At 34.3% G+C, this 264,560-nt stretch overlaps 6 protein-coding genes and 1 long non-coding RNA gene across 17 annotated transcripts; 5 read left to right on the top strand and 2 right to left on the bottom strand.

Moving 5' to 3' along the window:
* Positions 1-21,108: 21,108 nt before the first annotated feature.
* LOC127864358 (uncharacterized) lies at positions 21,109-23,307 on the top strand. Its single transcript, XM_052404012.1, has 2 exons — positions 21,109-21,336; positions 22,236-23,307. The coding sequence occupies exons 1-2, from the start codon at positions 21,215-21,217 to the stop codon at positions 22,588-22,590; spliced, it is 477 nt and encodes a 158-aa protein (XP_052259972.1). The 5' UTR covers positions 21,109-21,214; the 3' UTR covers positions 22,591-23,307.
* A 1,238-nt stretch (positions 23,308-24,545) lies between these two features.
* LOC127865236 (uncharacterized) lies at positions 24,546-261,388 on the top strand. The gene is made up of 3 exons (XM_052405270.1): positions 24,546-24,719; positions 25,325-26,185; positions 261,190-261,388. The coding sequence occupies exons 1-3, from the start codon at positions 24,598-24,600 to the stop codon at positions 261,386-261,388; spliced, it is 1,182 nt and encodes a 393-aa protein (XP_052261230.1). The 5' UTR covers positions 24,546-24,597.
* On the top strand, positions 81,791-87,640 carry LOC127864352 (uncharacterized). Of its 2 annotated transcripts, none has more exons than XM_052403997.1 (6): positions 81,791-81,935; positions 83,380-83,543; positions 84,466-84,849; positions 85,215-85,379; positions 85,594-85,684; positions 85,899-87,640. In XM_052403997.1, the coding sequence occupies exons 2-6, from the start codon at positions 83,529-83,531 to the stop codon at positions 86,492-86,494; spliced, it is 1,251 nt and encodes a 416-aa protein (XP_052259957.1). In that variant the 5' UTR covers positions 81,791-81,935; positions 83,380-83,528; the 3' UTR covers positions 86,495-87,640. The 2 variants fall into 2 exon arrangements, with proteins under 2 accessions (XP_052259957.1, XP_052259956.1); XM_052403996.1 differs by lacking the exon at positions 81,791-81,935 and adding an exon at positions 82,933-83,196.
* Positions 140,308-258,127, top strand: LOC127864357 (uncharacterized). 2 transcript variants are annotated; one of them, XM_052404010.1, is made up of 3 exons: positions 140,308-140,561; positions 142,083-142,355; positions 257,818-258,127. In XM_052404010.1, exons 1-3 carry the CDS (start codon positions 140,440-140,442, stop codon positions 257,897-257,899), a joined length of 477 nt encoding a protein of 158 aa, XP_052259970.1. In that variant the 5' UTR covers positions 140,308-140,439; the 3' UTR covers positions 257,900-258,127. The 2 variants fall into 2 exon arrangements, with proteins under 2 accessions (XP_052259970.1, XP_052259971.1); XM_052404011.1 differs by lacking the exons at positions 140,308-140,561; positions 142,083-142,355 and adding an exon at positions 255,773-256,026 and having other exon boundaries at positions 257,548-258,127.
* On the top strand, positions 144,090-146,147 carry LOC127864354 (uncharacterized). Its single transcript, XM_052404007.1, has 2 exons — positions 144,090-144,273; positions 144,848-146,147. The coding sequence occupies exons 1-2, from the start codon at positions 144,152-144,154 to the stop codon at positions 145,878-145,880; spliced, it is 1,155 nt and encodes a 384-aa protein (XP_052259967.1). The 5' UTR covers positions 144,090-144,151; the 3' UTR covers positions 145,881-146,147.
* Positions 161,710-163,358, bottom strand: LOC127864359 (uncharacterized). Its single transcript, XR_008041799.1, has 2 exons — positions 163,160-163,358; positions 161,710-162,821 (listed from the first exon to the last, which is right to left on the bottom strand). It is a non-coding gene; the product is annotated as an uncharacterized LOC127864359 (long non-coding RNA).
* LOC127864353 (uncharacterized) lies at positions 187,398-213,955 on the bottom strand. Of its 9 annotated transcripts, none has more exons than XM_052403999.1 (13): positions 213,922-213,955; positions 211,992-212,080; positions 200,870-200,974; positions 200,202-200,327; positions 199,673-199,779; positions 196,008-196,113; positions 195,357-195,482; positions 193,452-193,577; positions 192,132-192,257; positions 191,051-191,176; positions 189,967-190,092; positions 188,190-188,285; positions 187,398-187,587 (listed from the first exon to the last, which is right to left on the bottom strand). In XM_052403999.1, exons 4-13 carry the CDS (start codon positions 200,260-200,262, stop codon positions 187,418-187,420), a joined length of 1,170 nt encoding a protein of 389 aa, XP_052259959.1. In that variant the 5' UTR covers positions 200,263-200,327; positions 200,870-200,974; positions 211,992-212,080; positions 213,922-213,955; the 3' UTR covers positions 187,398-187,417. The 9 variants fall into 9 exon arrangements, with proteins under 9 accessions (XP_052259959.1, XP_052259958.1, XP_052259960.1 ...); XM_052403998.1 differs by lacking the exon at positions 213,922-213,955 and adding an exon at positions 201,560-201,668 and having other exon boundaries at positions 211,992-212,209; XM_052404000.1 differs by lacking the exon at positions 213,922-213,955 and adding an exon at positions 201,560-201,627 and having other exon boundaries at positions 211,992-212,209.
* Positions 261,389-264,560: the final 3,172 nt, after the last annotated feature.

Below are 264,560 nucleotides of genomic sequence, written 5' to 3'. Positions count from 1 at the left end.
CAGGATGGAAATTTCCCCACAAAGCGACAATGGAAAAGAATAGTTGAGCGAAAAGTCGTAATGAACATTAAGAACGAAATACAGAGTCGCATCAAATGCAACGATCAATGGGAAGTAACTGTGCATGTAATAGACTCCAATAATAACTCCCCTTTATGGAGAGTAGCAAAAGACAACCCAAGAATAATTAACGTGTGTAAAACTATATTGAATAGCATAGGTATGTTTGTGTCGAGACAGTATGTATGATAATGCAGACATTGTTGCCTGAAAACCATTAATCTCGTAATTCATAGGTTGCGTTATTGCAACCTGTTAGAGGATAAGCGAAAGCAGTAATGGACAACTCTAATTGAATGCATCGGTATAACGGAATTTTCGCGCTTCATCCACTTAAGTGGCTTAGAACAAAGTGCATCGTTGCTGAAAATGATATCTGAAACTGGCTCATATTTTGTGCATTTTAAATTGTGCAAAGCTGCTGTTAGCATCCTGAACTAGTGTTAGACGCTCTGAGCCAGGTTTTGTGCGTTTTGTTTTTTTACACATATGTTGACATGTCTATCCAATCTATATTAGTGTATCTTAACACTATATAGCAGCCTCCCGTGGAAGGCAAAACCTATGACACATGTTAAGTATATTCGTCTATTATGTCTTTATTTTCGCTTTCGCGTTAAGACATATCCTCGGCGAATAAATTACACTGAAAAAAAAATGATTTTAATTATTATTTCACTGTGATTATTTTTCTTAGGAATTAACAATTATTTATCATCTACATAGCTATGTTGTACTTATGTTTGTAAATAATCTAATTGAATGTATTGAGTTGTTTCATTTATGATCTCATGTGTGTGTATATACTCGATTGTACTTCCTTGCTTGTATTATATGCTATGCTCTTCATGAATGGAGGAAAATAAAAGTCTGTCTAAAAGGACCACCATAAGATTCTCTTTGCACACTTATTGCATAGCCGGACTAGGATGGACTGGTGCTAATGGAATAAACTTTTTCAATTTTTATAGTAATGGTAGGACAACAGTCATCTTGTAGCAACCATGTATGTATAAACACTACAAATTGTGTGTATGTTTGTACTACCTCTGAGCCTTGTGGTTATTTAAAATATCGGGCTTCTCCAAATAGGGTCTAAGTCCGGATACATTTAGACATTCCGAAATACATTTTACCTCTTGGAAGTCATTATCTACGCATGAGCAGAAAGCGCGATTTTTCTTTACCGGTTTTGCAATGTTTCAAGGCGCGGACATTTTGAAAAACTAGAAAAAAAATTGTTCTGAAGGTAAGAATTTTTTTGGACGTTCTTACTGGGTATGCTAAGCAACCTTAATGACATTATTTTCGAATAATACTGTTTATATTTAAGCTTGACAGCGTACAAGTGAACTATGTTATGTAAATGGTTACAGTCATAAGTGACAAGTATAAATGTGACTTCATGCGATTTGTATGGGTATTACGTAGGTATACGAAAGAGCCCGACATAAAATTCAATAGTGCCTTTCCGGATACTTGTTTTTTTTAGAATGAAACTTGATACAAATGTATGTAAAAACTTGTACTTACATTAGCAAATGATATTCTATTGCCCATGTGTCAATATAAATGGTTTTGAAATAATGAAATTGGGTCAATTTATACCTTTCTAAGAAAACAACAACACGAAAGTCAAATGTTTAGATAATTTTATCAGTCTGGGGTGTTTGCTGACCCTATTGCTATGTATTTTGTAAGTTGTTTAGACTCTGAATTTTATTTCTAGGATGAGTCGTCCACTAAAGTATGACAAGACTGCCCTGCAAAACGCAGTTAGAGCAGTAAAAAGTAAATCTATGGGTTACTTAAAAGGCATCCAGGCTCTACAATGTACAAAGGTAAACGATGCTTGAGGTTAAGGTTTATTCCAACATCGAATGCACATACATTTCTCACAGCTGCTGATGAGAAGATGATAGTCGAGTGGCTGAAAAAGGTCACGTATCGGTTATGGACGGACTAAATATGACCTGATAAGGACTGTTGGCAAAATTGTAAAGGAAGATGGACGCAAAACGCCGTTTAAAGATGGGGTGCCTGGAAAGGACTGGTACTATGCGTTAATGGAGAGGCACCCTGACATTTAACTGAGATCTCCCAGACAACTTGGGAAAGAACGTGCGGTGATAACCGCAGAGCGTGCTGAAGGATGGTTTCATGACTTTAGAGAGGACATTTATGAGGTTGTCGAGGACAAAAATATACTCTTAGATCCTACCAGAATGTACAACGTGGATGTGTAAGGATTTTCCCTGGCAGTAAAAACGGGCCATGTACTTGGTGTGCGTAGGACGAAATCCGTCTACAGCGTATCCGCATCTGACAAATCCCAGATCACGGTTCTGGTTGGCATGAGTGCAGCAGCACAATTCCTCAGACCGATGAGTGTGTTTCCAGGCCGGAGAATCACCAGGAATATGCTTGAGGGGTCTGATGAAGCAGTTTGAGGCAAAAGTAGAAACGGATGGATGGAATCGGAATTGTTCACCAGTTGGCTTGAAACTGTATTCATACCCGATATAGAGGAGCGTCAGGTCAGAAAACCGCTGATACTACTAGTGGATGGTCATTCGACGCACCTTACTCTGGACGCTTTTGATAGTTGCCGGGATAATGGCATTATTCTTTATTGTCTAGAGCATGCAAGTCATAAAGATGTGGCCCCTGGGTCATGGTCAGTTTTGATCCCATTAACACGTTTTAAAAAATCAGAAAATGCCATTAGATGAACGTACTTACAAATGACCATTGATTTAAAGTTTCGTTAACATCTCCTCCGCGATTAAGCAGATGTCGTTAAAATGAAAATGGTATTCTTGACAAACAAGGCACGACTGATAACATGCGGTCTCAGACGCTCAGGTGATACGAATGGCATTGACATTTATATATTTTTTCAATATATTCTTATAAAGGTCGACGAGTATGAACGGTTATGCGTCTTTTTCGGACCCGAGACGTGTCGGTCCCTACTAAGTGTTTCATGCAGTATCGTTTCAAGTAGTATCTTGTTCAACAATATACGATGACGTAGTACACAGAACCCAACGTTATAGGTTACAATAAACTAATATTCTCTCAGCAAGTCAATTTCCTATATATCGTAACATCTTCCCTTCTTTACAAACAATGAAATAATAAAACGTAGAAAATGCACCAGTAATCTATACCATTTAAAGAAATATTAACATAAACACGCATGGCCCATGTTCGAACTTGGCCTTGAGATCATCTAGATTAAACTTCTGACCAAGTTTGGTGAAGATCGGATGCAAACTACTTGAATTAGAGAGCGACCACCATGATGAATGTTTAAAACGCACTACGTGACCCCATGGCCTCGTTTTTGACCCGGCATGACCCATCTTCGAACTTGGCCTAGACATCATCTAGATACAACTTCTGACAAAGTTTGGTGAAGATCGGATGAAAACTACTGGAATTAGAGAGCGGACACGAAAAGTGTGACGGACGGACAGACAGACTAAACGACCGACCCACGGACAGTGCGAAAACTATATGCCTTTTGCTGGGAGCATAAAAAGTACACGCCAATAGGGTATGATATTTTAACTTTTACCACTAATCGATAGTGAAATTTCGCATGGAGTGGAAAAACACCTTGACTTTACAAACACAGTCTATCCATAACACATAATGCATAAACGAATTTTAATCATCTATAACTATTTTTTGATTTAACAAACTTAACTACTCTACTTTTTTAAGTACACATGTACTTAAACGAAATCTTCATATTTCTTTGGAGGTTGATTTCTTTGTAATTAACCTAAGGATGTCTGGTCACCACTTCTGTTTTGGGCGAAGTTTCCACATTAATGGGATTTTCTTTACACTGTTGCTCAGTCACTAGTCGCTTTATAGTGGCAAAGGCTTCTTCTTGTGATTGCCAATACCACTTTATTGTCAAACTTCGCAAAGGTTCACATGCTTCTGACAAATGTGATAAGAAATTGGAATAATATCTCACTAATCCAAACGCTGAACTCCTTTAACCTCAATTGACTTTGGAATATCTAATATTGCTTGTATCTTCTTTGGATCTGGACGATTACCGCTGGAGGTGATACATGTAACTTACTTTAGTTTGTCGAAGCTTTATATTTTACTTGTTTAGCTTCAATCCTACGGCTCTTGCTCGCAACACTAATAAGATTCTAATCATGATATTTTATGGCTTCTTCCATGGTTTCGCCTTAACCATAAATTAACCTACATCTAAAGCATCATGTTGTCTGAGCTGAAATTTCTCTGGTGCAGACGGAATTACAAACGGGAGGCGTTATCACCTATATCGACGGAATTGAGTCCGGAATGATGTAAGGTAGCTACTTTTTTTCTTCCAATTTTACTTGCCAAAATCCGTCTTTAGCATCAAGAACTCTAAATACTTTGGCGTTTTACTGTTTATGAAGAATGTCATCAATTGTTGACATCATGTACTTTTAATGCTTAATAGCTTTGTTTAGATCTTCAGGATCCAAACAACCCTTGAGCTTTTTTGTTTCCTTACAACCACCAAACTACTAATCCAGTCCGTAGGTTCAACAAACTTTGTGATTCCTCCTTTTTTCATAAGTCGTTTGATTTCTGCTTTTACTTCTGCTTTTTTGACAACTGGTACCCGTCCAGGCTGATGCTGAACTGGTTTTATAGTTGTATAAATTTTAATATTGTTTGTCCCTGGTAGATATACCAGGTCATCAAACATATCACTGTATTTTTGAATAATGAATTCCTTGGTAAGACTTGTCTCTGGTGTTTGTACTACACTGTTTACCACATTTACAGTGATGATTACAACCTTTGCGCTAGCTGCCGCTGACAATAATGTTGAGGTATCTTTGCTGTTGATCTCCACAACATGAAATTGAATCATTTTTTTAACTGGACCCACAGTGCAGTTGATTGCGCATTTTCCGACTGGTAGTAATATACCAATGTCATGCAATATCAGCTTTGTTATTTGATGGCAAAATTATTGGCTTGTTCTCTTTTGCTATTCGTGATAGCAAACTGGTTGGAAAGCCGTTGCATGACGCACCAGTTTATATTTGGAATTTGATTTTCCTGTTATTTTTCCGGGTATTCAGCAATGACATGGTTACATCACGAACCACTGTTTATCTGTATAGATTTGCGCATCACTACAGTCAGTTAATTCCACAATGTTAACCTTTGGTCTCGAGCTTTTAAGATAAACTTTTGCAAAATGGTCCTTTTTCATGCACTTTGAGCATACCTTTTCATATGCTTGACATTCGCGTTTGGCATGTGTTCCATCACAGTATCGGCAGTTACTTTTTTCTTCAATATCTTAAGCACGCTTCTTTTTGTCATGTTTTGTAGCATAGTTCACTTCTTCTGGAGAAGATATTTTCTTCATTAGGCTATCTTCTATTTTGCTCGTTCTACACATGCCAAATGCTTTCGCAAGTTTTAACTTTGGTTCACGAAGCATCCGTGACCTTGCTCCACTGTCTTTGGTGCCTAACACTACTATATCACGAATCAGTTGATTTGCAAAGTGCCGAAATGCAGGAGTTAGAGAAACCCCTCAGACTGGTAGCGTATTCGTCTACCTCTTCGTGTTGTAACTGATCGGAAGTTTTGAAAACATATCGTTCATACATGACGTTTGTTTTTGGCATAAAATGTTATTTCAGTGCTTTGAGTTTTGCACTCACCTTTGTCCTATCGCCGTCAGGAAAATCTAAGTGTTGACAAATTTGATAGCAGTCTCTGCCCATAACTCTGAAAAGAGTAGCTGCGCAAATATTGTCCTGTTTTGTATCCAGGCCTTTTGCTATCTCATATCCCTTAGATCACCTTCACCTCCGTTGCATAAATGGCACAGGAAGTTTGCCTGTCGCCCTCGTAGCCAAGTTACGCGGGAAAAACACGTGGTCGAAAACAGTAAACATAAGGACATTGCTTACTTTGGAAATTCTTTACAACTGTAATTGAAGATAAGACAGTGATCGATCATTAAGTATATTGGAAAGATGTCAGTATTATTGTTTGCATAAATTGACTGTATGAACTGATATATCACCCACTCGAGTCGGTGATACATCAGACCCGTTCTATAAAAAAAGTTTATCACAATATGAGTCGGGCGCATGTGAACAAATGAGTGGAAATATATTCTTGATCAATATATATTCGAAGAGCAAGTTCCTATTTGGGTGATGTGCATGCTTATTATGCTATTACGGTGTTTATTGTTTCATGTTTTTAAACAAAATGCTGCATTAAAAATAGAAAGGAGCAACAAGCTTACCCACAGGAAATGTGATTATTGCTAAGCTTGTCGTCTTTTCAGAACTGTATTTTTTTTAAATCCCTAAAATTTACTATATATGTTGTTTGAAACTCACAGTTATACCACTCGAATCCCAAGTTTTCAACGTGAATGTAGTTTCATTTAAAATAACGTTAATACGTCGAACGTTATCTGGTTTCATCTTTCTTGTTTTTATCCCATTTTCCCAAGGAAAAATGAATATACATTTAGTTAAAGTCATACCAGCTTTTTGGCACGTCATATAGAGGTAATCGAATATACGACTTCATCTTGAATGGTTGTTCGAGAACATTGTTATCGTGACTTTGAGTGTTATATACTTTACTGTTTTGCATTTTATCGTGTTAAGGTTAAGCGAATATCTAAGCTCTTTTGATATTGTTTTGTGCATGTTTTCCAGGTATGTGAATGTAAGGCAATTTTGTTTCTAAACACGAATCTATGATACACGTTTTTATAGTGTAACTCTAGCCGGATCGAAAGCCGGTATCCTATCCGAGTTTTTCGGCATGATTTATATATTTGTTTATTTCCCGTTTTGTATGAAGGGTTACTTTTTTTTTCTCACACAACAAGCAGGGAACCTTTTTCTGCATCCAACTTATGAATACAAATATATCTTAGTGATAACTTAATTAAAGCTTTCGCACGCAAAGTCATATTGTTTGTGCTCAAGAGGTCATAGAAAAGTGTTCATGTTTGTCAACTTTATTTTCTTTTGTTATGTTTTAAATTGAATACACGCAAAACAACGTGATGTAATAACTATAATACTGGTTAAGTTTGAAAACATACCAATTTGAAGAGACTCAGTAAGATTGAAACCAGATCATCGTGGTCATAGGAATTCGTCTTTAAGTTAGTAAGTATTTGTAGGACATTGCTGCCTTTAGTACGTATAACGTTTACTTCTGTTTTGTTGTGCTCTTCTCGTGGTTATTGCTGTATTGAGTTCGTATCGCGTTACCTTGTGCTTTGTTGTGCATAATGGTCGATTATTCCTGTATTGAATTGTAATGCATAATTATCGGTAATTCCTGCAGTGGGCCAGTTTCGCGTGTTCTACTGTATTATTGGCATTTTATCAAGTATTTAGACTGATTTGCATTTGTTGGTTTCTAATATGAACACGCTGTACTTGATCAAGAGAATTTTTATGGAAATAGTAAAAACATCGTAGATGTCGATCAGAATAAATTAAAGTGAATTGACAGAAGCATATCATTTTACTCGACATATAGGGAACACTCCTGCAGAACTTTTTCATAAGTAATGGGTTCCGCTGAAATCGCTTAATATTATTATAACGTACATTTTATTAAATCCGTGATGTGACTATGACGAGTAATTGTCTTGAAATGGGGGAACCAGGCTCCGACATTGCTTAAGTTGATTTTTTCTCTTGCCTTTTCAAATTTTTGCATGCTTTCACAATACTTTCTTTATCCAAAATAACATGTATTTGAAAGCAGCGCCGTTTGCGAGCATTAGCAGCTGTTTAAATGTCTTCGTACTTTAATTTCTATTAGCGCTAACAAAAAAGAAATTGACAGCTCTGTTAAATTGTGCGACTCTGAAAACATTTTTGTGGTCAAACGGGACCTTATCATTAAGATGTCGAAACAATGCTGATAATGTTTCCGGAAAAATACATTTAATTTGCACTGCCTATCGTTTACATAATACCATCACATCTTGTTGTAGAGCAACAAACAATTTCATAATTTTTCCAGATCTGATGGATGTCTAGTTTGGCACTTTTGATTTTGTCATAATTATATTATCTTTATACATGAATGAACAGTCCATATTGATTTTACATAAAATATGTGACATACGATACAAAGTAAAATCTGATATCAAAAATAAGAACAATAAAATTGAATAGACCATAGTTCATTACATCGTATACAATGGCATTAAGGTTATTATAGAGCTATGCTCGAAACCAGTAATATCTCTGAGCAGTTGTTGTGTTATACTTGTTTCATTTACCAAAAATAAAGACCAATAAACCAAATATTATTATCGAGTTAAGTATACGTATTTTGTTGATTTTACAATACCTTAATTAACATATAAACATGACTACGATCGTTAGATGATTAATCTTCGCTATTTTTAAATCGTTATAAACAATGAAACAGAACGTTTAAATACAAATTAATTGAAATAATAGTGAATCATGATTATATTTGACAAACGAAACAAAAGATCTTGTTTTAATATGCAATTTTTTGGTCATGGTTTTTAAGCTGATTTAAGTGTAGACTTATTGACACCTTCAACCAGGAATGGTTAGGCTATATGAATAGATTTTCTATACAAGGTATTATAGAATGTTAAAAAACTATTATTGGATATGAATACTACTTAAATTGATTGCAAACGAGTTTACGTTTGTATTTTTTTTTTAAATTAAGGGCTTTTGCCCACCACTTGAGAATTCAGACCGGAAGATACACGCAGCCATATCTGGTGGGAATAACGTTATTGCCTTTGTTGTGACCATAGGAGCATATAATATGTATTCCATTTTATTTTTGTGTGTTAATGTTAGAGTTTGTTACGACAAAAATACATTTAACTATTATAATACATGAATCCATATGCTTTTAAGTTGTAAAGATTATTAACATCAAAATGTTCATTGAAATATTTAATGTAAATAGTAAAGGAAGCCTTAACAATACGAAAAACTTGTATAAAGACGACTTATTTAAATTAACATTTCTCTGTACTTCCATTGAAAGAAGTTTATGTACTACTTTACAGTGATTGATAGTATGTGAATTATTTCTTTAATTGTTCTTTTTTTCAAACTTATATATTTAGTTAAAGAAACGTAATTGCGTCCTTACTAAATTCAATTTTTTTAATGTTTCATCTGTTTAAACTCTTTGTTGTCCTCGTCTGTTATTTTGTTACAAAATATCATTTAGTTTATATAGATATATGATATATTATCGATTTAGTTTTCTACTATAGTGTACTGGCACGTGACATATTTTTTATTAAAATATCCATTCGTGACGATATACTTACGTATTAAAATTAATAAACTGTCTGTTCTTATTGTTACTTCAATACGTCAAACTCAATAATATAATACCTTTAGTAGCACAGCCAACAACTGTCGATCAGACATCCAGTTGCCACTGAATTCGCAATAATGCAATATTCCACAAGAATCAAGGTATACGTAAGTGCCTGGTGATACTTTGTTATTGGGCTAATGACGCATTCGATTTTAACTACAGAATAGGAAGAGTATCAATTAAGGATGTAGTAAAACGCAATAAATTGTCTGAGAAAGTAATTGTTGACACTTTTCTATCATGTCCCATTCCTGAAATAGAACTGTCTGGAAATCAGACAAATTAAAAGTTGTTTAACGTGTTGCTGTTATCCAATCATTTAATATGTAATAAATTGTTTTGCAGTCATAACTTGTAATAAAAAAATAAAAATCAATGCTTATGTCGGGTAAACAATGCTAGTTTTTGATTGGTTTATATATGCACTGTCGACATTACGTCTTTCCAGAGTTATGTTCATGGACCTAAGTATTCAGAAGAAAATGATACGAAAACGGTTTCTTACATGCGCTCTCTTTCTCTCTTTCTTTTTCTCTGGTTACAAAATGACTACAATTCAATAAATATAAAAGGATTTTCGTCAGCACAGTGGTTGGTTTACGTGCTTCTCACCACGGCTATCCGGAATTTTGGACGGGATTCCGGAATTGTAAAGTGAATGTCAGATTTTAATATTAATGCATTGCGGCATGATCTTTTGATGAAAAATCTATGAGATGGTGTGTTTGACACAAATATTAGAGACAAAGTATGGACTTTTATTGAATTATGAATAGAAGCTGAAAAATTTGAAAAAAAGGGAAAGACAACTATTTTTTTCCGTAGAAGAGCTTCCTTTTAACTTAAACTTTCCAAATTGAAACTGAGTTACCTTCATAAAAGGTCTGCCAGCTGCATCGTACTGTCAAGACATCATTGAACCGTCGTCTTAGTTATTTCTTACATTAACATAATCACAGTCAAATCATAAGCATTATTTTACTGTCAAATAATGTTTCCTGTTTTTTTACAAACAGTTATAGGGTTCTGTCTGTTGTTTTGAAATAAATTCAGCATAGCTGATGTTATAATAATAGTCATAAACCATGGTTTGTAATGGTGTCTCATTAGCATATATATATATATATGTGTGTGTAGTATTTACGGAATTTAGATTGTGATTAAATCACAATATGTTGCTTTTTAATTTAAAAAAACGTGCATGAGTTTTAAGAAAGTATATGAGTGCTTCTTCAAAGCCTTCTTGACTCTTGAAGTTAACGTTATATACTTTATCAGCTTTTATAAGATATTTTAGTTGTGTTTCAATAAAAACACAAATGCAATACTCTAATGAACTTGGCCAGTGCGCTATTTAAAAAAACCCTGAAAATGTGTGATAACCATTTTCGACTAGTCACTAATATTATTGATCCATCCCCACACAGCGCAGTGTATTGACCTGTATCATAATATTTTCAATATAACCTTTAAAGTCCCATATATGTTTTTCACCAGATTGTTTTTACTCCAATCCAATTAACATATTACTTTAGATATACCCGTTTTAGTGCAGGCTTTTTTAATACACGTTATTACTTGTTGATGATTTGATTTCCAAAAAGTTTTTTTTAATGTTTTGTTGATACCTTATTCGAATCGCATATAATCGTTGAATAATGTCAACAACTAAATGTAAAAACAAACTCTAACTGTCAGATTGATAGCATGTACAATTCTGCCGCTCATAACAATAAAAGCTAGTAAGACATTACCTCTAGATCTGACGAGATCTAAAAGATTTTCAATTTCATAGACTGTACGCCAATTTTCGTACTGTGTCCGACAATAAACTTTCATAATATTTTTATTATGGCAAGTATTTTACTTTATGCTAAAGAATTGATCATGTGTGTTTGCTAAATCTTCTTTTATTCTAGAAAGTTTATGTTATCCTTATGTTGCGCTTTGACTGTTTGTTTATAGCGATTTACACTAATAGATGCAACGCAATGTATTCTATTCGTAATAGATATTCCATGTTGCTAAAAACCTAAAAATCGATCTCTTTTTTCTAATTTGAGCAGCGTATCAAATATGTCAGTCAGCTTTCCTCTTCTGCGTTCTATCGGCGGGACGATTATAATCATCGTAATAGGAAAATCAGTTTGCGGGGCACTTTTGGATAATACCATTATATATATAAAGAAGCGATAATTAAAGACTAGTTGTATTAAATGTACTAAGAATGTATACTATTGTTTCTAAACAATTGAACAAAACTATTTTTTGGAAATAGACACATTTATTTAAAACATCACTAGTGATTGAAAGGAAATACAACATCTAAACCACATTTAATACTTTGAATATTATATTCCACTATACATGTTTAACATATCAAATTAGCTATGGTGCAAACTAGTTTATGGACAACGAGCTTTTAAAGAAAACAACGATAGTAACACATGATATGGAATATACAAAACACACCACGTAAAATTAGCGACTTATACTGAAATTAAAGCCTTTCAAGTCACGTTACCAACTGCTGCTTTTTAATTAAGGTCAATACGATTTTTTTGTATTCCATACAGGACATTTTAGAAAACACAACAATAAATTGTAAATGAGAAAACCTTGGGTCACCGCTTTTAAATCGTTATTGCTCAGTATTGTGGGTTGAAACCAGTTGAATGACATGAGAAAGGTCACACTTATTATCATACTGGAAGTTCTTGCTTACACGGAAGTTTAAATTTAAATTGCTCTCATAGCCTTGCAATTGACATTAAAAAGCTATGAAAGTGAATATAGAGACAATTAACAGCTAAACATTCACTTGATAACAATTTTTCCCACCCATGCATTGATGGTATATATTTTAACTTAAGATAATGGTTATTCATTTTAGGAAGATAGCGTTATGCAAGGTGCAACTTCTCGATAACAAGCAATTATCGAGATCAGTCGTCTTTTATAATGTAAAGTAACGATTATATGCATAAACGTTTTCCCTTTACTGTTTATGAGCATCATGTTCACTCTACTCTTACTTGCCGATTGTCATTTCAGTAATCAAATACCAGAAAATCTCATGAATATAACATTTCAATACGTAGAAAAGGAACCACCATCACCGATTAACAAATCGTTTTGTTTAAGACACTATTTTCTAAACAAACACATATGAAAACGCGGTAAAATCGAAACATATTAATGTACATTGATACCAAGTGTTTGAGATGCAATTCAACAATCATGAATTAAATTTAACGAAGGCAATAAATACTCACAAATTGTTTTCAATCTGCAGTATAAAAAATGTTCTCAACACGATTGTAATCTTTTTATGAAAAAGTAACAATGTAGTAATTAAGACATCTATGCATGCCTATACGAGCTGCTCAACCAAGGTTCACTTAATACTATCTAAATACTTGTAATCTCATATTCCTTGTATTCGTAAATAATTTAATGTAAAACCATATGCACTGTATTTTTCAAACGCCGAAAGCTACATTCTATACGCGTACGTTGTTGTCATTTCCGATTACGCTCAATTGTGTAGATTCAGCTCTTATAATTCGCGATCGATGTACATACAAATTACGTCGCAATTTTAAGATCTTAAATAGTTCATTTTTAAACTGCTTTGAGCTCAAGACATACATGAAAACGTTTGTAGTAAAATTCAAATCTTGAAGAATATGCGCTGCTTGAAACAGAACAAAATACTGCAGGCTATTTTTATCCATCATACTAATATTTCTTATAAAAGCCATATTATGTACAACAGTAATGGGTAACATAAAAACTATGTATACAATTACTACGGAAATCAGCATAATTGATATCCGGACGGACTCATTTGATGCGTCATTTTCTACGTCGCTGATGTTTGGCTGGTTTCTGACTTGATTTACATGTAATCGTTGGGCCGCAGCCGTAGTCATAGACTTTCTCTTACCGTGTTGAACCATCAAGGCGTTTATCGTCAACGGCGTTAGCAATAACATTATAGCCATCGGTATCCATGAATGTAAAGCAGTCCCGACCAACATAAGAACGTGACTTAAATCATGCCTGTCAATGGTAGCGATATCCGGTTTACAAATTCCACCCACGATTTCTGACGAAACGGACCATAAACAATTGTAGGATGACATAATGGAAAATATCCCAATCACTGTGTAGAGTGTTGTCTTCGGTGTGAACCATGTTTTCGCCTTGAATGGAAACACAATAGCGACGAATCTTTCAAAACAGATTAATGCTACTAGCCACGATGACATCATTTTAAATGTCTTAACGACGACAAAATATAGTTTACAACACGCCGATGATAGTGCTTTTATGTCATAACCGACGAATTCGATGACGAAGTCTCTGTTAAATGTAAACGATGTGAGAAAAATAGAGTCCGAAATTGCCAACACCAACAATACATATCTAATATACATATTCGAAAAAGATTTTGAAAGCATTACGGCAATTGTTAAGGAATTACCGACAACACAGACGATAATGCAACATGGTGTAAAAATTGCAGTTGCCCACATAAATGCATCGCGAACGTCCTGCCATGGTAACGGCATCGTTTTGGGGTATGGCAGTGTTGTGTTGAAAGAAGTGTTAGCGTTCACAACAGTGGAATCCATAGTTACTATTCTGAAATTGATTTATTGAAATTATTAAGTAAACAATTTTAAGCGATACCCTACGCTTACCTTTATTTAACTCTATTTGCAGACTCGAACCAAATAGAGACAGCGATTTTATGTTGTGTATAATTAGTTTTAACGTCGGTTAAAATGTATTGTTCCCCTGGCATAATTGGGCATTATTAATATTATTATAGTATTATAGTGTTCAACTTAAATCTGCACCTTTTTATACGTAATAATACAATAAATAAATTCATTCATGAGATATAGTGCTTCATATTTATTTAATAAATTCATCCAGTTAAACTCTGCTAAAATAGACATAAAAATGCTCGATTTAATGACAGTAATTCTACTGAACGAGCTATTGGACTACAAAGTAGATGCTATGTTGATCTAATGTTTCAAAAATGAGCATGACAAACCCACACTTATAACACTTATTTTTGTTTTTAATATTGCGATATGAAAAATACATGAATAATTGTTATATTCAAAGCAGGCTTTTTAACTATTGTTTTCGACAGTGATTTTAATACATAAATTTCTACTCGATACATCATACGTTAAATCAATTAGGTTAAACAAAATATAATTATTATTTAGTCACAAAATCTGTAGAATACCTTCTATTACCTTGTACCTTTCACCCTATCCTGATATCTGAATAAATGTTGTTCATTTGCCGTTATGCGTCTTGAATCATGTTCATATATTGCGTTAATGACCTTTCCTTTCTATTCGATACTTCATTAAACAGTAAACAACCAGTCGGTATCTAATTTTGTTGACGCACAGCCATTATGAACGTATCTCATGCAGACCATGCGTCATTTCATTTAATGTCATCGATGATCACCACTGTGCCCGACATATCTATCCACACATACTATGTTACGTACTATGGCTTTTTTTTCGTGAAACTATGTGTATTCAATAACATGACTTTTACGGCTGATACCTAATTTCATTTGTAAATGAAAATATATCTTTTAACTGCATTAAGAAAGGCTATTTTTTACACGATAAGCAAACAATACTTGACATTTATTCCTATATCTCTTTTTGCGCGCGGGGATATAACCTATTGTTATAAAATCGGACTTGAGTTGACCTTTTGTCAAAGAGCACTTTTGAAAACACTAACGCCAACAGTGTATTACGAGATACGGTTCGCATATGAAGAAGTGAAGTATGCTGTCGGATTTCGGTAAGCTTAGTCTAAGTAGGATTATTTCTCGGAGAAACCAAGAGATTTTCGTCTAAGATGGTTTAACAAGGTTCTTTGAATTATACGTTTTATTCTGAGTTTCGTTAACATTGGACACGAAAACATATGTGTTTTATAATGTCCTATAAACTCAAGAACCAGTATTATACGGACGTCAGAATTTCGGATATAAATAGTGAACGATATGTTTGTCTTTAAATAGTCTAATATTTTCAGCCCATGAATCGTTTTGTTTTGGCTATGATTGTCCGTCAACATTTAATTAAATGTTCTTCAGTTCTGTCTTAATTTCGAGAATATGTTCTTACCTTTCTAGCCAAAATTAACATACTAAACAGGATATTATATAATAGTTTATGATTATATTTTTTGTTGAACTTATTTTTAAACTACTTTTAATAAAGACAAAATCGAAGACTTTACTATTATGTTAAGATGTAAGCGATCACCGTCATTTGTGGACTTCATCGTATCCATAAAGTTAATTCCAAATGAATTCAGTATTTCTGAGCAGACCACTTAACTTATACAAAGTAGTAGCAATGCCCTTAGAGGAAACAACCCTTTCAATAACGTTCCCATTAACATGGACAACGAAACATCATACAAATTCAAGGAAATTAAAGGAAACTTAATGGAAAGGTAATTATGAAAGCCATTTACGTTTTTTACTTCTGAGTAGACATTGACACTAATTTAAACTCTCTTGGCAAATTATCAGCTTTTTGTATCGAGTTCAAGTCCGATTATTAAAATGACATTACAAATTTTCGTTTAAGTACTTACCTGATCTACATCGTAATAATTTAATAATGGACGTAACTGAAACACGTTAATGCAACGCGTATAAACGCTCTGTATGTGAACACGAATGTTTTAATTGAGTACATTGTCGATAATACAACTTCACTTAACACACCTGCCAGCGCATGTTTTAAACGTACACAAACATGACTAAATAGGCAGGATAAAGGTGATCAAGATTTCATTTTGTTTTGCAAAGAAAATCATATTTCGTTTCATCAATTATTAAGACCGTTGTATTTGATCTATTGCTATAATCTTTGTCAATCACAATACTTGGCTGAATTGCTTACACGAATAAACTGGATTAAATGTTTTTTTGGTAATATTTAATATTTTATAAACATAATTTTAATATGGTTTATTGTTCGAATAGAATTGATACACTTCATTTTTCTAATTGTGCTGTGTTATCTTTTCGATAATCATACATTTGATTTGTTTCGTTTTCACAAAAGAAGCTAAATACGACTTTATTTCATTTTTTACTTAAAAAATTGAATTATGCTGTGCCCGTTTAAAAACATTTTGAGCTACAATACTAATAAAACATGTTTTATTCATATATACAGGTTTTACTCATGCGAACATCGTCAAAATCAAGTGACCGTTTATTACATTTTCACACATCAAAGACCAGCAGTATAAATAGCCCTATCTTTAATAGTTTTTTGACGTCTTTATACTGTGTGACAGTTTTAATGTGGACAGGGTAACCATAGTTAATTGGTTGTTTGTACGCACTTCATTTTCTTCGAACTGCTTCTTCAGATTGTTTGTCGATCGAATCTTAATATTAAAACGAAGTAGAAGTAACGATTGGATATGTATCCCGATAACATTAAAATAGCCCATTTACGGACCTGTTTAATAAAGTATGTCTTTTGAACTGCGTATGCCTTCAGATAGATTTACCGCAGACGTAACATATGTGAAAGTTGTATTATAGCATTACTCGATCTGTTCTTTTATCAGATTTAAATTGACTTACGAAACTAAAGCAAGCACTATTCTCCCAATCCAGCTATACAGCATATACTGTATATACAGTACATAAACATTCAACGTGAACGAAACTTTAAAGAGCTTTAGTAAATCTTTAGTTTTAATTATATCCTATATATCATTAAATGCAAATAATATATTGTTAATGATTGAAATCGTATTTTCAGTTCATGTTGTTGTGTAAAATGTAGTTTCTATTCTGTTCACTACTATCGTCCAAATAGGTTTCATATGAACATTCCTGGAATGACAATAAAAACTGTTTCTGAAAACGATAAATATTATGTATATACTAGAAATTATAGTACACCGAATCAAAATATGAAAGTCTAATATTTACAACAAAAAACAATACCATTTAGTTTAGCAATAAAGCGTAACGTACATTTTCTATCCTACAATAGTTTATTTAAAAAACTTCTTGCTCAGATGATTTTATTTATTATTTAATAAAGGAGATGCTAACTATTTATCTTTTTAATGTGGAATGGTTTATTTGCCAGAGCATGCACACTGCTCAGTAGTAGTATTGTGTTATTCACTCGCATAAGCGCTCTGCTTTATAACATTTTTTTTTGTTTCTTGTATACGCTTACACAAATACTCGTTATTGCTTATGGTTACTGCTTATGCTAAATCCCTTAATATTACTAATATATAAACAATATATTAACGTTATTTTTGTTTCTTGCATACGCTGTAGAAATTAGAAATTGTTAATGCTTATTTTAAATCTCTTAATAGCACTTCTTCAAAAGCCTGAAACGTGTGCTTGCTTACAACGCCATACAAATATTTATTCATAGTCGTTTTATTTTTATTTTATTTCTTATTGTATTTTATGTGCAGTTGACATTATTTCCAGTCAATGTGGAAAGCAAATTCTACTGTTAGGCCCATGAGTATTCACTACATTGTTTATTATTTGTAATGTAATAATGTAAACAAACTGTTATTGTTTAAAGTATCACTCAACCATTACACTCTCCCATACCTTAGATGTGTTGTGTGTGGTCGTAATATTAACCAAGAGTAATCATGTGAATAAGTTTCGTCTGATAATGCTTAACAAAACTTGAATTCTAAACTTACTGGCAATGTGCGAAATGCAAGTATGCTAGCCAAACCTTCATCTTGCAATTATTATATCGGTGATATTTATATCTAAGTGATTTAACAGTGTATTATTATAATAAAACGACTTCAAGTTATTCTAAGGCACTATTCATTGTCTTTAAATCTTGATTCCTTGCTATTTGTGTAAACTTCGCCATTCCTAAAAATCACTTTTAGCTGTGGAATTCTGTTCGATATATTGTTCCCGTTATATTTCTTTTATGTCATAACTGCAAGTCTATTTAGGTCAGGGAGAAGTATAATTGTAAATTGTTTAATGCATAATCTGTTGCTAATCTAGATATCCTCTTAAAAGGTTATTGTTAGTTAAAAAGAATGTTAATGTTAAATGATTGCCGCAAGAGAACTATATTTAGGATGTACGATTCCTAAATACATTTGATTGCTAAGCGACAGGTATAGATAGCGCTTGGTATATATCAGTTATGATCAGTTCAGATCGCTTTATACAGGTCTCGTATGATCTCTAAATTTATGTAAGTTAATTTACAAAATTCGTATTTATCTAAGAACACGACTATGGCGTCATTCATCATTCCTAAAATGGTAAGCATCAATAGTTTTATAAGTGAACAACAATGCAGAAATTCGTGCGTTTATATTGTTCGTTTGACAAAATTAGCGTTTTGTTCAGAACTCTAGAGAGCTTTATTATGACATTTTATCGGCGTTATAAGAAGTATACTACTGCGAAGGATGTTTTATTTATACAAGAACTGGTCTATATTTAGTTTTCATGATCCAATGTCCATTTTGAAACCTCGCAACTGTGTTATTTAAATTATTGGAAGGGCCATCCTGACACGGGCTACGACGACGATGAAAACCAATACGATTTACCGAACCTTAGGGAGCGATCCAGTAAATGCTGAACCTTTCTTTATGGTTTGGCTTTTATAAACACAGAAACTAATATTGTTATAACAGCGCATGTTACTATTGAGGGAGACAATTCTAGAAGAGGTTAGATAGTTTCCTTTATTTTAATCGAACTGTGAAGAACATTAAACAACTATATGTAAATGGATAGACGCGGCATAGGAAAAATGGACGGTCATTTGGGTTGTGCACGATAATCGCGTGCATGTGTACGCCTGTACGATGAGTTTGAATACGTGTTCTTGTGTTTCGAAACAAGACTCAATTGTTTCGGACCATCCTTAACTAGTTGTTATCGCAGGGAGACGCATAAGGACACATTGTACTGCGATGGATGATCATCTATTCTCACAAAACATCGTCGGATCTTTACTATACATCGAGGGTATAGTTGAAACAGCATTGATTACTTTTTGAGGTCATTAATAACATACGCATGCGTCAGGCGAGGCATTCTTGTCCACCAGTTATACATGTACAACACCCATTCGATCGGAACCTTATTTTATGGCGATGAAACTTTATACTTTCAAACAAATACGACCAAAGTAAATGATCTCCATTCAATAAAAAAGTATAGGTTTCAGTTTATAGATTTTCTTCAGATTGTGTGTCATTGTTTTCGTCATAGCCTTTCTTTTTTCCATTGTCCTTCTAAACTTTGTTGTGTTGTACAATGTTGTGAAATCCCCATGAGTCTGTACTGATCTGTGCATATTCGTTGATGAATTTAATCAGCATTTTTACATGGAATAAAATTGGTATCACCTCTTACAAGTAATATGGAGTTAAACAATTAGCGCTTTACATTTTGAAACAAAATATAGAACTATGAAACACGTCGCTCGAATGATCCCCCATTCATTTCTTAGAACTCAATAACAAAATTAAATGAAACGGTAAGGTAGTTTAGAGCAGCCTTACACGGGACCACAGTGTAAGTTATTCGCGCGAATAAAATATTCACAATTTATTTTATGCTTTCCGGTTGTTTATAGAGAAATATCAGTGAATTAAAACTGATAATTTCACTGTTAAAACAGTGAAAATTATCAGTGAAAATTATCGATAATTTTCACTGTTTTCCCGGCACTATTTTTTTTACCCCATTGTGACCCCCACGCATTCTTCCACCAAGAGCGAGAGCTCTTCGATGAATATTTATATCAACATACGGAGTAACTTCCCTTGAACATACATGTACACAATGTTAGCGTTATTTACGCTATAAATAGACTCCGCATATTTATACGACAACATGACATAAACAAATTGTGTCATCATATGATTATTTATTTTTTAAATGATGTTATCGGTGTTTTTTTCTTTTCACTTGATATGTGTTGCATTGTAAATACAAAAAAGTTATTGTTTAACGTTTGTTTTCTTGTGAACTATTTGCAACGCTTAGTGTAAAAGCGGTAATGATATTTTGGGGCGCCCACAGGGAAATTGGTTTGAACGAATCGGCAAACGTATAAAAATATTAATTTGTGAGCATAAAATAAAAAGAAAATTTGTTGAATTGGTTGGAATATCGATTTTAATTCACTCGTGATCATAGAAAAATATATTTTCAATCGTGGCTGCGCATCTCGTGAAAATATAATTTTCTATGATCACTCGTGAATTAAAATCGATATTCCACCCAATCCAACAAATATCCTCTATATAATCGATTTAATTATTTAAGCCATGTAGACACTGTATTCACCAAACGCTATTGTAGGAAGATAGATCCCACTTACATTCAAGCCTACTAAAGCATGAGATAGCGAACCTATTAAGTACATGCATAGTTTCAAATTACAACTTCGGGTTTTCCCTGCAATATTTATACGTAATCTGAGTTTACGTTTTCTGAAAACGAAGAAGTTTATGCATTATACATGCACTCAACATGCAAACATTTTTTTTTTTAAATGAAGTCCCCACCAACGTCTAACGAACCAGTGTTAGATACGATTTAAATCACTGCTAAGGTTAACAGTGTTATTTTTCTGTCTCTATTTTGTTGTTTTAAATGCAACTCAAACCGTCGGAAATATTGTATTCACAGGATTCGATCAATATTTACTTCGATTCGAAATCTAGCCATGATGGGCACAAACTTGGAGAAACCCTGGACGATATATGCGAGGGAAAGTATGCGTTCTAACTTATTTAACTTTCCATTTGAGCGTCTTACTTCTATGTATGCGTCCAAAGTTATAAAGTATTACAATAAACCTTATATTTATCGTTTTGTTCACTTCATTTTCAGATTAAACTTGGGTATTATCACACGCATATTAATTTAAATAGTCTTATTAAAATTGAAGCTGACATGTGAACATAATGCGGTTGTATAAAGGTATATTGCACGTTGGGGGATAGGCATTGTTTTTCTAAAAAAGACTAATAAAACAATAACATGTCAGCAATTTCGTTTGATGATTCGTTTGCAAACACAATTTAAAAAACGTATTATGTTTCAAAGCGAGAATAAACGATTTCAATGAACGCATTTTCAACAAACAAACATAATTACATGAACGAGGAATGTTATATAAGATATATATAATGACTCAACTATCCTTATTTGGCGCCATCAAACATACAGTTTTTTTTAAATGAAATTAATAACGCTTTCGTTAACGTCAATATCAACATGATAATTAGTATTGTTGGTAACAAAAATGTGTCTATGTATCGATATTACTAATCTGCACAGTTAAATTGGTCTTGTGTACAACAGTAAAGTATTTTCAACAACTCTGGTTTCGTTTATTTTCTGGTATTACTTCCTCTTAACTTGTATTCAAGATTTATTATTTATCAGCGTTATATATGTTTTAAAGAAAAGTAATAAGATCGCATATTATCGCTCCCATGTAGTTATAAACTGTGAAAACACACATTTTTATTTGGTAATTTAGTACATTTAAACCATTATAAGGATGTATTATATGACTGCGATTCAACATCATATGATTTCACTATCACTTGTAATTCACATTTTTTTTTGTTAAAGCCATAACATTAGATATGAAATATATTCGCAGCTGCAGCTTTGAATCAGTACCTGCAATTACCGTAGTTAACCAAGACGGAAAGTGGATGACAACGAACAACCGACGTCTTTGGGTCTTTAAGGAGCTCGAATTGCTCGGGAGGTGTCTTACTGTACCGGTCAATGTCGGAGAAAGTATTCCGGAAGCGAGGCGTACTACGAGAAACGGTGGGCTGTCGATTATTATCCGCGGATACCTAGAGGGTAGAAGGTACCAGGAACATGAAAACAAGGACCATTACCAGATTGTTCCGAACTCAACAAGGTATGATGACAGCGATTCGGATGACAACTTCACACACAGTGATAACTCCGACAACCATGACAACGACAGTGATGAATGGTGATATGAAATGTCTAACAGTTGAATAATACGTGCCATATCAACTTAAATTGCACTGTTTTTATTAAATTACTTTTTATTTAAATAATGAAATTTAGCCTTAAAGAATGTTGTCGATCGTCTGTGATACATCGTCATCTGTGATATTGTTTTTATAGTAAAAGGGGATTGATTGTACTGTTTTCATGTCACTTTAATACACATATTTATTTGATACAAATTCATAAAGCGTGTTCTTTAGTTTTATATTTGTTTTATCATACATATACATATGGAGTAAGACCAACCTTCAGACAAAGCCAGATGCGCAGGAAGGTGGGGAACAAAAACGGGTTGGCTGTGTTTTGTTTTCGATCTTTCCATGATTTCAAGCAAAGTCATATTGTTAATTACATCATGTTGATTACTCGTCGCATATCTAATTGTTGCTGTTGTCTGATTCATTGTGACCCCATCCACATTATATAAAATACGTTTATCTTAATTTTTGTTCGCAGTCGAGTTACTTCAATAGAGCTTTTACTTAATTTACTATGTCGCTTTTAAACAGCCATATCATATCTATATAATGACAAGATACTTCTAAAACAAGCAGTGTACAATAGACCTGTTTCATCTGGAATGTTAAAATAATGCAAGATGAATACCTTGAAGACGATTTTACTGAAAATGTTATAATGGGTTATGTAAATATACGTTATTATTGATTGTTTTTGGCAAACTTTACCTTCTACTACGACTTTGTTATAATGTAAATATTATCTATATTGAACATGTTTTTCAAAAAGTAAACCCAATAAATACCCATACGAATCGGGTACGTTTATTATTGATTACATTTAAACAGTCGTGCTGCGAAAATTAAGAATCGATCCTTTTAGTGATATTTTATTTAAAAGCAAAGCTGTCGTAATTTATGAAAAAATCCATAGTGAAGATTAACAATTTGATTAAAGGGTTAAATCATATTTAGTCGACGCTATTAAGTGTCATTCCTCACTTCTTTTTTGCTGATTATGATGCGCGCATATTCTATTATTTGAGACCGTCAACCACAAACGTTCTAAAAACCTTTTTTTTCAATAATTAATATATTGTTTTCAGTATATTCGGTAATACAATTTCGCGATGTGAAATCGAAAGTACATCGCGAAAATAGGTGACATTACGATATACACTGTATAAATAACGCAAGTAGATTGATCAATATATGTATATAATATATATATATATATATATATATATATATATATATATATATATATATATATATATATATATATATATATATATATATATATATATATATATATATATATATATATATATATTTATATATATATAATTAACTACGCATGCCCAGTAAAATGTTATTACCGAATATATGTCAATTTGAAAACTGAACAACTTTTTTCAAGGAATGTAATATACCAGGCGTGATATTTTAATCAATATAAACTAATAATTATAAAAAATACGGTATTTTAGAACTTTTATTTTTTCGTCGTTTGTGGTTGACGGTCACTTTAACCTGTCTCGTGGTAATTTCGCCCGATACCGTAATGTAATGCGCTATGACGTCATTACTGTCATATTAGTGGACATATTGATCAAAGTTAAAATACGGTTACGAAACTTTGAGAAAATGAATTATGTTATTCCTTCAATTCTGCTAAATATTATCGGACATCCTTTAAAATTTAATATCATATTTCTTCATAAAGCAATGTGTGATTAAAATGATAATCTGTACGCGTGTACCTACTATTAATTTAATAGTTTATATAATGCCATTTTTTCCAATGGCTGTACTCTTGGCAAAATTGAAAAAAAGTACCTAAACGTTAGCAATCGACTACGTATATATATCAATTTTCGTTTTCAGAAAATCTATTATTACTACTAAACTACAATATTGATTAGATTTTATAGATTGTATAGATTGTGATTAAAGTTTGGTGCACATTAGGACGCGTTAACTTGTTGTGGGAGATTGTTGTTTAATTTATGAATGGATCTTAAACCATCACAAATATTTTATTCGCAAGATTCTATCAATAATGTCTTTGATAAGCGGTCATCACACAATGGAACTAGAATTGGTGATACATTGGATGACGTCTGTGAAGGAAGGTAAGATAAAACATAAATCACGAGTGTTATTGATTACAATTACTGATTTTTACATGATGCTGGAAGTTTAATTTAAAAGAAAGTAATATTCGTTGTACTGCTATATTTAATGTATTTGTTTCGATAATATATTCATTAATTACAGTTAGTTCAATTTATTGTATTTGAAAACTCGGTCCGAAAAATTGACACGACAAGAATGAGTTTCGAAAACATTTCTTGAATCACAGATTTTATTTGAAGTAGATAAGTTTAAGCAAAAGGAAAACAAATCATGTCAAACGCGCTCACCAATACAGGTATAACGTTCATATTTAACGACCAGTTACCCGCAGGATGCTTAAAAAATGATCGGGGCGTTATATATACATTAAACAACTGTATAATGCAAGAATATGGCACGGTGCGATTAACATAGCTTTTAGAACATGAAATCTTTCTATAGCCGTTTTTACGTCTGTTGACCTAATACTAAGAAATACAGATGTCCTATCTAATATTCTGTACGTTTTACTGTTTGAGTTATCATTTTTGATAACTTTTATTTAAATAATTATAAAGATGGATTATCAAAAATCTGTCCAATAATCATGTCCAATTCGTAGATGTCAAGTGTCTTCAATTCCGAAGATAACGGTGGTGAACCGCGATGGAAAATGGGTTACCGCAGACAATCGACGCTTATGGGTTTTTCGTGAGCTGGAACGGCTCGGAAAATGCGACACAATTCCGGTACGAATATCCTCATATATACACGAGGCAAAGCTGACATCATATAACGGTGGTACGTCCGTTCACGTTCGTGGACCTGCAGGAGGGTATTGGCATAACAAACCAACACCATATAAGCCAAAGGTTCAATCGAAATTGCGAATATCCAATAAAGCAGCTGTGTATCAGTCGAAATACAAAGTAAAAGATTCTAGCGAAAGTCCAACTCTGTTCTCGTACCAGGCACCAAAATCGAAACCACAATCGTCTATACCAGCACACATGACCACTGCAATAAAAACCAACGTTGCGATGACTGTTCAAACCAGCCCTGAACATTCACCTCAACTTACGATACGTTCGACTTCAGATAGTTTACCATCCAACCCTTTAAGTAGTGGTTTGCAAGCGACCTACAAAGACCCGGTCATTATAAGTCCGATAAGCTCTTCGTCATCCAAATATCCGTGCTTTTCTGACATCGGTACGGCAAATGATGATTATAGTCAGCGACATACCCACTCTTCACAATCACAATACCGTGATCAGAGAAGCTGTTCGACGCAAGGAGGTAATTCAGGGTCGCAGTACGGGGATCAGAGCAATTATTCAAAGAAAAGTGAACTTTTCGTCTCGCAAGACCGTGTTCCGCAAAGCAATTATTCAACGCAATGCGAAAGTCCAGGATCTCAAAACCGCGATCAGCTGAGTAATTATTCAAAGCAAGGAAGTCCATCAAGACCCACGGTCTCCAGGTCTGACTCTTCAGTTGATCACAGCTCCGTTCGTGCTACAGAACATGCATCGAACCGCGATCAGCTGAGTAATTATTCAAAGCAAGGAGGTCCATCAAGACCCACGGTCTCCAGGTCTGACTCTTCAGTTGATCACAGCTCCGTTCGTGCTACAGAACATGCATCGAACCGCGATCAGCTGAGTAATTATTCAAAGCAAGGAAGTCCATCAAGACCCACGGTCTCTAAGTCAGACACTTCAGTTGATCACAGCTCCGTTCGTGCTACAGAACATGCATCGAACCGCGATCAGCTGAGTAATTATTCAAAGCAAGGAAGTCCATCAAGACCCACGGTCTCTAAGTCAGACACTTCAGTTGACCACAGCTCCGTTCGTGCTACAGAACATGCATCGAATGCATCAGAACCACGCTATGTCATGCCATCATACAGAGAAGACAGCAGGCCAAACAGTGGCGATTCGAACCAGTCTTGCTGTGGATGTACAATTCTATAAACGGTAGATCTTTGAACATTTTTGCCAAGTGCTAAATGTTGTTGTTGTTTTTTTTGCAAGATGATTTTAAGATTTGCACTAACACAACTGAATACTTGGTACAGTCAACTTGAAACAATTAATATAATTAAGCACAGAAGAGTGTTTTATGTTTATGTACGTGCTGGTTTTCCCAATCTGATCAACTTATGTCGAATATCGAGATTGTTGAAAGCGTTCACTGTAAATATTGCATAATAAATTTGATATCTTTGATTTGCGTTTCATAAGAAATATGCTTATGCTTTTTGGCAATCACATAGATTTAAATTGACCAACGCTTAACAACAATCATAACAAAGTAAAACTTATACTATGTACACAGCAATGTTTGTTAGTTTTATATTATTACAACTATTCGAAATACACATTAAAGGGGCCGTCCAACGGATAAAGCGTCGTATTGACGCGAAACGATATTTTGGGAAATTACGAGGATTGCTTATATAGCTATAAAATACATCCGTTCCAAACATGAGCGTGGAGGGAGGCTTTTTAGTCTAGGATTCCAGGAATCCAGGGATTAGTGGTTCGAGCCCTGTTGAGGTCTATTTTTATTTCCATTTTTAAATTGTATTCTTGTTTGTTTTTTTACAGGAGATTTTTATTTCAAATGTTTAAATTTATCAAAATAAAGCATTTAAAGCATTTAATGACAAGTTTCAATACATGCAAAAATCTGTTGGATGGCCCCTTTATGTATGCATACAATTGTTTTCGTTTAATGCGAAGTTTAACCATAACAAGATAATTTAAATATAATCAATATGAAATAATATTACCTTCACAACTTAAATATCCTTTGAAATGCGTGCTTTTCTCACGGTGATAAGGCGATTACTACAACTATTCCGCTCACCGTCGAAATTTTATACTTCTGACAAAAGCTCCGTATCCTTCTGACGAAAAGAATCAAAGTACTGAAAGTACAGGTGGGGCGATTTTGCTCAAATGGTGTGGTCGTAAAAACACTATACACCATGATGCCAACCAATCACCTTAGTTGAATAAAACAGGCCGACAGGCTGTCAACATAATATATGATTTAGCTATCCGGGTTAAAAGTAAATGCTTCTTTTTAAAACAAGTCATTGTCGTATGCGCCATTCATAACTGCAAAACGTCTGTGTATACAATGTTGAATATAGTCATTTTAACTTGTGACCTAGGTTTTTACTCTAAGTGTTATGTGTATCACATGTATTAGATTTCGTGAAGGCAAACGTTGTCATAAGGTTTCTATAAATCATGTAAATTTAATTATTATTCATAAATATATATATATTTATACATATATATACATTTACGTATGTATATAGCTGCTGTGAAGGTGACAACCATAACATGTATTTCGTGTGTAAGGAAAAATTTCAAAACTGGCATGAAAAGCACGGGCGAATTGTCATATAAAACTTTGTAGCGCACAGAACATTGAGATGTTTACTTTGACAGTAAAAAATTTAGCGCGGGGTAATTAAATTGTGTCGCCCATACAGCGAACGCAGTTGATTTCTTAAAACAAAATAACATAAATGCGCTCTATCGGTTAAGTGTAGATAGTTCAGTATTGAACCGATATTTCGTCGCTGTATACACCTTCAATGAGGAATGCGTATTACTCGGGTGCTAATGCCACAGTGAAAAGACATTGCCATGGATGGAACGCGCTCATCGGAACTATTTTGTTTGCGAATGCAGAATCTGGATGCAAAGTGGTTAAATGCAGTAGCGGACTACTTTCGTCGGTATACGTATATTTTGATACCTATGGGGCGAATTGCAGAAAGCAATCGCCCCAAAAAATGCCGAACGAAGCAATACAAGGTAACCGGATGACAAAATATTTTATTTTAAGACACTGCAAAATGATTGCCACTTGCGAAGCACTCCATCAAATTTCTGAACCAATATGTCGTCTATTTAAACGTTTACCAGTCGTGAAATATTTAAGATGACTTACAAAAAGTCGTGTTGCGCTCGACACCATTCGTACTTATGAAAAAAATGCAATAATCAGATTATTATCCATGTGTCAGACCTGATGTGACAGACTTAAATCATGGTATATATAAAAAGAACATTCCATACGAACCTGTTTGTTTCGATATCTATTAACGACCTAATTTGTTGGTGTTTTGGTGAAAACATACATCACTTACATAAATATCGATGTGGTAAAATACAATCATGACCACCTGCAGCCAATTGTATACACATTTTAACCGCAAGGTAACCACGTTATCGCGGTAATCAGACCGCTTACCATGGTTAAACCATTTGTATAAACAATTAACAAAAAAAATACCACGCACTTACCGCGGTAACTTTTTACCCACCTATGCTAGCTGGGTAACTGCATTTTAACCACAACAAACATGGCGGTCGTTCATATGGTCAGACATCGTAGACCTCGACTTTTTCGACGAGTCGACAGACAGGAGACGGACTTAATGGACGACGAAGTGCGCCGAAGGTATAGGTTTTCGACGGACAACATTGACCAACTTGTGGGACTGTTGGAGCCAACATTACGAAGACGGACGCGACGAAACCAGGCACTGACAATTCGACAACGGATCATGTTGACTTTGAGGTTTCTCGCTTCCGGGGCTTTTCTCCAGATAATAGGAGACACCTTCGGCGTGGACATTGCAACTGTGTCCCGAGTTGTGACCGACGTGACGAACAGCTTGTTTGCACTTAAGGATATGGTGATAAGGTTTCCCGTGACTGACGCTGACAGACGACGAGTGATGACGGGTTTCTTTGAAATGAGAGGGTTTCTGGGCGTTATAGGCTGTGTCGATGGCACACACGTCCGTATCATTTCTCCCGGTGGTCCAGATGAGCCTTCCTTTGTGAATCGGAAAGGGTTTCATTCCCTCAACGTCCAGGCAACATGTGACCACAAAGGTAAGTCCCCTCTACAGGTTTGGCCTCTTAAATGCCCACGTAATCCGGTACTGTAACATTACAATAATGTACGTATTTTCATCACTTTAGTCCGGTATATATCTTAAACATTTACTCTTAAGGAAAAACAGTTTGTTCAACTATTTTAATTCGCAGTGATCAACGTGTAATTTCACTACTTTATCACTATTTCAAGCACACGCAATTATATTTCATTTGATTTGCAGATGAGAGCTGATATAAATACAGCAATATAAATGCATACCATATTATTAATGCGCGCATCTATTTTGCCATATTCAAAATTCTTTTCTATAATCTGCAACTTCCATTCAGTGACCCACCCATGACAGAGAATACACGCTAACTGAGTTCAGTTTACTCAGTACTGACGTAGTAGTCTGTAATGACATCACAGCAATCTTGATACATGTGTACTTTGGTACATGTCAGGCCATACATGTATTTGAGCTGCTGAATAAGAATCGCGTTTTCCTAATAGAGGCTCCTGTGGGGTATTTCAACACTGGTTTCTCATGTAACACTTTTTGGCAATTTGTTTTTTTGAATCCCAATATCAGAATTCTGTCAAGTACCTAGGTGTCATTTGAGAAAGTGAATTATCTGAAATGTATTTGGTTAAACCACTTAAAAAGACACAATGTAATTCATTATATTGCAATGTCACCTTGATTATGCTAGTTCATCCCGGTATTGTGGACTAATCATAGGGTTAAAAACAACGTTCAAAATAAGAATATTAGACTCATTAATAATTATGACTGTAGGCACCCTGTAACTTTGTGCTCCAGACTTTGAACAGTTAGGATTATTAAATATTAACCAGGGGTGGTATTCCAGAAGCATCTTAAGTAAATTTACTTTTATCCATAAATTGGGAAATTTTCTTAAGTGTTTCATTTCATATTTCAATAGCTTGGTATCAAGATATATATATTTAAATAGCATCATTTGGACAATATTATTTTAGGAATACCAAAAAACATGTTTTTCCTTATTAAGTAAAAAAAACACAAAACATTGTAATTTTGAACTTTAAGTGAAATTATTTAAGAAATGACTTAAGATGTTTCTGGAATACCACCCCAGAGTTGTAAGCAAGTAGGACTGAATCATGTTCACAAGATTTATAATGAGAAATCTCCTTTATGTATGAATGAGCATTTAAAAAGAACTAAATATCTACATAAGTATAGACAGGAGTCAAATTTCTGTGTGCCTCAAGTTAATGGTATTACTGCATGCACATTCTACTGCAAAGGCATTTTGGACTGGAATGCTCTGCCATAAGATGGATCATGTTTCATAGCGTTCATGCTTGATTGTGAATGTCTCTTTATTGTTTATCAATGTACTGAATTTTTATTCACAGGGATGTTTACAAGTGTGAATGCATGTTGGCCTGGATGCTGCCATGACTCCCACATCTTCCGAATGTCCAAGCTTGGACAGCATATGGCCAATCACCATCAAGGTTGCACTTTTAAATCTTTTGGTTCAATATATGTAATCCTCAATGCTGATTATGTTCACTACTATAAAAACAATCAGTGTTTATCCCCATGGTCAAGTTTACATTATTTAAGAAAAACTTCAATTTTGAGACATGTTCATGGTTACAAGTTATCAAAATAATGTTAATGGTAAATACTATGACAGCATCCAAAAACAATAGCAGAGCAATATTTGTCAGCGGTAAGTACAGCCGAGTGTAATTTTTGAGGAAAATCTTGTTAAAGCTGTGTCACTTTTTCAGTCGTGTTTTCTGAATCGCTAGTTTGAAATAATTTCTTTCTTGATGACCTTGCTTCTTTGGTTTTTCGTTTATGTGGTGCATTTACAAGATTGTGTGCTGGACGGCACTGATCATTAGGTGTCTCTATGACAGACGTCGAACTGGTACATGCCGGTTGAGGGTCGCCTGGAGATGCGCTGGTACCACCTTCAGCACCAGGAGGAAAAAGTCTCCTTTTCTGGTTCTTTGGCTTATTTAAACATCAATTTGAACGTCTCTTCCTTCTGAAAGAAAAAAAAAATCAGAATAAAGCGGTGCCAAAAAATCATAAAGATGCGGTGCTTTTACGTACATTGTTGAGCGGTGTTCATATTTCTATAGTGTCAGTGTTGAGCGGTGCATACTTGCTCACACGTGTAAATGTAAAAATCACAGTTATATTTAATAAAGCATGCCCTAATGTGTTGTTAATTGATTCTTCTACCATAAAATACCGTTTAACAAATCAAATCTTTCATTTAAAAGGGTTTTAAATCTGCAAAAATAAGCTTTTTTGCGTCATGAAAGTCACTTCTTATACGACATCCTCAAACTGTTTTCACTATTTTTAAGTTATTACCAACTTAAATTTGATGCGGTAAACGGCAATTAGATGTTGAATATATACTTCGTTCGATGGAATATTTTAGTACAAACTTACCTTCTTTTCTCGTTTTTTTTCATTGATTTCTGAACTCGCCAAAAAGTGTTCTGTCATTTTTTGACAGAAGGATACGGAACTTTTGTTAGAAGTATAAAATGTCGACGATCAGCGGAATAGTTGTGGTAATAGTCGCCCTATCACCGTGTTTCAGATGCGTACAGAAAGGAAGTTAGGCAAGAGCCGTAAAATATATGAAACTCCTAAATATTTACCGACTTGGTTTTTTCCTCGTATTGTTGATAATATACATGTACATCGGTTATGCGAACGTAACATACATTAAGCATGAAATGCATCATGCTTTCTTAGAATATATTGAAATTCAAATAACATCCATGATTCACGATCAACTGTCGGGTATACATTACTCTGACGTTCGTTTCAGTTTGATTTGTCCCATGTTATTATAAATAGATAGCGTTTAAATTGTATTTGTAGTCGAATAACGTAAAGAGAGCATTTACTTAATTTGCCATTTAAACCGCATATCTTATCGCTATTTATTAAAACTTTTAATACAGTGCAAACGGTTTCAAATGGAACTTTTAACGATTTTAACGTTAATACTAAAAAGAATTTTGTGTTACACATACGTTCGAAATCTCGGTGCTTGGTTTGATTCAAGAATGAACATGAAACACCATATTAATGCTATAAGTAGATCATGTTTCGGTCAGATTAGGCAAATAGGTCACATCAGGCAATATCTTACACCAAAAGCCACAAAAGCATTGGATAATTCACTTGTCACGTCTCGGCTAGACTATTGCAATGCACTGCTGTATGGAACACCAACATCAGCTATCAAGAATCTACAAAATGTTCAAAACACTACGGCGGGTGTTATCACAAGAACATCCCGCTATAGTCACATAACACCGATCCTAAAAAAATTACACTGGCTCCCAGTATTAAAAGAAATCCACTTCAAAATACTTACCAATGCGTTCAAAGCCTTAAATGGACCATCGCCTGTATATCTGAAAAACCTACTTGAAGTCTATTAACAAAGGCGAAACTTAAGATCAAAGAACGAAGCGACTTCATAAGTGATTCCAACGAAGATTAAATCCGTATCATTCGGGGAGCGAAGTTTCATGTACGCTGCTCCCAAACTCTGAAACTCACTTCCATCAAACATTCGAGGTTCTTTAACACTGAATTCATTTAAAAAAGGCACTGAAAACTCACCTCTTCCTCAAATCTTATGCAATATAAGCAGTGGTTTATTCAATTCATTATATAAAATCTCAATCATCATGAACTTGAATTAACCCTTTTAAAGGAAGCATAATTATTCCTTTGAGGGTTTGTGGACTCGTGGTAATGGTATCCTGACGTTACCCTTGCCTCTGTCTCTGTTTTGTCTCTGGTTTGTCTTGCCGATCTTTCAAATCTATGGTTACTGTGCATGTTTTTTTTGTTGTTTTACGAAGAACTTATTGTTTAAGTTTTAGATTTTATTGTTTCATTAATTGTCTTATAGCTATACACATAGGGTAGTTTTATAGTGTCTTGTTGATCTTTCTAATCTAGGGTTACTGTGCATGTTTTTACGTAGTACTTGTAGTATAAGAGAGTAGTTTTATAGTATAAGTAGTTTTGATCGATTTCTTTTGAAACAGTGTTGCAAAATGTATTCGTATCTGCGATACGTCAAATTTTCTTATGTAAAGCCCCTTTAAAGTGCACTCTTGCATGAAAAAGGCGCTATATAAATCCGGTAAAATAATAATAATGCTGGTTGTTTTGAAAAATACACGATCATATATTGCTTGCGGTAAACCGAACCTTATACAGAGATTTCGCTAGCATTTCAATAGCTTTTATAAAAAGCGTGTTTTCTGAAAATACATTCCCGAAGAATACCCACACGAATCAGGTACGTGTATTTATTTATGAAACATAATCCGTCGTGTGCAGTAAGTGAAGATTCGGTACATTTAGTAACATTCAACTTGAAAGTTGTCGTACTATAAACATATTTTTTTATTCGACACTATTATATTTCATACTTTACTTCCTCATAAAGGGTTTTGATGCATATCAACTTAGGACTTTCTAATGACAATGTCGGCCTATACTGAAATGTCAGTCGATCTGACGTCTTTACTGTCACACTGATCGACACATTGATCGGAGTTAAAGGTTGCTTACGTAACTGTGAGGAACTGCAAAATGCACAAATTCCTTTGGTTCTGCAAACAAATAGATCTACATTTGTTCACTGTTTTGAGGACCATAGTGCTAAGGTGCTACAGAAGAGATAATAAACATACATTGGCGAGTTTCAGCACGTACGGGGATTAGACATACATTCTGTATTTCGTCTGAAAACGCTTAACAGTGTGAATGATATTTTTCGGTATCATGACATATAGAAAAAAACATTTTGAAAATGTGCAATACGTTTGAAGGAAATAAATGGAACATCGAACAGCTAGGCAGGTGCATCTACCAACATGTTCAGGAAGAGGAGAGAATGTTCCTTGGTTACAACAGATAATATAGGTTCCAACTGTACGATTAAACACGATAACAAGGGATACCGTGATTCGAATGATTCAATGAATAACGACAACTTGTATCTGGTTATTCAATTGGTCTGGCCATTGAATACAAATTGAATACTTTCAAACAAAAATGCCATCGACGAATGATATTAATAGTGTTGTTCATATTAATTTGACATTAGAATGTTAAAAGTATAACATTACATTGTTGGGTGATACAGTAGATGATAGTTGTAGGATAATATAAAACTAGGATACTAGTTTTATTAATTATAAAATGTTTGTGCATTGATAGTTATGAAATAAATCAAATTATATTCATATGGTGTGTAAATCTCATAGTTACATGTACTTACACAATTCAAGTGAGTTCAATCTTCGATTAGCTTTTTACAGGTAATTTGTGCATTCGTTTTAATAAAGCTTTGTGGCCAAATATATTTCTAGCAATCAAATTCCACATGTCCACCAAACCAGCCCTTATTAATGTAAATTAAAAAGCGATTGTGCAGTTTTTGAACTTGTTTCTACTTAGTGTTTTTCCATACAAATTACACAATCAGGTATTGTTGACACATTCACATATATAGATTGGTATGTCGAAATTTTTTCTCTCTAAGTTATTATTAATACTAATATTACAATTCTGTAAGAGCTACTTTTGATCAAGTTTATTTACTTTGTTAAACCTCACTACAATACGCAATCGTTCATTATTGTTTTTGAAAATCGAACAGCATTGGTAGACGCCTCTAAGCATGTATACATGACGGCGTGTATATAACACTTGTTATGCTTTAAATACATACGTATTCTTTGTCCAGCCATGCGGGAAAACCACACTTGCACTTGCATAAATATGAAATATAGTGTGAACAAGAAGAGATAGTATTGAGTATATCGTTTAACTTATGAATCTTGTCATCGATTTCTTAGATGCAATTTCGCTTGTATAGCCTATAATGTCTTATCATACGGTAATGGCGATTTTCATGTCCCCGCCACTATAGCGGGGGACATATTGTTTTTGCCCTGTCTGTGCAAACACAATTTAAAAAACGTATTATGTTTCAAAGTGAGAATAAACGATTTCAATGTAAGCATTTTCAAGAAACAAATATAATTACATGAACGAGGAATGTTATATAAGATATATATAATGACTCAACTATCCTCATTTGGCGCCATCAAACATACAGTTTTCTTAAATGAAATTAATAACGCTTACGTTAACGTCAATATCAACATGATAACTAGTATTGTTGGTAGAATAAAAATGTGTCTCTGTGTCGATATTACTAATCTGCACAGTTAAATTGGTCTTGTGTACACCAGTAAAGTATTTTCAATTAATTACAACTCTGGTTTCGTTTATTTTCTGGTTTTACCTCCCCATAACTTGTATTCAAGATTTATTATTTATCAGCGTTAAATATGATTTAAGGAAAAGCAATAAGATCACATATTATCGCTTTCATGTAGTTATAAACTGTGAAAAAACACATTTTTATTTGGTAATCAAGTTTATTTAAACCAGTATAAGGATGTATAATATGATTGCGAATCAAAATCATATTATTTCTCTATGAATTGTTATTCACATAATTCTGAAAGACATAACATTAAATATGAAATATATTCGCAGATGCAGAATTTACTCAATACCTGTAATGACCGTAGTAAACCAAGACGGAAAGTGGATGACAACAAACAACCGACGTCTTTGTGTCTTTAAGGAGCTCGATTTGCTCGGAATGTGTCTCACTGTACCCGTCAATGCCGGGAAAAGTATGCCGGAAGCGAGGCGTACTACGAGAAACGGTGGGCTGTCAATTATTGTCCGCGGAAACCCAGGGAGGAATGGAACCAGGAACATGAAAACAGGGACCATTACCAGATTGTTCCGATTTCAACAAGGTATGATGACAGCAATTCGGATGACAACTACACACATAGTGATAACTCCGACAACTATGACAACGACAATGATGAATGCTGATATGAAATGTCTAACAGTTGAATAATACGTGCCATATCAACTTAAATTGCACTGTTTTCATTAAATTACTTTTTTTTAAATAATCAAATTTTAGCCTTAAAGATTGTCGTCGATCGTCTGTGATACATCGTCAACTGTGATGTAGTTTTTAAAGTTAAAGGGTATTAATTGTACTGTTTTCATGTCACTTTCATACACAAAATACACATATTTATTTAATACAAATTCAAAAAGCGTATTCTTTAGTTTTATATTTGTTTTATCATACATATGGGTTCAGACAACGCGTCTTCGTTCTTATGAAAAAAAAAACAGCAGTTCAAATACAATTCTAGTTACTCATAGACAACCGAACATAGATAAGCAAAACAATGGCTAATGAAAAAAAAGATTACAGAAGAAGATTACACCACACAGCATTTTGTTTTGCATTTAATGTTGTTGTTTTTTCTACGACCACAAACGTACATAGTGTTTTAAAAACACAAGGTAGACAACTGGGTTAGGTTGATTACTTTATGTTTGACAAGCCTAGAGGCGCAGGAAGGCGAGGGACCAAAACGGGTTGGCTGTATTTTGTTTTAGATCTTTCCTTAAGTTCACAGTATCATATTTATGTAGATCATTTTGATTGATCGTCGCATATCAAATTGCTGCTGTTTTCTGATTCATTGTGACCCCACCCCTGTTATATAAAATAGGGTTATCTTAATTTTTGTTCTCAGTCGATCGAGTTACTTAAAGAGATCTTCTACTTCATTTGCACTGCCGCTCTCAAATATTAATATCATATCTATATAATGAAGCAGTGTACAATACAACTGTTTCAACTGGAATGTTTAAATAATGCAAGGTTAATATCTAGAAGACGATTTTGCTGCCAATTTAATAAACGGTTATTTTAATATACATTATCATTTATTGGAATGGCAAACTTTACCATATACTAAGACTTTGTTGCAATTTAAATAGTATCTATATAGAACGTGTTTTCTGAAAATTAAACCCAACTAATACGCATACGAATCGGATACGTGTATCACTCATTGCATTTAAACAGTCGTGCTTTAAAAATTAGGAATAGATCCTTTCAGTGATATTTAATTTCAAAGCAAAGCTGACGTAATTTAAAAAAAAATCCATAGTGAAGATTAACAATTGGATTGGAGAGTTAAATTTATATTTAGCCGACACTTGTAAGTTTCATTCCTCACTTCTTCTTTGCTGTATATGATACACCTGTATTAGATTTAATCAGTCTCGTGACAATTTCACCCGCTACCGTAATGTAATCCGCTATGACGCCAAAAACGAAATATTAGTCGACATATTGATCGAAATTAAAATACGGTTACGAAACATTGAGAAAATGGATCAAGTTACAAATTCCTTCCATTCTGCTAAATAAAATACTGTTAATTATTTGCACGAACTACTTTATTTATCGGCAATCTTTGATAAGCGTCATCACACAATGGAACTAGAATTGGAAATACCTTAGATGACGTCTGTGAAGGGTCGCAGTACCGGGATCAGAGCAGTTATTCGAAGAAAGTGGTCTTTCCGTTTTGCAAGACCGTTTTCCGCATAATAATTATTCAACAGGCGCTAGTTCAGGATCGCAATACCATAATCAGTTGAGTAATTATGCAAAGCAAGGAAGTCCATCAAGACCCACGGTCTCCAGGTCTGTCTCTTCAGTTGACCACAGCTCCGTTCGTGCTACAGAACATAGGTCGTACGCATCAAAATAACGCTATGATGTACCAACATACAGAGAACGCAGCAGACTAAATTATGGCGATTAGAACAATGCTTGCTGTGGGTGCACACTTCTATAAATGGTAGATCTGTGAACATTTTTGCCATTTGAAAAATGTTTTTGGGTTGTGTTGGCTAGATGTCATAAAGATTTTCACTAACACAAATTATACCTTGGTACAGTCAACTTAAAACAACTAATATTATTATCTACAGAAGAGTGTTTTATGGTTATGTACGTGCTGGTTGTTCCAATCTGATCGAGAGATTGTTGAATGCATTCACTGTAAATACTGCATAATAAATTAGATATGCTAGATTTGCGTTTCACACGAAATATGCTTAGGCGTTTTGGCAACCACATTGATTCAAATGGACCACTGACCTACGCTTAACATCAATCATCACAAAGTAAAACTTAGACTATGTACGCAGTAATGTTTCTATTATTAAAATTATTCGAAATACACATTGTAACACAACCGTGGTATGAGTAAGCATGCATACAATTGTTTTCGTTCAATGCGAGGTTTAACCATATAACAATACAATTTAAATATAATCAATATCTAATAAAATTCCTTTACAACTTAAAAACCATTTGAAATGCATGCTTTTCAGATGCGTACAGAAAGGAAGTTAGGCAAGCGACGTAAAAGATATGAATCTCCTTTATATTTACCAACTTGTTTGTTGTCATCGTGTTGTTGATATTATTCATCGGTTATGCAAACGTAACATTTTTTAAACATGAAATACATCATGGTTTATAAGAATATATTGACATTAAAATAGCATCCTCAATTCATAATCAACCGTCGGGTATACATTATTCTGACGATGTCTGATTAATTGGTCCTCCGTTAGATTACAAAGATAGCGTTTTAAATTGTGTTCGCAGATAGCCTTTACTTAATTGGCCCTTTAACACGCATATCTTATCTATACAATCACACGTTATTTATTAAAATGTTTAAGGGGTGTTGCTGCAGTTTTGCTGATTTTTTTGGCTCCATTAAAAAGATTTTGTAAACAATTTATATTTAAGATATACATACAAATACTATATGAAAAATGAAATATAAACATAGGATCACCGGCCTTATTTTGATTTTATTTACCATTATATAACATGTACTTTTTCAATAAAACTGAAACATTTCTAATTGCGTAAAAAGTAATTAATAACCAATGAAATTGGCAACATGTAGTTATTATTTAAGCTAAGATACATCATATACCATTTAATTAAACCACACACTACCAATTAAATGGAGTACACAAGTTAAATTTTAAGAAATGTATTTGTTAAATTGTTTATGTCACCCAAAAAAACATCATTTTTTTACAATTTTAACCACATAAATGGAATTTAAAAATTTTCTGCAAAATAGAATTCTGCAAAACTACTCAAATATGTTCATTTACGTATTTTCATCATAAAACACAAATAAAAAAAGAGAGTCACCGACCTTTTAACAGAGATTTTTTGTTTTAATTATCCCTACCGTCTAGACGTCAAATTCCATTAAAAAACAGCAATAAGACAAAACCCAAGTGCCGGTACATAGATTGTCAGAAATATGCATTAACATCAGACATTGTTTACAATCTTAACTTGGATCACAACAGCTTACCAAAAGACATAAATAAAAAAACAATATGTAATCACAAACATAATACCATACAGTATCAAACTCGACCTTAATCATTAATAACATACATGTTCACATATTTCGGCATGTTTTGAAGTTTGTGTTTAAATGCTTTAAATTGATGAACGTAAAACAACAGTACTAAAGAGCTCCAGTATAAAACAAGTATGAAATTAAAGAAAGAAAAAAAAAAGAAAAAAAAGTTAACCCCGCCTGGGATCGAACCACTGACAATTGAATTATGAACCAACTCGATCATTTCTGATGATACTGATAACAAAAATATTGAGTTGTGATAATAGCATCATCGGTGTTGCTATAACTATATCCTCGGTTAAATAAACTGCCGCAACACCCCTTAAGACAGTACAAACAGTTTCAAATGAAACGTTTAACGATTTGTATGTTAATAATAAGAAGTTTGTGTTACACATGTGTTGTTTTTTTTTAAACAAATACACGATTATATATTGCTTGCGATAAACCGAACATTACACTCGTCAGCATAGCCATAGATTTATAAAAAGCGTGTTTTCTGAAAATAAATTCCCGAAGAATACCCACACGAATCAGGTACGTGTATTTGCTCATGAAACATAATCCGTCGTGTGCAGGAAGTTAAAATTATGTACATTTAGTTATATTCAACTTAAAGATGTCGTAATAAAAACATCTTTATTTAGTCGACATTATTAAATTTCATTCTTTACTTGCTCATAATGTTTTTATGCATATCAACTGATAACTGGCTCAAGGAAATGTCCGCATATTCTGCAATGTCAGCCGATATGACGTCTTTATTGTCACATTGATCGACACATTGATCGGGTGCTTTCGAAACTGTGAGGAACTGCAAAATGCACAAATTCCTTTGGTTCTGCAAACAAATAGTTCTACATTTTTCACTGTTATGAGGGCCATAGTGCTGGGTGCTACAGAAGAAATAATAAACATAAATCGGCGATTAGACATACGGTTTTTCGCATGAAAATGCTTAAAATGAAAGGTGTGAATGATCTATGTCGGTATCATAAAAAATAGAACAAAATATTTTAAAAATTTGCTAAATATTTGAAGGAAATAAAGGGAAATATCATATTGGTGAATAGGATAGAATGTTGCTGGGTTATAATAGATAATATAGGTTCTAACTTGGCGCGTGTACAATTAAACACGGTAACACGGGCGACCGTGATTCGGATGATTCTATAAATATCTTGGCATTAGATTGGTCAGGTCATTCAATAAAATTGAATACTTTGACACAAAAATCCATTTAAGACCGATATTAATAGTGTTGTTTATATTAATTTGACATTAGAAGGTTAAATGCAGATCATAGCATTTTTGGGTGATACATTTGAGTTAAATTCTAGTTTTATAAATTATAAAATGTTTTTGCATTGATAGTTTTAAAATAATTCAAATTATATTCATACCGTGTGTACAATGTGATTTAAGCATAGTTACTAACGAAATTTAAGAGAGTTAAATCTTAGACACTATTTTTACAGGTAATTATGCATTCGTTTTAATAAAGCGTTGTGATCATATTTATTTCTAGCAATCAAATTCCACATGCCTACCAAACCAGCCCTTAATATTGTAACTTGTAAGGCGATTGTACAGTTTTTGACCTTGTCTCTGTTTAGTGTTTTCCATACAAATTGCACTATCGAGTAGTGTTGACACATTCACATCTATAGATTGGTATATTTTGGTATGTCGAAATATTTTCTCTCTCATTTAAGTTATAATTGATACGCATAATTCGATTCTGTAAGATCTATGTTTGAGAAATGTTTAATAACTTGGTTAAATCTCTTTACAATACACGATCGTTCATTATTTTTTGCAAATCGAACAGTATGGATAGACGTCTCTAAGCAGGTGTACCTGATAGCGTATATTTTACACTTTTAATGCTTAAAATACAAATGCATTCTTCGTCCAACTATGCGGGAAAACAACAGTTAAATAAATATGAAATATTGTGTTAACAAAAAGAGATAGTATTGAGTATATTGATAAACCTTTGAAACTTGCCATTTATTTCTAACATGCAATTTCGCTTGTATAGCCTTTAATGTCTTATCAAACTGTCATGTCGATTTTTTAACATAATTGTCATTTGAACGTATTTTTTTTTAAGTACGACATAGAAACATACCTCGATCAACGTAAGATTTATATATTCATTACTCTATCAGGCAATCAGAATGCATCAATAAAAATACACGAACCCAACACAAAAAATGAATAACATAAATTATAATATGACCATACATCCACAATGACTTTTAAAAAATCACATCGTTCCAAATGTTAATGTTTTGACAAAACCACGGGGGTTACTAAGCGCTCGATAGTTATCACACACCTTTAATGTGAAGCGGTAATGATATATTTTCATTGATATACATTTATGGCCGGTTTTGTCAACAATTCGGAAAATATATTCAACGGCTGCGTGAAAGTAGTTTGTTTTAGTCCAATCTAGTTTGTGTCGCCTTCAAATGCCATATTCCTCCGGGAAATCCACGAACCTCGATTGACTCACCGCCGTTTTTTGTGGTAAGCTTGTTTTGGCAAACACTAGACACTATCCAAACTTCTACAGTTTCACATTTACCCAATCGCTCCAGCTGCTTAAACACCCACAGGCGTCGGTTGTCATTTGTTACCCATTTGTCATCATGCTTTGCAACCTCTATCTTCCGAAGGTCTTTTATAGTAATCCTTAAATAACATAATCTGATGCATTATCTAAACATAATATTGACAAATGTATAAAACGTACAAGCCGGTAAAAGATACAAACAATAATATATAATGAATTAGTCAACTATTTCCTTTTTATTAAATGGAATATAATTGTACAGTTATGCCTTTATATAAATATCTTTATGCACTAATATATTTACATATGCTCAATTTGACAAATTTTAGACACTGACATTCCTTCGCATATGTCATCTAACGTCTCTCCGATCATTTTGATTTCATGATGCCTAAAATAATTGTCAATCGAATCTTGAGAAAAATATATTTCCGATGGTCTTAAATTCATTAAATTTAACGCCATCTTGTACAATATTATAAATCATTTAATCCTTACATCAGCAAATTAATCTTTGTTAATAATTTTATCAGCATAATTTAATACAAATATGTATGTAAATCACTGTTTTATTTACCGTTATCTAATGATGGACGCTTCATATCATATGCAATCAGTGTGTGACCCTGTATCAAAAATGCAGATGACAAGTCAGCGAAACAATGACTGTTGATAAAAATGTACATATTAAATACCATCTGTATGATGATGTATTTGTGTTGACCGGTTTAATAAACATTACTACATTAAGACTTTCTCGAAACTTTATGAGTCAACTGATGACGTCTAAAACAAGCAATGTGTCTTTAAAATGTAAATCATCCCTGTTAAGACAAGAATTTTTACAAAGTTACTTAAAGCGACTTGATAGATAATTGTGTTTGTCTCCATTGCTGTAAATAAGCGTTCTCTTTTATCTTGTTATAGGTTTTATCGAAGACTCCTGTGTGTAAAAAAGAGTTCGTCTGAGACACGCGATTCGTGTCTAAAGGGTATCATTTTAATTGTTTCATGGTTGTTCGTATTACAGGGGAGCATTGTCGCATTGAAACTGCAGCAGGTTGTTCGCAAAATGTTAATCTTAAAATAGATATCAATTAAGCGGTTATATCGGTTTCATTAAAACCAGATCATCAGGGGTACAATCTTCATACGGGGTTAAATTCTCATCATGGTTTAACTCATCAACAGGGGTTATATTGTCATGAGGCACATATGAGGGGTACATTTATTATCAGGGATACATCCATCATCAGGTCAAATCATCATTAAGGGTACAGTAATCCTCATGGGCTAAATCATCCTCAGGTGTAAATCATCAGTAGCAAAAGTCAGCATATGATGTTTACACCCCTTCCCCTTATAACACTACTTAATAAAGAAATAACATACACTTTGCGTTGTACATAGGTATTGCGTTTGACCTATACAAAATTCAATAAGATTACGAAGAAAACTATTATGACCAGTTATATATTTCTAAATATAAAATAGGGCTTCACAATAAATAAATATTGCGATTTTGGAATGTCCGTTAAATACAGCTGGTAGGCTTTTTAAAATTTATGATATACATGTACACCATAAATGACCCACGTGCAAAGTATATCAAACATGGACGCCTTAGAGCTGGTAATTGTGATTGGATAGTCGAAAGTGGAGCTATGATTAACAGCATACTATGGCCTTTTTTGCAGTTAACGTGTTAAATTATTTTACTACGTGTTGTATAATACTTTAATATGATTTAAAAATGGATTCATTTAAATGTGTTTTTTCATTTCGCATTTAAATAACTTTATAATATTTTAATCTATCGGTAAAACTGATATTGCATACGTATAAGCAGACTGTATTGAAATGACATTAAAATTAAACATGAGAAACATACAAGACATTAACTACTGTTCTTAACTAAGCATCACATTGCTAAGCTGCTTAAATCATTCAGCTACGATGTAATACCCAATATCGCTGTAACAAACGTAATTAACTCATACTATCTGTTAAAATAAACATATAAAAAGACATACGCAGTATCAATAACTGTTATTTCTAATCAACGGAATGAATAAAAGTCATAAATACGAAATAACATACATCAATAATGGGTATAACAGTCAACATTGTTCCAAAATATATTTTTGGACAGAATGACAATAAAATACACTTAATAAATATATATGATATTGTTCAGAGCTTCAATATTTTACTAGATATTGAGCACATACCTGTAAATAAACAGCAATTTACAAAATGTAAGACTGTTTTAATTTACGTTTTTTTCCTTACTATTCCGGCTTTTATAAACGGGTATTTCCAGTTTTTTTAGTATATGTACCATATTATCATATTTCTTTCAAATACCACGATCCTCCTGGCAAGCCACGAATCTCAATAGATTCTCCACCGTTTTTTGTGGTAAGTTTTGATGGACAAACAATTGAAACTATCCGGACACATACAGTTGCACATTTTCTCAATCGTTCTAGATGCTTAAAAACCCAAAGGCGGCGGTTGTCAGATGTTACCCATTTTTCTTCATGCTTCACAACTTCTATTTTCGGAATATCGTCAATTGTAATCCTTTAACATTTTAACAAGGTAGATTGAATACATGATTCGTATATAACGTTCAACATGCACAAGCGCATTAACAATGAATAAATCGACCATGTTTTATTAATATATATGTACAGTAATGCCTATAATTCTTTGCATAAGCATGGTATTCAAATACGCGTTTATTAAAACCATACATGAACTACCTTCGCCATTTACACATGTAAAAGCGGTACAATTGAAAGACCTGCAAAATAATATTTAAAACGTGCTATTATTTATGTTTTCTGACCTTTCTTCGCATATTTCATCTAACGTCTCCCCGATCAGCTTAATCTCGTGGTGCCTAAAGTAACGGTGAATTGAATCTTGAGAAAATGTATTTCCGAAGGTCGTAAATTAATTTCAGACATATTATACAGTACTAGGCACCCATGCAATCAAATAATTATGTTAATGATTTATTTTAAGTAGACTTCGATGACATCTTATTTATGAACACGTTATCATTTTCCGCAAATGAAACACAGTTTACGTACTCAAACGCGATAACAAATGCATACAATCAGTGCATAATATGATCACATATTAATCGAAAACCTTAGTTGTTACAACAATAGATTCATTGTGCATGTATCTTTGAACATGAATGTAAACTATGCTATTGTAAACTTTTATTCCATTGTTTACAACTTGACAGGTACCAATCTACCATTTAAATACCATTTACTGTTTCATCAAATAGTCACAACGATTTGTAGTTATATATATATATATATATATATATATATATATATATATATAAATAAATAAATAAATAAATATATATATATATATATATATATGAAACTAATTATTGAGTAAGGCATGAGTTTGCGCTATTTATAATTCGTGATCTCAAACCTCACCAAAAGGTAGAGGTCCATGCAAGGTACCTACATGCCAAATATGTAAGAAATCGGTAAAATATTGAAGGCGCTATGAGAAACTGTAACAAAAGTGTGACGGAAGGAAAAAAGGAAGGAAGTAAGGAAGGAAATACAAACTGGCAACTATATGCATCCCGAAAATTTTCGGGGAGCATAAAAATCACGCAATTTTTCGTGATATCTCCGGAGCATCCCATCTAGTATGCATATCCTGACAAGACTGCGCGCATAATTGCGTCTTGTAAATGGAACTTCAAACCACTATACTTTCTGATTAAAAATTTAAGTAACCCTGTGTTATATTTAGTAACCTATTATTAATTGCAGTGCCAATGTACCTATCTAGCTTAATACTCGGCAAAAATGTTTAATTACATTTTAATATCATATATCGTTTTCAGAAAATCTATTTTGACTACTTCAAGCACACGGTAGAGTAAATAAGGAAGATTATTAATGTAGATTTGAGTATTTAAGAACGGGGTTAACTTTTATGGGAAGTAAATATTTAATTTGAAAATTAATCTTAAACCATCACACATTTTTTATTCGCAAGATTCTATCAATAATGTCTTTGATAAGCGGTCATCGCACAACAAAACAAAAATTGGTGAAACCTTGGATAACGTCTGTGAAGGAAGGTAAGTCAAATAATCAATTACGAGTGTTCATTAATATAATTGTTGCTTTGTTACATGAAGCTAAAAGTGCGCATTTCATCATATATACCAGCAGGAAAGCTGACATCGAATAACGGGGGGACGTCCGTTCGCGTTCGTGGACCTGAAGGAGGGTGTTGGCATAACAAACCAACACCATATAAATATCCAGCTCAATCGACAATGAAAATATCAAACCAAGCCTCCGTGCATCTCTCGGGATACAAAGTAAATGATTCGAGCGAAAGTTAAACTCTTTTCGCGTCCAACGCACCATCCGAATACAAGGCTACAACACTTAAACCGCAATATGATATTCACGTAAATTATTCGCCTCCGACTGCTTTTGGATATTCGTCTGTACCAACACGGATGACATCTGCACCGAAATCCAACGTTGAACATTCATCTCAACTTACGATACGTTCGACTTCAGATAGTTTGCAAACCTACCCTATAAAAAGTGGTTTGCACTCGACCTACAAAACCGAAGCCCCAGCAATTCCAATAAGGTATTCGTTATCCAAATATCCGTTCTTTTCCGATATCAGTAAGGCACATGGTGATCAGTTATCGATATACACGCACTTCAGTATCGCAGAACAGTGATCAGAGGAGTAATTCGAAGCAAGTTGGGCTTTCCGTATCGCAGGACCTTGATCAGCAAGGCAATTATTCCAAGCAAGGCGCTTGCTGAGTGTCATATTACATATATACACAAAACAATCAGTTGAGTGCTTGTACAAAGCAAGGTAATTCTTCAATATCAACGGTCAAAGACTCTTCTGTTTACCACAGATTCGTTCGTGCTACAGAACCTAAACCGTACGAATCAGCAGCACATTATGTCTTGCCAACTAGCCGGCATTATCTATTCACGACTGAGGATGATTGTCATCGATTCATTTACGATGCTACAGAACCTAAACCGTGCGAATCAGCAGCACATTATGTCTTGCCAACAAGCCGGCATTATCTATTCACGACTGAGGATGATTGTGATTGATTCATTTACGATGAAGATTATGATGATTTCAATGAAGAGGAACATTATGATGGATTTCCAATGGAGGAAGAGTGTGATCAATTTACGACTGAGGAAGATTTTGATAGATTTACGACTGAGGACGATTATGATCAAATTACGACTGAGGGCGACTATGATCATGTAACGGCTGAGGACGACTATGATAATTTTACGACCGATTATGATCAATTTACCACTGACGACGATTGTGATCAATTTACGACTGAAGACGACTATGATCAATTTACGCCTGAGTACGATTATGATCACTATACCACTGACTATGACCTTTGAATTAAATTCTTAACAAAAAATAACTGTAAATGTATTTCGTTATCGCTGTACGAGCGTTCAAAATATGTATGCATAATTGTATGGAACTTGATACAACACTTAATTAAATTCAATGAATATAACATTTTTTTAAATAAAATGTATATATAAATATTGATATAAGGTATTTTAATAGTACAATATAAGGTATTTAATTGTTAAATTCCTTAATGCTGTATGAATATATTACAAAATCTGTTAAAAAAGACCAATACCAAGTTAGACATTTTGTTTTAAGAGTATTGCTTTTAATTGAAGTTTTTGTATAAAGCCTGTTATAGACATTTACATGTAATTTCATAACCGATGCATCTTACATACATTGATATACGCATGACTGAATAATAATTTAATTGCTACATTCATCAATTCTTTATATCAAATAGTTGCACAAGTAATACTTTGGTAAGATAATCTTAAATTGCTTTTTAAAATTTAAAAATTTTCGTTTTTAATTGCCGTACTTATTTTTCTTGTGCGTGTATTTTTAATGCCACTTCGTTACCAAACACCGAATAAAAACGCTTTCACATTGTTTTCATTTTCGATTGTTTTTGTTTGTCGATTATACATGATACTATTGTACACCAAACGTGGTATCAAGATGTGTTTTGTTTATTTATTTACGATGACCATTTAAACATTGATGGCATCAAGTTTATGTTTGATATCGTTCTCAATGTATCGCCCAGTATTGTGTACGCAATCTTATACTTGTCTTTAATAATAGACCCACGAGTGTTTCATTATTCTTATATATTAATGTGTTGACGGCTGACATTTCCATTTTAATGCCAATTATATATCTTATAATTACAAAAAGATTGATAACTGAACAGCTATCACAAAAATTAGATGAGACCTTTTTAAAAATTAAAAATTCGATATAGTATATTCAATATGTTTCACGCAAGTATATCAACAAGCTTAATACGTTTTAGGAAAATATCAGTATTAATGATATTGCAATAAAGTTATTTTTAATTTTATGGAAATGAAATGTATTACGTGATAATGAATATTTATAAATAAATTAGATTAAAGGTTAGTTTCAAAACACATTGTTTTGAACGTTTGCTATAAAATGTACTAAAGATTAGACATCGTTTCTCGACTTTAATGTCAACAGACATATTTAACCCATATACATTAAAGGATATTTTATATGCGTGAACGATGAACGTTAAATTTTGATTGGTCGGAATGAGTATAATTTCCCTGGGATTCGAAAGTATTTTACCTTAAACTGTCGGATCATGTGTTTTGCACGTAATGTAACTAAACACGCTATGCATAAATAATAAATAGCACTGGTATTATCGTACATGTACCGTTAAAGCAACGTAAATACTCAAAATCAACGAATATTTTGTCAAATATTTCGTAAAATATATTGTCACACAAAAAATAAAAACGAGCATTCTGTATCTTGTTAAATCTATGTTAATAGACCACATCTATCGTTGAATTGTTGGCTATTGCTATAAGGAACACTTATGTTTTATGGGTTAACTTTATTTTACAAAATATGTTGCGAAATAGTCGTTGACTTTGGGTATTTATGTGATTTAAAATAAAGGAATACTGAAACATTATGATACTTTCTTGTTAAAATTCAGTATTAGTTTATTTTATGCAATTGCCCGATTGTCTTTCGAATACATGGAAATACATACAACACAACGTTGTACGCATAGATTATTTAAATGGGGTCAACGCCTTGGAGTGGCGAATAAAAATTAATGAGGATTCAACCAGTTACCAGAAAAAAACCTAACACTTAGCACTGAAGTTATCACTTAAAATGAAATCTACAAGCTTGACAACATACACATTACTCACCAGACACACACATATCAATATGATTAACTCAGGGGTCAACAAATTGAAACAGCCAGTAAAATACATAAGATGATTGAAACTGTTCAATGAGAGACATGTGTAACTAAACATTGACTACATTGTATATAACATTTTACTTCTAATTTAAAATCGAGCAACGAAAATATTAATTCAATTGAATTGCAATTGAATTGCTCAATAGCTATGTTCACTGACAACAGAAATACAGTTTTCTACGGTCAGATAAATTCTTGTTGCCACCATTTCAGCACAAAACATCATATAATAGAAATTCAAATTCATCGTAATACAGCTCAGAAAGAATTGTAATATTCCGTGTTAAATACCTAATAAGACAACTTTTATGTACTTGAAGACCACTTTGAATGACTTCTCGGGTTATTCCTCGTCGGCATATTGAGCGTCAAACAAACATATTATTAGTAAAAGGTTGCGTTTTGCTACTTTCATCAGAGTAGACAGTTTTGAACCCCTTTTGTAAAGGGCTCCATACACGTTACTGGTGTTTCAATTTCTAAGAGTAATATGTTCATGAAGTAATTTTTATGCTATTTTTTTTCTATCTTTAAGGAAAGGAAACACCTGAACAATCACAACATTGTTATACTTTTTTCACAATATTTTGTGTAACATTAACGCTATTGGACGATGTTGCATCCGTTGAAGCACATGATACGTAACACTTAACCAATGCTTCAACAAACGGGTTTAAGATGAATGCTTGATTGTATCACACTGTACTACCTTATCTTTATGTGGGCACATTAGATGATTACAAAAAGTGTTATATTGGCAATCAGATTGTCGTTAAATTATGTATTGGAGGAAACTGTGTTTATTTAATATTTTAGGTAAGCAAATTAAATGTGTATACGATCAAGCGTATAATATAGAATTGTAGATTGTATAAACTAATTGCACATTTCTCTCTACGTCTCGAAAACGATGTACACATTTTCATTTTTGATAACGTTTTATAGACAGAAATATATGAAATCACAGCTTTAACTACACAGTCGTCTAGTTTAATATATCAGGTTACAAAACTTTATTTTCCGCTATTGTAAGAACAACAATTCAGTTAAAATTGAACATTGATTATTCACATTAGATATTTATTGTTATGCATGCTTTAAAGACTGTTAAAAATAACTAAAATGAAGGTTAGGCCTTCGGAAATTCATTATTCGCAAAATTCGATAAGCAATATGTTTGATTCTAAATCGAGTCATAGTGGGAGACTCATAGGGGAAACTTTGGACAGAATTTGTGAGGGAAGGTAAGTGTTTGCTTAGGACGTGTTCATGAAATGTGTATTACAATAGTTATTCCATAAAATTTAAAGCTTTTGACTTATATTATGCGAGTTCTATTCACCGCCCGAGCCTCTGACTAAAATTTATACTAATCTGACTGCGTATATTTGTATCATATTTTACTAAGCATAAAATATGTTAATGTTTTCTTTTTTTAGTTGCAGCATCGATTCTATACCTACTATAACCGTTGCCATGCACGACGGTAAATGGATGACGGTGGACAATCGTCGCCTCTGGGTTTTCAAGGAGTTAGAACGACTCGGAAAATGCGATCGTGTAGACGTTGAGGTCGGGTACAGCATCCCATCTGCAAAACTGACAACGAAAAATGGTGGTGTCAAAATTGACGTCCGTGGCTCACCTGGCGGAACATGGTACGCTAAACCAGAATCCGGGATCAGAAGTCATTACCAGGTAGTTTCGAAAATCTCGCGGTATGCAGGCTTTGATGACTGGGACTTTGATTTTGATTTTGATCGATTCACGCTAAATGACGATTTTGATTTGTTTTAATAGTTTGCTTTTGTCTTCAACTATGACAAACGCATGTGTATTTGTGAATATGAAGTTTGTTTTAAGAGTACCAAGTTTGATTTCGCGAATATTTATTCTTGTTGTTGTTTTTATTATGTAATTTATTGCACTATTGTTTTTAAATAAGAATATAAAACAATGTGTGTTAATAAATCGTAAAAAGCATGGATGTTATATAAACATCTAACAGGCTTGTAGATACAATTACGCAAAGTTAAGACACCTTTAGTTTGATTTATTTGTATAATGAAGTATAAAGTATTCATCAAATCGTCAACATAAAAAGTGTCCCAGTTGGCAGATAAATGTTTATTTGGTAGGATTAAGTGGTTGAAACGAACTGTTGGTTATCATTATTCAAACAATTCAGATATTTATTTGATTAAAATCAATAACTGTTTGTCTAATGTAATGATCAGAGAATACAAAAAATTAGAAAACACTTCTGAATTTGAAAACATGTAGTTGCCAAACTGTTTCAGAAAATGGACATTGGAATCCCAAGAAAATGGAAATCCCGTGGTGGTACTATAAAAAGAGCCTCATATTTTATTTAAGCAAAAAGCTATTTTTATATATTATGAGGAAGTTACAGCCAGTGTCGTTATATTGAAACTTTGTTTAAGGTCATAGTGACTTTATCAAGAAAATGTATAATTTTACCGCTGGTTTATTTTCTGGGCTTCCAAAAAGTGATGAATGTACACAACCACCAAACAGTCGCGTTTTGCTTTCAAGATGTTGATTTAAAATGAATTTTAAGTTCTTAAGTGTACCCGAAATATGCTTGTATATATAATTATAGGGAAATAGTTCCTATCAAGATCCTTTTTGAGAAAGGTGACCAAATGACATACATTTACATACACTACAAGAACAGATGACAAACACACACACACACACGCACACGCGCACGCACGCAAGCACACACACACACACTTATGAAAAAAATGGGATGACCGCCTTTGAACGGTCAATTCAAAGAACAGCTTTGGAGTTATCGCGAGGTTTAAAGGCGCCCCAACTTCAAAAGATGTTTTCAAACGGCTGTGTGAACATTCTTGTTAGATAATGGTTGTACTTAAACTCGTACGTCTACCACGAGACACATCCTCAAAACTGTACACACTGATTACGGTGATTTTCACCGCGTATGTCTAATCGCCTATGATAATTTGACCCTTAATTATGATTTTACCTCTAATATCATGAACCCCTTATAATTATTTTTACCTTAACGCTGAATAAACCCCTGATGAAGATTTTCTCTCTTATTATTATTTAACCTCTTTTAATTATTTAACTCCGAACGATGATTCATCACCTGATGATTATTTCCCGCAAAGTATTTATTTTGCCCCTAAAGAAGATTCAATGCCCGATGATGATTGAACACCTTATGACCACTTTACCCCTAATGATAACTATCTCTAACTTGTGATAATGTGTTAAAGCATCATAAGGGGATAAATCTCTACAGGGGTTAATAATCGGGGTTAAATCATCATCAGGGCTTAAAACCTCTTTATTGGTTAAATGATTATCAGGGGTTAAATCATCATACGGGGTACAATCCTCAACAAGGGTAAATACTCATCAGGGGTTATTCGTCATCAGGGAATTTATCCACAAAAGTTGTTAAATCATCATCTGTTGTTAAATCATCATACGTTTTTAATCTTGATAAGATGTTAACTCATCATCTGGGATTAAACAATCATCAGGAGTTGAATGATCATCAGGGGTAAACGCATCATAAGAGATACAATCGTAAACAAGTGTGAATTATAGCCAGCGGTTTAATCATCATCAGAGGTTAACCAATCACCCAAGGTGAAATCCACATTTGATGTTATATTATCATCATGAGTTAAATAATCATCAGTGGTCAAAACATAATATGGGGTAATATCAGCATCAGGGTATAATTATGTCATAATCAGTGGTTAAATGATAATCAATAATTAAATCATAATCAGGGGTAATATCATCAGCGTTCAATCAACATCAGGGTAAATATCATCATACGATGTCACATCAACAGGGATAATATCACCATCAGGGGTTTGATAATAAGAGGTAACATCATAATTATTTCAACAATCAGGAACAAAAGGAGTAATGGTCATGTGTTGAACAATACCGATTCAAAATAGTAATTTGAATACAAATGTCAAAGTAAAATCTGGATAACGTTTCATATACATCATGTTAAACCTCACAACTTAATAAAACGAAAACAAATTGTAATGTCCATATTGCAATCAAACCACTTTTAATTAATTAAAAAGATAACAATACAAAATAATTTTGAATATACAGAAGGATTTTACACACTCAGTGTACACCAAACACACTTTTTTTTTTCTTTTGAAGTGCGTTACACTTACGTCTTGAACCATTTTTAATGGGAAATATAATAACAATATCAACTTGTCCAAATAAAAACACATTTTAAACCATTAAAATAACACATCTTAATATCAGGAAATGTTCAATCCCATCATTTTAATATTTACAGTACACGTGTTAGAAGTGCATATTTCCATCTAATTCATCATTATTTTTAAGCACTGTTTTTACGGCATTGTTATATTGAACGTGCAGAGGTCCGCTAATACGCATGTTTTTATGCACCTTAGATATCTTAGTTTCTTGTTTTATCGATGATGTCATCTGTTCTTCTACCTCCGATCTTGTAGTGTTTATATAGCCCCTGCTTTGTTTACGTACACTTCATCCGGATCACTGTCAAATTCTTCATCTAAGTGGTTGTTAACAGTTTCAGACATACCCGTTATTGATTCCTTTGCATTTTGGTCAATTCTTGCTCGTGGCTTTGCAACTGTTCCCACTTGTAGTCTCCCCTCTGATTCTACACGATCCTGTTTTGTTTTAATAAGGTACTGTTTGTTCGTTAGGGAATTTCCTTCACAGATGTTTGCCATTCTTGAAGATGCATCTGCTTGTTCCATTAGTATCAAATCAGTTTCTTTATTTATACATTTTGTTGCGGGTTCGTTGTTTTTTCTCATACTTTTTAAAATGCTTCGTAATTGATGGCCATTAACTGCTTTTACATCCGGAATATTCCGGCATGATTTTCAATCGTTGTAAGAGACAGTTTCGCGACATGTTGAAAGGTTTTCTGAATTTCTAACTGTTTTAAAGTTTGCGCATACAGCCGCATTATTTGATTTCACACCCTTTTGTGTATCTCTTCTATGCGATGTGGTGGCCGTGTCTGTATAGCATAATCCTGATATAGGTACCGATTCATCAGGGTTTTTTTCGCTATGAGTTTATGCTCTCGATAATTTCGTTGGTTCTGGTTTCGATTTACGTACACTGAAATCCGGTGGTAAATGCTTATCTTTGCAGCATTTGGGTTCCATTTCTTTGCTTTGGTGGTATTTGGTGTGTTCAATCTATGATTCTTTAATCATGTTTTTCACTGGTAAAGTTCTATAGCTTGCATGTCCAGCAGCTTCAGTATCGTTTACTGATTCGATTGCTTTAAATCCTTTCTGTACACTCCTTACGTAGTGTAATACCTGCGTTTTCACTCGTATCTGTTATAATACGCTGATTTGTAATTGTAGTTGTTTTATGAGCCTTTTCTTGATATATGTTCATCGTCCTAAAACTGCCAGAAGTGTCTGCTTTATCGGGTATTGAATGTTTATGTTTTGATGAATTTATTGCATTTGTCTCCTCCCGCGTTGCCGATGAGGTGATGTGACTCGTTCCCGAGATGGCCACCTGTCCAACTCCTCTTAATTCGCGATAATTTGCTGATTTATTTCTTGTATTTGGACCGGAGGCTATTGGCTTTGGGATGTTTTTTGTTGTAGATGTTGAACGTCGAAACACTGCTTCATCTCTAACTGGATATTTTAGTATGTCGGTAGAATGTTTGTTGTCTATCTGTAAGCTGCATATCGATTTTGTTGAAAAACCAACAGCGTCTGAATCGTTCAAAACGGTCGGATATGGGGCCTTTAAATGTGTCCCCGATATATTTATCACTTTCTCTGTTGATTCCTTTAGGGGGATCTCATCAATTTGTCTGTTGGTGTTTGCTACAGTAGTTACTTCAACATTTGCGGGAAACGGTCTTGCCGCTTTGATGGTTCCTTTCAGAGTTGTCGTCATACGGGGCTTGCTTTCATATACATGTTCCGCTTGTTCCATTTTGTTCGTTTATGACTTCTTTACATGTTCCAAACTAATTTTTGTCGAATGATTTGAATTTACCTTGAGTAGATACATCTTTTAAATCGCTTGTTTTAAGTAGCCGCGTGCTTGATAATTTTTCTGAATCAACAACAATGCCTGTAGCGTTACATGCGCGCGTATATACTGCAAAATCGTTGGGTTTCGTTGCACTATATTTTGCTTTCACGTTTGGCTTGTTGAGTGTGTCTCTTGACCTCCTTTCTTGACTGCTAGCCGTATGTGTTGCTCTCAAATACTCAGATGTAGCATGCGAATTATTTTCAGACTTTGACGGATTGTTAATAATCGGTTAATCTGGCGGAACAAAATAATTATCTGCCAGTATATCTTGACACTGACCTTGTGATTTCTTTGCAAGGTATTTTCTGTCAGGCTCATCGATTTTGTTATCAGTTTTGGCATTATGGAATGTCGCGGCTTTTGTTGATTTTGATTCCTGCGAGGACCTCGATGATATTTCTTTCTTAAAGGCAAAGTCGGTTTGCTTTCTGCCATATTCAAAGGTTATGCTACCTTAATGTCAAAAATCTGCATAATTTTCGCATAAGTTTGAATGTGCCTTCGATGTCTGTATGTAACCCATCGCATTAGAGTTTGATTCTTTCATATCTGTATGTAAATTACAGTTATGACGTCTTTCTAAAAACGTTTCTGTTCGCGTTTCAGCATTCGGTGTTGAGAAGGATCTGGCGGTAGTTTGAAATGCGTGGCGAGGGGAGAAAGGCATTCGTTGTAAAGACTCGTTTACTATGCCAGTTTGCAATATACAGCTGCTCTGTGCTTTTGTCTCATTTATTTCAAGATTGGTATTCTGCATAGCTAAAACGCAAGCTGAACGAGTAGCATGCGCTCGATCTGAAACCCCGATTGCCTGTTGGCTTTCTGGGTTTAAAAAATCCGCATATTTAAATTTCACGTCTGACCTTTGACTTTCGGTTACGTTTGATTTTAAGTTTTCTTTTTCATTATATTATCAGTTTTAAATGTGTTGCCAATCTGATATGGTCTAGCAAGTTCAATGCCTGTTTGATTTTCGCTTGGCGTGCTAAAATTACAATTTGGAGCACGTAACTGCTGATCACTTGACTTTGTTGTACATAAAATATCCTCAAGCGTTCTCGTTTGAGGATCGGTGGAGGGATTTGGGCAATAATGCCATTTTCCACCAGGCCCCTGACCGCGTACTTATATATACACTCCTTCATTTTTTGTTATAAACTTTTTGGGATGTAAACTTGGACAGCGTATTTCTTCGCATTTCCAAAGCCGTTGAAGATGTTTTAACACCCAGAGCCGACGGTTGTTTGAAGTGTACCATTGCCACGGGTGTTTGTTACTTCAATAAGTGGTATTAGGGTGACTTGGTATCTAAAATATCAATACAGTCTATTTAATTTAAGTATAAGTAGAATGATAAAACCTCAAATTAATATATATAAACAGTATTACACAATTTATTGTGAATACTTGAAAAACCCTCATATGTTATAGGTTAGCCCCGTAAACGTTAAATGAGCATTGACTGTACGTCAAATACATTCAATGTAATACTGATGTTAAAAATAGTTACATACTTTCCATTAATTATGTCGTCCAATGTTTCACCAATTCTCTTCCATCTGTGAGTTGTAATGTCACCAAATGTGCTGCGAATACTATCCTGTGAATAATATATATCGGATGGTTTGAGGAACATTTCAGTATAATAACTACACACTGATCAAGATAATTGTTGTTCAGCTTTTAAAATAAAGCCGAGTGATTTTTTTGAAAATAGCAGTTTATGTAAGTTTTGTTAACTGTAAAGAAATGCCAATTTTAAGAAATGTAAATTAAACTGAACACATTTTTATTGTACAGGTCAATTGATAAGAAAGGTTTAAAGATTGATCTAATTCAGGGTGCAGGGTCACGTGACTTTGTTGGGTTCCCAATTAAACGTTAAGGTAACACACCGGTATGGTTTTTCCAGATAACTTCTTAAAACAATTTTTCTTAAGAATTTCAACTAGTGCATAAAAGATAGATTTTAAAGCTACGTATGTCAATGTGAAAAACATCTAATTACTTGATTCAATAAGCCTGTGTTCTTGTTCAAATTCCATGTACACTGCACGACTATCCTTCACTCAACGCGAACTTGTGTCACCAATGTCAGACGTTTTCAAGGATGTATTCTTATACCTTAAGATATCGGCACAAGCTGCAAGAAAAACTGTAATTTATGCACTAAAGATTTTTGTAAATGTATTTTAATAACTTGACATATTGCAATAATAAAGTTATTTACGGCGTGTTTACATTCTGTCCAGACCGTGTGTAAGAAATTCAACATAAGCTTAACAAATATTTATTGTACAGGCCAATTGATAAGGATGGTTTAAAGATTGATCTTATTTACTGTGTATGTGTGGGGCGAATATTGTGAAAATAATGAAATTGTTAACATATCTCAAAGACTGTTGTATTTTCGAATTGTATAACAGTATTGTCCAATATTCGAGCTCGAAACGTACGTATTCTTGCATACGCATCAAACTATTGATTGTCGACTACTCAAAACATGTAGGCAATTCTGCTAATTAAGGAACTTCAAAATCATTAAATGCAGTTTTGCGTTTCTGACCAAACAATAGTATTGTAATACTCGAAAAGTAAATACATACATACAAGTAAACATTGAGTCAATTACAGAAGACTACGACCATGTTCCTTGGGGTTAGCGAGTAAAATGCATACGTTATTTCGCTGACTGCCATATCACTGGTAATGAACAAAAACTGTCACGTGACCACAAAAGTCAACGTCAGTAATCATTTAATGACAACAAACAGCTGCGCAAGGTAGGTTTTTTCCAATATCTTTGCTGATCATCCTCTGACTTGCATACGACCTACTGCAGGCAATATGGCATGCATATAGCTTTCGTTCGGTATATCACGCGTTTTGTGTGTTGCTCTGGTTTTCGAGAACACTTCGACACAAATTCCCATTTAAGAAGCAAACGTCAGTACTAAAATTACAAAGAGTCAGTGTTCTCGAAATTTAACGATCACAGAACTGTCTATGCTTTACCGGACGAACATATATTACATATGTCTATGCATAAACAAACACAAATATCTACCGGATAATAAATAGACGTTTAAAGAGTGAAAACAAATATGGCAAACGTCAGTAGTACGTTTAGAAATGGCAAACGTCAGTAGCAAAAATATATAAATGGCAGTAGACGAATAAATGCAGGCGTTTAATTTAATGAAAAACATGTGAAAGATTTTTTTCAAGATTTATAAAGTTTCATGTAAATAAAGGCCTCCGGCCCAAAATACAGCATTCATTTACAATTTCATAATGATAAATGCCTCCTTGTAAAAATGTTGTTGTTTTTTTTGTACACTGGTGTTTTAACAAATACACATTTTCACAATGATACAAAAATTCGTGTTACCAGTGCATACACATATATATCTCCATTATTCATATATGAGAGACTCAAACATATTATTTACTTGCATTTTGTGACAAAAGTAGAGTCGTTCAATGAAACTATTAAATAACAAAAATTATTACATAACAAAGTACAACGAAAATTATTGCATAACAAAGTTTGTAATCAATGTAAATTTATATTCCCAATGACATTCATTAATTTCGTAACATAGAATGTTAATTGTTTAATAACAGAAATATCATTGCTGCTCATTAGGATATTAAATGATGTTTCGTTTCTTTGGCCATTATACCAATTATATAAATAACTTGTTCGTTTATCAGTTTACTGGGGACACTCAAAGAACGCATGAAATTCGTTCTCCAATACATGTACGTCAAATCTTGTTAAACAAAATAAGCATGTCCGGTTTTCGTGCTGTACGTTAAAATGCCTGCCAAGTTCAATGTTCAATTTATGATTAGAACACCTAAAACGTGCAAATGCGCGACGTGACTTAAAGGGTACATCTATTTTTAAATATTACTCCGGAGTTAAAATTGACTTAAACTGTTTGTAAGTGTTGCAGCGCGGAGTTGCATTAATCTCATTGTGCCAGTTTTGGGTTTTACATTCTTGTTTGCGCTGTTTAAAACATTGTAAAAATTTATATATATATCGCCAACGTCCTGGGAAACCCAAACAAAACCAAAACCATATTTAAATAAGAGTTCCTTCACAAATGTTGCCCATTTTTTTCTTCCAATATCGTCTAATGACTTCAGCATTCTGTAACAATTTACTGGATATCTATGGTTAGGCATTTATAGTAACTGACACCAGTTTTTTATGCCTTTCAGATAATACACACAACAACGTGATAATCGACCACATTCCCCTAAGACCATGCTGTTATTAACCGTCGAGCCAACGCCTAAGAAATATTTGCAAAATTCGATTTGTGATCTTTCAATTATATCAGTTTTCATAACCCCATATTTCAGCCCCAAATGAGAGTATGGGCACAACCATAGTGTCAAAAAGTTTTAAAATGTCACTATGGGTAAAATAACCAAAGGGAACTTGAAACTGTTTGATAGAGAAGAATGCTTTGCGTGCTTGTGCCACCAACTTGGATTTAGCAGATGTTCGCGATAGCTTTGGGGTAAATAACAGACCCATATATTTATAGACTGAAACAACTTTAACCTTTTGACCATTTAGAAACCACGTTTCATAATTGCGTAAAGGATCACCATTACGGAAGACTATGATTTCGGTTTTATTCAGGTTAATCTGCATACCAGTATTTTCGCAAAATTTTGTAACAGCGTTTAAATGTAATTGAAGGTTATATGCTGTGTCCGCGCAATTAGCTACGTCATCAGCGTACATCAAACAAAAAATATCTGGTATATCATTTGTTATGAATATTCCATTTCTACAATGTTCCCGTAGGTAGCTTACTAAATTATTAATATATAATGAAAATATTATCGGTGAGCTTAAATCACCCTGCCTGGTACCGATGTTACAGCAGAATGGTTGTGTGATGTTATTTCCGGACACTTTGATATGTGCGCGTAAATTTGCGTACATCGATTGCAAGACAATTAGGATCTTGCCGTTCATGCCTGTGGCATGTAAGTTGGTAAAAAGCTTGAAATGAACCAATGAATCAAAGGCCTTTCTGAAGTCCACGTATAGTACGTAGAAACGACCACCAGGTTTCGACGTATACTTTTGAATCATGCGCTGGAGACAAATAAGGCTGTCTACAACCGAGTACCTAGATCTAAACCCGGTTTGTGACTCTTCTATGATGGTGTTTTTCTCTGCCCACTCATTTATACGGTCAGTAATTATACTTGAGAAAATTTTATACATGACATTAATCAGTGAAATTCCTCTGTAACTAGCCGGCTCTTCCATACTTCCCGATTTAAATATTGGAACTATAATACTTTCGCACCACGATTCCGGAAATATACCTGTATCCAAAATTTGATTAAAAAGACTATTCAAGATCGGGATTATAATATGTTGTGTGTTTTTATAAAATTCCGCTCCTATCCCATCCTTACCTTGTGATTTACCAGTTTTCAGCTGAGATATACTGATCCTTATTTCTTCATCTCTAATTGGTCTATTAAAAGGGCTATTTACATCATAATCGTCACTGTTATCAAAGCGGACATTATGGATTGGAATCTGGTCATCACTGTAAAGTAAAGATTGAAAATAATCTCACCATTTTCCAGGTAAGACAGAGTTGCTTTTCGTTTCCGGCTTTGTGTGTCCTTTTACTTGTTTCCAGAACGTTTTTGGATTATTGCTTGATTTTAGAAGTGAAAATCGTTTCTTTACGTTGATACGTGCAAAGTTTCGCCTTGCACATGTTTTTAAAAGATGATCTAGCTACCTTATAGTTTAAAAGATCGACGTTATTATTAGTCGAACGAAAGCGTCTAAGAAGAGAGTATTTCTTTCGTTTTGCTAACAAGCATTGCCTGTTCCACCAAGGCTCTTGTTTTTTACGTAATGGGTTATTGTGCCTAAAAATCATATGTTCGGCAGACATCTTATAAACATGTATTATTTTTAAAGCTGCATCGTTGACCTTTGTTTTGATAGTACTTAAAATATTATCTTTCAAAGACGCAAAATTACGCGTAAATTTTTCTATGAACGTTTCATGACCATATTTGCGCCATATATAAACAATATACTTTATGCTAATTTAGATTTAAATTAGATATAACAAGTTAAGATTGATGTCATAATGCAAGACATATATAAGTTCTGCAACAACAACAATTAACAAATGTTAATAAAATAATAAGCAATCTTATTGAATTGTGACTTATACTATTTTACTTGTTTGAACATTTTCTGTAAAATTTGAGTGGTGTCTCTGATGATTTATGTGTATCGTCAAAAGTGCTAAGGTGTTTGTTGTTTCTTTCAGCTTAGCCTCAAGTACATGCTTTTGTCGACGTAAGCAACATCTGCCTCACCAGCCGCTCGAAAGGGGAGCACACTCAAGTTTTTGTTTCAATACAATTTAAGGTACTAGTATACTATTTGTTTACTCACATGTAGCCATACATTTCATACACGCTCATTTGTTGATTATCATCTACTTAGAAGACAACTGCAACGATAACTCTGCCTATTGTCGTATTATCAAAAGCAAAAAATAAATAATGCAAAATAGTACATAATCAATAGATAATACTTCATTTTATTTATTGTGGAAACCTTACTGAATCAAAAAACAACAACATGGAAATGGTAAATAATACCAGATATCTCTATGTATTATTTGTATATTTTAATGAAATTCACTGAAAGATGTTGCTATTGAATGAATTTATTATAAAGATTTAATTTCATCTAAAATAGGATTTTAAAGGATGTGACCTGATGCAATTCATCAACACCATAATAGATTACACATATAGTTATGTTCATACTACCTAATTGTATACCCCATTACAATTGGTAATGGGAGCTATATAGGAGTCACTTTGTCGGTCGGTCGGTCGGTCAGAGTCTGTCGGTAGGTCTGTCCCGAAAATTTCATTCGATCTTCACCAAACTAGGTGAGAAGTTGTATCTAGATGATGTCTAGCTCAAGTTCGAATATGGGTCATGCCGGATCAAAAGCTATATCAAGGGGTTACTTAGTGGGTTTTAAACCGAAAGTTTGTCCGGATCATAACTATGTCATATATCGTTAGATTTTTAAATGACTTGGTACATTTGTTCACCATCAATTGACGGTGTGTCATGCGAAAGAATTACGTCGATATATCCTTGGTTAAGGTCACACTTTGAGTTCAAAGGTTAAAAATGGCTATAAGTATGACATGTTTGAACATTATTGCTGCTACATGGTATCACTTTGTTTTATGATTGTATACACGTATACATTTTATGTCTTATATTGAATAAAAAAATGGCCATAAATGAGCTTGTCATGGGCCATAACTATGTCGTTCATTGTGAGATTTTAAAACAACTCTGTACATTTATTTTGTTCACAGTCATTGGACTGCGTGTCATACGAAAGTATTCGAGATTTCAAATGTCAAAATGACCATAAATAATAATGGTATAATAATTCTTAAAACAGTCGCCATCAATTAGCTTCTCTTATTTTGTGAAGACAGCATGCAAAATATTCTGTGTAAATGCAGCATGTAGGGGTATACGTCACGTCTGTGAAAAAGTTATACTATTATATTTGTTGGAAACACATATATACCCCGATATATATTTTACATTTCAGAAAGAACACGAAAGAAAAGTTCGTTGTCGTTTCGGAATCACAGGAAATGTCGATCTGCAAAGCCGATGCAATGCGTTCTTGTTCAACAGTCCCCAGTACCATCACCAGGAAGATTATCAGTTTTCAAATGCAAACGAAAGCTAACCCCTTGTAAATCGCCTGCTTCTCAAGCTATTCGCTCACCCTTGTATAAAGCAATACGGCTGTCCAATAGAAATATATTTCCTTGTGAAGAATCAAACGATGAAGATATTAACTGGTACAAACACATTGAAGATCATATTGTGCATGCAAAGGACGTTAAAACGAGTGATCCGTACAAAAATGATATTTCCCTAATTCAAACTTGTTTCTCTTCAAACGACATTGACAAAATACCCAAATGTGACAAAAATGTACAATCAATTGGCCTTTATGCTATGGATTATTGCGAAATACTTGCCGACACAAATAACCTTCGAAGCATTTGAAGTGAATACAACAAGGTGCTTCCGGCGGTTATCAAAAAGTTATCAGATCATTCACAGTTACATTTAACATTTCTGTCATTTTTTAGACAAGTGGTCGAGGACAAATTAAAGTCAAGCTTATTGATGTTGCTGAAAAGCTTACATGCTATAAGTGATATGTAAATGAAGTTTTCATGAAGATAAAAAATGTTTAGATGCAGTTATTCCCGTTATTAAAAAAATACTATGTTTTGTTTTATATTACACTTATAAACAAGTCAAGTTTTATTTGATTTCTTTAAGAGCGCGTTTTAGCATATGCATTTTACTTCAATATTTCCGTGAACTGTTAGGAACTATTTTCAAAACATAAAGCTCTGAGCAATAGTTATTACAGAATATCCCACACTTGATTTTCTTCTTTGTCTAGATAGAAAACAAGTGTCGTGGTAGAATTGAAAAAACAGAGATATGTTTCGGTGTAAATGTGCAGGAACATGCAATATGATTTAATTAACCTTTTATGAATACTCTATATGATTTACGAAATATTCCTACTGTGTTGACTGTGTTGACTGTGTAGCTTCTTTCTTTCGGAAAGTAAATAACACAACTAAACTTTATCCCGTTTAGTTATTTCCTTTTTGGAACAACATTTTCATTCACACACACGCAAACACACTACTTCAGTGCAGCTCTCCGAATAAACCGTATTGAAAAATAAACACAAGGGAACAAAAAATTTGAAAGCAAAAGACTTTATTAATAATGAACTTTGCTTCACAATTTGCATATAATTAAGTGTACATAAAAAGGTTATACAAATTAACAGTCAAGAACTATATTTAAGCATGGAAACACACATATTATTAGTTGAATACCACATCATAATTTTGAAATAAAATGTAGAAACAAATCACAGATAATCAGAATGAAAAAATCACAAATAAGACATACACATTGCAACAAGTTTAATCAAAGTACTGACAGTACTGGTGTGACGATGCTTTTGAAGAGGATGGATATAAAAATATCAATTTAGGTTTATCTAAATCACTACAATTGTGTATGTGGGTACGAACATTCTGGGTACGAAAAAAATTGGTACGCAAATTTTGGGTACAAAAATTATGCCAAAAAAATTGGGTATGAAAAAAAATGTGGGTACGATAAACAAAATGGGCACGAAAAAAAAATTGGGTACGAAAAAAATTGGGAACGAAAAAATGTGGGTACGAAAAAAAAATTGGGGGTACGGGGAAGTAGTACCCGTGGGGAACTTGACTCATTCAGCGAAACTGGGAGGCGGGTTACATTCTCGATCAATTATGACAAGAAATATCTTTAAAAAGTTATTCGACGTGTATTTTTTGTACCACTTATCTTAAAAAACATTCTGTTACAGTAAAACGTTAATTTGTGGGTTATAGAGTTACGATTCAGCAGATATATTCAAAACTTGACATGCTCTTTAATTAGACCATGCTCTTTAATTGCACATGTATATCATACCAAACTTTATATTTCGTTGTTTCCTTTCCTAAGTTAATGATGTTATGTGTACGAACGTGATTTCACATAATTGTTCTCTTTTGATTAATGTTTTTTTCTTTAATTCAATAAGCTTCAGCATGTTTGTTCGTTAAGTACGGTCATTATTCCATGATGATTCCCGAAAGTAGGTATGAGCACATAGTCGTTAGAGCACTTGGATACGTGAGTTCGCCCATGAACACATGGTAAGGTAAACAAAATCTCAGCGATATGACCTAATATGTGTTTAAAACAGCAAACAATATCCAACAAACGAATGAATTATCAAACGAAGTATGTGCACTGATGTGGCTCTGTAATTTCTGCTTGAAAAGTTTATTAAATATGCAAAATGAGAAAGCACGCATAAGAGCGAGTTTCATAGATATCATACGGTTATTATGCTTTTATATACCATACTCGCTATAACGTTTACAAATGGAAGGTTCGAAATAATTCGTTTTCTTACACTCATGATCGCGTTAAACGTTAATTATACACGTTTTCATTCGCAATTTATTTACAGAATCACGAAAAATGTCAGATACAATACAGAAAATGCATAGTTGTTTCATTGATCTTTAGACATATAATGGATTGAATATAACTGATTTAAAATTAACGTTTTCAAACTATTACTAAATCTTTTCCCCAGAATATGCTGTTCTATTTATAGCTGAGCTTCCTTTCCCTTTATCAATGATAATCAGCGTGGTATGCCGATTAGAAAAATCGAGCTATCTCAATCGGACTGGCTCGGTCTTTTACATAGGGTGCCATTGCGAAGAATTTTTTCATGGTATGATACCTAAGACAAAAAAACACAAAACAACTAAACTCCGCTCTCGCGTTAAAACTTTCTTGTTCAACCCGCAAAAAAAACATTGCACTATTACCAAGCACCATTCACGGATTTGACTATGTATCTCACATACATCTATCGCCTTTGAAGTTTAGAGTTATAGGATTAAAGGAATAATTGCGTTGAATAAGAATACAGAAGTAAAATGCGTCCGAACATCTATGTAAATTGAAACAAATGAATGATCTGCAAAGGCGTTTCAAAAAGTGACACAGAAAAATTTGCATGAATGCATTGAGATATTGGGGTTAATACATATGTTTGTACTATTGTAAAGTTATATTATCACAAAACAATTACTGGTAATACCATCAACATGTTATATCAAAAATCAAATTGAGATAAAGAAAAAAAATCAAACAAACAAATTCAAAGAATTGACAACCCTATCGGATATTATTGATAATTTAGGAGGGGGGACAAACCTGGAATTATCAAGTTTAACTCGACAGAAACTAACATTTATCACCGCAGTATGATGATTCACTCGAGCGTAAGGATCATTGGGTCATTGTCGACCTGAAATGGCCCAAAAATCACCCGGGGTGACTAGAAGCCGATTCATGTCACCCTGGTGTGACTTGAAGCCGACGCTAGTTTATGCAATGTAATACACAAGTTCTAAAACATCTCTAGGCAGAAAAGTGTGAAGGAAGCACGGCCGGACAACGCTAAAATAGTGTCGTTCCTCATTGGGAGGGAAAAACAATATACCTCCGCTTTTGGACGGAAAACAAAACAAGGTGAGATTATATTCACTATAAACTGTACTACTGGTAACAATAAAAAATAAACATTGAAAAGAAAACAGAACTAGATAACAAAAATAGCGTACAGCATTATTATTATCTAATAATATGCACATTTAATTGGTATGTTTTTTGCCTTGTGTTTTGACAGACTGCGTCTGTGTCTGTAAGACTTCCCACTTTTTTTCACATGTTTGCATTTTTAAATCACTATGAATGTGCATGTGCGCCTGTAAATCCACCCTTTCTTTCAATTCAGCCCCACACACATCACACCTGAATCTTACGGATGAGTCTTCTCTTCTTCGGTGTTTCGTCAGATATGTCTTTGTGGCAAAAGCTGCACAACAGGTTTGTCAAACATGCTGCCTCGTGTCCCCATGCACACTGCACCTTAAAATAAGTTCACAAAGGCACTATAACACTCGTTCTAATTTGAAAGGAGCATGTACATTTTTATTCGCCAAAAGATATGCATTTCCGACTGATTTTGAATCTTTTGAACTCCAAGCCACAACTAGCTTGACATTTGTTTGTTTTTTGAAATGCGTTAACCCATTTGACAAATTAAATATAAAACAAATCGATATCATTTCTAAAGAATTAAAACATAAAGCAGGTATCAAGCTCACGACGTCGGGTTCAAATGAAGAAATATTAAATTACCAATTTCTACGAAACTGTTAATGTTATACAGAATAGTAAACAGTATAGGGTAACAACCAGAATAATAGAGTTTACAATTTCCTCATAAAATGCCTCGACACTTTTCAGACAAAAAAATTCATAATAAACATTACTTATTAACTTATCGTATATTCTTCATTTCAGAGTTGTTGGGGCCCTAGAGTGACACAGTCCATTTAATTAAAGGAATTTGAAATGATTTAGTGTGAATATGAACATGTTCGGAAACATTTTAAAAATTCCGGTTAATGCTTCTTGCTATTTACTTAACAACTACTTTACATGTGTCTGGTGAGGTCCTCTTTTGTACTAAATTGCCTCTCACAGCAAGAATACTTTGACAAGCCGCGGTGCTTGTCCTCATGCCGTTTTAGCCCCCACGTGGTTTTGTGGGCGTCTCCGCAAAAACGACACACATATGACATATCTGTAAACAGGTTTAATATACCGAATAAACACTATGCATTGTGTTCAGAAACTTAACACAGCTCATATTTAATGTAAACAAATAATTCGAAGATATAGACTGTGGAAAGTTTGTAAACATGAAATACTTGCGGGATAATAATTTATTATTACTATTAGCAATTCAAAATGAATACGATTTTAAAGGTTAAAAAATAGTCATAGTAAAATGTAATGTAACCATTTTATGGCATATCTTTATAACTTATAACAGCGGGCGACCACTATTGGGGAAATTTACATGTACAACACGCACACGCGTGTCACGCTCGCACCATATATTTTGCCATTTTCGGTCAGGAACGTCAAATGTCTAAGGAACTTTTTCACTTGTTGTACGTATTGGTTTATACAGCACAGTTGAAGTGCTTACGTGTGCGTGGTTATAAATACTATCAAGCTTCTAAATCCATTTTTAGCATTAATATAATACTGGCTTAAGTAAATGTCATTATATGTCATAAACATAGTAGTCGGTGTACCTAAAAGGTAGAATGAAAACCCTGCATATATTCGTCTACCGCCGTTTACATATTTTTGCTACTAACGTTTGCCATGCCTAAACGTATTACTGACGTTTTCCATATTTGTTTTCACTCTTTAAACGTATATTTATTATCCGGTAGATATTTGTGTTTGTTTATGCATAGACATATGTAATATATGTTTGTCCGGTAAAGCATAGACTAATACACAATTATCTGACAACATTTTCTTGGGCTAATTCATAATTCATAAACTAATTCAATTTGCGTTTGTTGGGGTAAACCAATTCAAATGCAAATTCGAGCCTACACGTCGCTAAGACTATGCTATGATAAAATAATTTTAATATTTTTGTATATAATGACATATAGTTCAAATAAAATCGCTAGTTTTTGTTGTTCCTGGTTAAAAGTGTTGTTCCTGGTTAAAAGTGTATACACAATATTAGAGCATTGCGGATTGGAAAAAGCAAGGTTTTAATCAATGAAGCCCCGTTTGACTTTTTAGGCCGAAACAAACATGCCATTTTTTGCAATAATATCGACAAAAAAAAACTACAGCAGGTAAGACGTTTTAACGTATGCTTATGTAATTTCACAATTGAATCAGAAAATGCAATAACATTATGACATACAATTTCACAAACACTTTTCAATTGCTTAATATTTTCGTTGTATTAATTCAAAGTAAATTTTGCAATATTTAATCGAATTTTTTATCGCAAACGGAATAGTTTATTGAACATGATTGCATTTAGCAGAACTGTTCGAACACTCAACCACGAAGACCAAATATGGCTGTATAACTTTTGATGAAGCTCCGCGGCAGCTTTCGATCAAAATCTTTGGGAGATTATACGGTTTTGTCTAATATTTATGAATTTATATAAAATGTCTAGAAACATAAACAGATATTTCATTCTGAAATCGAAAATGTCTGTACAGTAGAGTTCGCCAGCATGTATATCATGCATGTATGATGTCAATCTAAATTTAGTTTAACGGATCATTTAATTTTTTTGCAACGATATCTATTCATACGACACACGAACACTTACTCTGATCCTGATAAAAAAGACGAATGCTTCGGTTATTGTAGGGAAATATGTACGACATATCTTCGTCACAAATGGCTTGGGGCGCTTATTTGTCTTTAGTTTAAACCTATTTATTTTAGCTCGATTGCATCGAAAGCCTAAGGCTTATATAAACGCTCTCGAGTCCGTTTTCTGGGCCTAAAACCAGTACTTGGTGTCTTTTGGGGAGATATAAAGAACGCTCCCAAGATGGGGATCGAACCCTTGACCACCCGGTCGCTAGGCGGACATCATATCGATTACACAACGGCGACCTTATTTGTCTTTGCTGCATTTGATGAAATTCTTCTTCAATGTATACTTGTTCTTGCCTATTTCGTGTTATTGTAGCATATTTTTATCAATATATTACAATTTAAGACATGTACAGATCGTATAATCTCCCTTTAAGATTCAGCATTTAATTAAAAGGGAGAATTATGACGTGTGAATTTTCAACATGTATTTAGCATAAGCTGCAAATACAACATGCCCCCCCCCCGATGAGTTTTCGACCACGTTTGGACCAACGTTCCAACTTCAGCTCTCAGTTTTACGATCGGCGGCTTCATTGCAGTTGGTTATTTTAAGATCCTTGTCAGATTTCATAATGAAATGTTTTACACAAACTATAAAGCACTGACAGACTTGTCCAACATATAACTTCTACAGTTTCCTCATGTTTATTGATTTTAAAATAATTTGAAAATCCAGACATATATATTTAAGTTTAACTTATGATTCAACGGCTTAAGTCGAATACAAACATTGTAATGCTAAGAGAGGGCTTTTATAGCTTTATAATCTAAATTTATGATAGGATTTCCAAAATAAATCTATACAAATGTTACCATATTTTGTAAAGTGTATTACACAAGCAACTGGTGTCTATCTTTAATCGGAAGATCGTATTTCATAGGAAAAAGGTCGTATAATAACATTTTAGTGTCAAAATAGGGCTTTCTTATCATGTCACAGATAATATCAGACGATGTGTTTCTCTACAACGGCAAGATACATGTCTTCACAGTCAAAACTAATTTTAGGTTAAGATGACTCATTTTGAAGGTCATACTGTAAGATCAAAGGCCAACCTTGAGCATCTTATTACTTGCATATTATTTATATCACCCTTGGGTTCTAATCTTCTCACGCATTGAACTATTTTGAAATAAATTGCCTCACAATTTTACTTGTAGGGAGCTGGGTTTCACAATGGCTTACTTGAATGCCATACTTATATTTTAACGTCAAATGCTGCAATGGAGAGTATACTTATACAAAGAGTGAGCGTTGTCTCTAAATTCTCCATGCACTCATGGATACTGACACAACGTTGTACCAGTGAAAACCTATAGTATCCTATGTGGATTAATAGAAAACTAAGATGATATTGTAATGAGCAAGTCTGTGACAATGAAATAAGACCTTTTTCGCCTCAAAATGTAGTGGAACTATTGCGGGGAAACATCTAATTTGATAAAAGCATAAGGGAGAGTAAACTTGATAATCACTTTGTACACACGCAAATTTAACATACCAAACTACCAAGGGTAGTATAGAACGTACTTACTTTGTATGTCAAAAAGGTGGTCACATTTTTAGGGAATGCCTTAAGCAGCGAAACAAAAAGAGTAAAAAAAATAAGTTAGAAACAGATACATGCAGTGGGAAACTTAAACTTGTAGTTTTCTTATAATAATTACTAGTATCAATTGAATATCACAATTATTTACATCTGGTAAACAAACATTTAAGATAATGGTTTGACTTCAGAATTGAAGTACATATATACATAATTCAAAGGCGTTTACATGATGATCTTTAAAGAAAAACTTTTGAAACGAAAGTCTTGGAATATATATAACTATATCTCTTCGGATTGATATATTTGCAAAAAAAATAATTTCGAGATGGTGCGCGTATTACCCCAAACTACTGAGTAGGCCTGTTTATCCCATAAATGTTTATTGTTGTTTAGTGTCCTTTGAAAACAAAACTGTGTCTCTCAATAAAAATGATAATATAACTTCCTAGAATGCAAGCGATTTCGAACCTAAAGCAGGCTCCACTTGCTTAATATAACATTACATAGGCCCATAAACATCTGAGCCAGTGTCTTCTCCTCTGTAACATAAATTGCAAATTACGCTATCTTTCAAAACAGTATTTCCTCTAAAGCACCTGAGTTGATAATTGCGCGTACATCACAATAAGCCCTACTTGCAGGCAGTCAATCTCGGTCTTCAGCCGTCAGAAATCTGCATTGATATTAGCCACCCATCAATTTTGCATACTCATCATTCGCTATTTAGTTAAAGCAAATAAACCTTCTTCCATATTCGAGTCTTACCATCCTTATTCATATTATTGACATGGTAACCATGAACAGTCTTCTTCGGCTTTTAAAAACTTAACATCGAAAAATCTTTGTAAATATAAGTAGACGCTTTTATTGCGATTCCAAATGATCTGCCGCCACCAAGATTTACGTTGTATACCTACAATACTAGTCTGGGAGCCAGTGTTCCCCCAATGTATTCTTAGTATTTCAATTGCTTTGTAATACATGAAACCATTAGTTTAAATGCCAAATGCTAACACCACTTTTAAAATATTTTTGCTCAAAAGCTCTAGATACTTCATATGCTTTGTAAGTGTATTGATATCCTGTTATGATAATGCGCCCCGCTATATCCAATGCCCCCGAATGATAGCGCAAAAGCATTTGCATTCGAACAGATCTAAATTTATATATCAGTAGTCTTGTCCAAACATTACCTTTACTACCATTCCATGTGCAAATGTTAATCGTTTGCCTATATTCCGACATTATATACTTTCTGAGCAAATGTTCAATTCAATTCTTATTAGATAAAAATAGTTATTGCCCATGATTTGTGTTCACGGACGAACAGTTACGGTATCCTACATTTACGACACATAATTATATATTATTAATTCGAACCAGCCTCCTTCCAGAGAGAGTAACCGTTTTTTATCCAGTCTGCTTGAGTTTCTACCTTATTACTATATGTTATTTTAGAACAAACTAATACCAACTAACTGCGCTACTGTATAGAAAACATTTTTGTTGCATTTACGGTTCCACCGTAAGCGACCATAATCTTGCAATCGGACAGTTAGTGCCCAAAACGCCCAACCCGGTTACAGTGCCTCGGATGTCTCGTCACAATAGTGTGAATGCCATGGGATGTAATCGTGGAACCGATTCCACAGTAACGATCAAGTTGTAAGCGATTTGAAAGAAACGACGACCGTGAAATCATAATTGAAATGACGGTCAGTATTCAGTGTACAATGAAAGATTAAACACATTATGAAAATGTGATTCCTCGGCTGTTGGAGAAGGAGCAGGTCGCCTATCTTTGGGAGCTTGATGAGGTATCACTCTTGCCACTCTTCCCATATATTGCTGTAGAGTAGCTCCACTCTGGTCTCGACGTCAGCCTTAAGCGTTTCTGCGGCTATGCTGTCAGGTCCTGCACATTTGCCGTTCATCAATAGTTTGAAGGCGTAATTGATCTCTTCCTTAGTGGGAGCGCTACACTTGATTGTCATATCGCAGGAGCTGGCCTGTAAAGTAGCTCCTGGAAGTGCTCTTTTTCTCTGTTCTTCTTCTCTTGGTCATCTATTATTACCCCCTCATTTTTGTCCTTTACTGGCTTCTCTGACTATGCACACTTTCCTGCTAATCTCTTGGTGATGGAGTACAGATCCTAGGTTCTGTTCTGGTAGGCTGCCGCTTCCGCCTCTGTTGCAAGCGGCTCTAGATAGTTCTGCTTGTCTGCTCTAATACTTCGATTGACGCTCCTATTTGCTTCGGTGTACTGTGTTTGTGCTTTCACTTTTGCGACTCGTGTTTTGTTGTTGTTTTCACTTGCCTTCTTTTCTTGTCTTACTTCAACTGTCTGAATCGTCAGCTGTTATCCACTCCTTGCTTGTGGCTGTACGACATGGGGCCCAGTACTTCTTGACATGTTGAGGTCACTGATATGTAAACTTTCGGCAACTTCTGATCTATCGTCTCTTCTTTCAGCAGCTCCTCCAAGACCTGTAACTTGTTGGAGAGAGTTACCTTAAACTCTTCTTGCTTCAATGTATATTTAAGCGTAGCACTGTTGTAACGTTTCTGTTGTCTAGGCCCGCCCTGTCCAACTCTTTTTCAGCTTCCGTTTCAGTTGGGAAACAATGAGATGATTGTCCGAAGCCACGTCTGCTACTCGCTTGACACGAACATCCTGAGGAGAGCGACGTAATTTTGTTGCGATTCAAAGGTGGTTGATCTGGTTCTCAGGTCTGGTGACACCCGAGTATACATTTAACTTTATAAAATTTCATATTGCTCGTGCATGCACTCTCTATAGAAAAGAAAGTTATTAAAGATCGCCTGCGTTTTTTAACTAACCGGTCATATCATATTCTTAATACAAATCTATTATATCATCTTAATAATTATGTAAATGTATGCCTGATTTTTGTAACCAGTCAAAAGTTAAGAAATGTGAAATATCACATCAATACATACAAGCGGCGACCCTAATCAAGTACCACATTAGCGAAGACAACTGTCAACATATTCATAGCAAAGATTTATGAACGTGTGTTGTTAATCATATCAACTTAATTGTGTAAAAAATATCGCATTTTGGGAGTGGTTATTAAAAAAAATAAAAGTACATGCGCTTACATAATTATACACAACAGGTTGGTACCTAAAGTACTAAACGCAGGACACAAACTATCAATTCCTATGATGTCAGTGCACTACGGGCAATGTGCGTCGATTTGAGCTGATGTTAATAATAAATCTTTAACACCAGACAATATAACACCGAACCTAGTATTACAAGAAATGGAAACCATTATTTTGATGTTGGTAAACGATGTCTTAGAACACATTCACTCTAGTATTGATGGTATTATAACATTAGTATTGAATACGTTCAAAATGTGTTGACAATGTATTATGTTCAACGTTGCAACCAAACAAACGCGATTATAAAATATATGTGCATACAAACATACAATTACGGTTCGCATTTTACTTATTTATAATGCAATGTTAAGCTGAAACATGCGTATGTGAAAACTTGCTTGTATATTTAATTATTCACACATTCTTGTGATACATAATTACGTGTACACTGACACGTGTGTGGTTTCAAGTTACATATAACGCACTAAAGGATATATTCGGCTGTCGATCACATTATTTACACAATTGAAAAAATCAATCCTGATAAATTATGCAAGTTAGCCACTCCATATTTCTCCGCAATGGTGCAAATGGGTGTTAGTAGCATTAACGCAAATATAGATTTGCGTATAAGTCGCTGATTGTATTGGTAATTGCTAATAAATCAACACCATGAATACAATGCAATCATATTGTTGCATATTTCTGCTCATTAAATGTGTCCTCTTCTGCAACAGACTACTTGTATATATATATATTTTCTCTACAAGATTCACGCCCACCACTACACTAATAAATAAGTTTTAAAATGGCATCATTTTCTTAAATATTTATTTGGAACATGTTTATACAAAACGAACAACACATTTTTTCGACGACAGGTTAGTTGTTATGATAGTAGCTGACATTTTATTAAGAGCTGAAATTTAAATTCCAGAAAAAGAAAAAAACTAATCTTGTTATACTTGTATAACTAATGTTTAAAGAGATGACGGAAATTTGAAATAAAACATAACTAACAACATCTCTACTACACTTAATGGTAATTATAAATTGTCATCAACTTGTACATTTCCTGTTACACTTTTTATAAACATTGCGATAAACCTTCTAAACATACCTTCAGGAAAAAATTATTATGCTATATCGCAATATAATGAACACTTATATTTTAGGGTATAATGTGCACCACTTATAACTTTCGTGTTAAATTGTGTTATCACTTGTCGTTGTTAACACGTAAATTTTTTTCATAAAATCTTCAACAATATCGTAATCCTCATCTGTATCGTCCCAGCCAGGCCATTTTGATCTCGATGGTATTATATTGTAATGGCTGCTGCCAGAGTTCGGTTTCTTGTACCATTCACCTCCAGGTGAGCCTCGGACGTTTACAGATACACCCCCGTTCGTCGAGGTAAGTTTTGCCGAGGGGATACTTATGTTTACAATGACCGCAATGCTGTCGCACTTTCCGAGTCGCTCTAACTCCTTCAACATCCACAGACGCCTGTTATCAGCCGTTACCCACTTCTTCTCTCCGAGTTTCGCCACGGTTATTGTTGGAAGTTCTTCGATACTGCACCTGAATATTGCAATCAAAAGTAATAAGCCGAACCATACACACGTTTTAAGTTCTGAATGTTTAATTAAAACCCATGCATCAGTTATATCATTATTTAAATATGATTATATATCTACACTTTTTAAGGATTCCTTTCCTTATAATATTTGTCCTTATTAAACATACTGTTGATTTTCCCTACGTGAACAATGCTTTTAATATATTGTGAATTCAAGTCGAACAACTGCCTTTGTATACCTTTCTTCACATATACTGTCTTATGTTACTCATAGTTTTCGTCCGCCGCTTCGCAAATCAAAACGGCTGCTAATTGAACTTTGTGAATAATAAACATCGGTTGGCCGAAGACTCATCTTTGGATAAAGTCTAGAAATTTAATAAAAATAAAACAAGCGTACGCTTTTGCTTCCAAGCAATTACCTGTTAGTGTTTCATAAATAAAGCATTATATATTGACCATTTGCCAGCCATATATAATTAATCATTTGATAATGCGGTCATTATTTATAGAAAACTACCTTCACTCGTCCTTGCAAGAATAAATTGGGTAATTCATTATGCATGTGCAAGGATTAAAACAAATTCTGAAACTCATGCTGATAGCGTTAAAAAGCTACTTGCCAAAGAAAATGCCGTCAATGGTTTTTAATTGCGTACAAATACATGTAATCTTATCTTGAAGTATTCACGAACACCCACGATTGATATCACAAGTTTGTTTACAAGATTATATATTCGTAAAGCTACTACTATACATATTGCAGGTTCAATTAAATATAATCCGGATAGATAGATTGTAATTATTGTCATGTAGCATAAGTCCATGATTTGCTTGCTGTTTACTTAGTTATTATATTCATCAAATCTCCGATCTAGAAGTAAATATGCTAACATTCAAATTTTAATGCATGTTTTATACTATTCCAATAACTATTGACATACAATGTCGACATTTGTTTGTGAAAAACGAAACTTTTTAGATTTGTCTTATATCGCTTACAACATACCAATAGGCCCATCATCTCTTACAAACATATCGACCAAAACGTAGACTATTGTATCGATATGTGTAGATAAATCGCAACTTATCAGTCGACTGACCTTCTAACCAACCAATAACATGACTGACTGACCGGTCGGACCGATCATCCAGGCAACAGAGCAACAGCGTTAGCGGGACTATAATAATTAATACTTAAAGCAACTGGATCTAAATTAATCAAATATATGTAATTGAAATGAATTTCTAACTCGATACCTTTGGAGTTAATTATACACGGTGTTTAGCGGCTCAGTGCCCTATTCGTTATTTATGACCCAGAACGCATACTCTCCGTTACGGTACTGTTCACTCATCAAATTTAAAATAAAGCTGTGTAACCCTTTGGCTCGTTTTTGTACACATGCAAAAAAGGACCGCAAATGAAAGGAAACTATTTCAGACAGTATTCGATCGCTCATAAGTACATATGAAAAATGTATCAATATAGGTAATATAGTATTTGGTAATAATTGTTTAGATCTTTTTCTGATCGATACTCTGTAATTAAAAGTAACAAATGTTGAAAATGCTGTCTTAAGTTTTACACACTTTCGTAACTGAACATCGCACTGCTATCCGAACATTAATTTGATTTATGTCGTACTTGTCTCCTTTCCTTTGCATTTGTAAAATCTGTGGTATAGTAATATAACAAGAGTTCACATTAATACGACTGGTAATATGAAAGTGTTATTTTTATTAATATTAAGCCAGTCATGTTTATTTGACTCGGTTAAATAAATTTAGTTTTGACACTAAACACTGGGTTATAGTTAAATACGTTTTCTAATGTTATTAATGTTAAAATTCTATCTAAAAGATTTATGTTGGCAGTGCAGTGGAATAACGGTGGAAGAACTAGCTTCTGTAGCAACTAACCATTTCCTCAAACATGTCAAGCTTTTTATAAAAAACAACATCTGAAACACGTCCTTGAAGTATAAGGGCAATATTTAAAGGCAAATACGGGTTGGTGCGATCCTTTTTAATTGTCAATATACAGTTAAGAATAACTTTATTTCCATGATAGTATGATTATATAAGTCATAGTATAGGTGGTGAATTCTGCTTATTTACAGTTGTTATTCACCCACGATAACATGACTAAATGCCGTCAGTATTTTAACAGCGTGCCATGTCAACACAATATGTCATTTTTAATAAACACTAAATGATCCAAATCGAATCTATAGACAAGTCAATCGAAAACATGTTGTATTTAGGATGCCAAATTGCGATCGATTTTGGCCTTCACACGACAAAGTGTTGAAGTGGTACAGTTTATATTTAACACGTTATTTTTTACGCAAATGACTCTTGCACGTTGCATTGCTTTAAACTTAAATCATTGACTCGCTTATCGTTAAGTTTGTTCCGTCCGAGCGGTATTCGTTTCCTCTCTTTTAATGTTACTTCCCTATAGGGGTTTAAATATAAGTTCGGAGCTTGATTAAAGCGAGTCATCTCAGTCTGAACCAGAGGTACAGAATCCGACATCCGGTCCGGAAACGTGTTCACGAGATATCAAAACGACTTCCGGAACTTCACAGTATCATACTCGTTCTTGTAGACAAGTGAAGATGCTTGCGAAGTTCGATGATGCTAAGTGTAATTCGGTCACATAAGTGTTTGTGTAAATAAAATCAAAATTCAATAAAAATCATTTTAATAAAAGTCAGTAAACTTAGTGTAATTAAAGTCAATTTATCAAAGTAAGTTAAGATCAGTGTAATGCCAGAAAATTGTTTCTAGTGCATTATAGTGCTCACTGAAGAGTAAGTACGAAGAGTGTGATTCAGAAATAAGAAGGTACAATTCAAGAGGAATGCAGAAAGACAGTGCCATGAACAGAGAATAAAGTCGAAAGATAATTCAAAAATTATTTTCATCTTAAGTTAAGAAAATTGTCACACACTTAGTGTAAGAAGTTATCAATGTACATGTCCAATTTATAAGTTTCAATGAGCAATTGTATTCGTATAATGTGAGATAAACGTTTAACTTTTTAGTACAAAATTAAACTGATCAATCTAATAGAAGGTTGACAACCTGAAAATTCTTATAGAAACTTAAAACTATGTCAAATTGATCGAGTACTGGATCAGTATTCAATATATGTTTGTATGTAAGAACAGTCTTTAAATGTGACTGGTGGCCAGTATATATTTGCAGAACATTAATTCCCCTAGGATACTTTCCTTATTAATGTATAATTAGCTCAATATGTCCTCATTCAATACGTAACAATAAGCGATGTAAATGTGTAAAATGCCACTGTGTTCTCGTAAATGAACGAAATCATGATCAATGAATTGATGATCGCTGCTATCTTTCGTGAGTGTAACTCAATTTTTTTTTTCCAAGACATCTGTCAAATGACTGATTCTTTTTTAGTTGTTTTAAATATATTACGCGTTAATCAAATCCTTCATAATAACGATGCATGAATGTACAATATAACGGTTAACCACGTCTGTCTTATGTGCAATTACAGAGTGACGTCGCCGTCTATTAATGTAATATATCGTGGTAAGCGAAGAATTGTCCGAAACAATAATATTGTTTGATTTGTTTCTCTTTTACTATTTCGCCAATATATCTTTTTTTTTTTAAAGTTGCTTTAGTATTTTCTTCATATAATGTTCTTACTTTTTACGAATATTTAGACAAATTGAAATTCTCTGACAAAAGTGATTAAACAGTTTAGTGTTTGGCGGTTAATCGACATTCGATTTAATTCATTATTTGCAAGAAAACAACTAATATTACTAGTAGTAATATAACAGTTCTGCAAACGTTTAATATCAATCATCATCTGATAAGACAACTTATTTTCATTCGGTAGTGAGTTATAATGATGCGTTGACGATGAGATGTCCAACTTGATTCCATGAATGCTCTGCGTGTACATACATCAATTTCCGGAATATAAGCGGGTGAACGTTTTGATGAATCTTCTTCCTTTATCAAGGTAAAAATAATGACATCCGCTTTGTGAATCTTTAAGGTGAACGTTGTTAGTTGAACATCGTCCGTGTAATGTTGTTCTTTGTTCCATGATGTTGCCGTCCTGCTGCCCTTGTTAATACAATATGACACTCAAACGGAGTAATAGTCGATTTAGTTATTCGAATATCTAATGCGCGGGATTTGTTTTTGTATTTGGCCTGAAGACATAAAAGCTTATTTAATCGGTTCAAAGCATATTACTACATCGATGTTTCCATTTTCAAAGTACTAGGGCATTCTGCTTCGCATTTTACAATACATAATATATTGCATGAGAAATAGTGCAGAGTAACAAAAACACAATACCGCGTGTGTGACAAAATTATAAAAAGTTAAAATATAGGAGCAATTACTACTCGTAAACATAAATAGTTGAGTACACAACACTTTACACATGCAACAGCAAACACAAATACAATACCAGATGTTTTATATATATATAGGTTTATCTTCACTACACGCATGTATTATTTATGATACATTGCCCGGGTGGGTAACTTCCTACGGGTATATAGGGGTGTGCCGAAAATATGGGGTGTGTTATTCGACTAAAATTATAGATATGGGTATGGTTTTGAGCATCTAAGTATAGATATGGGTATTGAAATCAGAAATTTGCTTGTAAATAAATGAATATAGATTTGAAAGTATCAGTAACAAAATGGGTATGATAAATTTCATTCTTGTATATAAATGGGTATCGAAAAGGAAATTTCATATATGAAATTTACAAATTAACATATACTAGCAAATTCAAGAAGTATACTGTATTGATATGATAGAGACGTTAAGGCGTGTCATTTGCCTGAAAAATATAAATATTTGTAAAAGTTAATTATTGCACCCATTTAAGATCACATTTTGAAGAATACGACGTGCGCTTTACGTTTTCATAGTTATTGCATCGTACCTCGCATAGATGACGTCACATTGAACGTTTCAAACACGCGCGTTTCTTCGAATAACGCGAATTTCGAGCATTTTTTAATGTTTATCACTATTTTATGACAACAGCGCACACGTTAACCAACTTGATTCTTTAAAAAAATGCAATACATTTTCGTTATTTGTTCATCGATATCTTTTTATTTTTGGTTAACGAGTGCGCTGTATGTGAAAAATACATGTATTTTCTTCTTAATCGACATTTGATTGAACAGTTAATAATTTATCACCATGAACGGTTGTTTCCTTGCAATATTGCGGAAGCAATCAAGTTGCTTTTTTAACATCTTAACTTAAAAAAGGTAGTGTTTCGTATAATTCACGGGAGACCACTCCATTAACTTATTTAGGCCTATGGGAAGTAATCTTATCAAGCGAGCGGGATAAATCTACATGGAAGATACAGCGTCTGCTTCGCATCATTTTAACTGAACAGTAAAAGTAATTTAAACAAAATATGTGAGGTTAAGTTTCATCATCATATATCAACAGACAGGTATGTTGTATAAAACATGTTTTCAGTCAGTTATATAATATAAGTCACGAAAATCATTCTTGTATTTAGCTTCAAAGATGAATTCACACGAACACCAGAAAGTATTAAGAAACATACCTTTCTATGGTTATCCGTAATCCATAGTTGTCCAACTTAAAAGTCCATCACATAAATTGCTACTTGTTTAAATGTTGAAGTAAATTAACTGGTCACAATAATTCCATCTTATTTACACAGATACAAAATTGAGACCAGCGTATTAGGAATGTATAGACTACAGTAGCTTCAACATTCAGTTTATTTATCATCCAGTTGCATTATTAAATAGCCAAATAAAAATGCTTTTAATTTAAATTTCATCAAATCGGTTATAAAACACAAATGAAGCTTATATATCGTTGTAAAATTAAAAGTTATGACGAAAACCGACAAGTTAAATTACGTCACTTCAACTCGATATTTGTTCTCAGTATTGATGACGATGTTTTTATTACGTCATCGAGTTAATTATGCGTGAACAGTTCAGGGGCTCGAATTCTGCTACGATCGTAACTGTAATACTTTTTATGTGGTATTTTAATTTCAGAATTTTATGTCGACTTATAAACAAATACTTTCATTTATTTTTAATTGAGGATGTCTAAATCTTATGCGTGTGCTATATGCACCAAACGTGTGGGCCCAAAAGAAAGGAGGAAATTAAAAACAGATGGCAATAAACAACTTATAAAGTACTTGAGAAAGCATATGCTATTGACAGACGAAGTTACAGAGAAAGACGTTGTTCATAATTCTTGCCGTCTTAAGTATACAGCAGAATCGGCGGCGGCAAGATTAAGTGCATCCCCAAAGAAAAATCCACAACATGAACCGTCTGACAAGAAATCGCCGTTTCAATTAAACATTAAATCAGCTGGGTTCAGCCATACTATATGTCCTATATGTAACAGGAAGGGCGCTCGGTCCGAAGGGTTTGTAACCATACCGGACGAGGCGATAATGCAACTGTTCATCAACAAAAACATTTTGTTGAAAAAAAAATCGCGATGTTGTAACACTCACATGAGTGGGGGCAAGTTTACACCAGAGACCCTTTCTGCTGATATTCAAGGAAAAATTAGATCCACAACATACATGGAACCTGAACAGATAAGCAGTTTAATTAACTCGCTACGGCAAAGTGCGACACAACGTCAAAAATCTTGCATCGATTTTGACGACCCATCCACAATGACGGATGCTGATCATTGGAATCTTACTGGTACGCATCCTAATTTGAATTGCATAATCACGCTGATGAGGAATGAAAGATCTACTGTCCTTATCTTATATACATGTATACACACAGGTCATGAATATTTTTAATAATTTTAATAATTGTTTTATGAGTTTATGTAATCAATGATATTATAGTGTAAATAACATATATGAATATATATATCAGGGTTGACGAAAGACCAATTCTCAACTCTTATCGGTGATGTAGACGACATACGGACAACAAAGACCAGGTCCATTCGAACATGCATCGCATTGCTCCTAGTCAAACTAAGAACTAGTTTAGTGAATGCGCTGCTCAGCACTTTGTTCAACATGACGATTGCGCAGGTATTATGTGGTTCGGATAATACAACCTATTTAAATACCAAGGCGACTGTGATATGATTTACCAAATGTATCCATAGATTGAATGTTGATACTGGTAAACTTAATTTCAATTTTTAAATTTCTCTTTCACAATATATCGTGGAAGAAAAGTAACTTTTCAGTCTTTTTAGACGATGAATATGATGGTAAACATTCATCAGTTTTCAACATTTTCTTAATGCAATTATGTATGTAATAGCATTCATAATTGAAATATTGCTTACTATAACCGAAAATGAAAATCGTTCTATTTATTTTAACAGGATATATTTCAAGAGGTAAAAAATCTTTAAAGGGGCCTTTTCACGCTTTGGTAAATTGACAAAATTGAAAAAAGTTGTTTCAGATTCGCATATTTTCGTTTTAGTTATGATATTTGTGAGGAAACAGCAATACTGAACATTTACCATGGTCTAATATAGCCATTATATGCATCTTTTGACGATTTTAAAACCTAAAAATTATAAAGCGTTGCAACGCGAAACGATTGAATAATTTGGAGAGTTCTGTTTTTGTCGTTAAATTTTGTGAAACTACGAAGATTGCTTATATAATGTATAAAATACGTTATCTCTGTGTACTCGGCGGAATAGCTCAGTAGGCTAAAGCGTTTTTACTTCAGGACTCTGGCAGGACTCCAGGGGTCACTGGTTCGAAACCTGGGCCGGGAGATGTTCTTTTCCTTTTTTAAATTTTATTCTTGATTTTTTACTGGAGCTGTTACGATCCAATGTTTACATTTATCGATATAAAGCATTTAATGAATAAGTTAAACAATGCCAAAATCTGTGAAAAGGCCCCTTTAAAGCAGTTTACAAAAAAGCAACACTCTTATGGAAATTAAAAGAAAGTGGGCTTTATAAATAATGTGTTTATATTACAGATTCGGCGTGCGTTGAAATCGTCAAGAAAATCTTTGATGAAATCGTTCGTGCCAAAGAATATGGGATTTAAACATGTTTCCAGAGAGGAGATAAAAACGACCCATACACGACCTCTAGCGCAAGAATTGTTCGCTGCATCTGACCAAAATAAATCAATAATTGTTTTAGATGGAACATATATATATATACAAAAAAGTTCAAACTTTTCTTTCGCACGTCGGTCGTACTCCATGCACAAGCATAGGCCACTTGTCAAGCCAATGATTGTTGTGTCCACCACTGGCTACATTATATCTATTTTGGGACCGTACTTGGCGGATAGCAAAAACTCAGATGCAAATATACTGAAACACATCATCAATCAAAATACTGAGGATTTTAAGGTTTGGTTACATTCAAACATGTCATATAACTTTTTTTTTTAAACAAAACAAAATGTAGGAAACCAACTTGATGATGATGATGATGATGATGATATCATGATCATGGTGATGATTATGATCATGAGCATGATTTTGTTGATGATGTCGATAAGGTCGATAATGATTCGCATGATGATGATAATGATGACGATGATAATATTGATTACGATGATGGTGGTGGTATTCATTATTATGATGTAGATGATGATAATGGTGATAATCGGGATAATGATGATGATAATGGATGAGTACGATAATCATACTAATACAAATTATAGTCAATACGAAAATATGAGTACATTCATGCCGTAAACAAAACGTTTCAGAGCTGGATTCAGGAAGGTGATGTGGTCGTAGTTGACAGAGGTTTCCGAGATGCGTCGACTGTTCTCGAAGAACTTGGTGTAACTATGCAGATGCCATCTTTTATGCGAAAGGGGTCTACACAGCACACAAGCGAAGAGTCTAACAAGTCGAGGCTTGTGACGAAGGTAAATCTCCGCGCACATGTACTTGATTTATGATTAGATCACAATATAAATGTAATATATTGAGATGTATTTATACCTTTTTGTGAATAATTATATACTGTGTTCAAACTTACTCGCTTAACCGATAATTCGCCAATCATTTGATTATTTAATAGCACGGTTAAAATAACTATCGTTTCAACGGTCTAAGTGTATAAGTGTATTGTTTAAACAGATACGATGGGTTGTCGAGTCAACCAATGGCAGACTCAAGACATGGACATATTTAGCTAGGACAATGCCAAACACCCAAGTGCCATTTATTGGTAAAATATTTTATGTAACATTCATAATCATTTCACAAAATAGATAACACATACATGCGTTAAAACGTACATGGAGTAAACAGAGTGAAACCGTCACGTTATATACACTTAATACAATCCTACACATATGTATTAACATTATTTAAAATGTCCTAATAATAATGTGTATATTTATGTAATGAGATTCCTGTTATATATATGATATTTATTTAAGGTGACTATGTGCGAATTGTTGGAGCAATCTGCAACCGCTTCAGACCGGCTCTAAGTAGCGGGGACTCCGATCAAGACAAAATAGTTGCAGAGAGAATGTTGTATTTGTCAGGGCAGAACAACGATTTACAACAATTCATCTCTGACAACGACATAGAAAAAATAACCAAGGCATCGTGGAAACCGATGGACGAACTAGACATAAACTGTCCAATAATGACCGAGGATGAACTTAGATGTCTAATCTTTGGTGTATACACAGTTAAGCTGGCGGCTTCTTATACACAAGAGCACATGTCAAGTGACGGAATATACTCAATTCACGGTTATGTGCACAATAGGAGTTTGCTGTGCTTGAAGTTCCAAAGTCGGCATGTGTCCCGAAAGCAATACCGGTCTTACATACGTTTTAAGGAGGGGTCAGTCGACGCATGGTTTTGCAGCTGCCCAGTGGGAGCACGTGTAGTTGGAACATGTGCGCACGTTACAAGTGCGCTGTGGTACCTTTGTTTCAGGCGACACCAAACTGATCAACCGTCAGATGGTCCGAGAAATTGGGCTGCAGACATTTCAGATGCTGCTAACGTGTCATATTAAATATTAAGACGCGCTCTGAGACATAGACAAAACAAGTCTTAAAAATGTGTGTTCATTTACATCTAATAAAGACAAAACAAGTCTTAAAAATGTGTGTTCATTTACATCTGATAAAGACAAAACAAGTCTATAAAATGTGTGTTCATTTACATCTGATTAAGACAAAACAAGTCTATAAAATGTGTGTTCATTTACATCTGATTAAGACAAAACAAGTCTATAAAATGTGTGCTGAATGATTTCTCTGAGAAAAAGGGGTTAAATGCATTAATAGGCGTCAAGTGCGCAGTAGAGGGCGTTGTGTTTCTGACAAACACATCTCTTGTTTAAAGATGTGAATGTAAGCAATATTACAATTTGCAACATTGAAAATATTTTATACTGATTGTTGAAAGTCGTGTAACTGACATGTTTATAAAATTGACTGGTTTTATTTTTTTGTTTTTTTGGTGACAAATATCAATGGGCAGAATAATGTGTGGATGGCATGATAGAAAAAAATGTCATTATTGGAAGAATGTGAACATTTACCAGATGAAAATCGTTAGTATAACAACGATTGTATAAACATAAGCTTCATACTATCGCTATATTTAAATCAGATTTTGGTTTTTCAAAAAATTGGAGAATGTGATTTGTCAACTACGGAAAAACTAAAACGTCAAAAAAGCCATATTTGACAATTATTAATGGAAAATTGTGAGGAAATAATAGGATAAATAGAATATTATGTTATTTTTGGATAAATATCAAGTTTATCATGCTCGGCACGAACTATGTTAGCGCTCGGCATGCCTCGCGCTACATCGGTTCTAAGCCTCGCATGATAAACTTGATATTTATCCAAAACTCACATAATATTCTCTATATGTACAAGGTTACGCGATCAGGATGTGCATACGGAATATGTTATTACAATAGGTCATGATATTACACCGTATTTGTTGTTGTTTTATTAATATTTTCGTTGTTACTTATAAGAATGTTCTAGTTTTATTATGATGATGCGATTTAAAAAAATGTTATAAACAATGTGTGATTATTTTGCGTAAAACATTTAGCGATATGAAGAAATAATAATATCATATGACATGTAATATGTTACTTTGATTTATGAACATGAATTAAATCATTTCTCACATTGTGGATCACCAAATTTTTAATGCTGATTGAATAATAAGCGCGGCAATCTGCGTCGATACAATTCGTAGTTGTGACGTTGCCGTAAAAAGCAACGTTAAACGACGTCAAAATTGGAAAATAGTGGGCATCTTTGTCTCGGGCTGGAGATAACGTCTTTTGAACAAATACATGCATTGAGGATATTTTGAAAAGATGACTCTCTGCACTTTATGTTCATAGTAGATTGAAAATAATTTGGATAAAGGCAAATAACGACCCTTAACGTCCCTTGTCCATTCTAGTATGAAATGTGTCCACTTTATCAAATTATAGTATTGAAATGGGTCCAGTTTATCAAAATTTTTGTATTGAAATGGGTCCACTTTCTCAATGGTATCGTATACAAATGGGTCTTCTTTTTCAAAAATCTTGTATCAAAATGGGTCTACTTTATCAGAGTTCCGGTATAAAAATGGGTCACATTTTGGAAGTCTCAGCGGAACACCCCTACCCTAAACTCTGGGAAGTTACCCCCCCTCCCGGGGATACATTGGTACAGCTAGGGAACCAGTTACGAACCAGGACCAGTTCCGGCACACTGCGGATTTATATTGCTGGTACGAAGACAGTGTGATTAGATTTTGTTATGTTGTGTCATGTAAAGTAATGTCTTCGTTAACACATGCATCTTCACAATAATTGGTTGACTCTTGGACATCAAGAGCTTGCAGGTTCATAACGCGGCTTAAAAACTATAAAATTTCGTGCACGCTTTTTTTGAAAGACTAACAGGTTGGAGGTTTTTATTTTGTTGTTCTGTGGTACAAAATAATAAAATGTCGGTATTGTTATGTGAACTTATGCGTAAACGTACCTAAAATCGCCGTACACCTTGATTTGCCGCATTCGAAATTTGTGTTTTGATCACGCGAGATTTCCGCGCATGCGCGAGATTTGACGTCACAGTGTTGTGCGAAAAAATTTCCCACGGTAGGAAACTGTCAAACTCGACAAAATGCGATTTAAACAGGTATTTTACAATAAATAACGAATATAAGCGATCAAAAGCTAATTTTTACTATTTCCAAAATTAATGTTACTGAAAAAACAAGTAAACACATAAAAAATCAAGTGTTAAACCTTGTAGTTTTTACCGTCTGCTCTGTTTACATTTTTGCAATTAATGTCACGTGACCGTAGTATTTCGTACTAAGGCCAAACCACTTTCATGAATTTGTTTTTACCTATGTTCCTTTTGTTAAATTTGAAGATGCATTTTTTTCATCAGGCACATCCTACACCTGTGAAGAAAAAGTAAAGGGTTTATTCACCAAGTGCCCTTACAAGTGCTTATAGGATGGTGAAAGAGGAAGGCATAACAGTGTGCAGGGCTAGTAGAATGTTCCAGAAAGAACACTTAGGGACAGGTTTATAGGCAGAGTTGATCATGACTTGTGTGTAATGGGCAAACTTCCTTTAATTGACCAGCTTGAAGAGGCTTAACTTGTTAACCATTTCGAGAGGATGGCTGACCTAGGTTATGGATATACTCAGCAAGAATGCATAGATGTTGCTAGTGAGTTTGCTGTTCAGCTGGGGAAGCGCAATAAAGATAAACCTCTGTCCATGAAATGGATGAAGGGCTTATTAAATAGGTTGCCAGAGATGCGGGTGACAATGCCAAGAGCACTTGAGTTTGTAATGGCCAAGATGGCTAGTGAGGTTGTTGTCGTGACATACTTCGATCATCTTGAGACCTGTCTGAAAAGGAATGATCTGTTGGATATGCCACATTTGATCTATAATGTGGATGAAAAAGGTATGTCCATAATACACAACCCCCCTCATATAGTTGCAGGAACCAACCATCCAGCTCAGGAGGTTACATCTGGAAAAGGTCACACAGTAACAATAATTGGTGCAGGTAGCGCTAGTGGTTCAGCCATTCCACCATACTTTGTGTTCCCTGGCAAGAAAATAAACTATGACCTTCTAAAGGGTTCTTCACCAGGAGAAAATGGAATTGTATCTGAATCAGGGTGGTCAAACATGGATGTTTTTCGCAAATACCTTACAGAGCACTTCATCCACTTTGTACCAGGAAGGGGGAATCACAAGATTCTTGTGCTCCTAGATGGACATAGGTCGCATGTTGCCCTAACACTTGATGAGTGGGCTAAAGTCAACAATGGTATACTATACATTCTTCCTGCACATACCAGCCACATTCTGCAGCCCCTTGATGTTGGATGCTATGGACCCTTTCAGAAAATGTATCATGTCCATCGCATACATACATACGACAAACACATGCTGCCATCACAAAGTATAACATAGCCGAAATATCTTGTAAGGTATATAACAGGGCCTTATGTTCGGATAATTTGCAGTATTCTTTTAGAACAACCGAAATTTATCCTCTGGATAGAAATGTCAATTCAAAGGGCTGCATGGTTCCGGCAAAGGTATTTGATGACAGTGGTCAATCCAGTGGGGCTACTGTTGAAGGGGGAATCCAGTCAGATGTATTTCAAGAAAAGGAACATCAGCTTGTAAAAAGGAAGAATGTATCAGTCAGGAAACCTTATAGAACAGCAAGCAGGCTTGTTTCTGGCAAAGAACTGACCAGTGACAATGTCATAAATGCCGTCCAACAGCATGACCAGGCCATGAAAAGACCAAATAAGACAACACACTCAGTAACAAAATCAGTCCAAACCAGGTCATACAAAAAAAACAAGCAAGCCATGTATGAGGAGAAAGGCCCCTGAACGCAACCATATTGTGGACAGTTCAAAGCCGGGTCCATCGCGCATAAATGTGATCCCAGACACAAGCAGTGATGATGATGATGATGAAATTTGCTGCGTTTGTGATCGATTTCAAACCGAAGAGCAGGCAGCATGTGTATCACTTACCTTTGTTAAGTGGGCAAGATGTGATGGGATTCTCAATGGAATGCCATGTTTGCACTTGGCACATCTGGGTTATTGCACACCAGTGAAAGTCACAGGAGTTTGAAATTCTATCCATAAAGCTAATCTAATGGCTAAATAAAAAAAACAATACTCCTATATAGTATAAAGACTACAGGAATGAAATGCAGAAGAGCCCGGACCCGCCCATTTTCCAGTAAACAAGGGAAATTACTGGAAAAACAGGGTACCTTACATCCACTCATGGTATAATAATCAAAAGGCCGGTGAAATAAAACTAGGAACACTGCTTACCGTGAACTACCTTTCTCATAATTCACAATTATTCAACATGTTTCGCTCATCGTCGGATCCATTGCGTGTTGTTGTTGTTTTTATTCACTGCGAATATGTTTTTCCTAATTCACTTACAGACCCGCGCCGTACCCGTACAAAACCGTACTGCAGAGATCAGCGGATGTAAACAATGTCACAAACTGATGCTATATCACTGGCCTTAAAAGGTCATAGCTTTGTAATGACAGGCTCTTGTGGTACAGGAAAAAACTCACGTTGAAGTAAGTAAAGTGTAATTGTACTTAATATTTAGTTTATTTTGTATATTATATATATATGCAAATATTGTTATGCAAATAAATCCCGCAAAAAGAGAATACGTAAAATTATCAACTGTAAGAATATGACAGAATATGTTGGATTGGCAGTATAAAGTCAGATGTGTAACAATATGATAGTTACCTCGTGAAAATACACATGTTCGTACTGTACAGTCATCTGTACACGCAGTCATCTGTACACGCGTTCTGTTCATATGCGTATGTTGCGCCATTTAAGTTTGTTAGTTTTATTTCGTTGAGGATTTAGTGGGAATGGTCTATGCGCGTTATATAACACTGCAGCAGAACCAGAATTTGATTTGTTACTGACACTATGTTGTCCTAGGATGATTGCCGTCTGAGACGGACCATACTGTGCCAACGTCGGATTGGTGTTGAGACCATTTCTGATCCCCCTTTGCTGGCAGAAGAAGTTTTCCACCAAATCTGAATTTAAGTAACCAGGGTTGATAGAATTTCCGTTTTTCACATGAAGATCGCAGAGAGATACGAAACCTGTTATGGAAGAATTTATATCATCTCTGGTTTGTTGGGTCATCAAATTTTTCTTGTCTGTATAAGTAGTCGATGAAGAAATTTCAGATTCCCAGGAGTTGAAGAAATCAAGAACATCTTTTAAAACAGTTAATCTGTCGTCTGTAAGGGTCGAAATTGGCCTGTTTTGTCTGAGAAAATTGATGCGACTTGCGATGTTTTCTCTAGTAACAATATAGAAGAAGATAACCTCTCTGGATCTGCGAGTGTCGACTGATACATTTTCATAAGATAAAGCATGTCATTATCCAGCACCTGTATCGCTAAGTGGTTTCTCATTTTCGATGCGGGTGTTAGATTGATGTGCTCATCTGTAAGTTTTCTATGAATGGCAAATCCATTCTGAAAATTAAAATTAAAACACTCCCTCCAATGGTCCCAGACAACAGGAACATCCTTGATAATGAGATACCGTCCTTTGTCTTTGCTATGCTCTAAAGTACTTGACTCAATATTGTTTCTAACTTTTTTTAAACAATGCATAATGTCCTGTATTGCACAGATGGATTGTGTATGATCAAAGACATCATGAAATATATATTTGGCCTTTCTCGGGTCTTTCATGAGCATACTAGTGAATGATCTGATTGTGGATGCTCCGTCTAGCATACGGTTATCCACACAAAAACCATGTTCATCTAATGTATCAACGCAGTCCCAAAATGTAGTATAGAGTTCATGGGCTGTTGCTGTGTTCGACCCAAAATACACCACAGGCCATCTGTGTGATAAAAAATATATTGTATAGTAATGTGATAAGAAATACATGATTTAACATTCACTTGTTGTCTGTAAATACATGCGTACCGATCCGCTCACCCGTGATAACAATTGCTATTGCGGTGTAAAGTAACTAGAGCTTAAAAATTAGTAGCCAACGAAGTTTGAAACAATTTTTTTTTGAATTTATGAAAAAAGGTATAGAATGTCATGAAGGACAAGTTTGGGCGTAGAAGCAAAAAAAGTCGGATAAATTTAAGAAAATTAAGGAAAAAACACTAGAAATTCGTACAAATATATATTTGTTGTTCTAAATATAACTTTTGTATCAACTAGAAACAAGTTATTTTCGATAACCTTTATAAGCAGGGAAATAGATATAACGCTTAGTTTCGCTCGATTGGTCATTGTCGCCTCGGGTACTACTTACATGTACCTCGGGGACACTTAAGTATACTTACATGTACCCCGGGTACAGTAAATATACTAAGACGTACCCGGGAATTTTAACGCTAAATCGGTCGTTGTCGATCTTTTAAAAAAAAATTATGTTCATATTAATGTCAATTTTATGTTAAATTGCCTATATTTTATCCAAACTCATTCTCAAAATAGATGTTTGTTTCGTAATTACGGTAATCGGTAGCGCGTTTTCCGACAGTGGATTTTGGGCGGGAATAAAACTCGGGTACAGTCTATTATCGGCCGGGTACGTTTTCGTATATTTACAGTACCCGGGGTTCTTGTAAATATATTTACGTGTACCTGGGGTACATGTAAGAAGTACCCGAGCCGACAATGACCAATCGAGTTAGTTTCGCCTATATTTTCAAAGTACGGCGAGACTTATGTTATGCTTATTTGTTTATTGCATATCATTTTCCCAGAAATCTACAATATATTTACCTTAAACCAGTATAACCATGGAACACGAACTGCAACGCATGCGTAGCCATCTCGACCTTTTTCTTTCCATCAGTAAGCACTTTTATTGCATTGTAAGTGTCTCCCATATCAACCATACCGACAATATTCCAGGTATCACCGGTTCTACTTATTATCAAGTCATCCTGAACAGTCATTTCAACTATCAAAATTCTACCATGGAGTCCAAATTCAGAGATGTTTTTCCTTTCGGCTTCCTTCTTCATCCAATCCAAATTTTGAGCGTTAAATCCAGGATGTTGTTTAACTAAATTTTTATAGTACTGTAATAACCGGCGGGATGGTAATACAAGAAGTCCAGAATCTTTCAAATTTGATAAGCCTGAGGAGATCTTAAAAGTATACCCAAGCATATGATAATAACCTTTGGATCTAATTTCCTTTGATGAATGTTTAGTTCATTACTACAGTTCCGTAACTGAGATTCTAGCAATAATTTGAAATGGCCAGCATTACCGTCTTTCAATATGTCTCCTAAAATGGATTTCATATCTGCACGTGATTCTATATTTAGGACCATAGATGGATTAATGACACTGTTCGATTGGATAGGAGTTGAAATCGGAATATTCTTGGTGGTTGAAGCAATATTTGTGCTGTCACATAGTGGCACACGTAGTTGCTTTTCAGGTGGCTCCTCTCTTACACTTGTTTCGTCACATATCTCAGCAATGACCAGTTTATCTGCGCGTCTTTTATATTGATTATATGAGTCTAAGCATGTTTTACAAGTGTCTGTCTTCCCATAGAGTGGTATAAGCTTTTTACAGGATTTTTGAACGTCCAATTGAACAGATTGTGTTCTCATTATGAATACAGGAAATAGTTTCCTTTTGGAATGTTTTCGGTAACTTTTCTGCATAAGGTACACCTTTGCAGATTCTTATGGAATGTAGAGCTTGTATGGTCCCACTCCCATCTAAGGTTTTTTGAACAAGTGGTAGGGAATAGCCACATTTTACATGTTGCCCAGCCACGAAGATAATTGTATCCGTGTCTGTAAATGTAACGGTGCAAGTTTCTACTTACCCATTGATAACAGTTATCAGGGGACATTAAATTTGCAACTTGCCAGATGTTTGTTCTGCAACTTTACAAAAGGCGAAAATCACATATTTGTATTACTGTCGACTCTTGACCTTAAATTGTTGTAAACAACAAAACGTTCGCAATTTTGGAACTGCATCCTCGATTCTACTTTGAACATCTGTGCAACAATTTTAGCTAAAACATCATTTGTTGGAGGAGGTGCCAGGTTCATGCATCGTTCATATAGCTCGTTTATATTAGTGGTTAACCTCTTGCACTCTTCAAAGTTTACGCCCAACCTGCCGTAAATATAAATGATACATTAAAACAATTTCATTATAAACATGTGCGTGCACATAACTTTAAAGAATCTGGTTTCAAAAAATGTTTGCTCATTGCAAACTACACATGGTAAAAGTTGTTGTTAGAAGGATTTTCATTAAGTCATTTTAGTTTTTACTTTTATTCGAACTTCGAGCAGTGCTTTACTCTAAAATTGTCTTTCATATTTTAGAGAAACTATCAAAAGGTTGTCCACATCAAAACAAGTAGCAGTCACAGCTACGACCGGTATGGCCAGTTTACAACTGGGAATGCTTGCTACCACGCTTCATCATTGGGCCGGGATTGGAGATGGTCGTTACAGCTGAGAAAAACGATCAGAGCTTTTCGATAACGACGATAAGTGAACATCTGCAAAGCAGAGAATTTTATCAGCAGAATGCCTTGTTATTGACGAAATCAGTATGCTGTCTAGGAAAATATTTGAGATGGTCGAGTACTTTTGTCGTCATGTCAAGCGGAATGGTCTCTGTTTTGGTGGCATGCAGGTATGTACAAACTTGTATCTTTTTATTCCGTTTTAACCTATCCTAGTGAACATATGATTTGAGCCTGTAAGGTGGTTATACATTTTAGTTTTATGCTGTTAATGCATCTTAAATTGACTATACCCCATATATATGGCAAAAATGTTTTATTCAGATTATAATATAAGCCCCAAAATGAATATAAAAATACAAAAAAACAAGTGTTCCGCGGTCGGAGACATATGCCCCCCAAACGTGATCTTGACCTTTGATCTAGTGACCTGAAAATCAATAGGGGTCTTCTGCCAGTCATGATCAATGTACCTATGAAGTTTCATGATCCTAGGCCTAAGCGTTCTTGAGTTATCATCCGGAAACCATTAGGTGGACGGACCGACCGACGGACGGACGGACCGACTTGTGCAAAGCAATATACCCCCTCTTCTTCGAAGGGAAGGGGGGCATAAAAATGCATCTGTTATGTGCGAAAAAACTGAAATACGTTTCCTATACACAAAAATTAACACGACGCTAATATTTAAACTGTAACTTAAAAGAAAAGAGTCTGCGCGTAAAATAGTTTTGTATCTTATAAATCAATACAAACTGAAAGGATCGGGCATTTCCTATAAAATTCTGACTGATATGCACAATTTATATTCTGTTAGGTCATTGGCTGCGGCGATTACAAACGGCTTCCCCCGGTCCCAAACAGATTTTTGAACGATGACGGAGACTACTGTTTTAGCAGTCCACATTTTGAAGTCACGTTTCCTCATCATGTACATCTGACATAAGTAAGTTATTATTGAATTAGTATTGGTAAAAGTGCAAACAGCTTACATACAAGAAACGATTAATATTGCCAGCTAGTTTAACATATTTTCTTTTATAAGTCACCTTTCAATTGCAGATAAAGTAATCTCTACTTTGTAAATTGAACTTAGATCTGTAATGAGCAAAGTGTCTGATTCGATAGCGTTTAACATTTTAATTAAATTAATAAATAGAATAAACTGCGTTCAATCATTTTTTACAGGTTATAAGACGGAAAGAAAAAGAGCTAGCGACGGCGGTGCAAGACGTGTGTGACGGGTCACCGTCAGAAGCCACCCTTCAACTATTGAGGGGATTAAACGAAAATAGCACAGATTTGGCAGAAGATAGGGTGAGGTTGTTTGGGACTAATTTCGATGAGTGGTTTGTCAATGAAGAAATGTTGGATCAAAAGGAAGGAGAGGTTCACGTCTTTAGAGCAAAAGATAAAGGTATTATTTATAATAATATTAATAGAACATATGAGTCGCGTTCTGAGAAAACTGGGCTTAACGCATGTGCGTAAAGCGTCGTCCAAGATTAGCCTGTACAGTCCGCACAGGCTAATCAGGGACGACAATTTCCGCTTTTATGTTATTTTTAGTTTCAAGGAAGTCCCTCGTGACCTAAAATTAAATTTAGGCGGAAAGTTTCATCTCTGATAAGCCTGTGCGGACTGCACAGGCTTATCTGGGATGACACTTTACGCACATGCATTTTCTCAGAACACGGCTCATATTTTAAGCAACGAAGCACATTCATGGCAGACACATATTGCGTGTGCTTGCGTATGAAAGATATAAAGGAATCAACATATTTCATCAGATATCATGTCAATACATGCTTTTTTCAATATCAAACACTTTATCACACTAGATTAGGCATCAACAAGCGTTATGTATCTAAAGATGTTAAGCGAATTGATCCTGATCAGCCTGCGTTTTCAAGGGCAGGCCGATCTGGATCCAACCTGGTCGCAATCGCCTTAAGGTCCCTTTTCCCGTAACGCGGCGCATTTACTAATCTTTACCATGTGTACCTAGTGTTATATTGCACAAGTTTGCAGACCAGTGTTACTTTTTTACATTTCAGGAAACAGAAATATACTGCTGCGGTCTCCGGTTCCGAAAACGCTACTTCTTAAAGAGGGTGCTCCGGTCATATTGATAAAGAATTTAGCTGGTAAACTGTAAAATGGACAAAGGGGTACTGTTCATAAACTTTCAAATGGACATCCGCCAATCATAAATTTTAATGGTGAATTACATAAAATGATGCCTGAAAAGTTTGAACTATTTGATGCGAGTCAAAATAAGGTATTGGCATCAAGTTCACAAATACCAGTAATTTTAGCTTTTGCTATGACAGTGCATCATGCCCAAGGGCAGATAATTCAAAACTTGGAAATTGACAGCGCCTCGTTTTTCGCCCCTGGACAGTTGGGCGTAGCTGTTGGAAGAGCTGTTTGCAAGCAGGGACTTTGTATAAGAAATTTAAATATGACTTCTGCCTTTTTGAAACATCCAAATTCAGTTTATGAATTATATGAGAATTCATTTAAAGCAGTGGAAGCCGACATGTCTTGTTGTTCTAAGGTTTTAGATAAATGTATTGAAGATCGACCTAGTGGATCACCTATGGAGACGGACATCTGTTTGTCGGACACGGAAGAAGACGCAGAGGAGGGGGTCGGAATTGAACTACCCCGTGCAACCTGTCCATTTAACATTCAGGAATTCATAGCTGCAAATAAAAGTACTTAATTCATAACTCTTCTTTCACCAGAATTCATTTCATCAGGGCCATTTATTAATCACCTGGAGTATATTCAATTTAAAGTTAATGCATGTTTAGAAAAAGATTCAAGCACACGACCTATGTGGATGCTTTCTTACCAGAACTTGAACGAATTTTTGGTCGGGCAAGAACACTTATATAGTATCAAAAACGTGTTCAAGGTAACAAAATGACAAAACTTCAAAATAAAATGTCTTCAAAACTTGCGTTTTGAGTGATGGACAAAATAATTCAAGTAAAAGTTCAGGAAGTAGTATCCCAACCAGTAGACCAATCAGAACCATCGACCTCCAATGCTCATTCATTTTGCTGAAGCTGGAAATGCTAAATTAAGGTATATCGCTGGTGTGTGTGTCCACAAAATCAGAAACCGTTTAAGGGACACTGTAGAAAGAAATCTTGGAAAAATTAATAAAAATAGCAAGCTTACAAGGCAAATGAATTATAAGAAAGAAAAAATGCTTAAAGCTCTCACAACGTCAGAGGACAGTGTGGATCCAAGAGACTCTTCAATGTCAGAAATAGAATTTAAACAAAATAAATCTCGCGGTTTAACTGTTGTTAGTGATGAACTTTTTATATTAAAAAAAAATCTCCACTCCGCATTACAGACACAATTAACTGCTGAAAATTTTCACAAACATATTGACAGAATTCACACCATTTGCAGAAATCATATTGATTATGAAAGTAATTTATTAGGTAGCTGGATTGATTTATTTAGTTCATTACAGGATAACAGTATTGAGTACGAAATTTTACTTGTACTGTTAGCAGAGTTGTTCCAGGCCATCAGCGAACACTTCATAAAACTTTCAACAGCTTGAAGAACTTCAAACGCTCTATCCAAAGAAAGACAAAGCAAGCGTTAAGAACAAAGATTAAAGCGTTAGGAGAGAGAGCTGCAGGTGGAAAGAAATCGGATAACATCGAAAGTCGGGATAAAGATTGTAAAACTAGAAAGAGAGAGGTAACTGAAGAGGAGAAAAGTAAGAAAGTAAAAAACACGGATGCCGTAGAAGACTTATTTATATGTCCAAGCTGTGACAATGTTTGCGAGGAGGAGCCAATAGATCGTGAAGGTGAAAGTATAGGCTGTGATAAATGTAATGAATGGTATCACTATGGATGTGTTCAGCTAACGGGTGATGAGTCATTTTTACAAAGAAGTAACAGTACCTGGTTCTGTTCGTCTTGCAGCAAGAAAGGGAAATGGAGGGGTAAAAGTACAAAGAAATGAATGTTTCATTGATATTATTAATTACATTAGAAATAATTACATTATTTAACATTTCTTTCGTGCTGAATTGTAGCAGATACTGCCCATGATAATACAAACAACTAGAAAAATGTAGCAGAAAAACACTTAATCTGTATTTATTTATTTATTATTTGTCAACATACTTGTCTTGTCAAAAGAAAAATACTGTTGTCTAATTGTCTATGATGATAATAATATGATCGCCGTAATATCTATACATACGTCACAGTGTGTCGTCAAACATGTATAAACCAACTCCATGTAGTCTGCTGAAATGTCTTAAGCTTTATGTTTTAAGTTTTTTTCCAAGTTCTCCAAATTCATAAGAATTATTGTTAAATTGTCGAACTGCTTGGAACCTGACCAGATCCCAGTAAAGGCTATAATGATCGACCTCAGCAGTAAGTTATCATTTTGTCTACTGGGTTTTGCGCTTCTGTTAAAAGGGTACTACATTCTCAAATCGAACATCACCATTTAATATCAATAATTCTTTTACGTGTCAAGATATCGGAAAATTAGCAACGGATTCGTATTCAGCGAGAAATTTTCGTATATATTTCAATATCTTATTGTTTTATTTCGATTGAGCGAACGAGCGAGCTACCGAGCGTATTTTGGAGTTAACTGCAAAAAGGGTGCTTAATGCAAAACATATTTTGACTTAAACTTTTTAATTTTTTTTATTTTTTCATTTTGTTTTTCAAACTTTTAAACAACACTATAAAGTGTTTATGTTTTAATATAAAAAATGAAAAAAAATGCAATATGATACAGGTGTATCCTTTAGATGAGGGTCCACGCCCCCCTGAGGTCGATACGGCCCTGACAGTGTGTCAAGAATATACTTTAGGGATTCAGCTGACAGTTAGCACGAGTCTATTAATTCATTAATGAAAATAAACATCAGAATTATTTGTGTAAACAAATTGTTTTACAATGTAAATAACACGTTTGGGCCCTTGTACGGAATCAATTAGTAATAGAGTGTGATCCAATTATTGCATATCTTTGTGTTTCACATAGAAGTGGTCAGTTTACCACCTAATTTGACATTAAACACGGAGAAAACATACCATATCGCTGTGCTTAGATGACTGGCCATGATAAAATACCACTCGCTAGGAAATTTTCCAATATTCAAATTTCCCGCTACATGATCATAGGGTTACTTGCCCTTTGTTTACGTCGTTACAACAACAACAACAACTTCTTCGAATACAATAATACAATAAACATTTTAATTAACTGACAAATAAAAACAAACACATAATATTTATTTATAGGAATATTTATTATAACATATAAAATGAAGAATATATTTCTTGCTATTTTTGTTATCGAAGTGACAGTACATGGCTGATTCGTAGTGAATTAAGACAACACCTATACGCAATGGATCCGACGATGAGCGGAACATGTTGAATTATTGTGAATTATGAGAAATGAGAAAGGTAGTTCACGGTAAGCAGTGTTCCTAGTTTCTTTCACCGGCCTTTTGATTATTATACCATGAGTGGATGTAGGATACCCTGTTTTTCAAGTAATTTCCCTTGTTTACTGGAAAATGGGCGGGTCCGGGGTCTGCTGCGTTTCATTCCTGTAGTCTTTATACTATATAGGGGTATTTTTTTATTTAGCCATTAGATTAGCTTTATGGATAGAATTTAAAACTCCTGTGGTGAAAGTAGTGAGAAGGGGAGATGAGTTCTACTGTACCCATTGCCAAAAACCAGAAGAATAAATCAAAGTCCCATTAAAAACTGTAAATATGTTACAATTTTTAAGTTTCCAGTTATAAAAAATTAATATACATAAAAAACTTATTAAACACACAAACAATTTATGAACAATTGTCAGACTATTGCACATATATTTTATTAACAAAACCTCACAGATAAACTAATTTGGCCTATATTAAAAACATGGTTAAGACGTCATTTCCGGCGAATCAAGGTATATTCAAAACAAAGACGCAGTGAAGCATGTGTGTGTTTGTTTTTGATTATAAACTACGATTTATCTATCATTGACATTCCTATTTGTGTGAAAATAAAAGTTTAATGGATAAACTTCATGATACAAGTAAGTTGGTTGCTTTTTATTTTAGTTTTTTGTTTGCAATTTATGATTAATTGTGACTACGGCGATCCGTGGTTAGTCGAGGATATAATATTTGAAACAGTCATCATTAGGACTTTCCACTCTCATTTATGGAAGAAAAATGGGATTATATAAAAGGCACTAGCTAACCATTTCCGATTGATTTATAACTCTGGGGCCAGATAAACATTACCGTATGTTACAATCAGAGATATTGATCCTTCTATATCTATATGCCCGGTTTCAGACTGTAAAATGCGATAGAGAAACCTAAGAGATATATGGACCGGTCACGATTTTATGTATATGGACCGTTCAGGGTTACACACCACTAAATTTTCAGTGTGGAAGCATTTTATTGTACAGCATTGACACTATTTCAGCTTTAACAAGAGTAAAAAAAATTTTTTTTATAATAAACGACACGCTTACCTCAATGCCAACGTTAATCCAATGTTTATAACAATAAAGTCGAAACGATAAACACTTCCATTTCCTATTCTTCTATCCCTTTATCGAAACTTATTTTGAATCACACTATTTTATTCTGTATTCCTATAGACGTTTACATTATGTATGATAAACACACAATCCGAAATACGTTTTGCATTCGCTCGATAACTAACTGTTAAAAAACACTATCTCCGACATTTCCTTAACATCAAAAGAATTTAGCTCCAACTGGAATGTTTCGTCAGAGAAACTACGTCACACGATATACGTCATCGTTTGCGCAATCAGTTGCATGACAAATAAAAGTACGGAAAGCCGGTACAACACTGTACAGTGGTACACTGGTGTAATATAAAAAATAGTAAACTCCACCTCGGTCCCAATGGCATAATAGTGACCAGCCAGGAAGCCAAAAACTGTAAATGGACCTCAGCCTACGGCTTCGGTCCATATACGGTTTGTGGCTGCCTGGCTGTTCACTATAATGCCATAGGGACCTCAGTGAGGTTTACTATTTCTTAAATATTCGACGCACGTATTGCATGCATGTTTTGTAGATTTGCGCTGTTATACACTGCCTCTATTTAAACATTAAACTACTGTTACATGCACAGAATAAATTGTAATTAAATATATCCTCAATATTGCCCCCCGTTATGAATGTAAATAAATGAACTGACCGAGGAAAGACAAACTGGGCTCATTTTACTTATCTGTTCTGTGAACTCCTTTGTTTGCTTTGCATCCAAACCTGATGAATGTTATTCAAATAAGTCATGGCTCTCAACAATATAATTCTTTTGATTACCCATGTACTGTACTATATGCTGTCTCAGAACATATTATAACAATTAAGTTACAACGATATGCACTTACATTTTCTGTTCTTCTATCCCTTTATCGAAATCCATTTCTGTTCTTCCATCCCTTATCGAAATGTATTTAAAACCACACTATTTTTGATAGCGTTTGTATCGAATAATAACCACTCTCAGACTCTGACCCAAAACATGATTTTACGAAATCCTAATCCTATAGGAGCGAGTTACTTTATTCCTAAAAAAGGCTATCGAAGTTAACAATTATCCAGAACAAACAAACAATCCGAAATACGTATTGGATTCGTTCGATGCTTTGAAAAAATGTTACTGTTAAAAAGCACCACGTCGAAATTGTCCCTTAAATCCAGAAAGTCTTGCTGAAACTAGTATGTTTCGTCAGAAAAATGACGTCACACAAAGAACGTCATAAATTGCGGTATCAATGAAAATAAAAAATAAAACAAACGGAAAGCTGGTTCGGTAATATATTTTAAAGAAGAAACAAAATGGGATCATATAATAAAACGATAACATTCACGATGAGTATCAATAAATTTTAAAGGTAAAAAATTCGAACATGTTGACCGGCGCGTAGGAATACGTGCTTACGGAAGATCGCGGTCTCGCGAGGAACTGCCGGATATCAACTTGTTTATTCGTCCCTGCTTTAATAAGTCAATGTTTGCAACAGAGGCAGGATAAATATATTTTCAGATAAAATAGCCATCCATGAGAAAAGCAAAGCGAAAGACAAACAGATAATGCCACATTGTATTCCGGCAGTCAATCAGGCAAAATCTGTAAAGCGGGTAATTAAATGCTAAACAAGTAAATAATCATACATTGCACATGTGTTCACTTATAATTTGTAACTTATAAGGATACACATAATCATTATTGTTTGAAGTAATTACAATTGCTGTATGTATCCTGGTGAAGAAATTAATGGAACCCGTTTCAAATTATGTGAATGCAGGGTATTGTTTTATACATAACAAAAGATTTAAATGTATGTTATACTCATGCAATACTGTAAAAACGTACACGATATCATGGGTCATAATTTGCCTTTAACAAAATGTAAAAATATACAATGTTATTTAAAACATTAACTGTTGTAAAACTTAATATAGTACACGTGGCTTTAGCTCACATGATTAAATTGTGCTTCAAGATGAGCACAGTATGGTTTGCGTTTTATCATTTTAGCCCGGATATGTATAGGGTTCTATTTGATTCACATGGGTCGGATAGTCTGTCGGTCGGTCTAGCGTCTGTAGACACAATTTCAATTTGATTTACCTCTGTGGCCTTTCAACATAGTGGAATGGAATTTAATACTGATATGCAATACCATATGTCTGTCAGTTTGCATTAGGATTCACTTTAAAATGTACTGGTGGCCATTGTTGCTTTTGTTTGAAATTAAAAATGGCCAACATATCTGACTAGTTACAATGTTGATGTATGGTGGTATTATTCATATCCAGTGATAAATCTAGTTTAGAATTTGACAAAAGCATCATCTCTACATTTCAGAACAACAGAAACATGATTCTGCTATTTTGGTTTCTGGGAAAAATAGGTCAACTATTGAAAAAGAATTGGCAGAAGATCTTGAAACTGTTAGCCATTGGTTAGTTGATAATAAATTGTCTCTGCATCTTGGTAAAACTGAATCTATCATATTTGGGTCTAAGCAGAAACTTAAGCAAAATAAGGATCTTCATATTACATGTAATGGTCAGGTTATTAATTCAACTTCATCAGTAAATCAACATTTAACAGGTGAATCCATGGTTACTTCAATCATCAAAAAGGCAAATGCCAGGTTAAAATTTATGTATAGGAAACAAGCATTTCTTACAGTCCACACTAAAAGACTTTTGGTTTCTTCACTTATCCAGTGCCACTTTGACTATGCGTGTTCCTTCTGGTTTCATGGATTAAATAAATATTGGAAGGATAAGCTCCAGATCACCCAAAACAAATTGGTCAGATTTGTTCTCAATCTAGAACCCAGGTCTCATATCAGCAACCAACATTTTGTTTCTTTAAACTGGTTGCCGGTTTCCAAAAGAGTGGAACAAATAACACTATGTCATGTATTCAAAATTAAGCATGGTCTTTCTCCAAGCTACATGAGTCAAAACTTTGTAACTCAGGATTCTGTTCATTCTTATAGAACTAGGTCTAGTGAACATGGGTCATTTGTGCCTCCAAAGGTTAAAAGTTTTGGGATTAAGTCGTTTGCTTACCTAGGATGTAAGTTATGGAACATGTTACCTCCACATATAAGGAGTATTCCCACTTTCGATACTTTTAAAGGAGCGGTTAAGAACCACTTTTTAGAATGATGATTATTGTCCTATTTATTCATGTTTTGTTTTCAACTCCTAACTAGTCCCAAGAGTAATGTGATATTATTTTATTTGTAACGTTGTGCTTTTAGTCTAAGATAGCTACATAGATCAGTTACTATAAGGTATTTCTTTTTTATCTTGTTACATTTTCATAATCAATTGAGCATCAGCATAGTTGAGTCATTTTTATAAATACCTTTGTTCTTTTATATTGTAATGATTCTTTTTATTTTGTTTTCATGGTCCATGCCTCTCTATGTCAGACCACCATCAGTAGAAAGGACCACAATGGAAACAAGAGATTATCATCTCTTTTTTGTGTCATCCTTGATATTGATGCTTACTGACATGGTTCATCACACAGCATTTCATTAATAACATATTTTAAATGTTGTTAAATTTTAATGTATGTATGTGTTGTTGTATTATGTTATGTTGCTCATTATCGAAATAAATCTATCTATAAATCTATCTATCTATCTATTCCCAGGGAGAGTGTTTCGAGACAGACGAGTTTTGACAAACGTAAAGGGATAAAACCTCCATCAGACAAGCTGCTCAGAACAGTTCTGTTTCTGTTAGCTTTTTGAGACGTTGGCCGTCTGGTTAAGCAGCTCTGGTCAGCAGAAATGGTCCACAACCTGCAAAAAGAGGAGGATGGTATCGCAACCTGGCTTCGAGAACTGTCTCTTGCATGTTTCTTATTATCTATTGTGTGCGAGTTAGCTCTTTTAAGATGTGCAGTTAGCTCTTTTGTGATATTCGACGAGGTATCTAGCAATTAATGTCTCGTTTTATCACAAGGATTTTGAAAAGTCATCTGCTACAAAATGCAAGCTGGCGTCTGGTTGTAAGGAGTTAAGTGCATCTGCACCATTTTATTCTATGAATAGGTATTGATGTTTTGTGAAGAATTATGATTACATTATATTTCATATTAATGTATGATCCATTTTGCGCCATATAATTTATATGCAGAGGTACTGCTGTTTTGAGGATTATATTTACACTTTATTTCATAGTATAATATCTTTTGCACCATTTTATTCTTATACAGAGGTAGTGCGTTTGTTTGCATATAATTGACAACATATTTTATTATTTTTTACAAACTATGTGATCATATGATATATTACATATTGTTGCTATAAAAAGTAACACAATGACTTCGCGAGCGGGTCGTTATTCGTAGCCTAGGGATACCGCGTATCGGTGTAGCAAGCCTTTGTCTTCAAATATTTTATTTGAATCTTAATAAATAAAAGAAAACATATCGGTTCGTTGTTATTTTATCCGTTTTGTTAAGAAATTAAGTTCCATTGTGATATGACGGGACATTTAACTTGATATTGGCTGGGTTCTGCTTACGGTCGGACGCCATTTTATTTTATTATGAAGAGTATTGCGTATCGGTGTATTAACGTTTAGCCGCTTTGTAGCTTTCAAGGGTAGGCATCAAGTTTGAACCTGTCATTGATTTACAAGATAAGAGAAATTGTAAGTTAAGAGAAATTGTAAGTTAAACAAAAACATTAAAAGTTTATCTTTTTTTCATTAGTTTGCATATTTTATGTATGATATATATAATATATGTGCATTAAATATAAAAAATAACAAAATAATAAAATATGAGCATTCATAAAGATTTCAACAACTTAGCAATAACTTTAAACTTTCTAGTCTTCTAATGTCAATAAAGTTTTAACAATTTATACATCGTCTTCTATTCAGCTAAAATTGGATGATTGCGGGCAACTGAAAATTAAAAAAAAAATAACTGGAAACGCCCAGGTAAAATATTCGAGAAAAAAGCAACATTTCATTTCATTTGACTGGTATATCTATTAAGTTTGAGCGAGTTTTCGTAATCGTAGTCGCATGCCCATATATGTAAGAATACAGCACCGTCTGCCACGCGCATCACTATTTGACGTCAATTTACTATGGCATGTTTTATTCGGTGAAATAGCAACCGAAAATCGTGAAATACTTTCTCAATCCTAAACAAAACTTATGAATCTGTGCACGACTTTGTTAGGGACATCGTATTTTGTTATATAGGAAAACATACTTACCCGTAGATAGGCCATTTAAAATTTATTGTTGTTTATAATAAAGTGTGAAAAAACTTGTAAACATTTGGCACCGGAACTAAAAAGTGTTGAGGCAGATATTCGGCATGTTTTGGATTACATCGACACGTCGTACCCGATACGCAGTACTCGCTGTATATCTATCGGACCAATATAATTGATATTGGCCCACTTAGCCGGGCCGATTTTTCATATCTGGAAAGAATCGGATCACGCGGTTTCAACTGAACAAAATGGCGTCCGCCTTACTTCTTATCAAACGGTGATCAATAAAATTAAGCCACAACTCACGAAATAATCGAATATTACTATACTGAAACGTAGCACACAATTTGGATATAGAGAATAATAGTTTAGTGTTGATTATGGATCAGGTTTATTATGCGAGGCTTAAAAAACAAAAAGCACGAGCCTTGGCGAGTGCTTTTTCCTTTTCGTGTCGAGCATGATAAACCTGATCTATAATCAACACTAATCTATTATTCTATTTATCCAACTTTTATTCAGTAAACCTTTTTATTTAAACAAAATTAGTTAAACTGGATAATTTCGCTAGATTTATGACGTCATTTTGTCGAACGAATACAAAACGTATTTCGGATTGTGTGTTTGTCATGCATAACTGGAAGCTCGATAGGAATAAAAAAGGTTTAAATAAAAAGGTTTACCGAATAAAAAGTGGGATAAATAGAATAGTAGATTAGTGTTGATTATACATCAGTTTTATTATGCTCGGCATGAAAACGAAAAAGCACTCGCCAATGCTCGTGCTTTTTGTTTTGTAAGCCTCGCATGATAAACCTGATATATACTCAACGCTAACCTATTATTCTCTATATTAAATAGGAAATGAGTTTCGATCACTGGTGCTACCCTTAATTGAATTACTAGTAAAATCCTGAAACCTATCAACTGATTTTCGTCTATTAACATTTCAGATGGATCACCAAGGGATGTGTTTTGAACATTTACATATGCAGTAAATACGAATGGGTAGTAGGACAAAAACTTGAATTTTAAATGGTAAGATTTGTCAATTAATCTATATCGTAACTGTCTGCTTGATAGAAGATTACAAGATGTTAATGTGCCGAGTCAACAATCATTAAGTGTTATATTTCATTAAAAATCATTAGTATATTTCGTTTCATATTTAGTTATATTTATACGAAATGCAAAGTCCATATAGTCGGATCTGTAAGCGGCAGTTTGACAACAATGGAGCGACAGTGAAACTAAGTGGGAAAGGCTGCCATGGAATCAATGATGCAAGTGAAAAATGAAATGACAGTTTGAGAGTTGAATCCGAACAGTTTGTCCATGTGGAGTGCAGAAAAACATATTGTAACCCAAACTATATTAGAAGAGACAATATGGATGAACAAGAAAAACTCAATACTTGTCTCCCTTTGACTCCTTTGAGATCAAAGACTGATCCGTTTTCATACAAAGAACATTGTTTATATTGTGGCCATTATGTTATTAATAATGGGAGAAAAAGACAGTGTGATGTTTGGTCAGTAAGGACACTAGAACCTACTATTTTAAATACATGTCTACAGAGGAATGATGTTTGGTCAGACACGGTTCGGGCAAGGATAGAACAAGTCAATGACTTGCCTGCAGCGGATGCACTTTACCATCAAACATGCTCGTCTAATTTCAGAACAGGGAAAGATATTCCAGAAGAATTTCAGGTGCAGCCATCCAGTGATAAAAAACGAAGGAATGGTCGACCAGAAGATACCGAAGCAAGTGACGCATTCTTAAAGGTGATGACATTTTTCAAAGATAATGATGATGAGCAAGTGACAATTAACAACTGCAAGATAAAATGGTAAGCATTTGTGGCGAAAAAGCATACAGTATTACCTATCTAAAATCCAAAATATTCAGCCACTTTGGTGAAGATGTGATATTCACTGAAATAAATGGGGAAAAAATATTGTGACCCTGAGAAGGACTGCAACATCAATTCTGCATGATTTCTACCGCCAAGGCAAATCTGAAAATACAGAGAATGAAAAGGTTAAATTGATCAGAACAGCAGCAAAATTAATAAAAAGTGATATCAAATCCAAAAAAGTCGATAAAACTTTTTATCCCAATTCATTGGATATAGCTTCAAGTGAAGCCAACAAGAACTTCTTACTAGACAGTCTTTACCTGTTGTTGCGTGAAGTGTTCAGCGAACGAGACGCAGATACTAAAATAAGCGCTATAGGCCAAGCAATAATGCAAGCTTCTCGTCCTAGAATTTTGATTCTGCAAATTGCACTGGGAGTGCAATTACATCACTTGACATCTTCAAAATATATTGTGGAACTCTCGAACAGTTTGGGGTTCTGTGTCTCATACACAGAAGTACAGACTTTCGAGTCGAGCGCTGCTGTATCGAAAAGTGGCAATTTAAACAATAACACCATTACGACAAATGAAAACTTCATACAGTATGTTGCCGACAATGTGGACCATAATTTGTTTACACTAGATGGATACGGAACATTCCTTGGGATGGGCATGATTGCCTGCGTCACTCCAGGAAACTTTGATACCAAGCCTGTAAAACGTCAGAGTGTGTCTTCAAATGAACTTTTGGTCTCAGGAAAATAGAAATTGCTTACTACCGACCAGACGCAAATCAACACACATCTTGAGAGTTAGAAAAATTTGGTTGACTGGAAAGCCATTGAGTGTACTGCTAAGTTAACACTCCTTGCACAAATCACTTAGCCATTGCGAAGTCCAGATCCCGAATGGTCCGGTTTCATGCAACTGATAAGACAAGGTGAATATCCTGGTAAATCATCCGTTGTGTTTCTTCCCATTATAGACATGGCTCCGGGGGATATGTCATGCATATATACCACTCTGCAGTACATCGAGCAACATGCCAACAGATACAACCAGTCGGCAATTGTAACGTTCGACCAGCCTCTATATTGGAAAGCTATGACTGTGGTTACAAACGAAAGCAACAATAGTCCTCTATAAAGAATCTTGGTTCGACTTGGTGGTTTTCATTGTACCATGAGTTTTCTAGGTTGCATTGGCCAGTTAATGTCAGGCTCCGGTTTGAATGAATTGTTAGAAACAATATATGCCCAAAATACTATCCCACACATGATCAGTGGAAAGGCAGTGTCGAGAGCAGTAAGAGGTCCCCTTTTAGCCAGCAACGCACTGAATGTTCTGCTCATGCGCATATTCTTCAGGACTTGCTATAATGAAGTTGAACCACCAGCATACAATCAACACGATGAACTGACCACAACTGTGGATACAGGGAACTATCACGGTGCAGTGAACGAATTGACACATGCTTCAAAACTACAACAAAGTGACTTATCAGTGACAACACAAGACGACACATAGGGGCAACATGATACAGATGTAGACAGAGATGTTGAACAAGGCGATATGGAAATGCAAGTTCTTGATATGAGTGCAGTTGACAGAGATGTTGAACAAGGTGATATGGAAGTTCATGGTGATGATGTGAGTGATGGTGTAGACATAGATGTTGAACAAGGCGATATGGAAGTACAAGGTGATGATGTGAGTGCAGGTGTAGACATAGATGTTGAACAAGGTGATATGGAAGTGCAAGGTGATGATTTTAGTGCAGATGTAGACAAAGAAGTACAACGCGATGGCATGGTAACACACAAAGGAATCAAACATAGGGACACATGGTTGAAGTTTAATATAAGTGATTTAGTACAGTACTATAAGGGGCTTCTATCTGGAACATTTGTGCGGACAAGGTGTACCAGAATGACATTTTAGATCAGGTGGAATGGGAATATTTTAAGTTAAAACAGAAGCTTAAACGATACCCAACTGCATCTTTATGGATACGTTACTTAGAAATGGTGTTATACTGCGAATCTTTATTGCTTCGGAACGCACTGGATAGTGGGAGCTTGGATTGCATGCTATGCAGAAAATGTAACCATACTTTGCTGCGGCTGGTCATAACCTTTATTTGAAATCTGTGTATCTCTACCTACAAACAATACAGAACCTGTCTAGAACCCATCCAAATGTACATAAAGCATTTATTGAAGGATATCATGTAGTGAGACGCAGTGACAGATATTGGGCAGGGTTGTCAACGGACTTGGTCATAGAGCAGGTTTTGATGAGGTCAGTGAAGAGTACTAGAGGAATGACCCGTGGAAGAGGGATGACAGAGAACCAACGTGCACAATGGCTTCTATCAATGCCATCATGCATTGATATTAACAACGCTATGCAAGCATTTTGTGGAAAGGAATTTCACACAAGCCCACAACATAAAGAGGTTGGGACATCTAGATGAATAAGAGATCGGAAGGACACGCAGACTTTGATTTCCCACTTAGAGGAACGTAATCCTTTAAGAGAAGACGAACTTCTCTTCAATATTGAACCAGGAGTAATATAACATTCAAGTGGGAATGCACACAAAGCTGAAATGATAGGTAAAGAAGTCGTATCATCAATGGCTGGAAAGAACGCTTTCGAAATTAGCTTCAAGAAGAGTCAAAAAGCAGTGACACTAGATGCAGCACAGCAGATAAGCATTAATAATGAACCACTAAAGGTTGACCCCCAGCTTCTTTTTCAACGGTTGACAATAGCCGCACAGAGATTTAGTGACAACTTACCTGATGCTTTTACATATGGACTTTGTGATGTGCCCTCTTCTCTATTCTGTTCTGATTGACTTATCAGGGAGTCCCAGACATGGCAACTTACAGAAGCGATTTGGAATGTTTGGAACTGCATGCATGAAGAAAACCTTGATGATGAAAATTACAGATATGTTCTGGATGGAGGCTCATTATTACATCGGGTGCCCTGGAAGACGGGGATGTTGTTTTCAGAGATTTCCGAGTCTTACGTTAGATACATCAACAATAGGTATCCTAATGCTGTCATTGTATTTGACGGATATGCATCTCGTCCATCTACAAAAGACACGACACATATACACAGAACTCATGGTATAACTGGTGAAAATATGTATTTCACTGAATCGACGCCGTTATCAACAAAGAAGGAAACTTTCTTAACGAATTCCGAAAACAAACAAAACTTCATTTTTGCGCTTGCTGGAGAATTCGGGAGGAACCTGTTCGATGTTTACCACGCTCCAGGGGATGCTGATGTGTTGATAGTGAAGCCTGCTTTACACATTGCAGAAACCAGCAATGTTGGCATCGTTAGCGAGGACACGGACTTGCTAGTAATTGCCCTGTATCACATACAGTAAACTCATAAAACAGTCGTCTTAAAGCATGCAGCCAAACAAACGACATCAAAAGTTGTTTGTTTGGATATGGGATATTCAGAAGGCCAAACAAGTATTGGGCGGGCAATCCGGAACGTTGCCAGTTTTACATACAATATCTGGCTGCGATACAACATCCCATATTATCGGCATCAGCAAAGGCGCAGCTTTAAAAACTTTCCTTAAAAAAAAGAGGTAGTTTTTTCCGATTTTTTGTCACACAGCAACACGGATGTTGTTATTGTAAGTGGTGAACGAATTCTTGTAGCATTATTTTGCGGATTATCCGTTGAAACATTGGATTTGTTGAGGTTAAGGATGTTTTCGCCAAAGGTCATGTCGAGCACCAACTACGTTCAGGTAAAGTCATTGCCACCATCTGCCTCCGCTAAATACAACAGTATGAGCACGTTTTTCCAAGTTCATGAATGGATTGAGAATGGAGGAAACGTTTCGCCTACTTAATGGGAATTCGAACTGAGAGTTAATGCCCCAGAAAACGGATCGACCTGCTGCACCCGAGAAGCAACTGAAAATGGTGAAATGCAAATGCAAACAACACTGTGACACAAAGAGATGTACATGTAGGAAAACGGTTACAGTGTTCTGCGGGATGCTCAGGATGTCGTGGAATCAGCTGTACAAATGCAGGGAAGTTCAACGAAACCGACTCTGATATTGACTAAAACGCATGTTTAATTAATGAGACGCCAATTGTACAATTACGATTTCATTATTAGATTTCAAGATTAACTAAGAGTTTAAACTGTCATTATATCCATTATTGTTACTGCAACTTTTAAAACATGTTTTACACCATTTGCAGTTATTTTAAATTCAAAGATGTACTTATCAGTGTACGTAATATAATTTTATTGAAATTATTATGTACAAAATAAACAAGTTTACAGATTTTGTAATAGTTACATCGTTCAACTGCATAATATGATATTTGACCTTTTAAAAGTCAAGGTCAACCATTGTGACCCAAGATCAATGCATTATTTATATATCTTTAAACATTTAGCAAATGTGTATGAACTTATTTAAGAAAAGCTATGTATCTAATACTGTCTTTATAGAAAATTCACATGAATTGAACTGAAAATACTTTGTATAAGACTACCCCGCCCACTCTTTATATAGAGATACAATACAAAGTTTAAATAAATATTTGTATAAGTATGAAAATTCTGACAGATATATTCTTATTTTAAACAAATGTATGTGTGTAACAGTCTATAGATCTATACAAGACGATGCTTAAATTGTTATATTCAACACTACTCAATAAAAGCTATGTGTTATCATATAGAAATACCCCACCCAATTTTCAATTTTATATATATAAAAGGGGACAAATAGTGTGTTATAAAAAGATTATATAGTTTATGTTACTTTTATTGTCATAATAGATTTAGATATAGCTATGTTAACATGGATGTTTTATGTAAAAATGATGGGAAATGAAATTCATATGAATTTTAAGGACTTTCAGAGTTTCATTTGGTCTCGTTTTTTGTAACTTTCCCCACCTTAGATTTTTCTAGACTTTTTATCTTTTATACTATATGCATTTATGATTTATAAATATTTGCAATTTGTTTGAGGTTTGGTCGTATCTGAGCTAGAATGACGGGACTATAAAAAAACTCAACGTCCGAGTTGTCCCTAAAATCCAGAGAGTCTAGCTTTAACTTGTGTTTTGTCACAGAAATTACGTCACATGAGATATGTCATTACTTGCATAAACAATTGAATGAAAAAAAGTAAAGACAGCTGGTTTTGTAATAAATTGTAGTGCAGAAACAAAATATTATTATATGTAATATAAACAATAACACACGGCAGAGCTGGGCCAGACGTCTCTAATCGGCCCAAGCCTCATAATGGCCCTCGGGCCGTTATATCGGCAGCGGGCCGATTATAGATGTCCGGCCCAGCTCTGCCGCGTGTTATTGTATAAGAACATGCAGGTTTTTCCTTTCTCTTTACTTTACAAATTTTTATTTTGTTACTGTTTTTAAACCTTTCAATGCTGCACTTTAATTTTACTGGATTATTGTGTCTATGGACTGGACTAAATAAAAACAAGGGACAAAATTGTCACAAAACCAGGTTTTCATTGTGAAAAAAAATCTGATAAAGGGAGACAACTCAAACTGAACTTTTGAAATGAACAAACAAAATTAACCCCCTTTGTAAGTTTGTTTTAAAATAAATCTATTTTTAGTTGTGGCGACCTTGACATTGGAGATATTGACGTGATTCTTTCGTGCGACACACCGTCCCATGATGGTGAACAAATGTGCAAAATGATTTTAAAATCTCATAATGAATGACATAGTTATAGCCCAGACAAGCTCATTTATGGCTATTTTTTACCTTTGAACTCAAAGTGTGACCTTGACCTTGGAGATATTGACGTAATTTTTTCGCGCGACACACCGTCTAATGATGGTTAACAAATGTGCCAAATGATTTTAAAATCTCACAATGAACGACAAAGTTATGGCCCGGACAAGCTTGTTCCGCCCGCCCGCCAGCCCGCCAGCCCGCCAGCCAGCCAGCCAGCCAGCCAGCCAGCCAGCCAGCCAGCCACCCAGCCAGCCAGCCAGCCCGCCCGCCCGCATTCGCCAATCTAAAAACCAGTTTTTTCCTTCGGAAAACCTGGTTAATTATCCAGCATTTAAAGTTCTATGTCAACAAGAAGTTGACTTGTTATAAATAAAACTCTACCATTATAACGTTATCATGTTTTATTTGCACCCGACATCTTGTAACAATGCCTTAATACCTATGTCTCATCTCTGTACACAAACTGTCAATAGTGACAGTAAAAAAACCTATGAGAAGACCATTGATTGCACACATCTATAAATAGATATGCGTGTCGGAACTGCTTGAATTGGATCGGAATCGGATACGTTGAGTGCGTTGTTTTTATGCGTAATTTACAAACTTATACGTGCTCGATATCATTCAAATTGGACTTTCAATGTAAATTTAAGAATTATCGTTCATCCATCAAATATAGAGAAATAGGTCTAACGCAGATGTACACTTTGCAGCAAAAATGCAAAAGGTGGACCGGACCTGGTCCACAGAATGTACACATTTAAAAAGATAGTAAAATCAAATACGTATTGTGTAAAGCCTAAAGGAGGATTAATTTGTGTTTTGTCTTGTAAAAATTGGCTAAAATATCACAAAATGATTTAACTTCTTAAATTATGCAGGCTTTTATATTCGATTCTACAATGTTATACCACCGAGAATGATGGTGTTTTAATTGTAATTTGTATTAAAAGGTAAACATAATTGTAAAATAAAAACTATAATGTTTGGAACAAGAACATTTATTTTTGCATAAGAGAATAAAACATTCGCATTCTAGAAGAACTTTAGAGTCAGGTAGACCATTAAACTATTCGGATATGTACGATTATTGTATTACAATAATAGGATTCAGCAAAGGAACTAGCATAACTATCCATTTTCGGAACGAGCCTTCACAGCCGAATTCATGTAAGTAATAAAAAAGTTATGTCACGTAAAATGTAAGAAAGAAATCGAGAAATAGCAAACAAAATTAACAATCTTTACTACCAGTTGTTAAATAGTGTAACCCGCCCTTACGCAAGTTTTCCACCAATTTGTCAAATCTTGAAACAACACAGTTATTTCTAAAATGAACATCCCATGATTCCCTTCACACAGGTTGACAAAAAATATCGTGACCATGGTATTTCACGGAGAGCATGTCTTTCAGGATGTTTGTAGAGAGATTATTGCATTGAATATCCCAATCCATTAGTGTACTGTAGTCCTCTAGCGTTTAACTTTAACCTTTAAATGCAAGATTTCAAAGCTAGGACATTTTTGACAATTGATCTGTTCACTCCTACAAATATTAATAATTGTAAATATATAGAGGATATGTGTTGCTGTCAGTGTAAGATCGTTTGTTATTTCACCACTGATCATAGATAATATATGTTCACGAGATTATCGATTTTATTACGATAAGGATTGATTATTGATTAATGTCTCACAAACAAAAGCTATGGTATTTGAATGAGAAAGCGCAACAACGTTTGAGCTATATATATATATATATATATATATATATATATATATATATATATATATATATATATACAAAACCTTAGTTGAAACTATAAGTTCACTCAAATACCTAGACATAAACTTGTTCAAAAATGAGAACTTCTAAAGATCCTACAATTTAATGCAATTGATTTACCAACCCACGAAAGATTAAAATAAGTTGACTCCCTTGTTACCCTAATCCTAAATTTTTGCTCTGAAATATGGGGCTTCCATCAAGCAAAAGACATGAAAACACCATTTTTTAGATCACTTATTGGAGTTTAACAATCCACAAACTCATTCGCACTGTACGGAGAACGCGGTAGGATCCTTTGTCATGTGTCGCCAAAAGAATGCCATACAATATCGGTATTAACGGATCGATTTACATACATATCACACACCGGTAGTAAAGAGGTGTATAGCAAGCTAAAGAGAGATACGCTAAGAAACAAAATTTATGACGAAAAATAATGGTATTTGGGTATGAAATATAAGGGAAATTCTCGTAACTAACGGTTATGGTGAAATTTGTTATGCAGAAAATTTAGATTTGAAAACGCTTGAAATTGTTTACATAGGTATCACCCAACATGAAATTTCGACGTAAACTCATCATTTAAATTAAAAACATATTATCGTGTTAAACAAGAACTAAAATTAGAGCCATATTTGCAAAATAAAAATGCAACAAAAATACAGATTTGCTCTAGCAGAACATCCTCGCACAAACTAGCTATTGAAACTGGTAGATACACGAACTTGCCCGTGAATATGAATGAACGAACCTGCCGAGACTGTAACATGAACCAAATTGAAACAAAAAACAATTTTTTCTTGTTTGTCTAATTCATAAGGAGCTCAGAATGAAATATTTCAAACCTTACATGTATTACTGTCACTGGCCTACCCTAAATATATTCGAATTGCTTCTTAAATCAACATGTAGTACCAGCTTATATAATATTGCCAAATTTATATATAACGTTGAACAATTAAGAATATACACTCACTAATTATAAAGACAATCTTTATATACTGTTTATTATGAATCCACCTCACTTTTCATATACGAATACTTTATATGTATTATCTTTCACTATTGTCATTATAGTTGGTAATATGATGCTAAATACTTTGTTGTATGTTCTGTTCACTGTGTACTTCTACTTATCGATATTATTTATTGTGCTTTTACATTGTATAATGTTTATACAAAACATTTTGGACTTGGACTTGGCTTTAAGGATCACAAATGAAAGCGACAAAAAGCTGTTAATAAAAATAATGCATCAACTATATAATAACATTATTGTGAAGTTTATAAAAAAAAAACAAGCCAACAACTAATTGTTTTTGTATTTATTATTAAGTTTTCGATTAACACATTTACTCACATTGGATAAAGAAAGAATATTGAAATTGAACCATTCAAAAGAGATATTTAACAATACTGCGCTCCCAGGATCAAGACTTCGTTGTGCATTGTTTATTGGGTAGGTTAACATAATAATTATGACATATGTGTTTGTAGAGATCTACGAGTATATATCATGATTTAGAAAGCATTGAAACAAAATACAAACATACGTTACTATAATCATAGATAGGATTCTAACTTTTTCATCGGTCAGTAATAGATTAAATATTATTTTAGCAAATAACTTACATTAACTGATACAAAATGGTCAAAGCTTGAAGTACAACAAATCAATATTAAACGAGCTATATTTACCGTAAATTAATCGGGTTATTTCGTGCTTAAAAATGCCCCAGAGGCCAACATATGCACCAGAGATATTTTTGCTAAAACACATTTACCGTGGTTGCATGCCCCGGACCTCCCGAATCCGCATCATAATACTGCCGGAGCTTTAATATCTACGACAATGTTATTGGAATATAATTATTAAGACTCAAACAACCTTTTTTTCTACATATTCGTCTATAGATTACATGAAATAATTCATTACATTAATGTCATTGATTTATATAGTATAATACACATGTACTGCCATTATTTTTATTTTCTACTTATTATTTTATTATCTTGCGTTAAATTATAAATACTGTTGTTTGTTTCCGCGAATATTTCCTAAACTAAAGGGTTGGTACGTCGGCTTAACTTTTACGGCTCGTAGTTTGTTATGACATGCAATTTATTTGCCGTTTTTAAACGGATATTCTATGACATGCTCACATCTACCAAACTTCATTTTAACAGTCAGTTTTAGCCAGTTTGAGTAAGTTTGTAACTCAACCTGGAATAACCATTTTTAGGGTTAGCACAAAAAGTTATTACTGTCGCATTGGTGGAGTTTTACATTCGATCATGTTGAGCGATTGCGCTCTCGACCAGTATTGCTTCATTCTATAAAATGTACTATTTAAAGTAGTAAATACTATTAATATACGACGTTATGGATACATGTTTGTAAAGCAACCTATACAAACATGTTTGAATGTGGTAAGTAAACCAGGTGTGTTCCAGCGGAGGAGTCGTTGTTAAACATACTTTTTCACAGTAAGGTCAGATGACGATTGTCAAAATAATATTAATAGAATCTAATATTTACTCATTAAGCTTAAACAAGCACAATAACACTCGTGGCTACAACAAATGTTGAAAATATTGTTAAATAAGTGGGTGAATATCATTCGAAAATGTTGTTTTTTTAAGCGTTTATAACGGTTTCTATCGTTTATTTGGAAAAAAAAGTTGCATATTAACATGAGGTAAATATTTCACTGAAAATATCACTGCCCTCTTCTTGAGGTCCCGGGTTTGAATCCTGGTGAATGCAACAATTATAATTCAAATTGTTCTCATGCTATTATTATTAAAAAGACTATTAATTATAAAGACATTATTTATTTGTTAGTAGACATACTTAATTAAGGATTGATTCTTATTTTTCGGGCGTTTATGCAGTACGAACGATCAGGGCGAGTTTTGAAAATTCCGTGAAGCGCGCTAGCGCTTCTCGGTAAATTTTCAATACTCGCCCTGAGCGTTCAAACTGCATAAAAGCCCGAAAAATAAGAATCAATCCTTATATTTAAATTTGTCCTTTGATTTGAAACAATTAAAACATATTCGAGCATAAAAAAACAACTCAGAATTGTATTCTTTTAGGGAGGCAACACATGTTGTAATCTTAGTTTCGGGAACAGCTAGGACCCGCCCCTTAAGATTTTGTTATTCATTATTCCTGCGCGAAGAAAAGGAGTTCTGAAGTTTTACTATAAAAGCACATTATTTGGAAAATTAAAACATCGATTGCAGCTGAAATTGTGCTGTAGAATAGATTAATGCCATTATTTAAGCTTTGACAGAGGTCATAAAAACTAAATTTAGTATAAACGACACGCTTACCTCAATGGCAACTTAAATCCAATGCTAATAACAATAAAGTTACAACGATATACACTTCCAGTGTCTGTTCTTAAGGTGTTATGGGTGACAAACACACAATCTGAAATACATTTTGGATTTGTTCGATGCTTTAAACAAATATTTAACTGTAAAAAATACACCACGTCCATATAATTTTCGTAAAATGTTTCGTCACCGAAATGACGTCACACAAGATACGTCATAAATTGCGTATTCAAGTGATGAAAATAAAATACGGAAAGCTGGTTCGGTAATATATTTTTGCAGAAATATTTGACAACTAAGACAATTGATGGGATAAATCGAAAACATCGAAAAATGAAACATCAAAGAAACAAAAGTAAACAAACGGGTAATGTTTATTCATGTTTGTTTCTATATTTACAAAAGTAGTGCGGTCACGGTACTGGTCACTGTCTAACTACGCGTCAGCGTCTTGAAACCATTGGTCCGATTTTAGAAGCTCCGCCTTTGAAGGCGGTATCGCCAGCTTACGGGTTACGCAAAATGAACTCGTTCATTTTTCTACAGAAAATTAAGAGTGAATGTAAATATTGCCATTGAAACGATTATGTAAACGAGTCCCTTAAATTGTAGTATCCACTTACATTGCGTGCTTGAAATAGTTACTCTATTATGATAAGATAAAAACATAAGGATAGGTATCGAATGTCCCTTGAAAGTCGACCCAGTTTTTAATCCGTTGAAATGAAACCCGCATTTATAAACAATGCAAGAGGACACCCCACATGGTTGTTTTCCTTCCTTCTTACCTGAAATTCTGACTTTACCAACTTCATATTTCTGCCGACGAGTCTAATGTTGATTAGAAAGATACTGCGTCCGATCTACGTTCGTGTCAATTAAAACAGGTTTTTGATACGGGTAACTAAACATCATTCTATAATCATAAATAAAGTGTTCACATACAACACTGTATCGGCTGAAGTTTTTAATCATTAACATGTTTTGTTTGTTTTTGTACAATTTAAACAATTGTGCATATCATTTGAACATGGTTCGTTCTAGCAGATATTCGATGACTTCTATGATTGTATGTTAAAGTTGTTAGTTCTTTTGTGACCTGTTATAAACTGTACATGTTACTGTTATGATTACAGTATTATATTTCGACTTTTGGGGGTGGAAATAAATGAATGTTTTATGCAGGCTTTGACTAAGGTTGATGTTCAGACATAAGTGTTTTTAAGGTTATCATGTGGTTTCACAACACGTTAAATCAAAATCGTCAACCTAGGAATTTACAAATTACACCCGTGCACATTGTTACTGGTCATTATATTATAGGATCCCAATGTTGTGGTAATATAATTTGACAATATGATAGTGTGTTCGTTATTAAAGCTGTACTCTAAATGTGATCAGGCATCTGTTAACAAATAACAAATACCGTACTTGTTCCGAAGAAGGACCAACCTGAAGTCACAAGGCCACGAACAGAAGGCCATATTCCTCTCCGCCATAACATCTCCGGGTGTGGATTATTTGGATGTTCCTGTGTTAGATTTATCGACACTCACATAATGGCATGTCTTTGACAACGGTCACTTGAATGCCTCTTTCTGTTAACAAAATAGTTTGTATTCGTTTTGAATGGGTCTAATCACAGAAAAATACATGAAATATGGTAATACATCGCATTTTACTTGCTTTAAGTCAATTAAGTGATTTATTTCGAAACTAAAACTTGTGGCAGACACAGTCACGGGTTAAATATAAATTAAATTAAAGAACATTTAATCAAATGCACAGCGTTTTTAAGCCATGCTTTATAACAAATAAAACGTGATTGGGACAGTGATTTTGCTGACATCATGTTCAGGTAAGTTGTGTTTTGGCGAAATGTTTCTCTTTTTCTCTCACTGACACGTACTGTTATCGAATCAGGGCTTTGATTGTTACATTTTTTACCCATTCACGTAAATATCGCAATATAATAGACGCATAGTTTTTATGCATACGGCAAATCAAGCTTTCAAACAAAAGGCACATATTAAATGTATCCACCTGTCCATATCTCTTTTAATTCTCAGAGTAAACATCATATGTTAGGTAACATTTTTCGCCATTTACATTCCTTGTCAGCTACAATATATAGCTGCGTCAGTACTGACCGCCGGCTATTTCAGAATCCCCAAAACGGTCTTGAATTTCACATCTCTTTGTGTTGGTATTAATAAAGATCATTAGGAAAAAAATACTTAAACATTTCTTTAAAACAGTAATTGCTTTTATCTCTAGCTTCTTCGTGATTATGCTGTATTTAATTAAATGACCCTAAGTACGTCAATGTTGCTAAAATGGCTAATATTGTATTATTATTTTTGTATAATATTACGTCTTTAAATTTCATTTGAAATATTTACCTAATTACAACTTAATTTAATATTTCCTTTTAAATGTTGCCCCTGTTCCAAATATCAGTGCTGTTCTCCAGACAAAATCGTGAGTCCATATATTTTATTTAGGCTGCGTGTATGGGGGAGATAGCTGCTACACGAGTTATCTGCAGACTTCGTATTGCACGTATGGCTGCTGCTATAGTTCATACTCGATCTACGCGAGCTGCTGTACCCACACATTGTCAGTCGGGTCCTGGGTTGGCATCGGCGTCGGCACAGCAGTCGTGATCGGTGTGTGTGTACTGGTGTATGACCTGTGGAGACGGCGAGTGGCTGCGCGTAGATCCGCTACAGTAGCAAGCCTTGCACAGGGCGCACAAGCACGTAGGTCAAACTTGGCATGCAGGCTGATTACATTTCAAGATGTCACAATTCAGCTTTGAAAATGCGGTCTTTACGTATACTGTTGCATGATATAATATGCATAAATTTACCCGTTTCGCTGAATAAGCGGAAACCCGATCCTTGAAGCAAAACTGATATATTTGGCCAACATATGTAGACATAAAACCCAAAGCTACATAGTACACTGTGCTGGTTTGTTTATCTGAGTTTTACGAACGTGTCACTTTTTTCAGCCTACCCGCTATGGCAGCTGCCAACAGTGCCTTCTCCAGTGGTAAATTTGCCGCCTCAATATAACCTCTACCCGAACGTACCGACAGTTAGTCCTAACCTCTATCCGAACGTACCGACAGTTAGTCCTAACCTCTACCCGAACGTACCGACAGTTAGTCCTAACCTCTACCTGAACGTACCGACAGTTAGTCCGGCTTATTTGCCGTTTGAGCCACCTAGGCCACAGTATCCGGTACAGAATGATCCCAAGGCGAGCCGCAAGGGGAGACGCATTCTGAAAGGCATTGTAACTGCCTTGACATGGATTTAGTATCGTTCTCCGAGTATTATTAATATACCAAACTAATTTTAATGATGTTTTTTTCGTTTATACGTGACAATTAATCATTGTAATGTATGAACACCGGTATGTGTATCAGCTGCATAAATATGTAAACTGTTTAAACATAAATTACCTATTGGTTTTTCAAGATCTAATTTTACACAACATGAAACAGATACTTATTGACAGGTGTTGATACTTTTGAAAAACAAAACCGTAGAATGTAATTGATGCAAACCGTATTCATCATCTGTATTTGTAATAAACTAACCAAAACGTACAATCGATAATAATGCGTTGTATTTATAATATTATATCATTTGTAATCTACTAAATAAACATTGAAAAAGAATTAAACGCATTATTCACTCAAAAATAATTAATTTGCTGATAAACAACGATACAAGCGGTGTATTATTTGGTTGCGCATCTGCGTCATCTTATTTTGTTTGTGTTTCTCTGCTGAGTCAAGTTGTTGCGCAGCTCAATTATTAATGCATTGTTGCGCAGAACAATTATTCATTCGTTGTCGCGCACCTTAATTATTAATGCGTTGTTGCGCAGCTTAATTATTAATGCGTTATTGCGCAGCTCAATTATTAATGCGTTGTTGCGCAGCTCAATTGTTAATGCGTTGTTGTGCAGCACAATAATGAATGCGTTGTTGCGCAGCACAATTATTAATGCGTTGATACGCAGCACAATTATTAATGCGCTGTTGCGCAGCTCAATTATTAATGCTTGGGTATGTTATTCGTTTTGTTTCTTCTTTCCCACGCTATGAAATCTGGTTATGCCCAGTATGTGTGTCTTCCGAAAACAGCTATTGTATCGATCTCATTTCAGTACGTATAGTTTCGGTCATTGGATGTCTTCGTCGTAGTGCACTGTTAATATATCTGCCGCTGTCTAATATTACTAGTTGTATACCGTTTTTTTCATTTGAATTTGTTCAGCGACTTTGTTTTTACTTTCAATGTGGTGATTGGTTTTATTTTGCGTTGACAACAATTAATTGTTGGCAACCTGTAACGTAGCATTAAAATATATCCTTGTTCTGTCAAGTGGGATACCAATAATTATTAATGACACAGTGACAACGCATTTGTTTGTATATGTTATCTGTAAACAACAATACAAGTGTAACGCACCATTATGATTTTATAATCGCAATATAATTTATTCAGCGAGTACCCTGCAGGTCAGATAATATAAATTTAAACTAATACGCATAGACACGACATAAACAGTGTCTTTTAGATTTTCAATACAACTTACGCGTATTTGGTTACCATGTAAAATAGTTTGAATTATTCTATATACAATGAAAAACACATTTAACCGCTTTTGCAAAGTTCAATGTAGCCAGATTTTCTTACTGTAGTAATATGCGTGTTCCCTTCCCGACCCATGCAAGAAATTGATTGTAAGGAAGATATTTTTTTTACCATTAAAATTGTGTACTAATGTCTTGAAGATTCGCTAAATAGAAATATCGGTACATTTGTGTAAGATTCATTCAAAGCTATTTACATACACTACACACTATATTTAACTTGGGCAAGATTTTTAAGATATCACTCAAGAATTATGACATATCAGAATGAACATATAACTATACTTTTCATGAATGAACTAACTATCTTTGTATAATGTTTTGCGCTGTATTGTATAGCTGTTGTTTTTCGCAAATAATCCCCTTAACGATATCCCCCCATATCAAATTAATGCTTACTTGCATAATGTTTGAAACAGTGTCGAATCGGATGATAAATATTTTTTAACTCATAAACCAAATATAAAATATGCCCGACGAGTTTTAAATTTACGACGAGAAGAGCTAAAATACTGTTGAGTATGCTCGAAATGCTGTTGAAAACAGCATATACTACACCTAAACAAAACACACGTAGGCATCACACTAGTTGTTTATCGACTGAACAACTGTAACTGGATAAGTAATGCTAATTTAATTTGTTAATTGTTTCGGTCGTATCCGTGGTAACACAACACTGGAGGTAGAACCCAGGGGCAGCAGGTTCGATCCCCCGCTCAACCATGGCCCACTGATTCTTTTCGCAGGAGAAATTAAACTAATAAGCATTTATATGTGCTAGGCGCTACACAATAGAAACAAGTCCCAAGATGGTCTCAAGTATTACGCACTATCTAATTGTACCTAACAAGTAGTTCAGGGGCGAAGAATCGCAGAGAGTCAATTACAAAATACATCTAGGGAATAAGCTATCATAAGTCAAACCATCGGAAGCTGTAATCAACCTGTTCTGCGGTAAGGATGTGATATACAGACACTCTAGCAGCTATTCTTTGAGCATCATACGCAGTGGGCATGTCGCGTGTTTGTTTATATGATTATTATAACTACACCGCGTCTTATTCGGACACGTAAACATTGACTTTATAAACAGCATCGATAATATAAAAAGTCGGCGGATGGTTTATGTCTTAACTTGATTTATGAAAGATGTAGTCGTGTTTATCGGATCAGTGAAGCATGTCGTTTTATAATTGAATTGGAGGTTTACATCTATAACCACATTATGTATTAGAAAGTTGAAAACGGATGCACATAATTTATTGATTAGGGAAAATAATCTAATAAAAGTTTGACTGCTTTCGGTTCATACAAAGTTCATTGAGTCATTTTATGAAATTTTATCTTAATTATGTTTTTCATTCTGTGTATTTTGTAGTATATTTGAAATATTTTGATCCAACATCAATCAATCTTTTACTGAATATCTACATTAGCATTATGTACCAAACGCAAACTGACGGATACTATATTCCCCCATCCCCCCCCCCCCCGCACCATACGCGCGTGCCTGCCGGTTCCGGGATTTGTGTGAAGTACCAGAAGTACATGAAGTTGTTTGGGGTTATAAATTTCTAATAAAATTATCTACATGTGTATGTGGATAATTTTTATAAATAGCAATACCAGATAGATGTTGTCCAAATGTTTTATGAAGGAACAGCAGATATTAGGGTGTAGAGTACAGTACAGTTTGTTGTTCCAACTACCTCATTAAGACAGAGAGTAAGGGGACGAGTTGATCCAGGAGTAATGTCATCGGGACCCTCTTCCGTTTTGTCACAAGAGGAAGAAGCCATGTATGTAGACCATTTGAAGTTTATTGCTAGTGTAGGATATGGCTACATGAGGATGGAAGTTGTGAATATGGCCTCCAAATATATGGTTTGCCTTCATAAACACGATAAAGAACATCCTTTCTTCCTCAAATGGTTTGAATTTTTTATGAAATGGTGGCCAGCATTTAACGTTTTAAAGCTAAAAGCTGTGTCGCTGGCTAGGGCTTAAGCAACCAGCCAAGTGGTGGTGACCACGTATTTCAAAGAACTTGAAAATATTCTCCTGAAACACAGATTGATGGACAAACCTCAACATTATAATATATATGTATAATGTTGATGAAAAGGGTCTGCAAACCGAACATTCTCCCCCATTCGTTGTTGGCTGCAGGGAAATCACAACACCAACTATAACATCAGCAAGATCTTCTTCTGCTGTGCATGTCACATGCAAGTGGAGGAGTAGCTGTACTTAATTTGAAATTGTTTTGTTGCTGTTGTTCTTTTAGTTATAAGTATTACTGTTTTTGTTGAAAGTCTGGGAAACAGAGCATCCTAAATTATATCCATTTACTATATAGTTGCCAATATGTTTTACTCCTTGCTGTTATTCTGAATACAGACATTCCATAACTGTATACAACTTTTAAATTATTGATGATGTGGACAAAAATACACAAACTCCGGTTTAAGAACTTTAAAATAGGCTTGCTATAGTCACTACTATTTTAATATAACTGTTGGGACAACTCCAGCCAAAATATTAAGGTCGACCGAAACAGGTGACGCAGTACACAACTTTCCTTGTATGCTTTCATGGTGGAATCTCGGTGTTATGGAAAAAAAGGGCAAGCAATTGATCGATCTCAATAAATGAAAAGATGGACTGTGAATAAGTCTTGCTGTACGTATGTTTTATTTTGCCGACTTTATTGTATTTAATCTGTTGTTGTTTTTTTTCGATTTTTCGTTACATCGACTGAAACAGATGACTCGATGATACAATAGTTTTGTTTCACAAGTTTCACTACAAACATTTTGGAACATGTACTTTCAAAATGAATTCTTGGCCACGTCAAACTTAAAAAGTTACGTTTCATTACATAATACACCTGGATGACTAATTGTGCTGTGCAAGTAATTTGAGAACATAAATATATTTGCAAAAGTACTTTCATTATTAAATTCTTTATTAATGTAATGTTTTATATCATAATTATTGCTGGATTGTTTATTGTGTAACCATAACATTTAAAAGCATGCTATATGTGTCATTTGTTGCAAAGAATAAACTGTATTACTCTGATGATTATTTTTCTTTTGAATTTATATAATCAGTGTAGCGTCATTATTATCTTCTTGAAATGACTAAAATGCACATACATAATTTACTTGCAGTGAGTTGGTATGTTTCAATATTAGTTTAAAATTGTATATAATCAGTGTTCCTTTGTAATCGTGAGCGTTATCTTGAAAATGACAAACATGTACATTTATGATTTACTTACAGTGATTTGTTATGTTCTACATTAGTGTATTTGTTATGCAAACTAAAAAGGACTGCAGAGTGCAGTTTGAAGAGGTTATACATTTTCATTTCATTCTTTAACTGTTATCATGTGTTTGATTCTAAAAAATATTTAGTTTAATAGCGTAACAAATATGTATTGTACATATTTCTCACTTCTTGTTAATATATTGTATTGCGTTGATGTACTGTGTGAATGTATTTACTTATGTCATCCATGTTATAAATATTTGCCTTTACCTTTCACTATGTTTGCTGAATAAGTTATCTTCTACCAGTTCAAGTTTACATTCACCTTATTATTAACACCTGTTGCCATCGAATACTAGTCTCAGTATTTGACACCATCCTAAAAATCTTAATTGTGTGGGATAACGCCACCCTTTACATGGCAGGAAGGGTCCGTAGGTCAGTGTTCTTGTTTTATTTTATGCTTTATACATGTGGATATATTTGTAAACATCATCATGAATCATATTCATGTTTACAGCCATATACTTTTATAAATTATTCACACAACATATGACAGCTGATAACAGTTAAAACGTATGTTCATCTATAAAAACGCGCACATCTAATACGCTGTCTGTACATCATTGCTCCTGATATGCCACTTTCGCATGGTAAATGGGTGCATTCTTGCCCTTTGCTTATCTTACACAATGTGCAAAAGGAAAATCTCACGAAGTGAATTAAATAAAAATGCAATTGCAGGAAATTTCAAATATGGCTGCATAAAAGAAATAAAACAAACAACATGTATTGCACCAATGACTGTCCATGAATTGAAATCACCAGAATCTTCGACATTCTTCAATACCAAAACTATAATCGATAATGATGAACCTGACAGAACATACTTAGCAATGAAAACACAAGTCCAACCATCAATTAATTATTTGGTTCCGGCAGAGAAACCGTATATGAACATTCCTTCCAATTCTGACGATATTCCGCATACAAAATTTCAATATTTGAGTGCAACTAATATGGATAGCAGTCAGGCACGATGGTCAGAGACACTCTCAATAACGCAAAAGTGAAAACAAAATATATTCCTTCGGAACCGATTTTGAAGTATATAACAACGCATGTTACGCAAAAGACAATTTTGTTGTTTCAGAAAAAAAATCCAGCGCACGACAACTTAAAACAAACGTCTTAAAAGAAGTATCTACTCACCTTAATACGAATCCAAATCCTTCGACAAATATAAGTGTGGAACATATGTATACGTCAGTACAGAACAAAGCGGAACAAATATTACAAACCACGGCCCGTATGAGGTCAACTATAGAGAGAAACATAAGAACGGAAGGAGCATTTTCCAAAAATGTAAAAGTAACTACTTTTGAAGACCTCGGCAGGCAAATCGATGTGACCCCCCATACTGTATTGAAAAAAAAAGGTTGCAAATATATCGTGGCAAAATGCAAACGTTCCATTTTTGACGGTTTCTAAAGATTCGGTGGATATTGGGTTTAAAACAAAATCTGTCTGTAGCTCTAAACCAAACAAGAAACCTTCTACCGACCAACCAGAATATCCAACCAGACAAAATGCAGTATTTTTACTTTCAACAGCGAAATCTTTAAAGCCGCATTCCTCAGGCACAAATACAAGAACTGAATCATCAAGTTGTCCTGAAATAAAAAGGAGATGGACAGGTTGTCATATTGGGATCAAGACACAGAATTTCCTCGCAACAGCGAGAGGAAATAAATTCATTAAGTGCATCAAAACATAAAAACAAGGTTTCTGACCCAAACAATAATAGACATTCAATGCGTGATACCACAAACACTTCTGGCAATTTAGCAAGTGCACTGACAATAAAAATAAATGAAGAAATGGCTTATAAAACAATCACCACAACGAAAAAGCGTGTTCTATCAAATGTCAGTAAAAACGCAGGTAACATACCTCGTAGAGAATGTAAAGAAGGAACGGAAAACCATGAGTTCAGACAATCGACTCACTTAAACGATGTTGATGCTTCTGGAAAAATAAGGCATAGAGCTGTAACTGTGAAAAACATGGCTAAGGAATCAACGATTGAACAAATAAAATGCAATCACAGCGAAGAAACGGAACCCAAGTATTACACAGATTAGCTTATGCCATCGGGTGTCATTTTACCTCAATCGAAACCAAAAGCAACGAAATTATCGATTCATGAAACTCATAGCGAAACACGTGAATTGGTACCAATGCCCGCATCATGCTATACAGACACAGACAACAAATCGCATAGAATAGACACACAAAGGGGTGTAAAATTAAATAATTGGGGATTAACCGCAAACTTGACAACAGTTCGAAATTCAGAAAACATATCAACCGAGATACTGTCTCTTAAAACAATTTTCTTTCATACCGAAATACACCTAATGTAACAGAAGTAAATACACATCAATTAAACAGCCTTTCAAACAGTGGAAGAAGATATAAAGAACCTGCAACAAAGTCTTTAAATAAAGATTTTGATGTGATAATAATGAAACAACAAGATGAAACTTTAAGAATGGCGAAAAACTGTGATGGAATGCCGTCGAACAAACAGTTCCGCACCAAAACAAAACCAATTCTTGTTAAATCAGAGGGGAGGCTGCAAATTGGCAAACTTGCAAAGCCACCAGCAAGAATTTATCAAAACGTAAATGAATCAATAACTGGTATGTTTAAAACTGTTAACAACCAAATAGATGACAACTGTGAAAGCAATTCAGATGAAGAGTAGGTAACCTTATCGGGAGCTATAAAAAACACTTCAAGATCGAAGGTCGAAGAACAAATGACATCATCAATAAAACAAGACGATATCTAAGGTGAATAAAAACATGCGTGTTAGCGGTCCTCAAAACGTTCAATATAACAATGTCAGCAAATAAAACAGTGCTTAAAAATAATGATAGAAATATGTAGTTCTAACACGTGCATTCTAATTATTAAAATGATGGGATTGCAAACTTTCTTGTTTTATATATTATATATATATATATATATATATATATATATATATATTTATATATATATATATATATATATATATATATATATATATATATATATATATATATATATATATATTTATATATAGTGTAGTTAGTTATATAAATGATATTGTTATTATATTTCCAAATATGTTTTTTTCAAGATATAAGTGTAACGCATTTAATATTTAAAAAAGTGTTTGTTTAGTGTTAAATAAGTGTGTGAAGTCCATCTGTATATTGTAAAGTTTTTTTCGGATTGTTTATAGTTGTTTTTAAATTAATTAAAGGTGGTTTGATTGAGATGTGGGCATTACAACGTGTTTACATTTTATTAAGTTGTTAAGGTTAAAACTTAGTATTTCACATTGTATATGGAAAGTAATCCAGGTTTTACTTTGACATGTGTCTTAATTTTACTATTTGAATCTGTATTGTTTAACACATAACCGTTACTCAATTCGCTCCTTAATTGTTAGCCCTTATTATGGTTTTACCTCTGATGATTCAACCTCATATGATGATATTTTCCTGATGATGATTTAACATCTTATGCTGATTTAAACCCTGAAGTTGATTGAACCACTCATGATATAACCACTGATTATGATATATCCCCTTATGATGATATTACCCCTGATTATTATTTAACTCCTGATGATGATATAACCACTGATGAAAATAATATCATATCAACATCATATGTTGATTTCACCTTTGATGATGAGTTAACCACTGACGATGATTAAACCCCAGTCTTTAATTTACACTTTTTTTACGATTGTATCTCTTATGAAGCGTTAACCCCTGATAAGCATTTAGCCCCTGATAATGGTTTAATCAGAGGTGATGGTTTAATATCTTATTTTAACACTCACGACGAATTAACCCATGATGAGAATCTACTCTTGTTGGATATTGTACCCCTTATTATGGTTTTACCCCTGATGGTGATTTAACCCATGATTATTTAAATGTATTGTCCCCTAATTCTTTATCACTTTATCACATACTAGGGATAATTATGATTTGGGGTTAAGTCATCATTAGTTGTTCAATCATCATCAGGGGATGAATCATCGTAAGGAGTTAAATCATAAAAAGAGGTATAATAATAAAAAGGGGTAAAATCTTCATCAGGGGTTAAATCAGCGTAAAGGTAAAAATAATTATAAAGGGTTACACGATTTTAGGGGTAAAATCATAATTAGGGGTGAAATTATCATAAGCAATAAGACATACGCAGTGAAAATCGCCGTAATCAGTGTGTACAGTTTAAAGGGTGTGTCTCGTGGTGCATTGTTGTTTAAGTACAACCATTATTTAACAAGAATGTTTACACAGCCGTTTGAAAACATCTTTTGAAGTTGGAGCGCCTTTACACCTCGCGGTTTCTCCAAAGCTGTGCTTTGAATTGACCGTTTCAATGCGGTCATCCCATTTTTGTTCATAGGTGTGTGGTGTGTGTGTGTGTGTGTGTGTGTGTGTGTGTGTGTGTGTGTGTGTGTGTGTGTGTGTGTGTGTGTGTGTGGTGTGTGTGTGTGTGTGTGTGTGTGTGTGTGTGTGGTGTGTGTGTGTGTGTGTGTGTGTGTGTGTGTGTGTGTGGTGTGTGTGTGTGTGTGTGTGTGTGTGTGTGTGTGTGTGTGTGTGTGTGTGTGTGTGTGTGTGTGTGTGTGTGTTGTGTGTGGTGTGTGTGTGTGTGTGTGTGTGTGTGTGTGTGTGTGTGGTGTGTGTGTGTGTGTGTGCTGTGTGTGGTGTGTGTGTGTGTGTGTGTGTGTGTGTTGTGTGGTGTTTGTGTTTGTGGTGTGTGTGTGTGTTGTGTGTGTGTGTGTTGTGTGTGTGTGTGCGCGTGCGTGTGTGTGGCATTTGGTCACCTATCTCAAAAAAGGACCTTGATAGGAACAATTTACTTACAATAAGCATATTACGGGTATACTTAAGAAATTAAAATTCATTTTAAATCAACATCTTGAAAACACAACGCGACTGTTCGGTGGTTGTGTGCATTCATCGCTATACGCCAGCAGTGAACGTATACATGCTCTTGATAAAGTCACTATGACATAAAATAAGTCTCATTATAACGACACTGGCTGTAACTTCCTCATAACTTATAAAAATAGCTTTTTATATCTAAAATAAAATATGACGCTCTTTTTATAGTAACACCACGGGATTTCCACATCTTTGGGATTACAATGTTCATTTTATGAAAAGGGTTTGGCAACTATACAAATTCAGAAGTGTTTTCTTTTTGTTTTATTCTCTGATCATAAAATAATAGCTCAGTTGAATTATCCGAAGGGATATTAAATAATTATAACTCTCTGATTATTCTCCTTTAATTGACGTTTCGGCATAATGCCTTTATCAAAACAATGGAAATAATATGTTAACTATATTTTTACGTCTTTTGACTGCACAATTTAAATAACAAAGAAAAATGTTTTGAAACGTCAAATGACGTTGTACATGATGACGTCATAAATGGCGTTATATAAAAAGGCGCCAAAAAATGCAAAAATTCGCCAAAAATGAAATGACGTTAAACACTTACATATTGTGTCTTAATCTTATGTTAAATGTGTGCTTTATATATTTAAGAAATTTATATTTTACATTAAAACAATCATCATCATATGTAATTATAATCTACCTAAACTTATTATCATAAATTAAATAGGGTAAACTTATTTAATGACTAATTATTTCAATCCATATCTATTTAAAATATTATAATGATATTTGAGACAATAATCATACATACTTGCTATACTATATATCATATACACATTATGGACAAGATAAATTGCATAAAGTACTATTATTTTTACATTCATTTATGTTGATGATTAATATTAAATGTTTTTCACATATATTTTTTACAAGACAGTTTCCCGTAGCAGGACATCAAGTTGATTTGTTGTATTTAGTCCATTTGGTGATTGCGTTTGAAACTTCTTTATGAATTCCAATTCTTTAATAAGTCTGTAATAATGGGAACTGTCTCTTATTTGTGTTAACACTGATACGCCCATATCCTGCCCTCTGTGGCCCGCACTATTGAAATGTTCTGAGATTGGTTTATTTCTTCGTAGCCGCACGTCAGCCTCGTGTTCTTTGGCACGTTCCTTTAATGATCTGCTTGTCTCTCCGACGTATACCATCTTTTGGCATTTAATACAAAGTATACCATACACCAAGTTATAAATGTTACAGTTCTGTTTTATTGCATCGTTTGGAATTTCACTTTTCGGGTTGTTATGAAAACCTTTTTTCAACATTTTACAGACTATACAATTAGTCTTACACGATTGTGGTATTAGTTGAAAACGTTTGTTTATCTCTTTATTTGTTTTTTCATGAACTAAAATGTCACCGATATTCCTATCTCGTCTGTATGCAACTATTGGTAAAATAATACACAAAGTTATTGATTTTGATCAAATAAATATCTGACTTGTTTGAATAACGATTACTAAGAGTTCGTTTCAACCACTTAATCCTACCGAATAACATTTATCTGCCAATTTGTACCCTTTTTATGTTTGTGATTTGATGAATATTGTTTACAGCATTATAATCATAAATCAAACTAAAAGTGTCTTAAGTTTGCATAATTTTATCTACATGCCTGTTAGATGTTTATATAACACCCATGTTTTATTAACACGCATTGTTTTATATTCTCATTTCCCAAAGACAATAGCTCAATATTACCTACTTAAACGACAAAAAGAATAAATATTCGCGAAATTAAAATTTGTACTCGTAAAATCTAACTGCACGTTCACATATGCACACGAGTTGGTCATAGTTGAAGGAAAAACCAAAATATTTAAACAAATCAAAATCGTCATTAAGCGTGAATCGATCAAAGTCCCAGTCATCAAAGACTGCATACCGCGAGGTTCCCGAAACTACCTAGTAATGACTGCTGATCCCGGATCCTGGTTTATTGTACCATGTTCCGCCAGGTGAGCCACGGACGTCAATTTTGACACCACTTTTTCTCGCTGTCAGTTTTGCAGATGGGAAGCTGTACCCGACCTCAACGTATACACGATCGCATTTTCCAAGCCGTTCTAACTCTTTGAAAACCCATAGGCGACGATTGTCCAACGTCACCCATTTGCCGTCGTGCATGGCAACGGTTATAGAAGGTATCGAGTAGATTCTGCAGCTTAAAAAGAACGAAAAAAAAAACATTAACATATTACATGCTTAGTAAAATATATTACGAATATACGCAGCCGGATGAGTATACATTTTGGTCGGAAGCAAGGGCGGTGAAAGAACCCCCATAATATAAATCAAAAGCTTTTGATTTTTTAGAATAACTATTGTACTTACCTTCCCTTACAAATTCTGTCCAAAGTTTCCCCTATTAGACTTCCACTATGGCTCGATTTAGAATCGAACATATTGCTTATCGAATTTTGCGAATAATGAATTTCCGACGGCCTAATCTGCATTTTAGCTATTTTGAACAGTATTTGAAGCATGTATGACAATATATGTGAACTGTGAATAAATCAATGTTTCATTGTAACTGAAATATTATTCTAACAATACCGGAAAATTCAGTTTTGTAACCCGATATATTTAACTAGACAGTCGAGAAGTTAAAGCTGCATTTCGTATATATTTCGTGGATAAAACTTTTTCTTATTTGAATACCTGGTGAATACCTGGTGAAGAGCTCTTCATTTTAATTTTAAACCATATCGATCACACAGTGCACCGCTATGCATTAAGCTACTTGAAAGCACTGCTCAATATGGTGGTGATCACCATTTTCGTATTTGAATACCTGGCGAACACCTGGTGAAGAGCTCTTCATTTTATTTTAAACCCTATCGAACGCCCAGTGCACAGCTAAGCATTAAGCTACTTGAAAGCACTGCTCAATACGGCAGTAATACCATTTTCTTATTTGAATACCTGGCGAACACCTGAAGAAGAGCTCATCATTTTATTTTAAACCCTATCGAACACTATTTTAAACCCTATCGAACGCCCAGTGCGCAGCTATTCGTTACGCTACTTGAAAACACTGCTCAAAAACGGCGGTAATCACAATTTTTTATTTGAATACCTGGTGAACACCTGGTTAACAGCTCTTCGATGTAATTTCAAAACATGTCAAACACCTAGTTCATAGCAATGCATTATGATTTTTGAAAGCCCGGCTCAAGTTGGCGGCATACACTAATTTTAATTTGAATACCTGACGAAGACCTGGTGAACAGCTGTTCATGTTTATTTGAAAACCTGTCGAATACCCAATGCATAGCTATTCGTTATGTCGTGAAAAGCTGGTGAAGATCTGGAGAATAGCTGTGTTTTGCTTTTTAACATCTGAAGAAAACCCAATGCATAGCTATGCATTTCTATTTTAAACAGCCGATGAAGAGCTAACATCTAACAGCCAACTTCACAAACTTCTCTTTGGGTTTATTGAAAAAATGGCTTTTTTTGTGAAAATTATGGTAAGATTTTTTGAGAAAAAAACGTTGATTTTTTTTTTTGCAATTGGAAAGCAGCCGAATATCGGCGGTAATTTTTGGGCAAAAAATCATTGAATGCAAATAATATGTTGTTAATGATTAAAATCGTATTTTCAGTTCATGCTGATGTTGTTTTTTTAACTGATGTTAATTACTGTCGTCATAATGGTCCTAAGATGGTAAGCATACCGGTATTTTCACAAGTGTAAAACAACGCAGGAATTCGTGTGTTTATCTATTTCGTTTGACAAAATGAGCGTTTCGTTCAGAACTACAGAGAGCTTTATGAGGAAACTTTATCGGCGTTATAAGAAGTATACTTCTGCGAAAAATGTTTAATTTGTTTATACGAGAAATGTTCCATATTTAATAATCATAATGTTAATCCAATTTCCATTTTGAAACCTCTCAACAGTGTCATTTATATTAATGGAAGGGCCATCCTGACACAGGCACATACGACGATGGATACCTATACGTTTTACCGTACCTAAGGGAGAGGTTCAATATAATACTGAATATTTCCTCATGGTACTGGCTTTTTTTAAACACAGAAACTAATATAACAAGCAAATTCGTTGAATTGATATCCCCCGCCAAACTAGAGCTTTGTCACAGATGCAAGCATTTTTTCAAGATACAAAGGGCCATAACTCCGTTATTAATGGATGGTGTACAATGCCATTTGGCGTGCATCATCGTCTTTTCCATATATATACTCATACCAAGTTTAAATGAAATCGGCCATAGCACTTCCAATTATGGCTCCGGACACAAAAGTGCCGGACGGACGGACGGACGGACGGACAACGCCAAAACAATAGCCCTCCGCCTTTGACGGGGGATAATAATAAAAGCGCATAGTATTATTGACGGGAGACAACTCTAACAGAGGTTCGATAGTTTCTTTTATTGTAATTAAACCATGAAGTCAATGAAACAACTTGTATATTAATGGACAGTCGGGGGAATGGACATATGGACAGTCATTTGGGTTTTGCATGATACTCGTGTGCATGTGTACACAAATATGATGAGTTTGAAAACGTGTATTTTGAAACCAGACTAAATCGTGTCCGACCACCTTAAACTAATTTGTTTTCGTTTGGAGACGCATAAGGACACATTGTAGTGTGATGGATGATCATCTATTTTAACAAAATATCATCGTATCTTTACTATGCATCTAGGGTTTAGTTGGAACTTCCTCCATTACTTTTTTGAAGTCATCAATTATATACGCATGTGTCATGCGAGGCATATTTGTCCACCAGTTACATGTATATATGTACTCCACCCATTCGATTGAAACTTTGTTAAATGGCGATGAAGCTTTATACTTTCAAACAAATTCGAAAACAGTAAAAGATCTTCATTAAAGTATTAAAAGTAAATTATTAGTTGTATAGATTTGCTCCTGATTGTGTGCCATACTTTACGTCATAACATTGATTCTTTCGATTGCCCTTCTTAACTGTAAGCAAGTAGATGAGAATAGTTTTCAAAACAGATAAAACGATGTTGAATACAAACTCGAGGATATAATTTTATAAGTATTACCAGAAATAACCGAAAGAAAATATTTATTCAAATGCACTTTTTCGGATGTACAATAGAAAACTCCGTCATGTACACCATACTTGTACAGTGGTGTGAAATCCCCGTTAGTTTGTGCTTATCTTTGCAGATTCGTTCATGAATTTAAGCAGCGTTTTGACTTTTGAAACGAAATTTAGAACTAGAAAACACGTCGCGCGAATGATCCCTATTAAATTCTTAGAACTCAATAAACAAAAATATAACAAACAGCAAGGTCGTTAAGAGCAGCCTTACACGAGACCACACGGTTTAAGTTATTCGCGCGAATAGATTAACCCACGGTGATAGGGCGATTACCACAAATATTCCGCTCACCGTCGAAATTTTATACTTCTGACAAAAAGCTCCGTATCCTTCTGTCAAAAACATGGCCGCAAACTTTTTGGCAAGTCCAGAAATCAATGAAAAAAAACGAGAAAAGAAGGTAAGTTGGTAATAAAATGATACTCCATCGAACGAAGTATATATTTTACATCTTATTTCCGTTTACCCGCATCAAAATTGAGTCGCTATTAACTTCAAAATAGTGAAAACAGTTTGAGCATGTCGTGAAAGAAGTGACTTTCATGACGCGATACATCGTAATTTTGCAGATTTTAAACCCTTTAAATGAAATATTTTTTTGTTAAACGGTATTTTATGAAAGAAGAATCAATTTACAACAAATTGCGGCATGCTTTTTTGATATAACTGTGATTTTTACATGTACACGTGTTAGCAAGTATGCACCGCTCAACACTGACATTATAGAAATATGAACACCGCTACACAATGTCCGTAAAAGCACCGCATCTTTATGGGTTTTTTTAGGCACTGCTTTATTCTGATCTTTTTATTTTAAGAAGGAAGAGACGTTCAAATTTATCTTTGAACAAGCCTAAGAACAAGAAAAGGAGACTTTTTCCTCCCGGTGCTGAAGATGATACCAGCAAATCTCCAGGCGACCGTCAACCGGCATGTACCAGTTCGATGTCTGTCATAGAGACACCAAATGATCAGTGCCGCCAAGCCTTTCATGACAATCTTGTAAATGCTCCACAGAAACGAAAACCAAAAACGCAAGGTCATCAAGAAAGAAATTATTTCAAAATAGCAGTTTTCTTTTAATATTGATACGGATTATGAATCTGAAATCAATAAATAATAATTATCAATAATGATTGTATTTTACCACAACAATAAATAAATTGAAACATGAGACTTAAACATGTGCCCTCCGAGTACTGTAAAAAAAGACAATCAATCCCGGTGAACCTTTTAGGTGCAAGCATGCCATCATTTTCAATATCAATTCTGGGGCGTGTAACTTTGATAAATGGAAGATTATCGTAAATAAATTCTGCGATGGCTCGTTCTAGCACATCATTTAAAACACTGTGCAGAAGTTGGCTGTGCCACGAATTTCAGTGACACGGAATATAAATACGGTGTTTATAATCAGTGTTGCGCGGTGCATCGATATTTATGTAAGTGATGTATGTTTTCACCAAAAAATTAGGCCTTTAACAGATATTGAAACAAACATGTTCGTATGGCATGTTCTTTTTATATATACAATGATTTAAGTCTGTCACATCAGGTCTGACACATCGACAATTATCTGATTATTACATTTTTCTCACAAGTACGAATGGTGTCGAGCGTGACACGACTTTTTGTAAACACTATTTCAAAGTCATGCTAAATATTTCACGACTGGATAACTTCGCAAGTGGCAATCATTTTGCAGTGTCTTATAATAAAAAATTTTGTCACCCGGTTACCTGATATTGCTTCGTCCGCCATGTTTCTTTTCGTCAGAAGGATACGGAGCTTTTGTCAAAAGTATAAAATTTCGACGGCGAGCGGAATAGTTGTGGTAATCGCCCTATCATCGTGTAATCGCAATCTAATCGATTGAATAATTAAAGCCATGTTGTTGGTGATCAGTCTCAATTAAGAACAATAATTTATCAATTCTATCAATTTTAATAAAAATATCATAAGAGTTGATAGAGTACATGTGTCTAAACAAACAATTATTCACTTTCAGTTAATGAGTACTCAAAGATACCCACAGTGAAACACAAAATCAATTCAATCCGCAAATTAGTACCAATAAAATTTGAAAAAGTTATGTATAAAATAAACATCTATTTAATACCAGAATATGGCAATCGTATTTAAATGAAATTTTCCTTAACTCGACGCAATAATTTCTGTTAAACATTAACGAAATTTAGCACGTTTCATATTTCACCAATGCAGACTGCTTTTAATTGGAGACTTTTTAGAGCACACACTACATAACACTTAAATGATTGACTGAAGAGTATTGTCACATTAACATTTGTTCTAACTAAGAACACGTAACGAGAGACACTGTATTTACCAAACGCTAATGTAGAAAAATAGATCCAACTTACATTCGAAGCTACTAGAGCATAACAGGTCGAACCTGGTAAGTACATGCATCGTTTTAAATTAAAACTTCGGGTTAAACCTGCACTATTTATACGTTATCGGAGCATTCGTTTTCTGAAAACGAAAAAGTATTATACTTGCACTACACATGCATGCATTATTTTTTGAAAATGAATTCACCAACAACGGCTAACTAACCAGTGTAAGATACGATTTAAATCACTGCTAAGGTTAATAGTGTTATTTGCTGTCTCTATTTTGTTGTTTAAAATGCAACTCAAACCGTCGGAAATATTGTATTCACAGGATTCGATCAATATTTACTTCGATTCGAGATCTAGCAATGCTAATCACAAACTTGGAGAAACCCTGGACGATATATGCGAGGGAAAGTATGCTTTATAACTTATTTTACATAAATGCCAATTCGGCATCTTACTAATATGTATTCGTTCAAAGCTTTGAAGTATTTCAAATTACCTTATAATTATCGTTTCATTCACTTCATTATCATATTAAACTTGCGTATCATCACATGCATATTAATTTAAAATAGGCTTATATTATTTCAAGCTAATATGTGAACATAATGTGGTTTTAAAAAGGTTTAGCGCAAGTTGTGGGATGGAAATTGCTTTTCTAAAATGCACTGATAAAACAAGAACATTTAAACTTCCATTTCAAAAATTCCCACTTGGTGTTTCTTTTGCAAACACAAATTTAGTATGCTTCAATGCGAGAATATACGATTTCAATGTCAACATTTTAAGCTCGCAAACCAACATACGAATATGAACGGAGGATGTTATATATGGTGTTCAAAATTACTCAACCATCGTAATATGACAACAACTACAAAATTTCTTCAATGAAATTTATAACTAACACGTTTACGCCAATATCAACAAGGTAACTGGTAGTTTTGTAGGACAAAAATGTGTCGAAGTGTCGAAATAACGAATCTGCACAGTTAAATAGGTATTGTGTACATTTGGTACTTTTCTGTTGAACACCAGTAAAGTATTTTCAATTTAATAAATAAAATTCTAATTTCGTTTATTTTCTGGTACTACCACTTTATTACTGGTGTTCTATAAAAAAAAATCTCATTTATTTCTCACATTTCTTTACAATGTAGTATACATCGATAATAACCAGAAAACGGAATACATAAGAAAGTATTTGAAAAATGTACCTTTTTGTACTTTAACATGTCAAATATTTAGCGTGAATACATCGTAAACAATGTTAACAGTGTCAATGTCATAATAAAGAACTTTGTGATGTATCGCAAAACATAAAATTTATAATTTATTTTTACGAAACATAGGAGGTTTTTTATCTAGAAAAATAAAAGTGTTCTATATTTTTTATTTATCACATGCAATACCCTGTTTCCCATGTAATATAACCATTGGGTTTTTTTTTATTACACATGTGTAATACACCATTTTTAAGCGTTTTCATTGGCTTAGTTTTCGTTTATTGACCAATCGCATTTTGTTATTTTGTTGAAATGACGTTGCAACGTCAAATGACGTCACGAAATGTAAACAACATTCGGGATTTATCATCATGTTTGCGTAAATATTTATTTAATTTGCTCATTTAAAAGCATGTGATAAAAAAGATCTGACTCTCGTTGTCATATCATACTATATTTTATTAAACTCGTCCAGGAAATTCGTTAGTAAGCTCGCCCTTTACAACTCGTGCCAGACCCTATATTTATCAGCGTTATACATGTTTTTAAAGACATGAAGTTAGAGACTGTGTAAAGACAATTTCAGGTATTCGTAAACCATTATAATGATATATTATATGACTGCGATTCAAAATCATGTTTTTTTCTAATGATTGTTATTTACATTCTTCTTGTACGAGAACACATTAAATATGAAATATATTTGCAGGTGCAGCATCGAATCAATACCTGCAATTACCGTAGTAAACCAAGATGTGAAGTGGATGACAACGGACAACCGACGTCTCTGGGTCTTTAAGGAGCTCGAATTGCTCGGGAAGTGTGTCAATATACAGGTCAATGTCGGGCAAAGTATTCCGGAATCGAAGCGTACTACGAAAAACAACGGGGTGTCGATCATTATCCGTGGATACCCAGGGGGCGATTGGTACCAGAAACATGAAAACAGGGACCATTTCCAGATTGTTCCGAATTCAACAAGGTATGATGACAACGATTCGGATGACAACTTCACACATAGTGATAACTCCGACAACTATGACAGCGACAGTGATGGGTGGTGATTTGAACTGTCTAACAATTGAATAAAACGTGCCATATCAAGTGAAATTGCACTGTTTTCATCAAATTAATTTCCGAAAAAACAACAAATTTCAGACTTAAAGATTCTTGTCGATCGTCTGTGATTCATCGTCATCTGTGATATGGTTATTTATAGTTACAGGGGATTGATTGTACTGTTTTCATGTCATTTTAATACACATATTTATTGAATACAAATTCCAAAAGCGTTTTCTTTAGTTTTATATTTGTTTTATCATACAAATAGAGTAAGACCAGACTTCTTCGTTCTTATGAAAAAAGTAGCGGTTCAAATACAAATTGAGTTACTCATAGACAACCGAACATAGTTGAGCAAAACAATCGCTAATGAATAAAAAAAGATGACAGAAGAAGATTACACACCACAAAATTGTGTTTTTCATTTAATGTTTTTTCTTAGACCACAAACATACATGGTGCTTTAAAAAAACACAAGGTAGACAACTGAGTTGTTTTGAAGACTTTAAGTTTGACAATCCTTGAGGCGCAGGAAGACGGGAACCAACATGGGTTGGCTGGTTTTTTTTTAAAGATCTTTCGCTAATTTCACACAATTTCATATTCTTATGTAGATAATGTTGATTGATCGTCGCATATCGAATTGCTGCTGTTGTCTGATTCACTGTGACCCCACCCCTATTATATAAAATAGGTTTATCTTAAATTATGTTCGCAATCGAGTTACTTAAACAGAGCTTCTGCTTAATTGGCACTGTCGCTCTTAAACATTCATATCATATCTATATAATGACAAGAAACTTATTTTTTTTAATGTTAAATACAACTGGTTCAACTGGAATATTTAAATAATGCAAGGTTAATACCTAGAAGACGAGTTTGCTACAAATGTAATAATCGGTTATGTTAAAATACATTATCATTTATTGGTTTGGTAAACTTTACCTAATACTAAGACTTTGTTATAATGTAAACAGTATCTATATAGAACGTGTTTTCTGAAAATTAAACCCAACGAATACATATACGAATCGGGTGCGTGTATTGTTGATTACATGTAAACAGTCGTGCTGCGAAAATTATGAATAGATCCGGTCAGTGATATTTAATGTGAAAGCAAAGCTGTCGTAATTTAAAAAAAATCCATAGTGAAGATTAACAATTGGATTGAAGGGTTAAATTTATATTTAGTCGACACTATTAAGTTCCATTCCTCACTTCTTCCTTGCTTTATATGATACCTGGCTCGTGGCAATTTCGCCCGCTACCGTAATGTAATCCGCTATGACGTAAAAATACGGCTACGAAACTTTGAGAAAATGAATTATGTGACAAATTTCTTCCATTCTGCTAAATAAAATACTGTACATCATTAGCACGAATTATATTATTTATCGGGGATCCTTTAGACTTTAAATATAATATTTCTTCATATAGAAATGTGTCATTCAAAATTATAATATATACGCGTGTACTTATTTTTGCTTTAATAGTTTATATATTGCCGAATTTTCTAATAGTTTTACACATGGCCAAATTGTAAACAGTACCTAAACTTTAGCAATCGACTACACGTTTATGTCAATTTGAGTTTTCAGAAAATCTATTTTTACTACGAATGTTACACAATAGATAATATTGTATAGATTGTGATTCAAGTTTGGTGACTATTAGGACGAGTTAACTTGTAGTGGGAGGTTGTTATTTCATTAAATAATGGATCTTAAACCATCATACATATTTTATTCGCAAGATTCTATCAATAATGTCTTTGATAAGCGGACATCACACAATAGAACTAGAATTGGAGAAACCTTGGATGATGTCTGTGAAGGAAGGTATGATATTTCATAAATCACAAGTGTTTATTACTACAATCGTTTATTTTTATATGAGTGAAATTTGAAAGAAAGTAATGTTCGTTGTATTACTATAGTTAATGTATTTGTTTCGATAATATATGCATTTATAGCACTTATTCAAATTTATCGTTGTTGGAAATGCGGTCCAAAGAATTGGCATAACGAGAATGAGTTTCGATATTATTCATTTTCTCAAAGATTTTGTTTTACATAGATAAGTTAGCGCAAAAGAAAAACAAACAGGTCAAAGGCGCTCAAAAATGCAGGTATTACGTTCATATTTCACGACCAGTTTCACTCGATATGTTATAAAAAATGAACGATAGTTTACCAATATGGCACGGTGCGATTTACACTGCTTATAGAACATGAAATTAACTGTATCCACAGCCGTGTTGACGTCTGAGGACCTAAGACTAAGAAATACAGATGTCCTATTTTATATCCTTTAGGTTTTACTGTTTTAGTTAACATTTTTAATTACTTTTATTTTAATAATTGTATAGATAGCTAATTTAAAATCTGTTCAATAATCATATAAAATTTGTAGATGTCAATTATCTTCAATTCCAACAATAACGGTGGTAAAACGCGATGGAAAATGGGTTACCGCAGACAATCGACGCTTATGGGTTTTTCGTGAGCTGGAACGGCTCGGAAAATGCGACACAATACCGGTACGTATATCTGCATATATACCCGAGGCAAAGCTGACAACATATAACGGTGGGACGTCCGTTCGCGTTCGTGGACCTGCAGGAGGGTATTGGCATAACAAACCAACACCATATAAGCCAACGGTTCAATCGACATTGCAAATATCCAACAAAGCATCTGCGTATCAATCGGGATACAAAGTGAAAGATTTAAGTGAACGTCCAGCTCTTTTCTCCTACCAAGCCCCATCAGTATATAAAGCACCAACGACGAAACCACAATCGTCTATACCAACACACATGACAAATGCAACAAAAACCAACGTTGCGATGACTGCTAAAACCAGCCCTGAAAATTCACCTAAACTTACGATACGTTCGACTTCAGACAGTTTTCGAACCAACCCTTTAAGTAGTGGTTTGCAAGCGACCTACAAAACCCCGGTCAAAATAACTCCGATGAGCTATTCGTCATCCAAATATCCGAGCTTTTCTGACATCGGTAAGGCAAATGATGATTATAGTCAGCGACACACCCACTCTTCACTATCCCCAAACCGTGATCACAGCAGCTGTTCAAAGCAAGTCGGTAGTTCAGGGTCGCATTGCCGGGATCAGAACAGTTATTCGAAAGAAAGTGGTCTTTCCGTATTGCAAGACCGTGTTCCGCATAGCAATTATTCAACGGAAGGCGCTAGTTCAGGATCGCAAAACTGCGATCAGCTGAGTAATTATTCAAAGCAAGGAAGTCCATCAAGACCCACGGTCTCTATGTCAGACTCTTCAGTTGATCACAACTCCGTTCGTGCAACAGAACATGCATCGAATGCATCAGAACCACGCTATGTCATGCCAACATACCGAGAAGGCAGCAGGCCTAACTATGGCGATTCGAACCAGTCTTGCTGTGGATGTACAATTCTATAAATGGTAGATCTTTGAACATGTTTTGCCATTTGCAAAATGTTTTGGGTTGTGTTGGCAAGATGTCTTAAAGATTTTCACTAACACAAATTATACCATGGTACAGTCAACTAAAAACAATGAATATTATTAAGTACAGAAGAGTGTTTTATGTTTATGTACGTGCTTGTTTTCCCAATCTGACCAACTTTTGTCGAATATCGAGATTGTTGAATGCATTAACTGTAAATACTGCTTAATAAATTTGTTATATTTGCGTTTCGCACGAAATATGCTTAGGCGTTTTGGCAATCACATAGATTTAAATGGACCACTGACCAACGCTTAACAACAATCATCACAAAGTAAAACTTTAACTATGTACGCAGTAATGTTTGTTAGTTTTCTATTATTCTATTATTAAAAATTTTCGAAATCCACATTCTTCCACAGTCATGGTATGAGTAAGCATGCATACAATTGTTTTCGTTCAATGCGAGGTTTAACCATATAAAATATAATTTAAATATAATCAATATATAATAATATTACCTTCACAACTTAAAAAATCATTTCAAATGCATCCTTTTCAGATGCGTTTAGAAAGGAAGTTAGGCAAGCGACGTTAAAGATATGAATCTCCTTTATATTTACAAACTTGCTTTTTTCATCATGGTGTTGATAGTATACATCTTTACATTTTTAAATATGAAATACTTAATAGTTTATAAGAATATATTGAATTTCAAATAATATCCACAATTCATAATCAACCGTCTGGTATACATTATTTTGAAGATGTCTGATTCATTGGTCCTCCGTTAGATTAAATAGATAACGTTTAAATTGTGTTCGCAGTCGAATTACATAAAGATAGCCTTTACTTAATTAGCCCTTTAACATGCATGTCTTATCTATATAATCACACGCTATTTATCAAAACGTTTAATACAGTAAAAACAGTTTCAAATGGAACGTTTACAGATTTTAATGTTAATACTAAGAAGAAGTTTGTGATACACATAATATTATGTTGTTTGTTTTGAAAAAATACACGATCATATATTGCTTGCGGTAAATCGACTTTACAATCGTCAGCATACCCATAGAATTTTAAAAAGCGTGTTTTCTGAAAATAAATTCCCGAAGAATACCTACACGAATCAGGTACGTTTATTTATTCATGAAGCATAATCCGTCGTGTGCAGTAAGTGAAGATTCGATATTAAATTTCATTCTTTACTTCCTCATAACGGTTTTTATGCATATCGACTGAAAACTGTCTCACGGCAATATCGGAATATTCTGCAATGTCAGCCGATATGGCTTCTTTATTGTCACATTGATCGACACATTGATCGGGTGCTTACGAAACTAACTTTTAGGAATTGCAATAATTCCTTTGGTTCTGCAAACAAATAAATCTACATGTTTTCAATGTTGAGGACTATAGTGCTAGGGTGCTACAGAAGAGATAATAAAATAAATCGGCGAGTTTAAGCACGTACGGGGATTAGGCATACTGTATTTCGTATGCAAACGCTTAAAGGTGTGAATGATCTATTTCGGTATCATAAAATAAAGAAAAAAATATTTTGAAAATGTGCTAAATATTTGAAGGAAATAAACGGGACATGTTCATCTACCAACATGTTGCGGAAGAGGATAGAATGTTCCTGGGTTATAATAGATAATATAGGTTCTAACTTCGCGCTTGTACAATTCAACACGGTAACACGGGCGACCGTGATTCGGATGATTCCATAAATAACGACAACTTACAATCAATTTATCTTGCCATTCGATTGGTCTGGCCATTCAATAAAATTGAATACTTTGAAACAAAATGCCATTGAAGACCGATATTAATTGTGTTGTTCATATTAATTTGACATTAGAAGGTTTAATGCATAACATAAAATAGTGGGGTAATACCTTTGAGTTAAATTCTAGTTTTATATATTATAGAATGTTTTTGCGATGATAGTTTTGAAATAATTCAAATTATATTCATACCGTGTGTACAATGTGATTTTTGCATAGTTACTTACAAAACTTAAGAGAGTTAAATCTTAGATAATATTTTAACAGGTAATTATGCATTCTTTTTAATGAAGCGTTGTGACCATATTTATTTCTAGCAATCAAATTCCACATGCCCACCAAACCAGCCCTTAATATTGTAACTTGTAAAGTGATTATACAGTTTTTGACCTTGTCTCTGTTTAGTGTTTTCCATACAAATAATACTATCGAGTAGTGTTGACACATTCACATCTATAGATTGGTATTATTTTGGTATGTCGAAATATTTTCTTTAAGTTATAATTGATACTCATAATACGATTCTGTAAGATCTATGTTTGAGGAATGATTATTAACTTGGTTAAATCTGTTTTCAATACACGATCGTTCATTATTTTTTGAAAATCGAACAGTATGGATAGACGCCTCTAAACATGTATACATGATAGCGTGTATATTACACTTGTTATGCTTTAAATACAAATGTATTCTTCGTCAAGCAATGCGGGAAAACAACAGTTAAATAAATATGAAATATAGTGTTAACAAGAAGAGATAGTATTTAGTATATTGTTAAACTTTTGAAGCTTGTCATTGATTTCTAACATGCAATTTCGCTGATATAGCCTATAATGTCTTATCATATGGTCATTTCGATTTGTTAACATACTTTTCATTTTCACGTATTTTGAAATTAAACGTAGGACATAAAAACATACCACGATCAATGTAAGATTTATATATTCATGACATTTTCAAGCAATCAGAATGTATCAATAAAATACACGAACCCAACACTGAAAATGAATAACATAAATTCTAATATGAAACATACATCAAACTATGACTTTTTAAAAATCACATCGTAACAAATGTTAATGTTTGGACAAAACCACGGGAATTACTAAGCGCTCGATTCTAACCACACACCTTTTATGTGTTGCGGTAATGATAATGTTTCATTGATATACCTGCATGGTCAGTTTTGTCAACAATTCTGCAAATATATTTAAAGGCTACGTGAAAGTAGTTTGTTTTAGTCCAATCTTGATGTTGAAGCCTACAAATGCCATATTCCTCCGGGAGATCCACGAACCTGGATTGACTCACCGCCGTTTTTCATTGTAAGCTTGAATTGCCAAACACTAGACACTATCAAAACTTCTACAGTTTCACATTTACCCAATCGCTCCAGCTGCTTAAACACCCACAGGCGTCGGTTGTCATTTGTTACCCATTTGTCATCATGCTTTGCAACCTCTATCTGCGGAAGGTCTTTAATAGTAATCCTTAAATATAAATATCTTATGCATTATCCAAACATTATATTGACACATTTATAACACGTACAAGCAGTTATAAGATACAAACAATAATATATAATGAATAAGTCAACTTATCAAATGAAATATAGTTGTACAGTTATGCCTTTATATAAATGCCTATATGCATTACAATGTTAACATTTGCTCAATTTGACAAATTTTAGACACTGACCTTCCTTCGCATATGTCATCTAACGTCTCTCCGATCATTTTGCTTTCATGATGCCTAAAATAATTGTGAATCGAATCTTGAGAATACTATATTTCCGATGGTCGCAAATTTATTGAATTTAACTCCATATTGTACAATATTATAAAATCATTTAATTCAATGCAACTTGTAATGTTAAGATAATGCGTTTTGAATAAAAAATGATCCGTTTAGAAGCACTTGTCAATTTCCGAAAATGTTAAACGCTTTTTGTTAGCAAATCCTGAATAGTAATTGCACATAATCCGTACAAAAGATAAGATAAACAACTTATAATAGATTGTTATGGGATTCCAACACAATATAGACTTCTAACTTACCTTTACAATGTAAGTGTTTGTTATAAAATATGAGTTAAACTTCGAGTCATACGCGGTACTTCAATGGAGAGAATCTACTGATTCAAAGTTACGTATTCAATTGCCAAGACGACAATGAGATATGTGTAAATGTCATATATACAATGTTTATTAAATCATTAATAGTAACTGCTTATGAATCAAAGACAAAGAAAATGTAACATGCAGCCGTGTTACTTAACACACCCCTGTGACTTAAAGGGACATTTCACGTTTCGGTAAATTGACAAAATTGAAAAAAGTTGTTTCGGATTCAAAAATTTTCGTTTTAGTTATGATATTTGTGAGGAAACAGTAAAACTGAACATTTACCATGTTCTACAATAGCCATTATTATATGCATCTTTAGACGATTTAAAAACCTGAAGCATTGAAACGCGAAACGATTGAATAATTGGAGAGTTCCGTTGTTGTCGTTATATTTTGTGATTCTATGAAGATTGCTTTTATAAAGTATAAAATAATCCTTCAGTGTATGAGGAAGAATGGCCGAGTGGTCTAATTGGTTTACCTTTTACTCTTGGACTCCAGGGGTCAGTGGTTCGAGTCCTGCTGAGGGTAACTTTTTCTTCTTTTTTAAATTTTATACTTGATTTTTTTACTGGAGCTTTTTAGATCCAATATTTACTGACAAACTTCAAAACATGCCAAAATCTTAGAAAAGGCACCTTTTATTTGGACCAACCTACCCAGACAATCTTTAAATTGTGACACACTTCATCATTAGTTCCCTTCTGAACCTAGAGGTAAATGCTGTTTTATTCTTGTTTCGTTTAAGTGTTTACGCGAATGTTAAACACCAATGTGCTATAAACCATTTTGAAATAATATTGTGAAGATTGATTATCAATTTTCCATTACAACAAAGTTTTATTAATAAAACATATCATTGTGTGTAATTTAAAACGAGATAGCTTAATTATGTGAACAATTTGTGGAAACCCAATGGTAATTGTTTCTTACTTTGCATTCTGATTGGTAGTAGATAAATCTGTGTTGGACAATTAACTTGTGTGGGATTCAAAATATACATACATTCACATATTTCTATAGATTTCCAATCATAATAGTATAAAAAATGTACACTCCGATTGAGATTTAGTATCATATAGATCTATCTTAATAAAGTTAACAAACCAACTAATGTCATCAGAAATGAGGCACATAAAGTAACATCATACTGTATATTTAACAACAGTGTGCATTAAAGTATATACCTGTTTAAAGGGATTTTTTCACGGTTTGGTAAATTGACAAAATTGAAAAAAGTTGTTTCAGATTCGCAAATTTTCGATTTAGTTCTGATATTTGTGAGGAAACAGTATCACTGAACATTTACCATAGTCCAATATAGCCATTATATGTATCCTTTGACGATTTGAAAACCTAAAAATTATAAAGCGTTGCAACGCGAAACGATTGAATAATTTAGAGAGTTCTGTTGTTGTCGATTAAATTTACGAAACGACGAAGATTAATTATATAAGGTATAAAATACTTATTATGTGTATATTCGGCGGAATAGCCGAGAGGGCTAATGCGTTTTTACTTCAGACTAACTCCAGGACTCCGGGGGTCACTGGTTCGAGCCCTGGTACCGGCTTCTTTGTTTTCCTTGTTTTAATTTTATTCTTGATTTTTTACTGGAACTTTTAAAGGTCAAATGTTTACATTTATCAATATAAAGCATTTAATGACAAACTTCAAAATATGCCAAAATCTGTGAAATGGCCCCTTTACGGTTATAATGACTTAGCTACAAATACAAACAGTGACGCTAACCAGAAGCTATCCAGAAGTTTTTTTTGTTATAGTCGGATATCCGTGTGTGCTATCGAGTCCTCCTCACACATTTAAGCATGTATTGAAATTTATCATTATAACCACTGATTCGTGGAGTAAAAGTTTAGCACTTAACCTAGTCGGCCATCCGTGCTCAAATGATGAGCGGTGTATTAATACTTTATATAAGCAACCCTCGTAATATCACACAATATAACGATAACAATACAGAACTCTCCAAATTATTTAATCGTTTTGCGTTTGTAACACTTTAAAATTTTAGGTTTTTTAAATCGTAAAAAGTTGCATATAATGGATATTTTAGAGTGTAGAAAGCGTTCAGTATTTATGTTTCCTCGCAACTATCATCGAAAATAAGCAAATCTGAAACATTTTTTTTCTACTTCTTTCAATTTACCAAAACCTGAAAAGGTACCCTCAATAATTTGTACGATAATATTACAATGGCAAATCACCACTAGAAGAATATAAAGAAATAAAAATTGTAAGAAAAATATTTTACAATATTTTTAACTACTTTGGTCAATATATTTTTCAAAAGTTTATATTTATTATTGTTCAATCAAAAAGTTAAAAAAAAAACAGTAAATAAAATAAATATCAAGACAACTTCCGAATGATCAACACTTAAAAATAAAGAAATTCTGTTAATCATATGTTTGCCTTTTGTTGCAGGCGATTTGCTGTTTTCTAACCCAAACACAGACAATCAAGTGGAAAAATCGTATTGTTTAACACTTAAACCAGAGCAGCACACATAAAACTTTCTGACATACGATGAAATTGAGCATTCAAATGGGCATCTATTAATGTGATCTTTCATTGTTTAAAAAACTTCCCATATTAACAAAGCATGTTAACCAGCCTTAAACGACTTTTAAATCATTAAAAACCATTGTAAATAAAGTGTTACTGTAACAGTTTAATCTTTAAAACACGGAATTTATTAATACAATGGTGCCAATATGTAACTTTGTACATACGAAGGTTTCAGAAAATCTGTTTCGTTACAAAACAAAGAAACATACGTTATTGTTATAGTAAAACTGTATATATGCAAGCAATAACCTTAAACGTAAACTAAAAAAAATGTTGTAAATTTAAGTTGTTCATTAGATCTTGTTATGATCATTTTTTTATTTTTAAAATAAAATTATGGACACGGTGCACATTTGCATCGTGCTTCAGATGTTACCAACCGATAACTCTACCAATTATGTTACTATTGCTTGCATAAAATCGTTGAATGAAATGATTTATATATTAACATATATTATGTATATTTGTGTAGCTGCGTTCTTATGCAAAGAAGCTTTTTTTTATTGAAGTTAAATCCAATAACTTAAAGTTGAACTCAAGTTGAGTTGCAATAACTCAAGTTGAAGGTTTGGCTCTAGCGCTGGAAAAACTATTGTCAAACCCTCCCCTCATATAATTATTGCGTGTTGTTCCCATTAATTTGGTCATCGGTAATTGTCGTAAACAACAAACACTGTAAATTTTTATCACGTGCATTTATGTTTGTTTCTGCAAAATGCAGATAACTTGCAAACAAACTATCTCGGAAAACCTACTGGAGGGACTCTGGACTATTTTTAAGGAGGTTTAGTTTTAAAACAAATAATCACACACATTTCGATGTTTTCGTTAAACAAACGCGTCTTTTGTTTTTGCTTAACAAGATTTGCGTCTTTCTAGACCTAAACGTTCCGGTTACACAACTTCGGCTTCGTACACCACACATATAAATTTGAACTATTATTTCGCGCATGTAAGGTGCAGTTTCCACTCGATACAGAGACAACAATCGTTGTCAAATAAATAGTTGACGGCGGACAATCGTCGTCTTTTGGTATTCAAATAGATAAACGGCACTGGCAATAAGAGAGTATACCTGTCCATTTTGGGTAACGTAATCAGTCTGCCAAGCTGTCAACGGGTAACGGCTGTGTCTTTATTGCTGTTTCCGGTTCTTCTCAACGAACATATTTCTCAAAACCGGAGTTTGGGACCATCCATTACAGCATCGTTACAAAATCATCGCAATATGTATATGGATGTGTGATCTAGACTTAAGTCAATGCGCAGTTGAATATGATGATCATCTATTCATGATTGAGGTCTATTATGATCGATAAAGGATTGAAATATTTTGTAATCGATTTATGTATGAAACGGTTATCATTGTTTCACAAAGTGTGTAAATAAATCTATGATACGAACTAAATTTCAATGATTTGCAGTCAATTTATATATTTTGTTTTTATTGATTTATACAAGCACGAATTTCTATTATTTCAATATACTGACAACTGTAAAACCATGAAACATTTGCAAACTGCAAACAGGCAGCGCAACACATAATCAATTTACTAGACGAGACAAAGGTTAATTAAGAGAGCTAATGTCATCATGAATCAGGGTACAGGGTCAAGGGGGTTCACTGATGTTAACAATAGGACTGGAAAGAATGTAAACACACCGATTATAATTTTACTTTTGCAAATATTTTAAGTTCTTGAAATACATGTGCAAAAATCTTCAGTGCATAAAAGACAGTTGTGCTTGCAGTTTGTGCCTAAATCTAAAGATTAGAGAATACATCCTTGGCCACGTCTGAAATATGGGCCAAAATTGTGACAGGCTTAGAAAACGATGTGAATATAACCGTGTACATGGTGTACACATCGAATAGTTGGCTAAGAATACAGGCTTATTAAATAAAGTAATTCTGACGTATTTCACATTGCCATAAGCAGCAAAAACTGCCACTGCACTGGTGGAAATTCTTAAGAAAAATGGTTTTAAACAGTTATTTGAAAAAAGCAACACTTACCGATGTGTTTACATCAATTAACGTTTCATGGAGAACCCCACTAGGTCACATGATTCTGCACCGTGTTAAACGGTCGATTGAAAACATTTGGTGTTTAAACCGTATTTAAAGAGCTATATAGCTTGCACTCGACTAAGAACAATTAACAAACATTTATGTATACATATACATAAACCTAACAACAACTTAATTAAAATTAAATAGAATCTTAAGAGAAAACATGTCAATTAAATAACCATTTTATTACTCAACGGATGGATAAAAACTAAAGCCACATAATTTTTACTTTCTGAAGCACGATGGAATAAAACCAAAACGAGTACCAACTACATATTGTACTTGCTAAAAATAAAAATAAATAAAAAACACCTGTCGAGACTTATCATCACATACTTTAATATTAAGATCATGGCCATGCAATAAAGAAAGAGGACGCAATAACGATTGTAAAATGATTATAATAATACGTATTTCTATCTTTAGCTTCATAAAAGAGTGCATAAAAAATTGTTTAAAATCGTTCAAAGAATTTAAAAACTTTATTATATTCACATTATTTAGCCGTATGTGTAGTTTTATCTAGCTTTTTTACCCCTGAAACCTCTCTAAGTACTTTATTAATGTTTTCAATGAATTTTTAGTTTATTCTTTGGAGTAAGTGTTTATCATTTGCTATTGCGGCGTCTCAATTATTCATGTATTTTAGCAGGCACCGATAACACAGTGTTTAAAAAAATCTGAAACAATCCTATACATTTACAAACTGCAGAGATGTAGAGAAAAATTTGCATGATATTGTTCATCAGGATAAACTATATAAACTCTGAAAACAAAAATATGGACCAACCTTTCCCTATTGAGTTTGAAAAGACGGCAGCTGACTTTCCCATTACATAATTAACGTGTAAAGAACGAAACGCAAACTTCTAAAACAGCGCACATACAAACGCTAATTTATCGAAAATGTGCATCGGAATTGTATGTCCAAAACCATGTATGAAACTAAACATCTCAGCCAACATAAAGTCCTTTCATGTAACATTTGAAGGCACTTAGTTAGTAAATATGTCTTATTCTTTAAATTATGTTTGAAGGTTTCTCTCTTGCTAATGCAAATAAAGTTTCACATTGTGAATATATTCAAAGCATTCGCAAATGAAACATATTGTAACTATTGCATTGTATGCATTGTTGCATTTTTATACAATAAACATGTAAGAAGTAATTGATAAATAGTTGCTTAAATACTTAAGTTATTATATTGATATTTAGCTGTATATGGTATTAGAAACTTCTGATTTACACAGTTTGTGCACAAACTACGCGCATTCATGTTAAAGTTCAAATATAAAGTTACCTATCCGAAGTAAAATGTGTATATTACCTTACTGAAATGTGAATGTAATTCAATTTAACACAAGCAACGAAATAGTATTCATGCCGATTTAATTGGAATTTATCTAACATTCAGATATCGATTACATTTTTATAAATAACATGAATCGTTTTCAAAAGATCTAATTACACTGTAGAGCAGATTGTGACACGTTCAGTGAGTGAAACGTTTACTTGTATAGGAGGTAGTTATACAGCTTGAGAATGGACAACAAACCATAACGAAATAATATGAACACAATTTAAACAGATTCAATGTATGAACAAAAACGATACAGACTCAACCTGTTTAAGTTGTGCACAAGTGAGCTGAGTATAATATGTCATATCAATATTGTTTAATTTACAAAATTACAAACCATATGGATTGTAAAACGTTAAACCGTATAAGTGTATGCATACATGAAAGTTGAACAATGAACAATGGAAATATATCTTGTTTGCTTAAATCATTGTATTGGTTAGACCACAACAGGCGCTTGAATATATTGCAACTTACAAAAGATGAAGTTGAATACAATAACGTATATAACTACACACGTACGTTACGCAGTTCAGTGGTAGTTAACAGTTAACATAAACGTAAATACAATAACACTACTGATAAAAGATTGTTACAATATTCAATTTACTATAAACTAAATGAGTCAATAATTTAATATGCACCTTAGCAACAGACTCACATCTTCGAGAGTCTCAATTGAATGCACTAAATACTGGACAGCTAATTCGGCAAAATAAGTTCATTCAGACAAGCATCACACTGATAAGCAACTTACTTTATGAAGGCAATAACAGTAATCGCTTAAAAAGTTGCAGTAAAATATTGTTAACTCCTAAAATGTATAAAAATACAAATCAATCTTCACAGCATAAATCAATCTATCGTTTGTTCAATCAATACATACGTACAAAACGACATACACATATCTGGCCACATTTCTTCACGCGATGTGATATATATAGGACCAACAAATCAGAGAACCTTGATATCAAGACGGTCGAATGCCTTGTTGTCTACGTGTGTCATGCTTCACTGGTATATATAATTAGTGTATCTCTCAAATGTGACATTTAACCATTGGTCTCAATGATTGTATTATACGTGTCGCAGAAGAGATTGTTTATGAATGATTAAAATAGTCCACTTTCTGCTGCGTCTTCATGACGTAGCAGCTCATTCATAATTTGAGGCTACAAATAGATGCGGTGTGACGTGAAACTCGTCAGACCATAAAAGGGTCAGATAAACGGAAAACGCAGAGCACTGCGCATGCGCAATGGAACATAAATAAACAAAATCGTATGCGTGAGAACCGTCAGATAAAGGTAATATTGAGCAACGATTCTTTCCATTATTTAAATTTTAATTGCAACAGACACATGACAATTTGGCATAATATTTAATGTATAACTACGATTACAATTTACCTTCAAATTTACTGCAGTTATTTACAAAGTTGAACATCGGTGCACAATATCGCTACCACAGGTGTTGGGCGTGTGGCCAAGTCACTTTAACACTATCAATTTGTCATAAAACAACATTTTTTATCATATTGACAAGAAAAAAAATCTGAATTTTTTTTCTGATATATATAATATAAAAAAAATCTGATTTTTTCTTCTTGTCAATATGATAAAAAATGTTGTTTTATGACAAATTGATAGTGTTAAAGTGACTTGGCCACGCGCCCAACACCTGTGATCGTTACTACACTTCGATGCGATCAACTTCAACGTCTTATTTAATAATGTATTAGACTAATTCGGAAACTTGTGCTGAATGTGCTTTTTATACTGAACAAAAACAATTTCGTCGCAAGTGAGACAATTTCTTTGAAGACTGATGTCTTAACAAAATACAGGCGAAATAATTAATTTCGGATAGTTCTTTTGTAACCGACCCTAGGCCTAGCAACCCTGATTTGTTGATATCTTTCCTCTCAATCTGTTCAGACTGAATGACAGTTATCATTTTAAAAGAACACACTTAACAATAAACTTGTCATGATTTTGATATAAAGCATTCAATAAATCGTATACATGAATGATCACAAACCCACTGTTAATAGTGAATACTTTCCAAATTATTTTCATCTACACAACATGTGTAGCAAAGTTAGCAACTGTATATTTAAAAAAACAACAAATAAAATGTAAAATTCTAGGAAATAAAAATAAGTCATAGATTAGATATTTTATAAATTGTTTGTTAAAAGGAAGTGGCTAGCCGTATGGCCCCGTACGACTAGCTAATATTCTTTGTATAGGCTAGCCATACGGGGCCATACGACGAGCCTATATACGGCTGTTATAACAAATAAATATATTGATTATTTATTGATCTACGTGCAGATTTCTTTGCCATGCGTCGTGAGAACACGTGCTAATACATGTACTTTAAATTGTGTGCTACCACGCAGGCTGTTTAGATGCTAATTGTTTTTTGCAACATAAACGTCACGTAAGATAATCAGTGCATTTGTTTTAGCTACTTAGATAGTGAAATTCCGATTTGTGCATAGTATATAAAGGGTGTAAAAAAGGGAAATAAATTTATTTCGCCAAACAACAATTTCAGCAATCAATATAAATCACAGTTATGTAGTATTTAAATACGCATTGTACATGCATATATCAAATGTATACATTAAATATATAGTAAATAATCTTGACTAAGTCAATAAAATGAAAATTTCACGACAATTGGGCATAATACATGTAATGTCGAACATGCATACAAATTACTTTTCGGAACTACAATGATTGCTTTTTAATTTGTAATTTCTTGCAGCGGAAACAAAGACGCTGATTCGACAGTGTGAATACACAGGCTTATCCGTGTGTGTGTTTACTTTTATGAGCTTAAACAAACTAATTACTGATTAACAGCACTAAATGACAATTCTATACTTTATTAAGGCGGGTATCTTTTTACTCCTGGTGAGGGTGTTTTTTTTTTTCTCCATTTTTAAATTGTATTCTTGTTGGGTTTTTTTTACTGGAGATCTTTAGTTCAAATGCTTAAATTTATCAATATAAAGCATTTATAGCATTTAATGACAAGCTTCAATACATGCCAAAATCTGTTGAACGGCCCCTTTAAGCTTGTTTATATTCACGGTTCTCAATTTATAAAACTTTGGACATTAGTTCACTAATTACTACAGGCATACTTTTTTTAGAGACTCAAAAATGCTTAATAATCGCTAATACCGAAAACAACTAAATATAACAAGAAATATATTTTAAAAATGTCGTCGGCGTATACGCTGACTTTGAAATAAAGTTTGCAATTTACTTTAACTTAAACTATTGTGTGTTTTTTTCCACTTGTAAGTTGCATATTCAACGCATGAAATGTGTGTTATCATTGTCAAACCACACATTAGTGTAAGTAGATAAAAACTATACTACGGGAGTGCACATCATATGTGTCCTCACATGCCTTATTATGAGTATATTTCTTCACTATCGAAATATATCGTATGTTAATATTTGATGCATAAATAAACAAATATAATTAGGCAAATAATTTTTGCCCGGATAAATAATGATAATGATAATTATGACGATGACGATGATGATGATGATGCCGATGATGATGACGATGCTGATGATGATGATGATGGTGGTGATGATGATGGTGGTGATGATGGTGGTGTTGATGATGATGATGATGATGATGATGATGATGATGATGATGATGATGATGATGATGATGATGATGATGATGATGATGATGATGATGATGATGATGATGATGATGATGACGATGATGATGGTGCTGATGATGATGATGATGCTGATGCTGATGATAATGATGATGATGATGATGATGATGATGATGATGATGATGATGATGATGATGATGATGATGATGATGATGATGATGATGATGATGATGATGATGATGATGATGATGATGATGATGATAATTTTAAACAATACGAAGTTCCTTAACTTAAAAATCGACTTCATGTTTATATCATTTTCAGAAAATCTATTTTTACAACTACACCTACAAAATATAATAGATTGTGTAAATTGTGATTGTAGATTTGTGCATTTAAGGACGCGTTTACTTGTTTAGGAAGTTGTAATTTAATTTAAGAATTGATATTAAACTATCACAAATATTTCCTTCGCAAGAATCTATCAATAATTTCTTTGATAAGCGGCCATCACACAATGGAATTAGAATTGGAGAAACATCTGTGATGGGATATAAGAGAAAGTTGTTTTTAATCTAATGCATTTGTTATCGTAATATATGTATTCATAATATTGATTTCAATTTATCTTGATTTTAAATGTGGTCCCAAAACTTGGCATAAACGAGAATGCTTTCCCATTTATTAGATTTCTCTTTACCATCAAAACTGAATAAAAAGTATTTGAGAAGGACGTTTTTTTTTTTGTTACAAAATATGAAGATTTACGAAAAAGAAAAACAAAATACAAGAAGGTAACTTCACACAACTCACTAACACTTTTTCCCTCAAGATTTACAATTTTGATCAAACAATTGTTCGTTTTTTAAAACGTACTTACGACTTCAGATTTGTGCCTGTCGTGCATCGTGTATTTTATGGTGAAATTTTCTAAATATTTCAATTAGAAAATTTATATAGGTGTATAAAAACAATAATGATTAACAATTTTTAAATGTCAAGTATATTCAATTCCAACTAAAATGCGACACATTACCGATACGTATATCTTCATATTAACCCGAGGCAAAGCTGACATCATATAACGGTGAAACGTCCATTCGCGTTCGTGGACCTGCAGGAGGGTATTGGCATATCCATCAAACACCATATAAGCCAACGGTTTAATCGACATTGCAAATATCCAACAAAGCATCTGCGTATCAATCGGGATATAAAGTGAAAGATTCAAGCGAAAGAACAACTTCTTTCTCTTAAAACCGCTTTCTCTTTTTTTCTAACGATAACTTTAACAGGAGTTATCCAAACTTTCCTACATCGTATGCTCGCCGAACGATGCACGAACGCATTGTTTACGATTTCCTTAGCATATATTGCTAACTATTGGTCGAAACAAAAATAATCTGTAAGGTGATCGTTTTCTCATTTTTTTGACCGATGATACAATATACTATCTACACCACCGTGGTTTCAGAGTGTTCTTGTTTAGTTTGTTTTTTTAATAATTTTCCTATTCAATTTTTTATTTTTTTTTTATTTTTGATATCATGCTGCAAGTATCGGTCCGTATTGTGTAAGCAATTGGTAACTTGCCTTAAATATGAGACTAGCGTGTGTTAATGAGAATTTCTCCCCTGAAAATGATTTATTTTAAGTTGATTTCGTTTTTTCTTGTTTATGCAGTGTTATTTTTCCGTTAAAATATGAATTATTTATGTAAGTTACACTGTTAAAAAAATGCAATGGAAATGAGACAGTCAAAAATGTATTGTTCGCAAAATTCTAAATACGTTCGATTCAAAATGAAGTCATATTAGAAGCCTAATAGGAAAATCTTTTGACAGAATTGTGAGGCAATGTAAGCTTTTGCGTATTTCTTGTTCACAAATGTGACTAACAATACAACTCCAATAAAATCAAAAGCTTCTGAATTATATTCTATTCTATTCACCGCTCTTGCTTCTGACAAGAATTTATACTTATTCGGCTTGATATATTTGTATCATAGTTCACTAAGCATACAATACAATTTTTATAAGCTACAGCATCATCTCGATACCGTCTATTAATGTCGCCATGTAAATGTACGGTGGCAGATTGATGACAGCGGACACTCGTCGAATCTGGGTGCTCGAAGCGTTAGAAGTGAAAGTTCAATGCCAATATGTTTATATATGTGTAGATATATATATATTTGGAAATTGTTAAAAACAATTCACACGTTATGACTTTGAACCAGATCTATTTTGTGGGCGGCATATACATGACTCAATAGCTTATCATGCTATATATGAACATAATACATTCTTCTTCATGCATTGATTGATTTGAACAAAATCGACATATTGATATTGCGCATACTTTGAAACCGACCAACATGCAAAGTATATCAGACACGGACGTCTTACAGCTGGTGATTGAAGCAGTCGAAAGTGGAGCTGCGCTAAACCATTGGTAGCATACTATGGGTTTTTTTTGTATTTAACAGATTAAGGTTAACGTGTTCAATTTGTTTACTACGTGTTACAATTATTTAAAAAATAAATCAGTTCGCATTTAAATAACTTCATCATATTTTAATTTAGTGTTAATACTTTTATTGCACACGTATTAGCAGACTGTATTGAAAGACTGTATTGACATTAAAAAATAAACCTGAGAAACATACAAGACATTAACTATTGTTCTTAACTAAGCATCACATTGCTAAGCTGCTTAATTCATTCAGCTACGATGTTATACCCAATATCGCTGTAACAAACGTTATTAACTCAAACTTTGTTTTAAAAGAAACATATAAAAAGACAAAGATCAACTGAATAGGTAAAAGTAATAAATATGAACCTACATACATCAATAATGAGTATAGCATTCAACATTGTTCCAAAATATATGTTTGGACAGAATTACAATAAGATACACTTAATAATTACATATAATGGTGTTCAGAGCTTCAATAGTTTACTATATATTGAGCACATACCAGTATAAATAAACAGCGAAATGTAAGACTGTTTCAATTTACGTTTTTTTAACTTGTCCGGCTTTTATAAACAGGTACTTTATAGCACTGTTTTTAGTAGATGTATCATATTATCATGTTTCTTTCAAATACCACGATCCTCCTGGCAAGCCACGAATCTCAATAGATTCTCCGCCGTTTTTCGTGGTAAGTTTTGCTGGACAAACAATGGAAACTATCCGGACACATACAGTTGCACATTTTCCCAATCGTTCTAGATGCTTAAAAACCCAAAGGCGGCGGTTGTCAGATGTTACCCATTTTTCTTCATGCTTCGCAACTTCTATTTTCGGAATATCGTCAATTGTAATCCTTGAACATGTAAACAAGGTAGATTGAATGCATGATTCGTATAAAACGTTTATCAAATGATAATACCGATACGAAGGACAAATAAATATGAGGGCGGATTAACATACATGCACAAGCGCATATACAATGAAAAGGTTGACCATGTTTAATGAATATATGTGTACAGTAATGCCTTAAGTTCTTTGCATAAGCATGACTGTTTCATGATATTCACATACGCGTTTATTTTAACCATATATGAACTTCCTTCGACATTTACACAGGTAAAATCTGTAAAATTGAAGGGCCTGTCAAATAATACATATTTTAAACGTTATATTAATTAAATATATTCTGACCTTCCTTCGCATATGTCATCTAACGTCTCCCCGATCATCTTGATCCCGTGATGCCTAAAGTAACGGTGAATAGAATCTTGAGAAAAATTTATTTCCGATGGTCGTAAATACATTTCAGACATGTTGTATAGTAGAAGGCACCCACTCAATCAAATAATATATTTAATGATTTATTTTAAATAGACTTCGATAACATCTTGTTTATAAACACGTTATCAATTTCCGCAAATGAAACGCATGTTACTTACCCAACTGCGATTACTTATGCATATAATCAGTACATTATCTTATCAGAAATGAATAAAAAAAACTTAGTTGTTACAAAAATAGATTCATTGTGCATGTATCTTTGAACATGAATTTGCTGTTGTAAACTTTGATCCCATTGTTTACAACTTGACAGGAACCAATATACCATTAAAATACCATTTCATCAAATAGTCACAGCGATGTGTAGTTAAGACAGAAGTATTAAACTTTTAAATGGTTCATTCCATTGAACATTTAGTGATAATATATATGCAAATCTATTTTTTATTTAGTTTTTGCGCAGTATAATTAATGAAACTAATTATTGAGTAAGGCGGGAGTCTGCGCTACTTATACGTGATTGCACCTTTCATTGTCGATAAGCTTGTTATAAAAACTAAAAACGGCGACTATCCGTTTAAGACATAACACAAACTATAACTGTGAACGTGTTTAAGAGAGCGTTGTTGTTATCATACAATAGAGGATACCCAAAACGTGTCGTACATTTTTTGATGGTTGATTGATTGAACCATTTTACTTAGTCATCATTAGTCATACGCATTAACATGACCTTGGAATCCCAAGAATGTCAAAACACTCAGTTGCATAACCAATAGCAACATCATATCACAAATTAAGCTTACATGTGGGGATATGAAGCTCTGAAGGTCGAAGCTAAGATGTTGGGGTTTCAAAAATATGTAAGGTTTCTAAAAGCTCCCAACGGCTTACCGATTATTCAATACATGAAAATAAAAATTACAACTTTTTCATTTACATACTGACAAAACAATTAGGTAGTTTGATTCCAACATTGAAAAATGCCTGAGCCTTAATGAAGTTTTACAAACTCACGGACCTTTTAACACTTTTTAATCGATCCATATGAACATATAATTGGTTAACATTTTTTCAGCTTTAAACAACCTTTAAATGGGTGATTTGACGTTCGAATAGAATATGTACTGGTTGGAATATAGAAACGATATTAAGTGAATTGAATATGATGTATAAGTATTCTGAATCCTAGGTTTTTTTTAACATATAGCATGCATATAGTAATCAATGTATCAGATTAACATATGCATACGAGCAGAAGAAAATATAATCATACTTACAAAGATTCGCAAACTATCGCAACCTTTGTGAAGGAATCAAAATATACAATTTGATTATTACTTTTTAGACATCGCGAGTTTTAAAAGTCGAGCGGCAGGTTATCCGAGTAAATGCTGTAATTGACTTAGAAAAATTCAATATCATTACAACTGTACTTGCCTGAAATTGTTCCTACCAGATAAGACTTAACAGCGAAAGCCTAAATGTTTTATTTTTACAAATGGCAAGCATCATTATTCAAACAAGAAATATATTTTAAACATATATTCGGTGTATATTCTGACTTTGAAATAGAGGTAGAAACTTTAATTTAAATCAAAGGTTTAAGTATTGTTGCGCTCCTTTTCACTTAATAGTCGCATATCAACCGGATAAAATGTTTGTTATGAAGTGAACGTATATTAAACTAGATAATTTGTGTTCGAAAAAACAATGTTACTATGTGATATCACATCAAATGTGTCCCTACATGACTTATTATGAATTGATTCTTTCGTCATCGAATCATATGGTATGTTGATATTTGATTTAAGATGCAGTTTTTTCCCAAACATTCAAATAACACTGTAACATCCTATTTATGCATATCCTGGCAATACTACGCGGATGCGCAGGCTTGGCTATAGCTATGCTGGCAGCATATTGCATAAGACTCATTTCCACATTACGCGGGTCTTTAACAATCTCATTGTGTCTTGCAAATGGCACATCCAAACACGATACTTTCTGATTGAAAATTGAAGTAATACTTGTTATTTATAAAAACCTATGATTAATTGCAGTGCCAATGTACCTATTTGCTAAATACTTCGCAAAATTTTAAAATTAGATGTTTATATCATATATCGTTTTCAGAAAATATATTTTTACTACTTGAATCACACGGTCGAGTAAATAAGGAAGATTAGGAATGTAGATTGGAGCATGTAAGGGCGGGGTAAACTTGTATGGGCAGTAAATATTGAATTTGAAAATGGATCTTAAACCATCACATATTTTTTATTTGCAAGATTCTATCAATAATTTCTTTGATCATCGCACAACAAAACAAAAATTGGTGAAACCTTGGATAACATCTGTGAAGGAAGGTAAGTCAAAACATCAATTACGAGTGTTCTTTAATATAATTGTTGCTTTGTTACATGATGCTAAAAGTTAAATTTGAAACTAAGAAGTATACTTTGTAATGCTATATCTTACGTATTTGTTTTCATAATGACTGCATTTATTACACTTATTTCTATTTACAGTTTTCATAAAAAATGCGCTTCCAAAATATTATTTAGATTAAAGATTGAACATGAAAAAGCTTAGAAACGCAAAAGACAAACATAACGCTAGTAGGTCAAAGACGCACATAGTTTTATGTATAATGAAACAAGTTCACTAACATTTTCCCTTGACATGTAATAAAAAGAACGAGTTTTTGCCAAATATGACACGGTACGATTCTCACAGCTTTCGGACATAAGATTGTCTGTTTCAAAGCCGGCTTCGGATTTTATACTTAAATATACTGATTTCTTATTCTTTATCGTGTATCTTTAAATTTATTTTAGTGTACTTCAAGTTATTTATATTTGCATAGTTATAGAGGTGTATTATAAAAACTAATTCGATAATGATTTCCAATTTTCAGATGTCATGTCTCGTCAATTCCAACCATTACGGTGGTAAAACGCGATGGGAAATGGGTTACCGCAGACAATCGACGCCTATGGGTTTTTCATCAGCTGGAAAGGCTCGGAAAATGCGACACAATACCGGTGCGCTTTTCATCATATATACCCGCAGGAAAGCTGACCTCGAATAATGGGGGGACGTCCGATCGCGTTCGTTGACCTGTAGGAGGGTGTTGGCATAACAAAAGTCAAACTCTTTTCGCGTCCAACGCACCATCCGAAAACAAGGCTACAACACTAAAACCGCAATATGATATTCGCGTAAATTATTCGCCTCCGACTGCTTTTGGATATTCGTCTGTACCAACACGGATGACATCTGCACCGAAATCCAACGTTGAACATCCATCTCAACTTACGATACGTTCGACTTCAGATAGTTTGCAAACCTACCCTATAAGAAGTGGTTTGCACTCGCCCTACAAAACCCAAGCCCCAGCAAATCCAATAAGGTATTCGTTATCCAAATATCCGACCTTTTCCGATATCAGTAAGGCACATGATGATCAGTCATCGATATACACGCACTTCAGTATCGCGAAACAGTGATCAGAGAAGTAATTCGAAGCAAGGTGGGCTTTCCGTATCGCAGGACCTTAATCAGCATGGCAATTATTCAAAGCAAGGCGCTTGTTCAGTGTCACAATACCGTAATCATTTGAGTGCTTGTACAAAGCAAGGTAATCATTCAATATCAACGGTCAAAGACTCTTCTGTTTACCACAGCTTCGTTCGTGCTACAGAACCTAAACCGTACGCATCAGAAGTACAGTATGGCTTGCCAACAGGCCGGCATTATCCATTCACGACTGAGGATGATTGTGATCGATTCATTTACGATGAAGATTATGATGATTTCAATGAAGAGGAACAATATGATAGTTAAACAATGAATGAAAATTGTGATCAATTTAAGACTGAGGAAGATTTTGATAGATTTACGACTGAACACGATTATGATCAAATTACGACTGAGGGCGAATATGATAATTTTACGACCAATTATGATCAGTTTACCACTGACGACGATTGTGATCAATTTACGACTGAAGACGACTATGATCAATTTACGCCTGAGAACGATTATGATTACTATACCACTGAGGACGATTATGATTTATACACGTGTGAGGGTGACCAATATGATTATTATGACTATGACCTTTGAATCAAATTCTTAATAAAAAAGGTAACTGTGAATGAATTTCGATATAGCTGTACGAGAGTTCAAAATATGTATGCATAATTGTATGGAACATGATACAACACTTAATTAGATTCAGTGAATAAAGTATTTTATAAAAAAATAAAATGTATATATTTATTTTGATATAAGGTATTTTTAATAGTACAATATAAGGTATTTGATTTTCAAGTTCCATAATACAGTACAATATGAATACATTACATAATCTGTTTAAAAAGATCACTACCGAGTTAGACATTCTGTTTTAAGAGTATTGATTTTTAATTGAAGTGTTTGTATAAAGCCTGTTATAGACATTGACATGTACTTTCATAACAAATACATCTTACATACATTGATATTAGCATGACAGAATAATAACTGAATTGCTACTTTAATTAATTTCTTTATATTGAAAAGTTGCACAAATAATAATTTTGTCAGATAATCTTAAATTGCTTTTTAAAATTTAAACATAACATAACATCCCTTTTAATATGCGTATCGCTTACTAAGTCCCTGAAATTTGTACTTGTTCTATTATATCAATAACCATTCCATTTTCGATATAGCACACTAAATGCTTTATCCTGCATGTCAACATTAAGTATTTTGAATAGCAGCTAAGCGTTTACAGAAAAAATAACATCGTCATATACCGTAAATGGAAAGTGTTGTATTTATATTGCCGAATAAAATAGAAATGCTGTTTTCAGCCAATACTCTTCGTTTACAGACATTTGTTATCTTATTTTGGCATCGATGTTCACCAAAATTATGCAACAAAGATCGAACAGTTAAGCATATGGGAATCCATATATAAAACATATCACGTTTGTTTTTTGAATATCAATTATGTCGTTTTCATGAAAATATTAATTCCATTGTGTTATCAGAAATAAGCAAGAACTTATGAGCAGCGACTTGCTACTTATAAGCAGGAAATAGTTTGTTTTATTGATATTAAATATCATACATTTAAATAAGTTAGTATAAAAGTTGTCTTTCTGACACTTAACTAACGCCACGGTATAAATAAAGTTGCAGTTTTCAATATATATATATATTTCTAACGATAGAATACATGATATCACACATTCGTTTTAGGAAGAGGAGATTATTTACTTCTTAATTGACGCTCGAAACACAGTACAAACTTACGGATGTTTTGTTGACACTGTTTTATTTTTTCAAAATTTATTTTTGGATAATTCGCAAACAAAACTGCTTACTATTTGTTTTATATAATTCCAAAATTCACAACACATGATATAATCCCATGCTATTAACACATATTTAAAATCTTAAACATAATCAAATTCATAAGATTTTGTTAGCATTTATATCAATTTAAGTATCATAATTCCTGCATAGTGTTTATTAATTCACTTGTATAAGTATATTGTATTAATATTTACGTATTCAATAAGTAAAAAATACACTTCAATTGAATAGATGTAGCAGGACGCTAATAATCTTCGCGGTTTAAGAATACAGTGTTTGAACAAATCCCGAAACGTGCTAGATTGAGCGTTTTGAAAGACAACAAAAACAATAGACGAATTAGAAAACATGTTTCATTGCAAGCACTTTGTACGAGGGTTTTTCGAAAGTTCGTTCATATATATTATCCAATAAAGTCAAATGGACAGACGATCGTTTAATTGTCTTAAGCTTATAATTTGACAAAGATAAAATAGTGCATGAGTTATCGAAATATTCCTGTGACTCTCAACCCATTTTTGTAATGAAACTGTTCAAAGTGTTTTCGTTCGTGCGGACGACAGATAGAACATTTTCAGCATATCGACTGCCGTCCATGTCTGACATAAGCAAAGGAAACATGGCGAAATCTAAAGGAGCGAGATTAAGACTATATTTGTTGACGAAAAAATCAAAATCAAAATCGTGTATTTAAGCAGGGTCTGTGCGCGCCTATTAGCAGGCGCGTTTTCCTGGTGGAAAAGGATCTTAGTCTGGGCTGTATCTCGCCCTATTAATTACAAGAATCAGATGGCGGCGTATTGACTACAACACCTTCTATAAGCAACACAATGATATATTATGTTATTTTAATATTATATGATTTTGTTATGTAATGTTATTATGTTAAGAAATTGTATATATGCTAAGAAAACCTCGGTATGTAACGCTAAATAAACTATACAACTTAAATTAACAAATGTTAAACATTTAAAGAGAATACCGGTAAATAACGTATAATTAACAATAATACTTATATAGAAGCGATATATATTACTCAAAATTGATAACAATATGCGTTCACGGGGCTATGATTGGTGATATGAATATGTCGACTTTATGTCGATATTGGCGTACAAACCACCGAAATACGTTGACACGTGTCTCTTTATCATTGAAAAATGTAGAAATCGCCACAACCACCGTATAAACAGTAATTCATAATAATTCATTGACGATAAACGTATGTTATAACGGTCGATAGTTTCTGTTTTTAATTGCCGTACTTATTTTTCCTGCGCGTGTACAATTTAATGCTATTTCGTTACCAAACACCGAAAAAAACGCTTTCACATTTTTTCGTTTTCGTTGGTTTTTGTTTGCCGATTATACATGATACTATTGTACACCAAACGTGGTATCAAGATGTGTTTTGTTTTCTTTATTTACGATGACCATTTAAACATTGATGTTATCATGTTTATGTTTGATATCATTCTCAATGTATCGCCGAGTATTGTGTAAGCAATCTTATACTTGCCTTTAATAATAGACCCGCGAGTGTTTTTAAATATTCTTATATATGAATGTGTTGATGGCTGCAATTTCCATTATAATGTCAATTATATATCTTATAATTACAAAAAGATTGAAAACTGAACAGCCATCCCAACAATTAGATGAGACCTTTAAAAAAAATCGATATAGTATATTCTATATGTTTTACGCAAGTATATCAACAAGCTAAATCCTTTTTAGGAAAATATAAGTATTTATGATATTGCAATAAAGTTTTTATTTTTATTTTATGGAAATGAAATGTATTACGTAAGAATGAACATTTATAAATCAATTAGATTAAAGGTTAGTTTCAAAACACATTGTTTTGAACTTTTGCTATAAAATGTACTAAATATGAGACATCATTTCTCGACTTTAATGTCAACAGACATATTTAACCCATATACATTAAAGGATATTTTATATGCGTGAACGAGGACCGTTAAATTTTGATTGGTCGGAATCAGTATAATTTCCCTGGGATTCCAAAATATTTTACCTTAAACTGTCGGATCATATGTTTGCACGTGATGTAACTAATTTAAAAGACGCTATGCATAAATATAAATAGCACTTGCATTATCGTACCGTTAAAGCCACGTAAACACTCAAAATCAACGAATATTTTGTAAAATATTTCGTAAAATATATTGTCACACACAAAATAAAACCGAGCATTTTGTATCTCGTTAAATCAATGTTAATAGACCACATCTAGCGTTGAAATGTTGGCTTTTGCTATAAGGAACACTGATTTTTTATGGGTTAACTTTATTTTACAAAATATGTTACGAAATAGTCGTTGACTTTGAGTATTTATGTGGTTTAAAATATAAGAATACTGAAACGTTATGATACTTTCTTGTTAAAATCCTGTATCAGTTAAGTTCATGCAATTGTCCGATTGTCTCTCGAATACATGGAAATACATACAACACAACGTTATACGCATATATTATTTAGATGGGGTCAACGCCTTGGAGCGGCGAATCGAAATTAATGAGGATTCAACCAGTTAAAAGAAAAAAAACCTAACACTTAGCACGGAAGTTATCACTTAAAAGAAAATCTACACGCTTGACAACATACACATTACTCACCAGACACACACTTATCAATATGATTAACTCGGGGGTCAACGAATTGAAACAGCCAGTAAAACAAATAAGAGGCTTGAAACTGTTGAATGGGAGTCATGAGTAACTATGCATTGACTAAATTGTACATAACACTTCACTTCTAATTAAAAATCGAGCAACGAGAATATTAATTTGATTGAATTGCAATAGAATTACTCAATAGTTATGTTCACTGACAACAAAAATACAACTTTCTACGGTAAGATAAATTCTTGTTGCAACGATTTCAGAACATTATATAATAGAAATTCAAATTCATCTTAATGAAGTTCAGGAAGAAGTTGTAATATACCGTTTTAAATATCTAATACGACAACTTTTATGTATTTGAAGACACAGTTGAATGACTTATTACGGTTATTCCTCGTCGGCATATTTAGTGTCAAACACACAGATTATTAGTAAAAGATTGAGGTTTGTTACGGTCATCAGAGTATACAATATTGCATCCTTTTTGTAAATGGCATCATAAACTTGGGCTGGAACAGGGCTGGAACAACTGATACCAGGAGTCCTGGCGTAAACAGTCTCCGACTTAGACCCCTCGACCATTCTTCCGCATACAAAGCCAGGTGTATTTTATACTATATATAAGCAATCATCGTAGTTTCACAAAATATAGCGACAACAACAGAACTCTCAAAATTATTCAATCGTTTCGCGTTGCAACGCTTTATAATGTTCAGGTTTTTAAATCGTCAATAGATGCATATAATGGCTATATTAGAGCATGGTAAATGTTCAGTGTTACTGTTTCCTCACAAATATCATTACTAAATCGAAAATGTGCGAATCTGAAACAACTTTTTTAATTTTGTCAAGTTACCAAAACGTGAAAAAGGCCCCTTTAACAGAGAAAGCCTAAATGTTATATTTTTACACATGAAAAGCATCATTGTTCAAACAAAAATATATTTTATATATTCGGTGACCTTGAAATAGAGGTAGAAACTTAAATTGAAAACAAAAGTTAAAGTATTGTTTTGTTTTTTTTTTTCACTTTATAGTCTCAAATCCACCGTATACAATGTTTGTTATGAGGTGAAAGTATATTTAACTACATTATTGTGTTCGAAAAAACAATGTTACTACATGTATGTGATATCACAACATATGTGTCCCCACATTACTTATAACGAATGTATTTCTTCGTCAGCGATATGTTGATATTTGATTTTGACGCAGTTTTCTTTCTACACATTCAAATAACATTGTAACATCCGCGTCATACGAAAATTAGTCTCAAGGCATATGCGGCCAGATTAGCTCAAACCCAGCCCTTCGCACTTGCGCAGTCTGATAATGGGCTGCGCTTTCCTATATGTAAAAAAGCACGCAAGGTTTCGTGGTAGCCCCTGAGTATCTTTTTCAATATGCATACCCTGACAAGACTGCGCGGATGCTCAGGCTTGGCTATAACTACGCTGGCAGCATATTGCATAAGACTCATTTCCGCATGACGTTGGTCTTTACAATCTCATTGCGTCTTGTAAATGGAACATCAGCAAAGGATAATTTCTTATTGAAAATTGAAGTAACACTGTGTTATTTATAAACACCTATTATTAATTAAAGTGCCAATGTACCTATTAGCTTAATACTCGGCACAATTTTAAAGGGACTGTCAACCACTAATAACGAAAAAAGAAAAGTTCTTAAATACCGTATTTTTTTTACAATTGTTAGTTTATATTGATTAAAATATCACGACTGGTATATTATATTACATGAAAAAGTTCATATTTTCAGTATATTCGGTAATAAAATTTCGCGATGTGAAATCGAAAGTACATCGCAAAAATAGGTTACATAACGATATACACACTATAAATAACGCAAGTAGATTGATCATTTTATATATAAAATATATACAATTCACTACGCATGTACAATTTGCATTCCTGGGTTTACCACGTGACGATGATGACCAATCTACTGGCGTTATTTATAGTTAACTGGTAGTTACCTGGTAGACATACCCAGTAAAATTTATTACCAAATATACCGAAAATATGAAAACTTAACAACTTTTTTCAAGTAATGTTATATATCAGTCGTGATATTTTAATCAATATAAACTAATAATTGTATAAAAATACGGTATTTTACAACTTTTCTTTTCTTCGTCGTCGTGGTTGACAGTCACTTTAAAAATTACATGTTTATATCATATATCGTTTTCAGAAAATCTATTTTTACTACTTCAATCGAGTAAAAAAGGAAGATTATGAATGTAGATTGGAGCATCTAAGGATGGGTTAAACGTGTATGGGAAGTAAATAATAAATTTGAAAATGGATCTTAAACCATCACATATTTTTTATTCACAAGATTCTATCAATAATTTTTTTGATAAGCGATCATCGCACAACAGAACAAAACTTGGAGAAACCTTGGATAGCATCTGTGAAGGAAGGTAAGTCAAAACATCAATTACGAATGTTTATTAATATAATTGTTGCTTTTTTCACATGATGGTAGAAGTTAAAATTGCAACTAAGAAGTATACTTTGAAATGTTAAATGTTACGTATTTGTATTCATAATGACTGCATTTATTACAGCTATTTGTATTGATTGTTTTCATAAAAAATGCGCCTCCAAAATATTATTAAGATCAAAGATTGTATTTGAAAAAGCTTAGGGACGCAAAAGACAAACATAAATAGCTGTTAAATAAAACACGCACATAATTTAATGTATAACGTGAAAAGCTCACCAACATTTTCCCTTGCCATGTTAAAAAAGAACGGGGTTTAGCCCATTATGACACGGTACGATTTTCACTGCTAATCGAACATAAAATTGTCTGCTTTAAAGCCGGCTTCGGATTTTAGACTTTTATATACTGATCACCTATTCTTTTTCTTGTAACTTTAAGTTTCGTTTAGGGTGTTTTTCTAGTTATTTATATTTGCATAGTTATATAGGTGTATTATAAAAAATAAGTCGATAATAATTTCCAATTTTCAGATGTCATGCATTGTCAATTCCAACCATAACGGTGGTAAAACTTGATGGAAAATGGGTTACCGCAGACAATCGACGCCTATGGGTTTTTCATCAGCTGAAAAGGCTTGGAAAATGCGACACAATACCGGTACGCATTTCACCATATATACCCGCAGCAAAGCTGACATCGAATAACTGGGGGACGTCCGTTTGCGTTCGTGGACCTGCAGGAGGGTATTGGCATAACGCACCAACACCACCTACTGGTTTTGCATATAAGTCTGTACCAACACGGATGACAACTGCACTGAAATCCAACGTTGAACATTCATCTCCACTTACGAAACGTTCGACTTCAGATAGTTTGCAAACCAACCCTATAAGAAGTGGTTTGCACTCGACCTACAAAGCCCAAGTCCCAGCTACTCCAATAAGGTATCCGTTATCCAAATGGCCGACCTTTTCCGATATCAGTAAGGCACACGATGATCATAGTCATCGATAAACACGCACTTCAGTATCGCAAAACAGTGATCAGAGAAGTTATGAGAAGCAAGGTGGGCTTTCCGTATCGCAGGACCTTGATCAGCATGGCAATTATTCAAAGCAAGGAGCTTGTTCAGTGTCACAATACCGTAATCATTTGAGTGCTTGTACAAAGCAAGGTAATCCTTCAATATCAACGAACAAAGACTCTTCAGTTTACCACAACTTCGCTCGTGCTGTAGAACCTAACCCGTACGCACCAGAACCACACTATATCTTGCCAACAAGCCGGAATTATCCATTCACGACTGAGGATGATTGTGATCGATTCATTTACGATGAAGATTATGATGATTTCAATGAAGAGGAACACTATGATGGATTTACAATGGAGGAAGAGTGTGATCAATTTACGACTGAGGAAGATTTTGATAGATTTACGGCTGAGGACGATTATTATCAAGTTACGACTGAGGACAACTATGATCAAGTTACGGTTAAGGGTGACTATGATAATTTTTCGACCGATTGTGATCAATTTATGGCTGAGGACGATTGTGATCAATTTACGACTGAAGACGACTATGATCAATTTACGCCTGAGTACGATTATGATCATTCTACCACTGAGGAAGATTATGATTTATACACGTGTGAGGGTGACCAATATGATTATTATGACTATTAACTTTAAATCAAATTCTTAACAAAAATAGTAACTGTGAATGTATGTCATTATCGCTGTACGAGCGTTCAAAATATGTATGCAAAAATATATTGATCGTGATACAGCGCTTAATTTGTTTCAATGGATATTGTATTTCAATTAAAAATAAAACTGAATATATCAATTTAAGTATAAGGTATTTTTACTTGTACAATATAAGGTATTTTATTTTCAAATTCGTTAATGCTTTATTAATAAATCACATAATCTATTTAAAAAGCCCAATACCCAATTAGACAATCTGATTTAAGGGTTCTGCTTTTAACTGAAGTATTTGTATACATAGCCTGTAAGAGACTGTAAGATAAATTTACATGTACTACCATAACCCATATATCGCACAAGCATGACTGAATAATAACTTAGTAGTTACAAACATCGCATGTTATATTGAATACTAGTAGTTGCATAAAAAATAAGCTGGTCGGTTCATCTAAATGGGCTTTTTAAATCTAAACATTGCACAATATCTCTCTAAATATGCGAACCACTTACACATTTATTGAAGACTGTACTTTATCAATTATTATTAATAACAATTCACTTTACGATACAGCACTCTAAATTCTTTCACTTGCATGTCAACGTTAACTATTTGAAGAGCAGCTTACCCAAAAATTATATCGTATTATACAGTTTACGGAAATTGTGTGGTAGCAATACGGCTGATTAAAATAGAAATGCTATTTTAAGACATTTATCGTTTTGGATTCCAAATATAAAAAAGATCAAATTTTGTGTTGTGAAATGTGAATATCAAATATATGATCTCAGGAAAATATTTATTCACTTGTGTTGACAGAAATAAACAACTATTTAATAGCAGGGAAGAACTACTTATAAGCAAGAAATAATTGGCTTGATGGTTCTTAGATATTATTCATTCAAATAATTGAGTATAACAGTTGTCTTTCTTACAATTAAATGACGCCCCGGAATAAATTTAGTTGTAGTTTTTCTAAATTCTTATATTTCTAATAATTTTATCAATGAAAAATAACACAGACGTTTTAGGAAGGGCAGATGAGTTTACGAGATACGAGATACGCTACAAACTTGGTTGATGTTTGGTTTACACTATAAGACAAAATTGCTTTTATATATTTTCGAAATTAATATTTTAACAATGTACCCACAAAACTTCTTATTAGATTTGAATGTTGACAACGCATTTTACATTAAATAACATACAATTTAAAATGTATTATTCTTGACGATTTTGTTAATAGTAATTTTCAAAGTATCAATATTATTATTTAGTGTACATTAAAACAATTGAACACTTATGATTACGTACTTATTTATACTAAACAATGGTGGCGTATTGGCTTGAACACAAACTATAAGCTACACAAAAATATAGTGTAATAATGCTTACAAATGTTATACATTTAAAAAGAGCATTTGTATATAGCGCTAAAAACCTATAAAACTTCAATAACAAATGTTATATATTAAAAGAGAACATCTGTAAATAACGCTAAATAAACAATACAACTTGTCCAGAAGCGATCTAAATTACCGTTTGATAACAATATTCGTTCACAGCAGGGTTGCAATGGACTCATTTTTCCGCAATATACCGGAATGATTCATGAAACATATCATCAGGACCTATTCCCTGATTTGGAAAAACGGGATATCATTGTAGGAGGTGTTTGCGTCTTCCATACTATTGATACGGCTTTCGACTCATAGAGATGAAGCAAAAGTACATCGGTCGTTATGTTAAGAGATAAATATGAGGTGCCTTTATATCGATATAGACAAAGAAACTGCTGAGACACGTTGTCTCTTGATCTTCGACAAAATGCAGAAATCGAGATACCAACCCCATATACATTGTTTAATAATTCATTGACGATAAACATATATGATGACGGTCGACATCTTGTGTTCTTAATTATCGTACTTGTTTCTCCTACGGCGTATGTCGTAAGTTCAACTTCGTTACCAGACGCCGAAAACAACCTCTTCAAATTTATTCGTTTTGTAGTGTATAAGCAATTGTACACTTGCCTTAAATAAACGACTAGCGAGTTGTAGTGAAAATTGTGCTCCTTATAATTATTATTCCCTGTCATTATTCCTATATATAAAAGGGTTGCTGGCAATTATATATCTTAACTATTAGACAAGCATCGAAAAATGAACAGCAAAATCACAAATTAGATGCGACATTCTTTAATACTTAATATATTCAATATAATATATTACAATTGATTTTACGCAATAATATTAACAACCTATAAGTTTTTTTTAGCTAAATATAAGTATTAATGATATTGGAATAAACTTTTGCTTGATTTTATGAAAATGAAATGTATTGCGTGAGAATTAAATTTTTTAAATAACTTAGGTTAATGGTTCGTTCCAAAACACATTGTTTTAAAATTTTGCATAATCAATGTACTGAAGATAATACATCATTGCTCCACTTTAATGTCAACAGAAAAAGTTAACCCATCTACATGAAAGGATACTTTATATGCGTGAACCAAGACCGTTAAACTTTGATTGGTCGAAATCTGTGTAATTTTCTTGGGGTTCCAATGTATTTCACCTTAAACTGTCAGATCACGTGTTTTGCACGTAATGTAACAAAACACGCTATGCATAAATTATAAATAGCACTGATATTATCGTACATGTACCGTTAAAGCCACGTAAATACTCAAAATCAACGAATATATTTCGTAACTATATTGTCACACAGAAAATAAAAACCAGCATTTAAATATCGTTCAATCTTTGCTAAGAGACCACATCTAGCGTTGAAATGTTGGCTTTTGCTATAAGGAACACTGATTTTTTATTGATTAACTTTATTTTACAAAATATTTTATCAAAAAGTCGTTGATTATGAGTATTTATGTGGCTTTAAATATATGAATACTGAAACTTTAAGATACTTTTTTGTCATAATCCATTATAATTTTATTTACTGGAATTGTCCGATTGTCTCTTGAATACATGGAAATACATACAACACAACGTTACACGTATAGATTATTTAAATGTGGTCAACGCCTTGGAGCGGCGAATAGAAATTAATTAGGATTCAACCAGTTAAAATTAAAAAAAAACATACCTAACACTTAACACTGAAGTTATAACTTAAAAGGAAATCTAAACGCTTGACAACATACACATTATTCACCAGACACACACACATCAATATGATTAACTCGGGGGTCAACGAATTGAAACAGCCAGTTCAACACATAAGAGGCTTGAAACTGTTGAATGGGAGACATGTGTAGCTAAGCATTGACTATATAACACTTTACCTCCAATTAAAAATCGAGCAACGAGAATATTAATTTGATTGAATTGCAATTGAATTTCTCAATACTTATGTTCATCTGACAACAGAAATACAACTTTCTACTGTCAGATAAATTCTTGTTGCCACGATTTCAGAACATAAAATCATAAATAGAAATTCAAATTCATCGTAATGAAGCTCAGGAAGTAGTTGTAATATACCGTTTTCAATACCTAATAAGACAACTTTTATGTATTTGAAGACAAAGTTAAATGACTTCTTGCGGTTATTCCTCGTCGGCATATGAAGTGTCAAACACACAGATTATTAGTAAAAGATTGAGATTTGCTACGGTCATTAGAGTATACAATGTTGCACCCCTTTTGTAAATGGCATCATAAAAGTTACTAGTGCTTCAACTTCTAAGAGTAATATGTTCATGAAGTAATATGTATGCTGTTGTATTTTCTGTAGTTAAGGACAAAGAAATACGTGAACAATCACAAAACAGTTATACATGTTTCACAATATTTTTGTGTAACATTTACGTTATTGGACGATGTTGCGTCGGTTCAAGCACATCATACGTAACCATGCAATGTTTCACAAAACGGGGTAGCGATGAAGGTTACATTGTATCACTTTGAAATACCTTATATTTATGTTTACACATTAGATGATTACAAAAAGTGTAATTTTGGCAATCAGATTGTCTCTAAACATGTATAACAGGCAACTGTGTTTGTTTAATATTTTGTGTAAGCAAAAAAGATTTACACATTTGCATTTTTAAAAACGTTTTATCTACGAAATATATATGAAATAACCGATTTAACTACTCGACTGTCTAGTTTAATATATCGGGTTACAAAACTTAATTGTCTGGTATTATAAGAAAAATATTTCATTTACAATTTAACGTTCATTTATTCGCATGACACATATATTGTTATACACGCTCTTTAAAGACTGTTTAAATTAAATAAAATGCAGATTAGGCCGTCGGAAATTCATTATTCGCAAAATTCGATAAGCGGTATGTTCGATTCTAAATCGAGTTATAGTAGAAGACTCATAGGGGAAACTTTGGACATAATTTGTGAGGGAATGTACGTGTTTGCTTATGACGTGTTCACGAAATGTGAATTACAATAGTTATTCCATAAAATCAAAAGCTTTTGACTTATATTATGGGTAATCTATTCATCGCTCTTGCTTCCGACAAAACGTTATACTTATCCAGCTGCATATATTCGTATCATATTTAACTAAGCATAAAATATGTTGTTTTTGTCTGTGTTTTTTAAGCTGCAGCATCCAATCGATACCTTCTATAACCGTTGTCGTGCACGACGGCAATTGGATGACGGTGGACAATCGTCGCCTCTGGGTTTTCAAAGAGTTAGAACGGCTCGGAAAATGCGATCGTGTAGACGTTGAGGTCGCGTAGAGCATCCCATCTGCAAAACTGACAACGAAAAATGGTGGTGTCAAAATTGACGTCCGTGGCTCACCTGGCGGAACATGGTACGCTAAACCAGGGGGACATGCGTATACGGGAGCTTACCGCGTTTAAGTGAGAAAGTCAGAGCAAAACTTCAAAGATGGCGTCGTTTGTTGGATTTTTCTAAAGGAAGGGAGGATATTTTCAACCGGTAAGCCCGTTTGAATTTATAATTATTTTAAATGAATACGCCGTTTCGGCTCTCTGGTGTTTGAGCTTCCCTCGGTTTTTTGTTTCAAGATCGTAGACGTCGGGATAAAAAAGTTATTGAAGGAAAACCGTCCACAAATCTGTTGTCTCTTTACGTGACGTTCGAGAAATGTGATGTTCATTTTCTCTTATAATACACAGTATTGACGCACGTGTACGGTAAAATATAACTAAAACCATGATTATTTCATTTTCCCGACGCTGTTTTATCTCTTATAACTAATTTATTGCCAAAAACTATTGGTTTAACCCCTCTTTTTGGAACTGACTTTATTTTAAGCACATTTTGGGACATGACTTCCAAATGACCAACACCGCTCATACCTATGTAAGAAAGTTATACACGAACTTTCTGTCGTGAATGAATTTACGACTGATATGCATGCTTTAAAGAACGTTTCCTCTGTTTAAATGTATACCTCTTTGATACTTTTTCAAAGATACGAAACCTCAAGCTGCATTACAAAAGATGAAACACTTGTATTGTTATAAACTGCTATTATACTGTGTTATAAAGTGGGGAGCTTCACTTTTTTGCAATATACATGTACTATTAAGCAGCATAGCGCCCTTTTTGGAAGGGATATTATGTTAGTTTAAACCTATTTATTTTAGCTCGATTGCATCGAAAGCCTAAGGCTTATATAAACGCTCTCGAGTCCTAGAACCAGTAGTTGGTGTCTTTGGGGGAGATCTAAAGAACGCTCCCACTATGGGGATCGAACCCTTGACCTCCCAGTCGCTAGGCGGACACCATATCCATAACACCACGGCGACCTACTAAAATAATATTATGTTCCGATGTTATGTAATCGACTTACCGGTTCGGAATCAATTTTAAACGAATTGGCGGGTACACACAGCAGCGGATAATTAGCCAGGTTAAAAATAGATTTTACAACCGGTGATGTTGGTTTTGACACACGACGCATATACATTTATGAATGAAAGGCTTCATGAACGTTGACGTCGCTCTTGGTTACCAGAAAAATTCCCACGCACGGATTTCAACCGTCATTGTTTACAATCAATTAAGTGCACAAGTACTGGAATTGGTATAGCGTTTTTAAAGGCGTATGACCAGCGCGTGTGCCGGGAAAACAGGGCTTAATGTATTTTTTTGTTCAGCTCCATAATATTTATTTAAAATCTGAATGAAAAAAATGTCCGTGAACATTAATCCGATGTTAATTTTTGAAAATATTGAGGCGTTCATTAATTTTTTTATCTAAAACGAAGCATTAATACTCATATAAAAAAAACCGGCGTATTGCATGTCAGTGTCGAAGACATGAAATTATTCCGAAAGAAAGCAATAAGAGGTTCAATATGAGCAAGTCTCGCTGCGCACGATTACGCTCTTACTTCTCGTATATATTTGACCCTTATGGGTCTTGGCAAATACCTAGTGTTTTATTTTGCTTAATCTAAATTAAGTTATGCATCTATATGTACTATTAAGCAGCATAGCGCCCTTTTTGGAAGGGATATTATGTTCCAACCGCAGTTAAAAACGAATTCACGACTTATGCGCTTAATTATAATTCTGAATTTCATTGCGGTCAATTAAATTTCAGTAAAAAAGTAAACATAATAGTGTCATGGGCTCACGGCCTTTGAAATGCATATTGAGATTCAGTACTACTATTGTACCATTATCTCTATTGTGTAAAGAAGATTGTGAACTCTTTATGAAGTGAATTGAAACAAAAAAATACTAGACTGTTATATTCATTTAAGGTCAACACAGGGTGACAATAATGCTTGCAATTATAGAAAATAACGAATAAGTTTTTCGTCTGGTTTCCAACTTACTTCCGACAGCCCTATAAAAATATTTCAGAGGCAGAAGATCGAGTATATTACATATTTTGACATATTTTGATCGTTTGAAAAAGGAAATTCCGCATACCGAATCCTAATATCTGGCATGCGTAATTTAATGCATTTCACGGTCTTGATAACACTGTGTAAGCTATACATGTGTTTTGTAAAACGTATGTACATACCTGTGTTTGAATGTGCCTAAAACGGAATCATATGCTTACTATTTCCAGGTAGCAACGTAACAAGACGCTGAGACGTTGTGACGTTCAGAATGCCAAGGTTCAAGAAAAAAGCGTCACTAAGTGTGTACCGCTCAAGAAAGCGGAAGGTTCCTGAAAACACATCCTTCATGCAAATGTAAACCAGGATCCGGGATCAGCAGTCATTACCAGGTAGTTTCGAGAACCTCGCGGTATGCAGTGTTTGATGACTGGAACTTTGATTTTGATTTTGATCGATTCACGCTAAATGACGGATTTGATTTGTTTTAAAGGGGCCTTTTCACAGATTTTGGCATTTTTTAACTTATTCATTAAATGCTTTATATTGATAAATGTAAACATTGGATCGTAAAAGCTCCAGTAAAAAATCAAGAATAAAATTTAAAAAAAGGAAAAGAACATTGCCCGGAGCAGGTTTCGAACCAGTGACCCCTGGAGTCCTGCCAGAGTCCTGAAGTAAAAACGCTTTAGCCTACTGAACTATTCCGCCAAGTACACATACTTGACGTATTTTATACCTTATATAAGCAATCTTCGTAGTTTCACAAAATTTAACGACAAAAACAGAACTCTCCAAATTATTCAATCGTTTCGCGTTGCAACGCTTTATAATTTTTAGGTTTTAAAATCGTCAAAAGATGCATATAATGGCTATATTAGACCATGGTAAATGTTCAGTATTACTGTTTCCTTACAAATATCATAACTAAAACGAAAATTTGCGAATCTGAAACAACTTTTATCAATTTTGTCAATTTACCAAAGCGTGAAAAGATCCCTTTAATATTTTGCTTTTGTCGTCAACTATGACAAACGCATGTGTATATGTGAATATGAAGTTTGTTTTTAAGAGTACAAAGTTTGATTTCGCACATATTTATTCTTGTTGTCGTTTTTATTATGTAATATATTGAACTATTGTTTTTTTTAAATGAGAAGATAAAACAATGTGTTTAAATAAATCGTAAAAACGTGGATGTTATGTTAACATCTTACAGGCTTGTAGATAGAATCATGCAAAGTCAAGACACCTTAAGTTTGATTTATGTGTATAATGAGGTATGAAATATTAATCAAATCTTCAATATAAAAAGGGTAACAGTTGGCAGATAAATGTTTATTCGGTAGGATTAAGTGGTTAGAACGAACTGTTGGTTATCGTTATTCAAACAATTTAGATATTTATTTGATGAAAATCAATAACTGTGTGTATTATTTAATGATCAGAGAATAAACAAAATACGAAAACACTTCTGAATTTGTGTAGTTGCCAAACTTTTTCAGAAAATGGACATTGTAATCCCAAGAAAATGGAAATCCCGTGGTGTTACTATAATTAGAGCCTCATATTGTATTTAAGAAAAAAGCTATTTTTATAAGTTATGTGAAAGTTACAGCCAGTGTCATTATAATGAGACTTTTTTTTAGGTCATAGTGACTTTATCAAGAACGTGTATAATTTCACTGCTGGTGTATTTTCTGGGCTTCCAAATAGTGATGAATGTACACAACCACCAAACAGTCGCGTTTTGTTTTCAAGATGTTGATTTAAAATGAATTCTAAATTCTTAAGTATACCCGGAGTATGCTAATATATTTAATTATAAGCAAATAGTTCCTATCCAGGTCCTTTTTGAGATGGGTGACCAAATGCCATACATTTAGCTACACTACAAGAACACATGACAAACACACACACGCGCTCGCGCGCACACGCGCACACATACCGGTTTATATCACATGGAGAGGTCCTTTGTTCCGTACCAACACACCGAGGTCTACCCCTATTTGATGAAATATTTGAATGATAAATATAGACAGGCAACAGTTTTGGTAACTTAAACCCATGCATCAATTGTATTTTTCAATATTTTGCATTTTAAGATACGAGTATTCTACATACATTGTGAGGTGAATACCTCGGGATGTCCCACACAGAGCACACATGTATCAGGTTATCATTTAGAGGTACCATCAAACAATGTTTTTTTTACGTATTCTTCATCACACAGATGTATACCTTAATCAAATTATGCCTAATTCAATTAACAAATTTGGTGTATCACAAAGAAGACTTTTGGAGGTGTGTCGATCGGTCCAATTTTTTTTGTTATTTTGCCTTTAAGTGTATAGCCTCAAAATTTAATCCAGGAAGGCCCCCGAAAATTGGTTCGCAGCAATTTTTCGTGGTCAGTTGCGTTACGCTAAACCATCTTTTTGTTTATTTAGGCCTTTTTCAATTTCATTCGACAGTATTTTGTGCTTTTTAATGCGTATTCTAATGTGTGTACGGACTAACTCATGAATATTAGTTTAAAGATATTAATATCTATAAATATAATCCACAAGAAACGTCGATTTAAAACAGTTTATTCCTCCAAAAAATACTCCCAAACATTTTTATGACAAAAAGTAGTTTCAAAATGTATTTACACTTCGAACAATGTCAAGTTCAGACAATATCATCTGGAAACAAGAGTGCCAAACTGTCATAGGATACGCCCTTTTGAAGGTTTTGGACATCATCTAGACACAACTTCTGACCAAATTTGGTGAAGATCGGATCAAAACTACTTCAATTAGAGAGCAGACACCATGCTAAATGCTTGAAATGCACTAAGTGACCTCATGACCTAGTTTTTGACCCGGCATGACCCATATTTGAACTTTACCTAAATATCATGTACACAAAAAAAACTACTTCAATTAAGAGAGCGGACACCATGCTAAATCCTTGAAATGCACTTGGTTATCCAGTGACCTAGTATTTGACCCAGCATAAACCATATTCGAACTTGACCTAAATATTGTCTAGATACACTTTCTGACCAAATTTGGTGAAGATCGGATGAAAACTTCTTCAGTTAGAGAGCGGAAACCATACTTAATCCTGAAATGCACTAAGTGACCCCGCGACCTAGTTTTTGACTCGACATGACCCATATTCAAACTTAACCTAGATATTGTCTAGATACAACTTCTGACCAAGTTTGGTGAAGATCAGATGAAAACTATTTGAAATAGAGAGCAGAAACTGCTGTGGAAACCGCCCGTCCACCCACCGGCGGCGTCCACCCGCCCGCCAAGGGTGAAACTATAATACGTCCCGTTTTGAAAAACGGGCGTATAAAAAATCAAATTATAGATGTATATTATGAAAATCAAGCACTTACTTTCTTCAGACACAAATTATATAGAAGAGTCAATACCACAACATGAAAACGTTTAAGCAAAATATATTCATACATGAAACAATGCCTTAACCCTCCCACCTAGAACAAATGTCAAGTTCAGAATATCATCAGGAAAAAATCTAATTACAATTGTATATTATAAAAATCAAAGACTTAATTTCTTCTGACACAAAGTATATAGAAGAGTGAATACCACAACATGAAAACATTTAAGCAAAATATCTTCATACATGACACAATGCTTTAATCATCACACATAGAACTAATGTCAAGTTCAGACAATATCATCTGAAAACAAGAGATGTGTTTGTCGTAAACACAATGCCCCTTCTGCGCCGCTTTGAAGTGATATATTTGACCATTGACATTGAAGGATGACCTTGACCTTTTACCACTCAAAATGTGCAGCTCCACGAGATACACATGCATGCCAAATATCAAGTTGCTATCTGAAGGGACATAGAAGTTATGAGCATTTTTTTAAAACTAAATGCGAAACCTAAACGCAAAGTGTGACGGAAAGACAGACAGACAGACGGACGGTCCGATCACTATATGCCCTCTATCGGGGGGCATAAAAATCAAATTAATATACATGTCACAATGCCTTAACCATAAAGAAAACATAACAACAATTGTGCAAGTATGATCTGTTAATAAAGAAAATGGTCCAATGTTTCAAAGGAATTTAGTAACTCATAAACTATTGCAGAGTAAGTAAAACATGTCTATTGAGAGTGGAGAAAAAATAGACCTTGTTGTACAGTGTTACTTGCTAACAAAAACATGGTCAATTCGGTTCGCAACTCCGAACTAAAGTAAATTCTACAATGGAAATCAATTTGACGAGCTTTGCAAAAATTAAGAATTTGGTCGTATGAATAGTTATCTTCAGCCAGAAAAAATCCAACTGTTTTACACGTGTTTATAACAAATACCACCATCTTGTTTTCATACGAGTAATGCCCCCTCCCAATTTTGTATTATTTCTTTTAAGCATTGCTGCTTTGCATATAACAATATTGATTTAAGTATGGAGTATATGGCGTGTAAATTACTGTTTTTCAACCAACCGAAACCATTTTTACAAAAAATATATATATTTATGTAGAAAATTGTAGAGAATCTTCGTCTAAACATGCCATTTCAAATATCATAAATGAAAACGGATCTCAGATTTACTCTTCTTATAAACATATGTATAGCTCTGGCATCAGAGATATGAAATAGATTTTTTCTGAAGTAAATCTGAATGGAAATCAATATGACGAGCTATGCAAAAATTAAGAAGTTGGTCGTATGAATAGTTGTCTTTGGCCAGAAAAATCCAACTGTTTTACACATGTTTATAACAAATACCACCATCTTGTTTTCATACGAGTAATGCCCCCTCCCAATTTTGTATTATTTCTTTTAAGCATTGCTGCTTTGCATATAACAATATTGATTTAAGTATGGAGTATATGGCGTGTAAATTATTGTTTTTCAACCAACCGAAACCATTTGTAATCTTTTCCAAGATATCATTGGGACAAATCGTCAAATAAAATTTCATGAAGATCGGACAATTAATGTGACCTCTAGAATATTAACAAGGCAAATGTTGATGCCGCAAGATGGACAACGGGCAAAAAGCGATCACAAAAGCTCACCATGAGAACATTGTGCGCAGGTGGGCTATAAAAAGCTATAAAATCATTTTTGTTTTCACTTTTCAGCAGTAATCTAGTTATGAATCGTGTTTTTTAATTTTTTTCCATGACAATCCGTGTAGAATTTCATATTTTTGCATTACTCTTTCACAGTCTTCACGCTTAAGCTCCTTCCTCAACGCAATATTCGTTTTGAACAGCGTCTTCAAAAGATGACTCTGGTCTTCACCGAGTTTCTGAAGCCTCTCTGAAAAAGTAATAAAATCATATTCAATTGCCTCTTCTGTTCCATGATGACCACCAACAAGCATCTCAGAAATATAATAAGTTATAAAAAAGTTCATCTCAAAACTGTTCCAGAAGATGAACCATGATTTAAAGGTGATCTTTTTATTTGAAATGCTGCTTGTAATTAATCAAATGAAAAGTTGCACAATATACTATTCAGAATGTGACTTTCTATTGAAACAAAAGATCTGAAGTGATATCACTTGAACATTTTCTCAATTCTCTTGAAGACATCTAAAAAATAATTATGCTTAATATAACCGGATACTTTGAGTAATAGTTACTTAGTTATAAATGTCCACACATTAAGATGTATCCATTTATTAAGTTTCATTTTGATATGTCTTACAGATTTTGAGTTATGAGCAAGATTGAAGTAACGATTTAAAGATAAGCTAGGAACACCTATGAAGCTTCTTGGCAAAGTTAAATTGTGTCAAAGTAGAGTGAGCTTATTTCAATTACTGTGTTAATTGTACATTCATTACGAATTTTTAAACAAAAACATTATACTGTGACTTTCAGGAATACCGTTTTGTTGTTGAAACAAAGCCTACTTACTGGGATGACCCGACATGGTTACAGTTGTGGACGGCCCAGGTTTTGCATGTGGTTGTCTTACTGGCACATCATGGTCTGTGTCAGAAGATTCAGGGTCTGAAAGAGGTTCATTTAAAAAATAATCTTCCTACACTATCTTATAACAAGAGATTGCCAAGCAATATTGTCCCCTACCGGTGAAACTCCACCATTGTCAGTGATTTTTTTTAATAAATTTGTTGCCATAGCAACCAGAATTCTTGACCTAGGAACCAAATGAAATGACGTGCATACTCTCCATATTGCATTCTATCCATGTTTCAAGTTTCATGAAAAAATATGAAGAACTTTTAAAGTTATCGCAGGATCCAGTAAAGTGTGACGGACAGACAGACTGACACACGGAGCGTAAACCATAAGTCCCCTCCGGTTTCACTTGTAGGGGACAACAAGGATATCAGTAGTGCTAATGGATGCTTCCCAAATTGGCCATTATGTTGAAACAATGACCAAGTTATATCATAGGAAATTAAGATCGCCAACCCTTACCTTCACCTTTGGGTCTAACTAAAGGTCCTGAGACAAGAGCACCGCATACCGGACGCCAATGCTCGGCTGCGGGTGCAGTTAAAAAAAAAATTGAGGTCACAGTGACCTTGACATTTGATCTAGTGACCAAAAAATGGGCGTGGAGTGTGGAACTCATCAATGTGCAGCTACATATGAAGTTTCAAAGTTGTAGGTAGAAGCATTTTGATTTTTTAGCTCTACTGCCAAAGGCAGAAGAGCTTATGGGATGGCATGGTGTCTGTGTGTGTTAGACGTTGTCTTGTTTATCCGATAAAGTCCAGTTTTCATGCGATTATTTTCAAACTTACTCAGTGTCTTTATATTAATGAGGACTCAAACCTTATTGATTTTCAGGTCACTGGGTAAAAGGTCAAGGTCACAGTGACTCGAAATAGTAAAAACTTGTTTATCCAAAAAGGTCCACAGTTTTTATCGGATTCTTTTGAAACTTACTCAGTGTCTTTATATTAATAAGGACTCGAACCCTATTGATTTTCAGGTCACTGGGTCAAAGGTCAAGGTAACAGTGACTCGAAACAGTAAAAACTTGTTCATCCGATAAAGTCCACAGTTTTCATCCGATTCTTTTTAAACTTGCTCAGTGTCTTTATGTTAATGAGGACTCAAACCCTATTGATTTTCAAGTCACTGGGTCAAAGGTCAAGGTCACAGTGACTTGAAATAGTAAAATTTTGTTTATCCGATAACGTCCACAGTTTTCATCCCATTCTTTTCAAACTTGCTCAGTGTCTTTATATTAATGAGGACTCGAACCCTATTGATTTTCAGGTCACTGGGTCAAAGGTCAAGGTCACAGTGACTCGAAATAGTAAAATGGTTTCCAGATGTTAACTCAAGAATGCTTAGGCCTAGGATCATGAAACTTCATAGGTACATTGATTATGACTTGCTGATGACCCCTATTGATTTTCAGGTTGCTAGGTCAAAGGTCAAGGTCACAGTGACAGTGTTTAAAGCAGTAGAGCGATTCAGGCCCTCATGGGCCTCTTTTTTAGTTATTGTTGTCAAAACGTGCAGTCGAAAAGTGTAATATACAATTTACTGAACAGACATTGTGAGGTACGAGGCACACACACACGCACTAGAAACACAGTACATTAATAAAGAGGTATCCACCCAAATGCACTCTTTATGTAAGTTGGTAGTGGTGACAAATCTCCACAACAATCCAATGAGAGCTGATCATTTAATACAATACCAGCCTTACCCCTTACGCTCGCCCTTTCTTCTCTGTACTTGTAACCAGATGTGCGTGAAGATTTGTCCTTTTCTAACAGTGCATTGGAACTTAAAGGTTCAGAGCAAGCTTCTTCGTCACCACAACCTTCATTACCTGTATTAAATAAAGCATTCTCCCGTCACTTGTGACACCCATTTAATTTTGGCATTTTATGTTGTCTTTACCTCTTGCATTGCAATACATTGATATAAAGACAAGCTATTCACATAACCACTGTTTCTTGAAATATCAGAAGTGCTGTATCACTACCATCTCAGTAAGCATATACCCTACATTTTTACATGATTTACTCTTTTCAGTGGGAATCGAACCCACAGCAGCCAGACACCTTGGTTAACAAACACAATGCTTTAAGGTATATGCAAGGTATAAGGATTGATATCTGGAAATGTTAAAACGCTGTGAGGTACAAGGCACACACAAACACAGTAGAATGCTATTTACTCAACTGAACACATACAGACAGAGGTATCCATAGCCTATTGTAAAGATAAAAAAATATGAATCAACGATATGGAGGTACTAATGACCAAAAATGTCTTGAAGTTCTGCAAACCTAGCGCTTAAGGCCAAATTATCAAGGTCCATGAGCACACGTATTATAATAATCAGACCCACCTCAGACGCTTTAGCCTTTGGTGGTTGTTATGAATAATGTATATTATCTTTCATTTATTGCGTTTTGCTCATCGAAACAGTTTTCTTTTTTTTTAATCAAGCAGTTCACAACATTGTCATTCATAGGTCACTCCCTAACTTACATGTACCATCTCTTCAGAAGCCAACAACTGGTTGAACACACTCAGAAGGGTTCAAACCCACAGCATTTAGTTATTGTTGTCAAAACGTGCTATCGAAAGGTGTAATATAGAATTTACTGAACAGACATTGTGAGGTACAAGGCATAAACAAAAAAACACACTAGAAACCCAGTTCACACATATAGAGGTATCCACCAAAATGTACACTTAAAGTAAGTTAGTAGTGGTGACAAACAAATCTCCACAACAATCCAATGAGAGCTTATCATTTAATACAATACCAGCCTTACCCCTTACGCTCGCCCTTTCTTCTCTGTACTTGTAACCAGATGTGCGTGAAGATGTGTCCTTTTCTAACAGTGCATTGGAACTTAAAGGTTCAGAGCAAGCTTCTTCGTCACCACCACCTTCATTACCTGTATTAAATAAAGCATTCTCCCGTCACTTGTGACACCCATTTAATTTTGGTTTTTTATGTTGTTTTTAGCTCTTGCATTACATTTCATTGATATACAGACAAGCACTTGACATAACCACTGTTTCTGGGAATATCAGAAGTGCTGTATCACTACCATCTCAGTAAGCATATACCCTACATTTTTACATGATTTACTCTTTTCAGTGGGAATCGAACCCACAGCAGCCAGACACCTTGGTTAACAAACACAATGCTTTAAGGTATATGCAAGGTATAAGGATTGATATCTGGAAATGTTAAAACGCTGTGAGGTACAAGGCACACACACACACAGTAGAATGCTATTTACTCAACTGAACACATACAGACAGAGGTATCCATAGTCTATTGTAAAGATAAAAAAATATGAATCAACGATATGGAGGAACTAATGACCAAAAATGTCTTGAAGGTCTGCAAAACCCAGCGTTAAGGCCAAATTATCAAGGTCCATGAGCACACGTATTATAATAATCAGACCCACCTCAGACGCTTTAGCCTTTGGTGGTTGTTATGAATAATGTATATTATCTTTCATTTATTGGGTTTTGCTCATCGAAACAGTTTTCTTTTTTTTAATCAAGGAGTTCACAAAATTATCATTCATAGGTCACTACCGAAGTTACATGTACCATCTCTTCAGAAGCCAACAACTGGTTGAACACACTCAGAAGGGTTCAAACCCACAGCATTTAGTTATTGTTGTCAAAACGTGTAGTCGAAAGGTGTAATATACAATTTACTGAACATACATTGTGAGGTACAAGGCATAAACAAACAAACACACTAGAAACCCAGTACATACATATAGTTATCCACCAAAATGTCAACTTTAAGTAAGTTGGTAGTGGTGACAAACAAATCTTCACAACAATTCAATGAGAGCTGATAATTTAATACAAAACCAGCCTTACCCCTTACGCTCGCCCTTTCTTCTCTGTACTTGACACCAGATGTGCGTGAAGATGTGTCCTTTTTTAACAGTGCGTTGGAACTTACAGGTTCAGAGCAAGCTTCTTCGTCACCACCACCTTCATTACCTGTATTAAATAAAGCATTCTCCCGTCACTTGTAACAAGCATTTAATTTTGACATTTTATGTTGTCTTTACCTCATGCATTGCATTCCACTGATATACAGACACGCTATTGAATTACCGCTGTTTCTGGGAATACCAGAAGTGCTATATCACTACCATCTTAAGTAAACATATGTTCTACATTTTTACATGATTTACTGTATTCAGTGGGAATCAAACCCACAGCAGTCAGACACCTTGATTAACGAACACAATGCTCTAAGGTATATGCTAGGAATAAGGATTGATATCTGAAAATGTTAAAACGCTGTGAGGTACAAGGCACACACACACAGTATAATGCTATTTACTCAACTGAACACATACAGACATAGGTTTCCATAGTCCTTTGTAAAGGAAATAAAAATATGAAACAACAACATGGTGGTTATTATGACCAACAAGAGCATCACATAGCGGGTGCCAATGCTTGGCTCGGTTTTAATTTTTGTTTTGACGTCACAGTGACCTTGACCTTTGATCTAGTGACCCAAAATGGGTGTGGCGTGTAGAACTCATTCATGTGGAGTTACATATGAAATTTCAAAGTTGAAGGTTGAGCACTTTGATTTTAGAGCAAATGTTAAGGTTTTAACTCGATGCGGACGAGCTGGCTATGACAATACCTCGGGTTTTCTTCGAAAACAGCAGAGCTAAAAATGTCTTGAAGACCAAGTCAGCTCATAAGGCCAAATTATCAAGGTTTATGAGCACACGTATAATAATAATCAGACCCATCTCCGACACGCCTTTGGTGGTTGTTATGAATAATGCATTTTATCTTTCATTAATTGGGTTTTGCACATCGAAACAGTTTTCATTTTTTTAATCAAGCAGTTCACAAAATTATCATTCATAATATATATCCTAACTAACCATCTCTTCAGAGGCCAACAACTGGTTAAACACACTCAGAAGGGTTCAAACCCACAGCATTTCGTTATTGCTGTCAAAGTGCAGTTCAAAGATGTAATATACAATTTACTGAACAGACATTGTGAGGTACAAGGCACACACACACATGCACTAGAAACACAGAACATACATAAAGAGGTATTAACCAAAATGTACACTTTATGTAAGTTGGTAGTGGTGACAAACAAATCTCCACAACAATCCAATGAGAGCTGATCATTTAATACAATAAAAGCCTTACCCCTTACATGCCCTTTCTTCTCTGTACTTGTAACCAGATGTGCGTGAAGATGTGTCCTTTTTTCTAACAGTGCGTTAGAACTTAAAGGTTCAGAGCAAGCTTCTTCGTCACCATAACCTTCATTACCTGTATTAAATAAAGCATTCTCCCGTCACTTTTGACAAGCATTCAATTTTGGCACTTTATCTTGTCTTTACCTCTTGCATTGCATTCCACTGATATACAGACAAGCTATTGACATTACCGCTGTTTCTGGGAATACCAGAAGTGCTGTATCACTACCATCTCAGTAAGCATATACCCTACATTTTTACATGATTTCTTGTATTCAGTGGGAATTGAACCCACAGCAGCCAGACACCCTGGTTAAGAAACGTAATGCTCTCAGGTATATGCAAGGTATAAGGATTGATAATTGGAAATGTTAAAACACTGTGAGGTACAAGGTACACACACACAGTAAAATGCTATTTACTCCACTGAACACATACAAACAGAGGTATCAATAGTCTATTGTAAAGGAAAACAAGGGCTGTTTGTAAAACATGCATGCCCCCCATACGGGCTGTCCGTTGTAGTGGCAGCCATTGTGTGAATACGATTTTTGTCACTGTGACCTTGACCTTTGACCTAGTGACCTGAAAATCAATAGTGGTCATCTGCGAGTCACGATCAATGTACCTATGAAGTGTCATGATCCTAGGCAAAAGCGTTCTTGAGTTATCATCCGAAAATCATTTTACTATTTCGGGTCACCGTGACCTTGACCTTCAACCTTGTGACCTCAAAATCAATAGGGGTCATCTGCGAGTCATGATCAATCTACCTATGAAGTTTCATGATCCTAGGCATATGCGTTCTTGAGTTATCATCCAAAAACCATTTTACTATTTCGGGTCACCGTGACCTTGACCTTTGACCTAGTGACCTCAAAATCAATAGGGGTCATCTGCAAGTCATGATCAATCTACCAAATAAGTTTCATGATCCTAGGCGTATGCGTTCTTGAGTTATCATCCGGAAACCATTTTACTATTTCGGGTCACCGTGACCTTGACCTTTGACCTAGTGACCTCAAAATCAATAGGGGTCATCTGCGAGTCATGATCAATCTACCCATGAAGTTTCATGATCCTAGGCGTATGCGTTCTTGACTTATCATCCGGAAACCATTTTACTATTTCGGGTCACCGTGACCTTGACCTTTGACCTAGTGACCTTAAAATCAATAGGGGTCATCTGCAAGTCATGATCAATGTACCTATGAAGTTTCATGAGTTATCATCCGGAAACCACCTGGTGGACGGACCGATCGACAGGCCGACCGACATGTGCAAAGCAATATACCCCCTCTTCTTCGTAGGGGGGCATAAAAATGAAACAACGACAGGTTATTAATGACCAAAAATGTCTTGATGGTCTGCCAAGTCAGCTCATAAGGCCATATTATCAAGGTCTATGAGCACATGTATTATAATAACAAGACCCACCTCTGACGCTTTAGCTTTTGGTGGTTGTTATGAATAAAATATTTTATCTTTCATTAATTGGGTTTTACTCATCGAAACAGTTTTCTTTTTTTTATCAAGCAATTCACAAAATGATAATTCATAGGTCATATCCTTACTTACAGTCTCTTCAGAGGCCAACAACTGCTTGAACACACTCAGAAGGGTTCAAACCCACAGCATTTAGTTGTGGTAAAAAAGTACATTGATGCATTCCAAAGGTTCAATGTAGCATTAACTGTAAAGACATTGTGAGGTACGAGACACACACACACTAGAAACTTAGTACAGACAGAAAAAGGTAATCACCAAAATGTAATTATTTAAGTACATTGTTAAGGGATCACAAATAAATATCCACAACAACCAAAAGAGAGCTGGTCATTTATTATCATACCAGCCTTATCCTTAAGCTTGCCCTTTCTTGTCTGTTTTTGAAACAAGATGTGCTTGTAGCTGAGTCCATTTCTGCAGTTAGAACTGGAAGGTTCAATGCCAGCTTCTTCGTCATCATCATCATTATCTGTATGAAATAAAGCACTCACTGTCAACAGTGACAAAGTATTTGTATTTTCCTTTCATTTTTTTTACCTCTTGCACTGCATTTCATTGATTAACCAACACTCTATTTACGTTACCTCTGTTTCTGGGAATACAGGGAGTGCTATATTACTACCATCTTAAGTAAGCAGACACCCCTAGATTTTTACATAATTTTCTGTATTCAGTGGGACTCAAACCTACAGCAGCAAGAGACCCTGGTTAACAAACACACTGCTGTAATGTATATGCGATGTATAAGAATTGACATGTGGAAATTTTGAAAGGCTGTGAGGTACCAGGCACACACACAAACAGTAGAATGCTATGTACTCAACTGAACGCATACAGACAGAGGTATCCATAGTCTATTGTAAAAAACAAACAAATATGAATTAATGACATGGAGGAAGTAATGACCAGAAATGTCTTAAAGGTCTGAAAAGCCAGCTCATGAGGCCAAATTATCATGGCCTATGATCTCATTTATTATAATAATCAGACTCACCTCTGACGCTTTGGCCTTTGATGCTGATTTTGGAACCAGGAATGCTTGAAGGAGACGTTTTCACCAATACTGGATGGCTCATTTTTAGAATCAGTTCATTCTTTATCTGCAAAAAAAGAAACTTCCCTTGTTAATGTATTTTTTCTGACATAAATTAGGTTTTGCTCTTAAAACAGTTTTTATATGGGCGCTTTAGCGCCCGTCTAAAGTGCTTAGTGTGAAATTCAGGTCGATACGACTAGGTATGATTAACCCAATACCCGCTTGCGTATCCGCGCAAGAAAGAGTTGTATAATTTATGCAAGAGGTTTGTGTTCTCCAATTATGTGTATTCACAAATAGCAACAATATGTTAATATCGTGTTACATTCAATATTTTCGAACGGTGTTTTATAGAAAAGAATCAATAAACAATGATCGTATTGTACGTGTCGCGGAGGAGATTGTTTATGAATGATTAAAATAGTCCACTTTCTGCTGCGTGTGAGTGACGTAGTATTTTCGCTCAGCTCATTCATAAATCTGAGGCTGGCGATAAACAAAGGGGAGTCCGTGTGAGAATAACGCAGTAGTATAAGGTTACGCTTGTTTATATTCACAGGTCTCAATTAATAATACGTTGACCACGAGTTCAACAATTATTACAGGGATACGATAGACAACATAAAAAAATGTTTCATTATCGCTGAAACTGTTAAAAAAAACATTTAAATATAACAATAATATTCTCTAAAAAATGTAGTCTTGCTGTTTTGAAATAAGGTTTGGAATTTTGTTTTCTAAATAACTTAATTCAAAACACAAGTTTAATTATAGTGTTTTTTACTTGTTAGTCGCATATTTACCGCATTATAATGTGTGTTATAATAGGCAAACCATACATTAGTAAAATTCAATCTGCCTTCGCACATAGAAGGAATGGGTCAATTAGGTGCTGCGTTTCCTTTGCTTACTTCAGTTAGAGGTCAATTATTTAAGTAATAGCAATCACAAGGCTACGACTTCAAAGGAATTGCGGAGCTTTCTTACATAATAAAAGTCGTAGTCGCATGGTATTTGCGTTTTGCGTCCTATTTGGTCACGTGGTTCTTTTTCACGGTTGTTTTGGCATTCATGATATATGAGGCTATTAATAGATGCGTCTGTCGATAAACAAAGGAAAGTTTACGGGTTATAACAACGCAATAGGTTACGCTCTCGCATACAACTCAATGACGTAGTACAGGTCGTAAAATGAGAGATTCGGGAAAAAGTTGACGCTTATTTATATCAAAGACCCATATTATCTATAGGTCAACAATAACTTCAGCGATACGATAGACACAAAAAGTTTCATAATTGCTAAACCCGAATATAACAAACAATTTATAATAATAATACGAATGCAATAGCAGAAGGTTAGTAGAAGGTTAAGCTTGTTTATATTCACAGTTCTCAATACATAGACAGTTGGATATGAGTTCATGAATTACTACAGGCATACTATAGGCAACCTCGAAAATGCTTTTTAATCGCTAAAACCGAAAACAACCTAATATATTATATTAAATATATTTATAACAATAAATGTCTTTTAAAAATGTAGTCGGCGTATACGCTGACTTTGAAATAAAGTTAGCAATTTACTTTTCTAAATAATTAAATACAATTAAACAAAAGTTTAACTATTGTGTTGTGTTTTTCACTTGTAAGCTGCATATTCACCGCATGAAATGTGTGTTAGCATTGTCAAACCACACATTAGTGTGAGTAAAATAAAAAAAATACTACGGGAGAGCACTTCATATGTGTCCTCATATGCCTTGTTATGAGTATCTTTCTTCACTATCGAAATATATCGTATGTTTATATTTGATTTAAACACAGTTTTCTTTCGACACATTTAAATCACACGTCAAAAGCGCCGTCATGCGAAAATGGGTCTTATGCGTTTCGGCAAGCGTTTGTTAAACCCAACATGTGCTTTTGCGCAGTCAGGCCATAGGCGATGCTGTTCGCTTTAAAATCACTCAATATGTTATGTTTCTCCTTACCAGAAGGAGTGATAGCTGAGTGGGCTATTTATATGATGGGCGCATATGGAATAAGACCCATTTTCACATGACGAGGGTCATTACAAATCTCATTGCGAATTGAAAATGCCACATTTAAGAACAATGCTTTTTGATACAAAATTGAATTGAAAATAGCAAACTTGTTTATAATGGCAGCCTATCCACACATAAAGGAATGATTTCCAGACGTGCTGACCAAGTACGGCAAACATTGTGATATGATAATTAAACGATTTTCTCTTATCGTGACACTATACTATTTCGCTAATGATTGTTTTCTCATCTTGGAGGCGAAAGTGAAATTCTGCGAGATGGATTGTAACGCGTAATTGTAACAGGGCCACAATTTGTGTCGTTTGAGCATACAGAGAGTAGTCCGGAATTCCTTACACTGAACAGTGCTACATCCTTTGAATTGAGCACATACGCAGTGATGTAGCAAAAATTCAGAGGTTGTAACTCGAATCAGCTTATTAAATATTCGAAAATATTCATGTGTGTCTGTTGGCGTTATGTAAAAGTCACTAAGATGAAAACTGAAACAGCTACGCCTAAAAGCGCATGAGTGCTCTATACCTATGTTTATGTTAGCGTTGTTGACACAGTGTGAACTGCTCGGGTAATAAGTAAAGCATAAACAGCAATGTTTATATACTTTTATTCCTCCATATACAAGATACGAAGATTGTTGTATATTTTGAATTTGTATATGGTGTCAAAAATCAAAAGTTTTGTACACGGAACTTTCATTATGAATTTATATTCTTGGTGAGATAGTCATTTGATATAAGAAAAAAATATTCCTTTAATATGGTGACTGCAAATTTTCTTTATATTAAGTTATCATTACCATTTTCATCATACTTTCTATGCTGTCAGAACTTCCAAAAAGCATGTTGTTTTTATTTTGTCTTAGTTATTTCTATGAAATAATAAGGATGATAAAAAGTGCACACAAAACTCGACCCGTGCGCTATGACACACACTTTATAAAGTTGAATGGCGTGTGTTCATTTCAAACTTGCGATTGATTTTCAAAAATGAATTGCGTGTTAAATTATGCAATAGCGAACATCTTCAGTGCCTTCAGCGCTTTGATTTTTAAAGCATGCAGTACATAAACATTATCATAAATAAGTAATAACTGAATTAACAACCTCCTCAGAGGCCAATACTGGTTTTAAGGCTTAAGTTGGGTTCATACCCACCGCATTCACTTATTGTGGTCCAAAAATGCAGTAATGCAATCAAAAGGTGTAATATAACATTTACTGTAAAGACATTGTGAGGTACAAGGCACACAAACACACATTAGAAGCACATTACATACGGATAGAGGTATTCACTGAAATCTTTAACTGAAAGGATTGATATCTGGAAATTTTGAAACGCTGTGAGGTACCAGCAACACACACACGCAGTAGAATGCTATTTACTCAACTGAATGCATACAGACAGAGGTATCCATAGTCTATTGTAAAGGTAACACAAATATGAATCAAAGACATGGAGGAAATAATGACCAGAAATGTCTTGAAGGTCTGCAAAGCCAGCTCATCAGGCCAAATTATCGTGATCTTTGACCTCATTAAATATTAAATTCAGACCCACCTCTGTACTTTTGCTATTGGTGCTCATTTTGGAACCAGGAGAGCTTGAAGAGGAGTTGTTTTCAGCACAACTGGATGGCTCATTTCTAGAAACACTCCCATCGTCATCTGCCAGAAAAGAAACATCCCATGTAAATGAATTTTATCTTGAATCAATTGGATTTTGCACCTCCAAACTGTTTTTTAATTTTTTTTTAAACAAGCAATTCATAAAAATATCATTCATAAGTCATAACTGAACTAACCAACCTTTTCAGAGGCCACCAACTGGTTGTACAACCTAATAAGGGTTGAAACCCACAGGATTTAGTTATTGTGGTAAAAAAGTGCATTAATACAATCCAAGGTTTAATATAACATTTACGGTACAGACATTGTGAGGTTCGAGTCACATAAACACTAGAAGCATAGTACATACAGATAGAGGTATTAACCAAATGTAATTCTTTAAGTAAGTTGGTAAGGGATCACAAACAAATCTGCACAACAACCAAAAGAGAGCTGGTCATTTATTATTATACCAGCCTTACCCTTTAAGCTTGCCCTTTCTTGTCTGTTCTTGAAACAAGATGTGCCTGTAGCCAAGTCCATTTCCGCACCGTCAGAACTCGAAGGTTCAAAGCCAGCTTCTTCGTCATCATCATCATCATCATTATCTGTATGAAATAAAGCACTCATTGTCAACTGTGACAAAGTATTTGTATTTGCCTATCATTAAGTTTTTACCGCTTGCACTGCATTTCACTGATAAACAAAACATCTTACATGTATTTACAAAACCTCTGTTTCTGGGAATACCGGTAGTGATTATCACTACCATCTCAAGTAAGCAGACACCCCTAGATTTTTACATTATTTTCTGTATTCAGTGGGACTCAAACCCACAGCAGCCAGAGACCCTGGTTAACAAACACACTGCTGTAATGTATATGCAATGCATAAGAATTGACATATGGAAATTTTGAAACGCTGTGAGGTACCAGGCACACACACACACACACACGCAGTAGAATGCTATGTACTCAACTGAACACATACAGACAGAGGTATCCATAGTCTATTGTAAAAAAAAACACAAATATAAATCAAAGACATGGAGGAAATAATGACCCGAAATGTCTTAAAGGTCTGAAAAGCCAGCTCATCAGGCCAAATTATCGTGATCTTTGATCTCATTTATTATAATAATCAGACTCACCTCTGACTCTTTGGCCTTGATGCTGATTTTGAAACCAGGAATGCTTGAAGGAGACGATTTCACCAATACTGGATGGCTCATTTTTAGAATCAGTTCAATCATTATCTGCAAAAAAAGAAACATCCCTTGTTAATGTATTTTTTCTGTAATTAATTGGGTTTTGCTCCTGCAAACGTTTTTTTTAAAGCATGCAGTTAATAAAAATTATCATAAATAAGTAATAACTGAATTAACAACCTCAGAGGCCAAGACTCGTTTTAAGGCTTAAGTTGGGTTCATACCCACCGCATTTACTTATTGTGGTCCAAAAAAGCAGTAATGCAATTCAAAGTTGTAATATAGCATTTACTGTTAAGACATTGTGAGGTACAAGGCACACAAACACACACTAGAAGCACATTACATACGGATAGAGGTATTGAAATCTCTAACTGAAAGGATTGATATCTGGAAATTTTGAAACGCTGTGAGGTACTAGAAACACACACACACACACACAGTAGAGTGCTATGTACTTAACTGAACACATACATACAGAGGTATCCATAGTCTATCGTAAAGGAAACAAATATATGACTTACAAACATGGAGCAAATAATGACCAGAAAAGTCTTGAATGTTTGCAAAGCCAGCTCATCAGGCCAAATTGTCGTGATCTTTGACCTTATTTAATATTATAATCAGACCCACCTCTGACACTTTGGCCTTTGGTGCTCATTTTTAGGACCAGGAGAGCTTGAGGGGATGTTTTCAGCATACTGGAATGATGGCTCATTGCTAGAATAATGCCCGTCAACATCTTCCAGAAAAGAAACATCTCATGTCAATGTATTGTATATTGAATCAATTGGATTTTGCACCGCCAAACAGATAAACATGTTTTTTTAAGCAGTTCACAAAATTATTGTTCATAAGTCATAACTGAAGTAACTACCTTTTCAGAGACCACCAACAGGTTGTACGACATAATAAGGATAAAAACGCACAGCATTTAATCATTGTAATCAAAAAGTTCAGTAATGCAATCCAAAGGTGTAATATAACATTAACTGTTCACACATTGTGAGGTACGAGGCACACACACACTAGAAACACACTAAATACAGATAGAGGTATTCACCAAAATGTAATTTTTTAAGTAAGCTGATAAGGAATCACAAACAAATCTCCACAAAACCCGCAAAAGAGCTGATAATTTATTATAAAACCAGCCGTATCCCTTAAACTTGCACTTTCTAGTCTGTTCTTGAAACAAGATGTGCCTGTAGATGAGTCCTTTTCGGCATTTTTAGAACTGGAAGGTTCAAAGCCAGCTTCTTCGAACTCATCATCATCATCATCATCATCATTATCTGTATGAAATAAAGCACTCTCTGTCAACTGTGACAAATTATTTGTATTTGGCTTTTAATGTGCTTTAGCTCTTGCACTTCATTTCACAGATATACATACACACCATTTACATTACCTCTGTTTCTGGGAATACTGGTAGTGCTGTATCACTACCATCTTAAGTAAGCATATACCCCTACATTTACATGATTTTCTGTATTCAGTGGGACTCAAACCCAAAGCAGAAAGAACCCCTTGTTAACAAACACACTGCTGTAATGTACATGTATATGCGATGTATGTGGAATGATATTCAGAAATATTAAAACGCTGTGAGGTACCAGACACATTTACTGTTAAGAAATTGTGAGGTACAAGGCACACAAACACACACTAGAAGCACATTACATACAGATAGAGGTATTGAAATCTTTAACTGAAAGGATTGATATCTGGACATTTTGAAACGCTGTGAGGTACTAGAAACACACACACACACACACAGTATAATTCTATGGACTCAACTGATCACATACAGACAGAGGTATCCATAGTCTATTGTAAAGGTAACAAGTATATGAATCAACAAGAGATGTGTTGGCCAGAAACACAATGCCCCCTTCTGCGCCGCTTTGAAGCCATATATTTGAGCTTTGACCTTGAAGGATGACCTTGACCTTTCATCACTTAAAATGTGCAGCTCCATAAGAAACACATGCATGCCAAATATCAAGTTGCTATCTGAAGCGACATATATGTTATGAGCATTTTTCGAAACCTAAACGATTGATAAAGAAGTTTGCAAAATATGAAAGCAATATGTCAAGGGACATTGAAAATATTTGAGGTGGTACGCAAACTTTAACATAGATATATCAATATTTGCATATTCTAGGTGAAAAAAGGGCCATTATTCTTACAAAATGCTTGATACAGATGTCTGCTCTTGTTAATAGGGTGTTGTCATGTTGGTAAAGAAGTATGCAAATTATTAAAGCAATATAACAAGGGACATAGAAAATATTTGGGGTGGTACGCAAAGTTTAACATTTGCACACTCACGCGAACGTGACGCCGACGCCGGGGTGAGTAGGATAGTTCCACTATATATATTTCATATATAATAGTCGAGCTAAAAAGATTGTGGTTGGTGTTGATGAAAGATCAAAAGCTGTATCAATTAGATAAAAAATAATGAATGCCTTTTTCTGTGCAGTTCTTAGCTGCATCACACGCAAATCAATGACAGAGTGTTGAATCGAAATACAATGTAAATGATCAAATAAAAGTCAACTGGCTAGACACGAAAGAATCTGTACATATTTGAAATATGTATACGCACATTCTTAAAAAAAAACCTGGTTTAGATTTTGTTTACACATTACAAGTAATTTTATACAGCAATATTCAACACTAGTTCCTCCTTTATAGTGACAATCAAGATGGTGATGTCCGTACGGAAACAGGTATTTTTCGCTGTTGTATGCCTGTTTGTTACTTTTGTTAAATTTGTAAATTCTGTTCAATTTCCAGCCATATCAGAAAGAAAGTGATTAGCGCTTATTTCCTATTAATGTTTGTGTTATACCTCGACTTAACTCACTTCCAACTTTCTTCTATGCGGAAGCAGTGATTTTAAGATTCGCGCTTGGAGTTTGTTACATTACCAGCAAAAATAGCCGTTTAAATACATTTTATTTAAAAGTTTAAAAAACTATCAAAGTAAAATAAACGGAAAACAGTCTGTATTATTTTACATATACCTATTGTCGTATTGTCCGCGGTCCGACGTCTTTCGCCAGTTGTGCTATATCACTACCATCTTAAGTAAGCAAAGAACGTTTTTACATGATTTTCTGTTTTCAGTGGGACTCAAACCCACAGCAGAGACCCTGATTAACAAACACACTAAGGTGGTGCGGTGGTCGAGTGGTAACACTCTGGTCTACCATTCCAGAGGTCCCCAGTTCAATTCCCGGCCGGGGCACTGGAAATTTCAGAAATGCTTCAAGTGTTTCCCAGCCAACTAGAGATGTACTGGTATGAAACCCAGGTAATTCTCGCGTGTATTGGTGCTATACACTGAGCACGTAAAAGAACCAAGGGATCTATTCGCAAAGAGCTATGGTATCGCAACCGGATCCCTTGTATCCCAATACTGTCTCTTCTGCTTGCTGTCTCTTCAGCAAAAACCAAAGGACCCCATTAGAAATAATTGGTTGCACTTTCATGGGATATCCTTGACTGCAAGGTCAAAAGAAATACATAATAGGTCACCATGGTGTAATGGATATGGTGTCTGCCTATCAACAGGGAGGTCACAAGTTCGATCCAAACAATGGGAGTGTTCTTTAGATTTTCCCCAAAGACACCAAGTACTGGTTCTAGGCCCAGGAAACGGACTCAAGAGCGTTTCAATAAGCCTGTGGCTTTCTATGCCATCAAGCTAAATTAAATAGGTTTAAACTAACAAACACACTACTGGAATATTTATGCAATTTTTAAGGATTGACATCTGGAAATGTTAATACGCTGTGAGGTACAAGGCAAACACACATGCAGAGTAATACTATGTACTCAACTGATTACATACAGACAAAGGTATCCATAGTCTACCGTAAAGGTAACAAGAATATCAGTAAAAGACATGGAGCAAATAATGACCAGAAATGTCTTAAAGGTCAGCAAAGCCAGCTCATCAGGCCAAATTATCATGGTCGTTGATCTAACTTATTATAATCAAAGTACTGGCAGTACTGGTGTGACGATGCTTTTGAAGAGGATGGATATAAAACATCAATTTAAGTTTATCTATATCACCACAATTGTGTATGTTGATACGAACATTTGGGTACGATAAAAAATTTGGGTACTAAAATTTTGGGTACGAAAAAAAATTTGGTACAAAAAAAATTTGCGTACGAAACATTTTTGGTACGAAAAAAAGTTTAGGGGTACGGGGAAGTAGTACTCGTGGGTAACTTGACCCATTGAGCGAAACTGGGAGGCGGGTCACATTCTTGTTCATTAAGTATGGCAATACATTCATGATGATTCTCGAAAGTAGGTATGAGCACATAGCCGGACCATGTGAGCTCAATCGTATGAGCACTTGACTATCCGAGTTCGCCCACGAACATATTGATAAGTTAACAAATAGCGAAATCACCTTATACATGTATATGCTGAAATCTAACAATCAAACGAAATATCAAACATGGTATGTACACTTAGGTGGTTGTGTAATTTCTGTTAGAATATCGTATTCAATATGTAAATTTTAAATGATTGTGCCCGCACTTGAGTTTGTTGCCTTGTTTGAGTCTATACGCGCCTAGGCTGCACCCAGTGTGTGTATTTGTGTTTTTCCAAGGTAATGAGTTACCTCCGTGCTGAGGCTGCATAATGTTGGGACTCGGAGTGTGTCCAGCACTCTTACCTAATAAGATTAGATTGACGACAGTTGTGACGAATTTTGAATGATAGCTGCAATTTCCAGCTATTTGTTTTGTACTGAAATACTTTTTAATTTTTTATATGGTCAAATGCTGCGGGGGGGGGGGGGGGGGGGGGGGGGTGAGATTTTCTGTAAAAAAAACAACTGTCAGGAATGGTGACCACAAAACATACAAAATATAACATTGCGCCGGCAGCGGGAATCGAACCGGTGTCGTAAAGGTGAAAAAGCGAACGTCTTTACCACTGCGCTAGCGGGACGGACAATTACGCAAAAAAAAAATTGTTTTATCTATATATATCATAGCAGTGCAGCGTTTACAATTTGCAGGTTTGAAATCGTTCGCATTCTTGAGTTTTGTGATGACGTAAAAAGTTAATTTTACATGTTTTTATTCGCAATTTATTTACTAAATCGTGAACAAATATCAAACAAAATAGAGAAAAATATATAGTTGTTTCAATGGTCCATAAAAATAAAATGGATGTAAAAATACTTATTTGAAATTAATGTTCTGATACACTTATTAAATCTGTTTCCTCAGGATATGCTGTTCTATTGATATTTACCTTTATCAACACGAACGACAACTCTGCTAGGAAAATGTTATCAATGAAAATCAACGAGCAAATTTACTGGTTATCAAACCTTGGACGCTGCTGTTCCAGCATCGTCAATAATCAGACGCCCCTCTAAGACTTTGACCTCTGGTGCTCTTTTGGAACCAGGAGAGTTTGAATGAAGAGTTCTTTTCAGCATATTGGATCAATTTGGATGGGTCATTTCTAGAATCACTCAATTCTTTATCTGCCATGTTACTGAATTGTATCGTTTATTAATTGAGTTCTGCTCCTGCAAACAGTTTTTTTAAATCAAGAAGTTCACAAAAGGATCATTCATAAGGCATAACTGAAGTAACCACCTTCTCAGAGGACACCGACTGGTTTTACCGCCTAATAAGGGTTTAAACCCACCAAATTCACAAAAATTGTAAAACTTTAAGTTGATAAGGATTGACATCTTGACATGCTAATACACTGTGAGGTACCAGGCACACACACACACAGTAGAATGCTATGGACTCAACTGAATACATACAGACAGAGGTATCCATAGTCTATTGTAAAGGTAATAAAAAATATATGAATGAAATACATGGAAGAAAGACCAGAAATGTCTTAAAGGTCTGCAAAGCCAGCTCATCGGGCAAAATTTCATGATCTATGACCTCTTTTAATATAATATTCAGACAGACCACTGAAGCTTTGGCCTTTGGGCTCATTTTGGAACCAGGAGAGCTTGAAGAATTGTTTTCAGGAAATAATGATTGGCTCATTTCTAGAACCAACCCCATCATCATCTGCTAGTAAAGAAACACCCAAATATCAATATCAGTATTAAAAACAATTACTTAGAAAGCTGTTTTCTAAGTTAATTCGTGTAACAGACCCTTTGAAAATTTGTTTTGCACTTTGATGAGCCAGGTTTGTTTTAACAACATATCTAACAAAAACAAGAGAGCCATCACAGCTCTATATGGCACATCTAAGGAACATGTCTAAAAACGTAAACTCTTCTTATTCCTATGCAATTATGTTTTCAAGACCTGACTATAATCAGTACAGCATAGACTTAACAGGCATTTGACTTAACAGGGATATAATTTTAAACCTGTGTGACAAATATTCAAAATTTTCAACTTATATGCTTTCCGACCTAAGAATCTCAGATCATTATAATCTCACCATCCACTAAAGCTCACTTTGTAAAACATGTACTAGGTTAGTGTTAAGAAAAAAAAGCAGAAGCCAAATTTCAGCGTTAAGATGATAACCCACATAACTCTGATAATTTTCTGGAAATATGAGTGTAGACGTTTATTTGTGTGTTTAACAAACAAAGAAAGAATGAAGAATATAATTATTATCATAAATGTATTAGTATCCACAAGAATCTTATTTAATAATCAATCAAACCGCATTTAAATAAAGTATTTTTCGCCTCAAATTCAGTGCTTCATTTAATGTTTGTTCATTTGATTTTTATTTATTTTCATGCATTGACACTAACAATATACAATGTGAGAGCCTTTCCTTACGAGGCCCAGGTCCTTGCAAGGAGGGTGTTGCCATACCCTCCCCCCCCCCCACCCAAGCTCCTCTCACCAATATTTTTTACGAATGTATTTGTCAAACAACGGAGTCTGGTGCTTTTTTGCTCTTTTCAAATACATGCTCTGCGATGTGTAAGTCATAGAGCGACGTACTTTTTTAAATAATGGATCAATACTTTCCCATTACACCGTATGTCACATTGTGCATTAATTCTGATATATTTTATTATTCTAAAATACTACATGTACTGAGTTGAACATCTATACTTAATTACTGCACGTGGTTTGTTGCAACATGCACAATTACCATGTGGGGAAATTAATTTTTTAACCCATAAAATTGTTAAAATTCGCAGAAATCGAATATTCTATTACCCCCATGTGGCATTTATGTCGATAACATTCAGAAGTAGGTACCTGTACACTGAAGTAGGTTCCGTGTGTTTTTTTTAAGTATGGAATATTCATACGCTTATAGTAAAACGTGTTGTTTTTTTACATTCACCATTTTCTTTAACATTTTCAACTTAAATATCCAGCTGCATGATTTAATCGCGAGTTTTCGTTTTTGTGATCGGGAACACTAGAATAGCATGTATGGGTTGGCATGTAAACCTCTTTAAAGTAACAGAATACTAGGGCTTAAATATTAACTTTAACACCGTCAACTAAGACTTAATTAATATCGTTATAGAGGGCATACATTTTTTTGTAACATAGATGTTTCTGAATGAAATATTTAAGGACATCTGTGCATTTGTCCAAGATCTTTTCTGGTTATATTTAAACTTAACTATTACATTTTCAATATGATGACAACCACAAAATTGAACATTTTTCATCGCTTTATAGACTACAGAACTACTCCAGTGCAATGAGGTATCACAAGTTTGTGACAAACATTGGGGCGCTCTTCACACCATGAAGATTGAAATTTATGTTCTTATTTTCAGACTGGTGGTGGGGAATGCGTTCAATCTGACTGAGCAGTTGTTATTTTAATTTGTCAAAGGCACTCATGGGTAGTACTTATACCAAATTTCACCGAAAATGTAAGATTGTTTAACACATCGCGTCATTTTCAAAAAATATTTTTTGAGCAACACACAATGTTGGTATTAAAAACTCACTTGTTTACATATGGCAACGAATCCAAAACAAGAGCACCGCATAACCGGTGCCACGCTTGGCTACGGGTGAAGTTTTGAATAAATGAAAGGTTGTCAGATTATATCTTTTTTAAAGGTCACAGTGACCTTGACCTTTGACCTAGTGACCCAAAAATGAGTGGCGTGTAGAACTCATCAAGGTGCATCTACATATGAAGTTTCAAAGTTGTAGGTGGAAGCAATTTGATTTTAGAGCCAATGTTCAAAACCTTAACAAAATGTTAAGGTTTTAGCACGACGTGGACGGCGGATGGCAGACGACACGACAAGCTGGCTATGACAATACCTCGGGTTTTCTCCGAAAATGCCGAGCTAATAACAGGAACTGGTAACTGGCTTGTTGTGAAAACAACAGAGGTTTAACACTTTATAAATTACCGGACAGTAAGTCAGATGATAATGGATTTCACAGTTGGCATCTTTAATTTTTTTGTTGGCAATGTCCGACATGCAACGAACTTTAGCCATGTCTGATTTAGGGAGTGAAAACATCACATCTGATTCACTCCGATCTTGCCCAAGGCTTGCTAAAGAAAAGAGTACAGTTTATATAGTATTGACAGACCTGTACGCTGAAGCTGACCCCATATCAAAAGTCAACCAGAGTCGTAACATATTTATGTCATGCTATAAATCAAAGACAATTCATTTTCTTGGATACTTTCTACATATATTGGTGAATGAATATAAATTACTGCATGGAGGCATATTTTAAGGTACAAATGTTTCAAATGCATCTTACAATAGATGAAAATAACTATCATCAGCCTGAAATTCACAATTTTGACGCCATTGTCGCTTTGTCACTTGACGAGTTTTCATTTGGATACGTTTAGATCGACCTTGTAATTTTTTCTGAAATGGTAAACATTACATTCGTTTTCTGATATTTATTATTTGTGAATAACAACTTATGTCTGGTGGATTAAAGTACTGATTTCAAAGTGAATCAGGTAATTTTAAATATTTTACTTTTGAGTTTGAATTTACACTACAATTTGTTAAAGCGGGTATTTACGTTTTTTTATATGTGTTTAATTGTAATATACTGATAAAATATGTGACAATAACACAAAATAGGTAAGACAAATTATACATTAAAGCCGAATTTCATAAAATGCAGCAAAGACAATAAGCGCCCCGAGCAGATTGTGACGTACATATTTTCCTAAAATAACCGAAGCATTCGTCTTTGTATTAGGATCGGAGTTAGTGTTCGTGTGTAGTATGAATAGATATTGTTGCAGGAATTCAAATGAACCGTTAAACTAAGTTTAGATTCACATCGTCCTACATGTCTGGTATACATGCTGGTGAATTCGGCTGTACAGCCGTTTTCATATTCAGGATTAAATATCTGGCTTAGTTCGCATTTTTCGACACATGTTCTTCTTAACTTTTTTTTTAAATTTATATTGAAATATATATATAATAAGTTTTTTTAAACATTTTATATAAATTCATAAATATTTGACAAAATCGTATATACCCGCTTTAACAAAACAAGCAAGAATAATTCAAAATACCGGGAAATGTCTATCTGAATTTGAAAACACTTGAGCACATGGTATATTACTAAAAATAGAAATAACGTCATATGACCGTGAAATCTCGGGAGATTCACCAGAGCTCCAGATAAAGGCCGAACAGCCGGAAATACGCCTTTTTCATGAAGAGTTACGCATTTATTTTTATAAACTGGACGTACAATTACGACATTAATATCTGTTTTACGCATTTACGAAAACAATCTGGCCGTACCGATACGTCTGCGAGGCTTATTTGTTGGTCTCTAACCTAACGGCGCTTTTCGTTAATTTAAATTTCCGAAAAGTTGTAGACTTGGTTCATATATTAATGCCTATTCTGTCGCGTGATTTCCTGTAACTTATAAATCCGTCAAAAACAATATGTCTGCGCGCAATGTAATGCTGGTTTAACCGAAAGGAGTTCAAAACAACACTTTGTTGTCATATAATGACTACATACGGTGTCGTCTAATCATCCTGACATTAAATCTGTAAACCCAGAAAAAGACATTGTCGCTCCAATATTAAACGATTTGATTGCATCGGTGGCTTTAAACGTTAGAAAACACGATGGGAAACGGAGGAGACAGTGAAATAAGTGTTCATTTACTTAGCTTACTAGGTGGCTTGTGTTTTCTTGTCAAGAAAAATGAAGAAATAGTATTAGTCATGAGTTTTAATGTGTAGTTGTATTTGCATCATAATTCAGAATGGAAAACCTTATACAGTAACTGTTTAAGAAGCTACATATATTTATTATAATTGCTGCAAATGTTTCTGTAAAGTCAGTTATACACCCTTCAATATTCAAGAACACGGGTAGTACAGTACTACCTGTATTTTTGGATATGGTAGTACAGGTACTAATTGATTTTAAGCGTTACTCCTTTTCTTTCTGTCAGTGGCAGTACCGTTACTAATTTCACAAATCCTTATCTGGAGCTCTGGATTCACATTTGGAAAATGTCTGTTGCATCACTGTTTTTCTTGATATGTTGAGCAGAGAATAAGTTTTAAATGTTTAAGATAGTATTTTGTGAAAGAATATATCAGTTAAATGTGAAAAATGTGGATCTTTCTGATAATGTGGTTGATTTGGGCCAATAACTGCTTTTAAAAGCTGTTTTGGACCGGTCTTTGTTAACTGTCAACTTTACGGGAATTTCTGGTTGACTTTCCTTATGGGTTTGATCCATAACTTTAAAGTCGCGCCAGTCAAAATTAATAAAATGCGAAAATCCTAAGTTATGGTACCCAGAACTAGCCCAAGGCTTAAGGACATATCACTTCCTGAAATGGTCAAAGTGGGTGGGGTAATGTTAAAGAATAATTCCTTATAAAAGCATTCTATATTAAGTTTGGAGCTATATGCATAATTAAAATAGCATATACTTCAGTGATACATGAACCAGTTGTAATGAAATCTTTCAAAAAGATACTCCTATAAATATGAGGTCGATTTACATCGACTACGTCTAATTATTTGGACTATCAAAAAGAGTAAATAATCACATATTTTCACCTTTAAAACCACTTTCTTCCTGGGCGACCAAAGTCCTTATTTTCTTATTTTCTTCATAAATTCACTGTTACCAGCTGGAACATACATCACTGTAGAACAAAGTGTTAGAGTATTATTAAATTTAACACACTAGAAACACTGAAAGAAACATTCTTTTGTGTAAGAAAAAATGTAAACAACTGAACGTATAAAAACTAGCGCGAAACGACTGTCCTGTTTATTTCTTGTAAGAATTGCAGTAAATAATGATCGATTAAAGTAAGGAAACGAGAGCGCCGATGGCGCTGAAAGCATAGTTGCAAGATACAGGGAAGATGCTGCTGAAGTAAATGTTTAGGTCAAAATATACTAAATAGTTTCCTTATATGTTTCGATGTAAAAGCGCAATCGTGATACATCGGCTATCTCGGATTCCTCCGTATTTATGAAATAAATCGTCTGCTGATCCAGAGTGGTAAAAGCGACAACTTTGAGCGAAAATAAATACAACATTTTGCACAAAGAGACCCCCATAACCATACCTTTTCTTGACGGGCATTCTTAGCTGAATCGATTTAAGCAATAAAAAAGATTTGTCATGTTCAAACCAAAAACAAATTCGACTCAAATCAAAATCGACTGTTTTTGAGCCTTTTTCGGCCGTTTTCTAGTGGATTGTAACCTTTTGCAGTGCCATTTTTTACTTTAATCTCCAACTTTATCCTATTTCAGGGATTAAGTAGTGAACACCTATGCTTCCCCTATCAATATCTCCAAACGATAAAACCAGAACAAAGTGTACAACATGCCTTCGAGGAAAATATGATGATTTGTTTAGAAAGTACAGCCCTTCATGACTCGATTATTTAGTATATTGTAGCCTTAACGATTGCTGACATCACGAGTCGCCCCCCTTGTTAACAAAATGCTCTATTTTTAGAAACGGGAATTCCAAATAGTGACGAATGTGAATGGTTACAAAATGACATAACTATGAAAATAAATACGTAGAATTACATTATTTCACGCATACCATTATGCAACCATCCGTTTTCTTTTCCGACTTGATACATTTACAGCTTTCCATTTAATATTTTACAGACACAGCACTCGTCCAGAATTCACGCGAATCCATTAAATCCGATGCCACATTTAAACCGTTAACTCTACTCGTAACGTAAATTTCTGGCTCAAAGTAAAACATTTTAACTTCAATTAACACATCTCTTACTTTTAAACTCTACTTCATCAAATCCATAGAAAGGCATGTCAGAATCCATGTCATAATTCAGAAAACATTCATCGTACTCCGCCATTTTTTACACATTTTCAAAGAATAAAAGTGCTTTATGCCCCACTTCCTGCTGAGAATATGTTTTAATTTCTATTTATAATTAACCGATGAAATGTTCCATATACTTTAACCAGGGCCTTATTAATTCAGTTATGTAAACATTTGACCTCTCACAGAACAGTAAACGAAGGAAATAGAAATTGGGATCCCATATAGATCTAAATTAGGTGTGAGGTCACTATCAACAAGAACAGAATTGTTTTACGAACGAAATTTGTTCTAGGTTATAAGAAGATTTTTTGACATAAAACGGTCTTAGAAAAATTCACTAAAAACGGTGTCAGTAATATTCTTGGAAGAAAACGTTAGAAAAACGTTTCCCCCCCAAAAATTGTAAGAATTACCATATGCTAAATTAAATAGATATTTCGTCTGATTTTTTGATCAGGTAAGGCTTCAGAAAGGTTAACCGACCGATGTGGATTTTCAAAATGTGGTATATACCTTAAGCATAGGTGCAAGCACCTATGCTAAAAATCTACTAAATGACGAGTAATTAACTGTTATTTATTATTACATAAAAACATGATGTCATTATTTATTTCTTTTATGTTACGAAAAAATACTGTTGAAAATAACTGTGTGCTCGTAACTCACCTAAACCAGTTGCTGACCGATTCACCGAGGTCCTCTCTATATAGGGAGTAACGATAGATAAGGGGAGGTAACCAATCTACTCGGTAAATAGGTCAGTAACTGGTTTCCAGATTTATCTGCGCGCGCTCGTTTTCGAAACGGGAACCAAAAAAGCTTCTGAGATGGATGTCAAGTGTGTGGGGTCACACTCTGACACACAAACCAGTACTACAACGTTATACCGAGGTACCCGTAGAAACGAGCGGAAATTGTGTACAATGGTTTTTACAAGCGGTTGGCGAGGTACACGTACCGAGGTCTAGGGAAAAGTACCTCGCTATTTTTTGGTACCTCGAAGTGTGGCTGTGTACTTCTATGAAGTACCTCGATGTGTGATATAAACCAACACGCGCACGCACGCAAGCTCACACACACACACACACACACACACACACCTATGAACAAAAATGGGATGACCGCCTTGGAACGGTCAATTCAAAGAACAGCTTTGGAGTAACCGCGAGGTTCAAAGGCGCCCCAACTTCAAAAGATGTTTTCAAACGGCTGTGTGAACATTCTTGTTAGATAATGGCTGTACTTAAACAGCAATGCACCACGAGACACACCTTTAAAACTGTACACACTAATAACGGTGATTTAAACAACTGATTTTACCTCAAAACCATGAAACCCCTTATAATTATTTTACCTTAACGCTGATTTAACCCCTGATGAAGATATAACCTCTTATTATTATTCAACCTCTTTTAATTATTTAACTCCTAACGATGATTCATCCCCGGTTGATGATTGACCACAAATTACTGATTTTGCCCCTATAGAAGATACAATACACGATTATGATTGAACAACTAATGATGACTTAACCCCTAATGATAATTATCCCTAATATTTGATAGTGATAATAATACCTAATGTGTGATAATGTGTTAAAGAATCAGTAGGTGACAAAACAGTTAAATAATCATGGGTTAAATCACCATCAGGGGTTAAACCATAATTATGGGATTAAACGATCATCAGGGGCTTAATCATAATAAGAGTTACAATCCTCAACAAGAGTAGATTCTCATCATTAGTTAATTCGTCGTGAGGGTAAAAATCATCAAAAGATATTAAATCATAATCTCTCATTAAACCATCATCAGGGGCTAAATAATCATCAGGGGTTAAAGGGACTGTCAACCACGAATGACCAAAAAAGAAAAGTTCTAAATAAATCGTATTTTTTTACAATTATTAGTTTATATTGATTAAAATATTACGACTGGTATATAACATTACTTGAAAAAAGGTTGTTAAGTTTTCATATTTTCAGTATATTCGGTAATACATTTTACTGGGTATGTCTACCAGGTAACTACCAGTTAACTATAAATAACGTAAGTAGATTGATCATCATTGTCACGTGGTAAACCCAGGAATGCAAATTGTGCATGCTTGGTGAATTGTCAATATTTTATATAAATAAAATAATCAATCTACTTGCGTTATTTATAGTGTAAATATCGTTATGTCACCTATTTTCGCGATGTACTTTCGATTTCACATCGCAAAATTGTATTCCCGTATATACTGAAAATGAACTTTTTTCAAGTAATGTTATATACCAGTCGTGATTTTTTAATCAATATAAACTAATAATTGTAAAAAAATAATTTTTTTTAGAACTTTCCTTTTATGGTCATTCGTGGTTGACAGTCCCTTTAAGGCAGCATACGAGATACAATCGTAAACAAGTGTAAATTATATACATGGGTTTAATCATCGTCAGTGATTAAATCATCATCAGAGGTTAACTCATCATCCGAGGTGAAATTAGCATATGATGTTATAGTATCATCAGGGGTTAAATCATCATCAGTTGTCAAATCATAATCTGGGGTAATATCGTCATCAGGGGTTAAATGATAATCAAGTGCTACATCATAATCAGGGGTATTATCATCAGTGTTAAATTAACATCAGGGTTAATATAATCATAAGATATTACATAATCAGGGATAATGTCACCATCAGGGGTTTATTTATGAGAGGCAAAATCATAATTAACGCTAACAATTCAGTAACAAAAGGAATAATGGTCATGTGTTGAACAATACCGATTCAAATTAATAACTTGAGTACACATGTCAAATTAAAATCTGGATAAATTTCCATTTACAATAATCATGTTAAACTGAAAAACTTAATATAATGGAGACACGTTGTAATGTCCATATTGCAATCAAACCACTTTTAATTGATAAAAAAAATAAGAATACAAAATACTTTAGACTATACAGAAGGGTTTCACACACTCAGTGTACACAAAACTCTTTTTTTTCTTTTAAAGTGCTTTACACTTTTATTGTTTAATTGAAAATAAAATAACAATATCAATTTGTCATAAAAAACACATTTAAAACCATTAAATTCACATATCTTTATATCAAGAAAGTTTCCAGTCCCATCATTTCAATATATACAATACACGTGTTAGAAGTGCTTATTTTCATCGAATTCATCATTATTTTTAAGCACTGTTTTATTTTCCGGCATTGCTATCTTGAACGTGCAGAGGACCGCTAACAAGCATGTTTGTATGCACTTTAGATATCTTAGTTTCTTGTTTCATCGATGATGTCATATGTTCATCGACCTTCGATCTTGCAGTGTTTTATAGCCCCTGCTTTGTTAACGTTAACGTGCACTTTATCCGAATCGCTGTCACAGTCGTCATCTAACTGGTTGTAAACAGTTTAAAACATACCAGCTATTGATTCATTCATCAATTCTTGCTCGTTGCTTTGCAACTGTCCCCACTTGTAGTCTACCCTCTGATTCTACAGGAACCTGTTTTGTTTTAATACGGTACTGTTTGTTCGTTAGCGAATTTCCATCACAGATGTTTACCATTTTTAAAGATGCATCTGCTTGTTCCATTATTATCAAATCAGTTTCTTTATGTATACATTTTGTTGCAGGGTCGTTACATCTTTTCCCACTTTTTAAAATGCTTCGTAATTGATGGTCATTAACTCCGGCTTGATTCTTTATCGTTGTAAGAGACAGTTTCGCGACATATTCAAATGTTTTCTGAATCTCTAATTGTTGTCAAGTTTTCGGATACAACCGAATTATTTAATTTCACACCCCTATGTGTGTCTCTGCTATGCGATTTGTTGGCCGTGTCTGTAAAGCATAGTTTTGATCTAGGTACCGATTCATCAGTTTTGTTTTCGCTATGACATTCAGGTCTAGATAATTTCGTTGGTTCTGGTTTCGATTTACGTACAATCAAATCCGATGGCAAATGTTGATCTTTACAACCTTTGGGTTCCATTTCTTTGCTTTGGTGGTATTTGGTGTATTCAATCGATGATTCTTTAATAGTGATTTTCACTGGTAACGCTCTATATCTTGCTTGTCCAGCAGCTTCAATATCGTTTACCTGATTCGATTGTTTTACAATCTTTTGTGTACGTTCCTTACTTAGTGTATTACCTGCGTTTTCACTGGTATCTGATAGAATATGCTGATTTGTAATTGAAGTTTTTTTATGAGCCTTTTCTTGATATATGTTAATTGTCTGTGCACTTGTCAAACTGCCAGAAGTGTCTGCTTTATCGGGTATTGAAGTTTTATGTTTTGATGCACTTATTGCTTTTCTTTCCTCCCGCGTTGCCGATGAGGTGATGTGTCTCGTTTCCGAGACGGCCATCTGTCCAACTCCTCTTAAATCGCGATACTCTGCTGATTCAGTTCTTGCATTTGAGCCGGAGGCTATTGGCTTTGGAATGTTTTGTGTTAAAGATGTTGGACGTCGAAACACTGCTTCATCTCTAGCTGGATATTCTAGTATGTCGGTAGAATGTTTTTTGTCTATGTGTGAGCTACATGTAGATTTTGTTGTAAAACCAGCAGCCACTGAATCTTTCAAAACGGTCGGATATGGGGCTTTTAAATTTTTCCCCGATCTATTTCTCACTTTCTCTGTTGATGTCTTTAGAGGGATCTCATCAATTTGTTTGTTGGTGTTTGCTACAGTAGTTTCTTCAACATTTGCGGGAAACGGTCTTGCCGTTCTGATGTTTCCTTCCAGAGTTGACGTCATACGGGGCTTGCTTTCATATACTTGTTCCGCTTGTTCCGGTTTGTTCGTTACTGACTTATTTACATGTTCAAAATTAATATGTATCGAATGATTTGAATTCGTTTTACCTTGAGTAGAAACATCTTTAAAGTCGCTTGTTTTAAGTAGTCGTGCACTTGATCTTTTTTCTGAATCAACTACAATGGTTTTAGCGTTACATGCGCGCGTATATTCTGCAAAATCGGTAGGTTCCGTTGCAATATATTTTGCTTTCACGTTTGGCTTGTTGAGTGTGTTTCTTGGCCCCCTTGCCTGACTGCTAGCCGTATTTGTTGCTCTCAAATACTCAAATGTAGCATGCGAATTATTTTCAGACTTTGACGGATTGTTAATAATCGGTTTCTCTGGCGGAACAAAATCATTATCTGCCAGTATATCATGACATTGACCTTGTGTTTTCTTCGCAAGGTATTTTCTGTCAGGCTCATCATTATCGATATCAGTTTTGGTATTATGGAATGTCGCGGTTTTTGATGATTTTAATTCATGCGAGGACCTAGATGATATTTCTTTCTCAAAGGCAAAGTCGGTTTGCTTTCTTTCATAGTTAAATGTTATGCTCTGTTTTGCTTCCCTTACTATGCCAGCTTGCATTATACAGCTTCTCTGTCCTTTTGTCTCATTGATTTCAAGATTGGTATTCTGCATGGCTAAAACGCTAGGTGAACGAGTATCATGCGCTCGATCTAAACCCCCGATCGCCTGTTGGCTTTCTGTGTTTAAAAAATCCGCATATTTAAATTTCACGTCTGACCTTTGACTTTCAGTTACGTTTGATTTAAAGTTTTCTTTTTCATACAATGAATTATCAGTTTTAAATTCGTTGCCAATCTGATAAGGTCTCGCAAGTTCAATGCCTGTATGATTTTCGCTTGGCTCGCTAACATTACAATTTGGTGCACGTAACTGCTTATCACTTGACTTTGTTGTACATAAAGTATCCTCAAGCGTTCTCGTTTGAAGATCGCTGGAGGGATATAAGCGCATATACCATTCTCCACCAGGCCCCAGACCACGTACTTGTATATCCACTCCTTCATTTTTTGTTGTAAACTTGTTGCGAGGTAAACGTCTACAACGTCGTGCTGGTATTTGTTCGCATTTCCCAAGCCGTTGAAGCTGTTTAAACACCCAGAGCCGACGGTTGTTTAAAGTGTACCATTTGCCACGCGTGTGTGTTACTTTAATGACTGGTATTTGGGAGACTTGGCATCTAAAATATCAATACAGTTTGTTTAATTTAAATTTAAGTAGAATTGTAAATACTCAAATTAAAATATTAAGAGTATTACACAATTATTGTGAATACTTTAAAAACCCTTATATGTTATAGGTTAGTCCTGTAACAGTTAATTTAGCATTGTGCATAAAATACATTCATAGTAATACTGATGTTAAAAAAGGGTTACATACTTTCCATTAATTATGTCGTCCAATGTTTCACCAATTCTCTTCCTGCTGTGAATTGTACTGTCCCCAAATGTGCTGCGAATACTATCCTGTGAATAATATATATCAGATGGTTTGAGCAACATTTCATTATAATTACTACACACTGATGAAGATAATTGTTGTTCAGCTTTTAAAATAAAGCCAAGCGAGTTTTTGAAAATAGTAGTTTATTTAAGTTCTGTTAACTGTAGATGTCAATTTTAAGAAATGTAACTTAAGCTGAACACATATTTAATGTACAGGTCAATTGATAAGCAAGGTTTAAAGATTGATCTAATTCAGGGTGCAGGATCACGTGACTGTGTTGGGTTCCCAATTAAACGTTAATGGAAATTAACACACCGGTATGGTTTTTCCAAATAACTTTTTAAAACAATTTGACTTAAGAATTTAAACTAGTGCATACAATATAGATTTAAATCTGCGTATATCAATGTGAAATACATCAGAATTACTTTATTTAATAAGCATGTGTTCTTGTTCAAATATTACATGAATACTGCACGAATATCCTTCACGCAACGTTAACTTTTGTCACCGATTTCAGACGTATTCAAGGATTTATTCTTATACCGGCACAAACTGCAAGAAAAACTGTCTTTTATGCATTAAAGATTTTTGCATATGTATTTCAATAACTTGACATATTTGCAAAAATAAAGTTCTTAACGGTGTGCTTAAATTCTGTCCAGCCCGTGTGTAAAAACCTGTAAACCCCGACGATTATGCACCCTGTCATTAACTGTGTACGTTTGGAAAGTTTACTTTAACTGTAAAGCAATGTCAATTTTAAGAAATTCAACCTAAGCTTAACACATATTTATTGTACAGGTCAATTGATAAGGATGGTTTAAAGATTGATCTTATTTACTGTGTACGTTTGGAGCGAATATTGTGCAAAAAATGAAATCGTTAACAAATCTTAAAGATATTTGCTGTATTTTTAAATGTATAACACTATTGTCCAATATTCGAGCTCGAAACGTACGTTTTTTTTGCATACGCATCAAATTATGTATTGTCAACTTCTCAAAATATGGAGACAATTCTTCTAATTAAAGAACTTCAAAATCATTATTTGCAGTTTTGCGTATTTGCCCAAAAATAATTATTATCCCCGAAAACTACATACATACATACAAGTATACATTTAATAAATTACAGAAGGCTACGACCATGTTTCTTTGATTAAGCGAGTTAAAGGCATACGCTATTTCGCTGATTGCCATATAAGGATAACTTAACGAGAGTCTCCGATGTCTTCTTCCCGATTGTATTTTTCTTTTTTTGTGAAACGAAAATAATGTGTTTCTCAATAAAAAATGTTTCTCAATAACAATGATAATACGGCTTCCTAGAATACCAGCAATGTCAAACCCAAAGCAGGCTCCACTGTCTTATATAAGATAACAAAAGACTCATAAACACCTGAGCTAGTGTCTTATCCGCTGTTACATACATCGCAAATATTCAAAGATCTGACGTTACCTTTCAAAAGCAGCATTTCCTCTCGAGCACTTGAGATGATAATTACGCGTGCAACACAATTAGGCCTACTAACTAGGTATAGATGTTATAACATCGACGTCAATCTCGTGTTTCAGCCGACAGTACTCTGCATTTACCTCAGCTATCTTTTCAAGTTTGCATCTTCATTATTCGCGATTGAGTTAAAGCAAATTAACCCTCTTCTGTATTCGAGTCTTACCATACTTATTCATATTATAAACATGGTTACCATGAACGGTTTTCTTCGGTTGTAAAAAAAAACTTTACTTCGAACAAATCTTTTTAAATATAAGCTGACCCATTTATTGAGATCCCAACGGAACTTCCGCGCCCAAGATTTGCGTCGAATACCAACAATATTAATTTCAGACCCAGTGTTCCCCAATGCGTCTCTAGGACTTTCAGTGGCTTTGTAATTAACGAAACCATCAATTGAAATTCCAAAATGCCAACACCCGTCAATACATTGTTGGCCGATAAAAACCCTAGATACTTCATATGCTTCTTAAGTGTAATGATATCATGTTATAATTATTCGCCCCGCTATTATCATATTGGAACAAAGAAGCGCCTCTTATAAACATACCCATTATCCACGAATAATTGCAAAATTTGAATTCGAACAGATCTTAATTGATATATCAGTAATCAGGTCACACCTTTACCTTTACTACCATTCCATTTGCGAATGTTAACGGATTGATTATATTTCGACATTATACATTTTTGTTAGCAAATTCTCAATTCTTAGAAGATATAAAATATTGATTGTCCAATAATTGTTATAACGCGTAACAACATATTTGTGTTTAAGGAAGAACAGTTACGGTACCCTACATTTCCGACACACAATTATATATTTATTCGCACCAGCCAAGATCCAGAGATGGTAACCGTTTCTTAGCCAATCTGCTTGAGTTTCTACCTAATTACTATCTTTTAATTTAGAACCAACTAATACCAAATAACTGCGATACTGTGTATACAACCTTTTTTCCCTTTTTTCGGCTCCGCCGTAAGCGACCACAATCTTGCACTCGGACATTTAGTGCCCGAATTGCCCAAAACCGGAAACAGCGCTTCGGATGTCTGGTCGCAATCGTATGAATGCCCTGTGATGTAATCGTCGCTTGCGGAACCGATTCCTTAACAACGATCAAGTTAATGTGTTTTGAACGAGACGACGATCGTGAAACCGTTTCCCTTGTCCCAGCTTTCCGCCTTCGTCATCCTTTTTACCTGCTTGTTGATGTAACACATTTTGACCATGTAGTGAATTAGAAAGCTAACAAAGTAAATAGGTTAGCTGAACGCAATGTTGGACCATTTATGTAAATTCAACGTACACTTTTAGCCAGCGCGACCTATGCATCGGGCATATGGTTATTTACAGGTCATAGCATTTAATTACGATATTAATTATTCCCGAACTGCCTGAAAACAGGATTGGGAGGCGAAATTAAGACAAATTAAACAAGATGATTTAAAGTTTTGTTTACAACTTCAACTAATATAGACCAATTTAACAAGATGATTAAAAGCTCTGTTTACTATCTAAAACCAGCTGTGCAATAGTCACTTTTTTGTCAAAGGTGATCCATCGGTATAAAAACCCGAACGAAATTTAACCCAGGGCGCCATTCTTTCGAGAAGACTGCAAGATATCCATGATAGCGTCAAGGGAGAGCAGTGATAAAATTGGATTTATACTATTTCGATTATCCGTAACACGTTTTGTTTCATTCTTTTATAAATGAATATATTGGACTTGTGCAAATAACTGTTATATATATATAAGTCGAAACTCACCTAACGGCCACCTGAATTTACCGGTCACCTGCAGACAACGGTCAGTCTGGAATCCCCCGACGAAAACACTCTTTATTACACTTGGATTTAACGGCCACCTGACCATAACGGCCAACGGCCACTATATTCCACTCCGAAATTCATGTTTGACCTGAAATCAACGGTCACGCGTCAGTCGTCTCGAGTCGCGAAAATAAAAATTATTTGTCCGTCTATTTTGCGTTTAAAGCGTCTGAAAGCGGTAATTGTCTATAATATTATAAAAGCGGCCCGCTGCGAGTAAACTAATTATAAGGTGTTGAGAAGGTTTCATTTCCGGGGATAATTGTGGGGGTATCTTCAAAAGAAAATATGTTAGAGTTTATGACTTGTTGAAAGTAATTATAGCTAAATTAAATGACCGCTATTTCTTTGAATTAGAACGTTACAATTACACCGTACTATCGGTTTATGACACCGAATCCGCTTTTTAGACTTTTACGGACGTGACGTCAACGGAACGTGACAAGCTTTATTTACTGAATGAATGAGATGCATGAGTAAACAATTATACCAGCGCTGATAAAGTCATTGTTTAATTTAACAATATGAAATTAAATCAATCTAAAAGATATTATCTTCTATTATTCAATGTACACGCGTAAGTTTATGCTGTTATTATGCTGTGTTAATGCAATGAGCATTTATTTTACACTGTATGCAAACGACTAGGTGGGGTAACGACGTGGTTATACTACCAACTGACCAACCTTCTTAAAATTGTGATCCGAATTCAACGGTCACCTGTGGACAACGGTCACTTTGATCATTTCCCTTGACTGACCGCTGAATTCAGGTTTGACTGTATATATATATAAAAACTGTTTTACCAGTATACGATCGACAATGACATTTATTTCTGAAAATAGATTAACCGAAAAATATACATATTAATAATACAGGTATACTTGAAAGGAACGCCTTTGTTTATTTATCCCGTTTCAAGAGTTGTAAAACAACCTGAGCACCAGGAAACTTAAAGTCGTAGGATAGCATTGACCTTGTTTTATTTTTCAATTTCCTTTTAGCAAAGTAAATAAAGGACGTTTATCTCCTAATTTTGTTAAATTGAAAATAACCGAAGTTAAGGGTGTTCTTGGTTTGTATGTCATAGTTTTCCTCTTAAACGTTTCCTATTCAGTGTGATGCTTATAATTGTCTCTAACTTCAAAATAATTTATATTTATATATTATATTAACAATTGGATGCATAAGCACGTGGAAATATTTGTAATCATCTGTTACTGAAATTTGACGCTTACGAAGTGGAAGAATGATGGAATGACTAAACACAAAACACATGACGATTCCCTAGTGCAATAAACGTACCTTTTAAACTCTTCTATTTGAAAGTTTTTAAATCTTGAAATTATTTGATAGGCGTGAAAAAAATATAATAAAAACGACCCACACAAATTAAATGACTGTTAGCATTCAGTGTTTAACGAAAGATTGAACACATGTAGAAAATCATCAGCGTGATTCTTCGGTTGTTGGAGCAGGAACTGAGGTCGCCTATCTTGGGAAGCTTGATGAGGTATCACAATTCCCACTCTGTTGGAATTACCCCCTGTTCCCATATCTTGCTTAATAGCGGGTAGTGAAGCTCCACACTGGTCTCGGCGTCAGCCTTAAGCGCTTCTGCCGCTATGCTGTCAGGTCCTGCAGATCTTCCGTCCTTCAATAGCTTGATGGCGTTTCTGATCTCTTCCTTTGTGGGAGCGCAGCACTTGGTTGACAGATCGCTTGTAGCTGGCAGAATCTACGGTGGGTTTGCAGGGGCTTGCCTGTTAAGTAACTCCTGGTAGAACTAAATCTACCTCTTCTTCTGCTCTTCGTCGTCTGTTATTACTCCTCCAATTTCGTCCCTTACTGGCCTCTCTGGCTTTGCAAACTTTCCTGCTAGTGTCTTAGTGATGGAGTACAGATCATAAGTTCTGTTCTGGAAGGTTGCCTCTACCGCCTCTGTTGCAAGCATCTCGATGAAGTTCCGCTTGTCGGCTCTAATATTTCGATTGCCGCTACTACTTGCTTAGGTGAACTGTTCTTGTGCTTTCACTTTTGCGGCTCGTGTTCTGCTGTTATTTTCACTTACCTTCTTTTCTAATTTTTCTTTAACTGTCAGAAGCGTCTCTGCTGATATCCAATCCGTTTGGGTGTACGATTTTGAGCCCAGTACTTCTTGGCATGTTGAGTTCATTGCTACGTTAACTGTCAGCCACTTTTGCTGTATTGGCTCTTCTTCGAGCAGCTCCTCTAGGACCTGGAACTTGTTGAAGAGAGTGATATTGAACTCTTCTTGCTTCCATGTATCTTTAAACGTACCAGTGTTGTTATGTGATTGTTGGCTGGCTCCGCTCTGTCCATTAAGTTTCAGTTTCCATCGGGCGACAAGGAGATGATGGTCCGAAGCTCCTCGCTTGACACGTACATCCTGAAGAGAGCGACAAATCTTTCTTGCGATGCACAGGTGTTTTATCTTGTTCTACGTTGACAGGTCTGATGACACCAAAGTTGCCTTGTGTATCCTTCTGTGATGAAAACACGTCCTCTGATGACCAGGATTCCTGTGGCGCACAGGTCGGCGAATCGCTCCCCGTTGTCGTTCGAATCGCCTTAACCCTGTTTCCACGTTATATTCTCATATCCTCGGTTGTCACTGCAGACTTTGGCGTTAAAGTCATCCATTAGAATGGTTGTGTTTCTCTTTGGTCTTTCTTATATGATGGTTGAGAGTCTTTCTCGTTCTTTATACTGTCGTTCGTCAGGGCGTAGCACTGGATTATGTCCACTTTGATCCTCTTCTTCTTTGTAAAGAAAGAGGACGTCATACATAGAGTATGACGAAGTATACACATGTACCAGCCAAAACTATACATTTCGTGGCGAAAGTCCACCGTTACGCTGATCGGATAGTTGTGTGTTAACGCGCAATCAAGCATAGCCAGGACCTGAGCGCACTCCACCGGAACATCAGAATCTAACAAACCGTAACAAACAAACACCACTGGAGAGATGCAACAAGCAACATATCATTAGGCAGACTTAAAACGAGCCGCCTGATGAATACAAAACCACAGGCTTTAATCTACTATCCAACGGACTAAAAGGGCTCTTCCAGAAAATCATCGAGTAGGACAATGAGAAGAATTAAATAATGTCATGGTGTGTGAATGGACTGAGACGATTTACACGTTCTAAGCAAACAAGACAAAATAATACTTAATAAAAATTGAACATTTTTATTAATATATATGCTTTTATATAAGGGATGCAACAGAATACAAAAAAAACTGAAAAACTTTTAACTGTAACCGGTTATTAACCGGAAACTGAAGGTAAAACCTTTTAAAGTACACAAAATGTTAAATTAATACTATAAAAGTATACATTAAAAAATATCATATTGCTCGTACATGTACTCTCTATAGAAAAGAAAGTAATTTAAGATCGCTTGCGTTGATTACCTAACCGGCCATATTATATTCTTAATAAAAATCTAGTATAACATATCAATAATTATATAAACGGATGTAAGATTTTCTTCAGTGTAAATTCCTTATTTTCACGGGTCATTATTTCATTTTTGATTGGTACGCTTATGCTAGTTACATTGTTTAAACATACCGTAAACTGCAACTTCGAAAGCGATCACATAAATACTAAAGGTTATTATTTTATTTGTTTAATAACTGTTTGATTGTTGTTTTGTAATTACAAATTGTTTAATAATTTGCTTTTTTACTTGCCTTAGACGGTGGTGACGGCATCGTTCATTGCGTAAATAACTGGTAATACTGAGAATTATGATAATACAATCAATGTTAACTGGTTATGATTTTAACAACAAATGCGAATCTTGATAAAAAATTTACTAACACACTTTATTTTTGCGAGCAATCAGTGTTTGATATTGGTTAACACAACATCATAACAAGCCGTCCAACGCCTCAACATATTTGTATCGCGAGTTAGATAACGTGTCAATTACGTCTACGATAATAACCCCACTTCCCGCAGTTCGCAAGTTATATTTTCGCCAATAAAACAAGACAAAAGTGCCGATTATCAAAATTTACCCTATGTTTGTAACAACAAAGGTAATGATTTAATGCTTTATTACTGTACTTGTTGACACGTTCTTTATTACCTTCGTCGGTGTGGCATATTGTTCTAACTAGACGTCAGCGTAAGGGGGGAGTATGTCGAACGCAAAAGTAAAATCGTACGATTTAGTTAATGCAAAAAGTAGATTAACTTTTTTCAAAACATGTCACCGGTTAACTGATCGTTTTTGTAGTTTAGCCGATGTTACAAAAGTCTCTTATATATAACATTGGTCGAAATTGTACCTATCGCCACACAATTTAAGAAGTGCTGCTAAAATATAACCACGGCGACAATAAACAAGAGGGCCATGATGGCCCTGTATCGCTTCACTGTTTTTTTTATGCGAAAAAAACGAGAAATTGAAGTCTTGGTTTCCCAATTTAGGTCTATACATTTAATTGAATGCCTGGTTTTGTTAAATAAAAAAAGTTTTATTTGTTTTGAAACAGATTTACAAGACCCATAGGAATCAAAATGCCTTAACCCTTTACCAAACGACACATTTTGGACTGTCCCAATTTGAAAGAGGTTGCAGACGACAATTAAATTGTAATGGAATATGAAGGAAATGATCAGGTAGGGTAGAACTAATTGTGATAAAAGGAGAAATTGCTCATCTTAAAAAGAAAAAGTTAACGCACGCTCGCACCCACGACGGACACATGACCATGACATAAGCCCCGCTTGCCTCTGACCAGTGGAGCTAAAAAGCTAATCTCTCTCTCAAACATTTTATGCAACAAATCTGCAAACCATGAAATATCGATAAAAACTATATGTACAACCGCTTCAATAATTTATGTCATACACAATTTGCAATCACATAGGGAACACATAGCGCCATTGAGAACCCAATCACAGTATTAGAAATAAAAAATGAAGTCTCCAATCAGCAAATTGAAAACAATGGATTTGATAAATTACGCGCTGAAATGATCCACACTGCATACAATTTTATAATACTTCGCATTATAATCAAACACGTAGATTTAACAGAATATTTGAAACCGGTCAAAAGATGGATAATATGACATATATCACCAATACATACAAGTGGCGCCCCTAATCAATCACAAAATTATCGACAAAAACCACCACTACACTGCTAAACAAGTTTTAAAATAGCGGCATTTTTTCAATATTTGATGGTTGGGACATGTTTATAAAAAACGAACAACACATTTGTCGACGACAAGTTAGTTGTAATTTTAAAAGCTTACATTTTAACTAAGCTGTAATTATTATTCCGGAAGGAGAAAAGCTAATCTTGAGAAACCACTGATTATAGAGCTGAATAAATTTTGAAATAAAAACAAACTTAAAATAGATCGAACACACTGAATGGTTATTATAAATTGTAATAAACGTATACATTTCGCGTTACACTTTGTTATACATTGCATTAATCAAACCTCTTAAGAAAGTTATTCCGCTATATCATAATATAAAGAACAATGATATTAAGTGTATAATGGGCACAACTTATAAATTTCGTGTTACATTTTGTTTTCGCTCGTCGTTGTTAACGCGTAAAATTCTTGCATAAAATCTTCAACAATATCGTAATCCTCATCTGTATCGTCACAGCCAGGCAATTTCGATCTCGATTGTACGATATTGAAATGGCTGCTGCCAGAATTCGGTTTCTTGTACCATTCGCCCCCTTTGTGGATAATAAATATCGGTTGGCCGAAGATTCATCTTTGGATAAAGTCTAGAAATCTAATAAAAATAAAAAAAAGCGTACGCTTTTGCTTCCAAGCAATAACTTGTTAGTGTTTCATAAATAAAGAATTATATATTGACCATTTGTCAGCCATATATAATTAATCATTTGATAAATGCGGTAATTATTTATAGAAAACTACCTTCACTCGTACTTGCAAGAATAAATTGGGTAATTCATTATGCATGTGCATGAATTAAAAAAAATTCCTAATACTCATGCTGATAGCGCTAAAAAGCTACTTGCCAAAGAAAATGCCGTCATTGTTTTTTTAAGATTTATAAACTTCCCAATCAGTATTACATTGCGTACAAATACATGTAATCTTATCTTGCAAGTATTGACGAACGCCCACGATTGCTATCACAAGTTTGTTTACAAGATTATATATTTGTAAAGCTACCACTATGCATATTGCAGGTTCAATTAAATATAATCCGGCTAGATAGATTGTAATTATTGTCATGTAGCATAAGTTCATTATTTGCTTGCTGTTTACTTAATTATTATATTCATCAAATCTCCGATCTAGAAGTAAATATGTTGACATTCAAATTATAATGCATTTTTTATACTATACCAATAACTATTGACATACAATATCGACATTTGTTTGTGAAGAACGACACTTTTTAGATTTGTCTTATATCGCTTACAACATACCAATAGGCCCATCATCTCTTACAAACATATCGACCAAAACTTAGACTATTGTATCGATATGTGTAGATAAATCGCAACATATCTGTCGACTGACCTTCTAACCAACCAATAACATGACTGACTGACCGGTCGGACCGATCAGCCGGGCAACAGAACAACAGCGTTTGCGGGACTATAATAATTAATACTTAAAGCAACTGGATCTATATTAATCAAATGTATGTGGTTGAAAAGAATTTCTAACCCGATACCTTTGGAATTATTTATACACGGTGTTTAGCGGCTCAGTGCCCTATTTGTTATTTATGACCCAGTACGCATACTCTCCGTTACGGTACTGTTCACTCATCAAATTTAAAATAAAGCTGTGTAACCATTTGGCTTGTTTTTGTACACTTGCAAAAAAGGACCGCAAATGAAAGGAAACTATTTCAGACAGTATTCGATCGCTCATAAGTACATATGAAAAATGTATCAATATAGGTAATAGTATTTGGTAATAATTGTTTAGATCTTTTTCTGATCGAAACTCTGTAAGTAAAAGTAACAAATGTTGAAAATGCTGTCTTAAGTTTTACACAATTACTAAACTGAACATTGCACTGCTATCCGAACATTATCCGTTAGTTTGATTTATGTCGTACTTGTCTCCTTTCCGTTGCATTTGTAAACTCTGTGGTATAGTAATATAACAAGAGTTCACATTAATACGACTGGAAATGTGAAATAGTTATTTTTATAAATATTAAGCCAGTCATGTGTCTTTGACTCGGTTAAATAAATTTAGTTTCGACACTTAACACTGGGTTATAGTTAAATACGTTTTTTTTATGTTATTTATGTTAAAATTGTATCTAAAAGATTTATGTTGGCAGTACACTGGAAGAACGGTGGAAGAACTAGCTTCTGTAGCAACTAACTATTTGCTCAAACATGTCAAGCTTTTTATAAATAACAACATCTAAAACACGTCCTTGAAGTATCAGGGCAATATTTTAAGGCAAATACGGGCTGGTGCGATCCTTTTTAATTGTCAATATACAGTTAAGAATAACTTTATTTCCATGATAGTTTGATTATATAAGTCATAGTATAGGTGGTGAATACTGCTTATTTACAGTTGTTAATCACCCACGATAACATGACTAAATGCTTTCAGTATTTTAACAGCGTGCCATGTCAACACAATATGCCATTTTTAATAAACACTAAATGATCTAAAACGAATCTATAGGCATGGAAAACATGTTGTATTTAGGATGCCAAAATGCGATCAATTTTGGCCTACACACGAAAAAGTTTTAATGTGGTACAGTTTTTATATAACACGTTATTTTTGATGCAAATGACACTTGCACGTTGTATTGCGTTAAATTTAAATCATTGACTCGCTTATCGTTAAGTTTGTTCGTCCGAGCGGTATTCGTTTCCTCTCTTTTAATGTTAATCCCCTATATGGATTTAAATATAAGTTTGGAGTTTGATGAAAACGAGTCATCTTAGTCTGAACCAGAGGTACAGAATCCGACATCCGGTTAGGAAACGTGTACATGAGATAGGGACTGGTAGACAAGTGAAGATGCTTGCGAAGTTCGATGATACTAAGTGTAATTCGGTCACATAAGTGTTTGTGTAAATAAAATCAAAATTCAAAAACAAAAATTTTAATGAAAGTCAGTAAAATAAATGTAATTTAAGTCAATTTATCAAAGTAAGTTAAGATCAGTGTAATGCTCGTAAATTGTTTCTAGTGCATTATAGTGCTCACTGAAGAGTAAGGAAGAAGAGCGTGATTCAGAAATAAGAAGGTACAATTCAAGAGGAATGCAGAAAGACAGTGCCATGAACAGAGAATAAAGTCGAAATATGTTTCAAGAATTATTTTTATCTTAAGTTTAGAAAATTGTCACAAGAAGTTATCAAGTTACATGTCCAATTTAAAAGTTTCAATGAGCAATTGTATTCGTACACTGTGAGACAGACGTTTAACTATTTAGTACAAAGTTAAAATGATCGATCTTATAGAAGGTCGACAACCTGAAAATTCTTATAGAAACTTAAAACTATGCCAAATTGATCAAGTTTTGGATCAGTAAGCAATATATGTTTGTATGTAAGAACAGTCTTGAAATGTGACTGGTGACCAGTCTATATATTTGCAGAACATTAATGTCCCTAGGATACTTTCCTTGTAAATGTATCCATTTATTAATGGAATATATCGTGGTAAGCGAAGGATCGTCTGAAACAATAATATTGTATAATTTGTTTCTCTCTTACAAATTGACAATCTCTGACAAAAGTGATTAAACAGTTCAATTTTTGGCGGTTAATCGTCATTCGACTTTATTCATTATTTGCAAGCAAACAACTAATATTACTAGTAGTAATATTAGAATATTACTAGTAGTAATATTAGAGTTCTTCAAACGTTTTATACCAATCATCATCTGATAATACAACTTATTTTCATGCGGTAGTAAGTTATTATGATGCGTTGACGATGAGACGTCCAACTTGATTCCATGAATGTTCTGCGTGTATATACGTTGACTAAGATTGAACATCAGTTTCCGGAATATAAGCCGGTGAACGTTTTGCTGGATCTTCTTCCATTTTAAAGATAAAAATAGTGACATCCGCTTTGTGAATCTTAAAGGTGAACGTTTGTTAGTTGAACATCGTCCATGTAATGTGGTTCAATGTTCTATGATGTTGCCGTCCTTCTGCCCTTATTAATACAGTATGACACTCAAACTGAGCAATAGTCAATTCAGTTATTCTAATATTTAATGCGCGGGATATGTTGTTTTTTTAATTTGGACTGATGACATAAAAAGCTTATTCAATCTGTTAAAAGCATATAACTACAGGGATGTTTTCATTTTCAAACCTTTCTTAAATTGTCAACAAGTGCGCGAAGTACTAGGACATTCTCCTTCGCAATTTACAATACATATTATTTTGCATAAGAAATAGTCCAGAGTGAAAAAACAATACGGCGAGTGTGACAAAATTAAAAAAAAAAGTTTAAATATGTGAGCAGTTACTACTCGTAAAAATAAAAAAGTTGAGTACAAAACACTAAACATATGCAACAACGAGCACAGATACAATACCAGATGTTTCTTTTATATATAGGTTTATCTTCACTACATGCATGTATAATTTATTATACATTGGTACAGTTCGTAAACCAGTTCCGAACCAGGACCAATTCCGGCACATTTCGGAATTTTAAGGCTGGTAGGAAGAGAGTGTTTTGTTGTTTTTTTAACTTTATTTTTGTATGTTGTGTCATGTTAAGTAATGATATCTTCGTCAAACAAATGCAACTTAACAAAAAAGGGTTGACTCTTGGTCGTCAAGCGCATAGTTGCAATAGTGGCATACAGAGTCTTCAAAACTAGAAATCGTGCACGTTTTTTTTTTGAAAGCTGAAAGGTTGGAGGTATTTTTTTTGGGAGGCGGAAAACTACAACGGGCGAGGCATGGTATGGTATTGCGCAAGGGGGGGGGTGGTAGAGGGTTAGGGTTAGGGTTTGGGTTAGTGTTAGGGGTCGGGTTAGGGTTGGGGTAAGCCTAAACCCAACCCTAACCCTAACCCGACCCCTAATCCTAACCCTTACCCTAACCCTTTTTTGGGGTTATCACCCCTTACCATGCCTCGCCCGTTGTAGTTTTCCGCCTCCCTATTTATTTTGTTGTTCTGTGGTACCATTTCATTTGAAACAGTCATCATTAGGACTTTACACTCTCATGTATGGAAGAAAAATGGGATTTTATAAAAGGCACTAGCTGACCATTACCGGTTGATTCATAACTCTGGGGCCGTATAAAAATTACCTTAAATTCGACGCATGTATTACATGCATATTTTGCAGATGTTCTCTGTAACATGCACAGCATATACTGTAATTAAATATATTCACAATATTGTCCCCAGCTATGAATGTAAATAAATTAACTGACCGAGGAATGACAAACTGGGCTCATTTTGACTTATCTGTTCTGTGGACTCCTTCGCTTGCTTTGCATCCGAGCCTGATGATGTGTTTATTTAAATGAGCCATGGATCTCATCAATATTCTTCGTTTGACTACCCCTGAGCTGTACTTAATGCTGTCTGGGAACATATTTATCGAATATAAATCCCTAATGAAACTATTAGTAGTTGCTCAGAACAGTTTTGTTTCTGTTAGTTTTCTAAGACGTTGTCCGTTGATTAAGTGGCTCTGGACAGCACAAATGGTCCACCGCCTGTTTTAGCGAATCATAAGAGGTTGGCATGACAACATGGCTTCAAGAATTGTCTCTTGCATGTTTCTTATTATCTAGTGTGTGCGGGTTAGCTCTTTTATGATGTGCAGTAGGCTCTTTTGTGATATTCGACGAGGTTAAAAAGCATTGTATCTAGCAATTAATGTCTCGTTTTGTCACAAGGATTTAGGGAATTCATCTGCTACAAAATTCAAGCTGGAGTCTGGTTAGAGTTAAGTGCATCTGCATCATTTTATTCTATGTAGAGGTTCTGCTGTTCTGTGAATTATGTTTACATTCTATTTTATATTATTATCTCTTTTGCACCATTTAATTCATATTCAGAGGAACTGCTGTTTTAAGATTATATTTACACTTTATTTCATATTATATTTTTGCACCATTGTATTCTTATGCAGAGGTAGTGCTTTGTGCTTTTGTGTTCATATTATTTACATCAAACTTTATTTCTTCTTTAACATATGTGATAATATGATGAACATGTTGTTTTTTTCATGAAGGGAGATTATACGATTTTGTCAAGTTTATGAATTTATATGAAATGTGTTAACAAAACTTATTATACAGATATTTTAATATAAATTAAAGTAAAAGTTAAGGAGAACATTTGTCGAAAAATGCGAAATAAGCAAGATATTTAATTCTGAAATCGAAAATGTCTGTTCAGTCGATTTCGACAGCATGTATATCATGCATGTACGATGTGAATCTAAATTTAGTTTTACGGATCATTTTAATTTTCTGCAAAGATATCTATTCATACGACACACAAACACTAACTCTGATCCTAATAAAAAGACGAATGCTTCGGTTATTGTAGGGAAATATGAACGAAATATCTTTGTCACAATCGGCTCGGGGCGCTATTTGTCTTTGCTGCATTTTATGAAATTCTTCTTCAATGTATAATTGTTCTTGCCTATTTTGTGTTATTGTAACACATTTCTATCAATATATTACAATTTAACACATATAAAAATCGTATTATCTCCCTTTAACTTTACAAATTGTATTCTGTTGTTGTTTTATAAACCTTTCAATGCTGCATTTTAATTTGTGGATTATTGTGTCTATTGACCGGACTTAAGAAAAACTACGCATCATTTAAGTTGTATGTCAACAGGCAGTTGACATGTTAGAAATATAACTCTACCATTATAACTTTATCATGTTTTATTTGCACCCCACATCCTGTAACAATGACTTAATACCTATGTATCTTCTCTGTACACAAACTGTCAAAAGTGACAGTCAAAACCCCCTTTAAGAAGACCACTGATTGCACACATCTATAAATAGATATGCGTGTCGGAACTGCTCGACTTGGATCGGAATTAGATACGTTAAGTGCGGTGTTTACATGCGAAATTTACAAACTTATACGTGCTTGATTTCCTTCAAATAGGACTTTAATTGTGAATTTAAAAATTTTCTTTCATCCCACAAATATAGAGACATAGGTCTAACGCAGGTGTGAAATTTGCAGCGAAAATGCAAAAGGTGGACCGGACCTGATCCACAGACTGTATACATTTAAAAAAGTTAGTAAATCCAATACGTATTGTGTAAAGGCTAAAGTAGGATTGATGTGTATTTTGTCATTTGTAAAAATTGGCTAAAATATGACCAATTGATCTATTTTTCTTTAACTACTTAAATTATGCAGGCTAGTTGATGCGATTCTACAATATTATGCCACCGAGAATGTTGGTGTTTTAATTGTTACTTGCATAAAAAGGTTAACATAATTGTAAAATGACAACTATAATGTTTGGAACAAGCAAAATTGTTTTTTCAAATGAGAATATCACATTCGCATTCTAGAAGAACTTAAGAATCAGGTACACTATTAAACTATTCGGATATGTACGATTATTGTATTACAATTGTAAGAATTCAGCAAATAAACCAGCATAACTATCCATTTTCTGAACGAGCATTCACAGCTGAATGCATGTAGGCAATAAAAAGGGTATGTCACCAAAAATGTAAGAACGAACTCGAGAAATAGCAAACACAATTAACAATTGCTCCTACCAGTTGTTAATTAGTGTAACCCGCCCTTACGCAAGTTTTCCGCCGCTTTGTCACATCTTAAAATAACACAGTTATTTCTTAATGAACATCAATGATTCCCTTCACACAGGTTGACAAAAATATCGTGACCATGGTATTTCACGGAGAGCATGTCTTTCAGTATGTTTGTATAGAGATTTAGCCAGTTTGAGTAAGTTTGTAACTCAACCTGGAATAATCATTGTTTAGGGTTAGCACAAAAAAATAACATCTGTCGCATTGGTGGAGTTTTACATTCGATCATGTTCGCCTATTGAAGGATTACGCTCTCGACCATTATTGCTTCATTCTATATTATTCACTATTTAACGTAGTAAATACTATTAATATACGACATTATGGATACATGTTTGTAAAGCAACCTATACAAACGTTTGAATGTGGTAAGTAAACCGGGTGTATTCCAGCGGAGGAGACGTTGTTAAACATACTTTTTCACAGTAAGGTCAGATGACGATTGACAAAATAATATTAATAGAATCTAATATTTACTCATTACGCTTAAACAAGCACAATAAGACTACTGGCTAAAAAAAGTTGAAAATATTGGTTAATAAGTGGGTGAATATCATTCGAAAATATTAATACTAATTGCGTTTGTAGCGCTTTCTATCGCTTATTTGGAAAATACGTTGCGTATAAACATAAGGTTAATATTTCACTGAAAATCACTGCCCACTTCTAGAGGTTCCTGGTTTGAATCCTTTTGAAGGCAATAATTATAATTCAAATTGTTCTCTTGCTATTATTATTAAAAAGACTATTCAAAACATTATATATTTGTTAGAAGACATATTTAATGCCATTTAAACGATTATGTGAACGAGTCTCTTAAATTGTAGTATCCACTTACACATTGCGTGCTTAAAATAGCTACTCTATTATGATAACATAAAAACATAAGGATAGGCATCGAATGTCCCTTGAAAGTCGGCTCCGTTTTTCATCTGTTGAAATGAAACCCGCATTTATTAACAATGCACGAGGACACACCACATGGTTGTTTTCCATTTCTTCTTACATGAAATTCTGACTTCACCAACTTCATACTTCTGCCGACGAGTCTAATGTTGTTTATAAAGATACTGCATCCGATCTGAGCTTGTGTCAATTAAAACAGGTTTTTGATACGGGTAACTAAACATCATTCTAAAATCATAAATAAAGTGTTCACATACAACACTGTATCGGCTGATGTTTTCAATCATAAACATGTTTTATTTGTTTTGTTTTTGTACAATTTAAACAATTGTGCATATCATTTGAACATGGTTCGTTCTAGCAGATATTCGATGACTTAAATGAATGTATGTTAAAGTTGTTAGTTCTTTTATGACCTGTTATGAACTGTACATGTTATGATTACTTTATAGTATTTCGAATTTTGGGGTGGAAATAAATTAATGTTTTATGCAGACTCTGACTAAGGTTGATGTTCAGACATAATTGTTTTTAAGGTTATCATGTGGTTTCACAACACGTTAAATCAAAATCGTCCACCTAGAAATTTACAAATTACACCCGTGCACATTGTTACTGGTCATTATATTATAGGATTTCAATGTTCGGTAATATAATCTGACAATAAGTTATTGTGTTCGTTATTGAAGCTGTACTCTAAATGTGATCAGGCATCTGTTAACAAATAACAAATACCGTACTTGTTCCGGAGAAGGACCAACCTGAAGTCACAAGGCCACAAACAGAAGGCCATATTCCTCTCCGCCCTATCTCCAGGTGTGAATTATTTGGATGTTCCTGTGTTAGATTTATCGACACTCACATAATGGCATGTCTGTGACAACGGTCACTTGAATGCCTCTTTCTGTTAACAAAATAGTTTGTATTCGTTTTGAATGGGTCTAACCACAGAAAAATACATGAAATATGGTAATACATAGCATTTTACTTGCTTTAAGTCAATAAAGTGATTTATTTCGAAACTAAAACTTGTTGCAGACACAGTCACGGGTTTAATATAAAATAAATTAAAAAACATATAATCAAATGCACAGCGTTTTAAAGCCATGCTTTATAACAAATTAAACGTGATTGGGACAGTGATTTTGCTGACATCGTGTTCAGGTAAGTTGTGTTTTGGCGAAATGTTTCTCTTTTACTCTCACTGACACGTGCTGTTATCAAATCAGGGTTTTGATTGTTTACATTTTTTACCAATTCACGTAAATATCGCAATATAATAGACGCATAGTTTTCATGCATACGGCAAATCAAGCTTTCAAACAAAAGGCACATATTAAATGTATCTACCTGTCCATATCTATTTTAATTCTCACAGTAAACATCATATGTTAGGTACCAGTTGCCGCCATTGACATTCCTTGTCAGCTACTATATATAGCTGCGCCAGTACTGACCGCCGGCTATTTCAGAATCCCAAAACGGTCTTGAATTTAACATCTCTTTGTGTTGGTATTAATAAAGATCCTTCGGAAAAAAATAATTAACCATTTCTTTAAAACATTAATTGCTTTTCTCTAGCTTTTTCGTTATAATGCTGTATTTAATTAAATGACCCTAAGCATGTAAATGCTGCTAAAATGGTTAATAGTGTATTATCATTTTTGTATAATATTTCGTCTTTAAATTTCATTTGAAATATTTACTTAATTATAACTTAATTTCATATTTCCCTTAGACGCTATTTTAAATGCTGTCCCTGTCCTAAATAGCAGTGCTGTTCTCCAGATAAAACCGTGAGTCCATATATTTTATTTAGACTGCGTGTATGGGGGGGGGGCAGCTGCTACACGAGTTATCTGAAGACTTCGTATTGCACGTATGGCTGCTGCTATAGTTCATACTCGACCTATGCGAGCTGCTGTACCCACACACTGTCAGTCGGGTCTTGGGTTGGCATCGGCGTCGGCACAGCAGTCGTGATCGGTGTGTGTGTGTACTGGTGTATTACCTGTGGAGACGGCGAGTGGCTGCGCGTAGAGCCGCTACAGTAGCAATCCTTGCACAGGGCGCACAAGCACGTAGGTCAAACTTGGCATGCAGGCTGATTACATTTCAAGATGTCACAATTGAGCTTTGAAAATGCGGTCTTTACGTATACTGTTGCATGATATAAAATGCATATATGTACCCGTTTCGCTGAATAAGCGAAAAACCGATCCTTGAAACAAACCTGATATATTTGGCCAACATATGTAGACATAACTCCCAAAGCTACATAGCACACTGTACTGGTTTGTTTCTCTGAGTTTTACGAGCGTGTCCCTTTTTTCCAGCCTACCCGCAATGGCAGCTAACAACAGTGCCTTCTCCAGTGGGAAATTTGCCGCCTCAATATAACCTCTACCCGAACGTACCGACAGTTAGTCCTAACCTCTACCCGAACGTACCGACAGTTAGTCCTAACATCTACCCGAACGTACCGACAGTTAGTCCAGGCTATTTGCCGTTTGAGCCACCTATGCCACAGTCTCCGGCACAGAATGATCCCAAGGCGAGCCGCAAGAGGAGACGCATTCTGAAAGGCATTGTAACTGCCTTGACATGGATTTAGTATCGTTCTCCGAGTAATATTAATATACCAAACTAATTTTAATGATGTTTTTTCGTTTATACGTGACAATTAATCATTGTAATGTATGAACACTGGTATGTGTATCAGCTGCATAAATGTGTAAACTGTTTAAACATAAATTACCTATTGGTCTTTCAAGATCAAATGTTACACAACAGGAAACAGATACTTATTGACAGGTGTTGATACTTTTGAAAAACAAAACCGTAGAATGTTATTGATGCAAACCGTATCCATCATTTGTATTTGCTATAAACTAACCAAAGCGTACAATCGATAATAATGTGTTGTATTTATAATATTATATCAATTGTAATCTACTAAATAAACATTGAAAAAGAATTAAACGCATTATTCACTCATAAATAATTAATTTGCTGATAAACAACGATACAAGGGTTGTGTTATTTGGTTGCGCATCTGCGTCATCTTATTTGTTTGTTTTTCTCTGCTGAGTCAAGTTGTTGCGAAGCTCAATTATTAATGCGTTGTTGCGCAGAATAATTATTAATTCGTTGTCGCGCAGCTCAATTATTAATGAGTTGTTGCGCAGCTTTACTATTAATGCGTTATTTCGCAGCTTTATTATTAATGCGTTTTTGCGCAGCTCAATTGTTAATGCATTGTTGCGCAGCACAATTATGAATGCGTTGCTGCGCAGCACAATTATTAATGCGTTGATGCGCAGCACAATTATTAATGCGTTGTTGCGCAGCTCAATTATTAATGCTTGGGTATGTTTTTCGTTTTGTTTCTTCTTTCCCACGCTATGAAATCTGGTTATGCCCAGTATGTGTGTCTTCCGAAAACGGCTATTGTATCGATCACATTGCAGTACGTATAGTTTCGGTCATTGGGTGTCTTCGTCGTAGTGCACTGTTAATATATCTGCCGCTGTCTAATATTACTAGTTGTATACCGTTTTTTTTTTCATTTGAATTTGTTCAGCGATTTTGTTTTTACTTTCAACGTGGTGATTGGTTTTATTTTGCGTTGACAACAATTAATATGTGTTGGCAACCTGTAGCGTAGCATTAAAATATATCCTTGTTCTCTCAAGTGGGATACCAATAATTATTAATGACACAGTGACAACGCATTTGTTTGTAAACGTTATCTGTAAACAACAATACAAGTGTAACGCACCATTATGATTTTATAATCGCAATATAATTTATTCATCGAGTACCATGCAGGTCAGATCATATAAATTAAAACTAATACGCATAGAAACGACATAAACAGTGTCTTTTAGATTTTCAATACAACTTACGCGTATTTGGTTACCATGTATACTAGTTCGAATTATTCTATATACAATTAAAAACACATTTAACCGCTTTCGCAAAGTTCAATGTAGCCAAATTTTCTTACTGTAGTAATATGAACGTTCCCTTCCCGACCCATGCAAGGAATTGATTGTTAGAAAGATATTTTTTTTACCATTAAAATTGTGTAATAATGTCTTGAAGATTCGCTAAATAGAAATATCGGTACATTTGTGTAAGATTCATTCAAAGCTATTTACATACACTACACACTATATTTAACATGGGCAAGATTGTTTAAGATATCACTCAAGAATTATGACATATCAGAATGAACATATAACTATACTTTTCATGAATGAACTAACTATCTTTGTATAATGTTTTGCGCTGTATTGTATAGCTGTTGTTTTTCGCAAATAATCCCCTTAACGATATCCCCCCATATCAAATTAATGCTTACTTGCATAATGTTTGAAACAGTGTCGAATCGGATGATAAATATTTTTTAACTCATAAACCAAATATAAAATATGCCCGACGAGTTTTAAATTTACGACGAGAAGAGCTAAAATACTGTTGAGTATGCTCGAAATGCTGTTGAAAACAGCATATACTACACCTAAACAAAACACACGTAGGCATCACACTAGTTTTGTATCGACTGAACAACTGTAACTGGATAAGTAATGCTAATTTAATTTGTTAATTGTTTCGGTCGTATCCGTGGTAACACAACACTGGAGGTAGAACCCAGGGGCAGCAGGTTCGATCCCCCGCTCAACCATGGCCTACTGACTCTTTTCGCAGGAGAAATTAAACTAATAAGCATTGTAAATGTGCTAGGCGCTACACAATAGAAACAAGTCCCAAGATGGTCTCAAGTATTACGCACTATCTAATTGTACCTCACAAGTAGTTCAGGGGCGAAGAATCGCAGAGAGTCAATTACAAAATACATCGAGGGAATAAGCTATCATAAGTCAAACCATCGGAAGCTGTAATCAACCTGTTCTGCGGTAAGGATGTGATAGACAGACACTCTAGCAGCTATTCTTTGAGCATCATACGCAGTGGGCATGTCGCGTGTTTGTTTATATGATTATTATAACTACACCGCGTCTAATTCGGACACGTAAACATTGACTTTATAAACAGCATCGATAATATAAAAAGTCGGTGGATGGTTTATGTCTTAACTTGATTTATGAAAGATGTAGTCGTGTTTATCGGATCAGTGAAGCATGTCGTTTTAAAATTGAATTGGAGGTTTACATCTTTAATCACATTATGTATAATAAAGTTGAAAAAGGATGCACATAATTTATTGATTAAGGAAAATAATCTAATAAAAGTTTGACTGCTTTCGGTTTATACAAAGTTCATAGAGTCATTTTATGTAATTTTATCTTAATTATGTTTTTCATTTTGTGTATTTTGTAGTATATTTAAAATATTTTGATCCAACATCAATCAATCTTTTACTTAATATCTACATTAGCATTATGTACCAAATGCAAACTGACGGATACTATATCCCCCCCCCCCCCCGCACCATACGCGCGTGCCTGCAGGTTCCGGAATTTGTGTGAAGTACCAGAAGTACATGCAGTTGTTTGGGGTTATAAATTTCTAATAAAATTATCTATGTGGATAATTTTTATGAATATCAATACCAGATAGATGTTGTCCAAATGTTTAATGAGTGAACAGCAGATATCAGGGTGTAGAGTACAGTACAGTTTGTTGTTCCAACTACTTCATTAAGACAGAGAGTAAGGGGACGAGTTGATCCAGAAGTAATGTCATCGGGACCCTCTTCCGTTTTGTCACAAGAGGAAGAAGCCATGTTTGTAGACCATTTGAAGTTTATTGCTAGTGTAGGATATGGCTACATGAGGATGGAAGTTGTGAATATGGCCTCAAAATATGTGGTTTGCCTTCATAAACACGATAAAGAACATCCTTTCTTCATAAAATAGTTTGAATTTGTTATGAAATGGTGGCCAGCATTTAACGTGTCAAAGCCAAGAGCTGTGTCGCTGGCTAGGGCTTAAGCAACCAGCCAAGTGGTGGTGACCACGTATTTCAAAGAACTTGAAAATATTCTCCTGAAACACAGATTGATAGACATACCTCAACATTATAATATATATGTATAATGTTGATGAAAAGGGCATGCAAACCGAACATTCTCCCCCATTCGTTGTTGGCTGCAGGGAAAGCACAACACCAACTATAGCATCAGCAAGATCTTCTTCTGCTGTGCATGTCACATGCCAGTGGAGGAGTAGCTGTACTTAATTCGAACTTGTTTTGTTGCTGTTGTTCTTTTAGTTATAAGTATTACTGTTTTTGTTGAAAGTCTGGGAAACAGAGCATCCTAAATTATATCCATTGACTTTATAGTTGCCAATGTGTTTTACTCCTTGCTGTTATTCTGAATACAGACATTCCATAACTGTATACAACTTTTAAATTATTGATGATGTGGACAAAAATACACAAACGCCGGTTTAAGAACTTTAAAATAGGCTTGCTACAGTCACTACTATTTTAATATAATTGTTGGGACAACCCCCGCCGAAATATTGAGGTCGACCGAAACAGGTGACGCAGTACACAACTTTCATCGTATGCTTTCATGGTGGAATCTCGGTGTTATGGGAAAAAGGGGAAGCAATTGATCGATCTCAATAAATGAAAAGATGGACTATGAATAAGTCTTGTTGTACGTTGTGTTTTATTTTGCCGACTTTATTGTATTTAATCTGTTGTTTGTTTTTCTTTTTTGTTACATCGACTGAAACAGATGACTCGATGATACAATAGTTTTGTTTCACAAGTTTCACTACAAACATTTTGGAACATGTACTTTCAAAATGAATTCTGTGCTACGTCAAACTTAAAAAGTTACGTTTCATTACATCATTCACTTGGATGACTATTGTGCTGCCAAGTAATTCAGAACATAAATATATTTGCATAAGTACTTTCATAAATAATGTTTTATTAATGTAATGTTTTATATCATAATTATTACTGGATTGTTTATTGTGTAACCATAAAATTTACAAGCATGCTATATGTGTCATATGTTGTAAGGAATCAACTGTATTACTCTGATGATTATTTTTCTTTTGAATTTATATAATCAGTGTAGCGTAATTATTATCTTCTTGGAATGACTAAAATGCACATACATAATTTACCTGCAGTGAGTTGGTATGTTTCTATATTAGTTTAAAATTGTATATAATCAGTGTTTCTTTGTAATCGTGAGCGTTATCTTGAAAATGACAAACATGTACATTCATGATTTACTTACAGTGATTTGTTATGTTCTACATTAGTAAAGTGTATTTGTTATGCAAACTAAAAAGGACTGCAGAGTGCAGTTTGAAGAGGTTATACATTTTCATTTCATTCTTTAACTGTTATCATGTGTTTGATTCTAAAAACTATTTAGTTTTATAGCGTAACAAATATGTATTGTACATATTTCTCACTTCTTGTTAATATATTGTATTGTGTTGATGCACTGTGTGAATGTATTTACTTATGTCATCCATGTTATAAATATTTGCCTTTACCTTTCACTATGTTTGCTGAATAAGTTATCTTCAACCAGTTCAAGTTTACATTCACCTTATTATTTACACCTGGTTCCATCGAATACTATACTCAGTATTTGACACCATCCTAAAAATCTTAATTGTGTGGGATAACGCCACCCTTTACATGGCAGGAAGGGTCCGTAGGTCAGTGTTCTTGTTTTATTTTATGTTTTATACATGTGGATATATTTGTAGACATCATCATGAATCATATTAAATCTTACAGCCTTATACTTTTATAAATTATTCACACAACATATGACAGATGATAACAGTTAAAACGTATGTTCATCTATAAAAACGCGCAAATCTAATACGATGTCTGTACATCATTGCTCCTGATATGCCACTTTCGCATGGTAAATGGGTGCATTCTTGCCCTTTGCTTATCTTACACAATGTGCAAAAGGAAAATCTCACGTAGTGAATTAAATAATAATGCAATTGCAGGAAATTTCAAATATTGCTGCATTAAAGAAATAAAACAAACAACATGTATTGCACCAATGACTGTCCATGAATTGAAATCAACAGAATCTTCGACATTCCTCAATACCAAAACTATAATCGATAATGATGAACCTGACAGAACATACTTAGCAATGAAAACACAAGTCCAACCATCAATTAATTTTTTGGTTCCAGCAGAGAAACCGTATATGAATATTCCTTCAAATTCTGACGATAATCCGCATACAAAATTTCAATATTTGAGTGCAACTAATATAGATAGCAGTCAGGCACGATGGTCAGAGACACTCTCAATAACGCAAAAGTGAAAACAAAATATATTCATTCGGAACCGATTTTGAAGTATATAATAACGCATGTTACGCAAAAGACAATTTTGTTGTTTCAGAAAAAAAATCCAGCGCACGACAACTTAAAATAAACGTCTTAAAAGAAGTATCTACTCACCTTAATACGTATTCAAATCCTTCGCCAAATATTAGTGTGGAACATATGTATAAGTCAGTACAGGACAAACCGGAATGAATATTACAAACCACGACCCGTAGGAGGTCAACTCTAGAGAGAAACATAAGAACGGAAGGAGCATTTTCCAAAAATGTAAAAGTAACTACTTTTGAAGACCTCGGCAGGCAAATCGATGTGACCCCCCCATACTGTTTTGAAAGAGAAGGTTGCAAATATATCGGGGCAAAATGCAAACGTTCCATTATTGACGGTTTCTAAAGATTCGGTGGATATTGGGTTTAAAACAAAATCTGTCTGCAGCTCTAAAGCAGACAAGAAACCTTCTACCGATCAACCAGAATATCCAACTAGACACAATGCAGTCTTTTTACTTCCAACAGAGAAATTTTTAAAGCCGCATTCCTCAGGCAAAAATACAAGAACTGAATCATCAAGTTATCCTGAAATAAGAGGAGATGGACAGGTTGCCATATTGGAATGAAGACACAATATTTCCTCGCAACAGCGAGAGGAAATAAATTCATTAAGTGCACCAAAACATAAAAACAAGGTTTCTGACCCAAACAATAAAAGACATTCAATGCGTGATACCACAAACACTTCTGGCAATTAAGCAAGTGCATTGACAATAAAAATAAATGAAGAAATGGCGTATAAAACAATCACCATAACGAAAAAGCGTGTTCTATCAAATGTCAGTAAAAATGCAGTTAACATACCTCGTAGAGAATGTAAAGAAGGAACGGAAAACCATGAGTTCAGACAATCGACTCACTTTAACGATGTTGATGCTTCTGGAAAAATTAGGCATAGAGCTGTAACTGTGAAATCATGGCTAAGGAATCAACGATTGAACAAATAAAATGCAATCACAGCGAAGAAACGGAACCCAAGTATTACACAGATTAGCTTATGCCATCGGGTGTCATTTTACCTCAATCAAAACCAAAAGCAACGAAATTATCGATTCATGAAACTCATAGCAAAACATGTGAATTGGAACCAATGCCCGCATCATGCTTTACAGACACAGAAAACAAATCGCATAGAATAGACACACAAAGGGGTGTAAAATTAAATAATTGGGGTTTAACCGCAAACTTGACAACAGTTCGAAATTCAGAAAACATATCAACCGAGATACTGTCTCTTCAAACGATATTGTATCATACCGAAATACACCTAATGTAACAGAAGTAAATACACATCAATTAAACAGCCTTTCGAACAGTGGAAGAAGAAATAAAGAACCTGCAACAAAGTCTTTAAATAAAGATACTGATGTGATAATAATGAAACAACAAGATGAAACTTTAAGGAGGGCGAAAAACTGGGATGGAATACCGTCGAACAAACAGTTCCGCACCAAAACAAAACCACTTCTTGTTAAATCAGAGGGGAGACTGCAAATGGGCACAGTTGCAAAGCCACCAGCAAGAATTTATCAAAACGTAAATGAATCAATAACTGGTATGTTTAAAACTGTTAACAACCAAATAGATGACGACTGTGAAAGCAATTCAAATGAAGAGTATGTAACCAAAGCGGGAGCTATAAAAAACACTTCAAGATCGAAGGTCGAAGAACAAATGACATCATCAATAAAACAAGAAGATATCTAAGGTGAATAAAAACATGCGTGTTAGCGGTCCTCAAAACTTTCAATATAACAATACCAGCAAATAAACAGTGCTTAAAAATAATGATAGAAATATGTAGTTATAACACGTGCATTCTAATTATTGAAATGATGGGATTGCAAAAACTTTCTTGTTATATATATATATATATATATATATATATATATATATATATATATATATATATATATATATATATATATATATATATATATATATATATATATATATATAAATGTGCGTGTGTGAGAGTCATTTTATTGGTTTCAAATGAGTAGGTAGTTATATAAATGATATTGTTATTATATTTCCATATATGTTTTTTCAAGATATAAGTGTAACGCACTTAATATTTAAAAAAGTGTTTGTTTAGTGTTCAATGAGTGTGTGAAGTCCATCTGTATATTGTGAAGTTTTTTTCGGATTGTTTATAGTTGTTTTTTAATCAATTAAAGGTGGTTTGATTGAGATGTGGGCATTACAGCGTGTTTACATTTTATTAAGTTGTTAAGGTTAAAACTTAGTATTTCACATTGTATATGGAAAGTAATCCAGGTTTTACTTTGACATGTGTCTTAATTTTTCTATTTGAATCTGTATTGTTGAACACAACCGTTACTCAATTTTCTCCTTAATTGTTAGCCCTTATTATGATTTTACCTCTGATGATTCAACCTCATATGATGATATTTCCCCTGATGATGATTTAACATCGTATGCTGATTTAAACCCTAAAGTTGATTGAACCAATGATGATGTAACCACTGATTATGATATATCCCCTTATGATGATATTACCCCTGATTATCATTTAATTCCTGATGATGATATAACCACTGATGAAAATAATATCATATTAACATCATATGTTGATTTTACCTTTGATGATGAGTTAACCACTGACGATGAGTAAACCCCTGGCTATAATTTACACTTTTTTTACGATTGTATCTCTAATGAACCGTTAACCCCTGATGAGCATTAAGCCCCTGATGATGGTTTAATCAGAGATGATGATTTTATATCTTATTTTAACCCTCACGACGAATTAACCCATGATGAGAATCTACCCTTGTTGGGGATTGTACCCCTTATTATGGTTTTACCCCTGATGGTGATTTAACCCATGATTATTTAACTGTATTGTCCCCTAATGATTCTTTATCACTTTATCACATATAAGGGATAATTATGATTTGGGGTTAAATCATCATTAGTTGTTCAATCATCATCAGGGGATGAATCATCGTTAGGAGTTAAATCATAAAAAGAGGTAAACTAATAATAAGGGGTTAAATCTTCATCAGGGGTTAAATCAGCGTAAAGGTAAAAAAAATTATAAGGGGTTACATGATTTTAGGGGTAAAATCTTATTTAGGGGTCAAATTATCATAAGCAATAAAACATAAGTGGTGAAATTCACCGTAATCAGTGTGTACAGTTTTAAGGGTGTGTCTCGTGGTGCATTGTTGTTTAAATACAACCATTATCTAACAAGAATGTTAACACAGCCGTTTGAAAACATCTTTTGAAGTTGGGGCGCCTTTAAACCTCGCGATTTCTCCAAAGCTGTGCTTTGAATTGACCGTCCCAATGCGGTCATCCCATTTTTGTTCATAGGTGTGTGTGTGCTTGTGTGCGTGCGCGCGTGCGTGTGCGTATGTGTTTGTCATGTGTTCTTTAAATCTAGCTAAATGTATGGCATTTTGTCACCTATCTCAAAAAGGACCTTGATAGGAACTATTTACTTAATATTAGCATATTTCGGGTATACTTAAGAATTAAGAATTCATTTTAAATCAACATCTTGAAAACAAAACGCGACTTTTCGGTGGTTGTGTGCATTCATCGCTATACGCCAGCAGTGAAAGTATACATGCTCTTGAAAAAGTCACTATGACATAAAATAAGTCTCATTATAACGACACTGGCTGTAACTTCCTCATAACTTATAAAAATAGCTTTTTATATCTTAAATAAAATATGACGCTCTTTTTATAATAACACCACGGGATTTCCACAACTTTGGGATTGCAATGTTCATTTTATGAAAAGGTTTGGCAACTATACAAATTCAGAAGTTTTTTCTTATTGTTTTATTCTCTGATCATAAAATAATACACAAAGTTATTGATTTTTATCAAATAAATATCTGACTTGTTTGAATAACGATAACTAACAGTTCGTTTCAACCACTTAATCCTACCGAATAACATTTATCTGCCAATTTGTACCCTTTTTATGTTTGTGATTTGATGATTATTGTTTACAGCATTATAATCATAAATCAAACTAAAAGTGTCTTAAAATGCATAATTTTATCTACATGCCTGTTAGATGTTTATATAACACCCATGTTTTAATAACACACATTGTTTTATATTCTCATTTCCCAAAAACAATAGCTGAATATTACCTACTTAAACGACAAAAAGAATAAATATTCGCGAAATTAAAATTTGTACTCGTAAAATCTAACTGCACGTTCACATATACACATGAGTTGGTCATAGTTGAAAGCAAAACCAAAATATTAAAACAAATCAAAATCGTCATTAAGCGTGAATCGATCAAAGTCCCAGTCATCAAAGAATGCATACCGCGAGGTTCCCGAAACTACCTGGTAATGACTGCTGATCCCGGATCCTGCTTTAGTGTACCATGTTCCGCCAGATGAGCCACGGACTTCAATTTTGACATCACTATTTCTCGCTGTCAGTTTTGCAGATGGGATGCTGTACCCGACGTCAACGTATACACGATCGCATTTTGATTTTTTAGAATAACTATTGTACTTACCTTCCCTCACAAATTCTGTCCAAAGTTTCACCTATTAGTCTTCCACTATGGCTCGATTTAGAATCGAACATATTGCTTATCGAATTTTGCGAATAATGAATTTCCGACGGCCTAATCTGCATTTTAGTTATTTTGAACAGTCTTTGAAGCATGTAAAACAGTATATGTGAACTGTGAATAAATCAATGTTTTATTGTAACTGAAATATTATTTTAACAAGGGACAAAATTGTCACAAAACCAGGTTTTCATTGTGAAAAAAAAATCTGATAAAGGGAGAAAACTCAAACTGAACTTTTGAAATGACCAAAAAAAATTAACGCCCTTTGTAATTTTTTTTTTTTTTTAATCTATTTTTAGTCGTGGCGACCTTGACATTGGAGATATTGACGTGATTCTTTCGTGGGACACACCGTCCCATGATGGTGAACAAATGTGCCAAATGATTTTTAAATCTCACAATGAATGACATAGTTATGGCCAGGACAAGCACATTTATGGCCATTTTTGACCTTTGAACTCAAAGTGTGACCTTGACCTTGGAGATATCGACGTAATTATTTCGCGCGACACACCGTCCAATGATGGTGAACAAATGTGCCAAATGATTTTAAAATCTGACGATGAACGACATAGTTATGGCTAGGACAAGCTCATTTATGGCCATTTTTGACCTTTGAACTCAAAGTGTGACCTTGACCTTGGAGATATCGACGTAATTATTTCGCGCGACACACCGTCCAATGATGGTGAACAAATGTGCCAAATGATTTTAAAATCTGACAATGAACGACATAGTTATGGCCCGGACAAGCTTATTCCGCCAGCCCGCCAGCCCGCCAGCCAGCCAGCCAGCCCGCCAGCCAGCCCGCCCGCATTCGCCAATCTAATAACCAGTTTTTTCCTTCGGAAAACCTGGTTAACAATACCGGACAATTCAGTTTTGTAACCCGATATATTAAACTAGACAATCGAGTAGTTAAAGCTGTATTTCGTATATATTTCGTGGATAAAACGTTTTTCTTATTTGAATAAATGGCGAATACCTGGTGAAGAGCTCTTCATTTTAATGTTAAACCCTATCGAACACATAGTGCACCGGTATGCATTAAGCTACTTGAAAGCACTGCTCAATATGGTGGTGATCACCATTTTCGTATTTGAATACCTGGCGAACACCTGGTGAAGAGCTCTTCATTTTATTTTAAACCCTATCGAACACCCAGTGCACAGCTATGCGTTACGCTACTTGAAAGCACCCCTCAATTACGGCGGTAATCACCATTTTCTTATTTGAATAACTGGCGAACACCTGGTGAACAGCTCTTTATTGTAATTTAAAAACGTATTGAACAACTTGTGCATAGCTATGCATCGTGATGCTTAAAAGTCCGGCTCTATACGGCCGAAAACAACATTTCATTATTCGAATACCTGGCGAAGATCTGTGGAAGAGCTCTTCATTTTAATTTTAAAACCTATTGAACACCCAGTGCACAGTTATGCATTAAGCTACTTGAAAGCACTGCTCAATACGGCAGTAATCACCATTTTCTTATTTGAATACCTGGCGAACACCTGGTGAAGAGCTCTTCATTTTATTTTAAACCCTATCGAACACTATTTTAAACCCTATCGAACGTCCAGTGCACAGCTATGCGTTACGCTACTTGAAAACACTGCTCAAATACGGCGGTAATCACCATTTTGTATTTGAATACCTGGTGAACAACTGGTTAACTGCTCTTCAATGTAATTTCAAAACATATCAAACGCCTAGTGCATAGCTATGCATTATGATTTTTGAAAGCCCGACTCAAGTTGGTGGCATACACTAATTTTCATTTGAATACCTGACGAAGACCTGGTGAACAGCTGTTCATTTTTAGTTGAAAACCTGTCGAATACCCAATGCATCGCTATTCGTTATGTCGTGAAAAGCTGGTGAAGATCTGGAGCATAGCTGTGTTTTGCTTTTTAACATCTGACGAAAACCCAATGCAAAGCTATGCATTTCTATTTTAAACAGCTGATGAAGAGCTAAAATCTAACAGCCAACTTCACATACCTACTATATGGGTTTATTGAAAAAATGGCTGGTTTCGTGAAAATTATGGTCAGATTTTTTGAGAAAAAACCTTGATTTTCTTTGCACTTGGAAAGCAGCCGAATATCGGCGGTAATTTTGGGCAAAAAATCATTGAATGCAAATAATATGTTGTTAATGATTAAAATCGTATTTTCAGGTTATGCTGATGTTGTTTTGTAACTTATGTTCATTACTGTCGTCATACTGTTCCTAAGATGGTAAGCATATCGGTATTTTCACAAGTGAAAAACAACGCAGGCATTCGTGCGTTTATCTATTTCGTTTGAAAAAATGAGCGTTTCGTTCAGAACTCCAGAGAGCTTTATGAGGAAATTTTATCGGCGTTATAAGAAGTATAATTCTGCAAAGAATGTTTAATTTGTTTATACGAGAACTGTTCCATATTTAATTATCATAATGTTAATCCAATTTCCATTTTAAAACCTCTCAACAGTGTTATTTATATTAATGGAAGGGCCATCCTGACACAGGCACATACGACGATGAATGCCTATACGTTTTACCGTACCTAAGGGAGAGGTTCAATATAATACTGAATATTTCCTCATGGTACTGGCTGTTTTTAAACACAGAAACTAATATAACAAGCAAATTCGTTGAATTGATATCCCCCGCCAAACTAGAGCTTTGTCACAGATATAAGCATTTTTTCAATATACAAAGGGCCATAACTCCGTTATTAACGGATGGTGTACAATGCCATTTGGCGTGCATCATCGTCTTATCCATATATATACTCATACCAAGTTTCAATGATATCGGACATAGCCCTTCCAAGATATGGCTCCGGACACAAAAGTGCCGGACGGACGGACGGATGGAAGGACGGACCGACGGAAAGACGGAGGGACGGACGGACAACGCCAAAACTATAGCCCTCCGCCTTTGGCGGAGGATAATAATAAAAGCGCATAGTATTATTGACGGGAGACAACTCTAACAGAGGTTCGATAGTTTCTTTTATAGTAATTAAACCATGAAGTCAATGAAACAACTTGTATATTAATGGACAGACGGGGGAATGGACATATGGACAGTCATTTGGGTTTTGCATGATACTCTTGTGCATGTGTACACAAGTATGATGAGTTTGAATACGTGTATTTTGAAACCAGACTAAATCGTGTCCGACCACCTTAAACTAATTTGTTTTCGTTTGGAGACGCATAAGGACACATTGTAGTGCGATGGATGATCATCTATTTTCACAAAATATCATCGTATCTTTACTATGCATCTAGGGTTGAGTTGGAACTTCCTCCATTACTTTTTTAGATGCGAATAGTTTTCAAAACAGATAAAACGATGTTGAATACAAACTCGAGGATATAATTTAATAAGTATTACCAGAAATAACCGAAAGAAAAGATTTATTCAAATGCACTTTTTCGGATGTACAATAGAAAACTCCGTCATGTACACCATACTTGTACAGTGGTGTGAAATCCCCGTTAGTTTGTGCTTATCTTTGCAGATTCGTTCATGAATTTAAGCAGCGTTTTGACTTTTGAAACGAATTTTAGAACTAGAAAACACGTCGCGCAAATGATCCCTATTAAATTCTTAGAACTCAATAAAAAAAATATAACAAACAGCAAGGTCGTTAAGAGCAGCCTTACACGAGACCACAAGGTTTAAGTGTAATGGATATGGTGTCCGCCTAGCGACCGGGAGGTCACGGGTTCGATCCCCACCGTGTGAGCGTTCTTTAGATCTCCCACAAAGACACCAAGTACTGGTTCTAGGCCCAGGAAACGGCCTCGAGAGCGTTTATATAAGCCTTAGGCTTTCGATGCAATCGAGCTAAAATAAATAGGTTTAAACTAAACTAAGGTTTAAGTTATTCGCGCGAATAGATTAACCCACGGTGGTAGGGCGATTACCACAACTATTCCGCTCACCGTCGAAATTTTATACTTTTGACAAAGAGCTCCGTATCCTTCTGTCAAAAACATGGCCGCAAACTTTTTGGCAAGTCCAGAAATCAATGAAAAAACCGAGAAAAGAAGGTAAGTTGGTAATAAAATGATATTCCATCGAACGAAGTATATATTTTACATCTAATTGCGTTTACCCGCATCAAAATTTAGTCGCTATTAACTTCAAAATAGTGAAAACAGTTTGAGCATGTCGTGAAAGAAGTGACTTTCATGACGCGATACATCATATTTTTGCAGATTTTAAACCCTTTAAATGAAATATTTTTTTGTTAAACGGTATTTTATGGAAGAAGAATCAATTTACAACACATTGCGGCATGCTTTTTTGATATAACTGTGATTTTTACATGTACACGTGTTAGCAAGTATGCACCGCTCAACACTTACATTATAGAAATATGAACACCGCTGAACAATGTCCGTAAAAGCACCGCATCTTTATGATTTTTTGGCACTGCTTTATTCTGATCTTAGTTTCTTTACGAAGGAAGAGACGTTCAAATTTATCTTTGAACAAGCCTAAGAACAAGAAAAGGAGACTTTTTCCTCCCGGTGCTGAAGATGATACCAGCAAATCTCCAGGCGACCGTCAACCGGCATGTACCAGTTCGATGTCTGTCATAGAGACACCAAATGATCAGTGCCGCCAAGCCTTTCATGACAATCTTGTAAATGCTCCACAGAAACGAAAAACCAAAAACGCAAGGTCATCAAGAAAGAAATTATTTTAAAATAGCAGTTTTCTTCTAATATTGATACGGATTATGAATCTGAAATCAATAAATAATAATTATCAATAATGATTGTATTTTACCACAACAATAGAAAAATTGAAACATGAGACTTAAACATGCGCCCTCCACGTACTGGAAAGCAAGACAATCAATCCCGGTTCCTTTTTGGTGCAAGCATGCCATCATTTTCAATATAAATTTTGGGGCGTGTAACTTTGATAAATGGAAGATTATCGTAAATAAATTCTGCGATGGCTTGTTCTAGCACATCATTTAAAACCATGTGCAGAAGTTGGCGGTGCCACGAATTTCAGTGACACGGAATATAAATACGGTGTTTATAATCAGTGTTGCGCGGTGCATCGATATTTATGTAAGTGATGTATGTTTTCACCAAAAAATTAGGCCTTTAACAGATATTGAAACAAACATTTTCGTATGGCATGTTCTTTATATATATATATACAATGATTTAAGTCTGTCACATCAGGTCTGACACATCGACAATTATCTGATTATTACATTTTTCTCACAAGTACGAATGGTGTCGAGCGTGACACGACATTTTGTAAACACTATTTCAAAGTCATGCTAAATATTTCACGACTGGTAAACTTCGCAAGTGGCAATCATTTTGCAGTGTCTTATAATAAAATATTGTGTCACCCGCTTACCTGATTGTGCTTTGTCCGCCATGTTTCTTTTCGTCAGAAGGATACGGAGCTTTTGTCAAAAGTATAAAATTTCGACGGCGAGCGGAATAGTTGTGGTAATCGCCCTATCATCTTGTAATCGCAATCTAATCGATTGAATAATTAAAGCCATGTTGTTGGTGATCAGTCTCAATTAAGAACAATAATTTATCAATTCTATCAATTTTAATAAAAAATATCATAAGAGTTGATAGAGTTAATGTGTCTAAACAAACAATTATTCACTTTCAGTTAATGAGTACTCAAAGATACCCACAGTGAAACACAAAATCAATTCAATCCGCAAATTAGTACCAATAAAATTTGAAAAAGTTATGTATAAAATAAACATCTATTTAATACCAGAATATGGCAATCGTATTTAAATGAAATGTTCCTTAACTCGACGCAATAATTTCTGTTAAACATTAACGAAATTTAGCACGTTTCATATTTCACCAATGCAGACTGCTTTTAATTGGAGACTTTTTAGAGCACACACTACATAATACTTAAATGATTGACTGAAGAGCGATGTCACATTAACATATGTTCTAACTAAGAACACGTAACGAGAGACACTGTATTTACCAAACGCTCATGTAGAAAAATAGATCCAACTTACATTCGAAGCTACTAGAGCATAACAGGTCGAACCTGGTAAGTACATGCATCGTTTTAAATTAAAACTTCGGGTTAAACCTGCACTATTTATACGTTATCGGAGCATTCGTTTTCTGAAAACAAAAATTATACTTGCACTACACATGCATGCATTATTTTTTGAAAATGAATTCACCAACAACGGCTAACTAACCAGTGTAAGATACGATTTAAATCACTGCTAAGGTTAATAGTGTTATTTGCTGTCTCTATTTTGTTGTTTAAAATGCAACTCAAACCGTCGGAAATATTGTATTCACAGGATTCGATCAATATTTACTTCGATTCGAGATCTAGCAATGCTAATCACAAACTTGGAGAAACCCTGGACGATATATGCGAGGGAAAGTATGCTTTATAACTTATTTTACATACATGCCAATTCGGCATCTTACTAATATGTATTCGTTCAAAGCTTTGAAGTATTTCAAATTACCTTATAATTATCGTTTCATTCACTTCATTATCAGATTAAACTTGCGTATCATCGCATGCATATTAATTTAAAATAGGCTTATATTATTTCAAGCTAATATGTGAATATAATGTGGTTTTAAAAATGTTTAGCGCAAGTTGTGGGATGGAAATTGCTTTTCTAAAATGCACTGATAAAATAAGAACATTTAAACTTCCATTTCAAAAATTCCCACTTGGTGTTTCTTTTGCAAACACAAATTAAGTATGCTTCAAGGCGAGAATATACGATTTCAATGTCAACATTTTAAGCTCGCAAACCAACATACGAATATGAACGGGGGATGTTATATATGGTTTTCAAAATTACTCAACCATCGTAATATGACAACAACTACAAAATTTCTTCAATGAAACTTATAACTAACACGTTTACGCCAATATCAACAAGGTAACTGGTAGTTTTGTAGGACAAAAATGTGTCGAAGTGTCGAAATAACGAATCTGCATAGTTAAATAGGTATTGTGTACATTTGGTACTTTTCTGTTGAACACCAGTAAAGTATTTTCAATTTAATAAATAAAATTCTGCTTTCGTTTATTTTCTGGTACTACCACTTAATTACTGGTGTTCTATAAAAAAAATCTCATTTATTTCTCACATTTCTTTACAATGTAGTATACATCGATAATAACCAGAAAACGGAATACATAAGAAAGTATTTGAAAAATGTACCTTTTTGTACTTTAACATGTCAAATATTTAGCGTGAATACATCGTAAACAATGTTAACAGTGTCAATGTCATAATAAAGAACTTTGTGATGTATCGCAAAACAAAAAATTTATAATTTATTTTTACGAAACATAGGAGGTTTTTTATCTAGAAAAATAAAAGTGTTCTATATTTTTTATTTATCACATGCAATACCCTGTTTCCCATGTAATATAACCATTACGTATTTTTTATATTACACATGTGTAATACACCATCTTTAAGCGTTTTCATTGGCTTAGTTTTCGTTTATTGACCAATCGCATTTTGTTATTTTGTTGAAATGACGTTGCAACGTCAAATGACGTCACGAAATGTAAACAACATTCGGGATTTATCATCATGTTTGCGTAAATATTTATTTAATTTGCTCATTTAAAAGCATGTGATAAAAAAGATCTGACTCTCGTTGTCATATCATACTATATTTTATTAAACTCGTCCAGGAAATTCGTTAGTAACCTCGCCCTTTACAACTCGTGCCAGATCCTATATTTATCAGCGTTATACATGTTTTTAAAGACATGAAGTTAGAGACTGTGTAAAGACAATTTCAGGTATTCGTAAACCATTATAATGATATATTATATGACTGCGATTCAAAATCATGTTTTTTTCTAATGATTGTTATTTACATTCTTCTTGTACGAGAACACATTAAATATGAAATATATTTGCAGGTGCAGCATCGAATCAATACCTGCAATTACCGTAGTAAGCCAAGATGGGAAGTGGATGACAACGGACAACCGACGTCTCTGGGTCTTTAAGGAGCTCGAATTGCTCGGGAAGTGTGTCAATATACAGGTCAATGTCGGGCAAAGTATTCCGGAAGCGAAGCGTACTACGAAAAACGGGGTGTCGATCATTATCCGTGGATACCCAGGGGGCGATTGGTACCAGAAACATGAAAACAGGGACCATTTCCAGATTGTTCCGAATTCAACAAGGTATGATGACAACGATTCGGATGACAACTTCACACATAGTGATAACTCCGACAACTATGACAGCGACAGTGATGGATGGTGATTTGAACTGTCTAACAATTGAATAAAACGTGCCATATCAAGTGAAATTGCACTGTTTTCATCAAATTAATTTCCGAAAAAACAACAAATTTCAGACTTAAAGATTCTTGTCGATCGTCTGTGATTCATCGTCATCTGTGATATTGTTATTTATAGTTACAGGGGATTGATTGTACTGTTTTCATGTCACTTTAATACACATATTTATTGAATACAAATTCCAAAAGCGTTTTCTTTAGTTTTATATTTGTTTTATCATACATATGGAGTAAGACCAGACTTCTTCCTTCTTATGAAAAAAGTAGCGGTTCAAATACAAATTGAGTTACTCATAGACAACCGAACATAGTTGAGCAAAACAATCGCTAATGAATAAAAAAAGATGACAGAAGAAGATTACACTCCACAAAATTGTGTTTTTCATTTAATGTTTTTTTTCTTATACCACAAACATACATGGTGCTTTAAAAAAACGCAAGGTAGACAACTGAGTTATTTTAAAGACTTTAAGTTTGACAATCCTTGAGGCGCAGGAAGGCGGGAACCAACACGGGTTGGTTGTTTTTTTAAAGATCTTTCGCTAATTCCACACAATGTCATATTCTTATGTAGATCATGTTGATTGATCGTCGCATATCGAATTGCTGCTGTTGTCTGATTCACTGTGACCCCACCCCTATTATATAAAATAGGTTTATCTTAAATTATGTTCGCAATCGAGTTACTTAAACAGAGCTTCTGCTTAATTGGCACTGTCGCTCTTACACATTCATATCATATCTATATAATGACAAGAAACTTATTTTAAAAAAATGTTAAATACAACTGTTTCAACTGGAATGTTTAAATAATGCAAGGTTAATACCTAGAAGACGAGTTTGCTGCAAATGTAATAATCGGTTATGTTAAAATACATTATCATTTATTGGTTTGGTAAACTTTACCTAATACTAAGACTTTGTTATAATGTAAAAAGTATCTATATAGAACGTGTTTTCTGAAAATTAAACCCAACGAATACATATACGAATCGGGTGCGTGTATTATTGATTACATGTAAACAGTCGTGCTGCGAAAATTATGAATAGATCCGGTCAGTGATATTTAATGTGAAAGCAAAGCTGTCGTAATTTTAAAAAAAATCCATAGTGAAGATTAACAATTGGATTGAAGGGTTAAATTTATATTTAGTCGACACTATTAAGTTCCATTCCTCACTTCTTCCTTGCTTTATATGATACCTGGCTCGTGGCAATTTCGCCCGCTACCGTAATGTAATCCGCTATGACGTAAAAATACGGCTACGAAACTTTGAGAAAATGAATTATGTGACAAATTTCTTCCATTCTGCTAAATAAAATACTGTACATCATTAGCTCGAATTATATTATTTATCGGGGATCCTTTAGACTTTAAATATAATATTTCTTCATATAGAAATGTGTCATTCAAAATTATAATATATACGCGTGTACTTATTTTTGCTTTAATAGTTTATATATTGCCGAATTTTCTAATAGTTTTACACTTGGCCAAATTGTAAACAGTACCTAAACTTTAGCAATCGACTACACGTTTATGTCAATTTGAGTTTTCAGAAAATCTATTTTTACTACGAATGTTACACAATAGATAATATTGTATAGATTGTGATTCAAGTTTGGTGACTATTAGGACGAGTTAACTTGTAGTGGGAGGTTGTTATTTCATTAAATAATGGATCTTAAACCATCATACATATTTTATTCGCAAGATTCTATCAATAATGTCTTTGATAAGCGGACATCACACAATAGAACTAGAATTGGAGAAACCTTGGATGATGTCTGTGAAGGAAGGTATGATATTTCATAAATCACAAGTGTTTATTACTACAATCGTTTATTTTTATATGAGTGAAATTTGAAAGAAAGTAATGTTCGTTGTACTGCTATAGTTAATGTATTTGTTTCGATAATATATGCATTTATAGCACTTATTCAAATTTATCGTTGTTGGAAATGCGGTCCAAAAAATTGACATAACGAGAATGAGCTTCGATATTATTCATTTGCTCAAAGATTTTGTTTTACATAGATAAGTTAGCGCAAAAGAAAAACAAACAGGTCAAAGGCGCTCAAAAATGCAGGTATTACGTTCATATTTCACGACCAGTTTCACTCGATATGTTATAAAAAATGAACGAGAGTTTACCAATATGGCACGGTGCGATTTACACTGCTTATAGAACATGAAATTAACTGTATCCACAGCCGTGTTGACGTCTGAGGACCTAAGACTAAGAAATACAGATGTCCTATTTTATATCCTTTAGGTTTTACTGTTTTAGTTAACATTTTTAATTACTTTTATTTTAATAATTTTATAGATAGCTAATTTAAAATCTGTTCAATAATCATATAAAATTTGTAGATGTCAATTATCTTCAATTCCAACAATAACGGTGGTAAAACGCGATGGAAAATGGGTTACCGCAGACAATCGACGCTTATGGGTTTTTCGTGAGCTGGAACGGCTCGGAAAATGCGACACAATACCGGTACGTATATCTGCATATATACCCGAGGCAAAGCTGACAACATATAACGGTGGGACGTCCGTTCGCGTTCGTGGACCTGCAGGAGGGTATTGGCATAACAAACCAACACCATATAAGCCAACGGTTCAATCGACATTGCAAATATCCAACAAAGCATCTGCGTATCAATCGGGATACAAAGTGAAAGATTTAAGTGAACGTCCAGCTCTTTTCTCCTACCAAGCCCCATCAGTATATAAAGCACCAACGATGAAACCACAATCGTCTATACCAACACACATGACAAATGCAACAAAAACCAACGTTGCGATGACTGCTAAAACCAGCCCTGAAAATTCACCTACACTTACGATACGTTCGACTTCAGACAGTTTTCGAACCAACCCTTTAAGTAGTGATTTGCAAGCGACCTACAAAGCCCCGGTCAAAATAACTCCGATAAGCTATTCGTCATCCAAATATCCGAGCTTTTCTGACATCGGTAAGGCAAATGATGATTATAGTCAGCGACACACCCACTCTTCACTATCCCCAAACCGTGATCACAGCAGCTGTTCAAAGCAAGTCGGTAGTTCAGGGTCGCATTACCGGGATAAGAACAGTTATTCGAAGGAAAGTGGTCTTTCCGTATTGCAAGACCGTGTTCCGCATAGCAATTATTCAACAGAAGGCGCTAGTTCAGGATCGCAATACCGTAATCAGTTGAGCAATTATGCAAAGCAAGGAAGTCCATCAAGACCCACGGTCTCCAGGTCAGACACTTCAGTTGACCACAACTCCGTTCGTGCTACAGAACATGCAACGAATGCATCAGAACCACGCTGTGTCATGCCATCATACCGAGAAGGCAGCACATCAGAACCACGCTATGTCATGCCATCATACCGAGAAGGCAGCAGGCCTAACAATGGCGATTCGAACAAATCTTGCTGTGGATGTACAATTCTATAAATGGTAGATCTTTGAACATGTTTTGCCATTTGCAAAATGTTTTGGGTTGTGTTGGCAAGATGTCTTAAAGATTTTCACTAACACAAATTATACCATGGTACAGTCAACTAAAAACAATGAATATTATTAAGTACAGAAGAGTGTTTTATGTTTATGTACGTGCTGGTTTTCCCAATCTGACCAACTTTTGTCGAATATCGAGATTGTTGAATGCATTAACTGTAAATACTGCTTTTGCGTTTCGCACGAAATATGCTTAGGCGTTTTGGCAATCACATAGATTTAAATGGACCACTGACCAACGCTTAACAACAATCATCACAAAGTAAAACTTTAACTATGTACGCAGCAATGTTTGAAAGTTTTCTATTATTCTATTATTAAAATTATTCGAAATACACATGGTTACACAGCCATGGTATGAGTAAGCATGCATACAATTGTTTTCGTTCAATGCGAGGTTTAACCATATAAAATATAATTTAAATATAATCAATATATAATAATATTACCTTCACAACTTAAAAATCATTTCAAATGCATCCTTTTCAGATGCGTTCAGAAAGGAAGTTAGGCAAGCGACGTTAAAGATATGAATCTCCTTTATATTTACAAACTTGCTTTTTTCATCGTGTTGTTGATAGTATACATCGGTTATGCAAACGTAACATCTTTTTAAATATGAAATACTAAATGGTTTATAAGAATATATTGAAATTCAAATAATATCCACAATTCATAATCAACCGGCTGGTATACATTATTTTGACGATGTCTGATTCATTGGTCCTCCGTTAGATTAAATAGATAACGTTTAAATTGTGTTCGCAGTCGAATTACATAAATATAGCCTTTACTTAATTTGCCCTTTAACATGCATATCTTATCTATATAATCACACGCTATTTATCAAAACGTTTAATACAGTAAAAACAGTTTCAAATGGAACGTTTACAGATGTTAATGTTAATACTAAGAAGAAGTTTGTGATACACATAATATAATATTGTTTGTTTTGAAAAAATACACGATCATATATTGCTTGCGGTAAACCGACTTTACAATCGTCAGCATAGCCATAGATTTATAAAAAGCGTTTTTTCTGAAAATAAATTCCCGAATAATACCCACACGAATCAGGTACGTTTATTTATTCATGAAACATAATCCGTCGTGTACAGTAAGTGAAGATTCGATATTAAATTTCATTCTTTATTTCCTCATAACGGTTTTTATGCATATCAACTGATAACTGTCTCAAGGCAATATCGGCATATTCTGCAATGTCAGCCGATATGGCTTCTTTGTTGTCACATTGATCGACACATTGATCGGGTGCTTACGAAACTGTTAGGAATTGCAATAATTCCTTTGGTTCTGAAAACAAATAAATCTACATGTTTTCAATGTTTTGAGGACCATAGTGCTAGTGTGCTACAGAAGAGATAATAACATAATCGGCGAGTTTAAGCACGTACGGGGATTAGACATACTGTATTTCGTATGAAAACGCTTAAAGGTGTGAATGATCTATTTCGGTATCATAAAATAAAGAAAAAAAATGAAAATGTGCTAAATATTTGAAGGAAATAAACGGGACATTGAATAGCTAGGCATGTTCATCTACCAACATGTTGAGGAAGAGGATAGAATGTTCCTGGGTTGTAACAGATAATATAGGTTCTAACTTCGCGCTTGTACAATTACGCACGGTAACAAGGGTGACCATGATTCGGATGATTCCATAAATAACGACAACTTACAATCAATTTATCTTGCCATTCGATTGGTCTGGCCATTCAATAAAATTGAATACTTTGAAACAAAATGCCATTGAAGACCGATATTAATTGTGTTGTTCATATTAATTTGACATTAGAAGGTTTAATGAATAACATAAAATAAGTGGGGTAATACCTTTGAGTTAAATTCTAGTTTTATATATTATAGAATGTTTTTGCGATGATAGTTTTGAAATAATTCAAATTATATTCATACCGTGTGTACAATGTGATTTTTGCATAGTTACTTACAAAACTTAAGAGAGTTAAATCTTAGATAATATTTTAACAGGTAATTATGCATTCTTTTTAATGAAGCGTTGTGACCATATTTATTTCTAGCAATCAAATTCCACATGCCCACCAAACCAGCCCTTAATATTGTAACTTGTAAAGTGATTATACAGTTTTTGACCTTGTCTCTGTTTAGTGTTTTCCATACAAATTATACTATCGAGTAGTGTTGACACATTCACATCTATAGATTGGTATTATTTTGGTATGTCGAAATATTTTCTTTAAGTTATAATTGATACTCATAATACGATTCTGTAAGATCTATGTTTGAGGAATGATTATTAACTTGGTTAAATCTGTTTTCAATACACGATCGTTCATTATTTTTTGAAAATCGAACAGTATGGATAGACGCCTCTAAACATGTATACATGATAGCGTGTATATTACACTTGTTATGCTTTAAATACAAATGTATTCTTCGTCAAGCAATGCGGGAAAACAACAGTTAAATAAATATGAAATATAGTGTTAACAAGAAGAGATAGTATTTAGTATATTGTTAAACTTTTGAAGCTTGTCATTGATTTCTAACATGCAATTTCGCTGATATAGCCTATAATGTCTTATCATATGGTCATTTCGATTTGTTAACATACTTTTCATTTTCACGTATTTTGAAATTAAACGTAGGACATAAAAACATACCACGATCAATGTAAGATTTATATATTCATGACATTTTCAAGCAATCAGAATGTATCAATAAAATACACGAACCCAACACTGAAAATGAATAACATAAATTCTAATATGAAACATACATCAAACTATGACTTTTTAAAAATCACATCGTAACAAATGTTAATGTTTGGACAAAACCACGGGAATTACTAAGCGCTCGATTCTAACCACACACCTTTTATGTGTTGCGGTAATGATAATGTTTCATTGATATACCTGTATGGTCAGTTTTGTCAACAATTCTGCAAATATATTTAAAGGCTACGTGAAAGTAGTTTGTTTTAGTCCAATCTTGATGTTGACGCCTACAAATGCCATATTCCTCCGGGAGATCCACGAACCTGGATTGACTCACCGCCGTTTTTCATTGTAAGCTTGAATTGCCAAACACTAGACACTATCAAAACTTC

The sequence above is a fragment of the Dreissena polymorpha genome, chromosome 1 (assembly GCF_020536995.1).
Source record: "Dreissena polymorpha isolate Duluth1 chromosome 1, UMN_Dpol_1.0, whole genome shotgun sequence".
Taxonomy (NCBI): domain Eukaryota; kingdom Metazoa; phylum Mollusca; class Bivalvia; order Myida; family Dreissenidae; genus Dreissena; species Dreissena polymorpha.
The sequence above is the reverse complement of the archived record's forward strand: the minus strand, read 5'-3'. Positions and strand labels throughout refer to the sequence as shown.

Bases quoted from the DNA above. Each gene is read 5' to 3' on its own strand.
- LOC127864358 (XM_052404012.1), top strand. From the start codon at position 21,215: ATGCAACTCAAACCGTCGGAAATATTGTATTCACAGGATTCGATCAAT. The intron at 21,337-22,235 runs GTATGCGTTCTA...ATATATTCGCAG, and splicing joins GACGATATATGCGAGGGAAA to CTGCAGCTTTGAATCAGTAC.
- LOC127865236 (XM_052405270.1), top strand. From the start codon at position 24,598: ATGGATCTTAAACCATCACAAATATTTTATTCGCAAGATTCTATCAAT. The intron at 24,720-25,324 runs GTAAGATAAAAC...TCCAATTCGTAG, and splicing joins GATGACGTCTGTGAAGGAAG to ATGTCAAGTGTCTTCAATTC. The intron at 26,186-261,189 runs GTCTGACTCTTC...CACGGTCTCCAG, and splicing joins TCAAGACCCACGGTCTCCAG to GTCAGACACTTCAGTTGACC.
- LOC127864352 (XM_052403996.1), top strand. From the start codon at position 82,935: ATGCAACTGTTCATCAACAAAAACATTTTGTTGAAAAAAAAATCGCGA. The intron at 83,197-83,379 runs GTACGCATCCTA...TATATATATCAG, and splicing joins TGATCATTGGAATCTTACTG to GGTTGACGAAAGACCAATTC. The intron at 83,544-84,465 runs GTATTATGTGGT...TTTATATTACAG, and splicing joins TCAACATGACGATTGCGCAG to ATTCGGCGTGCGTTGAAATC.
- LOC127864357 (XM_052404010.1), top strand. From the start codon at position 140,440: ATGCAACTCAAACCGTCGGAAATATTGTATTCACAGGATTCGATCAAT. The intron at 140,562-142,082 runs GTATGCTTTATA...ATATATTTGCAG, and splicing joins GACGATATATGCGAGGGAAA to GTGCAGCATCGAATCAATAC. The intron at 142,356-257,817 runs GTATGATGACAA...GAATTCAACAAG, and splicing joins ATTGTTCCGAATTCAACAAG to GTATGATGACAACGATTCGG.
- LOC127864354 (XM_052404007.1), top strand. From the start codon at position 144,152: ATGGATCTTAAACCATCATACATATTTTATTCGCAAGATTCTATCAAT. The intron at 144,274-144,847 runs GTATGATATTTC...TAAAATTTGTAG, and splicing joins GATGATGTCTGTGAAGGAAG to ATGTCAATTATCTTCAATTC.
- LOC127864353 (XM_052403999.1), bottom strand. From the start codon at position 200,262: ATGGACTTGGCTACAGGCACATCTTGTTTCAAGAACAGACAAGAAAGG. The intron at 199,780-200,201 runs GTAAGGCTGGTA...CTTTTCTGGCAG, and splicing joins AGAAAGGGCAAGCTTAAAGG to ATGACGATGGGAGTGTTTCT. The intron at 192,258-193,451 runs GTAAGGCTTTTA...TATTTAATACAG, and splicing joins GAAGAAAGGGCATGTAAGGG to GTAATGAAGGTGGTGGTGAC.